At 37.1% G+C, this 241,003-nt stretch overlaps 17 protein-coding genes and 1 long non-coding RNA gene across 33 annotated transcripts; 8 read left to right on the top strand and 10 right to left on the bottom strand.

The window, feature by feature from the left end:
• The first annotated feature begins 1,711 nt into the window (after positions 1–1,711).
• Positions 1,712–5,931, top strand: LOC102222871 (cysteine and glycine-rich protein 1-like). The gene is made up of 6 exons (XM_005802208.3): positions 1,712–1,838; positions 2,523–2,632; positions 3,250–3,418; positions 3,640–3,769; positions 3,877–3,970; positions 5,559–5,931. Exons 2-6 carry the CDS (start codon positions 2,524–2,526, stop codon positions 5,633–5,635), a joined length of 579 nt encoding a protein of 192 aa, XP_005802265.1. The 5' UTR covers positions 1,712–1,838; position 2,523; the 3' UTR covers positions 5,636–5,931.
• Positions 5,932–8,205: 2,274 nt separating this feature from the next.
• On the top strand, positions 8,206–10,984 carry LOC102229076 (troponin I, slow skeletal muscle-like). Its single transcript, XM_005802232.3, has 8 exons — positions 8,206–8,289; positions 9,273–9,305; positions 9,431–9,437; positions 9,547–9,588; positions 9,694–9,825; positions 9,904–9,993; positions 10,082–10,258; positions 10,716–10,984. Exons 2-8 carry the CDS (start codon positions 9,289–9,291, stop codon positions 10,818–10,820), a joined length of 570 nt encoding a protein of 189 aa, XP_005802289.2. The 5' UTR covers positions 8,206–8,289; positions 9,273–9,288; the 3' UTR covers positions 10,821–10,984.
• Positions 10,985–14,813: 3,829 nt separating this feature from the next.
• LOC102223124 (troponin T, cardiac muscle isoforms-like) lies at positions 14,814–23,246 on the top strand. Of its 5 annotated transcripts, none has more exons than XM_023353443.1 (12): positions 14,814–14,872; positions 14,970–15,023; positions 17,733–17,763; positions 17,847–17,868; positions 18,875–18,938; positions 19,022–19,138; positions 19,253–19,330; positions 19,471–19,572; positions 19,671–19,780; positions 19,871–19,961; positions 21,169–21,209; positions 22,933–23,246. In XM_023353443.1, the coding sequence occupies exons 2-12, from the start codon at positions 14,994–14,996 to the stop codon at positions 22,970–22,972; spliced, it is 726 nt and encodes a 241-aa protein (XP_023209211.1). In that variant the 5' UTR covers positions 14,814–14,872; positions 14,970–14,993; the 3' UTR covers positions 22,973–23,246. The 5 variants fall into 5 exon arrangements, with proteins under 5 accessions (XP_023209211.1, XP_023209215.1, XP_023209212.1 ...); XM_023353444.1 differs by having other exon boundaries at positions 14,859–14,896; XM_023353445.1 differs by having other exon boundaries at positions 14,860–14,877.
• A 375-nt stretch (positions 23,247–23,621) lies between these two features.
• On the bottom strand, positions 23,622–34,217 carry LOC102229335 (plakophilin-1-like). The gene is made up of 13 exons (XM_005802233.3): positions 33,919–34,217; positions 32,793–32,887; positions 31,690–32,126; positions 31,417–31,558; positions 30,168–30,375; positions 29,725–29,881; positions 27,324–27,441; positions 26,989–27,165; positions 26,591–26,761; positions 25,303–25,456; positions 24,949–25,135; positions 24,735–24,819; positions 23,622–24,322 (listed from the first exon to the last, which is right to left on the bottom strand). Exons 1-13 carry the CDS (start codon positions 34,109–34,111, stop codon positions 24,248–24,250), a joined length of 2,199 nt encoding a protein of 732 aa, XP_005802290.2. The 5' UTR covers positions 34,112–34,217; the 3' UTR covers positions 23,622–24,247.
• Positions 34,218–37,914: 3,697 nt separating this feature from the next.
• On the bottom strand, positions 37,915–44,628 carry smpd2 (sphingomyelin phosphodiesterase 2). The gene is made up of 11 exons (XM_014469948.2): positions 44,220–44,628; positions 42,502–42,637; positions 42,301–42,397; positions 42,061–42,137; positions 41,563–41,656; positions 40,900–40,989; positions 40,728–40,810; positions 40,367–40,499; positions 39,785–39,889; positions 39,485–39,653; positions 37,915–39,323 (listed from the first exon to the last, which is right to left on the bottom strand). Exons 2-11 carry the CDS (start codon positions 42,549–42,551, stop codon positions 38,899–38,901), a joined length of 1,323 nt encoding a protein of 440 aa, XP_014325434.1. The 5' UTR covers positions 42,552–42,637; positions 44,220–44,628; the 3' UTR covers positions 37,915–38,898.
• A 947-nt stretch (positions 44,629–45,575) lies between these two features.
• tead3 (TEA domain transcription factor 3) lies at positions 45,576–80,572 on the bottom strand. 8 transcript variants are annotated; one of them, XM_023324966.1, is made up of 16 exons: positions 80,400–80,572; positions 79,934–80,059; positions 66,038–66,292; positions 55,793–55,857; positions 54,709–54,771; positions 54,504–54,566; positions 51,442–51,453; positions 50,551–50,676; positions 50,399–50,442; positions 50,216–50,272; positions 49,717–49,775; positions 49,507–49,643; positions 48,974–49,147; positions 48,001–48,144; positions 47,761–47,913; positions 45,576–47,675 (listed from the first exon to the last, which is right to left on the bottom strand). In XM_023324966.1, exons 3-16 carry the CDS (start codon positions 66,159–66,161, stop codon positions 47,562–47,564), a joined length of 1,335 nt encoding a protein of 444 aa, XP_023180734.1. In that variant the 5' UTR covers positions 66,162–66,292; positions 79,934–80,059; positions 80,400–80,572; the 3' UTR covers positions 45,576–47,561. The 8 variants fall into 8 exon arrangements, with proteins under 8 accessions (XP_023180734.1, XP_023180735.1, XP_023180736.1 ...); XM_023324967.1 differs by lacking the exon at positions 51,442–51,453; XM_023324968.1 differs by lacking the exon at positions 50,216–50,272 and having other exon boundaries at positions 80,400–80,571.
• Positions 80,573–83,604: 3,032 nt separating this feature from the next.
• On the bottom strand, positions 83,605–93,676 carry tulp1 (tubby like protein 1). Its single transcript, XM_005802212.3, has 13 exons — positions 93,529–93,676; positions 91,916–92,060; positions 91,713–91,823; positions 91,161–91,289; positions 88,631–88,750; positions 88,180–88,314; positions 88,025–88,107; positions 87,724–87,888; positions 86,893–87,005; positions 86,701–86,809; positions 86,493–86,591; positions 85,390–85,561; positions 83,605–84,600 (listed from the first exon to the last, which is right to left on the bottom strand). Exons 1-13 carry the CDS (start codon positions 93,541–93,543, stop codon positions 84,467–84,469), a joined length of 1,530 nt encoding a protein of 509 aa, XP_005802269.3. The 5' UTR covers positions 93,544–93,676; the 3' UTR covers positions 83,605–84,466.
• A 5,864-nt stretch (positions 93,677–99,540) lies between these two features.
• Positions 99,541–102,773, bottom strand: LOC111612336. 2 transcript variants are annotated; one of them, XM_023353395.1, is made up of 2 exons: positions 102,443–102,773; positions 99,541–102,123 (listed from the first exon to the last, which is right to left on the bottom strand). In XM_023353395.1, the coding sequence occupies exon 2, from the start codon at positions 101,483–101,485 to the stop codon at positions 99,863–99,865; it is 1,623 nt and encodes a 540-aa protein (XP_023209163.1). In that variant the 5' UTR covers positions 101,486–102,123; positions 102,443–102,773; the 3' UTR covers positions 99,541–99,862. The 2 variants fall into 2 exon arrangements, with proteins under 2 accessions (XP_023209163.1, XP_023209164.1); XM_023353396.1 differs by having other exon boundaries at positions 99,541–102,108.
• A 6,178-nt stretch (positions 102,774–108,951) lies between these two features.
• Positions 108,952–115,989, top strand: LOC111605781. Its single transcript, XR_002751829.1, has 3 exons — positions 108,952–109,451; positions 115,091–115,146; positions 115,220–115,989. It is a non-coding gene; the product is annotated as an uncharacterized LOC111605781 (long non-coding RNA).
• A 4,994-nt stretch (positions 115,990–120,983) lies between these two features.
• LOC102231988 (adenosine receptor A1-like) lies at positions 120,984–123,458 on the bottom strand. Its single transcript, XM_005815376.2, has 2 exons — positions 122,417–123,458; positions 120,984–122,284 (listed from the first exon to the last, which is right to left on the bottom strand). Exons 1-2 carry the CDS (start codon positions 122,776–122,778, stop codon positions 121,648–121,650), a joined length of 999 nt encoding a protein of 332 aa, XP_005815433.1. The 5' UTR covers positions 122,779–123,458; the 3' UTR covers positions 120,984–121,647.
• Positions 123,459–124,000: 542 nt separating this feature from the next.
• Positions 124,001–126,716, top strand: LOC111605780 (piggyBac transposable element-derived protein 4-like). The gene is made up of 2 exons (XM_023324465.1): positions 124,001–124,598; positions 124,718–126,716. The coding sequence occupies exons 1-2, from the start codon at positions 124,488–124,490 to the stop codon at positions 126,419–126,421; spliced, it is 1,815 nt and encodes a 604-aa protein (XP_023180233.1). The 5' UTR covers positions 124,001–124,487; the 3' UTR covers positions 126,422–126,716.
• A 3,005-nt stretch (positions 126,717–129,721) lies between these two features.
• On the top strand, positions 129,722–131,721 carry LOC102231468 (adenosine receptor A1-like). Its single transcript, XM_005815374.2, has 2 exons — positions 129,722–130,328; positions 131,060–131,721. The coding sequence occupies exons 1-2, from the start codon at positions 129,976–129,978 to the stop codon at positions 131,694–131,696; spliced, it is 990 nt and encodes a 329-aa protein (XP_005815431.1). The 5' UTR covers positions 129,722–129,975; the 3' UTR covers positions 131,697–131,721.
• Positions 131,722–136,072: 4,351 nt separating this feature from the next.
• On the top strand, positions 136,073–138,637 carry LOC102231214 (60S acidic ribosomal protein P2-like). Its single transcript, XM_005815373.2, has 5 exons — positions 136,073–136,151; positions 137,411–137,534; positions 137,605–137,653; positions 138,258–138,359; positions 138,509–138,637. The coding sequence occupies exons 2-5, from the start codon at positions 137,412–137,414 to the stop codon at positions 138,583–138,585; spliced, it is 351 nt and encodes a 116-aa protein (XP_005815430.1). The 5' UTR covers positions 136,073–136,151; position 137,411; the 3' UTR covers positions 138,586–138,637.
• Positions 138,638–140,319: 1,682 nt separating this feature from the next.
• LOC111605805 lies at positions 140,320–144,495 on the bottom strand. 2 transcript variants are annotated; one of them, XM_023324589.1, is made up of 6 exons: positions 144,348–144,495; positions 143,112–143,708; positions 142,911–143,021; positions 142,636–142,697; positions 141,756–142,016; positions 140,320–140,899 (listed from the first exon to the last, which is right to left on the bottom strand). In XM_023324589.1, the coding sequence occupies exons 2-6, from the start codon at positions 143,698–143,700 to the stop codon at positions 140,834–140,836; spliced, it is 1,089 nt and encodes a 362-aa protein (XP_023180357.1). In that variant the 5' UTR covers positions 143,701–143,708; positions 144,348–144,495; the 3' UTR covers positions 140,320–140,833. The 2 variants fall into 2 exon arrangements, with proteins under 2 accessions (XP_023180357.1, XP_023180356.1); XM_023324588.1 differs by having other exon boundaries at positions 144,242–144,494.
• A 6,304-nt stretch (positions 144,496–150,799) lies between these two features.
• LOC102216973 (potassium voltage-gated channel subfamily A member 10-like) lies at positions 150,800–161,001 on the bottom strand. 2 transcript variants are annotated; one of them, XM_023324650.1, is made up of 2 exons: positions 160,931–161,001; positions 150,800–154,259 (listed from the first exon to the last, which is right to left on the bottom strand). In XM_023324650.1, the coding sequence occupies exon 2, from the start codon at positions 154,100–154,102 to the stop codon at positions 152,423–152,425; it is 1,680 nt and encodes a 559-aa protein (XP_023180418.1). In that variant the 5' UTR covers positions 154,103–154,259; positions 160,931–161,001; the 3' UTR covers positions 150,800–152,422. The 2 variants fall into 2 exon arrangements, with proteins under 2 accessions (XP_023180418.1, XP_005814551.2); XM_005814494.3 differs by lacking the exon at positions 160,931–161,001 and adding an exon at positions 155,162–155,237.
• An 8,331-nt stretch (positions 161,002–169,332) lies between these two features.
• Positions 169,333–175,868, bottom strand: kcna2 (potassium voltage-gated channel subfamily A member 2). 2 transcript variants are annotated; one of them, XM_023353393.1, is made up of 2 exons: positions 175,464–175,868; positions 169,333–174,690 (listed from the first exon to the last, which is right to left on the bottom strand). In XM_023353393.1, the coding sequence occupies exon 2, from the start codon at positions 174,551–174,553 to the stop codon at positions 173,057–173,059; it is 1,497 nt and encodes a 498-aa protein (XP_023209161.1). In that variant the 5' UTR covers positions 174,554–174,690; positions 175,464–175,868; the 3' UTR covers positions 169,333–173,056. The 2 variants fall into 2 exon arrangements, with proteins under 2 accessions (XP_023209161.1, XP_023209162.1); XM_023353394.1 differs by having other exon boundaries at positions 169,333–174,686.
• A 9,653-nt stretch (positions 175,869–185,521) lies between these two features.
• On the bottom strand, positions 185,522–188,153 carry LOC102217477 (potassium voltage-gated channel subfamily A member 3-like). The gene has a single exon (XM_005814496.2). It carries the CDS (start codon positions 187,721–187,723, stop codon positions 186,170–186,172), a length of 1,554 nt encoding a protein of 517 aa, XP_005814553.1. The 5' UTR covers positions 187,724–188,153; the 3' UTR covers positions 185,522–186,169.
• Positions 188,154–214,810: 26,657 nt separating this feature from the next.
• On the top strand, positions 214,811–240,518 carry LOC102232576 (nerve growth factor-like). The gene is made up of 3 exons (XM_023324580.1): positions 214,811–214,974; positions 232,257–232,407; positions 237,568–240,518. The coding sequence occupies exon 3, from the start codon at positions 237,579–237,581 to the stop codon at positions 238,161–238,163; it is 585 nt and encodes a 194-aa protein (XP_023180348.1). The 5' UTR covers positions 214,811–214,974; positions 232,257–232,407; positions 237,568–237,578; the 3' UTR covers positions 238,164–240,518.
• Positions 240,519–241,003: the final 485 nt, after the last annotated feature.

The raw sequence follows: 241,003 nt of genomic DNA, 5'->3' as shown, positions 1-241,003 counted from the left end.
GAAGTCAGTTTTTATGGACAAAAGAATAAATGTGTCATGTAAAAACTGATTCATTACCTTTATGTAGCTTACCATGTTCCCATAATCTTTCTTTATATTAAGCTAACATTTTATTATCATTTATTAAAAGAAGGTATAAGTCTCCTTTGACTCGTCTTACTTGCAGAGAATCATTAGTTCTAGCATTGATGTTTTCCTTTATGTAATTAAATTATGAATAATCATAATAATAATGAATAAATAGTTGTTGAGAAAAAACATGTTGGAGGAGCTCTGAATATCCAAGTTTTTGTTTTTTAAAAGACACTGTTATTGCAGACAGAAAGGATATTCTATCACAGTCCAAGATCAAAAGGATCCAACAAAGCTCATCTATCAAAAACTCTCATGAAGGCTATACTCAGGTTGTCCTTTATGTTCTTCCTTTTAAAAAGCACTATTTGAACTATCAAGACTCCAGAAGAGTTTCCATACTGATGCATCTACTCCAACTAATGACTGCAGAATAAGTGGAAACTACCAACCACAAATAAAACATGAACAAAAAAGAAAAACAACAAAAAGCCAAAAAAAATTTTCTTGTTACAAATCCACAAGCATCGCCTTTGTTGTGTTCACATTTACGATGAGATAACTGCTTCCACACCATGACACAAAGCGGTCCACCAGTTCTGTGTATTCAGTTCTTTGTCTCTCTCAGAAACACAAGACAACTGCAGTTTCATTGTAGTGTTTTTGCAGATGACAGCACTCTGACTTGTACAGGAAGTTTGGGGCAGACAGAGGCAAAAGAAATGAAGGAAAACTCATTTTCTCCTGTGGTGTTCATCTGCTGTTCACCTTAGAACTCACAGTAAGCCTGACTAAATTGTGCTAAACTCACTGGATAAACTACTGGACAAATTTTCCTGCAGACAGATGACTAATGTATGAAACATCACATTACATATGTGTGAAAGAGCAGTCATGAATATTATGTAGTTGGAATATTATATATTCTGGCTTAACATGCCGTCTCTCCTCACAGCTGCACCCTGTTTCCAATCAGCCACCTGTTTTTTCTCCAGTAATCAAGTTTCCTTGTATTAAGCTCCTCATTTTCTGTCACTCACTGCTGGATTTTGTTGTTGTCTCCCTCATCTTTCTCTGTATATTCTCATATCTCAGGCCCTGTGGCTTTTTCTGACACATTGTAAGTTAATTTTACTTTTCTTATTAAAACTTCCAAACTCATCTCCATCGACTCTCTCCACTAAACATGACGCCAACAAATGGAAAAACAGGACTGAAGAACCTCCGACTTTTAAAATAGCTTGTGGCTTTGCTAATTTTCTTTGAAGAATATTGACCCAACATGTCTCTTAGGAGCAGTCAAGGCTATAGTTGCTTAGTAAATTGTTTTTGTTTAAAGTAAAACTCCCCTGTGTCCTTTATTCATTTATCTATTGGATTGTGATTGTATTACAACAGCTTATGGTAATTGATTTCTGCTTTTTATACCCATGATGCCAAATACATGTTTTATCTGCTGTTGTAGCATTTTGGGGGGTTTTCAGCCTGGAATTTCAATGACTTATTAATTCAAACAGACTCATACAAGGAGTAAAACTTCTTCTACTCATTCTCCTCAGACCTCACCCACTATCTTCCTCCTCTTTTTTTCCTCCCTCCACCTCTCCCTCTGTGCCTCTCTGTCCTGACTCCTCCCTTATTTTAGGCTGGTGTCCTCACAGCCGCCCTCATCTTCTCCTCTTCTAACCAAATGTTTCTTCTCAACTCTGTTGTCTATTAGGTCTTGCAAAAAACTCAGAAAGTTGCAGCCTTTTACTTCAGGACAGGTAAGTTTGGACATGAGCAACTATTATGGCTTTTATATTTATCTTCTTTGTATTCTACATATGTTGCTACAGCCTCCTAAAAGTGTTTAATATGTCATGTATGCTATTTACATTTGAGCTTAAAGCAATTAAGGGAGTTTTTGTTGCTGAAGTTAGAATGGATGTTAAAAGATTTGCTCTTCATATCCATATAACACCATTGCTGTTTGTTTTGAAATTACATGGTAATTATCAGGCAATTAGAAATTAACTAAATTTTCTTGTTTATTTAGAGAATTATAGGGGGGAATTGTCTATTTGGCAATTCACACTCTGAATATTTTCCAATATTTTATGTAATCCTCAATAAAATAACTGAAAAGAAACCCTAACCTAGAATATAAGTAGTCTGACAGCCTATTCAGGTTGTTTCTGTCCTATCTGTGTCATGCTGACAGCTTTTTTGCATTTTACAATATTCTCCTGAATAGCTCTTGAGATATCCACTGCTGCCGGCAGGCGCAAGCAAAAGGGATGGAAAAGAATGCAATATATCAAAGCAATCCGACACTTTTCCTTTTATAGTCATCACTGTATCAAACCCAGAGTGTTGCAGATGTTCTCTGTCTGCTGAATCTGACAAATCTGAACATCAGATATACAATGAGTGAGGAATGTACACAAGCCAGTGTTCTATGTTTGCAGAATGCCTTTTGGAGGAGGAAACAAGTGTGGCTGCTGCCAGAAAACTGTCTACTTTGCTGAGGAAGTGCAGTGTGAAGGGAAGAGCTGGCATAAATCCTGTTTTCTGTGCAGTAAGTACTTATAATTCACAAGTAATCTGTATGACTTCTTTTGACTCCTTTCACACATACCAAATAACATGCAGGAATGCAAAGTATTTGGCACGAGCATCCTCAGGTTTCCACTCGGGCATCTCTGGCCTTATTTGGATCTAGAGCAGGGGTGCCCAAAGTCGGTCCTCGAGAGCCGGCATCCTGCATGTTTTAGTTCTCTCCCTGGTGGTACTAACAACCTTCTCGGCATATCAGTATTTTCCTAAGGCCTCTAATGAGCCATCATTTGATCCAGGTGCGTTAAACCAGGGAACTAAAACATGCAGGATGCCGGCCCTCGAGGGCCAACTTTGGGCACTCCTGATCTAGAGTAAACATGACAAAGGTTTGGCCTTCCTTATATGGAGAAAAGGTTGCACATCACAGATATCATCTGAATAGGCTGACAGCAGTGATATTATACAGTTTTTTAAATTATTTTTTTCTGTCACAAAAAATTGGTTCAGAAGGCTTCGACCATATTGATTGCTTTTGAATAACCTTTCAGAAGATACTTTATAATAAATGCCTGCCAACAATTGGACAATTAAAAAAAATAATTAAAAAAGACATTTTCCCCCCCCTATTGATGTAAGTGGTCTGTAAAAAGAACTTGGACAGCACGACTGTGGCAGTGCATGGAGATGAGATCTACTGCAAATCGTGCTATGGCAAGAAATATGGACCAAAAGGCTACGGATTCGGAGGAGGAGCAGGAACCCTGAGTATGGACACAGGAGAAGGACTTGGAATCAAACCTGAAGTGTGAGCAAAATACTATTTCCTCCCACCATTTAACCTCTGAGTGTACCATAAAGTTCCATAACCAGAACAGGTGACTCAAATGTTAAAATTCAGAAGGAAAGAGGTTTACAATAATTATTGTAAAGTCAGTTATGAAATCTATTAAAATAACAGTTAAAGTCATCCTCCTTGAATGGATTTTTATATGTCTGCAAGATAAACAAATGAGTTTCTCCTCATAGACAAGCTCCTCACCGACCTACAAATAATCCCAATGCCTCCAAATTCGCCCAGAAATCAGCAGGGTCAGAAGTGTGTCCACGATGTGGGAAAACAGTGTATGCAGCAGAGAAGGTTGTTGGTGGAGGCAATGTAAGAAAATCTTAACTATTACCTCAATGTTAAATTTTTAATCTAAGCAAATATGAAAGCTAGCTTACTGTTCCATTTAATTTAAAACATTTTTTTTTCTTTAACAGTCGTGGCATAAGGGCTGTTTTCGCTGTGCTAAGTGTGGTAAAGGGCTGGAGTCCACGACCCTTGCTGACAGGGACGGAGAGATCTACTGCAAAGGTCTGTTCACCTCAACTGGAAGTAAAATGGTGATTTAATTAGCCGTCAGGTGGAAAATTGCATCATCTATCATGTCCTTCTAAGTCAAGTAAAAAGAATTTCCACACTATTTTTGCGAAAACTGTTTTTATTCCAGGAAGGTATCAACAATAGATGTGTTTTCAGACCTTTGACAAATTAATTAACCCATTAACCCATTTAATCCCAAATCTTTTCCTGCAAAATAAATGCATGCATTTCAATGCTTGGACCTCCGTAACACATGATATTTATGAATTATTACATTTTATGTTGGTTATGTTAGTGAAAATGTAGGTTTTATACTCGGCAACAATTGTTGCCGGTGGGAAACTGCATAGTCTAAATAACACAAATCTGACCTATTTATACATAGAAAAAAATAAGAAAAATCATGACATGAATAACCTTTTATAACAAAGGATGGTTACAAGAGTGTTCAGAAATATTTTAGATACATAAAGATTCAATGCCACATCCTGCAGATGTCACTGTCTCAATGTGCCAAGCGACCTTTGACCTCATTTGGTCATTTCATCAATGAGCCAAAATCAGGTGAAAATAGAAAATGATATTTATGTGTTCAATGTCCAGAAATCTCTACAGTTATGATTTTAGGACTGCAAAAGCTTAAAGTGGCAGTTTGGTTTGTAAATACCTGACCTTTCTAGGATTTGTTTTCCTTATTAACCCGTTTAATGCCACCGGCAACAATTGTTGCCAGACATTTTTTCTAACTTCTGGAAGCTCTAGAATTGTTTAGACTTTTGGCAGCTAATTGAAGTTTTAAAATAAAATAATAATGTGTCTACTCTAAGCAATATCAATTTCATGTATCTAGTGTGAAAGGTCACACGACCAAACCTCTTTACCACCCGCCTGTAACGCTGGAGGTAAATGTCTGTCACAAACCTGTACAATAGGAAGTCAGTAAAATATTCAAATAAACAAATATAAATAAAATATTTTGAGCATATGTTCTTTCAAGTCTCTTCTACTGATGTATAAAGAAAATTGTATCCCTTCATTCATCTTCTGATCATAAGAAGAGTGAACGTAAGCATGGCAGCAATTGTTGCTGCTAGCATAACATAGACAGCACTAGGCTAGATGCCCGTAGTTTTGCTGTTTATTCTACATAACTTGCCGTTTCCACACAGCTTAAAACTATCAGATGTTTTAGATCTTTTACACCTGAAGGAACCTCAACATGATGTTTTCTACATCACTGGCATTCTCACAGGTGAAATCCTCCTCCCACAAGCCGAACCTTTCCACAAAACGTGGCCTATGCACTGAATGACCACTACAAGATGACGCCACGCCTGAAACTAGTTTAGGACAAGACCAAGGTGTAGTTCTTGGTCTGGTGGAACAGGGTAATACTGTTGCCTTGCAGCAAGACGTACCTGGGTCACCTTGCAGTATTGCTCTGCATCTATATAATTCATGAACTAATTGAACAAAGAAAAAAACCTGTTTCCTTTGCCTGGCTTCTAAGTTCTTGATATCTTGCTCATGTTAATCATTATCCTCCTAATTTTTTGATTGCATGTTATTTCATCCCCAGGGTGCTACGCAAAGAACTTTGGCCCAAAAGGCTTCGGTTTCGGGCAGGGTGCAGGAGCTCTGGCTCATTCACAGTGAAGCCGGAGGCCGCAGCCAACGAGGGACTGACAGCTGGTGTCCTCTGATATTGCAGCTTCCTGAGTCTTTGCATCGATTTCTAACCTTTCACTTTTCGCTGTAGGCAGTCGGCAATGATTCACAAAAGAAATGGCTTTTTTTTACCCGCTTACCAGGCAGACTGGGGTGCTTTGGAGGGAGGTGCACATGAGCTAAACACTTTAAAAAGCTGAAATTTGTCTGTTTTTTTATTAGTATAATGTGTTTCACTTCAGTATTTAATGATGTGGTATGAAAATTAAAGATTATAGCTGCAATGTGAAAATGTGGTGTTTTTAATTAATATTGAAAATATTAAAGTGAGTATGAATAAATAGAAATCAATGTATGTCCAACGCTGATTGAAGGTAGTAGGTTATGCTTGAGGTGATCAAAATAAAGTCTTGCACATATTGCTTTGCCTTTCAGTTAGTGTGCTAACGGGTAAGTATTTAAAAGTATTATCTGCATATGTTTTGACAAAAAGTTATGTTTTGCAAAACAAGCATATATTTCTTTGACACCATTTTCCTGTGACTCGTAAGAATACGAGTCACATAAATCTGTGTTTGAGTTGTTGAGTGTGCTTGTGGCTCTTCTGAATTTTGACCCACGTTGTGACTGAAAGCAAGTTGTTGTAGTGAACAATAAAGTCTTAGTGTTCTGCTCCATCTCTGGTTGTGCTGAAGAGTTGGCACACTGGCCGAAGTGCCAGGCAGCTGTGGTGGAGGAGGTGGGTGTCTGGGTGGGGGCAGCTGTTGGTTCTGGCACCAACATCCACATGCGAGAGCCACATCAGGTGCAAGCCTACACCAGAAACCCTTTCAAGAGGAACATTTTACCATCAGGTTGGTTTTTGTGTTACTGAATGTAAAACAATTGATCGAGAAGTCTTCCACCCTTGCTGCTATCTTTAAATTGATAAAGTTCTTAAAATAAGTTTAAAATTACACACAACGTCTCATTAAAGGGCCGTAGAAGGTGTAAACAAACCTCCAAATGATTGCCTTTTACTAGTTTTTGACTTTGTGACTAAAGTTTAACCAAAATGCTACAATGGCTTAGACCTGTGCAAACACAGAAATTAAAGTAACACAGCTCTGCTGGAGTCAAACCGCAGGAATGTCTTTAATAATTCTTTGAAATTTCTTAATCTGTGAGCAGCTTTCAACATGAGTAGATGAATTATACACAGCAGCAACAGTGAAGAAGTTTGATCTCTTCTTTTTTTTAGTGTAAATCTCAGAACATCAAAGAGCATGTTGCTGTTTGACCTGAGCATTCCTGATGAAGGGTGAAAAATCATGTTAAAGATTCTGTCAGTCAGAATAAGGTCACAGCACCGAGAACTAACCCCCCCAAAAATCAACAAATGTTCAAAGCAGCCTTAGAACATATAGAATGTCAGCAGAGTGAAGTAAATCCTGGAGTTTTATAAATTTCATAAGCAGAAATTGTGACTACGTTTATCTCATTGCAATATAGCAGAGGGTTTATTTCTGCCAAATAATACAAATATCTGGATTTCAATTACCAGTAGCTACAACTACAACAACAAAATCTCATCTTTAGGGCTCTCAAACAGCTTCTAAATGTGCGACAATGGTATTTTTCCAAGCTCCTGTAAACTACGCTTCACGTAAACATGATTTCCTTGTTACAGCCTAATGTTCCAAGAGGTGGCGCTTTTAGAAGCAGCTGACATCTTTTAGAATCAGACAGAAAACGTTGGGTGTGTTTCTGTGTGTGGATTTCTTTCAGACTGTGCATATTAAATACTTTATTAAAATAGGAAAGGCTAGTTTATTTGTACAGCAGCAGTCATACACACAGTAATTCAAAGTGTTTCACAGGAAAATAAACAGACAAAAATAAAAAGACTTGCATAAACACAAGCAATGCATCAAAACAATGATTAAATTTAAGGATGACATGATCTTTACTGTTTAATTTACTTAAATTGTGACTCACCGGCAGCGCAGAAACAAATTCAGGCCAAAGACCATTCAGCCAAGTCAGTCAAATACAACTTTTAGATTCCTATCACTGCTTATTACTTATCTAAGTTATTAGATGTGTTCTCACAGTCAAGAAATTATGCTACTGTTTTCCCCACAAACAAATCCAAAGAAGATGAGGACATTTTGTCATTTGTAATGTATTGCTATAATTTTTTTCTTATCACATCTTCTAACGATATAGTGTTTTTTTATGTATATGTAAGAAATCTCAAAGAGTTTTATAACAAAAAGTGCCAACATTATGTGGGACTGCATGATACAGACCATGAAAGAGTTTCCATCTCAGAGATAAGAGGAGCAAATTATTAAATTATTTTCTGTCAAAAAAAATCACTGAATGTGTGAAAGAATTGATTTGTCATATTTTAGCTAAAGAGTTATTCACTGACGTTATTGTGAAAGTAGAACAGTGGTGTCAACAAGCCACACATACACTGTTATCTTGAGTCCACCCACTCTAGTAGTCGGTGCACTAGTGTGTGTGTGTGTTTTCTATTTAAATACCCCTGTGATAAACAGGATGGGCTGGACAGAGAAAAGCAGGAGTTAAATGTTCTAGCTCATTCTTCTCTACATCACTTTTTCCTTCTGCTCCTGTAGCATCAACACATTAAGGTAAGAAGAAAATTAACTCTTATTTTTTTATTATTATAATCTTATTTCAGATTAAGGTAAGAATGTGTGCCTACAGTTTGGCTTGTGCAAATATATTTACTATATCTAGCTGGAAAACACATTATGCAAAAAACTATTTCAACCATGACTAATCCACCAAAAGTTGTTTACTATTTATTTGTATGAAATGTAACTATTGGCAACAAAATAATACAAACTTTCATTTAGAAAGACTTGAGATACTTAATGCTGAGTTTTCTTATATCAACCATCTAAATATCAAAAATAGATTAAGTTGAAAATCAATGTCCATCAGTGATAAAATATTTATATAATTTTAAATGCTTCATACAATTAAAATATTTTTTGAGTTATGCTTATGAATTCATTCAAACTTTATACTTAAATTCCTGTTGCCAATCTACCAACATCTCTTTGTGAAGTCAACGTGGCATTCCTAAACTCAAAATGGCCTTCCAAGAATGAGGGGCCTGGTCTATATTTGTGTCTTTTTTTATCCAGCAGAAAAGTGGGGCTGAAAGCAGGAAGTCTAATCTATGTGGAAACATTCCCACGTTGGGGGTTTTGCATGCTTCTCCCTGCCTGCCATCACCTTGCCCAGCGGAGGGGAGGATTGTGTTATCAGCACTAGAAGGCGATTGGGTGATTTTGTCCAGTAGGCCCATGAGGACCGGAACAATGACTGAGAAAATCGAACCATTTAAATTCTATTTAAATGTTTTATTTAACGAATAAGTGACTGTTCTTTAGAAAGGTAACTATCTGAAAGTAAGAAAATCGGTCTTGGTCAACGGTGCTTGATATGTCGGTTCACATCCATCTAAAACTCCCAGGGTGGCTGTGGTGTGGTGCATACGAGGGCTTAACTGGACTTCATAATTAGGAACAACTGGGGCTCTAGAACCAGACTGTCTCCACTTTTAAGCTCTCCTAAACAAAACAAATGTATTTTTGTCTTGTAGGTTCATTAAAATAGCCATGATGCCTGAGAAAATGTAAGTATTGCTTTCTTCTTGTATTTTTAGTTTTTGTATCGGTTTTATACAGTCATAAAGCTTTCATATTAATAGAAATTGATTGTAAAAACTAACTTAGAATATTTTTTCTGTTTTGTTCACAGGCCAGAGGTAAGATTAAGAAAATATTATTAATTAGAAAACAAATACAAACACTGATTTTTAAAGTTAAACCAGACTAGTAAAATGTTAAACTATGACATAAATCTGATATTTGCAGAGAAAATCTAAAATCTCAGCCTCTAGGAAGCTCATGCTTAAGGTAAGGAGGATTTGCATAGACAGCAGCTTCACTCTCTGACACAAACAAGATTAAGAACTTTTAGTTTCTTCTTTTAATAAATAAAACATCTCTATTCTTCATAAGAGCTTGATGGTTGCAAAAGCAAAGGAGGAGCTGGAGCAGGAAATGGAAGAAAAGGAGGAGCAAAAAGCAAAATACCTTGAAGAGAAAGTTCCTCCAGCACCACTCACTGGTTTGTCACTGGAGGAGCTAAAGGTAGATATTTCTGTTCTCATTTTTGTTTACACAAATAACAAGTTTTGTAAAAATACATACACATTTTTGTCTGTGTAGGCATTATGTGAAGAGCTGCATTCCAAAATAGATGTAGTGGATGAAGAACGGTATAATATTGAAGCCAAGGTCTTGCACAACACCAGAGAGGTGAGAATGATGCACCATAAAGTGTACATTATACATACCTAAGCAAAGTTACACTAAATTCAAAGTGCCATAATATTTATCCATACAGATTAAAGATCTGAACATCAAAGTGCTGGACTTGAGAGGGAAGTTCAAAAGGCCCAATCTGAGACGGGTCCGGGTCTCCGCTGATGCCATTCTGCGCTCCCTACTGGGCTCCAAGCACAAGGTGTCCATGGATCTGAGAGCCAACCTCAAATCTGTGAAGAAGGAGGACACAGAAAAGGTACATCTTTACTGAAATACAAGAGAATTTACACAGAAAGCAGTGCAAAGAAACAATATTTTCTGTACTTTCACATCAATTTTCCAAGTCACAATCGGAAGGAAATTTATTACCATTTATGACTTCACAAAGAAGAATTTCTTTTGGCATCTGGTGCAGGCTTAAAAATACAGAAGACAAAATATGGATAAAGTTTAATGTACGGTAGTTATGCATTATTGTGAAAAGTTTAAGGCACAAAGCACTAACAATAAAGTATTTGCTAGTGCCTTGGACCCATGTGCGTGTTTTGACATTTTGCTACAAAGAAGACATAAATTCAAAGAAGTATCAAAGAAACATCAACAAATTACAAATTACTGTTGTAACTTCACTATGCAAAGATGCTGAATTCTCCAAAACTTTCCCAAATTTTCTGATTAGTGCATAATGCCAAACTGTGATGTTTAATCTGCAGGAAAAGACAGTGGAAGTGAATGACTGGAGGAAGAATGTGGAGGCCATGTCAGGAATGGAGGGGCGCAAGAAGATGTTTGATGCAGCCAAAGGCCAGATCCAGTAAAACAGTGGCAACAGAAGAAAAAGTCAGCTTTCATCTTCTGAAGCAACATCACTGTCAGTTCACAGAGTGTTGAATGTAGCAAAACAAAAAAAGTATATGTTTTACACTGAGTATCTTCTCACAATTGTTTTTCTATGTTAATGAAATAAACAAATCCTGATATATTCTGTCTTGTCTATTTTCATAGTTGTACTTGTGACAGTGCAATGACAATAAAGTTGAATTCTATTCTATTCTAAAGGAGAATGTTGCTGACAAACTTAAAACCAAGTCAGCATTACAGTCAGTGGCATAAGATCCAGTTCAAATGAAATAATCATATCTAGACAAAATAATTTGATGACACTGATCTAATTTGTCCTGAGGAGTCAGACACAAATTGATCTGACTCCTATGTGCACAGTTGTTTGTCTTATCTCTCTCTCGCCCGGTGATGGATTGGCAATCTACCACAGGAGACAGATACCACACTGCTGCAAGCAAAATCAGTATAAAACAACGGATGTATGGATGGATGTAGGCTAATGAAATGTCTCTATGCTGAATAAGAACCCACTGGCATTTACATAATGCCAGATGTACAATACATTGCCCTGTCAATTACAAAATTAATCATATTCTATTTTAAGAAATTGTTTTTAGCAATAAAAATTAAATGTTACTCCTCCCAGACTAAAAAGCACACATCGTTCCTGCTTGACACTTGACAGTGACGATGTTCAGCAGCAGACAGTAGAAGACAAAAAAGACTGTGGCAGACAACTACTATGCTGCTAAGAAAAATAATAAAGTCAGGTTTAAAAAAAACAACAAAAAAAAAAACAGACAAACCAAAAAACATTTGAAACCCAGTTTTTCTCCAAGAGAGATGGGTAGACTGAGATTATCAACCATTTAGCATAGTTAGCTTAGCTACAGAGTACTGTTTGCCTCCATTTCACTAGCATCTAATGAATTAAGAAAAAAAAGTTACTAACATATTTATATATGTAATTGTCCCTGTACCTTTTACCACACTTAACAGATGAGTCGGCCAGCAGCAGCTCTAACCCCTCACCTCTGTCCCAGTGAAAAAACTGAACACTGTGTTCAATGACAAGCTATTAGCATCGTTCCAGGGAGTCTATAGGGATTTCTCTGTGACTTTGCTCTTTTTACAATTACACAACAAAACAATATATTTATTACTGACAGAAATTCAAACAATCTTTATATAGTGATTATAAAAAACAACCTTCTGTCTGGACTGGAGCCAGTCCAAACAGTTTCACCTCAGCTTGCATTTAAATTACAGATACTTGTTACCACGTCCCTCCTGACCTGCCCTCTCCTAAGTGAAATTAAAGCTGCAGTATATAACATTTATAAAAAATGTATTTTTTTACTTTTTTTTTACATATTTGTTAAAACTGCCATTATGTGAAAGTATGGCATGAGAGATAATTTGTGAAAAATGTATTTCCTCTGCCTTCTCCCAGTCCAATCTAGAAACAACCAATCAGAGGCAGGAGCCGGGATATACCATTGTCAACTACAGTCTCATGTGACTGCTCATCCTTCCTCCCCCTTGCTGTGTGCTATGCTGCAGCTAGCATAGCCTGTTGTGAATGCTCAGTCTAGCTAGCATAGCCACCAATGATGGTAGATAAACAGTTTTCCTTTAACGACAAGTTTCTCTGAATTGCATCTTGCTTGAGCTCGTTTTGCCACATGGGGGCAGCATCTAGTAAAAAAAGCAATTTGTAGAGCCGATCCACCTTCCTAGCAAATGTTTTCATTACTGAGTATCCTTATGTTTGTTTTGCAAAACCAGATATAATGGTGGGAACAACTGGAGGTTTCTGTTAAAAACTTGGATAAGCTAAAGATCCCAGCATAGTGAAATAAACTTAGCTTAATGACTTTCTCTTGTTTGTCTTGTGTGACTCAGGGGCCAGACAGGTGTGGTTTGTAGACAATATAGGAGAAAGGGCGTTCCTTTTCTGTCAGAGAAAAATGGCTTTAAATCTTACCAAGTCACTGTTCTTCTAATGACTGTAACTGTAGTTTTATGAGATAAAATGATCGAAAGTTTTGACTTTTTTTTTCTAACCTGGTCTCAACCAATCGAAGTAGTGTTTCAGTTTTAATATGTTTATATGTGGCTTTATCTGAATAATGCTTTGAAGAATTTGAATATTAGTGACAACTGCCAGCCAGCCAAAGACCAATTTTTTCACAAACCAGGCCACTTGTCTATTATTTATTATTATTTATAATCCTAATTTTTCTTCTTTCCAAAATGTAAAATTCAAGCAAAATAATTGGATTTCTAACTTTCAACTTTCTGTGGCAATGCTTTATATTCCTGGCATGGCTTGGTAGCTAGTTCAGACAAGAGGAGACAGTTTGGGGTTTTACGGAGAAAATTGTAGTGCAAACTTAGTTGGCCGTGTTTTAATTTGGAAGACACGTTTATACTCCAGCTTTGACTTCCTGGCTGATGTATGGAGATATTACTTCAGTTTTCCCACATGATGCCCTTTCCTCATATTTCCCATGTATGAAGTGTTTCAGTCTCTCTGCCTCAAAGCAACTACACAACAAAATGCTTTTACCCATGAAGTTCACAGTCAGGGTGGTATTCCAAAGCTTGCAAGAACCCCCTATTTTCTTCCAAATACAATGAGGTTATTATGGCCAAACAATTCAGGTTTTTATTTAAACAAACTACAGAACATTTCTCCGAAAGTTTTGAGTCTCTGCATCTGTGAAACTGTATCCTGTCATTTTGGAGCAATGACTTCTTTGTCTCTGAGTGGCCTTTCCTTTTATGAGTACAATGCATGTTTCATTGGGATTCCCAGCAGTTTCTTCCCAGCTTCTTTCAGCTTCATAGGGTGTTTTATTTAAGTGAGTTGATGTGCACATTTCACATCAAAATAAGTTCCTCTTTAGGGAAAAGAACGTGTTCAGTTTCTAAATGGTTGGACATTCCCAGAGTGGTCATAATTATGTGACATAAATGCTTATAAATGCAAAGTGCTGTGGTAAAATAGATGACTTACTTCATGCAAAAAAAACCCCAAAAAAGGTACTTATTATTTGGACTTGGAAGGTCAAGTATGTTTATTTATTGCCCTATGACAATTACAAGCATTACATTTTCCTAAGAATTAGTCCCCTCAACAAAACCCACCCCCAACAAAAAATGCAATGCTGTTTCATTTTTTGAAACAAAGCCTTGTTTATTTTTATGAGTTTGATTTGCCAAAAAAAAGTCCTCAAACCAGCAACACATTCTATATACATATAAAAAAGAACTAGAAGGTAAAAGGTGAACTCCCAGCCTGACAACTCCACAAACAGAGCTGCAGTTTGGCTTCAGCTCAGATGAGACATCTGAGTCATAATCCCCTCTGTGGTGTCCAATGCGGCATTAAAGCAAACAGAGGGACTATCAAAGGGCTTGGCATGGTCATAACTGCTGTTGTTGATAACATGTCATTGCTTGTGGAGGCAAAGATGAGATTAAAGGCAAAGTGCAAAAGATTGAGCTTTTGAAGGGTGTGATAGGTAATTCATTTTAACCCATACAGTAGTAGTACTCACTGACATATTTTTACAAACAGTAGCTTTTGAAAAGGCAACCGAAGAAAAAAGTTTGAAAATTTAACAACCAAGTCCCCATATTTGCTGTTAATGTTCGGCAACTTTGGAGTCAGAGGAGCGTCAGCCATGCTTCTCTACTTGTATGTTCACATAGGAGCAGGTTTGTAAGGATTAAATGCAACATGCCCGAGTCGGGCAGACTTGTAAGCATGAAACCTTTTCAGAGCAATAATCCTGTGATCTACTGCTGAAGCTTCGAAAGATAAAAATAGACGATGCAGATCCATGGACAACGCATGTTTTCCTATTCCAGTTAAGGCCATCTACCATCTGTTTGTAGGTATGTGCCCATCATTTGTAGTCATGGGCTGCTTGCTGCCATGTGATCCTCTGCTGGGTTTAAAAGCTTAGGACCCAAAGAGAAGGACACAGTACACATTTCCCTACTTGCTCCTAGTAAGGTAAGGTAAGGTCCTGCAATATAGGCAAGTAGGTTTGATTTGCCGTTTTGACTCTATTTTGCTGTTTTAAATGCAGTCTAACCAAAACCTTTTGCAGTGTGCAGGTGCTGCATCCTTAAACATGTCAGACACCGAAGAGGCCACATATGAGTGAGTGTTCAATTTGTTTCTGCAGAAAGAAAAAACAAGCTATGCTTGCACTGATAGAATCAGTTTAGACAAAATCTTTTTCTTGTCTGTCTTCTTTTCCCAGGGGTAAGCAGAAAGCGTTGTCAGTTCACTGAACCCATGTACGAGATGGATAACTCTTCACATTTTCATGCTGAAGTGAGTTTTACAAGATGCAGATTCAGGCAGCTGCATGGCACTCCTTCTAACTGCTTCTGAAGCAATAAAAAGAGCTGGGATTATAATGTATGAATTTAAAATTTAAATGCTTTGTTTTAATTGTAATTGTTGCTAATTACAGTTTTAAAGCTTTGTTGTGCAGAGAGGAACATTTCTTAGTGTAACATTGCAGTCCATCCATGTACAACATATAATTATCTTCTGGATGCAAAGTTAGGTGACTGCTGTTTCTGTCACTTTGTCTTGTATTTTATACTTTGACACTTTGTATTTAAAGATTCAAAGTCACAGAATTACATCACCAAATTCTGTTGTTTCTACTGCTCAGTTTTCAGTTTTTTCATCCACTTGGCGTCAATACACAGGCAACTGCTGTCTAAGGGCTTTTCTGCTGGTTGACCTTTGCCCTTACAGTACGCCTACTTTGTCTGAAGTTAGCTATGATCTCACAAGATCTTCCCTTTCATGTCTAAGGGTGCATAAGGTCACCATGAAACAGAATGGCCATCACTCTATATCTGTCCATAAAAGACACTGCCTGTGCTGTCTGACAGCTCTTGAAACTAAACAGCACCCGCCTCTCCTCCTGTGTATAGAACAGTCCCTGTTACAGAGCAATGTAGGTCACTCAGTGTTCTACATAGAGGTCCTTGGGGAAGTAGGAGCTGAAACACAATACCCACTTGCAATTTTTTGGCTTTTAGAGGTCTGCCTAAATGGAGGTTGGCCTACCGTCTTTGCGATGAAAAGAGTTTTGGATTCTGTCACTGGAGGTACTTACTGTCGGAGGTAAATTTGCCCAAACAGAGGCTTAATGAGGACACCTGAAAAAAATGTAGTACTTAACCTACTTTGGAAGCATTATCTGTCAAAACTGCAGGCAAAAACAAGAAAAAGAAAGTTTTTTTGCATTGCTTCGTAAAAATATCGATACCCTTTGAACCTTTTCATATTTTGTCAGCATAATTCAAAAACGGTTTGGAGAAGGGAGGAGCGTCAACACAGCACAACGTAGCATAAAATTGTGAAGTGGAAGCAAAAGAAAGTTGTTTTTTTTTCACAAACACAAAACTGCTGACATGATTTGAATTTAGTCCCCTTTACTGTATAAAATCCATTAAACTGACTGCCTTGAGATAGTATGTAAGTAAGAAAGTAAAATTTATTTATAAAGTGCTTTTCACAGACATGAAGTCACAGAGCACTGTACAATAGAAATAAACCTTAAAACCATACAAAACATAAAATGAACATAAGAAACACAATAAAATCAAAAGATAAAATTCTAGGAAAATAAAAATGTTTTTAGTTGCTTTTTTAAAACCTCCACAGAGTCACCAAGGGCAAGCTGTTCCACAGCCTTGGGGCCACCGACTGAAAGGCCTGGTTTAGTTTTTAACCGTGTTCATGAAACAACCAAAAGATTCAGAGTTTTGAGAATGAAAACCCAGAACAGCAGAATATTTAGTTAAAAGCTGAGAAAGATAATCAGGAGCCTGAGCATGTAATGCTTTGTATGTCAGCACAAGTACTTTAAAACGAATTCTAAAATCAAGTGGAAGCCAATGTAGTGAATATAGAAGAGGAGTGATATGACAGAATTTACTGGATTTGGTGAGAAGTCTGGCTGTTGCGTTGTCCCATAAGGGATGTCCCATAATTATTAAGCAGAGTCATATTCTGTGGACTTTAATTTTAAATCCAGTTACTCTGTGAAAATCTGAGAGATTTGCTAGAAAAGCATTATGAGCAAACAGCATCACGAAAAACAAGAAATACAACATGCAAGCTTAGAGTGGGGTTAGGATGGAAAACAATAACAGTCTCACAGAGCATTGTTCAAACATCATCCATCTTATATTTGAAAGAATACAAAACAAGTTCTTGCAGTGAGATTTATGGGAAAAATTTGATGAATAAATATGAAAACAAAAAAGTTAAACTTCTCAACCCTTTCACATAGTCGTTACAATTAGGTCTATTTTCTGCTTAATCTGTAGTGTCACCGAGGTAATACATGGTGTAAGCTTTTTATATTGTGTTTTTGATGACAAAACTATTAGTAATTTTAAAAAATGAGGTAGATAAGGACAAAAGTGAAATCTTAGTTATAGGTTTTATCATCCATTTAAAGTCAATTATGTATGACAGATGACAATGTTTGTGTCGGTCAGGACATTTTTTTGGTATGTTCCTTTTCTTTTTCATTCAGCTTCACAGACTTGGGTGGAGAAAATTCGTAGGTCATCAGTGACCGTAATCTAAAGATGCATTTGTAGGGTTTTAACAGAGAAATGCATGGATACCTTGTATGTTTCCTGTCAATCAGCAGTGACAGGTGACAGTGCCAGAGAATTTACTGACTCACTTTCTGTAACAGTTCTGCCTGAGGGCTCTCCAACTCTGTTGTTATTGACAACCAGCTCCTATCATAAGCTACAACAGGGAAGGATTACTTGTATGCAAAAACCGTATTGGGATCAAGTCTTGACTTACTGTCAATCTTTCAACAGACAATACAGAGGAAAATGGGGGAGGTACAGGTGAGCTGTTCCTTCTTGTGCGTAAACTATGCATTTTTACCATTATGGGTCTGAAATTATTTTATCAAATTTCTGACACACAGAGGATTCAAAGCCCAGGATAAAGTAAGTCTTGAGTTCAGACTTTTTTTGCATCAGTCAGTAACAGTGTCTTGAAAAGTTATTTATACCCCTAAACCTTTCCACATTTGTTTGTCCCACAACACAAGTCTTTTCATTTATTTGTGGATTTGATGTGATGGATAAGCATGAATGAACACAAAATTGTAACGTGCAAAGTAAAATGTTATATTGCTTTCATTTTTAAAACAAAATTAAAATTGAAAAGCGTGGTATCCATTTGTAGGGTCAAAACTTCATACAACCACTCAGCTGCAGGTTTTTTGTTTTGATGTTCTCGCCAGCTTTGTGGATGGAGACACTGAAAGTTTGGTCATTTTCTCTTGCATAGGTCAAATTCTGTCAAACTGGATGAATTTTCAATTCTGGCCACATTGATCATAAAATTGTATTTTGCATGATGCTGCAGTCCCTATGTCTCTGATGTGTTTGGGATGACATGCCGAATTAGCTTAAAGCCAAACAGCATTTTGCATGCAAGTAACCAGTTCTATTATGGTCTTATTTAATGGAAACCCCTTCTTGCACGTGTTTGCTTTGTCACCTACCATCTGTTGAATGTATGTAGGTGACATTACTGAAGCCTGACAGTGTTTTATAATCTAATCCCGCTTCACACGTCTCCATTACTTTATAGTTTGCCACCAGTTGGCTGTGTTCCTTGGTTTTCACTAAGGCTCTCTTACAAACCAGTCTGGCCTTCACAAAACAGCTCTATTTATACTGAGATTAGGTAGCCTTATTTATTTAGTTATTTAATAAGATGTTTGAGAATATCAGTATGCAACTCAGTTTCAATTTATATTTCTAAGAAAATTGAAAAGCATCAATTTCTTTTCACTTCACATATATATAATACTTTGTACTGAACTATCACATAAAATTACAATTGACATTCAAATGGGTATAAATAGTTGTGCAAGGTACTGTACAATATGGTTTCCAATTAGAGACATAATGAGATTGAATGCATTTCCCCTTTCCCTTTCAGATCTACATTTGTGCCTGGCTTGGCTCCTCCTAAGATCCCAGATGGTGAAAAAGTGGACTTTGATGTAAGTTAATATTTGATCAAATCCAAACTTGCTGTTTTGGATGTGGATACGTTTTCTCCTAATATTTCATCCCTTGATTCCAGGACATTCATAGGAAGCGTATGGAAAAGGACCTGACTGAGCTGCACACGCTGATTGAAGCTCACTTTGAGAAGCGTAAGAAGGAAGAGGAAGAGCTGATTGTGCTCACAGATCGCATTGTATGTTTACCTCAACACTCCTGTTGCAAATTAAAGTTCCCATGCTATTTCTTAAAGTTTTCAATTTAAAGGATTTCTCCTGATGCTTAGGGTTTGCCTCGTTGTTTTTCCCAGGAAAAACGCAGGTCTGAGAGAGCTGAGCAGATGAAGATCAGAGCCGAGAGAGAACGAGAACGGCAGGCCAAACTAGCTGTGAGTGGAAGCTGAAAACTTACCCAGGCCTCAAAAGCTGTCAGCTGCTGATGCAGTTTAGCAAGTAACTATAGCTTATTTTAAATCCTTACTGATGAAATGCAATTTGTAGATCAAATCTGTTTCTTTCCAACAATAAGGAAGAGAAAGCAAGAAAAGAGGAAGAGGAAGCTAAGAAGAAAGCAGATGATGATGCAAGGAAGAAGATGATTTTGTCCAATCTGAGTTTCACCGGATACAAGGTAGTAAATCTGCAAGCTGTACAAAAACCTATTTTCACTGACATCCAACATGATGTCTAGGTAAAATTATTTACCATTGATGATCTATGGATTTCTAGCAAACACAGCCTGGAACTAAAAGACAAACAGAAAGAGAAAAGAAGAGGAAGATCCTAAATGATCGCCGCAAGGAGCTGAACATTGATCACTTGAAGGAGGAGAAACTGAGGTTGGGAGTTCCCATTGCCACACAAAGATGTAATTATTTTTTAGCTTAAATGAAATGAACCTATTCAAAGATTTTTTTTTCTGTCTTTAGAGAGAAAGCAAAGGAAATGTGGGACTGGATGCGGCAGCTTGAGGCAGAGAAATTTGACCTTCAATTTAAGTACACAAAGCAGAAGTATGAGGTAAAGCTGCTGACACTCTTGTGGTCATTGTGGCCTGTGCACAAACAAAGATTGTGTTTGGAACAGGAACATTCCAGCACGAAGAGCTACAAGACAGTTTTTAAAGGACACTTGCAGAAATTATGCACAATATAGCTAAATGCCTTTCTCTGTTGTTACAAATGGAATTAAGCAGATGAAGAAGCTTTGTTAAGAATTTGCAGATACCTTAGAGACATAACTGACACTTTTCAACATGCTAAAAAAAACATTTTTGAACAATAGTTCATTACAAAGGCAAGCTGAAAGACTCCTCTGAAAGACACTGATAGACTCCTCTAAGACTTCTGATTCTCAGGGCTGCAAGACTTTGAAGGCTGCTTCATGTATTTGGGTTTTTATGTATTCAGACCTACATAACATGATCAAAATGTCACTTAGTTCTCCTTCAGAGAGAATACTTGTTCAATTTGCTGAGCTGAATATCATCAATCACACTCGTAGAAAGACATTTCCTGAGAAATTAAGCTTTTCATCAATGTGATCTCATGTTTACTTCCAGCAAGTTTTCATCCAGTTTAGTGCTTCAATTTCCTGAGGGAGTCTTCCCAAAGGATCAATAAAGTACAAGTCTAAGTCTAAGTCTAAGTGCTTATGGTGAAATAACTAAAGCTAATTTGCTTTGTCAAAAACCTTACATCATTAAAATTCCGTTAATTCCAAACAAACACTTTCCTTTTTGGAGGTTCTTTACGGAATGGTTTCTTGCAGAAAATGCTATACTTAATTTGAAAGGTTTTGCATGTTTTTCAGATTCTTTGCCTTTCACAAGATGTTTTTCAAGGCTATTTTTGCAGAGCATTTCAGACTGACAAATTCCATTGTCATTCCTCTGGTGGGGGTTGTTTTGACCATTGAACAAAAATTCCTTCTCTCCCTTTTTACTTTGAATTAGTAGATTTAAGGACATGAGAAGATGAAAACACTCCTTTTTCACATGTCTGAAGTCTAAGTTTTTATGTCTATTCAAATTCATCCATTTGTCCATCTGATGTCTGCAACTGCTTATCCTTAAAAAAAGGTCCTAAAAGGGGACCAGGTGCCTATGTTCAGCAGTTATTGAGCAAAAAGCTGGCTGGGTTTAGTTAGACAATAGCAAAACATATCTGACAAAGAACAGATTTATGTTATCAATTTAAATTGACTGTGTTTGTACTTCATTGCACAGATCACAGTGCTCAGGAATCGGGTGAGCGATCATCAGAAAATGTAAGTCTTCTGTTGTTCTGTCTTTGTGGAAGCAAAGTAGGGAAATAATGGCAAATTGGCTCATGAATACTGCAATAAAATAATCACTGGTACAATAAGTACACACATTTTGTATTGAGTAAGTTTAATTGCAGATTCAATGTCTTGCAACCTCCATCCCAGTTCCATGTGTTGAGGTTTTTATTTGTGCAAAAACGTAAAAAAAAAAACAACTTTATTTTGTTCTTCCCTTTACATTTGCCACTTAAAATCCAAATATAATAGAATAAAATCTGGGCTCGAGGGCTTGAAAACCTTTTAAAGTTACCGGAAGCAACATAACTAGGCCTTAATCTTCCTGTTCACACTCCACCAAACACATTGGCTATACAAAAAAAGAGTTAGCAAACGTTTTTGTCCGATCAGCAGCAGGATGCTTCCAAATCATGCATGTGAATTTAGACTCAGGGGATAAATGAGCTGAAAATGGCAGCACAACAGCTGAAAGCGCTTATTATCTCAGCTGTTTGGTGATATTATCTCTGCTCATCTAGCTGAGAATTAAACAGTGGCTAGTATTACAGGCTGTCATTGAAATCATGTGTACTACTCATGCAGGGCTACTTAAAGTTATAATTCAAACAGGTCAGTTGGGGTTTATTTGTTTGAATTTTTTTGTCCTCCCTGTTTTTTTGTCTGCAGTTTGACTGATTAACTGTTTACTAAATTAAGTTGAAAAACCATGTGTTAGAGAAATATTTATACATAAAACTGAATACATTTAATAAAAAAAAATGCAGCCCCATAATTAACAATAAAAACTGCTATCCTAAAATTCAAAACATTTTGAACATACAGTAAGAAAAAGAGAATAGCATTTGTTCAATGTAAAAGATCAAGTAAGGTAACAAGATGGTGGCTGGGATTGTTGTTCAGACCTTTATTTCACAAGACAGGGGAGTGACATGATGAGAAGTTCAATTCTCATCATGTCAATTTTTTTATGCTGTCACTCCTCTTCTGTCAGTGATGTCGCTTCAGTATTGATCATGAACATTCGCGATAATAAATGTTTCTTCAGAAGCGACTCATTGGTTGCCACAGCTACCATCAAAGCTATGCAAGGTGACAGTGTAAACAATGTGTGCACAGGAAATATTTCACATATGAATGAACTGTGTTTAAATTTAGAACTACCTTTGATCACATCCCACTTGTGTGCCATTATATACAAACACATATTTTGTGTGGATGTGTGTATATAGCACAAATAATATTTGCTATGGTTGCTGTGGCAACCAACGAGTCACTGATAAATTCACCTGTATTATGGTGTCTATTCATCAATATTGCAGCAACAACACGGACATGTAATGCTGAACAAACATCATTACACAAAAGGAGTCACTGCATAAAAAAATATTGCATGATGAGTATTTGACTCGAGCATTTACTGAGTTTCACTCCCTTGTGTTCTGTGAAATAAAACACAGAACACAGGCTGGGATTATTCCTACTTTATTTCCACATTAACCCAGGTCAAACTTTAAAGTTTTATTCCAAGCTTTGATCTTTTACTTTAGACAAATCAAAACATCGTTTACTTGATTCCCTGAGTTTGTTAAACATCTCAAAAGTCAGAGTAAAAACACAGGTCATTTCAAGATTCTGTACTTGGAGAAATGTTGTAGTTTGTGTCCCATCTGCATTGTCAAATCTCTGCTGACTTTATCTTCATTTTCAGCTCAAAAGGCACCCGGAGCAAGCGAGGCCTGAGGAAGTAACACCTGCTGCAAAGTCTGCCAACCTTGGTTATTCTTACAGAAAGTCCCATTGAACAGATAATTATGTTTAAGATTTGAACAAGTCAGATCCAATTCACATTTCTGAAGACATAAACTAATATATTGTTCAATGTGCTTACTTGGAAATAGTGAACTGAAAATATTTAAACCAAGCAGCTGCTTGGTGACAAGTGATTATTGAAGTCTGTAAACAAACTTGTGGGATGAATAAAAGCACAAATTTATTGTAATTTATTAAACAAATAAATTACAAGATTTGTTTTTTGTTTGTTTTTAACTTAATGTAAGTCTTAAAAACTTCAGTGGTTATTAAAGCATCAGGTTTACACTTCTTGACTGGTTACAATCCAGCTTTTTTTCTGTGTTCTGGCACCACAAACCCAGGAAGGCTTGATTTCTGCCTCTCTGTTTTCTACAAATTATGTCACGCAATCATATAAATCCTTCAGATTTTGATTGGTTGGAACTGGGTCAGACTGTGGCAAAATGCAGTAAAAGAGAATCTTTATGTATATATTTGTTTTCCTGGAAGGAAAGCTAGGCAAACCACCAGGGTGAGGCAAGACTGGTAATCTGCCAGAGGCTTTTCAAACTCTGGTGCCAAAATTAAGAAGCAATGAAAGCACCCTTGTGTGAAAAGGTTTGCAAAAATATTTATTCTGCAGAAACCATTACAAAACAATGGTAATCATCTCTCCTCTTCCTTATTCATGTTCATCTCCTTTGCCAAATATACAGTGCACATCTGCTAGTGATACTGCATCAACTCAAAAAAGCAAATTTTTAGATTGCACATGTGGAAATACAGTTAAAACAGAAAAAAATCAACGATTAATACAATATCATTTATAAAACACATGTTTTATACTGCTGCTTATTTTGCACAATCAAAATCAATTTTACAGCATTGCTAAATTACATTAATATCTTGCAGTATGTAAAAAAAGAAAGCTGAATTTCTAAACACAATTTACCATAAAAGACGTTTAACTGACAAAACAATACAAGCAATTCTATTGGAAAGAACTTTATTGCTGCCAAACCTCTCCTTCACCTTTTATTCCTACATTAAACACATATCTTGCAGCACATGCACAGGGCAGAAATACTTTATATAAAGCTTATGAAACATTTTCTTTCGGACGTTTTAAAGCTACGATGTTCTGCCTCATTGGCTCTGGGTCCTGATGACGTCCAGATGCAGGTGAGTTTCTTCAGGGTATAAAAAGCCTTCAGATGATCTTTTAAGTTGTGTTAATCCACAACGTGGAGAGATTTTTGTACTGCCATGGTGGTGTCATTGATAAACATAGACTTGCTGAACCCAAGCTGCAGGAAAAATAAATCACACCAAAATCATTTTTTTTCTCTCGCTCTCGTAGTAAATACTGAGATAACAAAAATAGACACGCTGGGGAGCTTGCAAACATGCTAATGAAACATTCTTAACAATGTACTTTGAAGTGTAAATGTAAAACTTTGGCACCAGAGTTGTATGCGTATAAAGATCAAGTCGAATGTGTGATTCATCAAACCTGACCTACCGGATTCCATAGCATTATCAGTAGCAGTATATTTTCTCGCTTAAACTTTCATGGGAACCATGACTAATTCAGCAGCCTTTCCTTCTACTTCTCACAAATTCCCAAGTGAGGCGTGGACTTTTGTGTCTGGTGCAAGTTACTCATAGGAGTCATAGAGGACACACCCAAAGACATACAAGTTTTGGGCTTCAGCTCACCTTTTTCAAAGAGCTCTGAAGTTCTTTATTAGACCACATTCTGATGAGAAGAACTGAAGCAGCTTTGCTCGATTTGGAAAAATAACTAAAAAAGGAAAAGAAAAGTAGAAACATATTAACTGAATTTATGTGAGAACTCTGACAGACAAGACAAATATACATTTATTTTAGGCACATGTGGGAAGATTTTCTATCTGTATTTATGTCAGCTTACATGTTTTGGCTGATGCCGTTCAGGGATTTAATCAGTTTTTCGCTTAAATGTCTTTTGGTCCATTCAACGTCATTCAGAACCAGGCCGCTGGCAGCCTGGCAGGCCAAAGCAAGAGTGTCATCGGACTCGTTGGCTCCAGCCGTGTCTTTTGAGAGGACACTTAGTAGGTCTGGGATGGCTTTTTCACCTGAAGTAACAAGTCCAACAAGACACACTTAGGAGAACACAAGTACATACTTGTGAGGTTTCACTTGCATGTTCAGGATGTCGGATTTCAAGGCCACAAATATTTGCAGGATTTCACCAAGGAAACATGACATGCACAACACGATTCTGTTTTGACCTGCTTCTTACCAACGACACTGCACAGATTTGGGTTCTTGATCAAATTTACCACCAAACCCATTGCGTTCTTCTGCATGTTGACTTTATCTGACTTTAAGAAGGGGCTGATATAATGCATGCCATTCAGTTTCTTCACAATGATCTGACTTATTACATAAGAGACCTGTAGAAACACAAAAGCATACCGGTTCATAAACCTGTTAAGGATACATAAACATAAACATGTTAAAGTCGATCTACAATGTAACCATGTTGTTATTCTGTAGTGTTAAACGTGTAAAAAACATGCTATTAAATTAAAGTCTAAATGCTACTGAAAATTACATCAACGCAACATTAAAATATTCAATGTCAGACAGAGAAATGTGATGACAGTTGAAGATATTTTAGCAGTGAAACCATTGGAGACTGGCTAATGTCACACCTACTTTTCTACAGAGCGACAGTATTGGTATATATGCAATGTAGAGATACAAACTTAAAATTTCACAATGATATTTTGTGGCACTTATTGTGAAAACGGCACATGTGCACCAGAAGTGTTTAAAAAATCATCACTGCATTTTCGGCAATAGATCTGTGGCAAGAAAAGTAGGAACATGTTATGCATATTTCTTTTTGTTCCAACACAAAAAATACTTTTGAATTCGGAAACATTCTTCACTCCCTATTGGATGTTGTGAATTTGTCTCTTTACCAATTTGAACCCCATTTAACACCCATCCATTATCCTTTTGCCCCTCCTACTTCTGTTTTACACCTGTAAACAAATCATTTCACACCCACATACTTAACTACTATGCATTAGTTTGTTTGTTTATTTAGTAAGTTAATTGTTTCAATGGATTATGAAGACAAACAATCATAGAAATGCTCAAATCCAATGAATAAATAAACAAGATGTTATATTATTTTGCCTTGATTAAAGAAAAAATAATTAATAGCAAACTCCTCTAGGTGGACAGTAATTGTTAAAGTCACATGAGACAATATCTTTACTATAGACTATGAGAATATTGTGGATATTTACTTCAAATGATCGGATTTTAAAACACGTACTAAACATCCCCGTGGGATATAAAACTGATAATTATCTGATGTTAAAAAAGTTCAAATTGCAAGACAACAAAATAGCACTGAGTTGAAATCTCCAGCACATTTTCTCATTTATAATAGAGACACTTTTGTTCTTTAGTATTTTTTTAACATGAAAGCTTCTTACAAAGACATCCCTTTGTTATTCTCAGCACTAGACAATGTTAGGGTTTAAGTTTCTTATAGAGTAAATGTAACTTACAGTGCTTTCACGCGCAGTGAGATTGTGCAGTATGCCCCAGCAGGCATCCTGCAGCGGTTGGCGCTCGGTCAAGCCAAGCAGAGACAAATAATCCTTCAGCGTTTTGGAGTGGATCAAAAGGCCTGCTCCGTTAGGCTGCGGATCCTCAATGACTGCATAGTCGAAGGGACGCTACATGAAAAAAAACAAAAACATTATTTTGCTGAGGTTTTTAATAAAGTAATTTTTTTGGGAAGCACTATGATGGTGATACAGCAACATGAAAGTAAACTGCATGTAAGCTACATGTTTTATCTTAATTTACTTCATGTCAGTTTATGTCTAGACAAATGAAAGGATAATTGTCAGTTTGGGTTAGGAGTCATCGAGGATCTACTGAGTGAAATTGTCTGACTCACATCAGTTTGTAGGGGTTTGCTTGGTGCACTGAAGCAACCAACAGAGTTGGCGTTATTTTGACTGACGTTACTGATCATATTCTTTGCCAAAGAATTCATGTTGATGAACAGACTTGAAAATTCTTCTTCCAGGTGAAATGTCAGATTGTGCAGAATGCTCACACAGTGTCCTAAAGTCTATGGACATATAAAAAAAAATACAAACACACACATCAGGAGACATGACAGACGCATGCACACGCCGAGACACAAACTTCACATAGAAATTTCGACTGAGCTTTTTTTTTTTAAATGCTTCTTTAGTTTGAGAAAAAGAAATCTTTTCCTGTTTTTACCTCATCTTCTGTTTTACAGTTTGCCACACATTCTTTCATGTAAGCGACTAAGCCATCGATCAAACCTCGACATTTCCTCATCGTCTGTCTGCTGGCCTCCTTTGCACTGCTGAGGTTTCTGATGAAATCAAAGCCCAAGATATGAGTACATGTCTGAGTAACTTGTTTTTATTTCATTTGCACAATGCAAACAACAAATACAAACAGGCAGCAAAAAAGCAACCGTTGAAGCAAAAGCTAAGAAGATCCTAAAGTCTTAAAAGACAACCTACTCTTGACATAAAATCAAAAAATCAAATACAATACTTATGTATAAAATTAATCCAAATCACATATCATTTGAAATTAGAATAGAATCTGGAAGGTTTTTGAAGGAATGCATATCACTACAGGAACAAGGAGCTTGTGGCAGATTACTTTAACAAAGCATGTCATACATGTCTATGCTTTGAATGTCATACATAGAGTGACATTCAAAGCCTTTGTTCCTTGTGATTTTGTGTCTCAGAAAATGGGAATACTTTGAAAAATGCAATTACTGGAAACTCATGGTGTCACTCCCTAATGAGCTAATTAACTCAAAACACCTGCAAAGGCTTCATAAGCCCTTAAAGCTTCTCTCAGTCTGAGTCTGTAGGCTGCACAATCATGGGGAACTTCACAATGAGCAGACTAAGGCTGAGTCAACACGCATAAATCCTGGACATGCACTATAAGAAACTTTTTTTCTGAATCTATACTAATGATTGACAAAATACAAATATCAGCAAATATTTTACAATTTGAGTATGAATAAATTTTTCAAGTGTGTGGGAAAGAGCACACGTAATAGAAATTACTGTTAGTGAGTGAATAAACTAGCATCCCCAGATTTGAACAAACGTGCTTCGTTAACTACTTAAATCCTTGAGTATTATTCCTGTTTTACAAAAACAGAGAGAGAACATCTGTAAGGGACTCAGTTATTGATGGAGCTATTTTCTTTCATAACTGGGATTTATAGACACGCCTGACATTACAAGGATGAATAAATAGACAGTGCCATCAAGCAGATGGATTTCAAATTCAGGCTGATGTAACATTGGAAGCACAGATAGGTCAGTATTGACCTAAAAATATCCTACAGTTTTCAACAAGTTTGTGTGGTTGGAAAAATGTCAATCATCTGCCACAGAGGTTTGAGAAACTTTTAACACCGATTACGCTGATGTTATGATAAACCAGACTACGATTTTAGCTCTTGCACAATGTCCCTGGATGTCAGTCAAACTTTCAACACTGCAGGCATGCATATCTTTAAGCAGTAGATAAGGCTGTTGTCATCATGTTGCTATAAATTTCTAACAGTGGTTTGTGTTGTTCAACATTTGTTACAAGGTTAGAAGTGAAAAGCCATCAGACTCGAGAATTAACTCAGCAGAGGCTTTAATACTACAGCAAACACCTCACAGATTCTAGACATCGTAAAGATAATAACAAAAATAGCTCATGTAAGAAATACAACAATAGGGAATTAGCAATGAACACGAGGGGATTTTTTCCCCCCAGACACCTAAAACATTGATGTTTACAGAGAGTCTGACAGCTCAAGATGTGTGCAAAACACCTTAAACAAAATGCGCCTGATTCTACAGTTTCGATATTCATTTTTCCTTTCCAACAAAAACATATAAATTAGAAAAAGAAATGTCTTAATGAACAGAATCATTAAGATTCCATTCATCACATTTATCATGCAACTGTTGCCGTCACCATGGTGTTGTTTCTGGGTTTATAGTTACAGTTACCCAAACCCTCATTCACTTTAAACCTTTTAAGCATGTTCAGACACATCCTGTCATCCAATGTCTCCAGGTATTATTATTTTCAAAGAGAGACAGGTCATTTATTTGACTAGTTTCCTTGTTCAGCTCTAATCTGTATCAGCAGGTCTTATGCTAAAATATAATAGATAAAAACATACACATTTAAAAAACAATTGTTAAAAAGAATCCACTTTCATTAATACTTTTTGAATCTACTGAAAATAATTTAAGAAAAAAATCATGCTTTAATGAATAAATTGAGATAACCTTGTAATTCCTTCTTTTTTTGTTGACTTTTAAAAACGGTTACTTTTTCAGTAGAGTCTGAAGCACATTTCTCTCTTTCATGTTTTAGAGGAGTAAATCGGCAGTTGTGATTGAAAAAAAATTAATAAACCTAATTTCTGCAGCTCAAATCTTCAATCTAAATAAATTAGCCCGATTGGGGTAAAAAGCCCAGTTCTGCTAACTGCTTTGAACAAGTTTAAATGTTAGCATCGTGGTGGGAATCCACAAAGAAATTTAGAAAGATCATTTGAGGATTCTCTAAAATGCAAAGAGCCGCATGAAGCACAAAGCTGGATTCTGTATCTCACCGAAGGCATGCTGTGGTGTGGCAGAAGACCTCAGCACTGACAGTATCTCTAGAGCCTGTCGTGTAGGGCAGAATCACACGCTCCATTAGAACAGGCAGAGCATTCTTCAGCAGGTCTGACTTCAGGTTGTCTACAGACGACAAATTCCACAAAAGACCTAGAGAAAAAAGAAAGGTCATCATTCAAATACAGCCTCAAAACATCCGCAAAGGCGTTTTGCCTTTAAAACTAAATAAAACTGTTCAATTTATCATTTTCAGCAAGAAGCAGAATGGGTTTTAGCAGTATAACTGAAGCACCCATCTCATTTCACAGTGCACCAGAATTCAACAGTATTATGTAACACTAAAACAAGACGCTCTCTGTCCGACTTGTTCATTTGGCCTTTTGTGTGCATGCACTCCTACATATACAGGTTTACATTTCAGATCGCTACTGTGTACCTGTCAGCTGTTTGTCCAGTTCTGCAGATCCTGAGGCTTTGAGCTGAGCAACCACCTCGGGTATGCCATCGCAGCGTTGGATCTCTTCTTTGTTTTTGTTGTTCTGAAAGGTCAGATTTCGCAGGGTGGCAGAGGCCGTGCTTTTGACCTGTGAGTTGGGGCTTTGCAGCAGACGCACGAGGGGCGGGATACCATTCAAGGTAAAAACCTGGAAGGCAATAAGAATTAATTGATTAACAAAGACACTGAGAAATACTTGGTTTTAATCATTAAACAATGGCTGTGTTTGAAATAAAGTGATGACCAGGGTTAATTTTACTTTTAGTTTAAAAAAAGCTTTGATTCTGTTCATTTTTCCTTGAGGATTCCATCAGTTTTTTTCACCTTCCTCTCCCTGATACAGTACTCAGTATATCCTGTCCTGGATTCAAATTACCCAACAAAGCACAGGGGATTTTCAGGAACACTCACATTCGTTTTCATTCTCATGAGTCTAACATTTTGCATTTTGTTCCCTCCCATTGAGTTAAAGTAATAATTTTGCCTGGTTCAAATTCTACTTCTTTCTCATTAAACAGTGGATAGATTGGTTTGTCTCCAACCTAAAAAGATATTTCTCTTCAGTTGCATTTCTGTAGATTCAAATTGTGAAGCTAGTTTCATGGTTTTGTTACCACAGTGTCTTTAAATGGATCAGATTTAAAATTACAACAGATAAAAGGTAATAATGTCCTGGTAAATAATCAAATGCAGGTTGAAAATGAAATAAAAGCAAATTATAATAAAGGAACACAAAACTAAGGGTAGATGGTTTGCAGGTCTATTAGTGCACACAGTTTAAAATAATATCAAATATTAAATCCTGTTTAGGGTTAAAGGAGATTTGTTCCAATCCCCAACAATTCACCAATCTGAAAACAGAGCGAACGTAGAGCTTAGCACCCATTCACACACACAAACTCACCCCTAAGTGTTAAAATAAAAAGATTCTCCAAAATAACTTTCAAAGGAATGGAACACTCCAAAAAGCAATGCATACTTTTAAGAAAATCTGACTCTACATGGATGCAAATTACAAACTGCCAACTGAGATTTACACCCAGGTTTGACATTCTTCTTCTGAAGCCACAGTTCTGCTACTTTAGATCAATTTATGCTGAGCACGTTGTATCAAATTTGATTTAGCACGATGATTTAAGAAATACAAACAGAATACAAAGAATGTTAAATCAAAAATAAGTTCAGGCACCTCTTCTTTTGCTTTGTCATTAATGAAAGTGTTGTGCTGAATGTAGGAAGCACCACAGTGTTGGTATTTCTCATCTTGGCTGGAAAGAAACTGCACAGCTTCTTGCATAGTGATGTTAGAACTCAAACTGTTTCCATTTACTCTGAAAAAGAAAAAATGCATTTCAGTGTACCTCATAAACAACCCCTAAACACAATTTGGTAAGTTGATCCAGTTTATTAATATGAGAAATTAGGAGACGATGTGGGTTTTTTGGGGGATTTTCGGACTCACTCTGAGTTCATTTGATTCTTGGATGAAGAATCAGTGACGGTGTGTTGCGACTGCGCCTTGTTCATTTCAGGTTGACTGACTCCGTACTGGCTTTGCTTGTGCATCAGACCCGATCCATTTAAAGCATACAGAGGGTGGGTTTGGGAGATGGTCCTCTTTATATAGTGATTGCTGTTGCTGCGGTGTTTCATGTAGGTGTTCCTGTTGCCCCGCTGTTGTACGGTTGGTTGTATCTGCATTGGGACGGACGGCAGTGGGACGCTGCTGTTCAAGGCCAGCCCGGGCTCGCTGCGACTGGTGTTAGCAAGACCCAGACTGGCTACACCGCCAACAGCGCCATACCTGCTATCATAGTGATTTATAGTCTGCTTTCTTACAGTGGATCTTTTCATGTTACTGATCATGTGTTGGTTATTCATATTTCTGTTTGTGGTAAACTGGAGAAATGAAGAGAGAGAAAAAATACAGGATTATCAAGAGATGCATAATGTCTTAAAAAGGACAGCAGTGAAACAACGACACAATAAACCAAACTGTGAAAGATTGTTGTCTTCTGAGACCCAGTGGTGCAATGCCTTCCACTCTGTGTAAAATGAGAGCTTTAAAAATGTTTCATTTCTGTCAAAGAAAAGAAAAATGTTGTGGAGTATCTAAGACAGGTTTTTCTAATTTATAGGGAGGAGCAGTACACTTTCTTGTACTGCTCCTCCCTTTTTCTGGACAAAAATCTCCAGAAAATCTCTAAAAACATTAAGTTTTGAACTGGCTATGAAATTTCAAAAAATCCGTTATCAAAGTTCAACAATATCCTACTTATGGTTTAAAAAGTTCAAATACCTAATTTTAAATAATTTCACAAAGAAAATAATATTTAAAAAGAGAAAAAAATAACATAAGCATTTTTGGAGAACCAACGTTTGGACTGAAGCAAAGACTCAACAGGTCAGAAACTAAACACACAGAAAAAAAGCCTTTTTTCTGTAGCTTTGGAAGATAAACTCACTAAAATTCCCCAATGTATTAGAACCATCACTGAGAAGAAAACAACCCTCGAATGTGAAAATGTCAGCATAATTAAAATAAAGAAGGAAAGAAAAACTCACAACTTTTGAGGAGCCATTGCTCAAAAAATCGCCTCCATTAGATGAACTCAACTGAGACTTTGCGCCATCTAAAAACACAGAGTCGTACTCGGGGCCTGGGAAGAGAAGTTAAAGATTATTAGCTGCTATCCAGCGCTCAGAACACACACCTCTTTTGCAGCCAGAGATTTAAATCCTTTGCCTGTGGGAAAACATTAAACTGCTTTGAATCTGTGACGGCACCTCTGATCTTCGGTCTATCCCTTGAAGTATGAATTGCTATGAAAATGTAGAAAAAGTAATGATTGGTGCCAGAAACAAAAAAAAAGCACTGAGGTTTGAAGTTACAGCAAAAAAAAAAAAAAAAAAAAAAAATTATTGGACTCTTATTTTCTTTAGAACAAGCATGTAACAATAAAATTTATATTTTAATGATAACCATAAACCGCTGTAATTATTACTGTCACACTTACAATAACTTGACGGCTGCAGTTTTCTAGAGCTGTAAAATGGCATTTGCAGCAAAACAATTTGCGTTATTGAATGAGCAAACTATTCTATGTTTCTTTTTATAACCAAGACATATCTGAAATATTTTGTCAATATTGGCATGTATGTGATTTACACAAGAAAAGGGATTAGGACAGAAAGTTGAACATTAACTCACTGTACTCAATCCAAAAACTGCATCACCATTGAATAAGTCTCCATTTTGGAAATATTTGGGTTTTTGAACTAATAATTTATTAATATACATCATCATTTGTTCTCTTCTTTAGTTGTTATAGTTAATCTTTCTTAAAACACTTTTTAAATAGCAAACTCAAAGGTTCTTATTCTAAAATTAGTTCCTGGTAAATCATTGCAGATGTTTGAAGCTGAAGGTAAGCAGCAATCTATCGTATTCTTATCTTTCTGAACTAGAAGGACAGTAAAGTCTATGTACACTTCATATAACCAGCAAAGTTTATGAGGGTGTAATAAATTAAATGAAAAATGTATCGACCTCTCTCTTTTTCTGCACCAGAAAATACCTTAAGATGTGAAACTTTAACACGTGTTTTTACTTGAAAACTTCTCCAGTTTAAATTCAACTCTGCCATATCCTGCTGAATTGTGTGTAGAACAAAACAAAGGCCCCTCTTACTTGTTGGGGAAAGAGAAGTAGATCCGCTCCTGCCGCTGCTGGAGTGCCTTGACTTCGTCCTCCTCAGAGATTGCACTTGCGCCTTGACGCGCTGCTCCCGGGAATGATACTCATTCGCCGACGGCAGAGCCAGCGACGTGTCGTCCGAGCTCCTGATGGAAATCGCCGATTTCAGAGGATCCGCACTCGACATTTTGCTCAGCCTTTAGAGAGCGAACACAACATCCGAAGGATCTGGCAGCCGAAGGAAAGTCGGCGTCCGCGGAGTGTGAACAGCTCACCTTGCTCTAGCCCTGCCCTACCCTGAGCGATGGGACCGCGCCCACATGAAACCACAATAGACCTGCAAGACTGGACTTTTACTTGCAGGATATACGAGCTGCACACAGCAGCCAACTCCTTTTTTTCCCCCCACAACGTGAGCAGTAATTGGGGGAAGCTGTGCCAGTAAATATTTGGCTCTACCTATTATGGGGAAAGTTATTCTTCTGACCTAATTACAGATGAGGTAGAGTGAAACCGACGTCTATCTTTGATGTGGGGAATAAAACCATTGTATTAGTGATTATAACGACAACTAACTTTATTTGATCCGGTTATCAACAGGTGCAGGCCAAAACGAAGAATATTATCGAGCAGCTATTTCAGTAATTTAATTCAAAAAGTAAACATTGTGACAAATATATCGTAATTCACACATCGTGAATTACACAGAATATATATTTCAATATTTTATTTATACTCATTTGAATGATTGTTACACCTAGTTAAGAATCATAATTCAACTTCTCTCGAAATTTGCAAATTATGAAACCAACACATTATTTTATACAAATGTTATGTTATGATCCTATTAGGACCAGTTCAGGTGTCAGCAGATAGTTGGGCAATTTATAATCAATCAATCAATCAAATTTTATTTGTATAGCACATTTCAGCAGCAAGGCATTTCAAAGTGCTTTACATCATTACAAACACAGAATCACAATGCAATATAGAATCAATCATTAAGTCAAGTTCCATCAATAAATTTGTAATTGATTACATTTCAAATGCAATTCTAAACAGGTGGGTTTTCAGTTGAGATTTAAAAGAAGTCAGTGTTTCAGCTGTTTTACAGTTTTCTGGAAGTTTGTTCCAAATTTGTGGTGCATAGATGCTGAAAGCTGCTTCTCCTCGTTTGGTTCATTTTTCCTGTATTTGTTTTGTTTGGGCACAGCATTGGTACCGACTTTATAGTGGATGTACAGATTAATGCTCTGATTTTTTAAATTTTCTCTGAAAAGAAGCTGGAAAACTGGTTGCAGGCGGCAATACATTGGAATTCAGGCGGTAACGTCATAGGAGGGTTTGTGATTCTGTCAACTGTTGCAAATAAAGCTCGAGCATTGTTAATGTTTTTGTTTATGACATCTGCAAAGAAAGCCTCTCTTGCATGTTTTAGTGTTAAATGATAGTTACGTAGTCTTTCTTTATAGATGTCACAATAAACGTGGAGTTGAGTTTTACGCCATTTTCGTTCTGCCCTACGGCAGAGTTGTCTTGCAGATCTAACTGTTTGTGCATTTCTCCATGGAGATTTCTTTTTACCAGACACAACCTTCATCTTAATTGGGACAATGGAATCAATAATATCTGAGACCTTAGACTGAAAATCATTTACCAACTTATCTACATCATTACAGCTTAAGGGTGAGGAAGAAGAGTAGATTTGATTAAAAGTTTCTGCTGTGTTTTCAGTGAGAGAACGTTTTGTGATGGTTGCTGTTTGTCCAAGTGGGTTAAAAGATAAAGAACTTTCAAAGATAACAGCGAAGTGATCCGACAATGCGACATCAGTTACAGAGACATTGGAAATATTCACACCCTTACTGATAACCAGGTCCAGTGTGTGTCCTTGAGTGTGTGTTGCTTGTTTGACATGTTGTGTTAGACCAAAAGTCTCTAAAATATTAGCGAGCTTTTTTGCCCCTCTGTCTTGGGGGTAAGTCACAAAAGATATTTGCTGTTGAAGCTGGCTCTTAACATAATGCTGTTAATGGAAAGTTTAGTGGAAGGAAAAAAAATAACTGAAAATGTCCAAAAACAAGAGGTATAACCATAGCATTCGAGGGACTTAACACTGCAGCTGGAGTCACTTGGGGAAAAATTTCACTTCATTTCCAAGTCAAGATCTTGAGAAAGAGTACAGAGGCACACAGAATACAGGTAGTTTAAGCTCCATTGTGAAGGTTTCACAGTCAGAAATGACTTGGAGAAGCTATTCCTCTTTTATAGGTTGAACATTATGGTTCCTTAACTTGAGAATTAGAGATATGAGACATCATTTCCTGGCTAAACCTCATACAAAATCTGTGGAATATTGTGAAGATTAAGACACCAGACCAGACAGCACAGGCTGACATGAAGGCTGCTTTTTATGCAACCTATGCTTCCTTATCACTTCGTCTCTACTGTAGGCTGACTAATTTTCATGATATACTGAGTCAATGTAGTAGTTTATGCAAAAGAAGCCCTAACCAAGTATTAAGCTCACTTTCTATACCTTGTATCAATATGTTTTTTAGTAGGCTGATATTTCAACTTAAATATCCATTTTATCATTCTTATAACACAAATTTGCAGAAGAATTGACTTTTTTATTTATCTGTGAGCCATAATTGTCAAAATTAACAGAAATAAATGGATGAAATCTGTGTGTGATAGATATGTTTAAAATATGATTTTTACTTTTTTCAGTCTAAATGTTAAAGGACATTATTATTACTTTATATGTACCCGTATATAATGAAACAAAAAAAGTAAAATACTAAATTTTACAAGAAAGTACTGTATGATTTATATGTTACTGTATGTTACTATACTTTTATCTAAAAATATACCTTAGCAGATGTCATTGTATTGGTGGAAAATTTTAAAGTAAATGAAGCTTAAAGATAAGAGTAGTGCTTATAATCATGTTTAGCCAGTTTACAGCCAGTGGGTGTGGATGAAGAAACCTGATGATAGATATTATTCTGATCACCATTCTGCATTTTGCTGAGTAAACATATTAGGCAAATATATGCAGAGGACACATTTGCAATAGGTCAGCATCGGGTAGTAATTTTTGACCTTTTGACATACTGAACAAATGCAACTGAACAAATTATAAATGCATTCTATCATTGTATGACTATTCTTGAATTTGACTCAAATGCTTAAAAAAAAAATCAAAGCATCTGAGTTGGAAACTCAAAACAGGCGATCACTTACAAGGTTCTGTTGTAATGGAACACGCAACTAGCTAGTCCTTTCAGTCGGTACAACAAATTATATCAAAACAGCCTTATTGTCTCATCACAAGAGTAACCTGTAAAATAAAAGGGGTTTGAACCATGCTCCAAGTTGGCTCTAATTTAGAAAAACATGAATTAATCATTTTGTGAGTCAGTATGATAGCAAATGGATTTGAAATCAGGTTTGACTCCAGAAAATTGGCGGCACAGTGTGTGCCTTTCTCACATGGACAAGTATACAGAATAGCCTCTAAATATAATGAATTATTCATGTGAGTGCTCAGGGAAAAAATAAAAAAAACTCTTTAAAGGAACACACCCAAGGGTTGTGCTGCCCTCCGGGCGTACATGTGGCAGCTGGCAACTTTGCCTTAAGTATAATCCTACTGTCACCTGTCTTGAAATCTGCAGTGATGTTTGTTGTACATACCATTTAAAAGTCCATCTGTTAAATACAGAAAGACCGCCCTCTGGTGGTGAATGTATGAATCTTTTTGCCAAACTGTGCTGTGCTGTTTATGCTCCTTTTTTGTATCTCATTAAAACTTGAATATATTTAGAATTTTATGACAGACCAACAAAGAACACATTGTCAAAGTATAAGAGGAAAAGCTCCAATAAAGACATCGGCATTTGAATTGTAACATGGCAAAGTATTAAGAGCATGTATGCTTTTGCAAAAAAACCAAAAAAACAATACAAATTTGAAACAGTATGGTGGCATTTATAAAGTATTTATTATTGCTTCCATGATTCATCTTCATCACAATCTTTACAGGGGAATGAACAATATGTTTGATTTAAGAACTACCAAGAGTTTCACATCATGGTTTTAGAGCAACACATTCAGTAATGTGGCAGCACAAAATAAGCAAATGTAATGTAAATCAACATCACTAATAATATATTATTCAACTTCAAATTTTCAGTTATCCAGAAAACTTTTGTTAAAAAAATTGTTTTGATTATCAAAAAGGTCAATTTTACAATCAGTCAATTCAAACTATTTCCATAGCTTAATAATACATGAAACAGGAGTACAGATTGTCTCTAAAATATAGACATTAATAATGCCACAATATTGGTTAGCAAGAAAAAAAAAAAGACATGCAGATAAATTTACCTGTCCACTTAGAATAAAAAACTGAAATGTTTTAACAGCTTCATAGTTATCCTTACAGTAACTACAGAAAAAAAAACTGAAATGTAAACCGTGCAAAGTGTCTGCTACTTCTAGGTCGGAGAACTTTCTCTCAGCTTCAAAGTACATTGTAACAACCACAACCTGGCTAACAGCAGCTGTGTGATGGTTTATAGGAGTCAGTAATGCCACACATGAAATTCAACGCAAAAACAACTGGTCCCAGTCAAACTACGGGTGGGTGGAATGGACGTCAGACCCGAGGCTTAATTATGCAAAAAAATATATATTTAAGACTTTTAAGCACCACAGCAACATTTAATGGAATTGCTGTGAACTAGGAAGCATATCTGTATACTGCAACTGCATAGAGGGAAACCGAGGAGCTATAAAGATCTGCAGATGACTATAAAAGTATAAAAATGTCAAAGAATGTGTCCTGCACTACCTTCAGAAATGTTTCATACTTCTAGTTCATTCTGAGGCATTTAATCTCAAAAGCGTATTTGGAAGAAAAGACTAAAGCGGACTTCAAAACTTTCTTACTACAATCTTCTAAAGTTACTCCTCTGGATCTAAGGCACTGGGCTGTTGCCCCTCTGGAGACCTTTGTGGTGCATCGTGAATCTGAGCAACAGGGAAACCTCTGAGCTTTTCTTGGAGACTACCTACAGCCAGCCTCATCTGATCTTCAGCTCCCTGGAGAGACTTCAGCTCCATGGTATAAAAGATGTACAGCAGGAAGGTGGTCAGCAGGATGGTGAAGCACAGAGCGGCCAGCAGGTAGAAGGAGATACGAGGAAAAGGCTGTTCCGCTCCCAGAGCGAAGCAGGGAACCGCTGCGATGGCCAGCTCCAGGACCAGGAGCGCAAAGCCCATCACTCCAGTACGTGCAGCAGTGTAGCGCATCCTCTCAGCGCAGTGCAAGCCCACTTTGACCTCTGTGCGTGCCTCGGTTAAAGTGTCAATCAGCTCAGCTAGCTTTTCTGAACAAGGAGAGAGAAAATGGACAAAGACGTTGTCAAAAAACACTCATCAAACACCTTATTTGATACATCTTGCAAGAGAAGCATTGACAAGCGAGGCCCTTCTAGGGAAATCTATGAACCGACACTACTAAGTTATTTTGCATTTATGGTAGTGATACCTGCAGGAGTGTCCTGAGTCTTGTCACTACCAGTCTGAGCTGGAATGTGGGATTCTAGCCGTAACTCTGCAGTGAGAGCCTCATGGTCAGAATACGGGAGGGTATGGCCAGGAACGGAGCCTTTGGTGGTGGACATGAAATCGCAATAAATCTTCGCTGTGGAGGAACCCTGAAAAGACAAAGTGAGTTGAATTAAAAAGAAACAAAACAAAAAAAACCATTTACAGTTTGTAAAATATTCATGTGAACAAGTAGGATTTCAAAAACAACTGCATTTAACAGCTTTAAGCTTTCACCCACCTTGAACAAGATGTAGTCGATCCGAATCCCCTTCTCAAAGGGAATGAGTTCATTTTTACGGATAAAAAGGTTGTCTGCTATTAAAGTCATACCATTTTCACATCCCTAAAAAAAAAGAAACATGTTTGTAAAATCTTAGTAACCATAAAGAAACAAATAGTTTTTACTTGCAAGTAAAGTGTCCCTTAATTTAGTTTCCTGAACTTCATTTCATACAAGTCACTTTGACATGCAATCAACTCAGATCTTAAAACATAAAACCACAATGATGCTGTGAAACTTAGTCCATCTGTTTCACAACAGTTTTGAGCAACATGAAAAAGAAGCTCCTGTCAAACATTTATTTTGAAATAAAGCTTTTTGACCTTCAACTCTGAAGCTGGGACTTGCTTAAAGTCTGTTTGATTCATTTTGAGATTCTATAATAGTAGACTTATCAAAAGTGTAAAACGAAAATCTCAAACACAACATCGGCTAAAAACTGCTAAATTGTTCCTAAAATAATTTTTTATGCATTTTACTCTATTTTCTACATGTGAATAGAGTAATTTTTTTCAGTGCAGCTGTCTTTTTGCTACCTACATCAAATTTAGCAGTTTCTATATAAGAGTCTTTCAGTCCAGTGTAAGACATCAGCAGCCTGCAGCCCAGATCTTGAGGGTGCATGTTGAGGTCACCTCCCACAATGACTACGTCGGCTCCAGTAGATGTATGACTTAACAAAAAAAAAAAAAAAAAAATTATTTAATGATGCAACTCGGCATGCATTTAAGAATTTGCTTTGGTTCTTGTGTCAATGATTGAAATGAACCTCATGGAACAATATGTTACTACTAAAAGTTAGCTGGTGGAGATAGCCATGCAAATGATATGTAAATACATTGCAGTGTAAACACACACTGCAGTAGATCACAGAGGCTGCATTGAAGCAAAGACACACTACCGGATGAACTGCTGCAGCTCCCAGGACTGAACCACTCTGTGGGGCAGATAAGAGTCCTTCTCTCTGCTGTACTCTGCATGCAGCTATCAATACACAAATACAAATGCCTTTTTAACATTTAAATAAAATCTAGAAGAGAAAAAAAAACCAAACTGATTTTACAAAAGCTTACGTGTGTGACATAGACGTTTGCGGTCAGGCCAGCAATGTTCAGTATGGCCATCCCCACAGCTTTACCTCCAAACCAATCCCCATGGTGAGCCTGCAAATAAGAGAGAATATATGAAATTTATAAAATAACAGATAGAAGAAGAAAATAACAGAAAACTGTGGCAGTATGACTAAAAGTGATAGTACTTTTACCTCCACTGACTTCTAAACCTATGTTTTAACACAATGATTTTCATATTCAAACAGCATCAGTAGCACAGTCCAGCTAGGCAAATTTAAAAGGCTAAACATTCCTGGACTTTATGGAGATTTTATAATTTAACCTTAGTGGACTCAACTACAAAGATAACAAGAAAAGCCTAGTCTATTCATCTGACTTTTGTCTAATGGTCGCTACAAACTGAAGCAAAAATCAAAATCCCTTATAATAAATTAAAGTGATTGCTCTAAACACATGCTGTTACTGTAGCTAGAAGTGATGCTTACATTTACATTTTTGTCATTTTTATTTGTTTTATTACATACACATTAGTAAAAAACATAGATATGGTTGGATGAAAGTATAGGCACGTATATGCATTTTTATCTCTTGTATCAACAGAAATTCAGTTAATGTGCAAGAAAGGGTAAACTTTCACAAACCTCTATAATGTGAAGGACTTACCATGTAAGGGTAACCGTTCAGAGAGTAGCGATAAAGAAACGTGTCATGGATTCTGTGTTTGGCAAAAATGGCCAGTCCACTTCCTATGACTCCACTGCAAAGAAGAAAAAAGGCAGGACATGATCAGTTCTACATTTACTATTTTATTTTTAGCTATAACACAAATAAGACATAAAAAGTAACATTTTGTTGTACTAGGTACAAATGATTATCCATTGAAGCTTGTGCTTTTATATGCTATAATAAGACTAAAACTAAAACAGCCTTGGGGTGAGGGGCACGGGTGGGTCAAAGACAAAAGATTAAGTAGCAAAGATTAGTCCTTCATGAGGGTTTTTAGCTACATTTTCAAACAACTCACTGCAATGCATGTCTATTTTTCTAACACTCCACTTACAACAGTCTTTTGACTATATAAGATAACACCACCCAGTTAAGAGGGAAACACATCCAGAGTTCACTAGAATTCCTTTGGGAGTAGGAGATCCCAGATATTACCTTTTGAAGTAATGTGAGTGAGGATGAGCAGAGGCAAGCTTCGCTTTCAAATACAGAAAGTCCTTCTCACTCCACACCTTAAAAAAAAAGACATGTAAACTTTCATAATCAAGTTTTTGATAAATCAGTGTTTATATCTCTGTCAATTTAAATGAATGCTTTTAGCATACCCAACCTTACAAAATGATGGGCTGATAAAGTCAATCAACTTTAAGTGATTGTACAACAGCTTTCACTTACCTCTTGCAGTAAGACAATATCATGTTGTTCCTTGCACAACATTTCTCCAATCATCTGATAGCGCTGAGAACAGTGTTTGCTTAGATAGTGGATCCCCCTTTTGTAAAGAGAGAACAGACATTGTTTTTATTCTGCAAAGCTGTACATGCACACAGATGTAAAACATTGTATTTGGAAGATCTCCAAACCACAGCCACTAACCAGCAGTTCAGAGAAAAGACTCGCACACTGACACAGTCTGCGTTAGCCATGCTGAAGAGTCAATGGATCGGTGGAGGTGATGGTGGTGTTTCAGATCGGGAGTAGCTAAGATCAGATGTGACGGATGACGTAGATCCTGATGGGTCACATAAAAGATTATTGATGAGATGAATTATACCAAGTTCCTTTGTTGTTTTTATTGCCGGCATTTCATTGCACAAAAACATCCAATACACATGTATAAATGGCATCACTAGGGCAGTTAAATTGGAGTCACTAGTAGAGTAAATACAACCTGGGTATTAAGGAAATTGCAGGATAACCAAAGGGTTATGTGCACTTATGTATACAAAAATAAAAACCTATGAATTTGACTAAAAAAAAAAAAAAACAACCAAAAAAAAGACAACAGATACCAAAAGGAGAAACTGGAAAATTGTGACTTGTGATCTGCACTGTAAGCACGAAAAGTGCAAGTCAAGCAAACTGAAACCTGACTTATAACTCCATACCTCAGTTATTTTTAAGTGGTTTACATCCACCAGATTTGTTTTTTTAACAGCAAAAAATACATAGTTAATTAAAAGACACATTTTTAGAATTCTGTGTATTGTGGCCTATACATTTTAAGTGACAAAATGCTGAGATAACCTTTCTGCGATGTCAGTAGTAAAGCTGATGAATGATCAATGTGTTAAAGCTCAGCTGACCCAGTCAGGCAGCAAAATGTCATGCACCTTTCTGCTGAGTTTTCTTTCCACGTTTTAAAAAAAAAACATACCCTTTTGCATTCAACTCTTTTGGAACAACACACTGCCCAGACCAGAGTGCTGACATGGCTCAGTTTAGAAAGAAAAGGGAAAAACTATGGTAATGTGAAAACAATCAGGAGAGGCCAAAGGTAATGGAATTTAGAAAGAGTCTATCACCTGCTGTCAGATTCCCCAGGTCCACCACAAACATGTTTTAAGTAAATTTTAAATTTTTTGCTTTAAATTCCAAATTATTTAACAATATCCTGTTATTATTTGATGCTTGAGTAAATTTGGATTTTACTTCATTATGAATAACTGTCAGAAAACAAAAACAAAAGCAGTCTCCAATTTTAGGTTGTAGTATTATCAATTGATTTTTACAGCATACTGGTTAACTGATAAAACGTGATTTACAAACATCCAAGAACATCTTGGTTACAATATCTGTTTAGCAGGTTTTTGGTTTAGATGATGACTCTGATAAATTGACTAGAAATAAGTAAATCACAAACATCAACCTCAGGGATTCATTACAAATTATATTATACACCTGGAACAAATTTTAAAAAGTAGTATTATAGGAACTCTATCTCCAGTTACTCAGATATGTTAGATTCAGATGTCATACTGTAATCTAACAGGACACCGAATAAAATGCTGCACCTGAAGAGTGTTGGGACGGGACAGGTGACGCTTTGCCGAAAATAACTTTGTTATTATTAACATGTTGATTTATACAACTCTTTAGTCGCATTTAGGAGCCTCCTGGGTCCTTTGTAAAAAACATTATTGAAACATGTAAAACGCTCTGCTATAAGTGGTTCCGCTTGTTTATAAATGTTATTATCCTACAGGAAACGCCAACCGTTAGCTTACAGCCACTAAATCCCTTAGCTGTTCTCTTTAGCTGTGGAACTTGCTCCGGTTTCTTTTGACCTGGTATCAGTTTGTTCAATAACTTACCGTCAGTCTACTTCCCGTCGGCTGAATTGGAGTGTTGATTTGCCGTCGGAGTTATGAGATTTTTTTTTTTTTTGCTTTAGTCTTAGAACACTTCCTGTTAGCCTGTTAGCCACCAGGTTAATGATCCTCTAGGAAACACATAGCAGTAAGGTCTGTGTATTTCAGGCCACTACTAACTCTGACATAGCTGTACTCAAACATTGCCATTGATACGTGCCTTTCTCTCACGCCGACGTCAAGTCAGCTGGTATATAAAAAAAATAATGGGCTGCCCACCGATAACAGCTGTTCTTTCCCAACTAAAGCTTGACATCAGGTCAAATTTAGTAGTTGTACACTACGGACTAACTTTCAAATCTTACATTACCCGTGCAACATTGTACGTCAAAGCTGATAGCATTAAAACAACCCTTACAACTTTTACGCAGTTTTATTTTGAGAGTATGACTTCCGGTTTGAGCTACATTTGTCGAAGTGACTTCTGGGAGTTGAAGTTCAGCACTTCCTTGATGTACTTTACAATGGTAAGTTAAAGTGTTTCCTGATGTATTACATTTCAAGTGGAATTAATTTTTTTTTAATGACAATTATTTTTTTCTCAGCAACAGGCTTAAAGGTTTTCTGTAGATTGATGTTAGTGTCAGTATTTTGTGTACTAATTAGAAAGCATGGATCCAGGAACTAATGGTTCAGACTGGCGATATTAGTGTACTGGTGGATTTTTCGTAGCACGTTCTGAGCCCCTTAGCTCCAAAGAAGTATTGAATAGCCCCATCTGTCTGAGTATTCCTGCAGACAAGGGCGTCCCTTTGTGTCCAGTACCTGTATGTCCTTCTGATGACTAGGGACAGCAGACTTTGTCACAAAGCTTAAGCTACTTTCTTGAACATAACTAGTGGATCATTGCACTCTAGTGGCCTAGGTCACTAGGTCAACCAGCATTTTTAAGAGCATGATGGAAATTAGCAAAGTGGATGTACAGCTGACAAATGTGCAGTAACTCTGATATGCTATCATGTCATTAAGGACTAACAACTTAGGTACGTTTCCAAAAATTAGTATTTAAATAAACAAAGAAAAATGTTCTGGGAGCAAAAAGGATGTCCAACACAAGCTTTACCTAAAAAAGTGGCCAGTGAGTGTACATGTAAATATATTCACAATAGTACAGGCAGTAGTTTTTTTGTTTAATTATTTAATTGTTGGTTTCTGTTTAACCTTAATTTGAACTAGTATCTACTATTATATTTTCTTTCCTAAAAATGTATGTCTTCCTGCCTGTCATTGCAGACTTCATAACCACACATTTTGTTGCTAATATTTTTGTTAAATTAAGAAGAACCACCATAGACAAAACAAATTAACATAAATTTAATGAGTTTTCTGGGGGGAAATGGCCCCAAAGGCACCATGCGTCTTGTGTTGTTAGATACATTTGTTGATTACATAGTCCAACCTCTACTTTTAAGTATAAAATTGCAATGCACAATTGTAACAAAGACAATAGTAAACCACCTTAAACCAAAGACAAAAAAAAAACTTCCCACACCATTCCGAATATGATACATTAGGTAACTCAGTATTATCAATACCAGAACAATCACACATTATTTTCAGTGTAACATACGGCAAACACTGAAAGTCAAAAGACAACATGATCAAAACAAAAAATTAATCTTGATGCAGGCAGAAAATGTCTGTATAAAAGATAAACCGTGAGACCTGCAAAAGGAGAAGTGTTATCTGTATTCATGCTGTGAAGTTTGACATCCAAAGTCACAGATATATTTTTAATTTTACTCTCTTGTAGCAATGTTTTCCAGTGGACCTCACAAAACTGATGCTTGTCTAGCAGGAATTGTGGAGTCAAAAGTTAATTCTGTCTCAAATAAAACTTATGCCAGAGTTTTAACACCTTTATCACATTGGAAAATTATCAACATGTCTTGAGAAACTCCACCCTGCCTTTTCGGTATTTCTCCTCCAACCCCATAAATAACAATCAATAGTCATACTCCACAGAGACAATAGTTCTGTTTCAAAATCATCATTTGAATTGATTTCATAATTATTTTGTATGTAAAAAAACTGACTTAAATAAAACTGAACTTTTTATCAGTGAATACAGCCTCTCCACACACTACATGGAGAAGAGTGAAGCAAATAAACCAACTTCACAGCATACAATCTCTTTTTTAAACAAAAGAAACAGTGATTAACTTCTCCCCCTTTAACCATGGTCTCTGTGTTGAATTACATGATCACAAATATCAACAAAAAGCCCCCCGAAAAATACTCCTATGTAACACATATTCCTTTAATATCCATTGACTCACAGTACAGAAAGAAACATTTCAATTATGCTACATAACTCAAGTCAGAAAATAAGCACTATTGTTGCTGCAACCCCCCCATCATATTTTTTTTTTATTAAGTGCATCTGAACACACGCTTTTAAACAGCAAGAAATACCAAAGGGTCTCATAAGGAACATAAAGCCCTGGATTTCTGTCACAATTGCAATAATACAAGACCCTTGTGTCAAATGTCTGTAACTGATAGATTCTGGTAAGACCTGATTTTTTACTGTTAAGATGTAAAAACATACAAGCAGAACTACGATAACACAGCAACAATATCAGCATTCCCCAATTACACTTGGACTGCTAAACATTTTGCTTAGAATTTCTTTTTCATGTCATATTTTGTAGATAAGGCAGAATGAAAGTTTGTTATCCCATTCCTCCGTGTGCCCAAAGACAAAAACTGCCCTCACAGGTGTTGATCAGACTCCAATATTTTTTGTAACAAAACTCATCTGTATGAACATATTTTGCTCATTCAAAAACAAGAGGTAGTAAAAAAGGCAATCCAAAGTGGCAGGCAATGGTAAAACCTTTGGTTAAAAAAAGGCACTTGCTGTACTAACAAACTTAAACAATTTCCCTCTGGTTTTCCCCTTTCTGTGGTCCATAGCTCTCCACTTTTCAGGCCAATAAGCACTTCTCTTACTGCTACCATCAGAGTCTTTACAATCCCATAATCACATTCTCCCTCCCTCAGTAAAACATTTCAATCTTCATCAAACACAGAGTGACCCACTTCATCTTGTTTAATCACATAAAAACAGCTGGTTATCCACAGTTCTTCACAATTTTGTTTCATGTTGGCGAGTCTGTCTTTTGTCCTTGCATTCTTTCCTTAAAGCATAACGTGTGTCCATGTTAGTCCGGTCTAGCATTGTCAAAAGTTTCTGTTGTAAATTTCCTGGATGTTTGAGGTGGTCGTAGAGAGATTGCGTCACACTTAGTCTGGCTTCTCCAGAATCATCTTGACGAGCTGTTAGTCTTTTATAAGTCTGTAGACGTGATACTGAGCTCCATGTTCACTATTGGAAACCTCAAAAACAAACGCTATACAGAGAAGGGTTTCCTGGGTTTCACGGTTCATCACCACCTGAGTGTAAACACACATTTGATTGGAATGATTATGTATTTCAGGCAGCTTTTTAAGGATTAATTTGAATTAAGGATTTTTTTACCTGTAGGATTGTGAAGTTTTCAAGAACACTATTCATCATGTACTTTTCAGGTAAGTGTTTGAGTTTGTGGATAAAGTTGATCATGTATTCGCACATAGGAGAGCGGTGGATCCTGTAAACATACTTTCCTCCCTCCAGTAGGGCGTGTTCTGTCTGGAGCATACAACAAAAACAGGAGAAAATAAGTGAGCAGTATCAAACGCACGTTTGTGAAAATAGTTATTTAATTCACATCCGTACCTCGACTTTCTCTACAACCTGCTTCCCGAATGAGCAGACTTTTGTTGAAACTGTGATAGTCATGTCCTCCATGCTGCTGTACTGGCTGCTTACACCATAGAATGAGCCAGGCCCATCCAGCATCCCGCTGCTGTTCAGGTCAGCCTTTAGAGAGCACAAAACTTTAGTTATAACAAAAACGTTCATAAAACTAAAAAATTAAGTCTAATAGGAAACAAATTGAGAAACACCAGAATCTCACAAAGAGCCTGAAGACAAATTATATATTAGACTGATTTCAAGCAGAAAATAAATATGGCGAATATTGCAAAACTCATTGCACCTAATAAAATATCATCTGAGTTATTATAATCGTCATGGTGTCATCAAAAGGTAATATGCTAAAGAACATCTCTAACGCTATTTCAAATACATCACCTCCCGCAGTCATTGGCTCTCTTGGTAAGGATATTTAAAAAGCCTAAATAAATTAATCTTTTTTTGCAGTACCATCATCTCCAGCTCAAACACACTTTTCAAATATTTCTCGGGATCTCAAAAAACTTTCACAGAATCTCGAGAAAGTGAGGATGGATCACTCTATTTTTACATGGCCCCCTTATGGACTCCATAAGGGGGCCCCTTATGGAGTCCCCTTATGGACTCCATAAGGGGGCCCCTTATGGAGTCCCCTTATGGACTCCATAAGGGGGCCATGGATTTAAATCTGCAGAAGTTAAATATAATAAAAATGAAAAAATAAAAATATGCAGTCTTTAGGATTGATATTGCCTCTGGGCCTCAGGTTTATGTCTTATTACGGAATTCCACCAAAATAAAATAACATAATAAAAGATTTGTTTTTTAGTTTTCTTGAACTTTAACACTGTGCAATTAATTTAAAAGAGTTTCTTTAAGACATTTAAAACATACACTAGGAGGGATGTTTAGAGTGGAAAATAATGTATTTAGCAGTTAATGAACAAAATCCCACCCAGAATTTGACGAGGAAGAAAGCATTCTGGGGCCCTTTCTCGTAAAGGTCTTTCAGGCCTCCTTTTTTTTCGGGGAACTTGTCGTAGATCTGCCGGATTTCCACAGCCTCGAGGAGCGGGTCGCTGTAGGAAGGGTTGGTCTGCCCAATGTGGACAAACAGGTGTTTGCTGTACTGCAGTGGAAAAAGACCAGAGGTTCAAAGTTGTCAGTTTAAAGTCTTTATCACATCACCAGGAAAAAATTCTGAGAACAATAAACAACTGATATAGGAAGCAAGTAAGCTTCAATGCACCATTCCTTACTTATCTCAATTAAAATAAACTAAATTTTTAGATCCACTTACAACTAAACAAAAAGTGGATAATGATTGTGTAACACCAAAACACAGGTGAAGTTTGAGTACCTCTTATCATTTAAATGTCTCACAAAGAGGGTACAATTTCAACAAACAAATTAATAAAAATGCTCCTCTGTGATCACCACAGAGGAGCATGTTTGGTAGAGACAATGCCATTCCAAAATTCAGCTTACATTGTCTGGGTCTCTCTGGACCTCCATGAAGGCTGAGTACTCCAGCATCCGTAGCTTAGATGACGCAATCGTCCGATCTTGCCATACTGGAACTGCGGTCGCTGTTGGTGGAGGAGGAGGCGCCAAGGGCTCATAGGCTGGGCACAGACACACAGGCATGAATAAACTGTCTGTTTTTTATTTTTTAAAACACTCACAAGTCACACCTACCTGGTATGGGTTGTTGTACTGGCAGGGCTGAGTATGGAGGCTGTACAAAAGGTTTGATGCTGAAAGACAACAAATGACCAAGTGAGTTATAAGTATTTAGTTATAAGTCTTTCGTTATAAGACGTACTGCTAATGTCTCCAACTTTGTGTTTCTTATTGTGGTAATCTGTTAACTTGTAAGAATAATCATGTGTTGCTGCACCAGCTAGGCGTTAAGTTCACCTTCTTCAGTGCTACATAATAGAACAAAACAGCACCAGTTAATATAATTTCCAGACAAATCACAGAAAACCAATTAAGGCTTTTGGTACTTTTAAAAGATCATCAACATTATGAGGAATTCAATGTTTTTTCCCCTTTTTTCAATCAAATCTGAAGTTATTCATTTGCCTGATGGTGGTTAATTCAACAACAGTGTAGGAAATAAACAATACAGGTGTTCAGGAAGAGTTAGTGCTGTTCTGTGCTTAAATTCAGGTCTTGGCTAAGGAGAACTTACACATGGCTGGTGCAGATAGGCCCAGGAGTCCTTCCCGGGTTGACATCTAGAACCATCCTAGTGTTGAAAAATGTCATTCAGTAAAAAAAAAAAAAAAACCTGCAATACTCACCTGACATAAAACCTAACCTGCTTACTGATTTACTTATTTTTTGCAGCTATTTATTTCTTGTGTTTACTTACTCCTGAGATGGCCCCGGCTGTACTGGGATTGGATGAGGCCAGAACTGGAGGGCAAGAAAAAGAGACAAGTGTTTCATTTTTTTTTCTCAAATTTTTCCCTTCTTTTCACTGTGATAAGATGTTTATATACAGTCATTTTTAATCATTCTCACTCGAGTGGGTTGGTATGGGGCGGGAGACAGAGGAGGAAGGTGATTCTTTATCATGCTCGGTGAGACAATCTGTGCAGATGACAGGGCGGCCATGTTCTGCAGGGCTTTGTCTTTGGATGCTTGATCCTGAAAATTAAGAGAGAAATATGCGAGGAATAATCAGCATATAATTTTTTTTTCTCAAAAACATCTATGTTTGATAAATAAAACAACTCATTTAGCTGTCAAAGAAAGCTTGGAAAATTGTTAGCTTAGCAATAAAACTGTGTTGTTCTGAATGAAAAGCAGATTTCAGAATAAAGCAGAGAGAATGACACAGATGAAGCAGCATTGATCAAATATAAACAGTAGATGGTCAGTGGGTTATCAAGAACATTGCAAGAAAAATAGAATAAAGTCATTAAAGCTGGATCCAAGAGACCACAAGACCCAAGAATAAACATAGGTAGCTCAAGATGTCTAAACCCATCCAATTTCAATCCAAACCCTTTGGAGGATAAATCATTTAAGAAAACACATTAAAAGATAAATAATGTATATATGTATATATTAAAATTTTTTTGTTTTAGATTGCAAAATAGTTGCATTTTGTACTGCAATCTCTTACTTTGCGACTGAAAGACAGATACCTCAGAAGTAGGACTCTGTGTCGAGAACGACACCTAATGGAAAGCAAGCAAGAGTTTGATTTCTGGCAGAGGCTGAGGGGCGAGAATGAGGTATCATAGAAAGGCTGTGCTCAGAACTCTCTCCTTTAGCATCGGTTTATTAACCGGATAATGATGGGGTGGGATGCCATGCCTGCAGACGGCCATAGCAAAAGGATAGTGCACTAGTGCTGCCAAACAAAGGGGAGCAGGGAAGCATATTACACAAGGCAGATTCACTTACCAAATTCATCGCCTGAATCAAAAAAGAGAAAAACCATTAGTATTATGCACTTCTATATAATGTTTTGATGCTTACTTCTACGGCATTTAAATTTGATAGTGATAGTGAATGGGGTGAAATAAGTAAAACTTTTCGATTCAGCTAAAAAATATTTGGTACAGTTTACCCATTGCAAATAAAGCACAGCTTGTGGCATCATGGGAAAACAAAATATTCCTTTTGAGGCTGACAGTCAATGTTATCTAAAATTTCAAGAATTTTTATCTTTAATTTAAAAAGCTAATGGTAAGATATGCATATTATTAACAACTAAATGCAATTTGTCCTGTTTCACAATCTTTTTGAATGGAAATCTGATTTCTAATTGTTCCCAAATTAAGTCTTCAGTCTATTACATTAACTTTGCAGGAAGTTTATCAACTTAACTGTCAATCCCAAATACTGATATGAAGGTCAATGTGTTCTCGAAGAAGTTAAAGAGGCAGTACCTCTTTCAGTTTTATACTTGCAACTTATGTTTGGATTATGTAGAGGCTTAGGACATGGTGACAAAGTTGATAAAGCCTTAAAACAGGTATTGTACGATGTAAAACTTAGTTTACACCTCATTGTTCCAAGTTCTTAAAAAGGCAACACACTCTTGAATCAGACTGCTAAGTGCTTAAAGCGAGGTTTCTAACATCTCATTAGGACAAACTTTGTATCTATGGGAAAATGTGGTAGACGCCACACTTTTGACTAAAATTAAGTGAAACATGACTGCAATGGATACTGACCTACTTTCCAGTATTTCACAATTTTTTCCATCTTTTAACTTACAAAACAACATGAGCCTGAACTTATATTAGCTATTGCTTATGACATAATGCAAACCCATATTAAAATGTCATTATTAAATAGAAATATTACTAGCTATAATAAGGTGGGGTGCTACACAGTATTGAAGTATACAGAGGTACATACAATAGCAGAGGTATTTCTTTAATTACTGTTATTAAAGAAATCTGCAAATTTGACAGTATAAGTACTTCACAGAAAAGTTTAAATTGCTCAATTTTTTTCTTTATGAGTAAAGAGTGTACTTTCTGCAGAACTTTCTTCTTGTGATGCCATTCCTGCTCTGCAGTGGCATTATGTACTCAACAGTTATGTGTGGCATTTAAGAGTAACTGCAGTGAATCTATGGCAGTAACTTTACCATGGTGATACTGCAATATCTTATTCTTTTAATAAATGCACTTCTACATTTTGCTATGTTAACCTAGCAGTTATTTTATTTTTAAAACTGATTTAAATTCAGACCTATCATCAAAATTATTTGCTTAAATAGTTTCCCCATTAAGGATAGTTTGTGTCCAAAGAATCTGCCAATGAATTTGGGAACCATTTTTCGTATTGGCTCTCTAATGAGAAGTGGCTGTCTAGTGAAACTGGAAATTTCCCAAATTTCCAATCTAATTGGCCTATCTCTCATGACAACTTCTTCCCCTGAAATCTGCAGGTTCTAGAAAAAAAACTATAATTGAACAAGCAAGAAGCCATGCATGGCCAGATTTAGTTTCCCGTTTTAGATTTAGTTGAGGTAAATTTAGGTGGCACTGTATGTCTTACATATGGCTATTTTGTTAGATCCCTGCAAGATTTTTGTCTTGTTTTTCATTCGTATCACTTAGTTCTTATTAATCTGAGATTGACTCCCTGGACAACCAAAGAACCAGTATTGCACCAGTATGGTCTGATGGATCTTTTGGTTGGAACTACAACAAACATGAGCTGTCGTGCTGAAATTTACTTGAATTTAGCAGATAAATAGTATGCACTCAATAGTAAAAAACCCTAACTCATAACTACAGAGAATAATAATAATAAAAATGCCAGGTAAATAAACAACTAAACCAAAGTGCTTTTTTATCCCTGATTGATAAAAAGTAAATCGTATATGAGAAATGTAAAGCACCTAGTTGCTCTTTTAAATATGCAATAAAGATTGCTCAATAGAAATTGAACAATCCTATCTACTGCTTAGATCACTTTGTTTTGTGATTTGAGTGAGGAAAACAGAAACACCTGTTGTTTCTTATATAAAAAGCACTAAAATGGCAATTACATATAGTTATTTTGCAACATCACAAGCCTGTTTATGCAGGTAGTAACAAAGTACACCCCAGTATTTTCGGAAAGTTAATTTAAAAAAAGTAGACATAACCCCATCCCAATTTGATTTGATCTCTTAAACAATGACAAAAACATCACCTCAAGATGCCCCACTTATGTTTTTTGTAAACCACAGCTCCCCAACCCCTGTTTGGGAGGCACTACTCTAGAAGGTTAGTCAGTCTTAGAAGTTTAATTTAAACTAATTTTTGCCCCATAGAATATAGTATTTTTAATATATAGAAGTATTAGAAGTAGATTAATTATTTCAGTGTGGATATGCAAAAATTACTTAAAAAGCATAAAGAGTCCAGAGAATTTGAATGAGACAAGCTAAAAAGAGTTGCACAAAACTTTATATTGAGTTTTACAGAAGACTTTACAAACAAAGGAATAGATAAGAAACTGTAAATATTCAAGTGGAAGGAGCAGAAAACAGAAAGAAAGAAAGAAAGAAAGAAAGAAAGAGAAAAGGAAGAAAGAAAGATAAAAAGAAGGAAAGAAAGAAAAGAGCAAAAGGAGTACAGTAAGTTTTGGAGGACAGAGACAGAGCTGGAGCAACATGCAGCTATATAAACATTTTAGACTGGCTTAGCAATGCACGTTCAATTAAAGCAAAGACTATAGTAACAACCATTACAGCTTGATTTTTAGATTTCTGTGTACTTCTGTACAAATACAAGGCTAAAAAAAACATGCATGTCGATGTACTGGATGCAAAAAAGCAAATCTAATTTGTATTTTAAACTTTTGAATGCAAACAATTATTTTGTTCACAGCAAGCATGCATCTGCTTGTGTAGCCAAAATGGTTTTTCCATGTAAGCAAAGATTGATAATCAGATTCTCAAATTAGCTGGTTAGTGCAAAGCCAAGCGTGTACCAGCCCTGCTGAGGTGAAGCGCATACCTTTAGCTTTGACTGGATCTCGCGAGATTTTCTCCGGGCGAGAACCTGCAAATGGCTAGAAACCTGCACAGAAGAATAGCCAGGAGAAGGGAAGAGGAAAGAAGACATGGAGGGAAAGGACACGGGGAAGAAAGGGAGAAGCCGTAACCAAAGAGGAAAGAGACGCCCAGTCAGTGTTGCCGGGAGGCGGGCCGGCGGGACCTACCTTAATACCCGCCTGGTATTCACGAACTTTCTTCCGTGCTAACACCTGTATGTGACTAGACACCTACAGGGGTGTGAAACAGTTTTCAACAAATAAATAACATGCAATCAAATTCATGCATGCACAACCATGCAGGTGCATACTTGTAGAGTGTATGCCAATTCTTTACTGAAACAACGAAAATGTTCAGCGGTCAGAACAGTTGCTGAAAAACATTGAAAAGTGAATTTAAAGAATAAGATTGGTAATTATACACTTTAGTGAATAGGTTTCTTGTAACGTGGTAGTTAGCTGTGAAATAATGCTGGAGATAAGCGATAATAACACAGAATCCAAAGAAACAGCCAGAAAAAGTTATGAGGCTGACTGCCATCAACAGCAAAATCCGGTGCTTTTAACACAGTTTTGTTTCGCTTCACCTAAATACTTCAACTCCTTCTTGAAACACCAATACAACAAATAGGTCAATACTTCTGGGAATCACTACATAAAATCAGGTGAAAACATTTAGACGGCTTTGTTGTACTTTATTGTTAAAGTCAACAGGCCATGCAAATGCAGATTTTTCTTTTTTTCATTAAAAAATGTCAGAAAAATATTAATTAAGACACATGAGTTGCTTGAAGATCCTCTGTTTCAATGTGATGGCAAATAAGATCTGGACCTTTTGTGTGATGAATAAAATTTATTTCACCACTAATGTGTGCATAATGCTGCACAAATATATTTCTTACACTTTTAAACTACTAGTTAATGCTTTTAAGACAGATTAGCCTCTAGCAATCAGCCAACAATGGCATGTTTTAATTCCTTCAAGCGAAAACACTTGCAATGACCAAGTTTGAGAAGATTTTTAGAAACAGCACTTTATTCTGTTATGTCTTTTTATATTTTCAAGTTAAGTAGGTCAAAGGAATTACTATTTGTTTTACAAAATTTGTTGAAATAAACATAAAATAAAACCATAATGATCCTTTAAAATCTCAGACTGGTTTCTGTCTTTTTATTTAGTGGATTACAGTTACCAAAATAGACCCAAAATAATCATGCATGTTTTTCTTTTTCATTGTTAGCACAAGTTTACCTGTTTTCGTGTGCGGGTTTTGCCTGTTCTTAGCTTGATGTATCTTGCTATCAGTTCATTTCGACCTGTAACAAAAAAGCAGAAAGAAAAGTTATGAAAGGCAGTTACACAAACATTATAATGTACATCCCCAATTGGACACTTGGTGGCAGTGTTCTCTTTTGAGTCATCTCATTGCCTCAGAGTCCATCATCAACACAAACATTCACAATACTTCCATTGTTTCCTGTTACATGTTTCTGACAGTAGAAATAGGAAGGTTAAATTATTTTGTCTTTATGTTTTGATTTGCTTGCTTAACAATCCATAATATGTCTTCCCATTGCCATACAAACAACCATGTTTTTCAAGACATAACATCTCCACTCAAAATTCTGCCCAACAGCTTGTGCAGATCATAGCCGCTTATGCTAGGTTGTACTTTTACTAATGGGTAATGTCTTTACATCAAACTTTTGTTTTTATCAGGTAAAAATTCACTATAGTGCATGAGACGCACAAACAAGCTGCATGATTTTGTCTTATAGGAAACCGGGTGCATAGGGGGTTTTGAGTTTTCTTCTCTGCCAAGTCACGCTTATTGGGTTTCTGTGGAAGTGGGGCTGAAATGAGAGGTAGAACCACCATATCATTAAAATAATGCTTCCAAATTTGCTGACAGAAAATTATGCTGACAAAACTGGTCAAGACGTGCCTTTTTAAACCCAAGGAGTTTAATAGCTCTCCAGATGTATAATGACAGGAGAAACAAGTCTAGTTGGCCTCCAGAAGGCACTGGTTATTGCAATTACCATAAAAGTACCGCAGGCCATCTTCAACAGGCTTACAGCACTCATCGTACTAACCAATCAGTCAGTCCGGCAGTCAGCCAGCAAAGCAGAGCTGAGCCGTCTGCCGATACTGAGGGAGCCCCTCCTCTTTTGCCCCAGGCCAAGGATGGACACACCCGCTCCAGCGCCTCCACATTCCTAACATTCCTGTAAGCCTGTCACATCTGTGCTGGCCAGTCTGATTGGGCCTACAAACACAGAGCTTGGCTGAGTGCACACATGCTCAAATGAACTTCCAGCTTTGGGAGAAACAGGGGTTAGAACCGGGGTGAAGGCCATCAGGCTCGGGTATGAGGACGGGGGATGATCGCTTATGAAGGGGCAAAAAGGGCAGCTGGAAAGGGCAGGGGCTCTTGGAGAAAACACAAAGCCATAACTGTCTCTGCCAACAACTGCCACCTGGCAGCGAGGCAGCCGCTTTTCCCAAAACAACACCACCGTGTGACCCCACAGCTAACAGACAACAGCACCTGCTGCAGGCCATCCTGGTGGAGGATGGCAGGGAAAGAATAACGCCCGCTCAACCCCCACCCAACTGTCACTCTCAGTCTCTTCAGCTGGCGGGGAAAGGACAGTAAATGTTGCATCATGGAGGTGGAAAGAATTTCACTAAAATGTCACAGCGAATTACTCAATGAGGTATAAGTATTTCACTGATGTACAAGTGAAATAATTAAAGGTAAAAAAATTTTCTCCAAAACGTGAGCCAGATTTAAAACAACTGAAGTAAAGTTTCCAGTTCAACACTGAGCCAAATTTGCTTCTTTGCAATTACAATCACTCTAGAAAAAACTATATAAATAATTTTTTACTGTTTTATGCAAATTTGTTTTACACAACATCTGATTTGATCTAATACTTTGAATCAGAACTCTTGCTTATATGATAATGCAGCACAGTGATCAGATCTAGAAAACATTGGGCCCCTAGGCTAAAGTCAGCAGAGTGCCATACTGAGATATTACTAAGGACTGATAGTTAGATACACAGTAATGCTTATTGACCCTTTGCAAGTGACATCACACTCTTCAAAATCAGCTCACACCCCCTTGACAAATGTCAAAACAACCTATCTGCACACATTAACTCCTGTAACAGAGTTGGTAGCCTAAATTAGCTTTTCGTTGACTTTAGAGACAATAATGAAAACCAGACTTGTCATTTTATTGTAAACCTTTTGATGAGGAAGATGACGCCAATGCACAGCAGCAGCAAGTCATAATAATTAAGTACTGTCAACCCTTGGTGTACTCATGGATTTGAAGCAACTATTTCTTACAAGGTAAGAAGATGAATGCTCATGTACTTCATTAATAATCTAAATGAGCAAGATACAATCAACTGCAGTATGAAGAAGGTATCTGTATAATTATTAGTAAGAATGCTCCTGCCATGTTCAAAATATCTGGTAAGCAACTTTTGAACACTTTTTACTCTGCTCTTTGTAAAGAGGTGGGCTTCTTTCACAGACAAATTAGCTTGACTTCAAGTAGAAGCCATGGCAACATTGCCAAAAACAACTTGGGAAAACAATCACTCTGTCCAATACTCTTGACCATCTGTTATGGCGCCTCAACTTGATTATGTGACGTAGTTAAAAAGGGTCAACAGGGCTTCATCACAAGAAAACAGAATATCTTCAGAATGTATTAGTGTTTATGAAATTGAAACAAATCTAGAAATGTCTTCAACTATGCAAAATAATGCTGCTAGTGACTGTAACAGGTCTGTGTGGAGACATGATGCCCTTATTGAAGTACAAAAAAACCCCAAACAGGTGTGAAGCACATAGCCAAATTCTACTGTTGTTACTTTAGGATGGCAGTGGAACTGTAATCATTAATTCAAATAGTTGGATATTAGTAGTTCATTTGAAAATCCCGGAACTTTAAACTCGTCATCGGATATAAATGGACAGAACTTATAAAGCATGTTTCCCGTCATTTTGACAGATCAAAGCCACATTCACCCCCTTGCTCTCACCAGTACACTAATTATCAGACAAATTGTGGTTTAGCGCCTTGCCCATGGGAACATTGACATGTGAGAAAGCTGGAATCAAACCTACAGCAATTGCATTATCTTGCAATTGTTTTCAATTGCAAGACAATGCAATGCTACCCACTGAGTCACAGTTACCCCAGACTTCCACATTTTCTATGGAACCATTTAAAATAATCATTATTGGGACATTGATTCATTTATTTATAAGACCATGCTTGGGTTGTTGCCCTCCTAAATCTGCAATTTAATCACACAGAGAAGCATTAATTTTTATTCTTTGTTTTCAAATATTAATTTCTTGCTCTCTGTTCCATTTCCCTGCACAGAATTGGGAAAATGGAGATTTTGTTTACTTTGCTCCATCTACATAAAACATGTTGCAAAACACAGGAAATTAACTGAGCTTATTTTATTGAGCACATTTAAGTCCAGCCTGAGACTACTAGAGATGACTTCCTTAAATTGTGACTGTTTTTAATTATTTGTATGGCATTATGTAGCTAATTGTAGTTGTGTAACTTTTCTATCTCTTTGCCGACTCCCTTGAAAAAGAGGTTTCAATCTCAATGGGACTTTCTTGGTTAAAATAAGGTTAAATAATTAACAAATAAAAAAGAATCACTTGATTATGACTGGAAAAGATACCTACTGTAGGCCCCAGGACTCGAGAAAAAGATCTTTATAAACGAAGGGTGTTTCACAACTGATGGTCTGGTAGACTTGGTACCACTGGGGCAATATTTGTTAGATTTTCTTGTTATTGGGTGACAATAACACCCAATATATTTGTTATATTTGTTTTATTTTCAGCTGTTGCGGTTTGCTTTCACACTCTACTGTGTCAAACAAGCCAAACCCTTTGCAAAAACTGTTACCTCGATCTCCTGTTATAGTACTACACTAAGAATCACTGAAGAAATGAACTAGAGTTTGATTAAAACAGACTAAACACGGCTGGTGTGAATGCACTCTAAGATAATAAGCTACATTTTTAAAGAACCATGATCTGATAACACTGTATCTTAGCAGACGTTTGTTTTGAACAACTACCTTCTGAAACATACACAAAGAGAAGCTCTACTTTCAAAGACAACCAAAAATTAAAGACACAGCCGGATATAGAAATTCATCTTCCTGCTAATTATGACCTTTGTCTGTTCTTTCTTCATAATGAAGACCCAGCAGAACTGGTTGTGTTGGGTGGCAGTTATCATTTTTTTAGACTGATTGCTTCCTTAAACCTTTTACCAGAAATGATTTACAGCACTCTGGGTCTGCAGCTGCAGCAGCTGACATCTGTTCAGACTTGACATTGTGGTCTGAAATGGGGGTGAAAAGGGAGGCGGATGGCGTTGGGAGGGTCAGATAGCCAAACGTCCACACTTCAGGAAACTATAACAGGTGAATATAAACAGATACACACTCATTCATTTGAGTGCATATCCTTATTGTCCTCAACTTCCCCAGTACTGGACTTTTCTCTGCAGCAGCACTTTCGAACCTATCATGATTCTCCTGGTGATTGCTCAACAGTCAGTCAGATAGCTGCAGGCTGCCATTCTTAACTCCCCTGACAAGACACACCCATCTTTCTCTTTTTTTATATGACCACTGGAATTTTCCACTTCCATGCTAAGATAGCGAGGAAAAAGGTAATTTCTATTCAGTCATCACAACTTTACCTCTCTATAGCTCCATCTCTCCCCTGAACCCTTTCAACTCCCTTATTTTCCTCCCTCCTCCCTTCACATAACATTGAGGTAATCCTAAATTGTTAACATACTGCTCAGCCATGACTGAAAACATTCCTAACATCTCAGCGAGGGAGCTGACAGGAAACACCAGGCCTGCGTAGTCATCAAACAGCGTACTCAGGCTCTGCTCCCATATCTGTACCCATATGTTCTCCCACACCCGTGCATGCACTGAACCTGTTCTAATTTGGACCTCAAAGGTCAGAACAGACACCGACCATCCTTTGGAACTTTTCTCCATTTTCATACCCAGAGTGCTTTGCAATAGTGACAGCTGCAGGGGCGTGGAAGCAAAGAGGCGTGTGATACACCTGTTGAGACCAGAAAACACAGGTGAACGGCATGTCAGCACAGCCCCGAAGCAAAACAAGAAGGGCTACATTTTCTTTTCCTGATGCTTTCTTTGAATTCAGCATACAACAATTGTCAGCTATTCGTTTTACAAGTAATCTTAAAGGCTCAATCATTCTTTGATTGTTTTGTTTTTAATATTTTGCTCAACAAAATATTGCTGATGGAAACTGTGTTTATGGTTATGTTCCATTCTGTGAATGGATCCTTATAATATTGTAATATTGTGAATTTAGAATTCATTCACAATATCACATATAATATTACATACAATATTATCTAACCACAAGTATAATTTTTGTCTCCACAGTTCCATGTTGTTATTTGTTTTCTGCTGTTTTGTTGCTTTGCATTCCAGTTCTAAATACGTAAAAGCTATTCTATTGGACTCAGGCCTGGAGACATACTTAGTTTCACTCTTATTTACTTGTTTGGGGCTGTTGTCATGTTATTAAACTCCTCTCAAGCCAAGCCTCTTAAGGTGATGTGTCATATTTTGTTTCCTATTTAGGTAAACAAACTGTGTATTTTACCTTCCATCTTATATTTGGACAGTCTTATTATGTTATGTTGCTAACAGATCTTCAGTTATAATCTCCCGTGCTTTGCAGAAGTAGCTCTATGATTCAAAGTTGTGGGGTGTTTAAGTTCTCATCCAATTAAGCAAAAGCATGATTGTTTTTCCTACCTGGCAGAGAAAAGCAAAACAGCAAGCGTGATAAAAATCAAATAACTGCTTAACAATAACACAGTTGAAGACAACCTACACAGGAGCTTAAGTTCACAGTAACAGGTCTATTTGAGTGGTGATTCACATTCTGGGCCTTGATGGTAAGAGAATGTCATTCAATCTTTTGGAAAGATCTCCCACTCCAGTTTTAAAGTCATCTCCGCCTACACCTTTCACACTGCTGCATCTCAACATCACAATGCATGTTGTCTCATGTATTGTTTCTCACAGAAACACTCACATGTTTCTGGTCAGCGATATCAACAGAATGCTCTAAACAGTAATTATTTCCGTTTCTGTTTAATTCTGCAATGAAGTTTTTATTGTTTAAGCAACTTAACCAAAGTGCTCTTCCGGTGGTTTGGGCACAGAAGCACATATGTGTCGAAGCCATTATAAGAAAAACTTCTTTATTCATGTCATAAAACAGCTTAAATATTTCCTTATGTGAGAGGTTACAGTAGAACATAACTTTTCCTTGAACTCTCTGTAACCCTAAAGTTATCTGAATGAAAATAAATGCCACTGGTCTAGACAGCCGTGTGGAGCACAGATTACACTTGTATAAAACTGTGAACTAGCTAATGGAAATTTGCAAAGGTTTCCCACAAAATAATAATAAAAAAAATCCTGGCAGAAAAAAAGTGGAATTCCCTATGGGAGGGATGACTTGTCTGCTTTTGGAGGCCACTCGGAGTCTGAGACTGCAAGGTAGACAGTATTACATGCTGTGCAATCGTTAACATTCCCCTAACCTAACGTCAGGGTAGCTTTTAGAAATCTGAGGTAATCACCTTGTGAGAGGGCTTCTTCTGGGGCATGCTTTGGCTCTGCCAGTAAAGCCTCAGATGACTTATTGTAAATGGAGAGCATGTTTAGTGCCCTAGGGAAAAAACAGCCTTTAAAAGGGGTTCTGACAGTTTGTTGCTATGGTAGAAAGTTTGTGCTTAACCTTCTTTTTTGATGATTTTCTCGTACCAAATCTTTTGAGACAGCACACTTCTAGCAAACAGGACTGGAACATTATTAAGTTAAAATAAAATAAAACATTCTATTTATTTATACTCGCTTCCACGGAAAGCATAAAACATACTTCTTGTAAGCTGTCATACAGAAAATTTTGCCTCCTCAACGTACAATAATCTTGTTTTATTTTGTTCCAATTTTTTTTTGAGAACTGAGTTCAGTTTCTCTTGACAAGATCAAATAAATTGACAAACATGTACATCACATGCAACATGCACATCTTCTATGACCTCTACTGTAACGCAAAGTCTGGGATTAACAGCATGATGAGGATCATTCACTTTACATGTAAAGTGAATGTGCGAACATGCTAACTTATGTTGTTGCTGATTTGAGATCAATACACTGGAAGCAACAGCTCTCAAGAAGTCACTCCCATGAGAAAACAACAAACCAAAGAGATAAAACATTTTCTCCACATGGAGAGGCCCGTATGCCTTTCATTTAAATGGCATAGGAAGACATGTCAGAGGACAAAAACACTACCACATTGCCTTGCAACAAATTTAGCACTGTGGCATACACACTTTCATCACTAGATAAGCCAGGCTGCCACAGACTTTTCCTAGATGTCAAAAATTACCCCACACTGGTTCTGCAATAATGATGGGTTATCTCATCAGAATTATGTAACAAAATGCAGCTAAAGCAAACTGCATACTAATTTGTTCCAGTAAGAAGCTGACGATTCAAAATGAATGTTAATTTTGTTTCTTAATTAAAATGCATACTTCTGAAAAGAACTCTAGCGGTGTATGTTACTCTCCAAGCTGCCACAACTCTACTCTTACATACTTTTAGAAAATGGCAAATACCAAACACATTTTATATAGCAACAGAGTGTGGATGGCAAAACAAAATTAACTCAGGTATTTATAGTTTACAATTTAAGCCCTCTGGACTAAGCTGTTTTAATCTTTGTAGATCATTTCTTGAAAGGAGGATTTAAACAATCTGGAATATTGCACTGGACTTCAAACTAATTTTTTTTTTTGATTAGCATGCCAAAGCTATGTAGATTAATTTAATAAGATTTGCAATGATAAAATCTTAATGCATTAAAAAAATCACCTATGGTGTTGAATGTTGTGCACTTTCTGTATTGGATTTTTGTATTTAGCTCGTTTTAAGTATCTTTATTGTGATTGGTCCTCTAGTCTCACATTGACCAGTTTTACATAGATGCACACATTCACTGTCAGATACCGTAGGATGTGCTACCAAGTTGGTAGCCAATTATGTAGAACCATTTATGCTATTTCTTCAATATTCAGAGTAGTTTAGCCAGTCTCCTTATGAAAGTAAGATATGTTCAACTCATTTAGGAGTATACAATCATGAACAAAACTTAGCAGTTTATGTGTTTGCCATGAATGTTTTTTTTTATTTAACATAAATGTATTTGTTCCCATTTAAATGCATCATACCCATTTCAGTGGTGCCAACATGTTTTTATCCCATTTGGCTCTAAATAAATATGGTAAATAGCATCAATTTGTCTCTGAAGTAAATTTTGCTCAATATTAGCAAATTCCTTATTTCTACAATCCACAAAATGTATATCACACTAATATAAGTGTGATATTGTGGGAAATTATTATCAGATAATGAATCTAACAATCTAAACAATTCTCTTTGATTCTTTTTGACTGATTCTGCTATTCATTTTGCCTCGTCTTTGCACCTTAAGTTGAAAAACTCAACAGACGACAAACAAAAGCAGCTACACTACTTGAATAAACCTAGGTATGTCCTTGTTCTTCAGTTTTCAAATCTGTCTGACAAATGAGCGGATGGGATTTCATCTTGGGTGAATCATACCAAAAGAATCTAATATGACGTCAATTGCCAAAAAGCCTCCCACAGACAATTATCTGCAAACCAAAACACAAACTATCTAAAAGTTTATTGCCTGAGATTGATTGTTGCAAAAAATAAATAATCTCACAAAACCTAGACTTTTTGGCTGTCAGGGGCAAAGGAAACAGAAAAGAAGGCAGAAGAAAATCACGCCAGTCAACATTTATTGCTGTTCTTTCTTTCTAGTTAAGGTACAAATCTAATCAAACATGTATTGTCTTTAAAGCTGCCGTACGTAATTTTTATATATATGAAATATTTTTAAATACTTGTTAAAATTCTCACTATGTCGTGAGAGTATAATATGAGACTGATAATCTGTGAAAAATCAATCTCCTCTGCCTTCTTCCAGCACTCCTACTGTCATCTACACCAGTGTTTCCCAACCCTGGTCCTCAAGGCACAGTGCCCTGTATGTTTTAGGTATTTCCTTGCTTCAGTCCAGCTGATTTCAATTGATGACTGATTAACAGGCGTTTGTTGAACTGCAATCAGTTGAATCAGGCACATTAAAGCAGGGAAACCTCTAAAACATGAAGGGCACTGTGCCTTGAGGACCAGGGTTGGGAAACACTGGTGTAGATCAGTGTTTCCCAACCCTGATCTTCCCGCTGGTGTTTCCTACGGAGCCTGCCATGAATGCTCAGACAAGTAAACATGGCCACCGATAACGCCAGATAAATACTTTTCCTGCAGTGGCAAGTTGTTTCTCTGCCATCAGCACATATACCAATATATTACACTGTCATGATACAGTGACAGTTTCAACAAATATGTAAAAAAAAACATATCTTTGTAAAAGTTACAAACTGAAGCTTTAACAATAGAAAATGGGATGAAAATAATTAAAGAGAAGTGTGATTAAATTGCTGCACCTGGATGCTATTGATTCTGCTAGCACACTTGCCAGTGTGGCCATCTGGAGGTTTTAAGCTCATCAAGGACTCAACACCTGCAATTTTATGAACATATGGCAGGAAACAACACAACCACATGGATATTTAAATACTTCAACAGCAGAGCATGCCAATGCAATGTTTTTGTTCTTAAGTCTTGGTTCATGCTGTGCTAATTGTCTTTAATATAACCAAGCGATTCAGCATCAAACAGAAGATTTTAACCAGTCACCCACAGGCAATGTTTGCTAGTACTGCAAGTTTAGAGAGAGAAAAAAAATTGATTGTAGCTGAGTGATAAAAGACACGTTTGAAGAGAAGGCAGAGAAGGAAGAGCCTGAGTGTGAAAACCAGGTAATAAATAAGACCTTCTGCAAAAACAGACTAGTGTAAATCAGGCGATAAGAGGAGCTGAGTCTCTTTCAGGACAGCAATAACCACCTCTGAAAGTGCTAGTGTGACTGGAAGAACCTGCCCGTGGGTCACAGCTCAACAGGTACAGACCTGTTAAACAGAACTACCTGTGGAAAGAAAACACTCACCTCTGGATTTAAGTTGTGACATGAAAACCGAAAGAGGAAGAAAAATCATTTTCTTATTTGCTTTTAAAGCAGCAGAGTATAAATCTGCCTGTTTTAATCCCCAAATCACTGGTTTCTCCATTAATTAATGGAGAAACCATTATGTTGCAGTGATTTATAAGTACTCATTAATAAGTGCTTATTAATAAGCACTTCTTCTGGGTTTATATCCTTGTAATTGTTGTTCTTGTGCTGCTCTGGCCATGTACTCACCATACATTTTTCCCTCATCTGACAGGATAATTTTCCTTCTGCCACAGGGAGGGTAGATGGCGAGGGCCTCCTGAAAACTCTGCTCAATATCTGGGCTCCAAACGCCCTCTGCATCTCCGTCCATGGTTTTGTCCTCATTTTCCCCGTCCAGCCCATCTTCTGGGCTACCGTTGGCACTCCACTCGTTGGACGCAATGGTGGCGGCTCCCCCTGGGCCCAACCCTGAGCCCCAAGATCAAAGGATCAGTGGGAAATCTGTAAAACAAAACAGTGCAGAAGTTTTTATTACTCAGCAGTGAAGCTTCAACCACAATTAATGTTATTTATAATTTCACAATACGTAACTCTAATAAACAGCCAATATACCTTTCTTTTTTCAATATGAGTTAAAAAAAGGTTCACACACATTTTGGTTTCCCCAAATTTTCCATGCATAGGCAGATCCAAGCTGTATTAAGGTTCAAATTTGTAAACCCCAGACAGTAAAAACATATCTTTTGTCTGTATAATCTATAGAATTCAACAGAAAATATTTATTGTGAGAGCTGTTAGGAGTAGAAATGCACAATATATCGTCAAAAACATTGAGATCAGCTGATATTGGTAATTTTTTAACATATCAGCATTCGTCCGATAAATAATGCTGCCGACGTTAACAACCGATATTTATTTCCATCTTGTTGGTCATGTGGTACTTTCTTTTTTTTCAAATTTCATACTGTTGCATCCCTAGTTAGGACAGCAACTCACCTTAAGCTACTCCACCCACGTTTTGTCTTCTGTTTTAACCGTTTTTGTCTAATACCTTCAAGTGCCCCACGGACAGATGTAAACACAACGCAGAAAAAGTAATCAAATGTTGAGAAATCCATTCCATCCATTACATAGGCTCCACTAAACTAATGCTCCAGTTTCCCTCCCACCAAATACTGCTGGATATAATCAGAGCATGTGGAACTATTTCTGGTTAACATTTTAGAAACGTTGCATACGAACCATGTGTTTGGAAAATTATGAGTGACAAATTTAACAACTCCATAAAACAATAATGGGATTTAGGCAACACTGGAAGGAGTCTTGATTAAAGGAAGAATGAGGTCAACAAGAATAACTCATCACAATGAGAAGGGCAAAGCTTTTAGAGTTTGGCTGAGCACTGGCAGAACATCCAAGCCTCTCTGCTGCTCTTTATGTGTGATATCATGTCAGATTACAGAGAAAAGTTATATGAAGAGATTGCTTCAGCTTTTCAACAGCCAATTTAGCAAAAATCTCATGTTATTTTGGCCAAAATACTTTGCAATGTGTGACCTACATGGCTTAAGCAAACGGCTAGAACATCAAAACAATTACGCTTTGAACAGACTCTTTAGCAAGAGAATAGGTTTGCACTGTTAAGGACGGTGCAAAATGATAATCTTTTTGTAAAATGATTATCCGCAAAATCCAAATAACTTTGTTTTAAGCAACGCTAAGTCATTATTAGACGTACTCAATTTGTATGATTAATGGCAGCACCAAAGCTGCGTAGAAAAGTAATTCAAACAATACATGACTAAAACTTTCTTGAGAATTGTGTGTCAGATAATTACAAGCCATAGTTTCTCTCTTTAAGACACTCAACCAGTTAGGCAACTAAATGGAAGTCTGGAAACTCTTTTGCTGTTTGAGCTGGACGAGCAAGTTTCATGACCACATGAACGCACTGATCCGAGATAACCAACAAGCAAACAAGTTAGAAGTTTCTATGGATATTTTTTTGTTTATTATTCTAGTAAACTGATCTCCAAAGTGAATACTTGTTAGATACTCTGTAAGTACATTAGTCACTGGAATTTGTCGGCTCGTTTGATACTCCTTTTCCCTCAATAATGTTTTCACTATAAAAATTCAAAGGAGAGAGAGCTGTGAGAATTCATGTAAAGCACAAGGATAGCACTTTATTTTCAACAGTCATGTCACTATCACTAAATTTTAATTCGATTTCTCTCAAATGCTTAGATGAATTCAAGATATTTCATAAAACAAAGTTTAAAGACCCCAATAATCAGCATTGGTCTCTGAGAATGCTTGTGGTTTGGGAACTGTTTCCCAATGTGGTTGGATTATAGCTGACTGCAGGAAAAGATCTTAAGTATTTTTCAAGCTGTCTTTTCGACATTGTATTGTTTCAGTAATAAAAGTCAATGAGGTAATGATCCTCCCAGGATGCTTCTCTTTCTGTTTTAACATTTCACCAGACACTGACAAATGTGAAGTAAAATGGATAAATACAGGGGAGTGAAATGTTTTAACCAAATATATGGCTGTTTTGAGTTTACATGACAAGACTAAGGCAGCTATAATGACTTCAAAGTATTTAGCATGATTGCCATACCTCACAATATTAAAGATTGTGAGGTGATGTGACAGTAAGTGATGTTTGGAAAACCTTTTTTTTTTTTTACCCCTTTTTAACTTTACTGAAACAGTAACGAATCACAGATACAACCGTTTTGCTCCAAGTTTAGTTCAAATTTAACATGGTGGCAATACAAATGAAAAACAGATCTGCAAATGTATCTTCTACAAAAAGAAATTAAAATAGATTTAAAAAAATAGAGATTAACATACTAAAACATTACTAAGTCCAGCACATTTCACTCCCACATTAATATGGCTACATGTTTTCTTTAAACTGAAGTCATGTCGTCATGTCTAAAAACCCCTTTTACCTCCATCCAAACAAGATTAAGAAGCTCATATTGTGAAACACCAATGTATATGCATGTACTGTATATGTATATGTATATGCAGCCCTGCATATACATTGTATTTCTGCGAACAGCACTGCAGTGTGGTGCTGCAGTTAGAAAAGATTCAGTCACTCTTCATTGTCACCATCTAAATGTTTTTATAATGACCCTGCCTGTAAATGATGAAATACTTATTGTCTTAACTGAATCAGAAAGTAATGCCGGATCAGATGCCATGTCGGTGTCTTTAAGCATTTGGCATGCTGAGGTAAGTGAATCTTTATCAACTCGGACAGAGTGTATGCACAGCACAGCATGAGGAAAAGTAACTTTATAAACAGATCATTGTTACGACACTCAGCAGTTACGAAATTATTGTTGAAGACACACATATGTGGAGTACATGTGGTATCTGTGTTGCATACCATGCCATGGTATTGTTTTTTACAAATCCATAAAATGTGTCAGCCGAGTTTTCCTAGAGATCACATTATGCAAGTCTTAGTTCAACATAGAAATACGAGGCAATTACAAAGTTAACAACAAATTGCATTGGTAGATTTCTTATTGTTTAACAGACACCTCCTCTTAAGTAAAAAAAAGGAGCATCTGGAAATATATGTTATTTTTACAGTTTTTTCTTCAAACAGATTAAATAAATTATTCAAACTTTAATTACATTCTAAACTGATTTACCAAGACTAGTTTTAATATCAGAATTGATAATTATTGTACAATAAAAAATACTTAAACTAAACTGATTGTTTACCTCATAATGCCTATACAACAACCTTTGTTTTTACAGAGGGCACAGACGTCTATTTTAATTGTACAAGAATTTTGCATTGACATGTCTCATCAATGCATCCACAGTAAATAAAATGTGCAAGGGATTGCTAATCATTGACATGAAACTCATTATTGCCTAGAAACTGATGTCTTTCCTTTTTAAAAATAGTGTACAATGTAGCTTATAATTGTAATTCCCTTGCTATCAATGTAGCTCATGGTCCAATTAAAGCCACTGCATGCAACATGAAATCAGCTCCAGTGACTGAACACAAACGACAGTTTGATGAATATCCAGAAGTCAGCCTGTTAATTTTAGCTGAGATGGTACCCTCATGACGAAGGCTTGCAACACGATCACTCAACACTGAAACCGAGCTCCCATCAGCAGATCAAATTATCTCCTCAGACCTCACAGATCACAAGGTTGGGTCCCTCAGGATTACACAATCTACACACAACAATAGACCATTAGTTTGATCAGAAGCACTGCATCCTACTCCAACCTCTCCATTAATCCAGGGAAGTAAATGCCAAGATTGTAAATTTCCAGTTTAGTGTGATGATTTTGCTTTTTGCTCATTTTTGAACTGTTTGTACAAACAGATCTGTTTGTGATTTGATAGCATTTTGTTATTAACGTGTAGAAAATAAAAGAACCGGTACCAAAAACGAATACTTTATGAATAGAAAACATGTTAAGGAAATTGTGTACTAATTACGTAATCGTTAGCAGAGGCTTTAAGGAAAATGTGCTCACAGTCCTATATATGTTTCCTATCAGAAGTTTAACTTGCAGTAATTAACAACATTTTAATCAGCTTTAATCCAAGAGAGAAGCAAAATAAAAACTGAAACAAAATCCACCAATATCATTATAAAAGTGATTCTTACATTGAGATTTAAGCATCTCTTACATTCAGCAGCAGTTTAGCAGTCTAATGTGAAACAGTTTTTTAAGTAGACAGCATGTATCAATAATGAAACTGCAGGTGTTGTGCGGTAACCGGTTTAGTAATTAAAGGCTGGTGGCAGTGTGAGGGAGGGAGAAGTGGCTACACTATTGTTTATGTCCAATTATAGCAGAGAAAACACCACAAACCTCTTCTGCACTGCGAGCTGTGAAGAGCAGCAAACAGTGCTCGGCACAACGACCGATCTGACGACCTCAGCGGAGCTCAGAGTGCTCACACGAGTGTGTTCGAGAGAGGTGCTGCAAAAGAGAGGCTCTTCACCGCAAGAGGGGCCTGAATTCCAGACATGTCCTTATTAAGAAAGGCCTGCGAGAGCTCACTGTTTCTCCTCCTGCCTCCCTTGTGTCAACTCAACGCCCTCCTTCCCTCCCTTCACTGCCTCTCTACCCTCCACCCCTCTAACTCAGAATGTCTCTACCCAAATAAGGGCAGGAGACCAGGGGATGCATGTATGGGAGGAGTGGGTTGGTTGACTGGCTGGAGAGCAGCGGGAGAAAAAAAGGGGTGTCCATGGGGGGAAGAGAGGTGAGCGGTATTGGAAAGGGGAGGGAATGTGGTGAGGGGGGCCAGATTGTTGTCCAATTTAGGCGTCCACTTTGGGGTCTGGAAAACAGTGGGATTGTTCCAGCTGGAATGCAACATCAGCACTGAATCACTCCAGCATTATGACGTTCAGAGCTCAGACCAAAGGGAGGGCAATGTCTGTTCAGCCATCTTTCAATATGTCCTCTGTGGTTGTTACAAAAGTTAGCTCAGGGTCATCTTTATGATAAAACTTTAAGTCAGTTTTATGAGCAGGAATTTAAAAATTTGACTTTTTTGAGCTTTACATCATCTAATGTTAGTCCCTCGTCAAAAACGTACCTGGAGTGTTGCTTTGATTCTTTCATGCATGTCTGAGGAATCCTTGAATCCCCCAATGCAGCCAGCGTTTAGGCATCCGGAGGTGCCTAAACGCTTGTTCTCACAAATCACCACCTATTTCCACAAAACTCCTCAGAGGAGCAGTCTCCAGCTGAGCTTCCGCCTCACAGAGCACCCCTACCTCACACCTTCCCCACACAGCTCCTCCGGACCAGTGGTAGCAGCAAATAGCAAACAGCGGGTAGAACTGCACATTTGCTGAGTTTATCATGCAAACTACTTTTCAGTCCAACGCTCCTAAGAATGGTTGTAAATGACAGTAGCAATGTTGTGATGGTAAGCTGAAGTCTGGGTTGAAACGAGCAGGAACTTCTTGAAAAGAAAAGAAAGAGGCCAATTTCAAGGCAAATTGCGAAGTTAAGTTTATTTTAAATTAGGTTCTAGGTAGACAGAATTTTTTATAACAAATAAAGGTAACTAGCTACTTAATTGTGCTATAAAGTGGCACTCTGTGTCTGGAAAATACATAATAACGGCCCTTTAAGAGTTTCTGATGTTGTTGCTGTATAGGGATTAACGATGTAGATTAAATTAATAAAGATTTTACTAACATTTTATTGGATCCATTTTGGTGTGAAACAAAATACTCACAAACTGCAAACATTCTAAGGAAAAAAAGCTTTAAGTCCTTACAATACGTTCTTTATGATTGACACTTTTTGATTAATTTATGATTAACAAAACATAAATGTTAATGAAATTAATTTACTGTAACTTCTTACTTCAATTTACGTCACAATCCCATGTGTTGGACATTTGATGGGAGAGTTTCATAAATATCCAGACTGAATCACACTATCCTCTCACACATCACAAAAAAAGGGGAAAAAAATCAATAACACACCTCCCCTCCTATTTTCTGGGAGTCACGCCATGAGACTCTGAGACCAACACGCTTCAGAATTCCAATGTGCAGCAGGAATGTAAATAATGCTGTAAAGCTATGCTCCTTGTACATTCACTGAAACAGCACCATTCATGCACCGAAATCCCTCTTCCTATTTTCCCAGCGCAAACCAGAGTGATCATATTGCCGTGTGTTTTCAGCGATCGGCTTATCTCTGCTTCAGATTTAACTACGAACTGGCCAGAGCTGTGCAGAGTTTCCTTTCTGCCTCCCAGACTGGATTGTGTACTAATGAATTCCAGTAATTCATATGAGTCACTCTGAGGCTGCCGGGTCACATGGAGGAAAGCTGTCAATGCGGCCTAAATAAGGTAAGGGATCCCATTGCACATGAAGTAAAAGAGCCTTAAAACCTTAAGAATCATAAGCAGTGTGTTCACGTAGCAGGGATTAAAATTGAAGAGATTCCAAATTTGTCAATTTTTTGACTACTACTCTACTTCCTCATCTTCCTCATAACACAAACATCACCTTGGTGTTCTCAGACTGAATAGATCTTGAAATTGAATTGAAATTGAAAAACTACTACTGAGAATTACTCCACTGTGCCTGAATACACTATAACAAAATTTGACGAATAACAGGACAGGACATAGAAATACATGCTAACATCTCACCATAAGAACCAGGAGAGCCGACAGAGCCAAACAAGCATCATTGCTCACTTGGGTATATACTGCATGCAATAGGCTACTTTTAAGCTAAGGAGATTCAGTGTTTGCTTCACAACCATAAGAGACTTTCAATATTAATGATACATTAAAACATGTGCTCATGGAAACTGCAATAAATACCAGAAAGAATTACAACAAACAAATCTGTCCAATTTTTATTGTGGTTATGTGCAGTCATGGTTTTCTCCAGTGCAATGCTTCTTTTTTGCTGTCATCTTATCTCTGTAAACCTTTAATAGTGGTTCCGTTTAATCAATCCAAGTAAAACTGTCAAAATATCCATCTGACATCAGTCTGTTGTCGGACAGTCAGACAAATACAAAAACTAGAGATGCACTCATCAGCAGTTTAATAAATATTTAAGTTTTTCTTTTGAATCTGATCCGCCAGTTCCAATACTTTTATATTTACATATTACATTATGCCCGATGATATTTCAGGTGAATTTGTAAAAGCAGTGAGACATTCAAAACAAAAGTTTCATAACTGCTACAAAAATTAAAATTTTAGTGGTTACAGCTGCATCTCAAAAATTCCAATGAGCACAATACTTATATGATATAAAAAATATCAGGTATGATATATTCCTATTTGCTTCTTCTTTCCACGATTTCTAATCAGTTATTCTTACTTTATGAGACCAGTAGCATTTTTAGTAATGCCATATGTGTCTAATGTGAGCTTTTGTTGCCTTGATACTCTGTCCTACTGACTGAATATTGCATTAGAATGAAAAATGCAACTTTAGATCTTATAAAATATGCTGTATTATCCAACAAGTACTCCACTCCAGACAGTTCTTTGTGATATGAATATTGCACACACTGACAGTGTGATGATGATATATTTGCGACATATTGTGCAGCTCCACACATTATAGATATAACCTGGAAGGGGAAAGAACGTGATTTCTTCATAAACCAGCCTGAGTCAAAGCAATAATCAACAGTTGTCCAAGAGCCACTCACAAAGAGCTTCAAAAAACCTGAAAATGGCATGCACGGTTTTTTTCCCCACGAGAAACAATATGAAAAGTTATGAACTGCAATCCCTCTAAGCACACTGACTGTATAACAATCCACTGCTGAAAAACGAAATTACAGCTTGTTTAAAGTTTGTTGCAGAGCATTTGGACAAGCCACTGAAATACAAGATGAAACATTGTACGTCACTGCACACACAATGTTTGGAAAAAGATTGGTCCTGCACATCCCCCCAAAACGCCATGCCAAAAGTGAAATGTTCATGTGGAAACATCATGGTGTGATCTGTCATAAAGCATACCTTAATGCCAGACTAAAGAATATTTGAATAGTAAATTTAAGTTTACTGAACTTAAGAAGAATCTAAAAATGACACAAGTTTGATTACTGACTTGATGAACTGAAATGAGCTTGTACGCATCTTTACAGGAATTATGAAGATGCTAACTGTAGAAACCCTTTACAGTTTGGTAAAAATTTGCTTTGGTTAATGATTCCATGTTTGTCAAAACTGTTTTATACAGTGAACCCTCGCTATATCGCGGTTCACCTTTCACGGTCTTGCTGCGTCACTGAGTTGCATCGTGCTTTGTGTTCTGCATTCTGATTGGCTAAACAGTCTCTCAGCTTCTTCTCTACCAGTGTGTCAACAACGTTGCGGTTTAAAATGTACGTAAAACAGCTTGCCAAATTTAAGTTTGCAAATTCTCTTGCAATTTCAAGAATCTTTTTGCCCAGAAGAAAAAAGAGCGACAACAGCTACCGATAACTATGTTCTTCTCTCGAAAAAACACACCTGCACCGCGGGCTTTAGAAGAAAAAACGCGACGGAGTCAGGATGCAGCAGCTCAGTCAGAAGAGCAGTGAAATAGTCACTATTTGTCCTACTGTACTTTTTTTTTTTTCATAATCATTTTTCATTTTCTGCCGTTCTAATCCAATGACTCGGATCGCGGTGGGGCGGTGCTGATCTCCGCAATTTGAAGCCTTCAGTTCGTATTGATGATTAAAAATATTGTACAGTAGTTATTTGTAAAAAAAAAAAAAAAAAAAAACGTTTATACAGTACTTTTATTTGTTTAACAAATGCTTGGGCCTGTAAAAAGGTTTTGTTCTTTGGTTTCAATGTATTATGGAGTATCTCATTGTATAATAATTGTAAAAAAATAAAGGTTACTACTTCATGGATTTCACCTATCATGGGTTCTTTTTGGAACGTAACCCCCGCAAAAAACGAGGGTTCACTGTACTTGCTTTATATTGTATAAAGAGGTTTATGTTCTTATTTAAAATCAATGTAAAATATCTAGAACTTTTTCAATCCCCTACAAAAACTATGAGAAACCAGCTTCTGATTCACAGCCTTGTATTCCTCCACTATCATGACTCCAAGTCGCGATGCAGATTGCAAGCAGATTTCCTTCAAATCTGCCTCTTTCAGTGCTGATCCTTCAAAGTTGTCCTCCTTTCATGTCTCTCCTGTCAGATTGTATATTCCTCCTTCTAGCTGCAAACTGCTGCACAGCACGATTTGTTCTTGTCTTTAGAAATTCAGCTTTTGTTTAGTTGCTGTAGGGCTTGTGACAGTTCTTGGCAAAAAAACCAGACCGCTGCTGGCGGCCAAAAGCCCCCCTGCTTAGCTGGGACCTAAATACACCTCTGACAAACTTTCGAGTTTACACACAGCAACAAATCCTTGCCTGAAAACTTCTCCACATGAGAACCGCACTTTGAGTCAAGGTTGAGGGGGTCTCACAGATGTAGTCAGCGCTTTCCGTCACAGCGAGACCCCGCAACTCGCAGCCGCGTCACACAAACACACATTTGAAGGGGAGAAACAACAGGTCTTGGCAGCAGAAGGAGCAGCTGCTCTCTAAGGTCAGATTACAGATAAAGAAAACATTTTAGGTTGCAGGCCAGGAAAGCTCCACTGACAAGAGCTTTATTCCGTCCGACACAGAGACTGCAGAATTAAGGATTTTCTGCAAAACACACACATTTGACTGTAACACAATTGTTCATTTAGGACATGCGCTCAGCCAGACTCACAAAATCACAAGCACCCTCTCAAAAAACAGGGAGTCATCACCCTTTCCTTTGCCTCCTGTGTCTGAGTATGGCCCTAATAAATTCTCTCCAGCTCCTCCAATAACTTCCTCCTACTTCCTATCTGGCACGGCACTCAGGAAACAATCAGAGCTGAGAGTAAGAGGAGTGCTGGATAGCCAGCAGCTCACACGGCAAGAGGCAGAGGGAAAATCTGAGACATGCACACCAACACACGCACATACACAAAACATATGCACCACTTGTCAAGTGAAACATTTGCAGTCTGATACCAGCTGCAAGCCCAAAGAAAACAATGACCCTCACAGTAATGTGTTACATGCAAAAATGATCATCCACAGCTTTGGTGCAAAAATGTGTTTAAATGTTAAGGTTGAACAAAAAAAACATGAATTAAAATGAGCTAAGATGAGTCCTTTTTCAATTTTTTTCTTCAGAAAATATCACATAGTGTGAAAAACAGACAAATTTGAATGTGGTAAGAACAAAGGGTAGGTAAACACAAGTCACGTCAGAGCAAAAACATAAGTTTCACTCCCTGATTGTTCTATTTTAATAGCTGATGCTCCTGGATATGTGGTCTACAGTCCAATATCACACTTTTAAACAGTTGGGCTCGATTCTAACTGCAAAGGGAAAGACTGAGACAAAGTAAGCCACAGGGCCTTTTTCCCCCCACCAACAGCCTGAATCAGCATTCTAATCGGAAATTTTCCAAGGAACGTAGCGGAGAAGCCATTCTAGCCTGAATTGGTCATTTTGTGGTAAAGGGAGCGGTCACAGGCCATAATCTGTGAAACCTTTAAGACATGAGGCAGAATGCACCCAGCCAATAATTCATCTCACTGTATAATTCAAGGCATTAAGAGCAGCCACAGTTTTGATCAGTGTAATATGCACGACAATTTCGCAAGAAAAAACTGCAACCAAACACAAAAAGCAGAGCCAAATTCTGCGACTTTTGGCACCGTTTCACTATTGATGCATGTATGATTGCTCAGAATATGAGTGAAATGAATGAGCATTGTGCTGTAGAAGGAGATCATCACCCCCAACCTAAAACACTCAGCACAGAGGGATTAAAGTAGTTTCACATGAGTGCCCTTGGGTCACTGGAGCTCCACAAAGACACACCAGTCACACACACTTATAAAATGCAAGACAGACATAAAATAGGAGTAAGCCTCCTGTTATCTGTAACAGAGATTGGGATTGCCCTGGATATTCCCTTCTGTGCTTGTCTTCTTTTGACCACATTTTTAATTTTTTTTTTTTTAGGTAACATCAGTTCTACCAGTTGGTCTGGAGAGAAAAGAACAACTAAAACATTTAACAAGTTGTGGACAGCTGACACAAAGAGAACACTGTTCTAGGCCACTCCCCGGCTCCTCCCCTGAGTGGTCCGAACAAGAGGCCAGAAGGCTTATCTGTGAAAACCTGATGGTTTGGAGAGTATGTAAACATGTGCAGTGGATGAATGTGAATACAGTGCTAATATATTGTGTTCGAGGGGAATTTGAGAGAGAAGAAGCTGGTTTATGTTACAAGATTTGGTCTAATTTGCTTTGAATCTTTTCACTTTCTTCTTTTGCTGAGTGAGTGCAACAAACAGCTCATGTCATGTTGTTCTCTTCATAAGAACTCCTCTGCAACTATTATATTCTAAATTACCACTAAAGACGCTCCGCCAAGAGCTGCAGGCTTTTCTCCTGTGTCCTCACCATACAGACATAAGTGAGGCTGTATTTGTTCACTTCTGGCCCGACAGAGGGGTAAGTGTCCACCATTTGGACAAGCACTTCTGGGGATGGTGCTAAAAGGCAGTCACTGCCTGCACAAATGGGCACGAGCTCATTAGCTGGTCTTCTGTGGGTTTAGCACAAACGAGTGAATCAGCTACTGTTGGTCAACAGAGCTGCATCCAGAGCAAATGCAATGCAGTGCATGAAGATGTGACCCAGCGTGGGAATAACCCAAAGACCATGGATTATTTGCAAAATAATTTATTCACTGTTTGTAATCATGTGTGTAATCCAGATTTTATTTTTTTGTTGTTGCCTAATGAGGAGAACACATGGTCATTAACTGGCTCCGGCAAACAACCTGGAGGAACACAGCTGGGGCATTAAAAACAGACACCAACCCAAAATAATCTAATTGACCCCTACACCCACTAAGTTGTTAAACTTTCTCCTCTGCATTTCGCTCTCTCACAAAACAATAGAGCAGATACAAAAAATGTGCAAAAGCGGAGAAACATAAACTACAAAGAAGAAAAGACCACATTGTACCACAGAGGCCTGGCATATTCACAGTGCCTAAAAACAAACAGAGGGACTCTGTCACTGCAGCAAAAACTACTTAATACTTTCCAGATTTTATTATTAAGCGACTTGATGAGTCTCATTTACAGATATGCCGTTGTTTTGTTCTGAGGAAGACTTTTATTTTAGCTCATTTCATTCATGGTAATCAAATGTAACTCTTGAGTGTGCTTTAAAATGCTACGTTTTTAATTTTACCTATAATTTATCTTCAGGTAGTCATGAGAAAATTCATGGCATGAGATATCTGTGTCAAACAAGACTTGTACAAAAACACTTTGCCCCGTAAAAGAACAAATGAGGTTCATAATCACACAATCTTGTTGAAATGATTTAAACATGTAAAAAAATAATAATTGATAGAATTTAATAATATGTCAGACCAAGAACTAAAAAGATTGATCTTTTCAGTGTGACCAACTGGACGGACTGCATTTTGCTACCAAGTTAAACCTGTTGATTGTCGGTGATTCAACTGAGCAGCTCTTATGACTGTACAAATTAGGAATGTTGTTTTGTTTCTATTCCACTCAAAACATAAAACTCCGTCAAAATGTGAAGCTAGACTGAATCGAGAGCACATTCACAGAGAGGACAAGTGTAGCCCGAGGTTGTATCTAATTATACAATTAGCCTGTTGCATATCCATGCATCTCACATCCTCACCTATGAATTATGTACTTAGTAGGACTTTGCAGAGTGTCGTGGCATGCTTTGACTGTTGAGATGAGAAAACTCAGAAAGACAGGAGGAACTGAGCATCTTATTGGATAACTTGTTAAAGAAGATTTGAAGTTTGAGAGAGACACATCAAATTGTAAATGACATAATAAGATTATCTTAAGTTTGCAAAAATCATTGATAGTAAAGTTTTCAAAAAAAGCTAAGATCATAAAAATAAATAAATAAATTCATACACTGGGCAGTTATTCAGTTTAATTCTTTCACAAACTTGTAGTCATGCTGAAAATTAAAAACATAATTTGATTAAAATAATAGTTTTCTTTCTTAAAGCCTTTATTTTATTAAACAGAAGCAAAAATCCCACATGGTAAAATCTAATTAATCATATATTTTGAATATATAATTGTAAAACTGGTCATGTAAATTTCTAATGTTACTTATTGTGTTCTAAATGTAACACTTATTGCAAAAAAATAAATAAATAAATAACTGGTCCAAACTTGGTTAAAATTATTATTTACCAGAGCTTTGATTAACATTATTTTACGCACAGACTTGAAATCAAACAATGTGTTTTTGTTCCCATTCTTTTTTATATATATATAGCCAATAGCAGCGCTGGATAAACTGAAGGGAAAGTTACTGAAGCTGCCGATAAAAATCTCCCCTGAAATACTTTTTTTAGAATAAATTTGTTTGACAATCTTAAAGTCATCTGGAGCAAAACTCATTTGTAACTCTTTTTTTTAATTATTATTACTTATTTATGTACTTCAAGTTCTGCGTTGAAATGTCGCCTTGACTGAACTGCGCTGACCGATGAGGACCTTCTTACCTTCAGGATGCAGAGCTCCAAGCCAGTCCGAAGTTATTCCTCCAAATCGTGTCGGTGTCTCCTTGGACCACTTGATATAACTGCTGGAATCCTCAAGGCTGGAAGTGTTGGATCCAGCTGGGAACTCTGCGCGACAGAAAACATAAAACATGTTGGCTCGGTTCTTCTGCGTAAAAAAAAGAAACTTTTTTCTTTCTTTTTTTTGTAATATAATGTGTGCCAATAAGCGGACATCTGGTGTAAATCTGAATGTACAGAGGCTGTCAAGATGCCCCTGCTCTCTGGGAAAGTCAAACACAATCGTGTATCAATCTCCACATATTTTTCTTCCCTCCCAACGCAGGCAGCTCCGCGGAAAAATGTGAAAAATGACAATGATCTGAAAACTTCACCGAGGCAAGCGGCATGAAAAATCTGCCCGCTAAAGGCTGAGAACAGAAAGAGGGAACTTTTGTGGAGAACTTACCTTTTTATTTTAATTCTGGCAGTCTCCCTATTCTTCCCAGTGAGGCCAGGTGCGCTTTTTAGTAACTTTGTTACAATTTGGCGCCTTGTTGTTTTCCGTAATATTTGTCAGAGGTTTGACAGTATAAGTGGAATGTTAAGTATGACTTTGGTATGAAATCAACGCACTACACTGGAAAACGAAGGGGGAGGGGAAAGAAAGACTTTTCAAGGAGGAGCCATCGGTGCGCGTCAATCAACAGGCTCATGAGGCCGAGACTCGGTTCCAGGCCGCGCCTACAAATCACTGAACACTGGGGCTTCCGGTCCCGAAACCTGTCTGACAGAGCACACACAGTTCTGTTCCAGTCAATAAAAATATAGAGAACTTCCTCAAGAGAACATGAATTAATCTTAAAGTTATCTTTATCCCAGAGGAACAATAAAATTAAACAGAATTGAAAAAGAGTCCTTCCTCTAAGGAATTAAAATGCAACAGATGTCTGGCGCATAATTGCAAAATTCAAAGCACTGATTTTAAAGTATATGGGTAAACTAATCAATGACTAGGTTTCACATTTAAAGTGGCAACTTATGAATAAAGCTGAAATTGTTTCAACCAGTCAACTAAGGCATATCACAGGTTCTGACTGTTAACTTTTAAGATAAACAAAAGTCTTGCAACTCAACTTGTAAACATTTTAAATCAGGTCTCAAATTTCACTGGTTGACCAAAAAAAGCATTATCTAGTTTACAACTATCAATAAAGATGTACACACTTGGGAAAAAAAATTGCTCCCTTTCAGATTTTCTTTTTTCTTTTTATCTAATTTTGTGTCAAATACTACAGATTCAAAGAGGATCATACATCAAAAAAAATTCCTGAGCAAATACAGAAAGCAGTTTTCAACTGATTAACTCCACTATCAATATAAGAAAGCTAAAACAATCTGGCACGTGAAAAAGTACCGTATTATGTCATATGTCTTTATGCCATTAGTATCATTAAAGTGTTTTTGTAGCAAACATGACATGGGCATTCCTGTTCCATTTGGTTAGCAGTGGTTTGACTTAAGCTTGATAAGCTCCCTGGCATGTGCTAAAAAGCTTAGACTAGTCTCAATATGTCTTGTATGTTTTTATTATTCTTCACATCTTTTATTCTTACCTCCTTAAGGATTAGTTTTTACCCTAACTCACTTTCTATATTTTTCTCTTTTTTCCCCCCTTTTTAATTCCAAAATAAACCTGAAGCAATTTATAATAAAATGTATATTAAGTGGAGCATTAGAGCAAAAGCTATAATGCTCCACTTGGGAAAGCACATCTGTTGGGATTCCCAGACAGACACTCTGATTGTTACACTGCTGAACAGCACTGGCTAAAAAACAAAAAACAAAAAGTAAACACAAAAAACAATTGAGCAGAATTGGTGACAATTAATTAATACGTCAAGATTGTTAATACCAAATAGTAAACTTATGTAAGACAGGCATTGATTAGTGTCTAAAAAAGTCATTAGTGTGGTACTGTAGCTTCCTGGATGAAATTTTCTTCTGCTACTCGGACAAAAGTGCCACTTGTTGGCGGAAAGTGTTAATTTTATTGGTATTATTAATCTACTGAAGCAAAATGTTAAATTAGTTTTATCACATGCTGTATATAAGTGGTACAGCATAGGACAAACCTATGAAAAAATGAAAGCTAATATCAAGGAGAGCAAATATTTACATGTAAAGACTATCATCAGTTCAAGACCACAAAGCATTCTATTTTGTAGTTTTTTGAAAGGAAATACTTTCTTATTTTACTCACAGAGATATACATTTTTCTCTAACAGGTCTTGCAATGATAAATGCAGACTGCACTGAATTGATCAAAGTTGTTTGTGATATCCAAAATTTTCTAAATAAATAGAAACAACAAAGTCAAAGTGGTTTTTGTATCAAAACAACTAAAACTAAGATACCGTTTGGTGCAGATAGAAAAAAGATATAGAAATAAATCTAATCTTAGATTTTAAGGAAATGACGTAAACCAAACTCATTGTATCTCAATGCATCTGCACATGACGAATGCAATATTCTGAAGCTAACTTAAAAAAGGAAGTTTTTTTCCTCTTATATTAAAGTTCTTTATCATATTTTATTATTTTGTCTAGTACAGATCAAAATAACCTGATTTATGAAATATTTTGGCAGAGCTGGTGTTTCATAGAGCATTTAAGATTCTTATATAAAAAATAAAGTAATTCAAAAATACTTAGCTCCAAAATAAATATTACTGCTGTTTATTTGTTATTAGAAAATGCGCTAGTTTGACTTTAGCTAATTGAAACTTACATTTGACCTTTTTTGTTTTTCTATTGATCTCCATTTTTGTCCATCAAGTCTCACTGGATTTGTAATATCTAACTATTATGCTACAACTTCATTATACAGCTTGTTATAATATTTTTGAGCTTCATTCAGTAAGAGTTCGACATCTGCTTTAAAACTTTTCACTTAAATGTTTTCACATATAGTGCCTCAAGAATAAAGTAGACTAATTCCTACTCATGACTCTGTTAGAAAGTTATGAGCGTTCAACATCTGACAAATGTTTCTCAGTTGAAACCAGATGAATCAAAGATTCCATCCAGCAACAGCTCCTTCTGTTGGTCGTCAATGTGGCTGCAACGTCCAACAGTAACGCATGTTTATACATAGAGAATTTATATACACACAATGCGCTCCTTCAGAATGAAACAATTTAAGACACTTATGTTGGGAGTTGTTTTGTTGAAAGCCCCGTATCAAAAGCAGACAATAGGGAGGGTAGGAGGCGGCGGGTGGGAGGTGGACGACAAACTCACCTTACAGCATCTGTTCAAGAGGAGCCGCCTGCTTCAGGCTTCATTTAATTTTGCGAGTTTGGACAACTGCCTGAGCAGGTTCAGGCAGAATACACACCTCTCACTTCTGCTCCAGGCCCTCCGTGCAAACAGGTTTTTCATCCTGAGTGAGGCTTTCGACATGTCAGATGGCAGGAGGAGAAAAGCGTGGGTGTCTCTAAAAATCTTGCAACTGGAATCTGTTTTATTATCTGCCAGCTGCCTGCTCGCAGCAGATGATACAATCATAAAACATGTTTTATAACTGTTCTGGCAGATCCCATAAGGTCTTCTGTAAAGGATTTTACTCAGAGGACAATATGTGTCTGTAATCAAGAAGGTTTAATTCACACACATTATTCCAATAAGCACATGAAACAAAGGCAAGGTGAAGGAAAAATACAAGATTGTTCTGACAAAAATTGTGTAAATAGAAAAAAATCTACAACAGCTTACATTAGACCAGACTGTGTTAAATATACAAAGAAGATTGAATCATCACACAGGAACAGAAATCTACAAAAATAAACACACTGTTTCAAAGATGCTGCTCTTCTTTTACGAATACTACTTTAACCGTGACACTTTTTGTTTCATAGTCATTACATTTAGGAAAAATTGAGGGATACAGGAAGCCTAAATATCATAATTAATAATGGTATAATCAAAGTAAAATAGAGACAAATGTCACAAATTTTTGATCTACATTATTTGTGAAATACTTGTCTTTGAGAAAACATTGTGTCATTTGGAAAATGAAGTTTTTGGTTTATTTGTTTTCACAGTGACACAAGAAACAAGAAACTGTTCTACTACTGACTCTAGATAGGAACAGGATACAACACAACATGAGATTAAAAAAAACAAACAAAAGAAACACATAAAGTTGAACATCTTTAAAGACTAATCTTATTGCCTTTTTCTTTAAATATTAGTTGTGACATTTTGTGATAAACACTAATTCTGAAAATTCATGTTAAATCAGACTAAGCTACAATGGTTGAACTTGCTTCTGACACCTGCAGGAGGAAATCTGCATAGCAAAGAGGTGGCACCGCTGCAACACTGTTGGTTACCACTGCTCATCTCTGAAAGCGTAGGGAAGTAAGAGTCACAGATTGGCATGAACTTGCAGCATTCAGGTTACAGTAGTTGTTAACCTACTGTAGGTCGTAGTGCTTGTGCTAGCACTATAGTGCTTGTGAATATATTTGGATTATTCACAAGCAATTTTTCCATCAAAGCTGGAGAGTGCGATGGCAAAGGCCTGCACGGCACACATGGGGTAGTTATAATCCAGAGTGAATATATCGTCAGCTATCCTTCCAAACTGCATCACAATGTAGTCCACTGGAAAAAAGCAAAAATATATTAGGAACTCAGAGCTGATTGTAGGAAAGTGGGATACAAATTACATACAGTGCCGCCAAAATGTATTTTCAACCTTAAAGAGTTCTTGTTTTTGCCTTTTTTCGTTGACTAAATCATTACTTCCAATACAATCCTTGGTATGCATAGACTACGTTTTAACAGGCGTCTGAGCTGCATTAACCTTTAGAAGTGATTTTCCATCAACAGTTATGCTGAAATGCACAGGGGTTATGCAGCAGGACAGTGACATGAAGTTGACCTCTGAATGGCTGGAAAAAGTAGGTTGTGGAGTGCTCTAGTCAAAGTAACTAACTTAAATCTGATTTAGATGTAGTGGAATTACTAAACAGGAAACTCATGCTAAAAAACCTTAAAAATGCACTTGAATTAAAACAATTCTGCAAAGAAAAATGGGTTAAAAAATTCCTCCACACAGACGTAGAAAATGGATTTCCAAACTACTAGAGGGTGTCACAGCCACTGGATAGTTTTTTTTTCTTTAATAAATGAAACGGAGTTATTTTTTGTCTGATACTAAAGCAAAATACATCTAATAGGAGGCAAATACCTTCTCACTTGTAAATGTGCTTAGCAACCAATTTTTGAGGGATTGCTAAAGTGAACCATATGCACTCATCTGATCTTTTGTGTCGTCCTTGAACTTGTTTTGACAGTAAACCACTTTGTTTTTCATTGTCCCACACATCCACATCTGGTTCCAAACAAACCAGGCTGTGGGAAAAAGACAGATGGATAAGGAGTACTCACAGTCTTTGTTGTGCACTATCTGGAAGTTCTTGACGGAGGCCTGTGTGACTCGGCCGTTGAAATTCAGCACATGAGAGGCAGTGTCTTCGTTCCACACGGGTGTCTTGTTGTGAAGCTCAATCACATTTTCCATCCTTCTATTCTGGTACCTTACCAACAAGCCGTCACATTCCTGTGGTCAATTGGCAAAACATAAGTCAGTGAGCATCAACAAAGAGCAATAAGATTTTACCCACTTGCCTTGTTTGGTTCTCATAATAAACAGAACCTAAATCAAGCTGTTAAACATCTGGCTCTTCTGCTGGCAACCAGAAAGGGTGTTTTCGTTAATTTGCTAATTTAGTTTTTAATTTGGTGGTTCTGTTTTTGTGTGGTTGTTTTCTTAAAAAAAAAACAAAAAAAAGTGCTGGAAATGCTTTCAAACCAAAGTTTAGAAAAATCTTTTCCTGACTACGGAAGTGTGAAAGTTTGTACAAGCAAACAGATATTGTTGGAAAAAGAAATGAGCCATGATCACTATGTAATGGGGTATAAATTTTCATAGAGTCCCCTTAAAATACAGTATAACTGTAACTAATGCATGAGCAAAAGAAGTGGTGCTGGGAATGTTTTAAATTTCAGTTCAGTTGCATGAGTCAGCCTCTTTTCAATTATGCTATCCCAACATGCATAGCATTCAAAGAACATGGAGTGCATCCAACAGTTTCTTGCTTGTAATGCCTACTTTAAGTTTTGTGTGGTTTTTTGATGTTTGTCTTGACTTCTACGATCAGTTTTAACTCACATTTAAGTTAAAACTGAAAATTATTGTCCAAACATTTTGGACAATCTTTTACAAGTTTTACTTAATGTTTTTTGTATTTCTATTTTTTCTGTTATTGCTTAGGCCTTGGCATACATTTCAGGTACATTTTTGTTGTTAACGATTCAAAAACATTTATTAAACTCTCAGACCAAAGTAGGAGTGACCTAACTAATAATATTAGTTATTTAACCCGTGCTTATGCCAGAAAATGAGCTGTAGGTATAAAAGTCATTTAAACTGAAAGAAAATTAAACTGTCATGTCATTTTGTGTAGGGTGAAGTTTCTGATGAAGCTTACATTTCTGGGCCTGAGTGGGACTCTCTCATTGTCCTTGCTCATTCCTGGGACGATGACCGTCATCCGTCTGGGCCCTTTCATTCCTAAGACATTTGTTTCCTGAGGTGAGAAACAACCAGATTCAACGTATTTACATTTCTTCTCTTCAGTACTCAGATCAGAATACATCCCTGTAAAGTAGCAATCAATAAACTCTAAGGCAACTCACATAGATGATGCCAGCTAGCTCTTGCCGTGCATTAGACATGTCAGGAAGAGCTCTTTCTGGATTTAGAGCATTATCAAACACTGTGAATTTAGTTCCCATTAAATTGGACCTGGTTAAAAAAAGATATTTTGACTTCTACACATAGACGTTAAAAACATCATCGTTCAGTTTGTCCGACGTCTTTTGACATACCTTAGCTTTCCGACAAAATTCTCACCACCTCTTGACAAGTCCGTGGCATCAATGGAGATGAGGTAATTTGAAGTTGTGCTTTTCTTTCTTTTCCTTCCAGCCAACAGGAATGTCTAAGGTGATCACAATGAGCCACATTAGATCTTAACAAATAAGGCTGCCAATGTTAAAAAGTGTTTTATCTTGCTGAATGATTGTTGTTTTTGTAATTTTGTAGTGCATTAGAGAATCTCTGAAATGTTAGATTAAGTGGACAGATTGGCCTACCTGAAAGTGACTTTAAATCACTTTCTAAACAGCTTTGACTGGTCAAAGACTTCCACTCCTATTTCATTATACATTGTCTATTATTGTATATTTTAATATATAATATTATATATTTCATTAATATATTTTTATTCTGAGTCTGGCATTTTTAGTTGGTTCAGAAACTACTTCACAAAAAAGAAGACAATTCATGAAAAGGTGTTGATCCTTCTCAGAGTCATTGTGTGTAACAAGAGGTATTCCACAAGGTTTATCATTTAACCACACTCTTTTTGTTTTTAATATATGATCCTGTGTTCTCTTTAGGACATTGCTATCAAAATTTATTTCCTGACAGTTTTATATTCCTTTAATAATTTAGAATCTGACATTATGGAGCAATTTTACTTTGAAAAGGTTTGATATAGACCAAGTCAAAGAATATGTGTTACTCAACTATTGGATGATTAACAACCAATTCATCCTCAGCCGTACAGAAATAGTTCTTTGTCCATAAATGAATTCTTTCTAATTTACTGACCAATCAGCATATTTTTCTCAATGTATTAATGAGTGTTTCCTGACCTTTTTCTCATTGTCTAGATGAAGATAATACAGAGGATAGAGGCTCTTGTCCACTCCTCTCTGGTCCCGCGTCACTCTGCATTTCACCGTCACACCCTGTGGAGCTGGCTCCATCACAAACGTCTCCAAGTCATCAAACTCAATCTCAGGTGAGGGAGCTCTCTCCTGATTATGGGGCAAGGAATTATTACATTTTACTGAATTACTAACTCTAAATGTTTGTTGTACTGTTTTACTACTATAACATAATTAAAATAAGCTTTTCTATTTTTGGAAAAAACATTTTTAGAATTTAAGCTACCTTCTTCTTCTTTCCTTTACCCTTTTTCTTCTTTGACTTTTCCTCTTTCTCTGATTCAGATTCATCACTCTCTTCTACCTTTGCTATAAGAGAAGACACATTTATTAGACAGGTTAGCAAACCCAAACAGTGGGAGAAATGTCAAGCTAAATTGCCTTTTTTCTTTGTCTTTTTGTCTTTTTCCTTATCTGATGTTGTCTGAAACATGGATGCCGAACCAGCAGTAGATTTCTTTTTTGATTTGCTTGACTTTGTCTCTTCTTCACTGTCATCACTCTCTGATTTGGCAGCTGTTTGATAAACACAGATCATAGTTGAATTCCATGCATTTATAAAAACAAATGTCTTTGCTAAGACTGTGCTCTTTACTCAAAGGCACAAGTAGTTAGTATAATATACAACTAAAATCAGTTGTTAACATAAAGTTTATTCTGATTTTATGTCAGACAGTGCGTAAAAAAAATCTGGAGGTCTTTCCAGTATGTAAACATTTGGTTTTATCTGTGTGTACAGCTACACAACATATTAAACATCAGGAAAAAATATGTTAAGGTTTTAGAATTAGTACAGTAAGGAAAATCTATAAAATATTAAGTATTTCATTACCTTTCTTTTTGCTTTTAGATGATTTTTCCCCATTTATCATAAACATTGATGCAGGTTCTTTCTTCTTCTCTTTGTCCTTTGATTTTGACTTTTTATCTTTGCCATCAGAATCTTTGTCCTCTGCGAATAGGAAAGCAGTAGAGTTAAAAAAGAACAAACTATGTACCCATGAAATTGATAGGAAAATAGTCCCTGGAATAAAAACCAATAATAATAACACATTGTGAAATAACCAAACATTAAAAGACAGAGGGATAGGAAAATGTTGTTGAGTTTGTGCCAAACCATCCAAAGTCAAATTAGTAATGTATTGAGGGTGGGACAGATGTGGAACAACAACAGTAATTTTGAGCATACAGTCTTGATTTTGCATGCATTTAGTTTGACATCTGCTTTTGCTGCTGCTGCAAGCTGTTTTGTCATATTGAAGAATTTTAGGAATGTGGAAAGAATTAAGGCTTAACAACTATTTGACCATATTTAGATGTCAAATGCATTTCTTTGCCTGTTTTCTTTTTATGGGGAAATTGTTTAGAAAGCAGATTTAATGGCATCTTGTTACATGAGGAAGTCGTTTTTCTTATGTGTAGATTCCATAAACACAAGCGACTGACCGAGTCTCAGAATGCAAGGCTTAGGTGAAGAATTCAAAATTCCCCGCTCAAATTGGTGCCATAAAACCTGTCTTCAAAACCTCAATTACACCCACAGTCCTGTTGATACTTGCTCCCAAAACCAGTTCCGCGGTAATGAATCTGTTAGAACATGCCCCAACACTTAGCCCTGCTGACAAATGAATTCTTAAAGATGTGTTTTGTGTGTGTGACGTTGATAGTAACAAACTTTAGGACACTTCAGGACTGAAAGCCCTTAGATTGATAGTAAATAAATTATAGATTTTAGCCTAATAAGAAATGAAATCTTTTCATACAATTCTTTTTTCAAATTCATATGTCATATGTCTAGGGCTCGTACTAGAGTGGCGGATACTAACCCAGCTAAAACTGCATAATGATGAGTGTGATATTTGAATTTTCTCCTGCTTTGTGAATTTTGGAGTCAGAAGCTGTATTGCCCCTGATTATATTATAATCACTTGCCCTATAAACAGAATACACAAGACACAAGTATAAAAACAAGTATTGTTTTCTCTTAAGAACATCATGACAGTGCTTCTTTATTAGACAATAGTTTGTTTAAAATGATCCAACATGTTTCGTGCTGAAACTTTAAAGATTGATAGGAGAAAGCTTTAAAGTACAAAATGAAAAAGGGAGTTAGTTAAATAATTTCTAGAAGAAGAACAAATATCTAAAAATAAGTGATGCGTTTTTTAAATCTACTGTTTTATTTTATACTTCAAACATTTTCTTTGGGATACTTTAAGAAGCAGAGAAAAGCAACTATGGAAGCTTCGTATATCAATACACACTCACCAGCCTTTTTGCTACATATTCAATTATTTGTTAACACAAATCCCAAATCAGCTTCTCAAATAGCAGGAACTTTGGGCATTTCGGCATCTACGTGTAGTGAAGAAGAATTGCTGAAGCTCAAATTGAGAGACATAAAGGGAAAGAAACAAGGACTAAGTGGCTTTGAACATGTTATTGGTGTCAGATGGGCTAGTCCGGGTACTTCATAAAACTGCTTGTCTCCTAGGGTTTTGCATTCCATCTTCTCAAAGTTAAAGAGAATAGCCAAAAACATAGAAAATATCCAGTGAGCAACAGTTGTGTTGACAAAAAGGCCTCAGAATGACAGAAAGGCAACAGCAGCTCAAAAACCACTTCATTACAGCAAAGGTATGCAGATTAGCATCTCCAAACACACAAACCTTGAAGCAAGCTGCAGCAGCAAAATACCACACTAGTCCTACTTTTGGCTGTCAAGACACCATTTCAACTCACCATTACACAATAAAATAATCTGATCCGCTTACCTACAGTCTGGTCACATAACTGTTGTTTTAAGCACTTTAATGACTTGGACTGCTCTGAGTTGTAAAATTTAGCAGTGTTGACTAACAGCTAGAAGATTCTGGGTTTTCTCCAGTTTTCTAAATATCTGATTAGAAGTGGTACTAGGTGTGTGTATGAAATAGGGAATCTTATAAGAGTGTGTTTGCTTATTGTTAGAGAACATTGCACTCATATTCACACCTCAGGTAAGTAACTTGAAAAAATGTCTAAAGCCAACCTCACAAGGAAAAAACCATTCTAACCACTGAAGCTCTGGCCCAATATATTATTTTTTATAGCTTAGAATAAAAGAATAATAGCATATATTAGATTATTACTGGCATTTAAGAACATATCAAGGCTACAATTTTAAATATCCTATATAAAGTACATCCTATAAATACGATCATGGCTTTACTTTAACAAATCATGATGTTATGTTTTTGTCATATTACATTACTACTGGTAGTTTTTGTGCTTCTATTAAATTACAATGACCAAATATTGCTAAATAACCGACACATCTAAAATAAATGTGAAAATTTTAATGCCTTTGCGTTTTATTGTACCTTTAGTTTTAGATTTTTTCTCCTTGGTATTACTTGCAGATGGAGAACTCTCCTTTGTTGTTTTTTTCTTTGTTTTCTTTTTTGGGTTATCCTCCTCCTCATCATCATCATCCTCTTCAGTGTCTGAGGCTGGAAAAAAAGCAACAAATTATTATTTAACTCTTAGACTAATACATGTATTTTGAAATTTTATTGACAGTAACATAAACATTAAGTGTGAGGTTTATAAACGTTTCACACTGTCTTAAAAATTCTAAGCTTCATAACAAATGCGACAAATGGGACCTTAAAGTCCCATTTTAATGTTTTCAGAAAACAAGAAAGAACATGAATAAAATTTGGAATAACATTTTTAAAAATATGGATTTTGGACTGTAATAAGTGTTCTGATAGGTAATTAGGCAGGGTGATGTAGCAGTGTAAGACAATCAATATTATCTTAATTTGGCCAAAATATGACTTAGGCAGTTATTCTACAAGGCTAATGAAATATCTCCTTCTCTTCTGTTTCCACCATTCTAACTAAATACAGTTTCCAGTGTATTGACTCACATTTCTTCTTTTTTGGAGCACTTTTGGGTTTCTTTTTTGGCTCTTTCTCTTTATCCTTCTCAGGTTCCTCTTTATCTTTTTCTGGTTTCTTTTTCTTTACTTTTTTTCCACCTATAAAGTTTATGAGTTGTCAGGTCTGCCTCAGAAACAAATATTTTTTCATTTTTCAATCATTTTGTGGAAATAGCTGAAATAACTCTCACTTTGAGTGGTGGAGGCGTCATCTTCTGCTGCATCTTCACTCTTCTTTGTCTTAGTTTTCTTAGGTTTGGCTTCACTTCCGTTGAGCTTGGCTTCAGAGCTACCGTTGGCCTGTTCTTTCTTCTTTTTTGGTTTCTTTGCATTTTCTGCTGATAAATCTTAGTTAGATGTGTGGGTTTGTAGGTAATGTCATTTGAGCTGAGATGCAGTGACATTTTAGATCAACTATCTGAAAAAAATAAATATTTACAAGGGTATCAAAAACTCACCCTTTAAAAGGCAGATGGTATGGAGAGAGCAAGGAGAGGAGAATAAAAGCAAAATCAAAACAAATTGCTTTATTTATCTGAGTAAAATTTATTGAGTTTAGGTGAATAAGCACCCCATTCTTGGTTTATTAATATTAGCAAGAAAACTCAATACAACTAACATGATATCCAGCAGTAGATGCTGAAACATCTTCTAAACATATTTTAATTTCATTTATTCAAACATTCTCATTTGTTGCAGAATCTGATAGTGCATTTACAACAATATCAATATTGTGGGGAGGTGCATATTTTCTTTAGAATCTTCCAAATTCTTGTATTTTCCATTTTCATGGTTTCCAACATAAGCTACTGTCACGACACAAGGCTCAAATGATGCTTTGACATGTTTTCTGACATTTTTTCTTTGTATGCAATCATTTGTACAAGAAACAATGTTCCCCAGAAATCACAGTGATGAATATATAACCTACTTTTTTCTTTAGCTTTGCACCAAATGACTTGTACAAGATGTCACAGTGTTACAAGGAGTAAGGTCAGTGCGATTGCAGTTGGCGGAAACCCAGGGGGTAATCCTATTAGGTTCAGAACCTGCATCCATGAAGACTATTTGTCTCAGCAGAAAATTCAAACTCAGATTGATTGTGTGCTCCAATGTGACAACCATATTGTAATGAGTTATTTCCCAGAAGTTGAAAACTCACATGGCAAAATCAAAGCCATTTTAAATTAAACATACAACTTACAATCTAACAGTTAAATCTTTGATCAGCTATTATACAGTATATGTTACAAGAATGTTCTTGAAACACCTATAAAAGTTCTCAAAGGCTTGCATAAATATCAGACAATTGAGATATTTATATTTATTAAGCTCTAATTTAATAATTCTGCAGTACTGGATGAGTAAAATAACTTTAGTTGGTTTTTGCTTTGCTTGTTCAATAGTACTCACATATAATGTCAAAATGATGCTTGATTCAAATGACTTTTTTCCCATTCATGATTAAGCCATTTAAATGGTCCAGTACTACTAGAGTGAGCCATTTCTGTCAGCAGGGATAATTTGTAGCAATGTTAAACTTTCTTACCTTTAGCACTATGTATTAATTCACTGGTCTAACTCATATGTTAGCATAAGTAAACAAAATTGTTAGCACAGATATAAGTAGAAGCTGCAACAATTCTGTTTCCGAAATGACTTTGAAGTCTAATCAACATAAAAATCTAAACAAAGGCCAATTTCCTTTGTCTTTTGTGTCACCATCTTTTCCAGTTGCAAATTAAAGTTGGCACTTTGAATGTATACATGCAAAAAATCTAAGACATTCTAGCCTATTTCTTACCTTTTCTGCAGACATGGCTTGCTCTACAAATTAGGATGCACTGTTTACTCTTTTTCAATTACTAGGAAGTAGTAAAAGGAAGCTTCTCACATAGATAACGAAAGAACGAGAAAGCCCTGAACTCAGTGTGATGTCTCCATCAGCAGAAAGTTGCTAATAGGATTTATGTGTAAAGCCATCTGCTCTGCAAGAAACGCGTCAACAGGAGAAACCAAAGCAGCCTCAGGAGGAGGGACCTGAGTTGTTTGTCATGTAGGTTAACATTTAGTAGAAGAAATGTACTTTTTTTCCCAAAATAAAGCTGCAGCTTCTCTGCAAATCCTAAATCTCAAGAAAACGATAAGTGCTGAAGGACCTGGTCTATTGTTTTGCATAAATTCTTCCTTTTAGAAATCTTCCTCTGACCAAGGTACTAAATGTAACCAACTAGTGTAACTTACGAATAGATAAGTTGAGAAACTTAGATTTCAATGTTGAAGTTACAGTTAGTCTATCTTTCTAAGTTCAAAAAGGAGGATAATAAGTACAAACAACCATATTATCAAGAATGAACAGATTATTTAATACAACTTGAAACAGAATATTACGGTACAGTTTTTTTTGTTCCAACATAAAGTGTCCACCTTTTTTATCAGGCAGTGTACTTTCTTTTGGTTCAGATTCCTTATAGTTCAGTTCGTCCTTTGGAAGTTTTGTTTTCTTAGTTCAGTAATTTAAGTCAGTCAGTCAAGTCTTTGTTAAATGGCCATGTGTTTCTTTGGATCCAAAATCTTATCTTATCCAGAGCAAAGTAGGCAGCGGATCCAGCAGTCCCAGGTCTTGGGTTGAACCCTGGAGCTCAGCAATCCAATCCAGGCCTGCGATGCTATGCAGCTGCACAGTCTTCAAAGTTGCATGGGGTTCTGAAAAAAACCCACCTGCATATATATAGAACTTAATTAACTATTAAGTTTCAAAAGTATGCAGGAAGCAATAAATTCCATTTATCACAAAAATAACATTCAACTAATGGCAAGCTTGCAAAACAAACGTATCACACTGTATCCGACCTCTTAGTTTGTACATAACAAAAAAATGCAATACAGTGAAAATCATCATTTTAATCTCACACATTTCTCCGATTGGTTTTATTTACGTTTCTCTGTTCTTCCTTGTCGGAATATATGAGCAGTAATGCCTATGACGCCAGTTAGCATTAGCTTAATTTCGGTTGCAAAAACACGTTACAACACTCACCAGAGAAAATCACAGTAAAAATGTGTTTTACTGCCAGGGATCAGGTCACGGATCTTCTTTTCTCTTAACCGTTACCGGAATTAATCAAGAATTTATCTTATAGCATGCAGTAATTCGCACAACGTGCTACTGCCAGCTACGGTTTTCTTCTTCTTCTTCTAATAGTTTCCTGCTGTCTAAACCAGAGTGTAACTCACAAGCCACCTGCTGGCGGTTTCTGGTATGACAAGAAAACTCAAAATGAAAATATAACTAAATTGCTGGGAACATTAAATAACAAAACAAAATCCTACAGAAATAAAATACCACTAACAGTACCACACATATACATGTGGGTTACATCCTCCCCCCCATTAATTGCATGCGTCCCTGCATGTCAACATCTCCTAAGCATCAAATACAGGGGCATAAAAGTCACGTTCAAGGGCTATTTGTAGTGCGTTGTCTAAGCCACCAAGTAAAGACTGCATAACTACCAGAAGTGGGTTTCCTAAGGATGGGTAGGTGAGTCTCTTGGGATGGGTTCTTTCTCTTGTTGATCTCCTTACTTCAACATTCCCTTCAGGGTTGTCCGTTCCAATAGGGATAACAGTTTCAGACGTTTCAGGGTTGCCAATATCTATTATGACATGGTCTGGTGGTTGGATGGACATTCGAGGTGTGGGTGACTGGGTTAACTCACCCTTGAGCTGCTGCCCTTCTGATATGGTCTCTGTTGGCTCTTGTGGCTCAAATGGTGAAGCTTCAGGATTAAGTGATGGCACTGAAACATGTTCGTTTGTCACGTCCTGTTCTGTATTGTCAGTTTCTGTTCTCTCACTGGCAAGTTCATTTGTGTCCAACACTTGGTCTTCAGATCCAATTTGCATGTCTCTGTCCTGTTCATCATCGTTTCGGGTTCCAACATCAGTCACCATCTTTGTTGGAGGATAGTAATAATACTCCACATCTTCATCCGCGCTGTCCAGCAGCGAATCCTCTGGAACTTCATGTCCAGCACCTCTTTTTGTCACACTTGACTGCAGTCTTTTAGACTTCCTTGTTTGGGTTTGTGTTATGGGCTCAGGTTGCTCTTTTGCAACTGACAGAAACCCACAGGGCAGTAACAAGTCTCTATGCAAGACTCTTTCTGGACCCACATCATCAAAGGGAGCTACTACATAAACAGGGAGGTTGTCCATCTGTTTAATCACTTTGTAAACAGTGTTAGTCCACCTGTTGGAAATCTTGTGTTTACCACGGAGACCTACATTTTTCACTAACACACGATCTCCCACTTCGAGCTTAGACTCCCTCACCTTGTTGTCAAATCTCTGTTTGTTGTAAGAGGCAGTCTTTTCGCTATGTTCAATAGCAATTTTGTAACTCTCTGTCAAACTGTCTCTGAGGCCTTTTACATACTGACTATGTGTTTCGCCCCTCCCAGTAGGCTTGTTGAGTCCAAATGCAATGTCAATGGGTAAGTTTGGTTGTCGTCCAAACATGAGCTGATAAGGTGAGTATCCAGTCGTGTCATTTTTTGTGCAATTATAGGCATGCACCAATGGCTGCACAAAATCCCTCCACCTTAACTTATCCTCTTCTTGTAAGGTGCCCAACATGGCAAGGAGTGTCCTGTTAAATCTTTCCACAGGATTGCCACGTGGATGATAAGGAGTCGTTCTTGTTTTTTTTATTCCAAGCAGATTGCATAGCTCTCTGATCAGTGTGGACTCAAAATCCCGGCCCTGATCACTATGCAAACGCTCCGGCAGGCCGTAGTGAATAAAAAAATTATTCCACAAGGCTTTGGCCACGGTTTTTGCTTTTTGGTCAACTGTGGGTACTGCCACTGCGTACTTGGTGAAGTGGTCAGTGATTACGAGTATATTTTTTGACCCTTTTTCATCAGATTCCAAGGACAGGTAGTCCATGCAGACTAGCTCCAGCGGTCTGCTGGTACAAATGTTCACCAAAGGAGCACTGTGTTCAGCTCTGGCTTTTTGTCTGATGCACCTCTCACATGTGTGTATTTTGTTGTTTATGTCAGTGAGCATGCGTGGCCAATAAAAGCGTGCACGAACCAGATCTGTGGTGCGATCTACACCCATATGTCCCATACAGTCATGTAGGCTGTCCAAAGCCTCATTTCGAAAAGTCCTCGGCAGAACTAGTTGGAAAGATGGTACACCATTTAGAAGTCTTTTCCGGTAAAGCACTTCATCTCTCATAACTAGTTGGTCCCATAGCCGTAACATGAGCTGGACTTCTCTGTCTTCCTTTTGTTGCGTTCTGTGAGGTGGTCTCCTCCCCCCCATTAACAAGGTTACGACCCTGCTGATGGATGGGTCTTTCTTCTGCTCTAAAGCCCAGTCACGTTGAGACATTTGTGGTAAAGTGCATGAGCCAGGCAAAATGTCTGTGCGGCTGTAATCTGGTGGAATAGCATTTGCATCAATAGCAACACACTCAATAAAGCCAAGGAAGGGCAACTCAGACTGTGGTTGAAATTCTGAGTGGACAATGTGTCGTTGGCATATTGCACGTACTACTTCTGGAGAAACAGTCACGTTCTGAGTGATGTCAGACATGAACCGGTCAATACGGTCGTCCTCATCTTTAGCAGAGTTGTCCATTTCATCTTGTACATGAGGTCTGCGGGAGAGACCGTCGGCATCTTGGTTTGACTTTCCAGCCCTGTACTGAATACGAAAGTCAAAGGTGGCAAGTGCAGCCAACCATCTGTGACCAGCTGCATCTAACTTGGCGGACGTCAGGACATATGTTAAAGGGTTATTGTCCGTCACAACAGTAAACTTGGCACCATAGAGATAATCGAAAAACTTGTCCGTTACTGCCCATTTTAGGGCAAGGAACTCCAGTTTATGTGTTGGGTATCTTTTTTCACAGTTGGACAGACCCCGGCTTGCAAAAGCTATTACTCTCAGATGCCCATCTTGCTCTTGGTAAAGAGCTGCACCAAGTCCATGAATGCTTGCATCCGTATGAAGGATGTAGGGCTGTTTAGCATCTGCAAAGCCTAAAACTGGAGCTGTTGTCAGTTTGTGTATCAGAGTGTTGAAGGATTCGTCACAGTTGGCCGTCCACTTATCAGCAAAAGGTCTCCTTGGATCTATAATAGAGCTGTGCTTTGTTCCTGCTCTGTTAGACCTTCTGGGGGGGTAACAACCTGCAGTGAGATCATTTAAGGGCCTTGCGATTTTAGAGTAGTCCTTAATGAACCTCCTGTAATAGCCTGCAAACCCTAAAAATGATTTGAGCTCTTTTATGTTTCTGGGTTTTGGCCAGGTGGTGAGGGCAGCTATTTTTTCAGGGTCAGTCTCCACGCCTTTCTCTGAGACAATGTGACCGAGATATTTAACAGACTTCCTGAAAAAATGGCACTTGTCCGGGGAAAGTTTGAGTCCAAATTCTCTGAGTTTTGACAGGACACGCATGAGGCGCTCCTCATGCTCCTCCAATGAACTTGAGAACACAATGAGGTCGTCCAGAAAGACTAGGACCTCTTTGAGGTTGAGACTTCCCATGCACTTTTCCATAACACGTTGAAATGTGCTAGGCGCATTGGTGACTCCCTGGGGCATTCTATTAAACTCCCAAAATCCCACAGGAGTAACAAATGCTGTCTTATGTTTGTCACTTTCCTCAACCTCAACTTGATAATATCCAGACTTTAAGTCCATAACAGAAAACCATTTTGAGCCTGTTAAGGCTGAAAAAGCTTCTTCAATGTTTGGTAGGGCGTATGCATCTTTGATGGTTTGATTGTTTAATTTTCTGTAATCGACGCATAACCTAATGGCCCCGTTTTTCTTTTTAACCACCACAATCGGTGATGCGAATGGACTCTCAGATTCACGAATAACGTTAGCCTCACAAAGTTCTTTTAAATGCTGTCTGACAGCTTCATAGTCCGAGGGGTGTATAGGTCTGGGTCGTTGTTTGAACGGAGTTGCATCCGAAAGTCGAATGTGATGCTTCACAGCAGTTGTGTGTCCATAATCCAAATCATGCATGGCAAAAACATCTGACATTGAGTTGAGCTTTTCCATAATTCTCTGCCTCCATTCTTCGGAGAGAGGAGTATCAGTTAAGTCAAACTTAAGTGGGCTGTCTGTAGTGGTTCTGATGTTATCAAACTCAGCAACAGACTTTGGAGACTGAGAGCTAGTCCTTGTGTTACTACTCAAGCCTGAAGCTAAAGAGCACACTGACAAGGGGGCATATAGTTCAGCCACTGTTTGACCAGCAGGGATTCTGATTGTATGAGCACTCTCGTTCTTGACCAGAATAGGAAGCTTAAAAGAAGCCTTTGAGGGAGCTGTCATAATGTAGTTGCAAAATAGGAAACCCCCAGGCAAGCATGATGCTGTGGATTCTACTAGCAGAGGGCTACCTGGGTTTATATCAACATGTCTGGCATAGCCTGTCAATACAGCTTTTTCACCAGCTGGTACTGCGACACATTTTCTGCTCAACAGCTTAACTTTTCCTGTTTTACCACTTCTCTTATCAACTTTGATTCTGTTGAACATGGTTTGGATCACTGGAATGCTGTCACAATGTCTGACACTTGTGTCTGACTCTTTGTAGGATGTGAATGTCTCATAAAGCACATCCAAAACATTTGTCCCAATGAGAACTGGAATCTCTTGGTTTGATCTGCAGTCTGGTACAATGAGTGCTAGGGTATTCACTTCCTCAGGTCTCCCAGTAATCTCTTTTGGAAAACACAAATTGAGTTCTATGTAACCCAAGTAGGGTACTTGCTGACCCCCTGCACCCTCTATGTCAAGCAATTTGGCCACAGACTGAATCGGGCGTGCAGGTAGGTGTAGTTTGTGAAATGTCTCTGATACTGTGGTTACCTGGGAGCCAGAATCTAGAAGACACACGCTGTGAACCCCATCAATAGTCAAGCTAGCAGTACGTTTTGACCCAACCAGAGCACTCAAAAGAGCCTCCTCCGATAATGCTGAACAGGAGTTGGTAATGTCATCTATTTGTTCCAGTCTTTTGTTCTTTTGGTTATCTTGTGCTAGCTTTGGACTTTTCTCCAAATTGGGACTAAACTCTGGTAAGGTCTCAGTGCGTCCCTCTACTGAAACCCTGTCCAGTTTAAAGCTGGGGCATATTTAGCTTGCCACTCTTGCTGTTTCGTCTTTAATTCTTTGTTCTTTTTATCAACAAGGTCTTTGTTTGGAGCATTGATGCACTCTCGGGCAATGTGGTTATTTTCACCACATTTAAAACAAAACCACGCTTTTGGAGCTGATCTGTGTACAGGTTGATGTGCTTGCAGTTCTGTGAAATGTGGTGGTTGAGGTTCTGAAGCACTGGCATGTTTCTGTTCGTGTTTCTTTCGTCTTTGGGCTCTTTTTTCAGTTAGCTGTAGTTTAAGTTCAGCCACTTGTTTCCTTAAATTCTCAGTCTCTGTTATATATTTCTGCATTAAATCTGTGTCTTGATTAGTTGTGGGGGTGGGATCTGGAATGCCATGAAACTGGGCAAGAGGTTTTGCTTTAAACCCTCCAAGGTGACGTTGCATTCTGTCTACTTTTAGAGATCTTCTTTCTTCTTCAGTTCTTAATTCAAGAAGAAGCTCTGAAAAATTTGGGGCAGGATCATTTCTCAGTTTCTGTTGCAGGGTCAACAGTAAAGTCTGGTCCCAGCAACCACGCACAAACTGTTTGTAAAGTTGTCTATTAGCATTGGCCTCACTTACACCACCCCGTCTGATCGCAGTGCTGAGAAGTGTCTGCAGTCTCTGAATGTATTCAGATGCTTTCTCACCTGCGTCCTGATGAGTACTGAGGAACCTGGCAAAGATCTCCTCCCCGTCGTCAACAAGGCCATAGGCTGACTGGAGGAGTTTTACATAGTCTTGAGGAGGTGACTGAGAGCCTAGTTGTTTTACAATGTCTGCTGCGGGCGACAGTAAGCTCTCCAGAATCAGTCGTCGCTGCACATCCATTGTATAGCCATCCTGAAACATAAGTTCAACATGTAAACACCATGTTTCAAAATCCACTTCACCAGGCGGTTTAGGAACTCTGCCTGAGAAGGAACGCAGTCTCTTGGAGCCTGGAGCTGTCGTAGCTTCACTCTTAATGACATGCTCCACTATTATTCGTTGCACATCTGGTGGGTTTAGTATGTCAGAGTCTAGGGTTGTGGCAGTGCCCATGGCTTGCTCCTTTGGTCGTACTGCCTGTCCCTTTCTTGTCCTCTTAAGCTTCTCTGTTCCACCTTGTGATTTGGAGACAGATTTTAATGGCTTACTGGGTGGAGGTTGTGATTTTTGAGGACTGAATATAACAGATGATCCACTGCTGTCTGATTCACTTCCAGTACTATCTGAGCTACCCCGTTCATTCTGCACAGTTTTAAAGGAACATGTGGCTTCAGGGTTTTCATCAATGGCTGACTGTGATTGTGTGGGAGTAGTTAAAACCTCAACTCTGTCCAAACACCATTTTGAGACTGGGTTCTTAGGAGACTGTATCACAGAGGGGAAACTGATGAGCTTTAGCGACTCTTCTGAGTCAAACTCAACAATCACTTGAAAGTCTTTGAGTCTCACTATTTTACTGACACTACCATATAAGGATACAGCCTCTACAATGTCTTCATCTGTGTCATCATCAAGTATGCCCTTCAAAAGGATTGATTTTCTGTCATTTACACCATGCTCGCTACCAATGTCAGCAACAGAAGCCATATTTTGTCTGGTTATTATCAGACAATATTTGATCACACTGTTATTTAATCAGTGTGATCAAATAACACACTGATCACTAATCAATTATGTATATTGGTTGTTTATAGCCTAAAATCCTCCTGGCTGGCTCGCCACTTATGTAACCAACTAGTGTAACTTACGAATAGATAAGTTGAGAAACTTAGATTTCAATGTTGAAGTTACAGTTAGTCTATCTTTCTAAGTTCAAAAAGGAGGATAATAAGTACAAACAACCATATTATCAAGAATGAACAGATTATTTAATACAACTTGAAACAGAATATTACGGTACAGTTTTTTTTGTTCCAACATAAAGTGTCCACCTTTTTTATCAGGCAGTGTACTTTCTTTTGGTTCAGATTCCTTATAGTTCAGTTCGTCCTTTGGAAGTTTTGTTTTCTTAGTTCAGTAATTTAAGTCAGTCAGTCAAGTCTTTGTTAAATGGCCATGTGTTTCTTTGGATCCAAAATCTTATCTTATCCAGAGCAAAGTAGGCAGCGGATCCAGCAGTCCCAGGTCTTGGGTTGAACCCTGGAGCTCAGCAATCCAATCCAGGCCTGCGATGCTATGCAGCTGCACAGTCTTCAAAGTTGCATGGGGTTCTGAAAAAAACCCACCTGCATATATATAGAACTTAATTAACTATTAAGTTTCAAAAGTATGCAGGAAGCAATAAATTCCATTTATCACAAAAATAACATTCAACTAATGGCAAGCTTGCAAAACAAACGTATCACACTGTATCCGACCTCTTAGTTTGTACATAACAAAAAAATGCAATACAGTGAAAATCATCATTTTAATCTCACACATTTCTCCGATTGGTTTTATTTACGTTTCTCTGTTCTTCCTTGTCGGAATATATGAGCAGTAATGCCTATGACGCCAGTTAGCATTAGCTTAATTTCGGTTGCAAAAACACGTTACAACACTCACCAGAGAAAATCACAGTAAAAATGTGTTTTACTGCCAGGGATCAGGTCACGGATCTTCTTTTCTCTTAACCGTTACCGGAATTAATCAAGAATTTATCTTATAGCATGCAGTAATTCGCACAACGTGCTACTGCCAGCTACGGTTTTCTTCTTCTTCTTCTAATAGTTTCCTGCTGTCTAAACCAGAGTGTAACTCACAAGCCACCTGCTGGCGGTTTCTGGTATGACAAGAAAACTCAAAATGAAAATATAACTAAATTGCTGGGAACATTAAATAACAAAACAAAATCCTACAGAAATAAAATACCACTAACAGTACCACACATATACATGTGGGTTACATAAATATTTGAAAATAATTCTGAAAATGTGTAAAACTTAACTTAAAACTTTTTCTAACTTGGTAGAAATTAAGAGATGAGGAGAGAACTTTTAATACATCATCTCAATTGCGTCAAGAAAATATTAGAGATTCTCTGCCCTGGAGTGACTCCGTGCATGTACGGATGGCAAGAACATAAGGAAGGATTACGAGAGGCTGAAAGTGTGACATCATTCTTTGGTAAGGAGGTCATTGTCCTGCAAATGTCTTCAGTGTGTGCCACAAGATTAGTTTTCATTATAAATGTGAACTTTTAGAATTTACAATAGACAAATTTTAAAACTCTGCAACTCTTCCAGAAGATTAACCCACTTGTAGACAGCAACTGCCATTCTTCAAAGAACAGGACAGGGTAAGTATGGTCAGTGTGCTTAAGTAGGTCTGCCTGACAGCAGCATCTTATTGGTTAGGCAACACTTGGCTGGAAACTGTGGAAAGAGGGTGTGGTGAAGCATTCACACTCATTCAGAAAACCACAAGGCTTCACAAGTGATGGAAGGCACAAATAAAATAATATAACCAGTAAACTCAATACTTCCAGAGAAATGCTTGAACCAAGTTTTTATAAGCCATATTGACAAACTCTAAGCTGGTAACCTAAATCTCTTTTCGCAAGGTGAAGCTGGAGGAGCAGAGCTGATGCTAAAAGAGGTCAAACCCAGGTTTTACCTCTTTGTGCAAATATGTCACTACAAGCGAATCCTTTCTCCTCACACAGCTTGGTGGAAAGGTGTCACATGATCCCCCTCACCATCATCAACAACAATGCACACGCACACTCCTCACACACATCAGGAAAGCAGAATTACGTAGCCAATCATTTTTACCATTTTTGGTAGAGTTTAGACGTGAAAAGTTTGATTTTGAACATTTCCATTTAGAAATAGATTAGTAAAGAGGGGAAATCATAATTTTTCTATAGCATCGAGGAAAAGACTGGTGTTTCTGGTAACAGCTTAAAACACATTCATTTTTCTTGCTTTTAATTATTTGAAATGTTTTTACACTTCAAGTTGAAAATTGATCATTCTTGTTCATCTTTTTTTTATTAAAGGACTTGTGCAAACTGCAAGGCAGTAATGCAATTAAGAATTGAAATACAAATCATGAATTAGAAGCATATAAGTGAACAGATAATAAACCAAAAATAAAAGAAAACACTGAACATATTAGATGTTTTTGTACTACAAAATTGCTAAATTATGTTCTACAATAATGTTTAGAAGTTTCATAGCATTGGGATTCATAATTACTTTAAGCGCTTTTATGTAACATAGAAACATACTGAAAAAAAACACAAAACTTATGAGATATTTTCTCACATTTGAATTTCTGTATATATAATTTTCCAAGAATCAAATATACAGAAAGAGGAGATTTTTCACAGTCCTGGATTTCACCAACAATAATGTCTTTCTGACAGTCTTTTGTAAACACATTTCAAAAATAGGTGTAATTCCCTCTTCCAGCCACCAGAGGCTGCTGTACACAAAGACACAAACATTCTGAACACGTGTGGAGATGCTGATGTAATTTAGATGTTATGCTTCACAGATGAGCAGACTCAACCTTAACAGTACTGAAAGATGTCAGCTGAAATTTGTTTGTAAAATGACGTAGTGTATCCACATGTTATCCAGGCTCAGACTGACCTGCAGGCAGAGAGCTAACAGAGGAGAGGACAGATCACAGCTGCAGTGACCAACAACACATGGTGAGACATAAAGAAGGAGGAGTAGTTTGTAGCTTTATAAGGCCCGACTCTTTGTGCCTCTGCATTGATGTTCTGGTCACGCAGTCCAGTTTGTTGACTGTGAAAAGGCTCCAGACTAATGGCTTTGCTGGCATTTCTGCAAATGGTTGATAGTAACATGGCAGTTGGCAGAGAGCCTAAGGAAGGCCACTGACCTCCAGGGAGCGACAGTGAAGCCATTGTAATCTTAAAGGGACAGAAACTTTCCCTTCCATTTGATTTGTGAATTATGTTTCAGCATGGGAAAATGGTAAACAATCTTGAAGGAAAGTTAAGGAGCAGTACAGATTTTATTAGTGAGGTTACAATTTAATCAGTTTTATCAAGTACTTAAGTACCGTACATATCTTGGAGAGAGTCGGCAGACAACAGTGTGTCAAATGAATCCTCAGAAATACAAAACTGTAGCGTCAAAAACATTTTTCTTCTTTTTTCACTGGCCTGACCTATCAAATATGACTGTATTATAAGGAACCACAAGTAATACTCTAAAGAAGAAATGTGTTAATTTCTATTTTAGTGTAGAAATATATACTCTTGCTTTATTATTGAGAACATTTGCGTTGTATTCAAAACCATACATTGAATATAAAATAAAGTACTCCAGGGTACTGAAAATGAGTAAATATCTACCAAGTAATGAAAATGGGATGCAACAGAAATTCCATGATTATCCTTGGGACCGAAACGTAAGTATGACTCTATGGACCTTTGAATTTAACAGACTGAATTAAGCTGGATCAAACTAGAGTGTGTGTTTAATTGTTTAAAACTTGTTGTAGTCTTGGAGAAAATAGTGCTTCAGTATTCCCTCAAAAAATAACATCACAAGATGTTATTTTCTTTTAATGTATTCCAGTCAGAAAATGAACACAAATCCCTCTGGAGTATAAATTCCTTCTTGGAAAGTTTTAGATGCCCAAGTATCCCTGACTTCAAATGCAACATTATTGCCACAGCAGTTAGCAAATCCCACTCATTTTGACGCCAGAAGGCACTCAACTTAGGTGAGTCATCATTCCCAGATTAGAGCACTAATCTTTGAGGCAAATCAAATGCACAAAATGTCCTGAAGTGACTGGCTATGAACATGCTTCATGTGCAGCAAATGATCTGAGATGCAGTGTAAAAGTTAATCTGATTGGTCAAGTTCAAGAATTTGCTAAATATAAAAAGAATGAAGTCTCTCATATTTAGTTTACAGTGCCTAGCAAAAGTCTATATATCTACCCCTTTAAACTTTTTCTAACACACTTCAATAGATTTTACTGGGATCTTACTGAGAGAACAACATTATTAACTGTGGTTCTAAATATACAGAAAATGGAAATTGATACAGGACTTAAAATTCTTTATGCAAATAAAATCTGAAAAGTTTGACATGCATCTGTATTCAGTTCCTCTCAGTCAACACTTTGTAGATCCACCTCTCACTCTATTTACAGCTGCAAGTCTTATGGGGAATCTCACTACAGAGATTTTGGCCAATCCTCACTGCAAAATAGTTCAAGCTCAGACTGGATGTAGCATCTGTTTTCAAGTCCTTCAGATTCTTTAACCAGGTCATTCTCGCAGAGGAATATGCTTGATATAAACTATAGTCCTCATGCAGGCCGGCGTCATGCATGTTTTAGATGTGCCCTTGTTCTAACACATCTGAATTAATTTCTGCTAGTGGACTGTTCATTTCAGTCAGACTGGAGGAAGATATTTTTTGAACATCAACATTCAAGTCTTGTCACGGATTAACAATTGGTTTTAGGTCTGTATTTTGACAAGACCAGGATGGCATGTAAAAGCATTCACCTTCTATATCAGGGGTCTCAAACTCCAGTCCTCGAGGGCCGCAGTCCTGCAACTTTTAGATGTGCCTCTGCTGCACCATACCTGAATAGAATAATTAGGTCATTAGCAAGGCTGGGAGAACTGATCTACACAAGGAGGAGGTAATTAAGCCATTTCATTCCAGCGTTTTGTACCTGTGGCACATCTAAAAACTGTAGGTCTGCGGCCCTCGAGGACTGGAGTTTGAGACCCCTGTTCTATATGGACCACAAATCTGAAACAAACGTCCATAAAATTGAACTGAGTTCCTTTAAATCTAGACTAAAATCTCACCTGTCTAGAGTTGCTTTTGAACCATAATAAATGAAACACTAACAAACATGTTGATGTGTAATAATGGCATTTGGCAAAATATAATGTTTCAATTGTTGATGACTTTGCATTTTTGTGTTTTTATGTTTTATGCATCCCCCTGACTTATGAACAGAGTTTACTAAGAACTTTCTTAAATAGTAGCTGCATTTACATTACAAATATTGTACAACTGTCAATATTCTGCTAATGTAAAAAAAAAAAAAACATAATTTCACAATTGTGGTGTTTGCATTAAATAAGAAATGCAAATGAAATTGCATGTAAATAAGTTTGTTTATACAAAAAAAAACACATCACGCCATGCTAAGTACTTTCTGCTGTCTTCTTCTTCCTGGTTTGCAGTGGCAACATCTAGTTGTTGATCTTGTGACTTGTGTGATCCGAAATAACCATTTCCCTTGAAGTTTTGTGAGATAAACTACTTTTGATGTGATCAAAAAAAAAAAAAACACCTCCTCCTGGATCCCAAACTTTTTATAGAAAAATACGTTTTTTTGAAGCTGATGTGTTTCCATAAAGCAAATTTATTCTTTTAATTTTGAAATGTAAAATTGCCCAGATATATGATTAATGGAAACAGCCTGCGACTCTTCCGTAAACTCCAGATGCTGGAGTAATGGAAAGAGTAGGAACATTTCAAAAGACAGGGGCTAATTTCAAGGCATCCAATTGTTAAGCCAAACTTTTTTCAAGTCATGCTTGATCTATGCAGCTTCTTTATAACAACTGAAGGTAACATAATTACTTGATTGTGCTATAAAAATGGCACCATATGCCTGGAAGATACATAATACCGCCCCTTTAAAACTTTGTTCAGATTTTACATCAAAACTGACAACAGTAGAAAAACAATAACGGATCATCAGTTATAAGTCTGAGAATAAATTTATTCTAGTACTATGCTTTCACTAGGAGAGCTACACCAAAGTCTAGATGAGAGTTCCTCAAGCCAATACAGTACAGGAAGAAAAGACAGCAGCCAGAACCTTGTGTGAACTATAACACAAGCAGTGCTGAGCCCCAGGAGAGTTTGACATATATCTGGAAAGTTGGAGGCAACATTCAGGAAACAGTGCTGCTGCGTGCATTTCATTTTCTGTGTGTGCTCTGTTTGATAAGGATCAGAATATGTGGAGCAATTCAAATGACCATGATTCTAGATAACAGGAAGGCTTGGAGCTAAGCTGGCATGAGCAAAAAATACCCCGAAGGCAGAGAGGAAAAGAGTGCCACTGCGTGGAGAGTCCAAGAAAGAGGGTGAGGGGAGGAGAGACTGCAAACGCCAGACCTTCTGAAACTCGTCTCCTTTGACTTTTCTCTGTTTTTTCTTTTCCTGAGACAGGCATTGCTCTTTTGAAATCGTGCCAATGAAGGCTGGCTCAAATCCTTGCAGCTGAAAGTTTTACAAGCTCAAAGCTCGCAAACAGGAAGAGAAAGACACAGAGAGATTAGCAAAAGGGAGCTTTTTGCTGCTGTCTTCTTGTCTTTATTCAGAGAAGTCATTCATACTTTCTTTTGCAAATATCAATGAGGTAAATTCTTGGAAGGAGGACTGCACAGAATGAGAAAGGATTTAAAAAAAAACATGCAAAGCAGTATCAGCCTAAAGGACAAAGAGTTGTGACGTCACACAGAAAGCTGTCTTGGATATTGCCTGATAAAAGATACTGACGTTTACTCATAAGGCTGAAACTATTATTTGAGTTATTTTTATTTTCTGGGATTTGTGCTTTTCCAGAACTCAAACCTGATTCTTGCCCTATTCTTTTCCTTTTTGCTTTAGATTTTTTAGAGTCCCCAGATACAATTTGTTGCCTTAGTGTGTTTAGCAGTAAAGAATTTCCTGTTGTGTTGACATTGGACACTAGTTTACTACCAAAAATACTGTTAGACTAATGAATCTCAGTGCTGACCATTCTCCTTTCTCTTGTCTGTAAAAAGTCTGCATAAAAAACAAAGGCAGGTGCAGACCAACTGAAGATGTCTGGAGGAACCACTGAAAATGGGAACTGTGAGGCATGAACTACCTGGGAATGATGCCAACTGCTGACAAAAGGCTTTACTGCACGGCTCTGAGACAAGACTTTAACTCACTCGCTTCAGGACAACTCGGCACAAAACTGTTTGGCCAGCTACAGATAAATCTTTCAACCCTTTTAGCTTTGCTACCAGACAGCAAGTAAGTACTCATTTCTAATGTAGTAAATGGTTAAATAGCTTTTCAATTACTTTTACTCCTTCAGTCAAGTGGGATGTCTATTAGATGACACATAATCTACATCTCACATGACTGCTGCACTTGAGTTTAATTAGCCAACTGTAGCTCTGTGTCAAAGCTAAATTCGCTCTACATTTACAGCGTAATCAACGTTGTTCTTTGTGATTTATGGGATGTGTGGAAACGAGATTTTCTAACTTAGTGATTTCTTTTCCTGCCTTCTTTTCTGTGCTTCTTGGCAATCATGTAAAAGTGGGCAGGGAGAGAGGAGGGCATGGCCCAAAAGCTGCTCTCAAGCCCCAGCCCCTGTTCGAGTGGGGTTGCACACTTACACACTGCTCAGCCTTTCCCTCATTCCTCAGGCGAAAGAAAGAGGTGTGGAATAGTATTCTTTTCTTCTTTTTCAACCAACGCTTTTTGTTTTTTCTCTCATCAATACCTTTTCCTTATTGCCAGTGTGTGACCGCTAGCCTGATATTGACATAAAAAGACATCAGGTATTTCTCATTTCTTTTTCTGGTTCTGTTTGGGCCTTCGTTGTCCTTTTGTAACGAGGCCTCCTTTATTTGTGTCTGTTGGTGTTTCAAACATATTTTAATATTACCTTCTGCACAACACAGATCTCTCTTTTGCTAACAATTCAGAAATCGGAGACGGTTACAATTCAGTAATATAAATTTGGATTTTGTTTGAATAATGCGATCTTGTTTAAATGCATTGTTGTTGCTCAAAGTTTTCAAACTTTGTGTACATAGGAACATTTTTTATTTATGGTAATGTGGGATCATAAGAATAAAATACATATTTGTGGCTCTATTTTCTCTGTTTTAACAAATATGTTTTGATTGCAGCAAAACATATTTTGCTGCAATCTTCAAATCACCAACCAAATAAACAGTGATTATTAACTCTAAGTTTCAAACAGGAAGTTCTCAGTAATGAAAGGTGCTCAAAATCTGCAGTTAGAAACAACATTGAAGTGTAACTATCACCAGCTATCGCCCACAAAACAAAAAATACTCTTTTGGGCAAATGTGCTGCTCACATCTTTCAAACAGTTTGTGTTGTTGCTTAAAATGCTCTTGGATGGTGCCCTTTGATAAACCTGTTTTAAAAACCAGTGTAAACCTGATCTTTCTGTGGAAAACTGTTCTGCTCATGAAGAGGGTTGTGTTACCAGGATGAAGAAATTCTGCTTCAGATCAAATAGATTTTATTTTTTTTGGACTGCTTTTCTAGTCACTAAAGCATCAAAGCACACATGTTGAGTAGTTAGTCTACAGGAAAAAGTATCTTTTATTTTCACTTTACGTACCACTCAGTTTCTCTTTACTGTCTATAACCGTAGCGTTTGCATTACATTTGCATAGATTTATGCTGCACTATGTAAAGTCGTGTAAGCCAGCAGGCGAAGTTGCCAGTTGTAGGCATCTGTTTGAATGTATGATACAAACATATTATTACATATGGTAACACACATAGAGTGAATGAAGAAAAACAAAGTGGGTGGGAGCCAGGAGAAAAAAATGAGCCTATTTCCTCCTCCCCTTAAGTTCTCCTCAGATGAACTTGCCATATAGCTTGATGACATGTTGTTTGGAAAGCCACTTCTTCCGCTATTTGTCTTTCTCTCCTCCCCATAGCTGGTGTGACTCTGTGGTCGTAAGGATCAAAGTCTCGTTTTGCCTTTTTGCTTTCATCAGGTCAGACTGCACACACTTAATCAGCTCTTCCTGTTAGCAAAACTGTTTCAGGGCCTATAAACAGCACTTGATCAAATTCTTTGGAGTACAGCCGTCTTACAAAAGACTACCAAGAGAAACCATTAAGCAAAAGCTGTGAGAGATCTCTTTAGACAGACTCTAAATAGTTGGCCAGTGTTTTACCATCTGTCTTTATCTTTGTGGCAGGTTTTCCATTAAATGACTGATTTAAAATTGACAGTGGTTTACTAAACAAACTTTAAAACACTGCCTTATGATCATTGTAGCTGCAGCACTGATTTCAAGCAGCTAACACATCAGGAAAACCATTAAAAGTACTTGCAGACTTTCACACCCCACAACTCTTAAAAACATGTTGATGCAAAATCAGACTTGAAAACAGTTGATAGTAGATACTGGAAATGACCACAAATTATGCTCTTTTAGCTTTATTATAATAAACATAAAACAAACAGACCATCACATACTTCTTTAAGTAACTACATATGCTAGCAGTGGAACTGTCACTTGTTTATATTGTTTTACCACTCAGACTGGTTAGTCATGATGATCCCTCACAAAGCAAATATATGTGGGAGAAGATAATATATTCTCCCACATATATTTGATTCCAAGGTAAACGTTAAAAGTCCTGAGGTGTATCAGTACTTAAATAGTCATTATAGCTATTTTGTTAAGGGGGGTTGGTCACAGGCGTTTGCAACCCAAGTTGGACATGGAGCACAGCTTCACATCACACATTACCAGCCCCAGTTTCTTGTATTAATGCTCGGAGACCAAGGCATTGAAAAATCGCTGCAATATCATAAGGGATGTCATAAAATATTTCACATTATAAAGGTTCTTTACTATTTTTTTTTTCTGAAATTATAGGTCACCAACTGCTGTCTAGGCAGCACTATTCTTTTATGGACATTTTTTCTCTGGTAGGTTGTTGTAGCCCAACCACAACATGGGAATGGTAGTGTCCTCTACCGCATTATTTTTGACTAGTGAAAAGAGCAAGCATTCAAGGCCCATTTAGTTTCATCTCCAGATTTGTCTTATTTTATTGTTTGTGTATAGCAGATAGAAATTGGGCAGGAAGAAACCTGGTTTTGTTCTGGGTGAATGTCCAACACTGTTGAGACAATTACATGTCATCCAGTAATAAGTGCAACAGCAACGAGTGCAACAAGTTGCAAAGCATTGCAGGGGCATTTTGAATAAGTGTCTGATTATAAAAGTAGACACAAGAAGATATTTTTAAAACTGCAAACCAACATCTTTAAAAATATAGCTTGCTTAATATGATTAGCCATCAAAAGAAACCACTTAATTGCAGCTTCCTCTATTCCTTTCCCCCAAAATCCTTTCTAATGTAACACTGCCATTTGGATACATGAGCAGAAAGACATGATCATCACCTATTTTACATTTGACCCTTACCTTTATTGAACATAATCTTAAGCCAGTTGGACATTTGGTATCGTGTTTTTTACAAAAAATCACCTCTAATGATAATTTGTCCATCATTTAGTGTAATGCACCAAAGACACAGCCAGACAAACTCGTATCTGTTGTCAAAAAGAGACAACAAAGTTCCAAGGTAAGTGTTTACTCTCAGGGCATACACATTGGTCAAGAAAAAAAGCACAATGCATGTTTTGACAGAAATTATGGAAAATAGAATTTAAGCCACATAGAACTAAAATACAAATGTGATTGGTGGGGAAATGAATGGCAAATTACACTTCTGTAGTTTAACTGGCACATCAAGAAAAGCAAATCACAAAAACAGAAACCAAAAAGTGACTGCAGGAATAAAATAAGTGAATAATACTATCCAAGATAAATACTTTATGTGACAGGAAAGTACGAACCACCAACCTCAGCTGCATACCTCCTCTAAATGCCTTTTTACACAGTTTTTTACATTAATTTATACCTTTGTTCTACCCTGCCATGCATATTGTTCCACATTTTCACGCCACAAACTGTAATACACAAACTTATTTTTGGCTTATGAACAGAAAGATTTTTAAAAAAAAATTTTGTCTCTTAAATTATAGCCCCAATCTTTGCCACTAAGCTATATTTTTGGGATATTGCCTAAAAGTAAAGTACGGACATAATAAATGTCATTTTGAAATTAATCCAATCATCCAGGTTTAATATCTACAACTTTAAAAACTGAGTTTTTTAATCTACTCTTCCCTACATTTCCACAATACTGATTTCTCTTTGTAATATGTATACTGGTAAGATGCTGCTTTTCACAAAGCCATATGTGCTACAGAGCTTATAAAGAAAATAAATAAATGCTTTCTTTTACTATAGGTAGGTACTATTGGTATATATGATTCACTTCAATGGTATTAAATAATGTTGTTGATATATTTTTCTGCTAGTAAGCCATTGTCAGAATAGTCTAATATCATTTTGCATTTGATTAATTCAACATCTTAATTAAGAGTACTTACTGTCTGATGGCCCACTGTTTTTTTCTGCCCCACTGAGCATGTCCTGCTGGCACAGCCACGCAGCCTGCCAAAACATTTCAATCTCTGCTGGCATTAATTGGGTAAAAAGGAATTGAGAATGTCAATGAAAAGCATAGCCGCCTTCCAGCTAACATGGTTCACATGTTAATTTATGCAAAGTGTCCCAGCACTTTGCATGGTTTGACCATTGCCTTCTACTATAGCAGTGTCTGGCCTCAATTTTCCCCGTCAAAGTGCGGCCTCGTCTAGACTTGGCCACTCACCCAGCTTGTGTCCCAGCTTCTAGCTGGCACAGTACACAGACTTCTTTTCAATGGACTTGAAGTGGCTGTCACGCTGAACTAAAAAAGGGCAACTTCCAGACATCTACGTTTAGTTCCTCACATCACATTATATTGGAAAATTATAAACAGTAGAGTCACTGAGATAAGTCACAAGCAAGCGAATCCCTTAGTTGTACCAAAACTCCATGGAAAAGAAAGACAGAACTTATAGGCAGGCAGAGCAAAGAGTAAGCAGTTCACATGCTGCACCACAGATGTTAGGTGTAGCTGCCAAACAACTCCCTAAAATGGAAAATGTAGGTTTCAAGGTATCTTTGTTCTTATTTCCTTTGATTTTCTTCACTTTATGGTTGGAGAAATATGAGAGTGAACTGAGGAAACTGTACCTAAATTTGAAAAACAAAAATCTAAGTCGATATTTTTTAAATCACTATTTTGTTGTTTTATATACTATTTGTTCTGAATATAGATTACTTTTCCATAGTTTTTGATAGATCAGTAAGGAACACGTTTTTATGATGTGTCAGTTATGAAGGAGAAACCTTTTTTGCCAATCATAAGCTGATAAGTGTATAATGACCATTACAACCACAATGCCCTTCAGACTTCATGCCACCCCTGATAAAGATGTCCTCACAACTTTATGATGAACTTACTCTTATGCTACACATAAATATTAAAATAAGCCAATCTGTAACCTACATTCACATTTAAACAGTAAAGAAAACAATTCTATTTGAATAACTTGATATTTTCTGCAAAATATTGGCGCTCCTGTTGTAGAACCCTCTTTTGCCACATGATCTTCCCTCATCTTCATCTATGACAGTTTTCAATGGTTGCACTGTAATGGTTGATCCTTCTTCTCTGTGAAGAAGGGTCAAAGATCATTCTTGATAATGATCTTTTCACAACACAGAAACAGTGCACTCTTACTTTTAGGTCGCAACACAAGTTTTCTAAACATTTTAGATTTGAGGACTGCGATGGTCATAAATGAAGGTTGTTTTTTATGTTTGGTGAGATTTTTGTGTGTTATTTGGCCTTATGTGACCAGATAAACCTGGTTTTGTTTGGGACAGTTCCTGCTAAATTCTTTTTTTTTTTTTATTGCTGTGACTTTTGTATACATGAACAAGCTCAGACAGGTAGCTATTTCCTCTAGATTTTTTGTTTCTTGGTTTTCCTGTTTTGAAAACTGGCAAAGAGAAATGGGCCTTTGTGTCATCATATTCTTCCCCCAGGTAAAACAGGAAGTCATGGATTACTAAGTGAAACTAGATCCTCTGATCTATCCCTCCTAATCCTAAATAGGGTTTGATTTTAAGTTGTTAAACATCCTTAGCAGGTAAACAAACAGCTATTTGCTTAAATAGAACAATTCCTAAAAAATAGTAGTTTAACAATATCTCTTGGTGTGTTTGCGACTGTTTAAAAACCCACTGAAAAAAAGAATACTTTGACACAATTGTTTCCCAATTGCATTAAAAAGCTTGAATGCATTTCATTTCAAATGCTTTGATGTAAGACAGTTCTCAGTCTCATATTCTGCTTTTATTCATAACTATAATGACAATCATGATTTGGGGAAAGTAAATGTTGTAACTGAAGAATAACTTTACTTTTTTTTAAATGTGTCTTGTAGGTTCAAATGCCAGATTTCCACACCTACCTGCCAAATCATCTGTCCTTAAGGCTGAGGTAGTAGATTGAATAGTTGTGGGGTTCATGTCCTCCTTTTGAGATAACTATACAATCTACTGTCTTTCCAAAGGAAACAGAATAAGCCACGGTTCAAGCCCAGCCTTCATGTACTTCGGAAGCTTCTTCAATTATGGAACTCAGAAAAGAAATAAACGCTCAACTTAAAGGCATCTGAAGACACATGCAGGCACAGGATTGTCATTACTGAGCTGCTGCAAAGACGTTTATTTAAAAAGACATCATTGTTTAATATTTGAGCAAGAAAGCCTCTTTTTAAAGAACATAGATATATACTTGAAGTTGAGCCTAGCAAGGTGAGGTAGTAGGTTGTATAGTTTGTGGGATTGAGACAATCCTACTCAGGTGATAACTATACAGTCTATTACCTTCCTTGAAAGGTACAATGAGTGCTTGGAATCCCTCTCACTGGTTTATCTACGTAGTGAAAGACTCTCTACCGCCACCGTGTGGCCAAAATCTAATAAATGGCTACACTGAAGTATGGATATATTTGAAGTTTTAAAGGCAGATGCTTTAAAGTTTAAAATATAAATTTACAATTAAATGTATTTAGTGGGAATGTATAGCATTAAAAAAGAAACAATGATTGCTGATTTTCAATATGGTTGGATTTTTTAATAAGATATTGAAACCCATAAATTTTGAATTTAAAGAAATGTATACTTTGTATAACACAAATGTATACTTTGTGTAAGTAACAGTCACGACCTTGGTGTAAAATTAACCACACTAACATTAACTGCTGAAGAAAGAGAAACAAACAATTTTTTTGTCTCTACTTCCTTAGTCATGTATTTTGAATAAAAATGAAAAAAAAAATCCAGGTGTCTTATTTGTAATACTTCACATACTGTGTTCAATTTTACTTTGCAAATCTTAAAAGAAAAATTTCCACAAAAAAGAGGACAAATAATTTTATTGATTTATTTTGCAAAGAGTATGGTTAGAAGTGGTGTCGTTTGTTAGTTTTTGCTTATGGTACAGAAAACCTGTAGTCTGATGTTTACTGTCAGGCTCCAAGAGAACATAGACAAAAGCATGTCAAATTGAAAATTGCACAAATGCTATTTGATAGGTGATGGGTGTGTTATGAATAGGCATAACTTAAATATAAATCAAGAATGTATGTTTCTATTTACAAAAAATAAACTAAAAACAAAAAGACAAACATTTCTTTAATTCAGCTGTGTTTGGGGGCCCAAACAAAATTCTATTTATTTTCAGTTCTGTCTTTCAGTCTGTATTTATTCTTTAACCTTGTTTTACAAACTCAGGAGTGGACAAACAACCCATTTGTTCCAGAAAACTCCAGACAGACCATTAGCAGGCCATGTTCTCTAAACCAAAAAGTTAAACTGAGCAACTCTACCAGCCAACAACAGTGGGGGGCGTTGCTCCTTTACGTGTTACTGAAGAGGAAGAGTGTGTGATCGCCACATAAAGCTTAAGTAGGGGTGTGTGTGCACTGGTGCAATTGTACATTGCTACAGTAACAAACACTAACTCCTGAAACTAGAAGCCAGGTTTGGTTCCCCTCTGCTGCAGGACGTGAAGCAAGCAGCAGCTTTGGCCTTTAAAGTTAGCATCTAGCAGGAAAAGTTAGTACAAGTAAAAACTAACAAGGAATAATTACATTAGTTGTGAGAGAAGTGGTAAGCAGTACACATAAAAATAACATTTTAAGAGAGCAATAAATGAGAGTCCTTTGGGTAGAACTGTACTGTATCAGAAAAATCTCTTTTGAGAATCTTTGTTCTTTTATTTTCCTCTCTTTCTTCTGCTTTGTTTTATCACAATCTTTAAACTGTATGTTTTTAACATCCACATGTTTGTTTTTTTATTCCATCTCCTGTATTTTGTGAACAGCGCAGAGCAAAGTAACCACACAGCGTGAGGTTGCTAATACCTTCACAGTTGGGTGAACAATTTCAGTTATCTTGACATAAAGCGTGAGTTTTGTCAAATAAAGAATCAGCACAATACATTGTAAATAAACAAAATTTAGCTAAATTAAATTTAACAGAACTAAAAAAAAGATAATGTCTTTTATATTGTGTTAATTAAAATCTGACTCTAATTGTACGTATTAGTAGTTAGAGATTAAATACGTTCAAAATAAGCTTCCAAAAGGGGAAGTTTCATAGAGATATATTATTGAATAAAGAATATATCTGGGTGACCACAAAAAGAGATAGCCATCAGATTTTAAAAAGCAGAGTTGTAATAAACAAATTAGGAACCAATCAGAATTATGCCCTGGTGCTTTTATTTATATGACACTAAAAAGTACTTTAATTAATCTAAAATAATATGGCCAATATGGCTAGTATGTTGCATAGGTCTAGTTTTTTAAATAAAAATGTATAAGATTTTACTACTATTTATGACATTGGAACCTTGTGAGAAAATTCTTGTGAGAAGATTCTTTGTAAAACTTTGAAGTTATCGTACTGCATTACCATGAACTTTTAAACCTTGACACTTTTCAGACTATGCCAGGCAAGATTGCTCAGTTTTCTGGTGTGGTCGTATATTGTGGTGTTGCAGGGTAGAAGCATGAAGATACATGTTCCTGTTTGCAGATATGCATGAGAACACACAGATGCATGCCCCCCCCCCCCAAAAAAAAAAAAAAACATAAACTGCATAATCCAGATAATACTCAATATAAAGCTGATTTCACTTCTAATTAAGACTGAAAGCAAACTATGAGCCAGTCTGGATGGTCTACTTACTTTTGATCATTTAAAACAGTTATTACCAGAAAATTATATAAGTACAAGTTAAGATTAACTTGCAATGAAGTGAATCTAGTTTCTGTGACAGTATGCACTTTCAAGATGAACGGAAACTTAAACTCCAACATTGATAAACAGTGATATGAAACTGCTGGAACTGAAGCCTGCTAGTCTTAATCAAGTGGAAGTGGGTTTCTTTGCAACAAACATGTTTGCAATACCCAGAAGTATTGCAGCTGTGAAAATACAAATTCAACTCATGAGAATGAAACAAACATTGTTACAAGTTATTTATTAGGTAAAACTGAGAAGCCAATATTTTGTTTGTATCTTTAACTTGAGCTTAGCATGAGAAAATACAAAAACAGTTACCAAATAACCAAATAAACCTGATCTTGAGGCAAAAAAGTAGGTGCATGCTTGACCCAACCACTGATTTTGTTACCCTTACAATCAATAACTGCAAGCATTTGCAATAACTGGTAAAAATGTCTTTCACATTCCTGCCATGAACGTTTGGCCCACTTACTTAGTTTATTTCACACCAAAGATTGTCTTAGCTAATGTTGACAATGCCACCTTCAAATACAGCAAATCATCCACACCTTGAAAGAACAAGGCAGCCCCAGAACATCACACTACCACCATCATGTCTAATTGTTAGTATGATGTTCTTTTTTCTGACCCTCACAAATGCTGTGCTAGTTTTTCCACCTAAAGTCATGGGACTTTCCAAAAGGCTATTAAATAATAACTTTTCCACTGATTCCAAACCTCTTCCCTGCTGTTGAAACATGAACACTGACATTAAGTGAGGCATTTGAGGGCTGCAGCACTCAAGCTGTTGTTGTTTTTGAAGATCTGTGATCATCGCTGAGTCATTTTGGTATTGCTGTCTGACAGGACACATTCACCATGGTTCTGTTTTCTTTATTTAAAATAATTTCTCTTGTGGTTTCCACACGTTCCAGCAAGCACGTCCAGAGGCCCCGCCCTTTTTATCCTTGATGCCCCTAGTTCCCTTTTTGAGTTTTTTTTTTATGATTATTTTCTGAATTTTTTATTTTTAATCTGTATGTCAGAAGGCCTGTTTGTGCCCCTTAGCAATAATAATTAGCTAAATATAATGATTTAGTAAAAACAAACTAGTCTAGTCTCAGTCTAATAATGATTCTCAGAGCCTCCATGTTGTTCAGACACAGGGTCCATGGTGAAGAGGAGGAGGAGGGCGGATCTGTGTCCTCTAACTATGAAATTATGGGCAAGAATATTTTTTCATACCCTGGGCTGGAGGTTTGCGGCTGTAAATAGAGAAATCGTCCCAACTCTTCAATATATGATTGGGAGTGAGAATGTGTTGAAATAAAAGTTACTGCAGAACCTCAAGTGTTAAAGGAAGATTTGGCCCAGAGCATTTAGAGTTCACAAAACAAATATCAGAGAAAATATTGTAGTAATAATTAGAACCGCAACATAAAGCCAAACGTGCCACAATTAAATTAATCAAAATGTCTCCAAAGCATCGGGGGACTGACATAGGGGCCACTGGGGGATTCCAGGTAGATTCCAGGTAGATTCCACAGATGCGCATCGCAGCGGCTGTTCATGCAGGGCCGGCCCAAGGTAGTATGGGACCTTAGACAGAACCCCACCCCACCCCCTGAAACCCATCCTACTAAGCACCTGAACATCACTAACATGTTTAAATATAAATAAGGTGAATCTGTGAGAGAGAGACCAGGTTTATTGGCCTAGTTTAAAATCAATCACTGATTATTGGTTATTTGCTGTGATTTATTTGTGAACAAACCAACTCAAGCACAAAGTTTCCACCATATTGTAGCCATGGTAACACAACAATCCAACTATCAAGATGATTCTTTAAACTTTTACAAAGTAAACTTCCTAATTAAATCCTAAATGTACTATTTATTTTTCTCAGCTGAATGCATTAAATAAAATGTAATAACGTCATTCTCTATAAATGATGCTACAGGTTTAGATCTATGGTCTGTGTTACAATTAAACCATTTCTAGGGGCCCCTGAATGTCTGGAGGGCCCTACCAGGAGCTACTGAGTTTTCTTTGCCTTGATATCCCAGTCTTATAATTCTACATCTAGAATTATAAGACATCAAACTATTATATAGAGTTAACCCCTGTGAGTTTTTTTTTATCTATAAATCAGTCTGCAGCCAGGTTGTTCTAGCTGCAGATTAAGCCTTAATAGATATTATTAAGGCTTAATTAGTAAAATGGCAGCAAATTAGCTTATTTCATAACTTCATAATCTTTGACCTTCTCTCCTCTGGTTTGTTTCCTGTTGGGGAAAATATAGACTATATTTGCTTTGCATTCCCCCGCATGATGGCAATGATATAGTAGGATCTAATTAGATTCTTGATTAATATGGGTTGTTGCTACAGTATGTTGTTGTTGTACGGAGTTTTTGTTCAATCTGCCCCTTTTTTAAATTTGAGCCCCTGCCCTTCCAAAGGTCTCTGCACGTCCCTGCGTTCCAGGCTCATAGGTGTGGCTCTGGTTCTCATCTGTTCTTTGATTTCTTTAGATCAGGCAATAAATAATTCATTTCTGAGAACACATCTCAGCACTTCATGTGTTCAGACGTATTTTCTTTCAGTAGTTTTATGGTTCTACAGGAATCAGACTTGGATGTGATTTATAAAATTTAACTCAGCAAGAGAGCACTTACTTTTTTTATATATATGACCAGGTTTGTGGATATCTTTGTTCAGACAACATACATTACCCTTGTTATATTTGGTTGATGCACAACATTGCTTAATGAACTGGAACAAAAAAAGAAGAAATATGCAAAGGGCAAGTAACTTTTCTCAGTTCTGTTGCTATGAAATTGTCATTTGTGTGGTTTCACATATTGTAATTTCACAGAGTGGTGAAAAATAATCAAACTGAGATTCTGATTTGATCTAATCACTTCAGATTAGATCCACATTTCAACAATCCATTTACTTTCTGTCCCATGAAAACTTATTGTTATGCTGTGAATCTTATATCACTTACAACATAATTTCTGAAGACCAAATAAGACCTTTACAATTATCAGTCGTAAATAAAACACAGGTTTTACAAATCATGAAATGCGTTCTAAAAGATCTGTTTAGAAATAATGCAGTTCCAGATTGTGCAGTGCATTTCCTTTTGAACAATAAAAGGGAAGCTTAATGAGATGCAAACCTTAACATTGCAACATTGCACTTCAGCATTCACCATAACATTTGATGACAGTGCTTCAAAAGACAAAATAAACATGTTTGTTAAGCAGGTTTCTCTTGCTTTGGCAGCATTTTTTCCTATTGTGTACCAAATTCTGCACCTTCAGTCCTAATCCATTCAGAGGAATGCATAAGCTCTCTACGATGTTGCATTGCAAAACCGACATTCTTTAGACAAGAAAAATGTTTTCATTTCACATCACACCCCAACACAAATAGATAAGCACATTAATAGACATCTGAAGAAATTCAAGAAGAGAAGATACCTTTACATGAAGATACCATAGACATACCAATATTGTCACGATTAAGAAGTATTTATATACACAGCAATACAGTCCATACATTAATGTCATTAGCATCAATAAAAACATATTCATATATGCATAATTGCTATTCCTATTTACGCCATCATTATCAGCATTAATAAAAATCATGGATTAGAATAAAAAAGGCTTCAACATTTTCACAGATAAACTTCTTTAGCTTTGATTGGTCTCACTCATATTGTTGCAGCTGAGCATAACATCAGACTTGCTGCTCTGAGATCCTTGACTTTCTGCTTCACAATAAGTATATCGTTTCCAGATGTGTATGTATGCACTCTTTATCTTTTTTATTTTAAATGCATACACGACAGGGTTTACTGCGGAATTAGCATGAGAAAGAGAGATGCCGATATGAAAAGCTATTTTATTTGCATGGTTTGTGAATAAAGAGATGCAGTTCATAATGTGAAGTGGAAGCCAGGACAGCGCAAACAGAGCCAAGACAAGAGCAAGAGATGACGCCAGCTGTTTCTCTTTCGTTAGGTAGTTCCTTGACTGGTTTTGGGCACCGTTGCCTGGTTTCTCTCTGAGATTTTCTCGAATGTAGCAGAAAACATAGGCGTACAATACAGTCATCACCAGCAGTGGTGTTAAGGTGCAGAGAAAAAAGTTAAAGTAGACCAGATAATTCAAGGTGATCACATTCACAAACATGCATTTATCAGAGGAATTAAACGTCTTCAGTCCTTCATTCCAGCCAAACATTGGAGTAAAACTCAGTGGTACTGCAAAAAACCAGCATGCAGCAGCCACAGAATATGAATACTTCCAGGTGACAGTCCTTTTGTACCTGTAAAGAATAGCATCGGTAAGAAAAGCTTTAATTAAAATTCTTATTGAAATGATGAGCTGTAGAATATAGCATTTTGGCATGCCTTGAGATCACATCTGCACATTTTATAATCCCTGAAAACTTTCTTACCAGAAAGGGCGAGAGAGTCGAAGATAACGATCAATAGCAATGGCCGTCAAACAGAGAACCGAAACTAGGGTTAGCAGGATCACCACACAGCTGATGAAAAGACAAGTGTGAAATGAAGTTTTCACTCGGCCATCCACCAGCACAGACAACGGTATGGCCACAGCTCCAACAAGAAAGTCAGCCACAGCCAGAGACACAATGAAGCAGTAGGTGGGTTGCTGGATGCTTTTTGTTTTCCACAGAGCCAAAACAACCATTGCATTCCCAAGACAGCAGCATACTGCAATGAGAACCTCCACCAAAGTGTAAATCGTTTCTTCAATATCAGTATCCGTGGTGCTCTTTGAGTCTGATTGATTCATGTTGCAAGTTGATGGAGTGAGGTTCTAATGCCGAGCCTGACTAAGAGTTAGATCATAGTCTTCCACTTATCATTCATCTCACTCTTGCGAAGCTTTTAGAGGAAGTCCTTAGCTGCAGCAGCTTCTTCTATTTTTTTTGGTTTTAGCCTGTCTTGCAACCATTGCTTAAAATTTTGTTTGCACAATAAAACTTTTACATTAGTATTATAAAAAATATAATCATATTAGCTAATATTACTAATGAATCATGTAATATTAGTTACAAACGAATTAATTGACTTTACTATCTACAGTGACTTGTGAGACGGTGTGTGCAAACCGGCACTGTAGTGGTTTAAAGCCACACATTTATAATCTCACCATACATATTTCCCTTTCATATTTCATACAGCTGAAGTCATATCAAACTTGCTTCTGCATGGTATTTGTTTATTTTACCCTACTCTTAATTTCTTTTTTATTATTGTCCTTGAAAAATAGATTTTGTTCCTACACTGTCTGTCTGTAAAGAATTAGCCTAGAATATAAACATTTAAAATAAGAAAAATGAAACAAACTACTGTATGTAGAGATCCATTAAATAAGTTAGATTATTGAAACTCAGATTAGTAAGTGAAACATGTTTCCGATTAAATGCACACAGACTGATAATTCCAATTCTTTCTTCCTGTTTTGTTTTTATTATTGTCTGCTACAGCAAGTGTAAACACAAGATTTAACATTAGATTGCATCCGCTCATACAAAACCTCTTAAAAGTATGTTTAATAACTGCTTGGAAGCGATTCATTTCAAATGGTACTTCTGATAAGAAACATGTCTCATTTAATATGATTGTATATACACATGAATGCCATAGTCAGCTACAGTATTATCTTTCATTTGAACTTTCTGAGCCATAACCACATTGCCAACTCACATTATCTGTCACCATATATGCAAAACTCATCTGTTTTTAGTTCATCTGCCCGTCTCTCACTTCTTCCTGTGAACGTCATTACTTGTTCTCTAGTCTCCCACCAAAAACACATGGTGCAATTCCTGTTTCTTTATCTCAGAGCCATGGTCTCAGACATCACACTCAGCTGCAAAACCAGAAGCTTTGACCATGAGTTTCTCAGAATTGTTCCCATTTTGTTGCCACAGACCGTCATGACGTCATGCCCGCCACAGGGCATTTAAAAGACTTCTGTATAAAAAAAAGACGCCATGAGAAGTGTGCATTTCATTTCTGTTGGACAGTAGAGACTTCAAACTTTGTAAAAGTAGTGTTTTTATATTGATTTTGTTTTATATTTACTTCCAAATAAAACCAGGAATATGATCGATCATTTTAGCCATAGCGTAGTGCGCATTTTACGCATGTTGAGTGCAATCAGTAGTTGTTTTATGACCAAAAAGTGAACGAATGCAACATGAAAGCCATTTTTCCGAGTTCCTCCAAGTGCACCACATTTCCGAAGCAACCAATCAGAAAGCATTTTCGGGCATTTTGACTTGAGATCGGAACAGCAGTGCGGGGAGAGAGTTTTGTGGCGGAAGAGAACGGTGTGCTGTTGAGATTTCGGATTTTACTAGTAGTGTTTTGTATTAGATTTTTTGGAAGTAGTGTTTTGTATTAGATTTTTAGATCATACGTGTGTTAGTTAGTGTGCATTAGTGTTTGTGTGTAGTGTTTGTAGACGGTTTTTAGTGTTTAGTGTGTGTCAAAATGAGTCGCTACATGACTGCGCAGCAAGCCCTGAAGTACATGTACGAATGTGAAGAGGACAAAGGCGCGTTGCCAGAAGGTTCGGACTCGGAGTTTGAGCTTGACGATGAGGTTTTTTTTTTTTTTTTTCTTGTTTTATTTCTTTGTTTGGCATGGGATATGTACAGTAAATTATTATAATCGGAGTAGATGCAAACTGAAACACATTATATGCTAATTTCCATCTCCAGCTTGGTGATCCCTCCATTCTATTCAGGGAGGAGGAGGAGGAGGAGGAGGAGCAGGAGGAGGAAACTCCCACGTGCTCTGTCCAGTTGAGGCCCACACATCAGAGGACACCATGGAGAGCGCAGCGAACTCGGGCAAGATCCAGATCTCCTCTGACTGAGGCAGCACCAGAAACACGGGCTGGACAGTGGAACACTGAAGAGGACGCAGATGCAGCCCCTGTTGTAAGCCGCTTTCAACCAAGGAGAACACCAGGACCACAGATGGATCTGATGTCCAACCACAGTCCAAGTGAGCTGTTTTTGTTGTTTTTTGCAGCTGATACAGTCAAAACCATCTGTGACAACACAAACAGATATGCTGCAAAAAATCAAGCAAATGGAAAAAAATATAAATGGGCTGAATTAGACACAGAGGAGCTGTATAGGTTCTTTGGTCTATTGATCTATATGTCCTTGGTGCAACTACCAAGTGTCCAGGACTACTGGAGACAAAATCATTTTTTGTCTGTTCCAACTCCAGCTAAGGTCATGACAAGGGACAGGTTCAGGACCATTATGTGGAACTTGCACCCAAGTAATCCTGAGGAGGATGTCAAAAATGACAAAAAGAAGAGAACACCAGGCTACGACAAATTATCAAGACTGCGGCCTGTTTATGATGACATCCTCAATGCCTGTCAGGCTTACTACCAACTAAAGAGGGAGCTGGCAGTTGACGAAAGGATGGTGCCAACAAAGGCAAAAACTGGCATGACCCAGTATATGAAAGACAAGCCAACTAAATGGGGAATAAAGCTTTTTGTGTTGGCCGAGTCAAGCAGTGGCTACACTGTGAATTTTAGCTTACACACTGGCAAGACTCACACTGCAAGTGAGCATGGGCTGTCTTATGATATGGTAATGAAACTTATTCAGCCATCTTATCTTGGCACCGGCTACCATATTTACATGGACAATTTTTATACCAGTCCTACACTGTTCAAGGACCTGGCCAGCAAAATGTTTGGAGCTTGTGGCACTTATAGGGAATCCAGGAAGGGATGCCCTAAAGGGAGGCCAAGTGCTCTCACTAAAAAAAGTGGAAGAGGATCAGTGAGATGGATCAGAGAGGGCCCAGTGGTCTTTGTGAAGTGGATGGACACACGGGAGGTGTCTGTCTGCTCAACTATCCATCCTGCGTTTTCAGGTGAGACGGTGCAAAGGAGGGTGAAGAATGAAGTGAAACGCTGGATTGTGAAAGACATTCCATGTCCTACACCAGTCATGGCGTACAATAAATACATGGGTGGGGTTGACCTGTCTGATCAACTCATCCAGTATTACTCTGCACAACGGAAAACTTATCGTTGGTACAAGACTATGCTTATGCATTTGGTTGACATTGCCACAGCAAATGCCTACATCCTACACCAAGAGTTGTGCAAAGCCAAAGGAGTGAAGCCCATGACACACAAAGACTTCAATGTGGAGATGGCCAGTCAGCTTTGTAGTGTGGACATGGCAGGTGTTCCAAGGAGAAAGGCAGCTGAACACATTCCTGTGCCCATTAGTGCTCAGCAAATTGCCAGAAACGGCAGACTGCAGTGCAGACACTGCCTCCGGGTGAACAAAGTCAGGAAGGACACGCAATGGAAATGTGAGGGCTGTGATGTGCCATTGTGCCTTCTGATTGACAGAAACTGCTTTGCACAGTGGCACAAGTAATTTGTTTTGTCTTGTGGCACCCATTTTGCAAATATTGTAAATAGTTGAAAGTGGGGGGGAGGGTGAGACATTGTGATGTTGGAGAAAATTTGTGATGGAGATATTGACATATTTTGTAAATAGTTGTAAAAAAAACGCCTGGGAAATTACCCACAATATGGTGAAAATATGACTAGTAATTTGTTTTTTACTAAGTTTGTACAAAAGTTCTTAAAATTTACCCAAAAACTTTTCATGTTAGGCTGTAAAAATGGTTTGTTCAACATTTTTGTGAATATTATAGTAAAAATATCAATATTTCTTCTACTCGGATTTTGTTTCTGTGTGTGTTTTTTGCTCCAATGTGATAATAAATTTTGTCAAAATGAAACAAACACTGTAAAATCACAAAGTTTAGGATGTTCTGAAAATAATGATACCAAACAAGGTAAGGTAAATAGTTTTTATGGTGAAAATATAAGGGTAAATTCAAAATTAGACCAAAACGGCCATTTAGACCCAAGACTCCAAATTAATACATTTTAAAAGAATTTTACGGCAGCCCAACAGAAATTGCCACATAGTTTGGAAGTTGAGAAAAGTAAATTCACATGGTTTTTGATTTTGTTTTTAAACTAAAAAAATAAAAATCTAAAAGGTTACCATTGCTTTAGAGATTAATCTCCAATTCTTTGATAATCCTAAAAATATATATGTTTTCAATCAACTGCCTCCATAAGTGACCCTATAGTAAACAGTTATTTAACCTCAGTTTGCTATTAACAAAATGTTCTATGACAGCCTCAGAGGTTTGCTAGAGTATTAGTGAACAAGTATTATAAAACCTAAGCATGGTGGATGCCCTACCTTGAACAATTTTGCAAAGAACAATAGGCCTTAATGTATGCTTTTTTATGTGGAAATCTGACAGACACAGCAAAAGATAAGCAGCAGATATTTACATCGAAGGTGATTGAAAGTATCAATTCTTAAAAATCATTTTTCCCTCGGATTTACAATTCTGTTTTACCTTGTTTGTGTTTGCCCACCACCTAAAATCATAGAATAGAAATATACTTTATTGTCCGATAATTGGGACACTTCTGTGCAGAACATTCCACTTTGTGGTTCTATCAAGACAAAAATGTAGAAAAGTTCAAGGGGTATAGACTTTTGCAAAGCATTGTACCTCCTGAGCATTACCTAACATTCGAGAGAGAGATGGGCTGTGATTTATTTAATCTTCTCCTCTCTGCTCTTTAATACCTTTCATTAATTTTATTCATGTAAACACTTGAATCAGTCAGCTCAAGTGTTTAGATTCACATACTGATTATGACTAATACAGACAGCAATGTGTCAAGTTGCATAAATGCATCACTAGGTTGCTTGGAAAGAATTCTAAAAATAACTTTGCTAATTAAAACCGGTAATAGAGGCTTCATTGTCATGTTGTTGATCTTGCACAGGCACACGAGGATGCCTGCAAGCCAATAATAACATCAATTTCTGTGGCTTCTAGATAATAGTGCATGTTAGCCCAACTCAACACACTGATGTGATTATTGGTTGTGATTATTGGTAATGGTTAAGGTATTTGTAAAGGTTTTTAGTGTTTTAATCAAATTTCTCAGTGTCAGTTATCACTATGAATTTTTCTCTGAAATGATTTCTTAAGGCAACATAAGATGTTAAGTTATAACTGTGCTGCATGTTGCTTCTATTTACATAACAGTCATCAACCAAAGAATTAGGAGTAGATGTTTATGGAGGACTGCACTATCATTAACATTCATGAAATGCATTGACATGTGTTCTTTTGACAGAGTTTACTGTAGCCCAACGTGACACCAAGCATAGACATACTGTATTTACATAACATTGAACAGAAGTGAAGTTAGCTTTCAATTATAGCTTCCAATTCGGGAAACAGAAAAACAGGATATCCCATCTCATTCTTCACTACCTTGGGCATCTTTAATGTGCTCTGGTTTAAGTCATTAGACTCTTCAAACATGTACTGATTTACACTAAATGTAGAATACCTAAAACCTTGTTTGTGATTTTGAAACCTTTATCTGATTTGTGAGAATTCAGGAATGGACCATGTTAGTGACCTCTGGATATCTCAGCATTTTACAGAGTTTGCTGTTTGCTGTGCTGTCCTAACCCCCGTCCTCGAGTTTTCAGCAGCTAGACAGCCAGACAGCAACGCTCCAATAACCAAACTTCTTTCTTTTTTACTTGTTTATTGAAGAGTGGCCTCTGACCACTGCCATCACTTTGGCCATCGTAAACTGAAACATACAAGACTGACTGTTAGCCAACGAACATAGCAAATTAGCCATTCTTGCTGCTAGCTAAAAATAAAAAAAAAAACCATTTTCCTAAATGACTCCAGCGTACAATTATTTACACCACAGTTACATAAAACAAAGAGACAATTATTGCTTTCACAATTAACCAGTACTTACGAATAAATCTTGTCTGAAACACAACGTATAAGGATAATAATCAGCTTAATCCATGAACTGTTCAGTGTTGCGTTCCACCATCTTGGATCTATATTTTTTTTTAGCGTCACCACAACATAACAAAATATCCACCAGGGGGCGTTCTAGTGCGGTTTTCAACCTTGCTGGTCCAACTTAACTTACAAAAGGCAGCACAATGAGCATTATTAAATTCTCCAACATTAGTGGAAATTCTTAATTAATAGAAGCATGGGCTTCCACTTCCAATATCCCCATGGAGATAAAGAGAGAGGAATGGAGAGAAAAAGAAAAAAGGAGAAAGAAAGAGGGCAACACTCTTCTCAAAGCCATTTATAATAGTTTTTAGCTGATCAAATTAAAATGTATGGTCTTTACTGCTCAACATTTACAAATAATCACACATTCCTAACAAATTATATAAAAGCATCCCTGAGAAAGTGTCAATGAAAACACAAAAACAGTTTTCTGAGAAAGTTACATCCTAAAAACAGTAGTTAAAAAACTTTCACATTGGAGACCAAACCACTTTCACAGACTACATTGAAGTCTATTGATGAAGTTGATGATGATACAACATTAACTTTATTATAAGACCAAATCAATGCTAATGCTTGCCCATCCTCACAGCCTAACTGTATCCTTCCAGTTATTATGTAGCTTGTTTCCACAGAAAAATGTAATGCTCACATACACACACAGGGCACACGCCTACCCACTTAATGCAAGCAAAACTAATGCTGCAGAGTACTGCAGAAAACAAAGTCCCTCCCCTTGATGTTATGACTCGTTTATACAGAGTAGTCAGTGAATAGGAGGGAGTGAGAGAGTAGGGAAGAGTGGTGATGTGCCAGCTCTGGGTTTGTTACAGAGATTTTGAATTTGATGCAGAAGATTGAACAGTCAGTGTGCCTTCATGGGCTCTAAATGTGGCAAGACTAAAGTTACATCTGTCTCAGCTGAACTACATGTTTACTGGAAGATGTTTTTGCTGAAGGAGAACACAAAAAGGAGAAAAGGAACTAATTCACATTTTATTACAATCTGAGCAAAGATAAGTTAGATACTGAACGATAAAAAAAGATGTCCTCTCCAGGTGTCAAACCAAGGGAGCATGTGGATGTGGCGTACATCTCCATTGAGATAGCCATTTCTGTGGCCTCGGTCCTAGGGAATGTATTAATTGTGCTTGCGGTGTATGTGAACCAGGCTCTCCGTGACACCACCTTTAGCTTTATTGCATCTCTGGCTGTGGCTGACATCGCTGTTGGAAGTTTGGTTATCCCTCTGGCCATTGTCATCAGTCTGGGATTCAGGACGCAGTTCTACACCTGCCTCATCCTCTCCAGCCTGGTGCTGATCATAACTCAGAGCTCCATTCTGTCCCTCCTGGCCATAGCTGTCGACCGATATCTGCGCATAAAGATTCCCACAAGGTAAGAAAAAGTTTTAATTCCAAAATCATGTATGTTTGAGTCTACATTTCAAACATACATGTTTTTTGTTTTTCCCCTGCATTTCAAATTAAGATTGAACACAATTAAAAAGAGAGTGATAGTGTAGATTACTCATGTTGTGATGTAAGAGACCAAAACCGCTTTTAAAATGAATAATTGAATATTACTAATGGAACAAAACAGGAAATGAATAAAATCTTTTTTTCTACTCTAGAGTAGTTTTCTAAACTTTTACTTTTACCACTCGATTTGAAATGTCTTTTAAATTAAAACAAGTAAAAAAATTTTTTCTCTACTGTCACTGAACTTTTTCAAACATTCCTCATTTACAAAGATATAAGTTTCTTTTTTGTTAAAGAGAGACAGAGAGGAATACTCACCGAGTGTGTAAATCCTACATACGGTCGAGTCCAGTCACATCAGTGCCAAATTTTATACAAACCAGAGGGCTGGACATTGAACCTTTTAAGTAAATTAAAATATTGTCTGCCTAAATTATTGACAAAGGCAGTTTGTTTAGGTAGCTGGCACATGTCCACACTAACGCTTGCCTATCAGCTAAATCCTGAAGTCAAAGCCTGACACTTAAAAATATGCTTCTGAGAAATAACATAATGGCCTTGGTTCAAGAAAATGCCATTAAAGTTGTCTGCTAGTGCATTTAGGTTATTGGAGAAAACTCTCATTTGTCTTCTGATTGTGCTGCCCAGGTACGGCGACATAGTGACCCAGGGGAGGGCATACATGGCAGTTTGTATGTGTTGGATCCTCGCCATCCTCAGTGGATTGGTTCCATTGGTTGGCTGGAACAACCTGCACCACGGGAACTTCAGTAACTCCAAAGAAATAGTTTGTGAGTTTAAAACTGTTGTTCGGATGGACTACATGGTGTACTTTAATTTCTTCGTCTGTGTGGTGGTGCCACTGGTCTTGATGATCATTCTGTATGGGGAGATCTTCAGAGTGATCCGGCAGCAGCTCAACCGCCGTGCTGAGGCCACTAGTGACGGAGAAAAGTACTACCGAAAGGAGCTGAGGCTGGCCAAGTCACTGGTGTTGGTGGTTGTTCTTTTCATAATGTGCTGGATGCCAATACATATCATAAATTGCATCGACTTCTTTTGCTCAGACTATGACATACCCAAGTTTGCTGTGTATATAGGAATTTTTATGTCTCATGTAAACTCAGCACTCAACCCGATGGTTTATGCCTTCAGAATGAAACGGTTCCGTCTTACTCTGATCCAAATAATTCGCCGCAGCATATTATGTAGCCCAATGGTGCCCACCCGATGCCCTACTAGCGCAATAGAAGGGAGTGAAAATATGGGTGTGAACCTGTATTAAAGAACTTTATTTGGTAACATTTTGTTTGACGGATTGTGAATAAGACTGTATTGACACCGTCATAAACATGACATAACACCTGTTATGAACATGAGTACGTCTTCATGAATATTTATGACTGTTGTCATAAAGTGTCATTTGGTAAATCATGACACTTTTATTACAAAGCTGACATTATTCAAACTGTCTTCGTTATGATAACTTGACATTAAGTAAGAAATCATGATCTGACATAAATTTGTTATAAAAGTATTACTGATTAAACTTTAGCTTTAATAACATGAAGCTACATATTTTTTAAAGTTTAATCAGTAATAATTTTATAACAAATTTATGTCAGATCATGAATATCTTGGTTAATGTCAAGTTGTCATAACAAAGACATTTTGAAAAATGTCAACTTTGTATTAAAAGTGTCATGATTTACCAAATGATACTTTATGACAACAGTCATAAATATTCATGAAGACTTACTCATGTTCATGACAGGTGTTATGTCATGTTTATGACGGTGTCATGACAGTCTTATTCACAACCCGTCAAATAAAGTGTTACCCTTTTTTTTATAATGCGTAGTCCCAGGGGCCTAAAAATGCTATAAATATTCAAAAATGAAAAAAGTGTCACTGATCCTGTTTCTTTAACATATAAATCTTTTTCTTTGTGATTTCAGTATACATGGTCTTGGGAACTGTTAAACACTATTTGAGTTTTACTTAGATATGGAGGCAACTGTTGATTTAAAAAACATTTTACATTAAATGTAAAAAATGTGTGTTAAATTCCATCCATCCATTGCTCACCCCACTTATCTTTGCAAGTGGCATGAGGGTGATGGTTGGGGTGGGGGATGATCTCCAGTATTCATAAGGCAAAAGGCAAGGTACAGCTTGAACAGGGCACCACTCCATCACAAAGACATACATTAAAAATCAACCTTGCACACACACACACACACACACACACACACACATCTGAGGACAACTTAGAGTCCAGTTAAAATGACAGTTATGACTTTGGAGTATGGGAGTAACCGAAAAGAATCTACACATGGGAGAACGTGCAAACTCCAGATCCCTAGCCACATTTCTTTGCCCAGGCAGCCATGTATTAAATCTGTTTTGTAAAAGACAATTCACAAGAAAATAAGGCTGCAATATATAATACCACAAGTCTACAAGGATATCAGAAAGCTTTTGTGCATCAGGGAAACATCTTATAAATAGTGCATATGAACGGGAAATATACAGATTTTATTGTCTGCTCCACAAAAGCCATATAGAGAGACTTCTGTGTTAAAAAGCATCCTCCTATTATCAAATGTGTATCCCATTTTCAGACTAATGCCTTTTCCTTATAATGTGATTGCTATGATATAACTGTGCTTCAGATTTAAAATTGCATTTTTGTTCTGGGTGTGTTAGTTCTAATTACAGTTATTTATGGAAACCTATGTTACATTCATTTATTGCCTTTTCTCTTCTTAATTTAAAGTTAAAATGTTGGATAGACTCCTCATAATATTTCTATTTAGGTTGCCCTGATATAACTGAAAAATGTGATGATATGCTGCTTGAACAAGTCAACTGTGGTAACCAAATTGTCAGACAATATGCACAAATACTATTGCAATAGATTAAAAAACAGTCAGTTTAGGACTACTTGCTCCCAAACATTGAAGTTAGCACCCCTCTATGTGGAAGAACAAGTTGGGGATTTTTTTTTCAAAAAATCAATAGCATATGTTTGCCAAAGTTGTAAAAAGAATAAATGGGTGTTGACAAAGGGCACTGTTATTAGAAGTTAAGTGCACAAAAGGGGAACAGACCCATGGTTGGCTGAGGATGTTATGGACAAATTTAACATAAATATTTTAGCAGACATTAAGTATTCAAATGTCAACTGCATTTTCCTTCCACAGACTTGCCTGTCTTATGAATATTGGCAGGATATCCCTCATTGTCCTTTTTCATATTAACCAATACTAAATGTGTCTATGTGTTTGCTAAATGACCAAAACTATTGAAACAATCATAACCCTGTGAATCATTTACTTTCATTTCACGCAATAATGGGTGTAATAAAAATGTTCTTTCCAAATTCCTCAATTTTTTCTTTGCTTTCATTTGAGTCAAGATTGTCTTTGTTTTCATGGTGTCTTCGTGTCAGTGTTGATCTATTAACATTTCAACCGGCTAATGTGAGTTGAAATGTTCCACAAGACTCTTCCACTCTAACTTTATTGGTCACATTTTAAAAAGTTTGGAACTGGGTCAAAATTCAGAACTGACCAAAAGAAGATTTTATTGTCAAGAAAAAAAAAAAGATATTAAAGGCTAATATTTTGTCAGTAGAGGTTAAGTGTGGTTGTTATTCTGTTTAACCTGTTTTTATTATTATGTCACTGTTCAATATGCATAGGAATTAAATTACCCTGCTAAGACTGCAAAATAACAGGCTGCTTTCCATGGAACAGAACATGACAAAGACAAGCAATTTAGTGCCAAGTCTTTACCACAGAATGCAGGGCTCGGTTCAGCTAATTCAGCTTCTCTGGGCCATATATTAAAAGATGTTGCAGAGAGGTGAAAAGCATTGGACCATCTGAATCAATTATCCAAAGAACATTAAGCTGATTTATTCCAACTCTAAACCGAAAGCTTCTGCAGTAGGTCTGCTTTGTCATCAGTTTGACTCCTGCCTAGTTTCCACAGCAGTGTTCTGAAATAAAATATGTGAATTTCTTGCAAACTTTCATGCAATTTTCAGATTCTGTGTGTGGTAAATACTAACATTTACAGTAATAAAAAGAATTCTGCTCTACAACAATATTTACTTTTTTGAAGTGTTATGGAAGAAAATATTAAAACTCTGCCTCTCTGTTTCTGTCTGTCTCTTATTCATGAACTCATTAATACGTATATTACCATCTGTCGGCCTCCCCTCCTTGCTGAGGGATTTCAAACTGCTGAGTATGGTTAAATCCTTAGCCCTTGTCTTAGTGACAGAGATACCACACAACCAAGTTGGCATTACTGGCTCCATGAGTTGTTTCTGTTTTCTATGGCCTAACAAATGCTTAAGAAACAGAAACATGGTCTAAAAGAGAAGCAAAGAAGATAAATGTCTCAATTTCTGATGTACTTCTTCAATATTTCTCAAATCTAAAATATAAATCTTCTTCAAGGTAGGACGCCTCATACTTATATGACTAATGTTTTTGATGTTTTTTTCTCCAATTTTGAATAGAAACACTGGCATCTTGTTTTCCTTTATGTCCTCAAGCTTCTGAAAGCCATTTACATTTGGAACTGTAAAATGGCAAATACTGATGAAACGAACGGCAGCCAGGATCCAGAGGCTCCGGAGGAAGACCTGGATGATGAACAGCAAGCTTTACTGCATTTCAGTAAATATGGAGAAAGTCGGCGTGCTCAACCATATGAGCGATGGACCTTCAGAGAAAAGGCAAACTATTATATGGATCGTATCTTCCTTGTCTTTTTAATCATCTTTGTGATGATTTTGCTAATCGAATGTTTGTATAAAATTTGGTATGTGTCAAATGGGAAGAAGATAGCAGAGTTTGTGTCAGACTCTGTCGTGTTTCTGATCGACTGGCTCTTCACTCAGGAGAGACAAGAGGAGCTGGTTGAACTGTAGGATGTGAAAAAAGGTGTTCACACCATTCCTTTCAAACTTTTTGTATTTCATGTAATATTTATGTAACAGTGGGAACTGTTACATAAACAGTTTCTACAGGAACTACACTGCAGTCTAGCTCTTGTAGACTGTAGTTTGTCTACAGGAACTACAGCTACATAATAAAACAAATATTTTGCAACTTTGTGTATGGCTTTAACTGACTTGTGTGCACTGGCCTCTCTCTGCATTGTCGAAACAATCTGATACCAGCAAATTGCTAAAAATATGAAGTTGAAAATAGGATTTAACCGGAAATTTAACAAATTAGGTTATGTAGAAATCCAATATTTAAAATGAACAGGTCTTAGTTGACAAAATGAATGCCCTGTAAAAGACTGGTTCTGCAGTTGCACTAGAAAAATGAGAACAAGTTGCTGTTTTTTGTTTTAGTTTTTATTTTAATCTGTATCGAATTTTATGAAAAAAAAATGAAACGGTTGAATATATTTGCGAGATCACCATGGTTTTACATATTTAATCCTAAATTAAATTAAAAATAAAAAATAAAGTTAAAACAAATCTGTAATCAGAATAGATTTTTTATTTGAACAACAAAAAATACCCCCAAAACTTTATATGTTGTAAAGAAAGAAGGGAGCAGAGCTTAGTAGGTTTTGACGTAATTTGTCTGGCGTACAAACCAGCCAATGAGAACGCCATATCCAGTCCTTTTCTACTTCCGGGACCACCTCCCACCCTCTTCCGTACTGCTTAGCGTGACCGACGTTTCGTGTCTATTTAGACTTAAAAGTAAGTCAAAATTTACACCTTTTATGCCATGTTGTGTAGACCACTTTCTGTATTATCCTATATTAATAAAGCACACACTTATATTTTGTGCTTAAATCGTGATGAACGCGTCTATGTGTCCTGCTACGCAGTTAAAACTAGAAAGTATTTGGAAAACATGGCCACATGCTGCTGCCTGTGCTAGCTGTGATATATACTATAAATGGCTCGGTTTAACTCTGACAAATAACGTAGATAGGTAAACTGAGGCTGTATAAAACCAAATCCAACAATGTGACCGTTTATTTGGTTATGTGTGATATCCGTTGACTCTTTTTGAGTACATCAAAAACAAAAGCTAAAATTAGCAACGCTAAAATGAAATACCCTTCGTCGTGTTTACATGATCATGATTAAATCTGTACTAGACTCAGACGCTGTGTGCATTTTTAAGAGGCTTAATTTCATGTTTAAGCTCTGAAAACTTATTTGTCTCCCTTAACCTAAATGTTCAAATTTTACTGTATTCAGGTTTTAAACTATACAAAGGACACTGGTCGTTTTACCTTTTCGTAGCTTGTTAGGTTGTTTCTTCCTGAATTTGGTAAAAAATTGAGCAATCAGAAAAATTTGAACAAAATTGGATACAATTTTAAAGATAATTAGAACAATTTTCAACTAATGGCACACCTTACTTATGTATGTGAGTTAAAAGTTTTTGCACCTCAAAATACTTAATTCTTGGTAGATAGAAAGTGGTTTATTTAGATGTACGAAGCAGTTTAGGAAAATGCTAACTGGGGACACAAGTACAAAACGGAGGTACAAAGAGGCTAGCTTAACTAGAGCTGAAAATAACTGTTTTCTGACTAATTGATAGCATAATGCTAATTAAGTAGAAAATGATGTCACCACTTAACTTTCTTGCTGATTTGCCAAGCACAACAAAGTTGTTGGGATTCATTTTTAATTTGATATAAAAATAAAATGTTCACTCTGCTAGTATAACATTTGCCTCTGCAAAAATATTTGGTATGATTATTTATTTATTTTTAAGTTTGACAGGTGCAATTTTTGAAATTCTGCGGTTTTAAATTGCACTACTTGCAAACCAATAGTGTTCTAAATGTGTTGGGATTCTTTTCATTTTAAATGAATCTCACAAGTTCTAAAACATTATTTCTTGTAATGTTTGAGCTTGCATGCTTTATGGATACCTTGGACATTTGGTTTTGTCTTGATATAACTTGATAACTGCTCATTTGTCATTTTATTTCCAGAATGCGTTACGTGGCCGCTTACTTGCTCGCTGTTCTCGGTGGGAACACCAACCCCTCTGCAAAAGACATCAAGGAGATCCTGAGCAGCGTGGGAATTGAGGCCGATGATGAACGCTTGAATAAAGTATGTAATGTAATGATTGTGAAGTTCTGTTTGTAGACGCCAGGTAGTAACAGTCTTACTCGTTTATCAGGTAATTAGTGAACTGAACGGAAAAGACGTCAACCAAGTCATGAATTCAGGTAAGGACTCTATAATTTACCGTATTTTCCGGACTATAGAGCGCACCTCACTATAAGTCACCCACAAAGTAAAAAAAAAAAAACTGGAACCGTGCATATATAAGCTGCACCAGGCTATAAGCTGCTGGTATCTGCGCCGCTCTCAGTTTTCCACAAGGACGCAGAGGACTGCGTCCTTAATAAATCTGCTATAATCTGCATCCTTAATAGCAGCATCCTTTTTCAACTTAAAAGCAGCATCATATGAACTTCTTTGTGTTGCTTCCATGATGAGGGGGTATGAGTTTGAAAACATTTCTCTGTCGAGAACAAGCATGTGCTTGTTCTAAATGAAAATCACCACTTTCTTCTTTGATATTCAATTTTGACTTCCAATGATTCACTTCCTGTTAAAGAGCCCCGTAACGGTTGAAGAAAAATCCACAGAAAAGCCGACCGGGCTATAAGCCGCATGGTTCAAAGCGTGGGAAAAAAGTAGCGGCTTGTAGTCTGAAAAATACAGTACATAACTTTACAGATGAAACTTACATAGCATGAAAGTTTCATCTGTAACTTTCATGCTACAGATGAACGTTTACTAACCTTTTTGTCTTTCTATTTCTAGGCCTCTCCAAGTTAGCCTCTGTACCAGCAGGTGGTGCTGTAGCAGCACCGCCAGCAGCTGCTGGTAGTGGGCCCGTTGGAACTGGGGCTGCACCTGCTGCTGGTATGTCTATGTCTTTGTACACAAGTAAACATGAAGCTACATATAAAATAGTTTGTAAATGTAAGGTACACTCAGTTTTTTTGAGTGTTTTCTGTGGCATCTGTGTAGTTTTACCTACATTGAACTGCTGGTTTTACTTTCGTTTCCAGCGGAAGAGAAAAAAGAAGAGAAGAAAGAGGAATCTGAAGAGTCAGACGAAGATATGGGCTTCGGACTCTTTGATTAATCGTCCTTCTCAGTGTATAAAAAGCAATAAAAATGTAAAAGGTTTACACAGATATCTGACTATTTGTCTTTGTGTTTTAAAAATCTATATATTTTTAGCCTTCATTATGGCAGTTTTTCATGTCTGATTATTTGTGTAGAACACGCATTAAGACGCCATTAAACAATCCCATCGCTGCATGTGGTCACAGTCAATTTGTGAAACCACAAAAACATAAAAACTGTAGTTTGAAGAGACAAAACCAAATGTCCAAACACAAGGTCAACATATATAAATACAGTGAACCCTCGCTATAATGTGGTTCACCTTTCACGGCCTCAATGTAGAGTATTTAATTATGCTGTATAATAATTGTAAAAAAAAAAATAAAGGTAACTACTTCACGGATTTCGCCTATCACGGGTTCTTTTCGGAACACAACCCCTGCGAAAAACAAGGGTTCACTGTATACGTATTTATTCTACATGCATCAACATGAAACAAAAATTTGTGAACTTTTGACTTACCATTGTGGCAAGATTTAAGTTATGTTTCCACTTATGTCATAACTGGAAACCCTTCAAATCAGTCCTACAACATTAAAACAGAAGTGTTTGCTTTTGTTCTCTAGTCTAAAAAAAGAAAAATTGTGAAATTCCCAATACCCACAATGAGTATTTCTCACGTTAAAGGTATTATAAAGGCAACACCACTCAAACCAAAGTATGATTTCATAAAAGTTCATATTGTACAGGGCTTGAGGTCTGACTGAAGCAAAGTTCTAACTAAGTCTATGTTAAAACTACTGTTTGCAACCAGAAACCATATTTTTTTTCTTTGTGGTGTAGCTGTAGCATGTGAGTCAACGTCATCTTGACAATGCATCATTGAGAACTGATCACACAATCGGGCATAATCTTGATTGAGCAAGTAATTAACTTGTCACGGAACATGTCACTTGAGCAATATTTGAATTTTTGCTTTCACCTGCCAATTTTTTATGTGTTGTCTGTGTATTACTCAATTGATGATAAAATTATTATTAATGTGGAAATATTTTCCAAAGCCCAGATTTTAAAGTCAAATTATAACTTAGCTTTGCATTACATTTAGCATTTTATTGTGGTTCTTGCCATACTTAAGTGAATTATGCTCCTTGTAGGAGCAGGTAACATGATCTCCACTTGTCTGCCATTTTCTCTGATGTATGTAAGTCCATCTGTTGCATTGCAGTGCACTAGATGTAGTAGTTTTCCACTGAGTGATCATTATTTCTGGTAGGTTATGCACAGTCTCATTCTGGAGCAGAGAGCCATCATGCTCACCTTAGTCATAATAGTTGACGGACGTACCATACCATCTTGTAATTACAAGTTAGCATGTAGTCTTGTGACCTGTTACTTTTTATCTGCAAATGAACTTATATATACACCTGTTGGACTCCTGACCCCAATTTGATCTAAATTTGAGTTGTGAAAGTAGATAAAATCCATTCTAATGCAAATAAAAATTAATCCAATGAGTTCACCGTTTCCTGGAAACAAGTCCTAGCAGCTCTTTATCCTCAAGGTGTATCAACAGTTTGACTCATTCAGATCAACTTCACCCTCCCCACACAAAGGAGAAGGAGCAGTACACTTCATGTAATGCTTTTCTTCACTTATGAGAACTAGGTCATTAATTTTGACAAACTGTACTTCATTTCTAGTTTGTTTCCTGCTTATATGTCAGTGAATGAAAGAGCTGCCAACCATGTTAAGAAGCATATATACAGTATGTTTATTAAAAATTAAAACTCATTACAGTATTTAACAAGATCAGAGTTGACATTATGAATGCCAGCATTCATAACAAAAATCACAGTTTTGGTACACACAATACATATTTAACAAGAGCTCAGAGTTACCCATACAGAAGAAAATATTGCACTGTTTTTTTCTTATTGTTACAAATCAGCAAATTTTCAAATTTGGCAAAAGAGCCTTGCATTGTAGTGTCTCTTAGAGAATCACCTAAATATGAATCTAACAAAGTGCTCACAGTTCAGAACTTTTCAGTGGCTGGCTCACTAAGTTTGGGTTTATGACCATTGGCCTGTCGAGTGACGGCTTTCTGAGAAAATATCCTGCTGTGTCACATTTTCAGCTTAGTAAACTCTTTCAAGCACATGTTAAATAACTTAAGTTTTCAGACAGTGTTCATAAAGTGGAGTTTATGCAGTTCTGTAGTCACATGTGTGGGGAAGTGGATAGTTGGGCAGATCTCAGTTTCATTTGCCTGTTAGAGGAACACTGTCTGCATCATCGCTGTCGGACCAAGGGTGGTCACTGCATGCCTGAAAGAAACAAGACAAGATATTAAAACAAAATTTTCCATTTTTGCATTTGTACTTTGCAGTTAGGTATCGCCTGACTTCTATCAAGATATAGTGAGGTTTTAAAGAGCTAAGGTTTCAAACTGGAAATGAATATCTGTCATACTTTTTCTAGGGTTTAAAGTTTTACACTTTTACCTACACCTTTACTTTGCTTGCAAAAAAGACAGATTAGGTGGTTCTTTTAAAGCTCCTGCTAAATTATTTAACTTGCACTAAAGTTGCATCTTAAATAAAAATATCAGATTCAGTTGAATAATTTCAGTACTTCTGCACACTTTCTTGCTTAGTGGTTTTCTATGAAATTCAGTTTTCTAAGAAATTTAATTTGAGGTTTTTGTTAGGTTTAAGGCATAATCCTCAAAATTAACAGGAACAAAAGACTGACATTTCTATTCATGTAAATAATGAATCTATATATTCGTTTCACATGTTGAAATTGAACTTAAGTTATTAGCTTTTTAGCGATATGCTGTTTTTGGTAAAAGTATCTGTAATTTTTGTTTTAAGTCCATTTCTCAAAAAATTAATAGGTGTAGCCAACATTATTCCTTACTGTAATCAATATGTTGTGCCAATAAGACAATAGTAATATAGATTGTTTTGTTTCAAATAAAGGTAATTAGATTATGTTAGATTTCTCTAATGATTTGCTTGTGTAAACATTGTGATCCTAAGAAACGGCAGTATTTGTACCATTTTCACAATAGAAACAACCTAACAGCACAATTTAGAGCTTGACATTCCTTATGCTTGAAAACTATCAAAATTCAAGAAATTTCATTCTTGATTATAATCCGTTCTTTAGCATTCTCACCTGTCTGTATTCAAATCGGTCCTGCAGATAACGGTTCCCGAGACAAGTGATGTGACCAATGTTCTGTTTGGAAAGCCCAGCTATCCTGGCCGTAAAGTCAAGAGTGAAAGCCAGTTTGACCAGTTCGGGTGCTGTAGGTAGAACAGTGAGCGGCTTGTGGGTTGGCTTTGCCTCTTTCTCCAGGTAAGCATCTGCCATCTTCTGGAAGGAGGAGTAAGTCATGCGCTGGAAAAAGCTGCTCAGCATGGGGTTATCTTTCAGCTAAAGGAGATAAGGACAATAAAGCTATCAGGAGGGAAAGTATATTTTGACCTACTTGAGATAACACAGCAAAGATAATCATTTTACTGTAATCCAAAGTGATTCTCTAAATGGGGTTAATGATTACTTGAAAGCTGTTAGGCAGCTGATTCACTGCAATATTTTCTCATTGTACTGTGTGCACTTTAAGGAGCAAGAAAATATTAAAAGTCTACAAATACTCAACAGCTTAACTAAAAAAAACCCATTAAAGTGCTGCATTAGAAAATACAAACGGGAAATCACTGGGTAAAAACTATGCCTGAATTGTACCTTTTTATCTTGTATTACATTTTGCAATGCACATACAATTAATTAACTACTGTTGGCTTGTTCACTTACAGGTCTAAAGTGAGTTAATGTAAAACTGTTTCAACAGACCATATGTCACAGCAATCACATGACCTGTGGTCGGTTTTCAAACCATCTATGACTCAACATGTACTCTATAAAGCTCTTCCTTCTTTCTAATATTAGTCGCTTTTGTTGCGTTTTCAAAAACATGCCTCTAACAGACAGAAGTACAGATGGATGATTTAAAGCCTGAACTTTTTCACTGACAATAGGAAGAAATACCCACCTTCCCATCAATGGCATCACCCTCTTGTATGGTCAAAGCAACAATCCTTTTGATAACTTCCTCTGAAAACAAACACAAAGAGGAACTATTAATATATTTTCTGAACAGGTTTTATTGAACAGAATCTCTTTAAATGTTAATTCTTCTATGCATTATTTTCTTCCCTTCAGCACTTCCAGTTCCAGATTTGTTGTTTTTTTTTTCCCACGCTATACTGTCGGCAATTAACTATTTTTAACAGCTGCAAACTACGAGCAAAATAACCCATTTCTTACCATTGGACAGAATTTCCGTTTCCTCTTGTTCTTTGACCTCATGTACAATTTTTTCAAGTTCTTCTGATACTTTCTCATAGTAGGCGTATGTCGGTTCGACGCTGATCACAGCTGTTAAGCAAATGTTTGGATATTAATGAGCAGTTTTTAAAAATGCAGTAACATGACAGTAATATGAATCTTCATTTCTGTAACAGTTACCTTCTACTCCAGTGCTATCAGTAGAGTTGACATCTTTACCAAATTTAGTTGACCTCAGAGACCACCTTTTGGACAATTTCCTTCTTAAGGACTTTTTCCTCATTGATTTCTTTTGAAAGGAGAGCTGATTTGTGGGCAGGCAGTTGGTTGATTGGTTTGAATTGTCAAACACCTCTGATGGATTGTCTTGATCTTCTTTGTCCCCATTCTTGAAAATGCCAAGAAAAGTCTTCCAAAATGAGGGTTTCTTGATCTTTTTGGTCTTTTTAGTCTTCATTACTGGCTCCTCTGATTCCTCAGGATCTTTCACGGATTCATACATCTGGGGTTCAGCCACAGGAAGCACACTAGATTCACTGTGATTTAATGCCTCGTGCAAGAGTAGCGAAGGGTCGCTGGAGGATCGTCTATACGTTTTGGACAGGGTCACCCACTTTTCCTTCTTCCCTGCTTTCTTTGCCCCCAGGCTGCCGTCATTCAGGCTGAGGCTCCGCTTGACGTAAACCTCCAGGAGACGCACTGTGTCCTTATGGGGCACAGAGATTATCTGGCCGTGAGCAGGCCTTTGTTTTTCTGTTGCTGTTTCCATGGTGGGTTCTGAGAGGAAGAAGAGAAAAGCGTACCATGTCTTATTAGATTTAAATATCTTAGTTGAAAATCACACGAACTTTCTAATTTATTTATACCGCTAAATAACATTATTTTCACTCATTTTTAACACTTTAAAAAAAAATCTTATTATATTGTCTTTATTGATTAAGAATATTACGGTAATTAATGTTTGAATGTTGCTCACGCCGTTCATGATCATGATTCCTTAGGGCCAGTTTCAATAAACATGATAAAATATTAAGTTGATTAAAAAAAAGCATAATGTCTTGATCTAATTTCTGAAGCAACACATAGGATCTTAAGACAATTACAGTTCACTCAGTGTTTTATTTTTTATCTACTCTTCTAAACAGTCTTTAAAACGCAGATGAAACAGGAAAGTATAATTAAGTTGTGTTCGATAATGCGGTTATTACTGCGACACAAATAGAGACGCGTTGTTAAATACTGTTTAAAAGTCAAACAAGGAAGAAAAACAAAACGTATTCATGGTCAAGTTACCCTGTCAGTAAACTCACCTTTACTCGTTGAAATCGTTTAATTATCCGTATGAAATCTGCAGATCGCGGGTTTTGAAGGTACTCGCTGTAGACAGGCTTATGTCTTATAAAGAGACTAATTTACCTGCTCACCGAGACCAGAAGGTCCTCCCACTGCGAAACACGTCGGCGCTTTCACCTGAACACCTGAGATAAGGTAAGGCGACACTAGGGGATTTTGCGCTGTTCACCTCGTATGCTTTCCGGGAATACATAGACGTCGGTATCAGACCTTGTTTACGGTTTCTCTTTTGCTGCGCAGTGTAATAATTGGCCACGTTTAATAGGAAGTAAAAGCAACGTGTTTCCTGTAAAAGGGTAGCCTGTCTAAAGATGAAATAAGAATACTCTAACTCTTTAATTTTTGTAAAGGGTTATTTCACCGCTTTTGAGAAATATGTCCTAAGAATAACCCAAGTTGAAGAGCTGAAATTTCTGATGTTTCTAAACCTAGATTTTAGAGTGTAAAATGCAGAGTGACTTAATAAGAATGATTATAATATTCGTCCTATCTTTGTTTCTTAAGGTTACTACCTAGATTTTTCTGTCAAATCTAAATAACTATGTTTTATCAGTATATGTCATGGTCAGCATTTCCATGTGTTTTGCTGACTGTACGACTCAAAACGAGGTAATCCACTCTGCGGGAATTTAGTTATTCTCAAGATAATTGAACAGTTTCCGAGCTGTACGTCAGAAAATAGCAGGACTTCCCCTATCTATGTGCATTTTAGAATTTTATGTACTGCAGAAAATCAAGATTATTGGGATGTTTCATGAAGATTTCTAAAGATAAGTGCAAATGTTGCTTAAAGAGGTTTTGTGTGTGTGTGCAGGTGTCGATGTAACTGCACAATAGCCATGTTGAAGTTTAAGATTGGGGTTGTTTAGCAGTCTTCCAAATGTTCTATTTGAAATTTTGATTCCATTGTGCTATCCTGCCCATTATTTAATTTTGAAACTTTTAAATGGTGACTTCAGAATAAAAACAGGACTCATAGAGGAACTGCATTCCTCAACCAAACATGCAGTGCTTGGAGACAGATACTTTTATTTTCCTTTTCTCTGTTATCTTTTGGTCACAACACAAACACTACAAGAGTATTCTTCCTGTTCTGCTGCTGTTTTTAAAATGTCTGTATGGTGGTGCTGGCATTTTAACTTTGCTAAGATATGGGATTCATTATACACCTCACCGCTATGGCATATGCAATTCATCTATTTTAATCAAATTTCCTCCCTCAAAGCTGTGTACTTGGCTTAAGTTGAAAAATACAGCCGCATGTGAGAACACGGCATAAATTTCAGGAAAATTTGGCTGCAACAAAATGCATGGAAGAGGTTGGGGAAACCAGAACGGCCAGATTTCAGGATCAAAGATGTTCAATGATCATTTCAGGCCAAGTACAAAAAAACATCTCATCTCAGGCAGTCAGAAAGACAGATTTTATGTATAAAGGTTAAAGTGTATTAGCTCAGGTTCATTCTTATGTATAGCTGACATTAAGGCCATTTTACATGGCTCAGGTTTGCAAAGGCAATACTCAAAATGGTGATACCTGACCTGGATTATATTGATTAAAGAGCTTTGTTATTAACTCTATATGTCACAACACATAAAAATGATTTAATTCTGTCTTGGCACTAGCCCCTTATATTAATTTCCCTTTTTTGAAGTTTCCTTAGGAATATAAGTTTCAAAAACCACATTTGGAAAAATGTTTTTTTTTTTTTCATTTTATAGCAGTCTACTTCAGTCTTGACCACTGACTTTTATACTTGACCCAATCAAAGATGACAGACATTTTTGAGTTTTTATAAATAGATTTAATTAACCCTCACCGATTTGTGTGTTGTAGGATAAAGTATCTGTATTCATAGAAAGGACAACTCATTCAAGAATTAACTTGTTTAGAGGAACATTGGTCTTCAAGCATGACTTGTCTTGTGTATGTACAATAATATATACAAACAAAGTTTTGTGGTGCTGAATCAGCTCAATTTTAACATTTTGACTTTTGTAATCTCTGAAACTGCTATTAAAAGGTTAAACGCAGTTCATCTTTTAAGTGCAATTGGTTAAAATCGGAGCTAGATTATTGCAGCAAATAATTTAGCTGCAGTTTTTAGCATACGTAGCTTCAGTAATAAAAAATGTTATCATTACCGACATACCACTAAACTAAATCTGCTCAGACATTTCTGTAGTAACAACTTCCCCTCCTCACATCTTTGTGTGACCGGAACTAGTTTGTTACAACACCAATAGGGGCGTCTTGGTTTTCCCAAAAAGGGTTGGTTGCAAAGAAAAAGACTCACCGGTTTTCATTCAAATAATGTTTACTTCTAGTTTACCTTTCTGCCCATCAGCTTCATTGACACATCACTATAAATAAAGTCTTATTCTGACTTCTAAGCTTTAAATCCATAGAAACCATAGACAAAAGTTTTCTATCATATGGACTGTTTGCAGCCAAGAATAGTTGCGTCTATAAGCTGACCTTATTTCACTAGCTTGCTTGTAATTCATAAGCTGATGTTAAACCTAACATAATCCAAGTATGTCTAATATTTTGTGCATTTTTTAATTAAGTTGAAATAAATGAGAGAGTGCAAGTTACTAAATAAGAAATTAAGACAGGATTGTTTTGTAGTAAAACCCAGATCTCCACGTGATGTCACACTTACCAATGAAATTTAAGTTTTATACTCTGTCAAGATCTAAACACTCATAGGTCACTTTTATCAGATGCACCTGGTTAGTACTGGGCTGGAGACCCTTTTTGAACTGACTTGATCTGGTGACTATGGAAGCCACTAGAGGGCAGTGAATATGTTGTCTTGAAAATGGGTGGAATGTATTCATAAAGGGTTGGACATTGTAAAAAAAAATACCTGTACCCTTTGTTTAAATTGTTGTACTTAATTTAAACAAAGAGCAAGAGTAATACAAAAATATTAAGATTGTTTTTTAAGAACCAAACATATTTGATGCTGAGATTTAAAAGATGAACCTACAAAAAAGTACATAAATCGTGCCTTGGCTGCAGCATATCCAGCAGCATATTGCAAGCACTAATTTCTAGTCAAAGTTCTTCTTCCTGATTAAAATACTTGTTCCATACAGTGTTTTAATTGATGAGGTGTGTAGATAAATATTAAAGTCAGTTACTTGCATCACTTCTAGTAAGACGTATTTTAGTGTAAAATTTATGACTAGGATCCTTTGCTCAGTCATACTCATTAGACTTTCTGAATTTTCCAGTTTGTTGTTGTCATGGAAAGCAGCCTGGGGTCATCCAAATTCAATGCTCCATTTACTGTCTGGCCCTTGGTGATACTTCAGGTCACCTTCTTCATTTTTCATGGGTGTTAAGCTTTACAAATGTGAGACTCACGTTTCGTCCCACAAGGGTTGGTCATTGACCTCTGGAGCTTGCAGCAGAACAGCAGAGCAGTCACTGTGCATTTACCTGTCGTAAATCTTTATCTCTTTGAGTCATTACTTCTGTTTATCCTGGGGCGCCTCTCTCCAATCATAAAATGATTTGTGCTGCATAAGGCAGCTCACAATTCATATAGAAACAGACTCAAGAAAATACAACAGCTTTATTTATGTCTACTAACTAAATAAATCTGTTTTATAGAAGCAATATTGCTGAAAGTACTATTTAAATAACATGATTCAACATTCACTGTATTCTCATTCTGCATATAGTGAAAGGTGGTCAGCAAAAATTCCAGGAAATTGAAACTTATTTAGCTTCATAAAATAAACTTTTAACATGTTTTTAGAAATAGTTGTTCTTTCAAAACTTTATGTGTCACATGAGTGTCTTTATACTATCTAAAAAATCTGTTCCTGTTGTCATGTGTTTGTCCGGGAATTACTTTGAAAGTCATTGTTAGTCAATCACACAGAAACTTGCAAAAATAGATATAATAAAGTTGATATGCTTGGTTTCTACAGCACTTTTTCTATTTTCTCCTGAGATTTCCAGAAGTGTTAAACCAAACAATTTTTTTTTTTAACTTTTGGTTTAAAAAGGTCAAACTTTAAACACACTTCTAAAGGTCTCTTGGGGATTTTCTTAAGTTCAAATGCTCTGTGTTTTCAAAAAAAAAAGTTTCTGAAGCAGTAGTTAAACAACAACTATTCACCTGGCTCTTTTGTAGTTTGTATAGGGACCAGGCAAATGTATTCAGATTCCTTGAACATTTTCAGATTTTGCCATTTAACAACCATATACCTCTAAGTATTTTGTTTTGATTGATTTTATGTGACAGGCCAATATAATGGAGTGCATTATTGTGACTGAGAAACAAAACGATACATAATTTTTCTCATTTAAAATGTATAAGGTATATTTGCATTTAGTTCACCTGAGTTAACAGGTCAGTCCTGGAGGCAAATTACTGTATTTGTCTTAGGTATATGAAAAAGTCTGAAATTGTTCAAGGAGCATAGTAACTGTTTCAAAACAATGTACTTTGTGCTTTGAAGAACATTCTTTGCATTTTCATTTGTAACCTCTGCTGTATTCTTATTTTACGCTTCCAAATAAATCAAACATGTAAGCAAATAAAACAATGTATAAAGAAATTGATCAAAACTTTCACATGGAATTAAATTTTTTGGGATGAAGAAAAGGCATTTCTTTATAGCTTCTTTTGATCCTTTCACAAAATACTGCACTCAAAAACAAGGTACAGGCAGCATTTTCTGTGAAGCACTAAAAGGCCAGACCCTCACTTTATACAAAACACTGTCTTTATTTGCTCATTCATCATCTTCTATTGTGCTGACAGAACATTGAGTTTCCTATCTCCATTAGCAAATTATTGGATTCCTTTTCAATTGATAATGCTAGTCATGTAGTTAATGAACAGGCTATAAAAATTTAAATGCAAAGTCACTGTGGGATCCATACCTTAAGTATTACTGTACACTAACAAAGTTGAGCTATAATCAATAGCAATATTACTTGGTGTTGCACACTTTTCTCCAAAGCATCCTCATGTCTGTGCACTTTGCTTTAAATCCAGATGAGTTGCAGTTTCTCAAAGGAACTGAAGAACTTTTAGCGATTTGATTTGAACACAATCTGCTGAGTTCCAGGTGACTTTACTCTCTGGAGGCAGCAAACTACTGTGCACAGGCTGCTGTCTGTGCAGCTCCGAGAATTGAATTAACGTGTCTGCTGACAGTACAGTAACCCAATCCACTGATATGAGACTCACTGTCTGAGCTTTTGCGTGAGACTCGTCCATTGTTTCTTTTAGAGCAGACGGACGCAGCTTGTCACCAGCTCATAGAGTCAGAAGTAAAGAGCACTCATGCTACAAAGATATTTTTAGTTCTACTAAGATTTGCACTAACTGTTGTGTCACAGAGACTGGACCAGTTGGTCTTTGAATCACTTTCTTGGGGTGAATTTTTATCAAAGGCAGGCTGGATTTGATATCTTCATGGAACTTCTCATGAATTATAAATGCAGCCTCACTTTAGCTTCGACCTTGCCTGAACCATCTGTCTTTTTAAATGCTAAAATGCTTTCAGAGGGTATCCGTGGGACATCAATGAGCGATCAGAAATCAGAAGAGTGGCATGCTGACCTGAGTGATAAGTTGTCAAGTTGAAAAGACTCAAAAACACAGCACGACAAACAGAAAAACAAAAACCTTTATGGCAGAAATTGGCTCAGAAAAACAAAATCCAGAAGAGCAACATAAATTTGGTACAGTTTAGTTACTGGCTAGGAATGTTTTGTTTATATATGAAGGCATGGAACAAACAGCAAGTAAAACAGCCTGTCTTGCCTCAGAGGCCAAGATAGATCATGTAATAAAAGATTAATTTGCACTGCATATTTAACTTGGTGCTTTTCTTCTGAAGTGATCCCAGTCAAAGACATTGTTTCCCACACAACACTGTAATTTCCCGGTTTAGAACAGAGTACAACTAACAGAACATGTGATCTAATTAGTCTTTTTTTTCCAACATTTGTAATAAATATTATAGAGACTGTCAGTTTTCATCTGCATCAATTTGTAGTCATTTTTTCATCATCTCACCCATTTTTAGCCAGTCTCTTTTTCTTTTCTTCATTAGCTAACGGGCTTGTTAGACCTCAAACAAACATCTGCTCCTCCAGCTTGCTATTAACACCAGCTATTTATATCAATACAGAAAAAAACACAAAAAACATGATTTTATTCTATATTGTCATATGATAAGCATCACACAATTATTTTCATCATGATATCAGCAATGCGAACAGCCAGTGAGAAGGTGCTAATAACAAGCCAACATGAGGCGTTAATGAGAGTTCAGCCCTGAAGCCAAAAAACTGACACTTACACTTTTATTTATCACTTTTATAAATAAACATAAGGAAAATTGAAGCTCAAACTCATAAATCTGCTTAGACCTGTGCACATTTTATCCCAGAATAAATTCTTTAAAAATCAACAGAGGGAAGCATGACGCAGTTTGGGTACATGTTTAATGAAAGGCACTCTTTGCTGGATAAATAAAACATAGCAAATTATGACACTGTGTACTGTACAACGTTGACACATACAGTAACAGTCTTAACATATTCAGTGCTTCGTAACATAGTAAAGTGCTAATTACTGAAGTGACCTACTCATGTCACCTTATTGGATTATATTTTCCTAGCAGGTACAACTTTTTCAATGGATGAAGAACACAATGTTCTTTTAGACCCACACATTATCACCATATTGCATTCTTTAGGATTATAAAGGCATTGACTGAGTTACAATTACATTCACTGACATTTCAGTACAAGTAATATTTATATGAACAAGACACTTGCATACATTAAGTTTTCAGTGACAGAACTGTTTCATGCATAAATGGTTCCAATTCACGTGTTTCTTATGGAAATTACAAGTCATATGTGATCACAAACCCAGTTAGCTCATTATCATTGTATGTCTCTCAATCTCATGTCAAATAAATTGTTTCTTATTATAAGTTTAAAATACCATAATAAATTCAGTCTTTTATATATGTGGGTGTGTGTGTGTGTGTGTGTGTGGGTGTGTGTGTATGTATCAAATGTTCAGATATGATAATGGGGATTAAGCCTCAGCTTAGCCACTATGCCATGCATTGAAGTAAGAGATAAAAAGGCAGATGAAAAAATACTTTAAAAAAACTTCTTTTTTTTTGCCCTAACCTAGTCTAGTCTATATATATTATCTCACATTTCTGTATACTTAAACACATTTTCCCTGCCAACAATGGATGATGTGAAGCTCCTAAAGTGCTTAAGACACACATAGAAAAACATTTTCAGTGCAATGAAGTGATGCAGTTTTAAAGGGTAAGTTCACTTTACAACAAGTGTTGACATGTTCCATTTACAGCCAAAACCATGTTCATCTGGGCTTGGTGCCAAATTCTAATAATAAAACCTGTGGATAAAAAAAGCAACCTGCCTTTTTGATCACTAAAACTGCTGCATGCAAACCTTTTTCATGTATGGTGAAGATTAAGCAGGTTTATATTTAAGTTTGCAGGCTAGCTATAAGATTAATAGCAGACACGCTACTCTGCCAGCTATTTATCACACAGATAGTGTTACATGGAAAGGTGCCGCAGGCTGTACGTTTGCACCTATAGACCTGCTGAGAAGACAATGTGTATGCCAATGTCTATTGTTACACCGTCCAACACTTGCCTGCCCTTGAACATGTTGCCAAGATCAATCTTGATTTTGCTGAGTATGATAAAGTGTAGACTAACAATGAACTATGTGAGCTCAGATTACTTGATTTGTTTTCATCTGATGGACAAATATACACTATTTCTGTCTAAGCAAGCCAATTTTTAGGTGGAATGTCGGTCTGTTGTAGAAGTCCTATTTTGCTGCACCGTGTATTCTCTGAGTTACTGAAACAGTAGTTGCTGAGTTATGTTAATTGCACTTTGACACATCTACATGCAGACAGACAGTTTGTGTACTGGTTGTCTCACCACATGGTGCCTAATAATACTGTAATCATTTGCACAAGTGTTTTGAAGTACAAAAAGATGAGTGAATAAACCAAGTTTGTCTCATTAACACATATGCTTAATTTTTTAAATGTCTATCTTCCTCTAACATTAATAAAAATTACTTATCTTTCTCAGTGCATGCCATTTTTCTCATTTTGAAATGTGCCATTACTCTTGTTGAGAGAAAGGGTACTTCCATACTTGTTAGCAGCTGACATTTTCTGGGCAGCTTCTGCAGCTGCATCCATCACTTGTTTCTCTTCCTGCTCGGTCTCACGGTGATAGAAATAGTTGAAGTTGGAGACAATGACAGGGACTGGCAGGGCAATGGTCAAGACACCAGCAATGGCACAGAGGGTGCCGACCATTTTGCCTCCCATTGTAATTGGGCACATGTCCCCATAACCAACAGTGGTCATGGATACCACAGCCCACCAGAAGCCATCAGGGATGCTAACAAACTGCGTCTGGGGCTCATCCACTTCTGCAAAGTAGATGGCACTGGAAAAAAGGATGACTCCAATGAAGAGGAAGAAGATTAGCAGCCCCAGTTCCCTCATGCTGGCTTTTAGGGTTTGACCCAAAATCTGAAGACCTTTGGAGTGGCGGGAGAGCTTAAAAATTCTGAAGACTCTCACAAGTCGAATGATTCTTAGAATTGCCAAGGACATATTCTGACCTGCATTCAAATCTTCGTCCGGCTTTGTGGCCAACTCGGTTCCCAGGGTGACAAAATAAGGAATTATAGACACAATGTCAATAATATTCATGATGTTATTAAAAAAATCACTCTTACTGGGGCAAACCACAAAACGGACACCAAGCTCAAAGCAGAACCATATAATGCAAATAGTCTCCACAATGAAAAATGGGTCCGTGAGATATGTCCACACAGTTTTAGGGGCAGGGTAAGAGGCAGTTCCATTGATCATTTGGATGAAACCTGGAGGAAAATCGCTGTCATCCCTGAACTCCGGAAGAGTCTCCAGACAGAAAATAAAGATGGAAATGACAATGACAAAGACAGAGACCAGAGCCACAGATCTGGCCGCACTGGAGCTCTCAGGGTATTCGAAGAGGAGCCAGAACTGCTTCTTCAGTTCATTGGTGGGTAAGAGGACTTCAGGTTCTTTAATAAACCCTTCATCTTCACGAAACTGCTCCATTGCTTCATGGCCCAACTCATAGAAAACAATTTCATTAGCAAAAATGTCTAAGGGAACATTGGCTGGTCTGCGGAGTCTCCCTCCTGACTGGTAATAGTAGAGAATCCCATCAAATGATGGACGATTTCTATCAAAAAAATACTCATTCTTCATTGGGTCAAAGTATTGTAACCGCTTCATGGGATCACCCAACAGTGTCTCTGGAAACTTACTCAGGGTACTGAGTTGGGTTTCAAACATCAAGCCAGAAATATTTATGACGACTTTCTCATCTTTCTCCTCCAGGCAGTGCTTTTCGAACAGATCTTCATTCTCATAATAATCCTTTAGCATCTTACTGAAGACACTGTCAGTGGGAGACTCACTGTTTGCCAGGAGCTTCAGACTGGAGATAAGACTGCCACTGCTGGAGTTTGCCTTGGAGGTAAGAGTTGGAGGAGTGGAGGGGGACAACCCTTCCTGTCCAGACTGACGCTGTCGTCGTCCTCTGCGTGGCGACTGAGGAGGAGAAGCCAGCCGGTGGGCCAGCAAGTTCTGATCAGGAGCCTCTGAGTTGGGTGAGGTCGGGTAACCCGAGTCACTTGGGTCACCTAAGTTGATACCAACATCGTCCATGTTTTCAAAATTAACAAGCGGCACCTCCATTGCCTGCTTTGATGCAAGCTATGATGGTCAATCTGGTTCCGGAGACAGAGAATGAACCTCAACCAGTGCCACGCTGAAGATAGCGCCAGAGCTTCTCTCCTCCTGGTTACCATTCAGGCTGCTGGACACTAAGTTTGGATTCAGGCCTTTGGTTAATCTGTAAAATAGTGTGATAAAAAGAGACGTATTAAATTCTTCTTAAGTGCTGCAATCCAGTTTTGTTGATAAGGAGATTTTGTGTCGGCTCCTGTTTGCATCAGCAAAGAACCTGCCATCTGACACTCTGCATGTGCAGTTATTTTTCTGCTTCAATTTCTTCCCAATGACCTAAACAAAATCTCACACTGCAATATCAGACGTGAAAGTGCTTACATGCAGCATATGGGGCATTATTGCTGATAATGCGTAGCAAAACTATTTCCTCTGGCAAAACAACTGATTCTCCATATATGACTGATGCCATAAACTAATTAAAAATTAAAATTGTTCCTTTATATTTTAACATCAATATTTTTTAACCGTAATTTCCATTGTCTATCATAAATCTTCTTGAGTTCAAAGTAGTTTGTCAGTTTTACAGCTGTTGTATCTGTTTATCTTTCCTTTAGCCAGGTTTGAACAGGTAACTAAATTGTAACGTACACCATAAGGCTGAAATTCACTTGACACTGAGGGCCCTTCAAGTCTCAAAGAGATTCGCATGACTCAGATTCCATTCTTAGCTTAGCAGATAGCATGACAGTTAAGGGTATAGAGTTAAATCTTATATAAGGAAATTATAGATGATAGATGCATAATTATGTGAGCTAAGTGTCCCATGTTAGTGACAAAGGGTGAACGAGTCCAAGTGAGAAGACAAAGGACATCACCAAGACGTAAGAAGTAAGAATCGACATCCTTTGATTAGACACTTTTCTGAATGTAGAAAAAACTTTCAATTCAGATAGGTTATTATCTGTCACTCGCCCGACATTTACAAAAACAGTTATCACTGTAAGGAGACATAAACATCAGACCTGACTGTCAAAGAGGCACAACATGCATGCAGTGAGGACTCACCCATGTCCCTGGCTCTGCAGAAGTTTCTGTGCCCTCTTTGTCCTGCCTGCCAGCTCCGCTCTGTTCCCCACTTCCCTCACACTCCCTCATCCAAACTTCCAATCAAGAGTGTCTCTAGCTGTATTAAAGCTCTCACTGAGTAATTTAACACCATAAGCGAAACCAGAGAAGCTGAATACACCCTCACAAACTCACAAACGTACACCCCTGCTCTCTCACTCTCTCACAAACACACACAAACACAGATAAACAATAAAATACCCACAAAGGTATCTGACTGTACACTAAATGTAGGGGTCACCTGGCTTTGTTCTGGCTGCTCCCTCCTCCGTCAGTGGAGACATTATAGGTAAGCTCTGTGATAGGAGATTTACTGTGCTGGAGCCAATCGCTGTTTGATGAGGGGAAGGGACTGTGGGTCCCACTCACTTGCCTTTTTTCTGCAGACTAAGCATCCACTTGCAGGATGATCCGATAAATCCTGACCTTCGGGATTGAACTATTTTTGTCCTTTTTTACACTACTTGTCAATATCTGCAACAACATCTGATTGCCTGGGGGCTTCAGACTGTTTTTCATCTATCCTGATTTGGCACAAACTCTTATTTCATCTGACATCTGATCTGTTTCTGTATTTTCTTATCTTCTTATCCTTACACACAAATCCTTCATTTTTTGTAAACAAGTGCGAGGTCCAGTTTCATACATAAAATCTGTACATACTTTTACTTAAAGTTGCAAAGTGTTCAGGAATGATTTTTCAAGCTCATATTTGTTTAAAAAGCTAACAAAGTCAAGAGTTAAACTAAATTGCACAGATTTTAAGCTCTTATCCTCAGAGGGTGAGGAAGGTCTCTTTAACCATTAAAAAATTAAATCCTTTATTTAAACTGCTGTTCTTTGTATTTTTTTCATATAAAGTTTTTCCAAGGATTTAAACTTCAAATTAAAGTTTCCCTAAAACTTTTTTGGAAGGGTGACCAAGTTGGTAAGACAGGTTGAGTGTTGTGTTTCCTGATTGAATACTGCTGCTCTAATGCTAGATATCCTGTCTGCATATGGCTGTCGTCCTGCTGCAGCCTGCAGCTGGCTGTCTGCTGGTCCCCTCTAACACTGCGGTACGAGCAGGACCACTGCAGACGCGCTCAGGGACGCAGCTTCAAGGTCACAGAAAACTTGACAGTCTCTGCTGTGTCCCCTTTCATCACCATACACTATCACCTCATTATGTGTCGTCACGGTAACATCATGCATCCATGAATTTAAAATGTCAACTTTGTGCTAAAGCAACTGAACCAAGGAAAGCCCATGCATGTGAAAAGATGTCTGGATGTGCATCTGCTCAGACAAGCAGTAATTGCTGACTCGATATTCTTCAGATGTATAGGCCTCTTCATAAGCTCCTTCATTGCCTGGCACGTCATTGAGAGCAAAGTCAGTCGAGGCACGACCTGCCACTAAAACACCTCATTATCGAATTTGCTACACCCAAAGACAGAAGCAGGAAGATGGACATCGATGGGGGTGGGAGCACAGACTGCACGAGTCAAAGCAAAAGTAAATAATCAATCCCCTCCGCTGCAAAATGATTTGTGACAGTAAAAGTGAGAAAGGGGAGGTCTAGAGATGAGATATGAACTCCAGGATGACGTAGACTGCAGTTACTGCATTGTTACTCTTCTCAGGGGAACTGATGGTGTACCAGAGCGATTTACACCCCTTCCTCCGCCCTCCCATGTAGCCCTCCATCTATCATCCATTCCTCTGCCCTTCCTGATGACACTATCACCTTACCGACAAACAATCTGTGTTGACAAAGCAATTCTCCATCAGCAGGCTTATTTGTGAACTACACTGGTGCTGCATCGGTAGAAACACCTTCAGCACACCTTCGCAGATGTTCGACTTTGAGCCGCTCCTGGTGCAAACGGTGACCTCTGCCCAGAAGAGGAAAATTCTAACTTTAACACTGAAGAGAGAGAAAAAAAACCTCCAGATATTTTTGGAATAGAAGAAAAACTATACTGATGTAATTTTGTTGGCTATTTAACAACAATTTTATTCTTTCAATACATAAGAATGATAAGAAACACCTTTCATAATTATTTTAAGCTAAAATTTATCTTCTGTTTATATTGATTGTCTCATCTGTTTTGAAATTCTGTCTCTAATGTAGTATTTTCTTCCTAGTATTCTGTTGCAAAGCAAACGCATGATTTATTGAACACATTTTTTTTAAATTGCTTTAGAGTGGAAAAGCTCACGTTTCAGTGTACAGAGAAAACAAAGATATTAAATGACTAAAACGAGGCATCCCCTGTAACAAAAGTAACTGGAGCTAGTGAACTACATAAAATAGTTTCTTAAATTTCAGAAAAAAAAGTAAAGTAAAAAATAAATGATCATGATCTCCTCATATTCATATGTTGCTCTGTTCAAAGCTTTTCCAACACAACTTCATGTGAAGGGTGAAAATATGACACAGGTCACTTACAGTACATTGAAGTGTGCAAAAAAGCTCTTTAAGAATCTGCAGAGCTACAGACTCAGAAATAAATCCTCACAGGTTCATCACTGGGATGGATTTCCATTCTTTTAGACTTTTTAATGGTTATTTCTTTTGTTTGTAAGTAGTATCTTTGTCTGCTAGTCATCACAATTTTAGTCAGGTTTAGGTATCCAGGTATCTTTTTTCTCTCAGAGGTCCCCCATCTTTATTCACAATTACAAAATGACACATTTATGCAGAATATGACTCCTTTGCTTACAGTTTGTGATATGATACACTTAGAAAGAGTCCCACCTTGTGATATTGTGACAATATTATGACATCAGGGTTTCTGTCTGTTGGCCACAGAATTTCAGTGGATCCTTTGGTCAGTGTGTGTAGGCGTGTGCCTCTGTTACTTTTGCTTTATTTCTTACTGAAGTCATCCAAGTATTTGGAACATCTAAAGTCCTCTGTGTCTTTAAGCTGTGTAAGGGTTGACCTGCAGAAATTAGGGGACCCCGAATCAAGAAGCCCATATTCTTTAGCCACTCTGGCACTGTTTTGTGCAACTTTGATCAGTAATTACAATGCGATCTAAGTAAGGTGAGAGGTGAGGTACACCCTGGACAAGTCACCCGTTGATTGCAGGGAAAAACAAAGACAGGCAAAACAAATAGCCATACACTCACACCTAATGACAATTTAGAGATACCAAATAACCTAACAGTCATGGTTTTGGACTGTGGGAGGAAGCCAGAGTACCTGGGGAGAAGCTACAAATGCACATGGAGAACATGCAAACTCCAGGCTGAGATTCAAATCCAGGACCTTCTCATTGCGAGGCAACAGTGCTACCATCTGCAAACTGTGCACCCCACTTTTCAGATTTTGTCATGCAGCATAGTGGTAGAGCATTTGCCTCATATACAGAGGCTAATTGTGCCTGAACAGCTCATCTTGTGTACATGATCTGGGTAATTCAATCTCAAAAGCCCATACGCTCATCTATTAAGGATGACAGGATTTCAAAGTGCACGTAAGGAGGCACGGATTAGATATTCCAGACTCGTAATCTTATAGCTGCTGCAAAGGCAACTGGTTATTCCAGTCTAGTAATCTTATATATCACTCCAGGGGTTCTCTTCATTGCAAATTACGTAGCATGGGTCAGAAAAATACAAGAAGAACTTTGGTATTAAAATTAACCCACACCACTTAGCTGCTAAAAAAGCAAAATAGTCACCTTAATTGGAATCTTCTAAGAGTAACAATACTAGCTATGATTTAGCTGTCTGTGGATTTGAGGCCATGAAGTGCTTTAAAGAAGACAGGGTTAGGATCTTTAGGTTTCACATTAATGTATAGGAAATATTTGGTTCTTCTTTAGCCAGAGGGGCAAAGTAGAAACAAAACTATGCAATATTAATATTTCTATTCAATATCAAAAGTTTGAGCTAAAATAGTAAAACAGAGAGAAAGATTTAGAAAATCAGAAATATTTTTGACTGCTTCCTGGGTTTAAGCGGTTCACTTTGTGATTGCGGCGCTCTCTTTTGTAAACAACAATAAAATGTGTTGCATTATAATAATATTTGCAAAACAAGAGAAGAATATGTTCTTATAATGTTATATTAAGCATAAAAGCTGTCATTGAATGATGAAAAGTTTTTTGAATAAAATCAATAAATGATCTAAAACAGAACACAAAAAACCCAAAGTCTATAAACTAAAACAACACAGTTACAGGAGATAAGCCATCTGCAAACTTCACTCACAGAGTCCAAAGTTTTCAAATTACCCTCTCTCTTTCTCTTTCGTCCTTAGTATCAGGCATAATGCCTTAACAGAGAAATGCAATCCTCCCTTTAACGTGACAAGGTGGGATCATAAAAAAAACATGTTCTCTCCCTGGGAGCGTTGTGGGCTCAGTAACGATGTGTTACCTAACATCATGTGCTGGAATTTACTCCTATAACTTCACTGCATCCATACAGGAAGTGTCATTGCAACGAGAGGGCTGGTCACAATTTTCCCATGAAGATGTCTAGTTGGCTTGTTAGACATTTACTATATATTTAGGGAAAACAAATTATAATAAAAAATAAAAACAAGTTGCAGTTAATTTCAGGAGCTCTAGCAAATTCATTGATGTGCTTTATAGCACGAAAGCAAAAGGAAAACCTAACAACTGTGTGGGAGTACAAATAAAACATTAACCACACGTAGGTGAATTACCCCATGATAACAAATGAATGGACATAGCAGTAAAATTTAAAAATGAAACTAAAAGCATATGAAATAAGAGCATGTTTTCTGAAAATAAAAAAATAAAGCTTGTTCAAATATAGTAACAGCTAATCAGTGTCCAGCTGCCACTTACACTTAGTGTAGGAGGCTTCCTGATTTTTGGGCTGAGTCTGGCACCAAAGGTAGCATGCCAGTAACCTTTAGTAAGAGTGGTTAAAGGCTCGCCCTGGTCTTCCTGATTTAGTGAGGTTCACCAATAAGTCTGATCTTATGTCACTGAGTGAGCAAAGTTAGTTTCCTTCCACTGGAGGAAAGCTTTAGAGATTATCTGAGGAGTTCTGTTATCCTGGATGGGGCCACGTCCCACAAGGAGGAGACCAATGGACAGACCCAGAAGTTGCTGGGGGAACCCAATAAACCTTCTGACCTGGAAATGTCTTAAGAAGCCAGAGGGTGTTGATGGGGAGAGATGCCAGCATTATCTTACAAACTTGTCTTTGAGAAGACAATGGCTGGATGGATGGAGTTATCCATACATCTGGAATAACTATAAACATTTTAATTTATAGTAAATGTTCTGATCTTTTTAAGTAAAATGCTTTAATTATGGTCTGACAATCTGCTGTGTCATTGATGGAGCCGCCTGTCCGGGAGAGGATGACTTTACTAAGAGTATTATATAACACAGGAAATCAGCTCTGCTGAACACCCACATGGACATATACCGTAAACAGAATCATACAGACTTAACTCAAATATCCAGATCGATTTTCTCCTTACTAAGCAAAAGACAAGTGCTAATCTGGACTGATACAGCAGATGGAAAAGAGCATTCACAACAAACTGAAAGCAGAACATGAAGCTGAACATTTGACACAACGATATTTATATGTTCAAACTCACTTGATTAATAAAAAGAAACCTCCAATGGTGTATTTGCATAATTTATTGTTTGGCTGTTACCAATGTCTGCCAGATAACAACTAAACAGTCATTATGAATACCCCAGCCAGTTTAACAGTATTTCTTACCGTTGGAGCGGGATGTTCCATGACTGCTAGTGTTATGTTCATCCAAACCCTCAGCTTCGTCCAAGTATTTCTTTTAGCCCTGTCTCGAAGCAAATGAAACATCTTAAATACAAAGAACAAACTACGTAATATTGGCTGATTTAAATTTTGAAGGTCAAATAAAGCGATACTTCATCGAGCTTTAAATAACAATGCAGCATTAAGAATTTTTGCAACAACAAAAACATTTAAATCAACAACACACAAAAAAATATTTCTACTATGGCATTCTCGGGATAAAACAAAGAAAATCTTCACCTCATTGTGCTGCGGTGATGGGAGCTTGGCTGCAGCCGCTTACCAGTCCTCTCAGATTAATTCAGTGACCAGGCGACGGCAGAGTCTTAAGGAGCGATGGCAAATCTCTTTAAAACGAGACGTTTTGGCAGGAGGCAGGGCAGTTACAGTTACACATGCCACAGACAGGACAGATGTTTTTCACCACAACAAGGTTCCAGTCACTTGGATAAGTCTCAGTTAACACACAAACAAAGCAAGTTCTGTTACTGCACACAAGTGCCATTGTCTTATTTATGCTCTTTACAGCGGGACATGCACCTTGGGTTATAACAACATCACAACTCAGTGACAGTTACATCAAGACACTGGGGGACACTGTGGTAGTTCTGTACAAGTGCTGATTGGGAGTCGTCTGTCCTTCACCAGGGTAATGAACAAGAAAGTCAGTCTGAGTTTGTGCAGCATGGGGCTCATTTTTCTCAATGCTGGTAAAGTCCTGTACTGATCCGTCTTCCTGCCAGGTGCTCTTGTTTGGCCTCTCTATCATATTTCACAGTTGTGTGTAGGATTCACTGGTCATCTGCCAGCATTTCTCTATGTTTTCACCTCTCTGCCCTTTCTACTGTCCATGTAGCGTTTATTGAAAGTCACTGGAGCCTAAATGACAGAAAGGGGCCTGTGTGGGTTGAGTTTTCACATACACACCTTCACTTATAATAGCTTTCATCTGTTTTCATTTATGCAACATGTGGTTGTGCCAGTGATGTATTTTTGTATGTAATTTCACAGCTTAACTCAAAATGGTAACAAGTGTTCAAGTCCTTACTGTAAGCCTTACACATATAAAGATGTGTTTTAATTAATTGCATCAATTAATCATTTTATATGCTCAACTATTTACTTTTGATCTGAAAGTGATACTCTAAAAATATAATTTGTGAATGTTTTTGTATAATTCTTGAATAGCAACTACATGAATAACATTATATTATCAGTTAGTTTATCAATGAAGTAAAACAGTTTGACCCCATACAAAATAAGAGAGATCAATAATCTGCACAAATCTGTTCTAACAGAATCAGGCACAAACTGGCTAGCAAAATAGTCACACCCTTTATTTTTATTTTTTTCAAAACATTTTTGAGTTATAACCCTAAACTTCAATGCATTTTCTGGGATTTTATATGGTAAGCCAAAACAAAGTGTGTATTGCAATGTGGAATGAAACAATTACGCATTTTATTTTTATGAATGAAAACTTAACATATGTATTTTTATTGAATTACTCCCTAAATTTATATGTGGCATGCAGCACTAAAACCCAAGCACCCATTTCGCAGATACTTCGCTCCAAATCTTTTTAGGCATATCTCTATCATTGTCAAAAAACTAGAAACTGAAAGTCTTGCTCATTGGGTTTTTATGCCCAATTACTTACTAGAAGGTAAATGTAAACCTCAATTAAAAAAACAAAAACAAAACAAGCATTAATACAGAGTACATTTTATGTTACAGAAAAGTAACAAGTTAATGGCAGTAGTAGCTCCATTAGAGACATTGTCTGAAAAATTGATAAACATCTGTATCCAGTGTTGAAGTGAAGGCTTGGTTGGCAAGACTCTCATGAGGTTACTGCAATTATTCAGTTAGAAATGCAAAGGAGAGAAATAAAATGCAAATTAATCATGACATGAAGCCAACAAATAGATTTTTGCAAATACAAATTCAGAACTAAGTAGTACTTTTTTTCTGGTTAGTTTCATTTATTTTTTGAGCATGTTTATATTGTGTGTGTTTTTTTGGGGGGGGCGGGGGGGTAACATTTACTTTCAATAGTTTACCAAGAATACCAAGTTTCTAAAGTCTGTGATATTGCATATAATAAACAATGTTTCACATAAAGTTTTGTGTGATGCCAACATTGTCCGATTCTCTTTTTAAGCTTTAACTCTTGCAAAGAGCCTGGCTGTATCCCTTTCTGTAGGACTGCTACTATTACAAAACAATGTTATAGTGCAATTAAAAACACTATTTTGATTAATGTTGCTAAAGTGATCTAAGAACATAGCAGTGTGAACTTAATCATTCCTATAGCCCTTTATTTCAATTATTATAATCAACATTTAGCATTATTCAACCTTTATCTTCCACTTAATTCAGCCTCAGCTTGTCTTAGGGACCAGTGTGGGTCTTATCAGTGGTATGCAGCACTAAAACCCACACAACACCCATAATGCAGTTCTTCAGTGCTAATACAGTCTCCTGGAGTAGCATTTCTTCTTGGCTTATAAAATATTTCTGCTCCAAACAGAGGGGCTAAATCCTTATGAGGTCTCTGGTTGCTTTGTTCAGCCTCTAGGCGTTGGTATGTACAGGAATTGGATACTTCAGTATGTTTGTCTTAGTGGTGCTGGAAAGCCCTGGTTGCTGCCATGTTGTTGGAGACAGACAGACAGGTATTCAACTCTAAGCACTGGGTGTCAGCTTATCAAGAGGAGCATTGCTGGCTGTTGTTGCAATTGTTGTGTTCCAAGTGTGTCGCAGCTGCCTTTGTTCCCTTTATAACATCTGGTAGAAACATTCACCCTTTTACACTGACCTCAATTTTCACTACGGGCACAAGATCAAAACTGCATCCATTTGTTATTTTAAGGATTTGTTTATCTATATGCGGTTTAAAGTGAATCAGTTTCTTTGATCCAACATGAATTATGAATGAAGGCAAGCTGCTTAACCGCCTCGTTTCTAATGCCTGACATGAAAGCTCCACCCTGGAAACCTTTTGTCAGCAGGCATGTAGTTCCAGTTTCTCACATGATGATTCATAGATTCAGGTACAGACAAAAAATAAAATACTGACCTGGAAGAATAGGTCAGTATTTTATGACCTAAATACTGGCACATTTAATTTGCCAGTCAATTTAATGCATATATGAGAACATTTAAAGAATTAAGAACATCTCTGCATATTTCTCAGATTAATATTTGGTCATCATTGGAAATAGCTACACAACAGTCAAGAATTACACAGATAAAAAACAACAGAACCTAATGATTGAAGTGTTTGTGAATTGCTTACATTAATAATGAGACTAATGCCAATTTTCTCATGATCTAATTATTTAAAAATGCATACATTTGGAAAAATGCAGCAGCCATGGGAAGAAGGGGAAAGTTTTCTAAATAATAAATTGAGTGTTTAAAATATGTTTTAAGTTGATAACAGGTTTAGCTTTTTTAAAAGTCAACTGGTCTTTCAGCAGCTTAACGAAATTAGCTCTTTTAACTAACAATAATGTGAGGGGAGACATTCTGGGACATGAAAAGGAAAAAGAGGAATTCAAAGTTTTAGAATCTTCTTTGGGTCCGAAGCTTGTCACGCTAAAACTACCTTATGGAAAAATAACAATAACTAGATAGTGGCCTAGAATCGGGTTGTTGGTTCACACACTGAACTAACTTGCACTTGGTCTTTAAGTCACTCCCTCTTGTTTCTCAGGTTGTCTGTTGGGGAAATCTCAGCAAAAATAGTTGTGGGTGAAAGGTCACTTGGACTCGAAGCTTCTAATTTTTATTCAGCAGTGGGTAACCTGGGTGGCTCCTCACTCTGGATTCAGGATTAAGGGTGGCATGGAGTTAAAAACATTTAAAGAAGGCCCACAATACAACAGGGTTCATTTAGGGTTCAAAACTAATGTTTGTAAGAGAGGTCTAAAACTGATGTTTCCCACAAAGGACAGAAATTAATTTTTGGATCTCTAGGACAATGTTGGATAAGCTTTCTTCCTCTCTTGAGCTCATTAAACTGTCATTTTAGTTGTGCACCTTCAATGCATTTAAATGTCCTCATTTAATCAAGATGGAATTTTCTCTGAATGATATATCTTTTTCCTGATCATTGTAATGAACCAATTTTTGATATTCGCCAAGCTAAAATCTCCAATAGTTTCTTTAGAAAAACATGAAATTGCAACAGTGTTTTGACAATATTATCACTAAAAATGAAGCTTTTTCTTAAATATGACAATAATCAAAATCCTGACAAGCTGATGAAATCTACTGCAGGCATCCATCCATCCATCCATCCATCCATCCATCCATCCATCCATCCATCCATCCATCCATTTTCTTCCTGCAAGAGGCAGGGTTCATGCTGGACAGGTCGCCAGTCTGTCGCAGGGCCACTGCAGGCATTCTAGTCCCATTTCCTGATCTCTGCACAATCAGAGTTGGAAGTGGGCTGTGAAACCACAGGACTGAAATAGTGATGAAATATTAAATCTTACAGGATATTTAAAGCCTCTGACATTTTTTTCTTCTGGTTAGTAAGTTAGCAAAGCTTTTCATCTCACACCTATGATGGCGTCTGTCCACCAACTTCTATTCTTTTATAATTATTCTTATTTTTTTTTACTTGTTAATTTTATGATCAAAGGTTTTCCTTACAATTTTTGTGAAACAGGAATTCTATCCCTCTATTTACACGCAAATTAACTTTCACTAATATTATAATTGATGGGTTTTAAAGATCCCTCCATTGCATTTTCTGTTAGATCAAGATTATTAAAGTTTTAATATCTAAGTAACTTACAGTAAATAGCAGAGTTAAGTATGTGGGTTGGGGTTCATGTTCAAATTCATTCTAAGCAATATTAAACAGCTTATTCTGCTTCTGACTAGTGTGGTGTTGTTGGTCACTCTGACACAGCCAAGCTGATCCCACAAGTGTTCAGTGAATTGAGGTGAGGACTGCAGGCGGGTCAGTCTATCCTTTCCAGTCCAGTCTCTGTAAAATCTTTGCTCTGAGGTTGAGCATTAACATCCTGGAGAACATAGTTTTTTTCCCCAGGAAAGGGAATATGGGTTTGCCTCTTTTTGAACAGTCTTGATATCACCGGCTGCATTTAAATTACCTCCACTGATGACAAGCCATGTTCATGCTATCACACTCTCCCACCAAGCAGCTGCTGCTCATGGGATTTGGCAAGTTTTTCATTTTAAGCCCCAAAAATGCATTTTCCTTACAAATGTGGCAACAGGTAAAGAAAAATAAACAGGCCTTTCAGTAGTATCAGATATATTTATCCAAGCACACATTTCCCTATTTTTTGTTCAAAGTTTATCTATATTTGATGAGTTCTATATATAGTGAATATAAATATTTCATAGATTACATAGATAATTCATTTGTCGTTTTTTCCTGCTGAGAAATGTGTTTGTTCATGAATAACTACCTGGTCAGATTAATGAATGAGTGTCTTCTAATTTGACTTAAATAATCAATTTTCCCAGGATTTTCAGGTTTCCTAAGTGCTTCAATAAATGCTAGATTTTTTTTTGTTTTCAGAAAAGGGTTTTATCTCTCATCCAAAATTCCTCATCAGTAAATTTCCAAAGCTCACTGACGTCCAGTCAAGGTTTTGGTCAAACAGGAAGATGAGTGAAAAGAATAGCGAATTAGAAGGGTTTACAAAGTAAAGAAATTTATTTTCTACTGTCTAAAACATGGAATAAAATATTTAAAAAACTAATTAAACTGACTTTTTCATCACTAAACCAGTTATTTTTACTGATTTAGTACTGACTCTTGTGCTGCTGTCATTTTATGCTAAAATTATATCAGTTTCATCCCATAATGTGGCTTGGCTTATGCTTTCAATTCATCAGGTCAAATAGCCAGGATGACACCTGGTATCAGAGTTTATAGAGTCCTAAGCCTGATACTTACTGTATTATCTACATTTGATGCATTTTTAGTACTGATCTTGTCTTTTCTGTTATTTTATGTTTGCAGTATGGCATATAAATCTTGAACATCAGTTCTTCAAATGTTCCTTATGCTTTACAATTTTCATGATTAAATTCATGGTTGGCTGAATTTAACGTGGCCCAGTTACCTGCACCCCACCCCTCCCCATCCAGCCCCTCACCCAGAGGACTAGAGCTGATTGTGTGAATGCTGTTTGTGTTCACACTCTCCATATGACAGTGAAGAAAACTAAAAGTTATTGTGTATTTGGTACTATTTATGTCCAAGTTTACAGAAGAGGAAGAAGATTTAAGAGACATTTACAGATTTTCCATGGATCAAATAATTTTACTCTATAACCACTAATGAGGGAATTAAATAACCCTGACTGTCTCTTCATCAAGGCAGCTGTTAAAAGGTGAGATAGATTAGACTTCAGGTGAATGTTATATCTTCAGAGATTGTGAGTTAAAAGCAGAAAAAGAGAGAAGTGGAAGCTTGGTCTGAGGAAGAAATAGTGGAAATTCAGGAATTGGGTCAAGAGTTGCTAAAACTTACTACTGCACCTGCAGACTGAGGGCTTTTGATCCAACAGATGTTTTACGCTAATTCTGATAGAAAGGTGTCAGAGATGTTTATCGTACATGGGGCTATATAGATACAAACTTTGGATTAGGAATTAGTATAACCTAATGGCTGTGCCCTTGTTCAACAAGACAGTGCGCCCTAATTCAAAAGAAAAATGATTCAGAAAGGATTTGGAAAGCACAGCAAACATGATGTTGATTTGGTCTCATAATTGCTCAGATCTCAATCTTTCAAGAAACTGGGTTGTACTTGACAAAAGTGTTTAAAAACAAAGTAATCACACAAACTTCATGTCCAGTCCTTACACTGTTACAATATTACACTGAATAACAGATATTAGCAAACAAATACCACATGTTTACTACATGTTTTTATATGTCTGGTAAATATAATACCTTTACCAGACACTTAAAGAATTAGGTTTCTCATTCACTGACGTCTGAGCAACTGTGTCATCATTTCAGCCATGATACCTCTAGAGGGCAGCATTTCTTTGCTCTTTCTTACTTCATCCCTTGGCATTTAGGTAAACCTATAAAATATTGTTCATTTATGTTAAATTTTTGCTTTCAGTCAAACCCCTAAGCAAAGTGACTGTGACAGTGTGCTCAGGATATCTGCTCCTCCTTCTTAAAGTAGTTTTGCACTCACTAAACCAGGGCAGGATTTGAAAGTGCACCTCCCAGCGGCGGGGTGTTCTCTGATGCCACGGCTGCCCTGTTGGATAAGCTCCAGGTCCCACAGTGCTCTTTTGCTAATTACACGCTGGTAAGTACAGTGCAAGCCTGTAGGACTCCTCAGCTGTGTTCCTGTGGGCATGGTGCTGATAACACATAGGCACTCACTCCTCCTCTCTCCTCTCTAACAATAACAACTGCACTGTACATAACCGTGGCCACCTGCACCAGAACCGCATTCCTTGCTTGGGAGGCTCGGTCCCATCTGTCTCTCAATGATTGCCCTGGCTCCTGCAAAGTGGAGCTGTGGAGTGTAACACAGTACCACTAAATCAAAGCAGGACTAATGACTACAGCAGAGCTGAAGCTACACAGAACCGAGGCTCAGAGTGTTCCTGCTCAGAAAGCAGAGCTGAAGTTAACCACAAGTTGACTACAGATGGTGTAAATCAGACGGGAAGGTTGCACTCATGCTAACTACAATCCACATGCATTATTATCCCATGAGTTTTACAACCTAATGATCAAGCATTACATTCTCGTCTTTAATGTTTTTCATGACATAAAAATGTATTTTTAAGAATAAAAATATTCATATTTCTCCAGTTCTTTCCAGCTGTGCCTTGTAGCTGGATGAACCACAAGTTCAATTAAAGAAATCTTCAACAATCTTTTTCACAATAGCATCTTTTATTCCACCTTCTTTTTGTCTCCTCCTCTCTCTATCTCATTCTCTAATAAAAACCGCTATTAATAGAACACCCTGCTCTTTCTTTTAAACTGCAGGGAGTGTATAACATGCACTTAAAGGGAGGAAGAAGCTGAAGATACCAGGAGGCATTTGAAAATGTCCTCTGCAATGCCCGTGGCTACAAAGACGCTAGCTACCCTAAAAATAACAACAATTGGGGCTTTGATAGATTCGTGGCATTTTGTATCAGCAAAGATGCTCTTGGGCTAATTTTAGATAGTCAAATCATTTGCAGACCAAATACCTCACAGACATTGGGATGTGAAGGAAGGAAGGCTGGTGAAACATTTGAAAAACACCTCTGTATCTGTCTATGCATGCTGCAAAAACTGACACACAATAAACACACCAAACACAGTTTCAGTTGAATGATTATTGGCTTCATTATTGATATTACTTTTTCAGGGTTATTAGCATTTGGAAGTATATGTATTTCTTATTTTACATGTTTTCTTGTCCATAGATTGTCCTTTTTGTTGTAAAGTGCAGGTAATACTACTTTTGAATCCAAACATTACATACAATATGTAGTACATGTGTTCCTTCTCCATTCTTCCTTATCATTATTTACAGTATTGTTCCACATTTCATTTCACAGAAAGAAAAATCATTATCCACTGTATCAGCATTGTCGGATGTTTTAGGCTTCTATACAGCAGAGCAGAGGTGAAGTGAATAGCTGTACAAGTTGTTTTAATGGATGCCACACTATCAGGCTCTGGGTGTAAAACAGAAAGAAAAGACACTGATTCTTAAACACACACTTGCACACAGTTTGCATATTGATCATTTTGTGTCTTATATGGTTGAGTTATCTGGGGGCCTGCTGCAGAGGGCTGACATGGCAGTTCAAACAAACCCAAAACTCAGGCAGTTAATATTTATCCTTTAGCTAACAAGCCTAGGGTTTTCTTACAGTTTCTTTCAACAGCTTTTTAAACCATCGTGAAACTAGTGGCAGATAAAACATTAAAGGAAATCTGAACTCAAACGTTCTATTTTTTTAAAAGTGGCCAGATAAAAATCAACCTCTGCATAGATCTCTCAACTTATTCACTGTGGGACACTCTGCTCATGGAGTGGGATTTGCTGGTGGGTCCCTCTGTGGGTGAGAACTAATATTCTTAAAGTCAGCTCTATTTGTGCTTTAAGAAGAAACAGTAGTGGATGTTCAGTTGCCATGTTGTGGTCTCCAGTTCATGAGTTGCTACAGTGAGTTAGGCTAAAACACAGTAACACACCTATTACATTGCAGATAAATGTTAAGATGCTAACATTTATCATACGTGCCAAACACAAAACAAATGAAGATGTAAAAATATGATGCATTTCCATGCATAGACAAATATTTTTGGTCAGACTGTGAGTTTTTCCACAAATACAAAGATATGCGATTGCATAAATGCAGCTGTAGAACCAGACTATAATGCTGACATTCAGAGGTTCTTCTCTCCCTGTGACACGTGTACATTACTGCTAGCTGTGCATTAGCACATCCAAATTGGTACCCAGGAGAAAAAATCTTAACCGGATGGAAAAGCTTTATGAAAATAAGTAGTTAAACAATCATGCATATTTTCACAAAAAGTGGTCCACATATGTAGAATGGGTGTATTGCTAAGAAAAAGCTACTTATTATTATTATACCTTGAGATAGTAGTAATTTAATATCTCAATTTACCTTAGATTAACCAGGAAATTATTAAGTAAAAAAAAGTCTCTAAAAACCCACAGTTTGGACAGAGAGACGACTTAGGAAGCCTCATGTCGGGCAGTTGGACGATGCATCCTGAGCACAAACTGGCAGAGATGACACTGGAACATTTTGCCACCCTAGGTTGAGACTGTAGTATCAAAAAGGAAACCCTTGCATTCACAAAATTCATCAACACAATTCTTGCTACACACCTTCTCTTAAGCAACAACCTTTTGTAACTGCGTTGGACACCTGTGAGAAAAAGCAGAGGCAAGAGACACAGGGGCATAGTCAGACCATATGTAGGTCAGACGATGTCTGCTACACTGCTGCTAATTACCACCTTCCATATTAATGTTACTGCCTTTGACTGTTACCTTGGCAGTGTTGAGCGAACTGTGGAAAGTTTTAGCTGTATGCAATCTGAGAACTTAATTCACGTCTGATGACAACTTTTAAAGATATATTGAGCAACTGGCATCAGAGTTTTCTGAGGAGACAGTGGGACTTCACTGTTATTATATCAATCCAATGTTCATAAAATGCTTAGGGTTAAAAAGTAAGCTTATTGTTTACAGCTGAAAGATCAACCTACTGGTAAACACCTACTTTATTGAGGGCAGTTTAAAAACAAAGCATTCTAAAATTCTGGTTAAGATACAGGTCATATGTCAATTTTCCTAAGAACTACTTTGACTAGAAATCTTGCTAAGATGCCTAGTGAGAGTGTATCTTTGGCACTCTGAAAGGAACAATTATTAATATTGTTAGAAATAGCCAAGATGAAAAAGCTCATGCTTATTTTTGAGGGCTTAAGAGCTCTGATAAAAGCGTATGTATGCTGTATTATGTGATCTGTCTATAAAGATATATTGTTTTACATTTAAGAAATAAATATATCTATTGCAATATTTTATTTTAGTCTCTTAGATGCTTCCTGTTTTCGCTTACATGCATGCTAGAAATGTTTTAATCATGCAACACTACGTGAAAAGGGTAAACCCAGACAAAAGGCAGTTAAAGCATTTTTCCAACACACATTTCCCTACAAGTTGCTATTTTGATAACAAGGACACAATTAGATGAATCTGTGAAACAGACACAATTGCAAGACTTTGATCACTGAGGCTGAGATTAACATCCAAAAGCAGGGTATGAGTTTACGTTTACCCAATCACAGCTCAGATTACAGCAACCTGGCAAAATGGCAATGACTTCTGGATGGAATGTAAATATTGATACACATCTTTTTACGTGTAGAAAATTACCTTATTATTAATAAGTCAAACGTTCTCAAACTTACAGTTTTAGGTTAATAGCTATCTGCAGGCATCCTTTTAAAAGTGTGGATTTCTACAGAAGGCAGTGTATAGACAAATATACAGTGACCAGGTGAAGCAAGTGGCAGTTTGAAAACCAAGTGGAACTTCTCATTGAGATAAAAATGTCATGCAGTAATCTACTGACTATGTTTTCTTCCTACCTACCTATTGGATATCAGCTAAGTCACAGTTAAGCTACCTATCTATATGGATAAGCTCTGTAAAAGTGAAACAGTGAAATACTAAACAAGAAGAAACATTCAAGATGTCTCAAAGCTCTGCAGTAAGACAAGTTTGGGTGAATGGAGGTGGGAAAGCTTGCATTGCAATACATAGAGTACATGTAAGACCAAAGCAGTGAAAATTCAAGGCCATTGTCAGTCATTCATCAGATACTGATGTCTACTAGGGGAAAGGGTGTCAAACCATAAGCTAAGAGCTGATGGCTATCATACATCCTTCAAATAACATGGTGTACTTAACTGCCAGCATCGTTACAAGTCATCCACAGGCCATTTGGAGTGGGCTTGGTTAATGCTCACACATCCGTTTTTTGTAAATGTTAAAGCATATGACAGTTTTATTTCTTTTGCTCCAAGCAGCAGCATATGTAAAACACACCAGGCTCTTTAGACAGCCCGTCGGAGCTGTGTGCCATGTGAAATGACAGATAAAGGGGCAGCGGTCAAAAGCGGGGAGTTTGCTTTTTTCAGTTTCTTTTCATTGTGTGCAACTGTTGGCTACAGTGGTGAGAAGGACAGTTTTAGGTTTTGTCAATTTTTGTAGCAGCTGATCACACAAAGACAACTCCATGCAGAAATTCAAATCTTAGAACTGCAGAAACTGTTTTAGGAGTTTTAAAGGGAACATTATGAAAAGTGAAGACTTGATTGGTGCAAAGGGAAGATATGACATTTGGAATATTTTCTGCTCAATCATCATTGACATTCTGTTTTCTATTGCCTTGATTTTTCTATCACATGTGTTGTAGTAGGGTGCATTTCTGTCCCATCTGGCAGTACAGTTTTATTTTTCCCATTGTGACGGGGAGAAACATATGCAGATTACACATCTGTGAGCATCTTCGTGATGTTTACATAGTTTGTGTTGGCGAGTGTGCAGTTGGCTGTTTTAAGGTTCTCCTCCTGAAAGTCTTCATTGCTGTTGTTCACAGCCTCCTGAATCTCCATGTAGTCCGATTTGCTGATGGTGGAGCCACTTCGGCTCTTCTTTAGCTCCTCACCTGAATCAGCTTTGGGTACATTAACCTGCAGATACTGAGCCTGCTCTTCGCCTTCAGTCTCACGGTGATAAAAGTAGTTGAAGTTGGACACAATGACAGGCACTGGCAAGGCAATGGTCAGCACACCTGCAATGGCACAGAGGGAGCCCACTATCTTGCCTCCAATTGTAGTCGGGACCATGTCGCCATAGCCGACTGTTGTCATTGACACCACAGCCCACCAAAATGCATCAGGGATGCTCTCAAACTGTGACTCAGGCTCATCTGCTTCAGCAAAATAAACTGCACTGGAAAACAGGATTACCCCTATGAAGAGGAAGAAAATGAGGAGGCCGAGCTCTCTCATACTGGCTTTAAGGGTTTGACCTAAAATCTGAAGCCCCTTGGAGTGACGGGACAACTTGAAGATCCTAAAGACTCGTACCAAGCGGATAACCCTGAGAATGGCTAAAGACATGGCTTGCTGACCTGGCTGACCATCCTCTGCTCTATCTGCCAACTCGGTGCCAAGAGTGATAAAGTAAGGAATGATGGCAACAATATCAATAATGTTCATTATGTTACCAAAAAAGCCTGCTTTGCTTGGGCAGGCAAAGAAGCGCACTAAAAACTCAAAGGAGAACCATATAATGCAGAGAGTTTCTAGAACAAAGAAGGGGTCAGTGAAGTAGGTGGATGTGTAGCTGATTATTGTAGAATTGGTCTCAGGTGAAAATACTTGAGCATGGGACTTATGCATGTCCTCCTCATCATTGCGGAATATTGGGAGAGTCTCCAAACAAAAACTGACAATAGATATCAGGATGACCATGACAGAAATTATGGCAATAATCCTAGCAGGACCTGAGCTTTCTGGGTACTCAAAGAGAAGCCACACCTGTCTTTGGAACTCGTTGTCAGGAAGAGGACGTTCCTCCTCCTTGATGAAACCTTCATCTTCTCTGAACATCTCAATGGCCTCCTCCCCAAGCTCATAAAAGCGAATCTCTTCTGAAAAAATATCAAGAGTGACATTGACCGGCCTTCTCAATCGGCCTCCTGATTGATAATAATACAATATGGCATCAAAGCTCGGTCTGTTTCTGTCAAAAAAGTATTCGTTCCTTAGTGGGTCAAAGTAGCGCATCCTCTTTTTGGGATCCCCCAGCAAAGTTTCGGGGAACTGAGAGAGGGTTTTGAGTTGTGTCTCAAAGCGCAGCCCTGAGATGTTAATGACCACCCTCTCACAGCATTCATGGTCAGCCTCTGGGTCGTAGTCCAGGGGGTGCCCCGGGTGTGCAGCTGCCTCGTCAGAGGGGTCGCCTGTGGCAACAGTCATTCTGCAGGGCGAGGTGGCCTGCACCTTTCAGGATGTCTGGGTCCTGCAGCCTGGAGAACTGCAGGTGGGGGCCAGGAGAGGGTGGGGACTCAACAGAGTGGAGACCTGAAGGCCACAGGATGTCACCTAGGATCTGACTGGCGGTAGGACAAACAGAGAAAAGTAGCAAGGTCAGAGAAACCTGAGAAGTGATTCAGCACTTAATAAATCCTTCTGCTTAGCTCAGAGAAATCAAAAAGTTTCTTTCATCTTGAAGATCAAATAGAAAATAGAAAACATTTCAACACTATCACTAATTAACATTCAAAAAAGCAGCCCGCTTTGCATGTAAATAACATCAATGCAGATAAAACCACGGGCTAAAATAATAATAAAAAAACTTGCAAAGCTCCCAAATCAGGACACATTTGCTGCAACATTTATATCTGTTGAACTGAATTGCAATACATGTAACGGTAATGCAGCAGACACTAAATCCAGACTTCACCCTTCCTCAGACATCTTCCGTTTAAACATAAAAAATATGTTTAAATGTATTGTGCCATCAGAAAACAAAAAGAGATTAAAGGAAAAGATTTACAGCTGGTTATACAATCTGACTTTAGTTTTTGGTGGAGCATTTTTGTCTTGAAATGGTGCCTGTTACTGAAATATTCAAAAACATCTATAAATAATTTACCCACAAAAGGAAATTGGCTCTCAGAGAAAAAAAATGCATCTCTATCTGCATTCCTACCTCTCTCAAGTGAAGGCATGGTTTTGCAAAATAATATGCCATGCAACAAAAATTGCAGGTGTGGTAATCATGCCTTGAGAGGTGCAAATCCAAACATGAACCACAGTGCGATAAGATTTATACTCAGAATCGAGGAGACGGATGAAAGCCGCTTTATCTTGATCTCATACATACCTACAGACATCTTTTTCGTCTCTGGGTGAGGCTGGATGCTCCCGCTGGTGTCAGGGAGGTGGATATCTATAATCAGCTGCGGCAAACGGGTCTTCAGTCTCCAGTACAGGTGGGGGGGGACATGAATTTCCGATTCGGGACAGTCGATGATATTCACCTCATGTTGTCTGCAGCATCCTTGCCGTGTACACCGCGTACAGTATGCGCGGGTGTGTCCTCGGTTTCCCCTCCCCGACTCTTCTCCTCCGGGTAAGGAGCCGCGGGTGGCGATTGGCAAAAAAAAAAAAAGGGCGGAGGGAGACGTCCAAGGAGGTGTCGGTGCTTCCCTTATTAACCGAAGGTGCTGGGATCAGCAGAATGATTTTTCTTCCACTGCTTTCCTCCGCACCGGAGCGACTCTGTGACGAGCCGGTGACTGCGGAGGTAGCGTCTGTCTCTAGTAGACACCTAGAGATAACGTCCCCAGAAAATAGGTGGATGTGTGTTCTAAGTGATGATCTCCTTCTTCAAATGGGAAGCATCAGTAACAAGTCTTTTTTTTTTTTTCTTGGGTCACCCAGATAAATATGTTGTTTTCTTTTTGGGGCAGTTTTGCGCCACATATACCATCATTTCCATAAGATTCTCTGTAGCTGAAGCTCCAATTCTGGGTGAAAGGAGTCGCTGCTGATAGCCTCCTTTTAGTCTACGTGGTGGGCAGAACGGCGTCTTCAGACACTGACTTGAAACGACATGCATGAAAGTCATAGTGGGTTTGAAGATTATGCAATTTCACTAAGCCAGCGCCCCATGCGCACACAGCAACACAGACACGCGCACACACGAAGCGACCCCTAACGCTTAAGCACATGTCAGCACGGTGGGAGGTGAAATTTTCATTAAGTGATGAAAACAGTTGTGGGTGAAATATCCCTATAGGCAGGCTGAGTTATTTACTGGTTACTGTATGAAGCTCCGTCCAACCTGCAGTCGGGCACTGCTCTGCATACCAAAATAGGTGCTGGTGATGGAGCAGGGAAGAGGCGCACTATAGCAACACCACCTTTTCTGCAGTAGACATAAGGCGCTTATGTTGGTCACTGAAACCTAAAAAAACGCATCATTTTAAACACTGCTTTTCTTGAACCAAGACTATTAACACAGATATGCTCTGATTGGAAGATAGACCCAAATGTAAATTTGAAACTTTTTATGTGAAAGGGACCCTCCTTTTTTCGTGAGATAATAAAGTTATCTCACGTTTCCTTGTGTGACCTGAGGTAACAACTTCCAATTCTTTTTCACTACTTGTTCATAACAGTGAATGTTGTAATCTTTCCCGGCAACAAACTCCATGAATAATGAATGGGAGGGGGGACAAAAATAGAGCAAATCCTCCATCAGTGCGTCTGGCTATATTCCAAAAGAAGAAACGAACTTAATAAACTGCGAATGCGTCCATTACAGTTGATGCTTGCATCTAGAATGTATACACACTGTCCTGAAATGACCACAGAGGTCAATGGGAATCCCTCAGAGAAGAAAAATGGGGGATGGGGGACACAGCAGGATGATTTGTGCAATCCTTTCCAGTGTTACACTTGGCAGACTTGAGACCATCCTGGGTGCCAACCTTGCCACAGTGTCCATCTGGTCTGCTGCTACCACAGAAGCAGATTCTTTTTAGTATCTCTTAATCACTTTTCTTGGTTCTTGATGACAGGACAATCATTATTTATGGGGCCTGTTACAAAAGGCTCTAACCTAGCTTGTGCTGCATTAGGTGGCTGTCTAGAATTAAAATCAAATCCTTGCTGCATTCAAAATCTTTTAGATACTTAACCACACATAGATGTGAAAACATCTGGCAATGTAAAATGGACATGAAAACTGTACTTCTCTGTGATATATTTTTTCAATTAAAGAACTAGGTGAAAATGTTTTATGTAATGTTGCTTACAAGCAGAAAGAATTATGTGGAACAAAACAATAGTCTGAAATGGGTGTGCTGTACTATCTGCACAATTTAATCTGTTTATCAAAAATATGGCTCTGATTATGATGTTCATGTCTTTGTATTTGAATATTTTAATACTAGAACTGATTATTCTAACAGAATGTTGGCACTATCTCTTTTTTAGTACCTGATTTGTATACCAGTTGGCAATGCTAAGTTCTTTATTTCAGACTTAAGATATATATATTTTTTGTTTTTTAATAAGATGCAATCAAATATATTTATTGAAGTTGTGGTTCGTTATTTTGTGCTGCCTGAACGGATTTTACTGTGGCTATTAAACTTTCTCAACTGACATAATTCAGCAGGTCTTGGAGAAAGAGCAGATGTCCTGCAGTCTCAATTTAAGTACCAGCTTTCCCCACTGTTCACTTTGCTTTTTAACATATTAGCTGTGAGATATTCCAAGAGAGAAGCAGTGGCTTCACCTTGTTTGTCAGTTGGTGCAATGGCAACTGTCTCAACCTTAATAATGTTACAGAAGCTAAAGAAATAATCATCAGTTTTAGAAAAAAAAACTATTATATATGGTCAAGAGGTCCAAATTGTGAAAACTTATCATGACATTATTTGGAGTAGCAGCAAGCAGAGTTAAAGAAAAGATAAAAGGAGCTTAATACCGAGCAATCCTGAAAGAAACCCTGGAACTGGGGCAGAGATTTACCTTGTGTAAGGACAATGAACCTAAACATAGAATGAAACCATAGATAGAATGAAATGGTTTAGATCAAAATGTATTTATGTTTAGAATAATTCACTAAAAAGTCCAGACTCAAATCTAACTGAGAATGTATTACAATACCTGAATACAAATTTTCCATTGACTTAGATTGTATGGAAATCTCAGAATATCGCTAAATAGTATTCTACAACTATGAGTAAAGCTGACCAGGAACATCCAGTGATTCCGCAAATATCAGCAACTTTGTGTTGGCCTCACATCAAATCTAAAAATATTGTTGTTACTGTTCATGAAAAAGATTGAAAGACCTAAAGGGATGTGAAGCACCATATACAGTAGTAACTCTAATTTGGAACCATGTCTTGAGGTAACAAAAGAGAAATAAATTAATAGTGTTTTTTAACATGCTGCATTCATAATTCCTGGATGTCATGTGTTCTCATGAATGGAGAATGCCCTGTTTTTTTGTTTTGTTTTTTCTGCCCATTCAGTCCCTTGAGTGTTGTGGTCATTTTCTGGCATCGATGTCTCCCTCCTTCTTGATACTGCATTGCAGCAGCTACAGGTTTTCAACAATCACTCACCCTTATACGCACACATGCTACCCCCCAACAGTCACTCACACACACACACACACACACACACCCAAACACACACCCAAACCAGGCGTAAAAGATTTCATAAGATCTTATAGTGCTTGATAATAGCTCACATAAAGCCTTATGGTAACATTGATATGGTCTGTATGTTAAGTTAATAGAAAAAATATAATTCTTCCAAATATTGTTCCTCTCTCACTTGTGCATTAATTTTGATATACAAATGTATAATAAAGAGTTATTATCACACTAAACCAAAGATTCTATGTAAAACACAGGCTACCTATACACTATACACATTTGCTTTTCTAAAAATGTCTGCTGTTTTTTTTTTTTCTACAAATGTGCTTGGGTCATTTACTAATCTTTCAACCTTGATGCTTTTCTGTTTCTTTCCAAAAACTACTGAGACTCTGTATGTTTATCCCTCCAGGAGATGAGTCATTCCCAAAACACTTCTCAGGACACAGAAACTGAAGAAGTCCTGCAGGTTAGAAATAGACTAGAAGAGTGGTTCCAATAATTAAGTTGCAAAAGGTGTACCGATAGGAAGCCCTGCACCTCATTTTGTCCTCTATTTGCTCTGGAGGTAACAGTACATTTCAGGATGAGCTGAGGAGAGTAGAGATCATAATGCAGAGAGAGAGAGAGGAAGGAGAAGACAAAAAGGGAGGGATAGGTCTGCTCGTCAGACTGAAGCCCAGCAGGACAAGGTTAGATCCTGGAAACGAGCCAGACGCCAGGAGAAACACAAGGACACTGGCCCACTGCAGTGTGCACCCAAGCTGGAGTCATAAACACCAACTGCTGCTCTGAGTTCCTCCTCTGAACTAGCTGTAGATGTTTCGTACTTCATATGAGAGATTATATAACCTGAGCTGAATTAAACCATGAAGACATATACAGAAATATATATTCTGGCTCCGTTCAGTTCAGAAAGCTATGCTGACGCTGAGGGGAAGGACTGTGAGTCAGTCTGTGAGTCAATGTCATTGTTACAGAGAGATTCTTATGCTGCATTGTATCATGGATCTATAGAAGTGAGGGAAATTCAAGTCAAGGTAAGAGCCTGATATAGAAACAATCTGCTACATTACACCAAAGGTCGTATTAGGAATAAGACACCTAAGAGGAACAATCAAATTGGGAGTCTGATCGTTTTAGAAACAGAGCAGGAGAGCAGGAATCTGTAAGAAAATACTTTGTGTTTAATGAATTATACTTCCCACCCTTTAATATTTTAGCCAAACCAAGCACTATGTTCTTTACATTTCTTGCTTTACTACATACAATACCTTCTCATAAATGCGTTGTAAAAGTACTATGACCTTTTAAAGACGTATTCTTCTCACACATAAATGTTTCACCAAACGAATCAGAAAAGAATGCTGTGACAAAGCACAGAAAGTGTTAGTTTAACTTCATTTACTGTGAATGAAATGATTATTTGATTATTTACTTCAGTTGTCTTTGTCAAATATTAAATAAGTGTCATGACTTGAAGCAAAAACAAAATAAAAGACACAGTTGATCTGACTTTTGGGATTTACTGTGTCATAAAACAATCCTCCAGTTTATGTTTGTCACTGACTAAAGGAACCAGAAAATGTGCCTCAGCTAAATGAAACAGTCTAATATCAGCCTAAAGCTGACTGGGTATCAGACTGGATATCCCATGAGTCAGACCGCTCTGACTCACGGGACACCTGGGGGTAAAGCAAGGACAGCACGTTTCTCAGAATCATACTACCTGACAACTGAAACCCTAACACCCATCTGACTTTTCCCCTTATTTCATACCAATAACTCATCAAATTACGCTGTTCTAAGTCAGCCTTGTTGCTTCAATGAACAACTCTGTTGCTCATCCTCACTCAGTTGTAGTGGAGACAACAGTTTGGAACAGGTATGAGAGGAAGCTGGGCAGTGACATCATGGCCACTCCATGCTGCATTTCTGTTGCCACTGAGATATTTCAGGTGCAGCCTGATGGCACAGCAGTCTACATTACTATGTCTGCACAGCTAAACATAGATTGTCTTCAAATAAACTGTAAGATATGGATTGTTACACCTGGAGCACATTTGTAAACACACGTAACAGCTGGGTGCATGAAAGATATTTTGAGCTGGACCCATAAGGGAGAGGAGAAACTTATGCATTCTCAGACCTGCTTCCTTACAGAGAGTCACTCCTGTGTCTGACTGAAAGACCTCAACAAAGAGGCATAATGCAGAAGAGTGAACTTTATGAAATCCCCCTGAGTGCCATTACATGCCCTGCAAAGAGCAGATGGATGCATGGCACCCAGAGAAATAAAGGCAATATATTTTATTTTCAGCAACACAGAGGTACAGTTTTAGGGCAAAAACTGTACTACTTGAAATATCATCGGGAGAAGAAGGGAAAGTGACCAGTGCTCTATTTAACTGCAACAGACACCGCCGCAGTCATTCATTTTCCCTTTAGTGATTTATAATTATCATCCCTCAGTAAAGTTCAGCAATGACAGGAGGCGCCTCTCGTGGCAGACACACCCCATTCTGACTCTTTGGGTGTCATCAGAGATGGCATACTGCTGCGATGCAGGAATCTTTTCGTGGTCAATGTTAGCGTGAAGTGAAGCACACAAAGGGAGTGAGTTGTGAGGGGAAGCCTGGGGTCTTCACTACTTCTTTCCAATGAACCCTGACTGAAAAAAAAACCTAAATGTCCATCTTCACATCTGCCTGCAGCATCAGCAGCAACAAAAAGGACAAACTGTAGAGTTTGTGTGCTTTTCTTTACCAATGCGTTTTTCTGCACCATGCCAGTCTATGTGTCTATACTTCCTTATACGTTGCTCTTTGTTTCACAGGAACCCACAGTAGTGTGCAATGAGGCATAGGAAGAAGTGGCTGTCTTACAGCTGTGTTGCACTAGAGCATGTAGGCTTAGGCACATACAAAAGCATGCAGACACAGTTGGATATGTTCCCACATTCTAAAACTGTAAGCTTTGTATCAAAAACACAAGTGGCCATAAAGCGTTTAATTTGACTTTCTTTATACTGCATTTAACTGGTGGAATTACCCTTTTATTTGAACATCTGTAGTGACAAGTTAGTCTCATTACATAACTAAGGCAAGATGTATATTAAAACCAATCAGTGCTCATGTTAAAACAATATGCTCCTTTTGTGTGCTTGTGTGTGTGTGTGAACACGAATATTTCTGGATTTATTGAAATGTTCAGATTTTCAGTCTTATTTTTCAAAAACCTAACTTTCAACCAGAATTTGAAATATTTGAATAAACTTGAATTTGACCATGTTCTTGAAAGAACATATACAGCTCTGGAAAAAATTAAGAGAACGCTTAAAAAGATCAGTTTCTCTGATTTTACTCTTTATAGGTATATGACTGAGTAAAAAGAACATTGTTCTTTCATTCTATGAACTACTGACAGCATGTTTCTGAAACTCCAAGCAAATATTTTATATTTATTTGCAGAAAATTAGAAATGGTCAAAATAACGGAAAAGATGCAGTACTTTCAGACCTCAAATAATGCAAAGAAAACAAGTTCATATTTATTGAGAAACAACAATACAAATGTTTTAACTCAGGATGAGTTCAGAAGTCAATATTTGGTGGTATAGCCATAAGGTTTTCAATGGGGTCCAGTGCAATGGTCTCTTATTGCTTTACAGAGTTCTTTCTCTCTTTCTCTCTCTCTCTCTCTCTCTCTCTCTGTCTATCTCTCTCTCTCTCTATGGACTATATATATACAGATTATATATTATTTATATATAAATAAATCACAAAATATTAAATATTTCTCTTATACAATTAACATTGTCTCAGTTTAGCTTGCTGTACTTACCTAATGAACATGATGAGCATCTTTGCACAAAATAAAATAACAGCTACCATAACAACTGAGAGCAAAACAGCATTAATCTAAAATGATAGGCCCATTATATCCCGGCATATTAAGCGTAACAAGTTTACTGCTAATGAAATTTTTGCTTCTCCACAAACCCCAACAGAGTAAGATGGTCAAACTTGCTGTCCCTCGCCAGCACTACTGTTGAGCAATGCATAAGATGTCTAACGACTATGGGCAGTTAGCTGACCCTTTTCCATTTTTGCTGTTAAAAATACATTGAAGAAGGAGTTGAAGGGTCCCTACCCTCCAGAAAGGTAGACAGAAAGAACAATTCAGCAATTCAGCAGTTCTGATGTAGAGCATCTGCAGCTGTGGGACAAATGTAATGTGGTTTGGAGTAGGGAGATCCTTTCAGCTCTGCAAAAAACAAACAAAAACAATAGAAAAAAAGGAAAAATATATACTATCAAATCAGTGAAGTGTAAAAACTGCTTAATATGGTCATCATCATGTGCAATGATAGCACATGTTTAAAATATTGTAAAACTAACTGCTCTCTCACAGTGCTCTATTTACCATGTTTTAGTCGAGTATCAAACCATCATTAAAACAAGCCAGATATTTATAGTTTGTTGTTTATTTGCCCAAGTACCTCTTTATCATTCTAGAGATGACATGAATTTTCAAACTTAATTTTTCAACCCTGGATTATGCAAAGTCACCTTCATTAGCACTTCTGTGCTTTCTCAAAGTAATGCACAGTGTAAGTAATGAGTTTTTACCATGCACTCTGGCTCACACACTGTAATTCCCTTTTTCTCAAGGGAAAGAAAAATAATGGGTCAAACTAAAACCCTCAAGGAAGATTTTCGGTGCTTTCCAGGTCTACTTCAGTTATTGACACATGAATTGTTCCTGCATGCAGCACGAGAAAAGAAAATCACCATGTAAACTGCTGACCTAACATTTTTTGTTTTCTTTTTGCTCTTAGTTGTGTGCATGTACCGTAAACATTTAATTGATAGATATCCCTCTTGTCTCAACTGTATGTAAATTACATCATGAACTGGATAAATTAGTAATACTTTAATATGATCTGATTACTAGAGATTTGGTTGCAATTTGTTGATTTTCTTGTAAAGTCCAGTTAAGACAGGTGCAGCTGCTTTCCCTTAAGGAAAATACAGTATTACTATCTCAATTAAAAATTAATTTATCTATTAGTCACACTTCCCAACTTTCATAAATTCAAAATCGTATCTATAAGAAAAGCTAACCTGTATTGCCATCTACGAATGGTGTTTTCTCCCTCCTAATAGTAATACTTTCTTTGATCCACCAGAGGGCAGAAGTGAGCTATTAGTCAGAACTGTAAATGCACAAAGCTTAAAATTAAGTATGACTAATCCTATGGTGTTACAAACAAGACTTACTCCAGTAAAAAAAAATAAAAAATTAAGAGGATCTGTCCTTATCAACAGATTAGGTTTTTGATGCCTTACTTGATAATACACCTGATTTATTTCAGTAAGGCACATACAGTATATCTGAAATTAAAAAAATACACTAGTTCTCTCATTTTAGTAAAGACAAAATATTTGTTCCCCCTTTAAGTCCTGAAACAAAAGATAAATCTGCAACAGAACATTCAACTGTAGCTCAAGCATCTATGAAATATGTTTCCATGCATACCACAAGCCATTATGACTCATGACAGAACATATAAATTGTTACTTTTCAGACGGTTTTAAGTTGTACTGTTTGCTTGTGTTCAGCTCTCAGTTTTAAAGCCTGTGCCTGTATGTCTTCTGATGTAGATGAAAAGGTGGGTGACGTCAAATCAAGTTGGCATGCCAACTCAGAGATCTGAGGAGCAGAAATGAAGAAAAAGAGGGTTGATCCTCTTTTCCTATTCCCATACATGCCACAGAATTATTTATCCTAAATATGAGCAATAAATGGATTAATAACAGAGAGACCTTTAATCTTCTTAAAATATCCTTTTGTTTAACAGGGAACTATTTTGAACAAATTCATGTCTAATTTCCAAAGCAGAGATTTTACATCCTATACTTATTGCAAACAAGAAAAAAAGAGAAATTTGGCAAAAAAGTTAATGAAATTTGCACATTATTGGGTTAAGTAGTAGTGTGGTAATAATATTAACCATCATCATCATCATCATTACTGTTGTGAGATCAATGCAATGCAACTGGTATTGGAGTAAATATTATAAACTGTTTCCTAAGCTTCTAAAGTAAAGCTTATCTCTAAGCATGACAGGAAGTTAATTAACTTTTGAGTTACAAAATTAAATTGCTGGTCCACTTCCACACTATTTACATTCTGGTCACAATTTCCCTCTTGTTTAAATGGTGCTTTTCTTCACTTATGGAAATATATTTATGATTCTTCTTTCATGAGACTAGAGCAATTGTATTTGGAAAAGCGTGACCACAGATAATGGACTGGTCTGCCATTATCTGGCCAGTTTTTTAAATTTATTTTTAATTTTTTTAAATGTCCCTAAACCAATAATATAAGCATGTAATTGCACATATCGCTATCCACATATTTTTTTCCTCAATGGTGCAATTAAGTAAAAACAAAATAATTTAAGTTTATTGATGATGAATTTCCCAAAAGAATTTAAAATACAAAAATAGATAAACAAGGAAAAAGGACACAAGAATGTACTTAAAATAGATCCCAGCTTTACACCTACTATGGCAAAAATGGGAAATTATTTGGGGAAACTCACATAATACCATAAAAACATTAGACGGGGGTTGCCCAGGAAACCACCGTCGTCATGGAGACTGCATCACAAGGTGGAACTTGCTGAACGTTCTGCCTCCTTTCATCCACGCTGCATGTCATCACTGAGCACATGACCACAAACACAACATTAGTCTGTGCTTATTTATTTATTTTAACCCAATCTTCTTTTACGCACGATTTAAAGTGCTATTAACAGGCAGAACCACGATCTCTTAATTTCTGTTTTTATTCAATATAGGTTCTATAAGTATTTCTGAATGAAAATACAGCTTTTAATTCATGATAAGCATTTTCCCTCTCCACCTCTAAACAAGACGGCAGAGTCCAACACGTGGACAGCTTCTGATATTAGATATAACCTAAACAGACATTCGGCTACATATATTACCATAATATATTAACATTTCTGGACAACGGAACTGGTCTTTCCACGAAGCACAACACGCTGTTTGATTTATGGGCTGGCAGGAGTAAATGCTACACGTGTTTCCCAACACGGACAACACTGCAATTATAACACCAAGATATGTAGGCATCGTGTGGCGTTGTACACTAAAATATATCTGTTTTAACAATACACTTGTTACTTTGCCAGCAGCTTATAAAGAGATTGTACAGTCAGTTAGATCTCTTAGGCCCATTAAGGTTTGTTAAAACGGACATCTAGAGCGTTCAGCCACAGATATGGACTGACACATCACGACTGGCTATACATCGACTTTACAAGAATAGATCTAACATTTCTTTATGCTTCATAAATGATCCATTACGGGGCCCTTTTACACGTCTGTGAAGATCTTTTTTATGTTCACGCAGTTCTGATTGGTCTCTGTTGTAAAGTTGGGCTGCTTGAACGCACTGTTGAAGCCTTCTACAATAACCATGTACTCCGATTTGCTGAGGGAAGAGGAGCTGCACGACTTTCTCTGCTCGTCGGAGGGGAGGTGCTCGCAGCTGCCCTTGTTAAGGTACTGCTGGTGCTCCTCTCCGTCCGTCTCCCTGTGGTAAAAGTAGTTGAAATTCGATACAATCACTGGCACGGGTAAGGCAATAGTCAACACGCCCGCTATTGCGCAAAGCGACCCCACTATTTTGCCACCAATAGTGACCGGATGCATGTCCCCGTATCCGACTGTGGTCATTGTGACAACTGCCCACCAGAACGCGTCTGGAATGCTGGTGAAGCTCGACGTGGGGTCGTCTGCTTCTGCAAAGTAAACAGCGCTGGAGAAGAGGATGACTCCGATGAAGAGAAAAAAGATGAGCAAGCCCAGCTCCCTCATGCTGGCCTTGAGCGTCTGTCCCAAAATCTGGAGTCCCTTAGAGTGTCGCGAGAGCTTAAAAATGCGAAAGACTCTCACCAGTCTGATCACCCTCAGGATTGCGAGGGACATCGCCTGCTGACCGCCGTTTGTTTGGCTCTCGGCCATCTCTGTCCCCAGAGTGATAAAGTAAGGAATTATGGCGACAATGTCAATGATATTCATGATGTTTTTGGAGAAAGTGGTTTTGCTGGGGCAGGCGAAAAACCTGACCAGTAACTCAAAAGAGAACCATATAATACACAGTGTTTCTATGACAAAGAATGGGTCTGTGAAGGGGTTTGGCACATTTGGAGCAGTGCCATTCACTGTGGGTGCCACTGTGGATATGTCTTTTTCATCCCGAAATTCAGGCAGAGTTTCCATGCAAAAAATAACGATTGAAATTAGGATCACAAGCACTGAAACGATGGCTATTCCCCTTGCAGGTCCAGAGCTTTCAGGATACTCAAACAAAAGCCAAACCTGCTTTTGGAAATCGTTTTTGGGCAGTACGCGCTCCTCCTCCTTAATAAACCCTTCATCCTCACGGAATTTCTCCATGGCCTCCTCCCCAAGCTGGTAAAACCGAATCTCTTCTGAGAAAATATCAATGGGGACGTTAACAGGTCTTCGAATGCGCCCGCCTGACTGGTAGTAATACAAGATAGCATCAAAGCTGGGTCTGTTTCTATCGAAGAAGTACTCATTCCTGAGTGGGTCAAAGTAGCGCATCCTTTTCCTCGGGTCCCCGAGCAGCGTGTTTGGAAACTGGTTGAAAGTTTTGAGTTGCGTCTCGAAGCGTAAACCCGAGATGTTGATGACCACCCTCTCGCAACATCCCTGGCGGCTGCGCTCATATCGATCCACAGCCAGGTGAGGCGCCGAGAGCACGGCCGACTCCTCCAGCATGTTTTCCACCGTCATGACGTCCCTCTGCACCTCTCCATAACCCTCCTTCTCAACCGCAATCCTGCCGTTGTGTTCGGCTGAAGAAGGCGACTGGACAGCGCTGGGAGTATGCTCGTCCATACAGGTGGGGGTTTTTTTCTGTTTGGAAAGGCAGAGTGCGCCGCGTCACTCCCAGCCAAAGCTCACAGCTTTGGAGAGCTGAAGCGGACGCCACTTACATGCCTCCTAACCATCAACAGTCTCTGCGAATTCACAGGGTGAAGCGCAGCACTCCCTTCTGCTTTCCCCCTCTTTTCCAACACACCAACACCCGCCCACGGCGCGCATATGTCTGACATACGTCCACCACCCGCCCAATCGGAAATTAACTTGACACTTAATGCTGAGCAGTAACCCTTCTGTCTTATTCACAGTGGGTTCATAAAAGTTCGTTTTTAAATAGCCCACATGGTGTCTTTGTCACGTTGCGTGGGAATGACAGGTTAAAACAAGCTGAGTTTTTTTTTCTTTTTGTTTTGTTTGATTGTTTTCTGTCAAAAACTCAAACGCCTGCTGTTTCATGACAAAGAAACATAGCAACACGAATGTATTGTCATGTGTTACAATAAAGTCTAAAGTCTGTTTTGACAAACTGATGTCGTGTTTGTGTTAGAAAACCAAGGAAATGTGATCAGATTTTTTTTGTGATTCAAATGAAAACAAAGTTTCCACAAAGCCAGTGTTTGTCTTTCAGCATGTATAATACCCTCCCAGCATTTCTTTTGTTTCGCTTGTTGTTGAGGGGGTGTTGCTCTCCATGGTGCTGAAAACAAACCCACACCCGCCTGTAAATCAATTCGCGCTCCTCTAAGTGGAACTGTGGGCTCCGCGCATGCCTGTGTTGGTCTAAACGTGACACCCGCTACATTTCCGAAGCAAAGGCAAACAAGAAAATAAGTCACATTATTTCAACTCACAAAGAAAACAAAAGAGAAAAACACTCAACAGTCATGTGTTCTGCTCCAAAGAAGCATAGATTGAAAATGAACGCTTCAATGAAAATATATGATTTACAGAGACCATCATCATCAAGAGTTTCTCAGTAGTTTCATGTACTCAAGAATGCAGATTGTGCTGTATTGCGATTTGATTGTGACACATTTAATAATCTTGCTTCTCTTCTCTCCTAATTTAACCATATCCAGTACTTGATGAACATACTAATAAATTTGCCTGTCTGTGGACTGTTAATTTGAATACATGGCGTGTAAAATCTTCGGCTTCCATCATAACAAAACATTGTGGCGCTAAATAATCCAAAACAATTTTATTCCAGTGTATAAAAGCAAGTGTCATCTTGACCTGAAAAATTAAAAGATCAATGCATAGAACTGCATAGAATGCAATTCTATGCAATATATATAAACCCCTGGGGCCTTTTATTTGTCAAATTTCTACAACAAACCTCAGTGTATTTTATCTAGATTTTATATGGAAGACAAACAAAATTAGGACAAATTCATAAAGTGTAAGGAACTTGATTCATGATTTTCAAAATTGTTCATAAATAAAAATATGACAAACTGTGCTTCGATTAGGTATTCAGCTTCTAGTAAATGAAACCTATCACCTTCAGAATTTGCTCAACTGGTATACTAGACACCACCTGTTTGTAATTTAATCCCACTGAATAAGGAGAGAAGTAATGTAAGATGCATCCAGCACACCCGTGGTACTTCTTGAGAAGTATAAGAGCACAACTCAAGTGGGAAAATCCATTGACAAACAGAAATTCATAAGTGGCCTTTATAGAAGAGTGAAAAGAAGATATGCTACGATATGCTAGGGAAAGCCACAGTCATTAGTTTAGCTTTTTTTTTTTTTACTTTTGCCCTAAATCAAGGGTAATGCTCAAAGAGAATCTGTAAGAGGCTGAAAAATATGTGAAACTGGGATAAAAGTTTATCTTCCAGCAGGACAACTAGCTCAAACATAGAGCTACAACTTCAATGGAGATGTGTCAGTAAAAGCACATTCATTTTTTAATGCCCAAAGTCAAGATCTAAATCAAATTAAAGACTTGACTGTTGCTGTTTACAAATGCGCTCCAATCAATTTGATTGATCATGAGCTAGTGAGAAATATTTTTCCCAGATGCACAAAGCCAGTTGAGATGTTGCTTCTGTAAAAGCAGGAAACAGCTGGTTCTACAAAGTACTGACTCATGGGATTATAATGTACGTCCATACATCAGGTTCCTTCCAATTCACAAGGTTGGGCTGCTTTGTTTTGACACACCACATAAAATACCACTAAAATATAATGATGTTTGTGGCTGTAATGTAACAAAAACATTCAGTGAATGCCAGTACTTTATGATAGTTTCACAACTTTCAACAACTTTGAACTTATCTGTGCAAATAGTGGAATATGATCAGAATAAAAGATATACAACACAAAGTTGTCACAAATATTAAATGGAGTTATAGATGTAGAATAAATGTGGGATAATGAAAAGCATGAACCAATATATGACCAACTTGTAAGAGAAAAAAAACACGCAGCGACTGATGAAGGTCGTTATCACTGCATTTTCATCACATTTAAGAACCATTGTTATCAGGAGCAGACAATGCAAAAATAGACTTTTGCACCACTTTACACTGTAATAACTTTTCACTTTTCAACACTGTGTCTGTGTATTATCATGAAAGTGACAAACAGAACCGCCTTTTTCTGAGCCTGTTTTTAAATAGTGATTCCCCCTCCATCTCTCTTCATGATAAACTGTGTTTGCACTCCAGTTTTGTCTCTGTCTTGTCTCAGCATTGCGACCCAACAGTGAGGTGACCTTTCTGTGCTCAGTTAGGTCTTCTAGGTCTTTTGCTATTAGCCACGCAGACCTAAACTCTGCCTCTTCCCAATTCATCCTCACTAATGATACTGCGACATCTAAAGGGCATTTTGTACCACAGAATCTTGATGCAGTCCCCCCAAACAGTTGAATTAGGTAACAGAGTAAAGCTGGTATTTTTTTCCATTATCGTAAATACATTGACATATACAGTAGATAAGTATAGCGTAGATTAAAGTCATTGAATTTGTTTCCCAAGGATTTGGTGATGATTAATTTGATCCCTGTCAAGACAAATTCACTCACAGCTGAGTGATGATGGCAAATAAATCAAATTCAGTTATTTAGAAATAACACTTGCAGTGAGGGAATAGTGCCGCTACAAACAACCTCTGCGTGGTTGCAAATCAGTGTGCATGGAAAGTTTTGTCTGGGCTCTCATCACCATGGCAACAAAACATCAAGTGTTTTGTAAAAAGAAAAGGAGTTCAATTGAAGAAGTTATATAATATCCAGACCAACTCATGCAGCAGTAAGAAGACTGGAAACAATTTTTCACGTTCCTGCTGAGACATGAACATGTTACACATCAAGAATAAAAAGATGATTTGTGAGTGTGTGTCTATGTGTATTTGTGTTTGCGTGTTTTGGCTCCAAGGTCTCTAATCAAAACCAGAAGAATTGGCTCGACAAGAAAGAGCAGATATTAAAGCGAAGACCTTGGACAAGGTAGACACTTTTATTTTATAACAACTCACATTTAAGTGTGTCTGGCTGTGCACTCTTTCTCTTTTATTCCCATGTTCTTTAGCTGAATTCACTTTTTAAACACAATAGTTGAGGTAACGGAGCTTCAAACAACCTTACATCATATAAGAAGTGTGCTTTAACCTGTAGGAAGAATCCAATCTGAAAGTCTGAAAAGATATTTGGAGAAAATTGTGTTTTGATTTCTCTGTAAGATGAACCTGAAAATGACAGGTCAATAAAAACAAGCAACAATAATCTCCTTAATGTTTCTACATAAAACAAATAAGACAAAGAGAATAAACAAAAAAGGACAACACAAAAAAATGTCATTGAACCTTCTGACCTTGTGGAAACATAGTCTAGTCTCACATGCATCCGTTAATTCTTAATAGCATTTCAATTACACCAGGTCATTTATTCTGTTTTCCTATCACTTTGCAGATTATTCAACAGTAGATAAAACAGGGCCAAATACTTGTCCAAACCTCTGGAGCCAAATGTTGCAAAGGATTGACTTTTTATCAGTCTGGGAAGTTAAAGAATGACCTATTAAATATGTGAAGCTGTAATTTTTACTACCATTACAAATGGCATTGTGTCTCTGGTCTGAAAGAGGGTGAGATCTTTTGAAAAAAGAATCCCCTGCAAATGATCTGAACTGTAAGTTTCATTCTTCAGCCATGTGTCAAAGAAAAGGAGGACGGTTTCCATCTGCAGTGACAGAGTCCGGACTTCTTTTTAACTAATGAGTCACTGTTTTTTGCTTTGTTTTGTTTTTTTTCTTTTCTGACTTCTGGGTCTGGCTTGCAGGCAAATACTGGTGGATCAATAAAGCTGGATAGAGAAACCAGCACCTATCGATCAGCTGTGCATTGCTGTGTTTCCTGCCAATGCAGAATCATTACACTCTCACACTGTCCATTCTCTCCGCTGTCAGTGGTCAAAAGGAAAGCCAAGGTTATAAATAATTCAGCAACACTTCTCTGGAAGCCCAGATCCACCTTTTAAAAAGTGGGATTAAAGGAATGTTTTAAACTCTCCTCTCTGCACCAGAAAGAAATTGTAATTTAAAGCATTTAAAAACTTTATGTTATAATCAGTTCTATGAAAGAAAAGGAAATAAAAATGTTACATGATAGGTTATTTCTCCAACATTTTTTCTTTACCAAAATTACACATTGCATAAGATTTATTGTAAAAATGTTCTTTTACCCCAGTTTCAGAGTGAATAAAAGAAATGTGTCATTTCATATGTATGCCTCAGAGAACAAGAAGGTATAAATTACTAGAAAAGTGGCAATAAATATATGATCAACCTTAAAAACTAAATCATATCAGAATAGTCCATTATCTAGGCATTTTAAGTCACTGTTTAAATTGTTTAATTTCCACAAATCAGTTTGTTTGAAGGGATCCATGCATTTTTCCCACAGGTGGTTATTACATACAGGGTGCAGGTGATAACTGCAGTAAATCAATAAGAAAGTCATTCCAAATTCATCATAACTAAGCTTTACCACTGACTTTGTCATGTGTGTTGCATAATATTGGTATTTTTTATTGCTTTAAAAGATTTGGGCTGCTGAAAAACAAATGCATCATTATAAATAAACAATGCAAAAATTGAGCATGCACCAAATCATCACTTACTTCAAAATATAATTGCATCTATTTCTTAAAATATAACTTTGATGTTTTTTAATAAATCTACACCATATGGAGAAACATGGATCACAAATTACAGATAGAATCATTATCATTAGGTTCAGTGTTCTTAATATAACTTTTGTGATGTAAGGGATATTTCAACTTTGTTGGGCTTTTGTATTTACTTTTTTATTATCCAGATATCAGGGTCAATCAGATTCTCCCAACATATTTTGTCCAAACCGCCTGGTTCTGTTTGAGAAAAATCCATCCTTCCATTTTCTGTATACCCTTGTCCATAGCTGGGTTGGGAGGGGTGCTGGTGCTTATCTCCAGCTAACGTTCCGGGCAAGAGTTGGGGTCACCCTGGACAGGTCGGCAGTCTGTCGCAGGGCAACAGACTGCCATGTATGGTGTTTTATTAACACAGAGACAGACATGACAAACAACCATACACATATACAACATACACACTACACCAAGGGAGAATTTACCTGTCATGGTTTTGGACTGTAGGAAAAAGCCGGAGTACCCAGAGAGAACCCATGCATGCACAGGGAGAAAATGCAAACTCCGTGCAGAAAGACCCCAGGCCAGGAATCGAACCCAGGACCTTCTTGCTGCAAGGCAACAGTGCTACCAACTGTGCCACTGTGCAGCCCTTGTGAGGAAAATATTAAACATCATAATTAGTTGTGCCATCCTTGTACACTACAACTATTCTCTACCCTGTGAAGAGTTGTTTTTGAATTAGTGACACAGTAGCATTTTAGTCTGTTTACGGTCACAACAAGGCAATCGAATTTAAGTTAAATCATTTTTCCAATGAATAACCTAAGTATGATTGAGCTTATGGAAACAAATGGACAGCGAGACACTCTTTTTTTAATGATTTTTAGACAGAGAGCTGAATTTATGATTCCAGCATTTTCAGACTGTCATCCAAGTCCAAAGATATGATGTTCATTTTTAAAATGTATGGCAATTACGAACAGACACTATCATTTCAAAGAGTTTCACTTTTGAAATATTTTTTTTGAAATCACATTGCTTACAATCAAATTGTGTTTTTGTGAAATGTGAATATTTTGTGATACCTCGTTTATTAACTTATGCTGATTAAAGCAAGGATATTTCAAGTTGCTAAATGAACACTTAAGGAAGAGACATTTTATGTAAATTATCCAAAACATTTTAAATTTGATGTCAGACTGGCTAAATTTGTTTTGGTGAAAGAACATGTTATAAAATAGTTCATTGTGATAAATGGTGGAACTGTTCCGTGCACTGAGGCTAAGATTTTACATCTGACATGCTGTTTGCTTTAGTAAGTTTGTCTTATCACCAAGGAAAGGCAAGAAGCTGCTGTGAAAGTGATGAATGAAACAAGTTTGACTTTTATAAAAGACAGTAAGGAAATATAACTCTGCTTTTCATCACCACTGAAATGCATTTTACACCAGGTATTTATGTCTGTGTCTTCATCCCATGCAAGTGAAATGTTTGTGCTAAATTTAAATCCCTTGCATGCCGAATAATAAGTAACTCTGATTAGCATGATGTGACCTTTAACATTGACTGTGTCAAATATAATTTTTTTTATCAAGATGCAACCCAATGTTTACACTGGATTCAGAGTTCTTAGTAAAAAAAACACACATGCCATCCAGACTGGGACAGAATGTCATACAAGTATAAAGAATTATTGCACTAGATGTGGCATGAGACATGATCAATGTGCTGTTACTATTCCATACAGCATCTTTGTAATGAAATGTGAAGATCATAAGAATGGAGGAGCCCATATGTTGGTGAATAGGTCCCGGGTTCTGGATTAGAGACCCCTGGAGAGAACACACTCCCTGGCCTTGGCATGACATGCTGGCTAATGCCTTTGCATTAGAGGTTTATTTTTCCCACAGCTATTCACAGATCACAGGTAAAGTGGCTCTCAAAAGTGTGCACAGTGTTGTTGTTAGTAAGATTTTTCTGAGCTACAAAAAAGGAGGCTTTGATAAATCAGTTGATTTTTTTCCATATGTAATGTGACATGCAATCAAAATAAATGCGTTGTTGAAACACAGTTGAAACCTGAGAAAATGTTTAGCTGTCTCATTAGGACTTGCTTTAGCTTGCAAGCCAATTACAAAGAATGTAAAAAGGTATCAGTCAGGAGAAGACCACAAAAAATAGAAATTTATGTACACCATGGCCCAATGAAGGTAATCACCTATAACTGGAAATAATTTTAAAAATGGGGAAAAAACTACAGATTTCCATAAAAATGATGAAAATGTGAGACTGAAACTGGTATGAGAAGTCAACATCAACAATGAAGAGCTGCAAGAATTTCTGCTAAGTTGGTTGTGAATGTGATCTACATGTGACAAGAATCTCCAGTGTTCTTGACAGCCTTGAGAGAGACAGTTAACAGGAAAAGTGAAGAGAAAACTGCAGCCTTAGAAAATTTTACCTCCAGTTGTTCTGTCCATACCTATCTCAAACTTCTTGTGTTAAGAACTAACAACTTAAAATATATATAAACAACTTAATAGAATTAAATACTTTCATGAAAATGGAAAATTATATAGATAACTGTCAAAACAATGCATTCCCCATAAGAACAAAGTATCACTTCACATTTGACAAAAATGTCAGCTGAGGTATGATAAAAACAATTTTACTTTTCATTAATTACCATTTTTATGACCTTTTACATAAAACATCTTGCTGACTTTATTTCTTCTGCAAATTATCAAGCTTGCACCTCCATGCAGATGCCAGTGTGAGAGACGTCTTTGAAGTGTGAGCCACAGTTTGCAAGGAGCAGATGGGCTGATGAATCCAACTCTTGACTGATCCTGTATGTGCATCAGGCTGCCAAATCACAGCAAGCGATGGCAGAAAGGCTCGTGTGGGAATGTGGCACACAGCAGCAGAAGTCACCAGAATCGAGACAAGTGAGATATTGGTTGATATACCGAATCACAACAAAACACAACCAGACATATGCTTTTTAAACTTTTGTCTAAGCTAAATATAAAAAGAAATTACATTTCTTAGAACAATGCAATCTCTGAGAGGCACAACGACTATTTCTGGAAACTCACATGGTTAGCTGTGAAGCAAATGCATAAGGATTTGCTTAGCTATGATTATTAATAATGACATTATTTTAATCTACACAATGCATCTCATTAAAGCTGATTTTGCATATTTCTCAAAGCTGATTCCATCAAACTTGATAACTCACAATACTAACAGCTACTTTGAAGAAGCCTCATAGCATCTTTGCTACTTTGTCATGAATCGGTGTGTTGAAGGGGTGGTGAGGCAGACGCAGCAGACCCAGGTAAGATGAATAACGAAATTTAATGAAGAAAAAGCTCAGTCCAAACAACTGGCAGCACGCACATGGACACATTGACAACGACAAGGACCCGACAAGGAACAAGGAACACAGGTGGAGTTAAATACACAGCGGGTAATCACAGAACGAGACACACCTGGGAACAATCAAGGGGAGGACAGGACAACGAAGAGACTCAAGGACACAGAAAACTCGAAATGAACACACAGAAAACACAGAACACGACATACTTGCCACAGAAATCAAGTTTTTCTTTTTTAATTATGTTAAATCTTTATTTTAACAATTGTTGCATTGGTAAAAAAAAAAACATTATGGAAGCTGAGAATCTGCCTAACTACAATTATTCATGTTGATGTGAATTTCCCAAGGTCCTGCTTTTACATTTTATGATAACAACAAAAAACTATGGACACTGTCACTGAATTTTAATGATTAACTGAAAAATTTGCTGCATGATCCACTTCTGCCAAAAGCATTACTCAATTTATTGCTATATTGCTTTATACTGAACACTATGTTGATGTTCAGTCTGTGCCCATGAAGTTTTACTCACCTCAGCTTGCTGAACGCTTAGAAGGGCTTCAACTGACTGTTATCCCATTTACATGTATTTTACAACAATGTTGCATTCTGAACATATGTAAAAGGTATTTTTGACAAAAGCAGGAGCTTATAGGGTGAAATTATTTTATCATTCAGTACTTCCAGTAACAATTTAACTAATTAGTCATGCATATGTTTCCTATATGTTATGTGTTTCTTGATGTGAAATGCTTATCTTAGCATCACTGTACTGATTCAAGAACAGGAGGACACTTTTTAGCAGAAGTGCTCTGGATGCTTTACAGTGATTGCAAAGAAACTTATTATTTTTAAGTCTAATTAATTAATCTAAATAATTAATCATATATATTACAAAGGTTCTATGCATTTTTAGACAAATGGAACTTTGTGATCTAGACACAGAGCCATGCATAAATCTACAATGTAAAAGTCATTATGGTCTTGAAAAATAATTAAGCACGGCATTTATATTATTAGATGTTATTTGAATATCTGCACCTTCAACATAACAATTGATACTAGAGGGAAAGATAAAACAGTGTAAAAGAGGAAAGCATGTCAATATACTGTACATTTACATTTGTAGAGATTTTTTATTACTTCTTTTATAATTTTTAATTAATATGTAGATTACAAAAATTTTACCTAGTTTTTAGAAACCATCTTTGTTAGAATTTGCTATGTTAATATCTTAACACTTGTACACCTTGCAGTACTTGACTATGCGCTGTACACAGCATATAGTCAAGTCTAACTAATTTCAGTAAGCTGACAGATGGTGACATTGCTTTGATGGTATTTAGACATGCCTTGTAGTAACCATGGCAACTCCTGTAAAAAAATAAAAAAGTGGGGATTCCTACTCTTCTGTGATGCAATGGGAATTTAGTCACCTTGTACATTACTGAGAAACACTGAGATTAAATCTCACTGTTAGCAGCTCGACACATATGGATTAAGAATGCTTCAACATGTAATTTACATACAGGAACAATAAAGTAAGGCTTTTTAATGTGCAAAGGTAAGAAGATATGCAAAGCATGACTGCTTTCTTAGTTTGAGCATTTGCTGTGGGAAATAACGGCACCCCTGTATGTTTTCTGGCATAAGTAGGTCACTCAGAAGCGATACAGAAAAGTAACAACAGATTTGTCACCATATCCAAGTTAAACACAAATAACCTCCCCTTCATTAATGTGGATGAACTGTCTGCTATAAATGTTTTCCAATCAAATACTCGTTCAGAGACCCCAGAAGACGAGACTCTTGTTATTTTCCTGCTGCTTGATTTACTGCCTCTGAATCAAGACATTGACAGAAACATCAATTATTCCAACCTGAGAGAGCGGTGGATACATTTTATTTCTCCCAGGGAAAAGGGCATTTACTAACGGACATTTTATCACCTCCTGAGATTCACAGAAACTAACTGTTGCACAGATTGACAGCTGAATCATAGAGTCATGGATCATACATCAATGTGCACTACTTCTGTGAACATTGTTTTTCTTCACTTTCATGTTTTACAACAAAATGTCAGTAAGAAAAGCACTTTCAAATGCCTTCTTACTGAAAGGTGCTATACAAATAAAATTTGATTGATTGATTGATTGATTGATTGATTGATTGATTGATTGATTGATTGATTGATTGATTGATTGATTGATTGAAAACGGAAATGCAAACATCAGGAGTGCTAAATTAGAAAATCCAGCCCATTAGACCAATCTATCTATCCATCTACCTTTCCTCATTCTCTCCTAAGCATCAGTTAACATTTCATTCTATGGATTTTACAATCAATCAATTTCTACAAATATTCAAAAATACTGCTTGAGCATTTTATTGGATGGCTTGTCCAATGAATTGGTACCATATTCTCCACAAAACTTAGATACTGTATATCACTATAGTTCTATCAGTTTTCTCACACCACAAAAATTCATTTTCATTGTGATTTTTAACTTCACTTTTAACTTTTATCATATGCAATGACAACACAGTCATCCCGTATGAGTGGTGCGATAATTTGGGAACCTAACCATTTAATTATCTGGATATTATATCAACCAGTTAATCAAAGGAAAGACACAAATACACAGGATAGAACATCCACTGTTCTCTGGTGAAATGGAGGAGTATTGGAGTGGCTCAGTGTTAGTTCGGTCTTTTGCTTGAAGAAAGCAATGTTCCTCTAACATCCATTACTGCTGACTTGGAAGAATATCAGAATTGTGAAGGGTGTACATTTCTTTTATTCATCATTAGTTAGAGCTCTGAGCTGCAATAAAAAGAAACATTGAAACAGGTTTAAGACACGTTAAACTTTTTCTTATCGGGAGATCGAAATTAAAGTAACATAACCATGAACATCCAAAGGGCAACGTTACACCTGGGAGTCATTAAAAAACCTGAACTTACTTTTTTGTTTCCTGGAAATTTTTGGTTTGCCTCACAGAAAAGTGTTCTGGATTTAATTGCTTTTTTGTATGAGTTTTGTACCTTTTTTACTACCTTTCAGACACACTGGCTTCCTTCCACCATTCAAAAACACAGATGTAACTCTAAATTGCCTTAAGGTATGTCAACCAGCAGTCCCCATTATACAGCATTAAACTGTTTCTGACCAGTTTTGCCACCAAAGATTCAGGGAGCAATTACTTTCTCGCATTGTGTCTTGTTTCATAAATAAAACCATCACTCTGGTTGTTTAGTTATACAATGCATTGCTGGAATGGTTTGCATGCCAACTTTCAGACATATTTGAATTTTCATTAGTATGAGGAGAATGACTCCTCATACTAATGTTTTAACATATACATGCCTGCATGCACATTCACAAGCCTCCCCACACACACACAGGCGCACCCACGCATACATACATGCATGAAAACTCCTGCAACAAATCAAGGACAGCAGTGACAGCATTCTCACGTGGTTCTGTGTTTCAGGACCATTGCCTGGCATTGGTTTGCATTCACATATTTACCGATAACACTGTGACAGGCTAACTGGGGTAATGATTCAGGTCAGTAAAGATGACAGAGACTGGGCACAGCTGTGGGAAAATACCCAATGAAAAGCACATCCAGTGTCCACTCACAGACAGAAGCGATTATAAAACCGTGCCACAGTACAAGAAAATAAAAAAGTACATAATGTGTTCAGGATATTTAAGATATTATGTTATCTGCTTGACAACAGAGGTGTGTTTACAATGTTTTTCACAAAAAGAAAAACAAAACAGTCGTCCCATATCTGATATGTGTCATTACTAAAGTGCCTTTTATCTTATTTTCATCAATATACAGAGGCTGATATTCTCTGAATCCCACCATGTAATTTACTGTCCTAAAAATTAAAAAACATTACAATCATATCCAATCATCCAACACAGAGATAAGATTCCCCTTGATTTATTTTTAATGCTAATGGACAAGCAATTCATCTTTTCTGAGACCCAAACAAAAGCAAACAAAGCAGAGAGCTGTATGAGCGCAGACTTCAAAGCATGAGTCCTCATTAGACAAGTCACGCCTTTGAAGAGCGAGCTCTCCTTGGTGTAAAATAACAGATGGATTGGTGTGAAAGCTCTGTTTGTCTCCCACTGGGGTTCGTGCAATATGAACACATTAACAGAAAACTCTGTTTTTAGCTTTGAACGAGACATACATATACGTACATCTGGAGCTAGGGAAGAGCAAAGCAGTGTAGTGAGCATTACGCTATTTCTGACCAGTAAAATCAATTCTACCAGTTGGCGCATTGCCATAAATCTTGTGAAAGTCCGTTTACTGGCTCTCTCAAAAGGGTTTTTCACACACAAACACACAAACAACAAAAACTAAATCTTCACTTCTTTTTGCTGCTTACATTGAAGCAGGCATTAGCGCAGGTTAACAGGTGACTATTGGAAGAAGTTAGAAAAGCATTAGATGAAAACTCCTGTGAGGACTGCTTCCTAGGAAAGGTAAAGTCTTACAGGTTGTTTATGGTTCATTTCATCATTTTGTCATATCGTTTCAACATGGCAACCCTTTTGACAGAAAACTGTTGTTTCAAATAAATAAATTAATTTCTAGTAAATCTAATGCAATGTAAACAATCTTACAAAAGACAGGCCTATGTTTTAGAATTTAACCTATAAATCATTGTTTAAAGTTAGCACAAATCATTAGAGTTTAGTTTTTCAGGTCTATTTGACTTTTTAAATTAAAAAAAAAAAATGTATACATATTCAGAGGCAATCAGACGACATCTGAACCAGTGTGGAAAAAGAGACTGTTCTGGCTTATAATAGGGGTACCAGAACAATATTTTCAAGTTGGATGAAACAGCTTCATAATGTATGTGCTAAAGGTCAAATCCAGGTGTTTCTGTTCACTACATTATACTCTGTGTTAGTAAAAGTTTTTTATGGATTATTAGTGTCATAGTTTAGGTAGATATTGCAAAATAATCTCACTCAGACCCACAGCGCTGAATACAATTAAACACCTGTAGGAAAAGATTGATGGATAGATTTATTTTACAAAAATAACATGTCACAATATAACATAGGATGTCTTGTCAGTGAATGGTACAAATATAACAGGATGTGTCAGAGTGGGTGGGTGAGTTCATATCTGTAATAGTCTGCGTTATGAGATTGTGACAGAAAGAGCGCAGTGATGGACAGAGAAGTGACCCCTAAATCATCATAATAGATGTAAAACATAAAAAGGAAGCTGCCTTCAGTCTCACCTTAATCACCAAGTAAAGCAGTGCAGCCCTTTAAAAGAAAACAAACCCATCTGCTTATCTACATAGTGCAGGAGGGAACACGTCAAACATGACATAGAGGAAGCTTCCCACTGAGTCTTTATACTGCTCCTAAACCACATGGTTCAATCTTCCTGAGACTCCATAATGACGCTCACTCTCCCGGGTAAAGAGAAATCTTACACTTAGAGTGTTTTAATGGTTCCTTTTGAACCCTAAAAATTGTCTTTTGGCAACTGGATACTGAGCATTTAATTTTATGCTTAAATTCAATTTAGTGATATAGCAAAGATAATAATTAAATTTCATTTTAAAAAATCTTGGATTAAATATCTATTTTATAAAAGTATTGTTAAAATTTTCTAAAATTACAACCAAAAATAAGAATTTTTTTGAGACAAAACATCTAGAATGAACATTTATCTATCAGATGGATGTAGTGAACCAATCACTCAGACACACATAAATGGACGGATACAAGTTTAACACTGACTATGTTTGTTATCTAGAGCAAACACTGAGTGTGTTTGCCTGTGTCAGGCAATAATAGATTCATTTACAGGAGAGAGACGAGTCTGTGGAGCACTCGGGTACAGATACAGTAATTCATGCACTGGGTGAAGACGGCTTAAAGTGACACATTTACACCAAAACATCCGCTCCGACTTTAAATGTGTCACGTTTGATTCCGCTCACATTTGTTCCCTCCGCACATCTCACTAAACAAACAAGTAGGAGATATTGGACACAGTTCATTCCACACCAGAGGGAGGTCTCAATCCTTCCTGTCGGTGCAATTGCCTTAGCTCAATGATTTATGAAAAGCAGAACAATCTGTGCACAGATGGGGCAGAGATATAAATATTCTGACCAGTCAGAAGGAAAACCTCTGCTCCTATCTGGCTAGGTGTTCTAAAATAGACAGATGAAGAGAACTGGGGTGTGAGAGGATAATTAATGTGTGGATAAACCTAAAAGCAAACTTGCAATTGTGTTTATTTTCTCAGTTTAAACCTTAAAGCTTATTCATCTTAATAACAAACTTCAATGCTTTAAAAGAAATTGTTTTTCTTGAGTTTAATCTTTATGTAGTTTTAATATTTATTAATGTACTGTGTTATTTTTGCTCTAAATGTGATTCAGTTGTATGTGTAGCAACACAAGAACAGCCGCCGATGTTTACTACCAACACCTGATCCAGAAAGCAAATTGGTTTGCTAACACGTCAGTGCATCTTTTTTTCTTCTTCAGAGGTTCCCCAGGAGGACTGAAGGCAATTTTCTGTGATGAAAATCCCTTCAGAAGAAAACTGTTCATTACATGGCTCCATTGATTTAGACACCAAACCTGAGTCTGCATAGATTACAAATCAGACCAAAAGACTTGATTTGATGATGGTATCAGAAAGCGATGGACACAATGCATGGCGACAAGGCTGTCTTTGATCTCTCCAGTCTTAATAAAACACAGAGAAGCGGCCTGTCAAGAGAAGCAGCATCAGAGGCTTTCTCGTTTTAATTTGCAAATAAGTCTGGGGAAAATGCATCAGCTGCAAATGAGTGTTTGGGTAAAATAAAAGATAAATAATGTGCAGAATATTGAGAAGCATTCAAATAATAAAAAGCATGTTACAAAAAGGGTTTGTGGAAATATTCTCTGCTCTGACTTGATCCAAATTTATTACAGGTTGCCCCCTTTGGACTACAGGAAATGGTTTTCAAGGCTGGTATTTGTGTGTCTCTAATCCAACATTATTATAGTCCTAGTTGCCCCCACTCAGCTTCACAGAGGCAACACAGCAGAAAACTGGAAAAATCGATCGAAGCTTGAGTCACAAGAGGTCACTGGGACCGTAAATGGTACAACAATAAAATTACAACCATTTCACTTTAAAATGTTGGTACCTATAGCTTCAACGGAAAATATATCATACCGCATATTACAGCTGATACAACAGCGCTCTAGCTCTAGAGCTCTCTGCAGCCTCCCTATCTATAGTCTAAAAACTATACAAGACTATCTATTACATGAGAATCAGTAGTCTGTAAAGCTTTTTCCAGTCATAACTGTGACAATGTGATGCAGACCTACACTTTTTTTCTTGTCACTATCATACTCCAGTATTCCAGTCTTAAATTGTCATGAAGATGAAGTCTCTGGAGCCTTCAGGGCTTTCACTCTGTCTGCTCTGCTGCTTCAGCTTCTGCTGCCATTTTGTCTGCCGCCTGCCTCACGATCTGATCTGGGCAATGTACTGAGATAGCTTAATTAACAAATAACTGTGAGTTTTCCTGTAGCCGACCTGTGCATCTGTTGTTGTTGTTGTGTTTGCACAGTGCAAAGATCCCTGGGAGAACTAATTTGCCCTTTCTTCTAATGAGCAGTTGGACAGGCGTACCTGCCCTGCTGCTGCTCCTCTGGGGATACAGGCATCAAAAAACAGGGTGTGATATGTTAGAAATATTCTTTCAATGGTACAAGAAGGAAGAAGATTTTGCACATTAATTAGAGTAAATTAGCATTCAAATGAAAACATTTCAACATGGACTTTTATGGCACAAAATATAGCTGTCAGTCATTTTAGTTATCACCAAAATAAAACCTAAATGCTTTCTTTAATTTATAAAAGAGGGATTTTTTATTTTGCTTGCTTGTTGTTTTATTATGTTAGAAATCAGGTATTTTAATAAATACATGCTTTTGTAAATCTCTGTGCGTCAATATAAACAGAAACAGTGTCAGTGAGAATCCACCAGAGGGCAGCAGATGGATTTTTGCTCGATTTATATCACTGACACCGTGGACTCCCCAGTGCGGTATGTTTAACCATCTTGTTTCAATCAGCTGTAGCAAAGCTGGACTTAGACACCAGACTGATTGAAAATTATATTAAAAGCTTATAAATTGTGTTTCTTAACTCTTTGATGTGTAAAACCGCCCTCTTATCCCACATCCCCATGCACCGCCCCATCAACCCTCCAATCCTGAGATAGTATACTTGCAAAAAAGTTTTTTTTTTCTTGTTGGAGTAGCCTAAGAGTACAAGAGTATATTTTTTATAGAAAAAGATGTGTGTTTAAGATAGCTGTAGAAGTCTTACAGCTTGCATAACATTTAGTTTTTCAGTATTGGACAGCAATTAGCATCTATTCTGTCTTGAAAATATTTGCATGGACTTGATGCATGAAAATACTGATTTCACAATTATGCATCATTTTGCACATTGCTGTAAAGTGGAAGAAAAATGATGAAGGGTTTCAATTTTGATTTAAAACATACATTTTAAAAGCGTGGCATTCATTTCTATTCAGCATAAAACGTGAAGATGTGTTCATTATTCATGAATACACTCTTCTTATGGTGAGAGAAAGTGATGGTAGCACGGTGTTGTTGGAATGCTTTTCTTTATTAGGGACAGTGAACCTAATCAGAGTTGATGAAGCTAAATGCAAGGCAATCCTGGAAGAAAACATTTTAGAGATTAAAAAATCTTGGAACTGATGTTGAGATTCAGCTTCTTGCAGAATAACAACCCCAAACATTAAGCTGGAGCTACGATGGAGTGGTATTTAATCAAAGCATGTCCAAATGCTACAATGGCACGGTCAAAATCTAAACCAAAAGCAAACTGAGAATCTGTGACTTGATGCTCTGGCTGAACAAGAGCGATTCTGCAAACAAAAATCTGCAGATTGTAAAGAGGATTTACACAAAATATTGTCCAAATCTAAATGATCCTCACAATTTCGTTTATATGTTGGTGTATATATACATTTTTTTAATTAAATTGAATGCTTCATTTACCTTCCACTTCACAGTATCACTACTTTCTGTTAGACAATCACATTAAAGCCACACACTGAAGTTTGTTGTTGTTGCTATGTGACAAAAAATTCCAATATTTATATAGTTTTGCAAATCACAGTACATGGAACATGTATGCATAATTAACTTGCCTAATTTGCTGCCACTGGGAAGCTACACATAACACATACATAAAACATCTACTGTTCAAATTCTTGAGAGCATATTCAGGCTGCTCTGATGGAAATTATGTGATACATACTGGACACATCTGGTATCCAGACTGCTAAATATTTGGGATTCAACTTGCATGTTTAGTTTCCATGTCTTAAGTAGGCCTAATTTTGCTTAGATTAATGTAATCAGGTTAGGAGACTGGGAAAACATTATAGGCATTGATTTGCTTCTTTGTGAAAAAAATAAAGTAAATTAGATTGTAAAACTAGCATTAGTTGTACTCTACAAAAATTCTGCTGCACAGGTATAAATGTCTTATTTTCTCCTGTGTCCTTTGAAATCTGCTTAGAAATCCTTGTGTACAATAAAGCAATTGTTTGGATTCAGAGATTGCACAGAAAATACTACAATTTATTTTGACAAAGTCGATTGTGGAGTGTTTTCAGTGGTTTTCACGGCCAGTTCAGTGATTCAGCGGGGAATCCTATGTATTTCTCTGGTTATAATTATGGGCCTCTCAGTGTGCAGTGTTAGTGAGGAGAAAAAGTGTTTGCTGAAAATTTGAGGTCATGGCAAGAGAGGGAGTCACTGCATGACTGAAAAAGACCACAAAAGCCACATCTGAGAAGAAAGTGTCAATATAGAAGTAAGGAGACAAATAAAATCCAGAACAGCAGAGCACAATTAAAGGCTCGTGATTATGCCTAACATGTCCTATAGTGCATTCATGATCACAGGAATGTCCTGCCGCAGATTACCAACAGGGCAACTACGTGATTTAAAATCAAACTTTGTTTCTAAAAACCATAAAATATTTAAAACCAAATGAGTCAAACTTATGCAAAAATAGAGATTCTAAAATCTAGAGATTACAAAATCTCTTCAGAGATTTTACTACTTCAGAGGAACCTCCACCTGTTCTTTGCTTAGCAAAGGAAAGGTTTGATCACAAACAAAGTTTCACAAGGTAGAGGGTCACATGATCCTTTCAGAGTGTGTGTGAACTTTTCTATGTGGTAGTTAGAGGGAAATAGGGGTGTGAGGATCATTAGTGTTTTGTAGCATTAGTATAATAGGCATCAACCATTCAATTTATGGGTAACACTTCTACAGGCTGAGGACAATGTATTCTGCCTCAACCTTATTGGATTTCAAGGGACAATACTTGAACCAGTTGTGGTATTTGTCTTTATTTTTTTTTTCCTGTTCCAATTACATAAAATCAACTTTTACTGCTTTGGGTTCTAAGTTACAAGTCAATTGGGGAACATTGATGACACATTCAACCGTTAAAATTTAAAGACAAACATCTGTAAATGGGTGGAGAAATGTCACTGAACAAAGGCCACACTTAACCAAAAAGTGGAGAATTAAAGGGGAACATTCCAAGTGGATGACAGCCAAAAACCAATGGAAAAAAATCTTAGTGAGTGTCGCAGCAGTGCCTTTTGTTAAACAGTGCTTTCCACTTTCTGTGTGCCACCCTGTTGCACACAACTGCTGGACAGAGGCAATTAATCAACGCCATGAAACATAAGTGGAGGGCACTGAGCCAGCCCAGTAAAATAAGGCCTAATAAAGAACAGCAGGCTATATTACAAAGTCTTATTGTTGAAGAATGCAAATCTCTGTGATGTAAATCCTCAACCATCAGAAATTAGTATTATGATGTTTTTACAGTTTGTCAGTTTTTTGATCATTTTAATTTATAATATAAATCGAAAAAAAGGTTAACTTTTTTCCGACAAAAAATCTAAAATCTTTCAATAACAGGAAGTGTTATTGAAAGATTTTAGATTTTAAAAATTATAGAGGATTAGACAGGCTGTCAGTTCAGATGTTTTATGTTAACAGAAAGCTGGGATAATTATTGCCGCTAGGCTGTACAAAGTCATCAAGATAAAATCACACAATGAACCTATAAAATTTGAGGAAAAAAACACATAGTTATTTTAATGAGGTAGATGACATTTATACATAATTATGTGGTATATTCTAGTTATTCTGTCATTGCAATAAAAATCACTTAAGAAGATTTTTTGGTGTTGAGATAGACTGATCAGTACATCTACTTCGCACAAACCACAGACACACACCCCCCCATATGCCCCCACACGCATGCGCATGAAACACATGCACACGCACATCCTTGTTCTTCTATACAAACGGAGGACTTTGTATTGACTTCCATTAATACTAGAAACTGTATATATGTCAAACCTGGCCTTTCTGGGTTAGGCAGCAGAATGCCGTAGAACTTCAAAAAAAAGTGGGGGCTGGGAAAAGGTGCTTACTTTCCACAAATGACCTTCCTTTGTTTGTCTGTATTTTGAAAGTGGTCCTCATGTAGCATTCATCCATCCATCCATTTTCTTACACCCTTGTCCCTAGTGGGGTCGGGAGGTGCTGGTGCCTATCTCCAGCTGACGTTCCGGGCGAGAGGCGGGGTTCACCCTGGTCAGGTCGCCAGTCTGTTGCAGGGCAACACAGAGACACACAGGACAACCATTCACACACACTCACACCTAGGGAGAATTTAGAGAGACCAATTAACCTGACAGTCATATTTTTGGACTGTGGGAAGAAGCCGGAGAACCCACGCATGCACAGAGAGAACATGCAAACTTCATGCAGAAAGATCCGGGGCCGGGAATCGAACCCAGGACATTCTTGCTGCAAGGCAACAGTGCTACAAATTGTGCCACTGTGCAGCCCTATATGTAGCATACACCCACAAATATCGTATGTCTTTTTATCTTCACAGAGACTTTGTATGAACTTCTGTTCATTTTTCATTCATTTATATAGCCTAACCATGACCTTTACCCTAAATCTAACCTAAACTCAATTCATACCTTAGTCCTAAACCTAACCCCTGACCCAAAAGCAGTACTTCTCTTTATAAGGCCTGGGCTTTGCGCCACATAAGGAGCAGTCAGTCCTCATAACTTAGTATTTGTTGGAAAAATGGTCCTTACTTTGTCTCAAATACAAGGCCACACAACACACACACACTAAACTCTCTATCAACAAACAATATCAAGACAGAAAATATCCCTCGATCATCTTCTCACAGCTGTAAACACAGATGTGCTGAGAATCAAATCATGTAACAGAAACAGACAAAGCTGCAGAGGAAGTACATGACAAACACACACATATGAGGAATTGTGAAGCCTATAAAAAGATATGAAATCATAAATTTCTAAACAACAGGAAACTACTGAGATCTGCAGTTTACAAAACCACTGCTGGACATAATAAATCAGTAGTAAGACGTTAACAGTGTTAGGTTGTAAAATTTTTGGTATGGATTCAGTAACTATTAAGCTGCCAAAACCTTAAAGACTCAACCAGCTTGACATGAAATTAAATAGAGGAGGAATTTTTTTAATTCTTTTCCTTTGTGAGAAATTTAATCTGATGCAGAAATGGTTCCTTCTGTCACAGACAACATGGCCATTGTCCTCTGAGGTTAGCGAGCCTCTTCTGAAAGGCTATCTCCCTGGTGGCCCCAGGCTAATCTGGACCTAGGCTGAGTGGGGTCACAGACCACATGCTTAGACTAGCTCGGTTTGATTTCTTAGCAGAGATAGCTCTGGCCACCAGTTAACTCAGGTGCACAAACTCCCCATCTTTTTCTGTTAGGAACTCTGCGAATAGACTGTAAATAATCAGGTAATCATTTTTTCCCATGCAGAACCGCTTTTTAAACATGATCCCTGCCGACTACAGAGAGTACAAGGAAACTGTCAACCAAGACAGCCAACGGCAACTGACAAAGATGACCTGTGCTGCAATGTGCTCTGCTGTGCCTTAGTGGTAATCAAATGTGAATGTTTCACAGAATGAAGAATAAGCCCTCACTTCCTGCTCTCTTCCACGAAGTCAGCTGTCTTTTCAAAGACTGGGCCTAAGCTGATGTGGCTGATGAAGGCCAGATGTGGATTGCCAAAGTACACATATTTTCTTTTCTTTTGAAAGTTCAGAGTTACTGTGTAGCTTTTCAAAAGGACATTCTAATTTGCAGTTTGCCCAAAAATGCCATTAATGCCACTCAGATGCCTTCTAAGCAGAGTAATTTTTACAGAATAATTCATTCTGCAGTTGCTGGGAAAAAAATCAGTTCAAGCAGTCTGAATTTTAATTTCAACCACAATCTTTGCACCGCTTTCTTCAAGTTTTCTAATTTAAACAGAAAATAACTGGTGGCAATTTGCCACAAGTTTGGGGCAATTCGCCCACTAACTGGTTAATGTGTGGTTCGGTTCTACCCCAGGTAGTGTTCTTTTCCATTATATGGTCTATTCCTCCATATTGTGGGCAGACAGTGAGCACCCAGCAGTTCAACTTAACTCTCCAATGTTGTTTGCAGCAACACTCAGCAATGGAGAACCTCGAGGTTCTGGTTCTGATGGACTTGAATAAATCCAGACATTTCATTTTGTCTTACAGAAATCCATTGTTGGCCCAAGCATAATTATAAAGATCAGCTGATTATTTCGCTATGCACATAAATGTAATTACATTCAGGCACTATTTTTTAAAATGTGAAACCATTTGGATTTAGGTAATGCAATCAAAATGTAAACCAATAGCCACTCATGAACTTTATGTATTTATTTTTAATCTAGAGATTCATATCACAAGGTAATTTGCAAAACTATAGCTCCAACAGAAGGCTAGCACCGTTTCTCTCTTCTATTGCTGTCCGTTCTTCAGAGTGATAAGCTGCTAGCAGCAAACAGCTAAATCACGGTCATTCCGGTTAGTACTACCCCGAAATAGGTACGAAAATCTGAGCACAGCCAGGCAGAGCTGCCCCAGATTTGCTAATAAAAAACAAATCTGGCCGGGGGGGACCAGGACCAAACCAGTTAGAGGCGGAATAGTGGAAAAGTGCCTATAGTGTCATGCCCACATTGGCACTTGACAAGAGGAAGTTGGAATCATACCTGCAACCTTCTGCTTCAGTTTAGGTCAGTCTTGTGATTCATCAATGACAAAGACACTGGGCAATACATCCACTGATGAGCAAAAAGTGAAAAAAGGTCCATTTCCTTTTTCCCAGAAAAAATATGTTGCTTACCTTCAATTTTTTTGTGAAAAATATTGTGCCAACACAAGAGATGAAACCAGAACATTTGACTCATTTTGCATGTGATGGTTGTTCATGTGACAGAGTGCTATTTAACTTCATAGGAAATGTGATGACTTTCTGGAATTGATCAAACTGGCTGCCTTATGCTCAAGCAATCCTGGGTTATATTTGTCATGATGTGTATTGGTGTTGGACCGAAATGCAGCAGGTCGAGATTTTGAGTTGAGTTTGAAGATTTTATAAAGAAATTAAACAACAAAAAAATGATAAAAATCTATAGAGAACGCAGGGAGCCTGGGGCAGAACAAAAACCAAACAAAAAGAATAAAAAATCACAGGAACCAGGAAAGCAACAGGATTTAGCAGGAAGAACTAGTAAGGAAGAATGAGAGAGAGAGATGATTAAATACAAGAGGGTGAAGCTGGAACAGTAAACCTGGCTAATTGACTAACAGGTTACAGGTGTGAGGGGAGAAACCAGACAGCAGGCTGAGGAGAGGGAGAGAGAGAGAGAATGGCACTGGGGTGATGTAGGTCCAGGAAAGACATTTTGAATGGATCTGGAGAAAACAGTTTGTAAATTTAAGTATCTTACAAACATAATATATGCCTCATCTTTCAACTGTACAAACTAAAAAGTAAAATTAAAAACTCTGCAAATGTAAACCTTTTCCCTTCAGTGCAGGGTCATGATATTTTCTATAAATCTCTACTTTTTTTCAATCTCAGAAAAAAGTTTTATCTACTTTCAATCAATTGGTGCGAAATGAAGCATTTTATGCACAAACTGTCACTTTCTCCCTATTTTTCATCTTCCTGTAATTCACTTTGAAGGAATATTTGAATGTATCCCAAATCTTTGATAACAGAACCGTCTCCGCTGGCCAGTGACTAAAAAGGTTCTTGCAAATGAGCCTCACAGCCCATCAGTGAGAGATCAGCTTTTAATCCCAAAAACCCAAAAGCACCAAAGCAGCAAAATCCCCCCCACTGTCTAATTAGTTTCTAAGTGATGGTAAATCCTTCTGATTACTTACAATCCCTTATTGTTCCCATATTAATTTGGATAGCAACGCTAACCTAAAGCAGACAAAGAGTAGCTTTTCAACATCTGATCAGATGTTTAAAAACGTCAGCCCTGACGCAGTGAGCTTAAAATGATAATCAAAGCCAGGGTTTGATCCCGGGTGTAATCTGGTAAGCTGATCTTGTTTCCACATGTTGTTATTGGAATCCAGATGTGTAAAGCTGGTAGTTACTTAAATGCGAACACACTGAAACACTTACATAAAGAAAAAAAAATCTCTGCCATTATTCAATTATGAGTAAAAATGGCGAAAGGCATAAAAATCAGACTTTCCAATGACCTTGACTTAAACCTAACCTAACAGGCAGGGATGAGAAAGGAAAGTCTCAGAGTTTCAAAGGAAGTCTCACATCCACACATGTACTTTTATTACACCTGGGTTAGTTTATGCTTCCTCACGTCCGGGCTCAGGTCTCTCCTTAAACGTTAGGACTGTTCACACACACTCACTTGCAGCTTCAAATACATTCACGCTGTAATCCTATCCTCTGCTGCAACATGTCGACAATTACGTCAGTTTAAAAGAAGCTAAGCAATTTTACATTATGGACCAAGTCAATCACCAGATTGGAGCAAAAAAATAAATAAAAGGATAAATGATTTCTCAAAGTTTGTAAGGTGAATTGTTTCACTTTTTCATAATAGAAAAAAAATTTCTAAGTATCTAGAACACAGACATTTACCAGATATCAGCTGCTTCAGCACATTTGCCATGAAAGGCCCTTGGAAACATTAAAATATGTGAAAACAATTAAATAAAGATGAAGACATCCTGCGTCTCTGTTTAACATCTGCTTTTCCTTCAAGATAAAATCTAAATTAGAAACTGGTTAAAACAATACATGTGGGAAATTAGAGGAAGAGAGAAGAAATAAAATTCCAATAGTCATCCAAGAGATTAGAGTCCTTTAACTAGGTTCCTTTGTGGTTCTTCATTTCCATATAAATGGGTTTCACAACTACAGGTTACAGCTGATATATATATATATATATATATATATATATATATATATATATATATATATATATATATATATATATATATATATATATATATATATATATATATATAGTAAAGGAAAAGAATAGCCAAAAGAATTTGGACTGCTTCAAATACTCCTCATAAAACATTGGTACCAGTGCTGATTTCAGTCCCAAAAATCTAAAATGAAAGGTTGGATAAAGGTTGCTTTAAACTGCCAGGTGGATGAACTGACATATTTTTTTCTTCAAAAGAGAAATCAAAACCAATAGAACAATAATGAATATGTTAAGGTGCACAAAAAGCATCTCTGTGCATTTCAATCTTGATTATGTTACCTCTGATTTCTTCAACCTCAAAAATGAGCAGTTAGTCGTCTGTCTGTGGATTTATGTTTCACACCGCAAGGTAGACGTGAATGGCATAAAACACCAGAACTGTCTCCAAAACGAATGTGTTTTAAAGTGTAACAATTAAATTTGATTTATTTGTTATCTCACTTTTATAAACTATGTACAATGGTTTGGAGTCTGTTCCCTCAGTTTGGGCAAAACGCATGCACCTCTTTCTAATCTGTTCTTTGAGTTTATAACATTGATTCACAAAGACTTGTCTAATGTTTGGAAATTGTCAACATGGACTTGCTAACAGATATCAGCTGGTTGGAGAGTCAACATTAATACTTTTGTTTGGGTTTAGAGTAGGTAAAAAACTTGACAAATAATTTTATTAAAATTAGCACTGGCAAATCACAAAGTTCACCTTCATTCAACAGCAAAAATGTGTGCACTACACTCGAACCTAATTTTACTCCAACCATCTACTATTGTTAATTGTTATCATAGTTCTACATTGGATACAGACACTGAAAACAAACTGTTGAGGATAAATAAATAAGAAAGGTTTATTCTAACCTGTCCTTTGATTTTGTGAAAGAAATGTGTATTCATACAAATTGTGCTTCTCAAATTTCTGCAAAAATAGGGTATTCACAAGAATGCATGAAGACGTACATGGAGCAACTGTATGTAAATATTTTTTTCTTATTTTTATATGTTTTATACTTGGAGTATGAACAGCAGAGCTGGTATTTCAGTCCGAGTCATAATTTATGTGCTCTATTTCCCTGTGTTTGACTGTTTCCAGAGCTAAATCAAATTTTAATATAACATCTCATGTAACATTGATTTAATAGGAACTGTACTGTAAGATTATGCCTGTCAAAAATGGGAATTGATTTTAAGGAACTTGTTTAGTTATTACAGGATACAGAATACTAGTACAGTGTTGTAATTTGGTCCTGCCATCACAAGGTGGTGGAAATGTAAAAAGTTGTTTGCCATCTACCATGAAGCAGCTTCACAAGCCTGCTGGGACGAAGGAAAAAGGTGCTATAGTATACTCTCAACTCAGATTTTCCAAAAAGGAAGAATGCAAAATCAAAGAAGCACACCAAAAAACTGAGGATCATTGTAAACAAGTCAGTTAAATGTAGCATATTGTGAGTTTATCTTAATCACTGTCCTGTGAGTCCAAGCTTTTACTTGAACCTTGGTCTACTGATCAGTAGTCAATAGTTAGCTAAAATATATAGGCATTATCATCAGTAGTTAACCTTTGGATGTAATAAATGTATGTTTATATCTTTATGTACCTTATGTTTATGGTACATTCAGATATGTACCATAATTTATAATTTCTACAAATGGCACTTCAAAGGCTACATGTTCAATATATTTTTGATATATATATCAAATATGACTGTAATACATTTTTAAGACTGCAACAAAGAAGTAGCAAAATACACATTAAAACTTTTTCAGTTGTAATATACTTTCAAACTGGCTTGACAGTACAAGGGAAATAAATTCTAAAGCAATAATTGTTACTTTTGGATCAATTATTTTTGCATTACTAGTCATTAATAAAGGACAAAATCTTCAATGGGATTCCCTGCGGAATATGATAAATGATTTTCTTAACTGCTTTGTGCTCAGTTTTTGATGAGTGTGTATTCAAATGTATCCCTCCACCCATATATATATTCAAGTAACGTTTCAGACAGGGGGCACTAGGACCTGAGCTTTGTGCAGCCACAGAGATCTTGCAGCCTGTAAGAAGTTTCTCACTTTCTTTCTGAACAATTTTCAAACAAGTGCAAGGCTCAGATAGGAGTGCTTGGATTAAAACAGTTGTTCTGCTCTTGGAGTTCTGTGGAAGTGGACATACAAACTGGGATATATTTCAGGAAGCTTCAGGAATTCTACATCTATGGGAGAAGATACTTTAAAGGTAGGTGGATTAAACTTTCATTTACAATGCATGAATTTGCCTTTACACTGTGAAAATAAGCAACCAAAAAGCTCATTATTAAGTAAGCAAACCATTTTATGTTTTAAGTTTATATACACATAACATTTTGTTATAATTTTAGTTTTAATTCTTATTGTAAATTAATGAAAATCACCTGTCATCTCCCCTCATCCCCTAAGAAACCTACTAGGCTTCACTGCATCGTGTTACAATAGCAGTGATCAGACTTGCTCTCACTTCAAGGTAATGTCCGAATGCATTCCTGCAGATTGGTGTGTTTGAATGTCATCTGAGGTTGTAAACAAGTAGCTAGCTGTAGGGCACTTATCTGAAATAATATACACCCACAAACCTACTGCACATTTTTGCATAATTCAGCTATTGCAAAAGTCAGCTATTAGGCTCAAGATGACTTCATCTGGTACTCTTGGAAATTTTAACAGACCTTTAACTATACATATGGAAGCCTTTATTGTTGCTGAGAAAATCACTTAAAGTTCTGTATGCTTACCAGGGTGACATTGCCAAAAGTATTTGGCTTACAGCAAATGGGTCAGCTTCATGAAAGAGGTAACTCAAATATGCATAACATGATTGCGAACTGGCATTAAAAGGAGAACGCTTAACAGAAAGAAAGGCTTCTCTGCACACAGACAATAGAAGCAGTAGTCGGTTTACAGCAACAAAGAAGGACAAATCAGAGGGGGGTGGGCTGCAGGTAGCAAGTTGCCCATAGAGCTGAGCTTGGCTGATATGCAAACATACAAATGCACAACTTGGATTTTGATATGCCGTTCCTTAGTTATGGTTAATAATCTTGGATTATATTTTCCAAATAGATTCAACAGATTAAAAACACTTTGATGCTTTGCGGTAAGGAGCAAAGTGTTTTTCTTTGCTTATAGCATCTGTGAAGTATCAGAGACTTTTTTTCACAATCTGACAAGAAATGTTGTGGTGAAACTTTTACTGGACAAGCTACAATACTGGATACCACATGGCTCCTTGTCTCAGATTTTTGTAAATTACTTTGTATTGTCGGGCTTTAAGTCGTGGAAAAGAATAACTGTGCAGACATCAAAGCTTAGTTCAGAAAACCACAAGATGCTCTTACAAAACTTCACTGGCAAATATTGGTAGGACGCCTGGAGAGTAACTTAATATCCGCAACGCTATCTCAAGTATGCTGAGTATGTGATATGTTTTGTTCTTAGCATGCATTTCAGTACATGTTTGATTTATGAACCATGGCTCACCTAAAGCCACATGTGTTTGCACATATAAATGTACCATTTGTCTCACAGTGAAGACTGAAAAGTGCAGTCACAGTAATTAAGCCTGAACCGCAGTCAAAAATGCTTATAAGGTGGTGGGACCTTTCTGATGGGTCTTGTCCTCATCCAGCATTCTGAGATGTTTGAGAAAACTTTACAGAGATACTCCAGAAACTTCCGTATTTTGCTCCATGTAGCACTTTGATAGAAAAAGAGAAATACCAATCCGTAAAATCTAATCATTCTAAATATTAGACATCAAGAAAACCTGAATAACTTGATCTCATTAATTATTTCTCCCTGTACTGCTGCACAACATAAAAATCTACATCCAGATTCCTTTTCTGAGAACCATCTGTAGTTCCTATCAGTGAAGTTTTACAAGAGTGAAAGAAAAGGCAGGTGAGATTAACATTCTTTTGACAGGTTATACAAATGTCTAAAACAGAGTGAGAGTGCAACACTATTACAATTGTACCAGTGGTTTCTAACATTCAAAACACAGTATCTTAATATCACGTCCTGTTTGGGTTAGATCTTATCTGGCTGATCAATCCTACTGTGTCAACATTTCAGACACTGAATATACACTCCTCTATCTTTTGGAGTCCCACAAAGCTCAACTTTAGGGCTCTTCTTTTTTTTTTACTTTTACCTCTTCCCCTCGGCTCCATAAAAAGGAGCAATCTAATAAATCTGAACTAAAGTGCGTGGTGATTTGTATCTACAAGGCGAAGTCCAGCGAAGTTGTGGTATTTTCCACAAAATCACTTTCCTTTTATTTGCTGATGATTATCAGATTCAAAGCAAGCAAGTCCCATCAACAAAGTCCCACCACTTTTAAGCAGAAGGATAGCTTTTTAATGAAAGCCTTTTTGGACTCCTTGTATGATATTAAAGTTTGTTTAGTCCCAAATTTCATGAATTTAAATGAAAAGAAAATAGAGGTTTGGACCATGTGGGCCCTGTGATTTCACCACTGTTGATTTGGGACCCCTGACAGCTTATTTTAAATCAACTGTCATCGATATGGGTTATAAGTTAGACATTGATCTTAAATTGGAAAGACAAATTGAACCAGTTGTAAGATCCTGCTTTTATCACCTATAACAGCTGGCAAAAGTTAAATCCTTGGACAGAAAGGACTGTAACTAAGGAGGTAACTATGTTACCTCCAGTTGTTATAAAACTGCTGTGTACATGAAACATGACTTAAAAGAAATTTACCTTCCCAATTTAATGCTTTGAAATGAGGACTTTGTCTCTTTAAGAAGCTCCAGCTCTTTCCAACACATTACATTCAGCACACCATCACAACATACTGTAGCTTCTACATTAGGCTGTTTACACCCATTCTTACCAACATTGGACTGAGAAGTAGTTTTCTAACAAGCTCAGAAGATGTGCAGCTCCATGAAGCATTTGCTGATTGCTGCTGCTGATAGTCTGGAGGAGTTGAGTGGGGGTCGGACAGAGGAGGGGTGATCTGTGATGCAGAAGCTTGGCTTGAAGACTGTAGCTCCATGGAGGAACTGCATGGAAAAGATGGCGCTCAGTGGGAGTTTAGGCACCCCCAAATGGTTGCCGTGGAAAATTAAAGGATTTCTTAAGCATGCATAAAAGATTGAGGGCAACACTCCATGCATATTTTTGACGGGGGAATAACATTATAACATAACATAAAGTTCAAAATTTTACTTAAAACTGCCCCTTTAACTAGATGTATTGTGTTTAATCTTTGATTGTGCCTATGCCTTATTTATATATATGATTGTTCTTTTTTGTATTTTTATTTTCTTAGGTGCAGCACTTTGTTTCAGCTATCGCTGTTTTAAAGTGCTAAATAAATAAAGTTGGTATTGTATGGTATTCAGATACTGGTTGTGCAGGCCATCGAAGCTTACTACTTAAGTTCAAAATGCAAGTTAAAAAGCTTACTTCAATGTTTGTTTATTTGTTCTGTGCTCCACGGTGCATCATTAATCTACTTGCACCGAAACATTTTAACGAGAGCCCTCAAATATTTGGAACCAACATTTATGCAGTAGTGAACTGCTACGGCCTGCACTACCCTACATTCCAAAGCTTCTTATGCATGATGTCTGGCATGAAAAGTTTGTAATTGTTCTGCAAGGCATTCTGACTTCTCTGGATTTCCACATCCTGAGTTCACAGTAGAGTGAGTTAGATCCAGAATGAGACAAATTTATTTTCATTTGTAATTTATGGTAAATAGAATATAATCGGGATTGTATTCATTGGATTTTTGGTTGTGCAGTAATTATTTTAAAGTGTAATAGAAAATCAGTTAAAACAATCTCAATGACTAATTCCTGTCCAAATAGATGCACCGTCCTGAATGAGTTTTGATATGTTTATTTTACAAAGGTAATTATTTGAAGATTAAATTAAAGAATTTGTTCAAAATCAATAACTGCTACCACTTATAAATACAGGAAAATAGGGAAATAGTAGAACTTAAAACAGGACAAGCATCTGCTTAATAAAAAAAATTTACTGTTTTAAAATAAATATATTTTTTATTATTATTTAGCAGATATTATAGAAAATATTTATTAGATAACCCTCTTCTTCTAATGTCTCAGACGAACTGACAGTATTTACACACCATTACGGAGGACTCTGTCCCTCCTACCTTCACAGTCATCAAGCTTGATAATCCGTCTTTCATGTATAATCATAGCAGCATCTGATTTTCCACAAAAACATGTCTGATCATCACTTTCTGCCTCAGGCCCACTTCAAAGACCTGGCTGCCCACTTAAAACACAAAAAGAACTAAAGGCTACTATTAAACCCTGCAGACAGTTATCCCCCCTAATGAGTCAGAGATACTCTCTACTTGCATTAGAAGGGCATTAATAGAGACCACCACATTTAGGAAAGGTGAATCTCCGAGCATTGAAACAGGCCTGTGCCTGAGCAGTATTGCCTCTTTCAAGCGAAGTACCTCTGGAGGCTGATGTATTTTAGCATTCTATGGTGAAAATTACTAGAAGACCACACACATTCACATTGTGTAAGTTTGTAAACTCTGACTCAGTCTTATCCTAAAAATCACCCAAGTTCAAATTCAACCATCCATGCGTAACTTCTGCTTGTTAAGATATGTTCACTATTTACATATTTGTGTACTTTGTTGCGTCTTTGCAGTTTAAGTAACAGGTTTTGGAACATTTTGTACTTTTTATTTAAAATAATTCAGTCCAAAAGTAAAATCACTGATCGACATGGAAAACGTACTGTAGTTTTTCGATTTCAATTATTTAACAGGCATTTTTCAGAGTTTTAAGTTTAAAAGTTTGTTGAGCTGTCGAGTCCAGACTAGTGAGGAAAATTTCTTCTGGTGTGAAATTGTAAAACCATGAGCACCCCGAACCGATCGCATTCCCACACACGTAAACAAAAATACACACTGCCTCTTTTATGGTGTTACAGTGTTTAGTTTGCCTAACAGCAGAAGTGAAATTATTTAGAAAAAGAGAAAACCATAATATGGGGATTCAGACAGTTGTAGTGCTGAAATAAGAGCTTCAGTAAGATGTTATATTTTAGGGAAAAGAAGTTAAAAAAAATTATTTCTCATGGCGTTTATAAGAAAAGACTGAAGCATTTTCTAAAAGCTGACATTAGTATTCAAGATGTTATGTACCGCATATTTTTATTCATTTACTGAAAACCATAAAAATGACCCAGTTAACATATTAGAAAAATAATATTAAAAGCACTCAAGCTTTCTATATTTTGATAATTTAAATAATTTTACTTGATTTTGAATCCTAGTTTTGATGTCTTCCTCTGTTCTAAGAAATGAAAAGCATGTGCAGCAGGTTTAGGAGGATTCTGGCTTCTATTTCTCTCTCAGCTGCAGAAATAGTTGATTTTGCTGCTCCAACAGCAGTGCTGATTCCAGAAATCAGTCAGATGGGCAAGGTCTAGTCTCATACTGCATTTATGAAATCCAAAAGGTTCCCCACTTTGGATATAAAGGGAATAGAAGTTCTAAAGAAGCCTACCAAACATTCAAGGTGAACTTTAAAAATAGGTATTCTGACTAACAAACTGAAATATAAAAAAGTACATTTAATGCCACCAGATCTCAATAGGTTGATCAGTTGATGGAGTTTGTCAGGAAATCATGCCTCCTTGATTCTAAGGGTCACAATAACTTCAAATTCAACTCTAGCAGCCTGCTCTGGGGAGGAGGCATCACCAGAGGTCAACCAACATTTCAGAAAAAAACTTAGTAGCTTCTTTGAAAAACTACTAAATACTCTTTAGGCTCCAAAATCACTGTGGCCAAAATAATTGTCTCCTGACCAGAAAAATACATAGTTGATAATAGCTTTTAATTTTGATTGTTTATTGTGTCAAAGATTAATTTTGAACTCTCATTTATTCAAATGAATGAATAGTTTCAAAGCTTTCTAAAATCTTAAAGAAGCTATCTACTGATAGGTATTCAGACAAAACCTTTTGAACCTCACATTTTAAAGGCCCCAAAACACCTGTGATGTTTGCTTTTGTAACCACTACTTAATTTAATTAGCAATAAATTCAGTAGGAAAGTTACTTTTGTTCTAGGGTCACACAGGAGGATGATAAGCATACAAGTTTTAACAACTCAAGTTTATTTTTCTTTCCCCACAAAACAAAAAAAATCCAGGTAACACTAATTACCTTAATAAAATTAAGGTATAAAACTTAAATTGTCAACCCTTATATAAAAATATCAAATTAATATATAGAAAATTGAGGGTAGTTGTTTTTTTAAACAGTAGCTTTAAAGCTTATTTCAACAAAAGAAATTACATATTCCAGTTAGTCCTTCAATATAACAGTTCAGTCAGTCAGTTCAGTCAATGTGCACATAAGTTGTCCGTTATGAAAATGTTCATGAACAAATAGTTTGTGGAATAAAAAAAAGATTTGGGGGCCCCCCTTTTTGTTCAATAAGCTTATATGTTGTCCACGCAAAATATCCAGCTCCAGTAGCACCAGCAGCACCAGTCCCTCCGTCTTTCCAGGCTTCAGTCCGAGTCACAAAGATGGCGGCGGAACCCTCCTGCTTCTGGAACCACTGGCTCGTTCAGGTATCGGTCGTCCAAAACAAAAACAACCTGCATGCAGAGCGTTAACCGATCATGCAGGTATACGGAAATCATAGAAATCTTTCAATTACTTCTCAGTGAAACTCAAATTAGCGTTTAAAATAAACCAAAAACGCTCAGTAATAAAGAAATTACTTAATAAACATCACTTCATCATAAACAGTCTCATTTCACAGAGCTATGCTACTTACAGAGCGACACTTTATACTCCGGTTGGGTTTTTTATCCTGTTCGAAAAAACTGAGCAACGTTAGCTCCAGCTAGGTAGCCATTCTGCGTAAGTAAGCAGCTGAAAATAAAACAACAGACTCACCGGAGAACTCTCAGAACAGAATGTACATTATCCAGTTCAAAATAAACAGATTTCTTTCATATCACAGCAGCAGTTATGCGTAGTAACTTCTGTACTTCTGCTGAAATGTACTTAGTCTGCATAGTCTGACATTTCTTTTTTCTTCTTCTTTTTGTCTTTACTCTTCTTCTCGTACCGGCACAGGAGAAATGTGGGTCTAGTGCCCTCTACAGGACATTCTAAGAACTAACAAACAAACACATTATACATACAGATCAGCATAGTTTATGGGGGTTACACATTGACACATAGAGAAAAGCTGGTAGAATCCATGGACGGCTAGCTATGCTATTTATCCTGCAGCCTTATTCATGCTAATGTTTACTTTTCTAGTGATGTTGTATACTGCACACTATTTCTGCACCACATAAGTTTCCCCTCCTATGTCCTTCACGTAATTTACCCAGAAATAAGATCTTCCTAATCCATCAAATCTGTCCCTTTTTTTGCCTTGTGTAAGCACATTTGGAATTATTGACTTTAATAAACAAACTGTGAAAGCCTGGCTTGCCACGACATTTGACAATGCTTGCAATAGGTCAGAGCTAAACAAAGAAGAGACAAGAACGACCTGCATAAACAGTTATAGTCGAGCCTGATGACACATCCCCCTAAACCAGCTGCTCACTGAACTGCACAACAGTGGACTATGTTCAGTTTTTAACCACTTTCAACCACTTTGAAGTATGTAAATAAATAAATCTAAGTAGTGTAGGCTGTGGTACTTAAGTTTGAAAAAAGGTTTTAAAAAATGTTGAACTTAAAAGTCTCTTTGTGTAGCGTTGTAATTTCTAAAAAAAAAAATGAATACCTGGTACTTTGAAATTTAAAATTTCAAAGTACGTTGAGACAAGCTCAAAGTATCAGCCACTTCCAGCTGAGATTTCAGTGCACATAACTTGTCTTACAAAGTGTACTAACTGGATTATTCTAAGACTGTGTGTTTAGCTGTAAAAACACACAACTGAAAATGAAATGCTGAGTTACTCTGTGGAGATTTACATGAAAAGAAACACCAGGAGCTCACATACTGAAGCCGAACTGAAGTAGAAATCTTAGCTGTGTTTTCACCATCGCAAAGCTACATTAATCATCTGAAAAGTGTAAAAACATTGCAAATTTTGCCGACAATCTATTCTGCTTTGGCACAAAGGAGTGGGAATAATCACACAGACAAAAAATAAATAAATCCAGGAATGCAAACTGCTAACATTATAGCATATAACTACACTTCCAAGATAAAATCTCCAGAAATATAGCTGCAGATATATTTTATGTGAACCTGTAAAAAATCATGGGACAACATCCCTTTTTTGATGTTTAGGAAAATAAGAAAAATGAAAGCGAAAACTGGGTGGCCTCTTTGGCAGGGATTTTAAATATGGGAGGATGCCCAAGTAAAGTCTGGAAACCCATAAAACTAACAATCAACACAATCAACAGTTTTAGACAAATAGCAACACTGGAAAAAAGTGGAAAAATACTTTGATAGAAACATACTGAACTCATTGTTTTCTATAAAAGTCTTCAATGGGAAAAATGTGTCTTGCAATCTGTTTTAAGGATCTGATTTTTGTTATGACAGACTTGACATTGGCCAAGTGAGGACACAAGAGGATGTCAAGGTCTGGCCAATCCATCTCTTTAAGGAGCAGAGAAATAAAAGCAACATCTGATGTGTAAATATACCGTTTTTATTTCCTCCAAAAAGCACATTGACTGGTTATCTTGGCTAAAGCAACAAAGTAGGATCCACTGTCTCTGCTATCTGTAGAAAAAACTGAGACAACTTCAGTTCCCACAGACTGTTTTTCATATGAGATAAAGTTAATTGACAAAGAAACTTTATAATGACGCAGTTCATCCCAGAAAACCAACATCTGCCAAAGTCTGAGCATAAAACAAATGTCCATTTTTGAACATGAGCCACCAGATGATGAAACAGAACATTTCTTTACCCTGACTCATTTCTGTTAGAATATGTTTAACTATTTTGAAGCGTTTGAATGGAGACTGTGCATTGTTGTTGTTTGGCTGGATTGTGTTTAGTGACTGTAGTCATCTGTGCTTTTTTTCAATGCAGTGAAAGACAACAACATCATGAGTAATGCCATTTTCCATTCCATTCTCACAAGGATTACTTCTGTTGTTGTCACCGATTACATTACACATATTTAATTCAGAAAACTATGAAACGTTAAGGCAGTTATTGATGCCTTTTTTGTCATCATTTCAGCTCGTCTTTGATATGAAAGTTTTTCTGCACGTGTTTGCAGACGTTAGCTCTACTAGATCATCTCAGATATAAAAAAAGAGTTGTGGTCTGTGTCAAAAGCTATTGTGCAAACCATTTAGGTTGTAAATACTACATGGTGATATGGCTATTTTATAAGAATGTGTCTTAACACATGGACATGTTCAATAAACTATTACTATCCAAATGGCCAAATCAGAGTTTAAAGTATCTATTGCGACACAAAAAGTGCTGGAAGGAAAAGTTAGCGCTACGCTTCAGTGAGTGTTGATTTTGCTGATGATGTCTGATGTATTCTGTAGCAAGGCTCAATTTTGTCTCAGTTTGGACCAGAAGACGACTTTGGATTTTTGTGTCCAAGAGACTTTCACACATCTGCCTTAAATCACAGCTGACTGCCAGCAGAGGCTGTGTTACTCAAGCCAAGTTTGTGTTTGAAATGGTTTCCTGCATTGCTTCTTGATAATAGTATAGCAGAACATTGCCATTCCTCGATGCAACAGGACAGCAGTTAGGATAAAATGGAAATTACAAGCTTGGATTGCAAGCTATTATCTTTACTTACATGTTTTCTTTGACAAGTTGCCCCAAAGAAAAATATGACATTTCCCTTCCCTATAAACTGTAGACAAGCCACAACAGGTTTGCAGATGTAGAAAGCCCCACTATGTGACCAACATGAGGAAAACACTTTAAACAGTTCACCAAAAAAAGTTGTCCAATGCTTAAATAATTCCATTTTGCTATATCTAAGTGAAGGTTTGTTATTAAAATGTAACAAATGGTTTAGCCTGGTTTCATCCAAAGCAAAAAAGGCAGCAGTCTGTTGTGATTAATATTTTAAGTGCACATACTGCCTTACAATTTTTGTACTCATTGATCTTTTCTGCATTTTGTACTGTTGCAACCACAAACGTCATATTTTGTATGTAGTTAAGCAATAGTGAGTATTGCGTAATTGTAAAGTGAATGAAAAATGTAATTAAATTAAAAAGATGAACGGGCTTTCAATTTGATTTTCACAAGAAAAAATCTTTTTTAAAAATGTGGCTTGCATTTTTTATTTAGCCACCCAGAATGTTGTTCTGCCCACCATGTGAAAAAAGAAATAGTATCTCACAGTTTTAAACCTACTAATACATTCAGTAGCTATATACATAAATAAACAGGTTGAACAAAGACAGCATCAATGAGAAAAACAACCAAGAAGCCAAAGGGAGCTCCAGAGGAGATCTACAGCTTTGTTGAGAAAATCCTTTGACAAAATAACTAGGAGTAGTGAACTTCAGAAATGTGGCCTTTATGTGACAGACACATGAAGGAAGCTATTGTTGAAAGAAAGCCATAAGAAGTTCAGCTGCTGCTTATACCAAAGCCTGGATGGTTTCCAAAGCAAACATGTAGAAGAATGCGCTCTGGACAGGTGAGACTAAAATAAACTTTAACTTCATGCAATTCTAGAAGAAAACTTGTCAAAGACTGATACAAACTTGAGAGTGGGCTCGGAGTTCATCTTCCAACAGTACAAACAATCTAAAGTGAGATGTGCAATGAAATGGTTTGGATCCAAACATATTGAAGTGTTCAAATGGTCAAGTCAAAATGTCAAACTCAAATCTAATACAACCCAGAAAATATCTAAATTAAATTTCATATGTCTTTTCTCTCTAGTATGACTGAGTTTGAGCTGTTTTGTAAGGAAGAATGGGCAAACATTCCTACATCTAGATATGCACAGCTGGTAGAGACACGCTCAAAATACTGTAAATGCAGAAAGTGAAGAAGAACTCATTGAGGCTCAAATTATGGACTACATTTTTTTAGCATGTCCAATAAAATCCAAATTAAATATGTAGTGCCTGTAATGAAACAAAATGGGTATGTTTCAGGGATGTGAAGACTTTTTCACGACAATTTATGGTGATGATAGACACACCTTTTAAATTATTTTCCAACCAAACTTAATAGGTTCTATCTGTATTTAGTCTTTGGCCTGGCATCAATTGCTGTTTGTGTGTTAGTGAGTCAGTGTGGTGGGTTCTTTGTCAAAAAGACTCCAAATTAAATACACTGTAGGCAACATGACACGAGATCTGAAAGTAAGAACAACCATTTCTCCACTGGGAGCATCAGTGGAGGCCAAACTATTCTTCCATCATCATATCTGGAAAATTACTTAGACTTCCTGTTCTTTTACATTAATTACGTCCAGACTCATCATATGTTCAACTGTGCCTTTGACTTTTTTAATGTGGCTTGAACCTGTACAGTTAGACACTGAAGCATTTGCCTCTGGATGGAATTCACTGTCCAGTCAACACATCAACAAAATTATGCCCTGTTTACTTTAGTCTGTCAACACACGCGATGTTTAGATCCTGCCACTGCTGCATCTTCCTGTCCATGAATGTGCATCCATAGAAACAACAAAGTAAAGATGCAGAAACTGTTAATTAGGAATTCCATCCTTCAATTATGACGTGAATGTTTCAAAAAGAGGACATACAATACAGGGAACATAATATTTAACTTTAGAGACAGTCCTCTATTGTTTTTTAGAATGTATTTTTGGCAAGTAGGAATATAGTAACAGGGATCCAGTTTTGTTCCAAAATAACATTTAAAATTGTGTATATTTGTTATGAAACAAGCAAACCTCAGTGAAATGGCTTCTGCTGTTTAGACTGCACCCTAAACAAAAAGCAACAGAGGAAAACTCATTTTAGCCAATGTTTAAAAAGAAAACAGAAACAGGCTAAGTTTATTTTGGAATGTTTTACTCCTTGCTATTTGAATTTTTTAAATGACTCCATATGGTTAAACGCCATCATTTACATTTTGTCCATGTAGGTCAATTATATGCCTTTACAAAACACTTCAAAAATAGCACATATCAATATTTATTTCAAAAATGTTGAACTTTTGTGTCTGTCTTTTTCATTAAAGCAGAACAACTTATATATATGAATTAAAGTAAGGCAGATGTGTGTTGATTGTGAAAAATCTGAAAACATCAGTAAGAATATCATTGTACATTATCACTGTTCTTATAAATCGGACCATAATTATTAACAATATATCCCAACGTCTTGACAAAATGCTGGACTGGAAATGAGACAGTAAAGTTGCACATGAGGGACAGCGAGAGGCCGATCTTCTATAAGTTTTGTGGAGAGGACAATTTATTCTGCCGTCATATGTCGGAGTAGCAGCATTAGCATTATGCACAGCTGAAGAAGCTGAAAAGGTTGATTATGTTCTGGAGGCTGCCCTGGAGCTGTTTGCACAACAAAAGGGAGACTTCATAAAATTAAGGACATAACGGACAACTCTGAATATACTCTTCATGAGACTGCAACAGAAAATCATTGCTACAACCACAGCCAGCAGCATGTACAATGACTCTATGACTATACCTGGATAGTTTGAGTTACAAAAGCACATTCTAAACATCCATTTTCTATACTTATTCCTATTCAGGGTAATGGGTAGGCTGGAGCTTTTCTTAGCAGCAGCTTCCTATTCATGCATTGAGGTGAGGAAACAGAAGTGCCCAAAGGAAATGCATGAATGCACAGAGTGAGAATGCCAATTTCACCTTAGACCCAGCTGAGACGTGAACTCAGGACTTTTATTCAGTGCGTTAACAGTGCCTTAATCCAAGAGTGGCTTTTACAAATCCAGTTACTGCAAGAAAAGTATTAGCTGGACATTTCCATACAATGAAGTTATATTAATTTTAACAATGTTTCATGCACAACACATAAGGTACAATCAATTTAATTCATTTTACTATTTCACCATTGCTTGTTTCAGATTTGATGCCCAACAGCATCCTTCATGGCTTGATGACTGTGAGAGACAAATGAGGACTCAAGCAGTTACAGTTCAATTTAGTGTATTTTAGCTCTTAATCTCCCTGATCTTCATCATATTATCTTTCACCAGAGTTCTCAAAGGAAAAATGAGGTTGACTAAACCAGCTTCAAAGTTTTCAAAACTCAACAGCGTCAGTAAATCAGCTCAATTCTGGTTGCTTCTACTGTAGTAATGCAATTAACCATAATAAACATGGATTTACTGTCCATTTGTGTATTGATATTAAGCTTAGTTCAATTTCAATGAACCTGAAACTGAAATTTTAACTTCTTAGTCATGAGTTTTGGACTGTGGAGGAAACTGGAGTACCCTGAAAGAGCCTACACATGGCTTGAAATAAAGAAAAATTAATGCTTCATTTGACTACTTTCCATCATCAGGAACAATATGTGCTTGAAAACATCCAGATTCAGTAGATGCATTATCTCCTCAAAGCTTGGTTCCTTAAGTTAAGACAAAGGGAGCTTCATTCATCCCGGTTATCAGTTGTAGACAAATGACCACAGTAATGTAATGACCTGCATGTCATTTAAAGCTTTAAAGGATAGATAAAGTCACATGCACCTTCCGTCCCTTTTGAATAACAGGTGGATCATGTTACTACAGCCAGTCTGTGACTATTACCCCATGAATGAATTGAGATGAATTGTTCCTGGACTTGATTGTATGCCAAACCAGGCTGTTTGTCAATCAACTCGGCCAAGGCTCATTAAACCAACTCCATTAGAGCTAATGTACAGTAGGTCAGTGGTTATGGGTTGCTTGTCCATTCAGGAGTAACAGACCACATAACTGATGGGCATGTTTATTTAGTTTATTTGCACTGTAAAGTGAATACAAAGCAGTTATTATCCAAGAACCAAGAAAATACGAGAAACATAAAACCATAAAATCCAACTACTTCTATGTAGTGTAATCTTCACATGAATTGAAATTAAAAGCAAACAAACACCACCAACTTGGTCCCTAAACCAGCAGGTAAAGACAAAGTAAGTAGAACAATCAGTTAGTTTTATCATTAATTAACTTGCAAAATAACATTTAATTTAAGAATGGTGCTAATCAGACTAAATATCATAAAGAAGTTGTTTTTATTTAATATTTTAGCATTTTTCCATTTACAAAAACAACTGATACCACTGTGTCTCTTAACAAAGCGGAAATGCTTTTGTTTCGTTTCAGATCTATCCCCTCACCATCATGGTTTAAAGATATAAACCATGGATTACTGTTTATCTGGGTTTGCTGGTTTGTGTAGCTATTCAATTGTCATAATCAGAGTGTCAAACACTTCTTTGACTTTGCAAGAGCTCAGCTTGTGTAATCTGTCTTGCAGAATACACAAACACCGCACTTGAGTTAAGTTTTTATTTTTGGCTTGTTTCTTTGTTTTTCTTTCCTTAACTCACTTTGTTTGCTGTTGTGTTTCTTGTAGCTGACAGCAGTTGTCTCAACATCAAGGCCTGGTATTCATTTTAAATTTACCTTAATGTTATGGGGTCAGGTCTGTTACCTATTACTTGTACGTATTAATTAAATGTATGCACATCTTAACCTAAACATCTCAAGGGCCACTTAAAAAGCTTCAGTATGTTTCAGGGGAACAGAGCTGTCCGAAAACATATCTCAGGCAAGTACATCATGACATACATTGCTGCTGAGGGAATTAGCAGAACAGTGATTTTACCCTTATATTTATGGCATTTGTTAATACAGCCACTGAACATTTGTAGTCAAACATAAAAAGACTGAAAAGGAATGAACCAAAGTTGCATTTTAATGTTCACCCATTTAAATCTTATCACATCCAGAGACCACCTGTGTTTAATTATAAAACACTTCCTGCGCTGATGTGGATTCTGTACAGGAGCACACCACAGTCATTTAGAGTAACAATCCATTCACTTCTGTTTACATGTGGCTCACATTCCTTTCATTTAGTAAGTGTACCACTTGATTCATAAGCCATTCCCAGAAGCAATGATTTGAAAAAACAGCTACTTCTTCAGACAGTTTTTATAAATTGTGTCATAGATGTTATCATCTCTTGGGATGAGCTTTTGCTGATTTATGGTGGATAGTTCAAAACAACAACACTGGCATGTATCTTTCCTTTTAATGTGATTGGAAAATAGTGCTGTATTTATCACCTCACTGCACATATTGCTCTGTAGTATGCTCACATTTTTCTTTTTATTGATTATCAGCAATATATTGAAAAATATATTGCACATTTTTAACTTCATAATTTTAAATGAACCAACTCAGTTGCACATTCCTTTGGACTAGAAGTCACTATTTATTGTATAACTGTAAGATATTTATTTTTGAAATTTGGCCCTTACTGTAAAGTATTTTCATTCTTCATTTTGGTTTTCAGTATTTTAGGTTCTATCTTTCTGTGAATCTACTTGTAATTACCTGGCTGTTGGCTACTGTTGCTGTATTTTATTTTATTCTATTTAATGTCACTTCACAATATAAGCACTTAACTCACTTTAGCAAGCTAGATGTTTGAAATTAAAAGTGTAAGAGACAACATGACTCACTTTCTGAAAAATCAGAGTAATTATCGGACCATTTGGGGAACTCAGAGCATTGCAATTTAATTCCCATAGAATCGGTTAATCCTTGAGATTAAAAGAAATAGATAAATATGGTTTGGAAATGGTGCATCTAAAACACTGTTAGTACCACATTCTTGATCACAGTACACATGCACATTTCAGAATGGGGCTTCATCAACAGCAACGCATGTATTTCAAACAAGCCAGGATTATATTTTCCATGTAATCATCTCAGTATTTTCACAGGCATTTTCAGGCACCTCACTATTCAGTTCAATTATGATTCAGAAAGCTATGATGTAATAGATCTATTTTTGGCAGAACATGGTGTCTTGGCCTGTACCATAAGATCTGAAATAAAAAGCTTTTAAAGTTTTGGACATTCAGAACTAACAGACCCAAAGTCACAAGTAAATAATGAGTTCAAGATCTCTCCATTCATCTGTAACTAACAGTAAATCTTTCTGAAAGATCTGACTGTACTCTGCTGCATTCTTTTACAGCATATTTATATTTGCACCGTCGTGACTCAGTTGCTATTACCATTTCTAGTACACAACAAAGTAACTGCCCCACACCAGTGAAATTAGGGTGAAACAGAATTTCATGGTAATGGTGTTCCATATGGTACATGTTACAGCTGTCCTACACTCTCCTAGTGACCCAATGACGTTAGTTTGGTTCCACTGAACAAAGATGGATCTTTGTCTCAGTGAAATATCTTTGAGATGAGAATTTATATCCAGAAAATGCTACATGGCCCAAAAGCCATCAACCACTGACAGACGGAAATCCTTAGCAGTAAAAGACGTTTTAAAGACAGAATTTGCTTGGTCTTTTTCAAGTTCCGAGGAAATTTTGAAATATGTGTCTGTGAAATATATGTTGGCAGGTATATAAGCTGCTTTTCTCCTACCTGGAGGTGGAACACTAACATAGTTCTTCATACTTGTTGTGTTTTAAATTAGCATAGCTTACTTTTACATAATCTGAATGTTGTGGCCCTTGTATAATTCAACTTTCTTTCAATATGGCATTACTTTGGCCTGTTTTTAGAATAAACTCTCCATTTGGCACACCAATTTGTTTTTCCAACTTTTAATTTCTTAAAGGTAGATTATCAATTAACATTCAGATAATGGGATTTTGACATTGTTAATCAATTCAGAATGGTTCCTGTCTGCAACTTGATGTATCAAATATATTCTATCCCTCATCCCCAGGAATTTTTTTTTACCACATGTCTATTTGCAATCTAAATATAACAGATGGTGTATTATGATTATGTATTTCTTATTTCTAATGGTGTATGAAAACATTTATCATGACACTATTAATAAGGAAATGAAATCTAAAGCAAAACTTATGTAAAACTCTTCAGATGTAAGAGAACTTCACAAGACATCCATCCCCCTTTGAATCATCAGTTGTGTGTATTTAAACACACAAGCTGAACACAAATTTCTCTTAATTCTTAACCCACAAAGCTTTAAAATGTTAATGTTTTATATATGTCATTGAGAAAACATGAGTTTTGAAGTCCAGACAAACTTTCAAAACTCATATTTCTAGCAATACCAACACAAATTTAAGGTTAACAGTGAACTAAGCAACATGCTTTTGATCTACAAAGTCTGCGTCATGCAGGTCAGCTTCATTATTTCGGTATGTTCAGCATGTGATGAGCTGGTGAGGGGAACAAATCATATGAACTTCCTCTTCCCGTATTGGTCTTGCAAAGAATGTGTTTACAGTGGGTTTTATGAGGCGACTGAGGCACTTTCTCCACTTGTCTCTCAACAGGACTGAAGAGCTGAGACATAGGAGGGCAGAGGTGTGCTGCATGGGGGCCAAAGCCAGGCCTTATGGCAGGAGGCGCCCAGATCTCGCTGAGCTATAATTACATCCTGTAGGAGCCTCTGAGGTGAAACAGTTCACACGGAGACACTGAAAGGTAAGGCATGGAAAGTTGCCAATATGTTTGTGCACAGATATGATTCTATAAATAGCATGTTTTGCTATTTATATCATTTTAAGCTTAATATATAGGATTTTTGCAATTTGACATTTTTAACTGTATGCTACATTCTGACTGTATTTCATCAAATGATGAAAATTGTATAATTTCATTAAATTATAGAAATATGCATTTGAACTCTGAACTAAGTGTGAAAACTATTATTCTTATGCTGTTTAGGAAATGCGTACATCATTAATAACAAAAGATAATTTACTTCACATTGTCAGGCTGGTTTTGTAAAAGCATATTTTTCCTAAAAAATGAGCTAATCTGAAACAGTTATTAATAAACAGAGTCTTCTGCTTTGCTCTTAAGGCTGAACTTCTTATACTATTTAAATTTAAGAGCATGTGGAGTTTGGACCAGGCATGTTTTCTTTGTGCCTACAGGGATTTTCTCAGAGTGCTCCGTCTTCCTCTGGGCCTCCAAAGAGTTGCAGGTTAATAAGTGATTATAAATCTTAACCATATGAATGAGTTTACATGGTTGTTCGTCTTTGTCTTGGTTGTTTAAAGAGCTGGCAGCATGTCCAGGGTGCTACCCCTGTTAGTGACCCACACAGTGTCCCACCCTATCTGGAATAGAGTACAGTATAAGTAATAAAGCATAGAGCAGACAGTTATGAAAATGAATACATGAATGAATTGAATAATGTTTCAATTAGAAACATTCAAAGCAGAATTTTTGACTTATTTAACGTTAAGCAATTGCTCAAGGTGCCTCGCGATCAAATACTTCACCACAGTTAATAAGATCATTGCCATGTACGTGCTTGAAAAATTTATAGTTTGAAGTGAAATTAAATTACACAAAGGGATTCATCAGGTATGTGCTTCCTTTACCATTAAATATCCATTTTGTCAGTGCCAGATACGTTGTTCGTGCAGCTTAGTCTTTGCTCCAACATGTGGATAGCTTTTTAAAGAATCTAAAAAGGCATAATTTTTTGTTTCTAAAGATATGTCTGACTTCAAATGTACTTGCTGCTCACAAAGATGTTTTTGTAAGGTGGTGCTGAAATGGCTGATGTTATGTTTACTGTTTGTTTTGATGGGAATTGTTGACATTTAACCTCTTAACGTATTTTTGTTTGTCAATTAATTACATATTTATTATTTTTAGTTTTCATCAAAACTGTGGCAAGTATTTGAATGACAAACTGGTTACTTTTAATTGGGGAGATTATGAACCATTTTTGAACTACTACAAATACATTGGCTACTTGTTCATCAAGTACTTCAGACAGTTTTTACTTTTATACTTTATTTGAAACTTTGGCATTGGGTTCTAACTACTGCAGAACAGGTAAAATCCTCCCTAAAAAGCTGGAGTTTCAGAAAGCTGTGATCTTATACACCTTATTAGTTTTCAATATTCAGCCAAATATGAAGAAGTGTAAAAATATACAGTACATGTGAAAGATAATATAAAGATTTTTCTGTCTACGTTATTTATTGAAGAGTTGCTTAGAATATTTATGCCATGGGTTCCTTCAGAAAAATAGTTGTCAGAAAATTGCAAAATGCTTGACAAACAAATTTGTCTGATAATTCTGGGGGGGGTTTCAAATTCAGCCACTTTTTCAATTGACATAAAGAATGTAACAATATACGCTTTAGCTTTAATATTTACAAATTTAACCCGGCGTCAATAGACGTTCATTGCATTGGGGGGATGCTGCTTATCTCCAGCAGTCAGTAGGACACAGAAGACAGACAACCATGCACACACACACACACACACACACATGTTATTTTGTTTGTATTTCCTTTTAATTGCTGTAAAGCACTTTGTATTGCCTTGAACCCACAATGTTTTGCTGTAAGGCGTTAGTGCTACCACCTATGCCAGTGTGGAGCCCTACGGTTTTCAAATCAATTTAAATTGCAATACTTTTTTTAGAGAAATACAAATTTAGCATAGTTAAAAGTAATTATGGTAATTATACAAAAGTGAATGCAATGTAATGTAGTTATTTTCTCATGTCAAACTACTGTAGCCCAGAGAGGGCAGAACACAGAGCTGAGATCCAGTGAGAGACTGTACAGTTACAGTTAAATAGTTCTCACAAGCGGTTGCTAGCATATCATAGCTCACATTATGTACTATTCTACAGGCTATGAATTTTCCTGTTGTGACAACAGTTTTTATCCACAAGCCTTCAACCTGACACCTGAGGCAAATGCAGCATATAATAGGCAGGTTAGCTGACAAAGCCTGGCTGCAGCAGAGGAGTCACAGGTTTTAACAAGCCTACAATGTCTGCTGAACAGCTTTAAATACAGCACACTACTTGTCAATTTATTCAAAACAGAAAGTACAGACGTTCTGTTTTGAAGTGAGTCAAGACATGTTGACGAAAAAGCAGACTGTATCACAACAATTAGTGAAACTGTAATGTGATACCTACTGAATTTTTATTAATCATTAAGTCTTTTATTGTAAGATATGTATATAAAAATAATGAAGAAATAATTTTCTTCATAAATATTATGTTTTATAGTTAACACATTGGTTTTATTATACTTTCCACTGCTTTCTCAGACCACAGAGCCACTGGAACCAAATCATAGCTTTTGTTGCTTGTAGATCTTAGCCAAATAAAAGCTCCACATCTGTTTAGCTTTAGTTTATAAAACCTACTTGGGGATTTTGCTGCCATGTTCAAAGCGATAACAACACACAAAAGTGGGAAAATTGTGATAAAATAAATTGGTTAATGATCATGACTGGGTTAATGGTTCATCCACAAAGCACCTCTTGCTCCCTGAGACGATGCTTCACATAAAATTACAGCTTGCAACATAAAATAATTCTCCTCATGCTACCGGAAAAACAAAAAATGTATTCCCTTTTAAACTGTGTGAAATGGACCTAGATTAGAAATGTTTGTCCACTTTGTTGTACAGACATACTTGATGACGATAATTTGATGTCCATTAGGGCAACGTCAGCAATACGTTTCCTATGCTTGTCTTGAACTATTTCTACTGTTTTCCTAGCATTTTCCAACTAATTAAAACCACTGCCAAGAAGAAATATTATTTTATATATAATGTATGATCACACATGTCAAAGCTACATCCACATTCATAGCAGGCTGCTTAGGCAGAATGCGGTCAAAAGCATTAAACTGCTCGTTGATATTTCAATATAAAGAAATATTTGACGTATTTCTTTATATAAATCTTATTAAGCCAACTGTCCACAAGATACAAAAGAGAAACTGATTGGTCAGGTCATGATTCCCTTCTCTCAATACCTTTGAGTGCATTATAAGTGCTGTAGATGATGACTGCTGTAAGACACTGACAAGTGTTAAACTGATGCTTGTCAAATTCTCTCAAACTGGTTATGAATCCTTCCCAACCTTCTTTACTAGGTCTCATCTTACCAGAGCGCTTAGTTTGCCATGTGTGTTTTAACCCCTGCATAGTTTATTCTGCCTGTTTGGAGTTTTGCCAACATTTTCCATTTCAGATGATGGGTTGAACTTCATGCCTGATATATCTGCTGTGTTTCTTTGTCCTCATAACACTGTTTTTTTCACTCATATTCTGAAAGAAATCTCTGAGGCCTTCACAGCTGTATTTATTCTGAGAATAAATTGCACACATGTGAACCCCGTGTGACTGCCGAAGACAGCTGGCTGCAGCAGATACAGAAATGCACCCTGAGATGACCTTTTGTGACGTCAGCAAATCCATCTTCCTGGTCCCATGTATCACAATTTTTCTTGCCTTGAATTCTTTTATATTTATTTTACATGAAACTGAGACATTAATTGAATATAATTGTCAGTACATTTGATTTGTCTGGTTGTAATTTTTAAAGCTGACCTTTGAAAAATACGAGATCTGACAAAGCTACCATTGATTGTCTTGAAAAATAATATACATTTTGATGTTTTCTCCTTTATTAGTCAGACTCTTAAAGTGATCAAAGCATAGAATAAAACAGCTATCTTCTACCTTGAAAATTAAATGATATTAAAATAGTCGGTTGTGTTGTACATAGTTTACACCAAAAGATTTCAACCTCAAAGATTATATTAGCTCTGCCAGGGGCTTTAAATGGTTGCTTTTGCTCTCTCCGGATTATATTATCACTGTTATTGTTAAAATTAAATAATCCATTGCCTCTTGGCGTTAGGGAGGACATTTTTTTCTCTACTTTAGAGTTGAACTACTATCAGTGTATTTCGTCATGAGGTTTTGCCTTGAATGCATGTACAGTAAACTTATTAAAATATTGGATGTGTCAAACTTAAAAACTAGCTTGTCTTATAATAAGTCTCTTTTTAAGTTTTGGATCTCAAATAATTTACAGATACCTTTTTAACCAAACTCCTTCCATTTCAACAAAATCTTACATGTTTGGTTCATTACTGAGCAGATACAAATAAAAAAGAGCACAAAGAAATTATCCTTAAAATGTTATTTTGAACAAAATTTCTATAGTGGCTTTCAATTGCATTAAATTTGAAACTGTTGACCCATGTGGTTAAATAGTTTGGACTCCTCTGCTTAAGATCATCTGAAACCTGTTAATCTGGAAATCCCAGAACCAGATCTAAACAAGAAGGAGCAAAACATAGTTTCTCTGTTACTTACACATAAAGGTCAAGTTTTATTGTAATAGGTCATTGTATTTACATATTACCTTATTAAACTACCACTTTGATCGGTGCTTTTTTTATGTGGTGCTTAAACTTTATTATCATTGTTTTGAAGTATGTCATCTTTTTAATTATCTTCATCTGTGTTGCTTTTACTTTTCTGTGAAGCAGATTGAGTCACCTTTTGTATAAATGGTGCTATTCAGATGGACTTGTCTTGCCTAAGACCAAGCAGTAGATAAACTGGTGAACACACAAAGGTTTAAAATCCATTAGTGTTGGCAAAAAACAAGCACAAAACACAGTTAAAGGGTGACAACTGTTTATGACTACTGATGTTTCTGTAAAGTACCTACAAACAACTAAAACAACAGTGTTTTTCACAACAACATACAAGAAGCTGTTTCTTCTTTTATTTGGGTGTTTTTTGATTGTGTTGTAACAGTTGTTTTCGCTCTTCTCATTGGTTATCTTAGATCGTGTGCCCATGAGGTCATCCATGCTGGTCCTGTTTCTCATCTTCAGTGCCCAGGCTGTGGCCCCCATCATAGGGGTCTTGTGCAGCGTCACAACAGCACAACAGGACCACCCCACCTCCATCCCCACTGTGGACCCCAAGCTCTTCAATAAGCGCCGCCACCTCTCACCCAGGGTGCTTTTCAGCTCACAGCCCCCCGATGCGGAGCCAGCAGGGGGACAGGGTGTCAGCAGGAGGACTCGAAGGCAGCCTCAGCACCGGGGGGTGTACTCGGTGTGTGAGAGTGTTAGTGTCTGGGTGGGCAACAAAACCAAAGCCACAGACATCTCAGGCAAAGAGGTGACAGTGCTCCCATATGTGAACATAAACAATGTTAAGAAGAAACAGTATTTCTTTGAGACGACGTGTCACAGCCCTCCATCTGGAGGCTCAAGATGTTTAGGAATTGACGCAAGGCACTGGAACTCCCACTGCACCAACTCGCACACTTTCGTCCGAGCGCTCACTTCATCCGAGAACCAGGTGGCTTGGAGGCTCATTCGGATCAACGTGGCGTGTGTGTGCGTGCTCAGCCGCAAATCGTGGCAGCATTGAAGACTCACCCATAGACTGGCACACAGAACACAATATAGACAGACACAATAAAATGCAGACCGGTGTGTTTCTGCATATAACTTATCACCAAGGACTTCTCACCCTCTGCACAAAGTAAATTATTCTTGTATGTGTCAAAATATCAGGACTGCATGTATACACACCAGACCTGGGTCAAAGAGTATCTGCAAGTTTTAGCCATTGAAGTATTAACATGATTGTGAAGGTGTTTTAATCATCTCTTGTTTTTATAAAAGAGGCCGTTTGGTAAGGTATGTGTGTTCTTTTGCAACTATTAAAGCAATAGACTTTATAGTTGGAAATTAGAAATGTTCTCCTAGTAAAAATCATTACCTGTACTGTTTAAAAGAGCTTGAAGAAAACTTGGTCAATCTGCTACGATGTATTGTATAAATTGATTCCAGCCATTTAAGGTCACATTAAAATTAGAGTTATATTATTGTGTGATGGAATTAGTCAGTAAAGTAGAGTCGTGTGAAAGAAATTAGTTTCCTCATTACAGATTCCTTATGTTTCTATCTTTTGTTACACTTACATGTTTAGGACCATCAATCTGGTCCTATGTGAAAATAATATTTCTTCTTATTAAATTATCAATCCCTGGGATTAACAACTTTTTAAATTCAGCTTTTCTCATTCCACCAAGGCTTAATTACTCACTAACCTGCTCAGTAAAGAAATCACTTAAACAGAACCTGTCAGAGGACAGATTGAAAGATTTCCAAAGTCATTTTTGATTTAAAGAAAATTAAAAACAGATGTTCTTGATGATGCCCAAAATTTGGGGGGATTTTTTTTTTTTGAACTGAAGAGACAAAAGTGGAACTTTTCAGGAAGTATGCATCCGTTTACATTTGGCGCAAAACTAATACAGCATTTCCACAAAGAAACATGGTGGAGGAAGTGTGATGGTCTAGAACATCCTTGTTTCTTCAATAACTTGTTGACTAACAAACTGATGGCACCATGAATTCATCTTTTTACCAGAAAGTCGGCCATCTGTTGGGACGATGAGCTGAAGTGTCTGCCACTCAATAGCTGTAAAAACAAAACAAAGATTTAGGAGTTGGATCATTTGTTTGATAGTTTTCTACATTTAAATGTGACATAAAAGCACAAACGGAAGAAAAGATAAAGATTTTTTCACATCACCCCATTTATGCAAGTCATACTGGCTCTTTACCTTGCTTATTTTGTAAATCCAGAATAGTATGACAGTCTACAAATGGTGGAATAATCAATTGTATTTGTCTTATTCATTTTCCATCAACTTTAAAGATATTTTGATGGTCATGAAAATTGAAGAAAATTTTTTTGGCCTTAAGATAAGAAAACAATATTGGAATCCAACCAGTCTTAAACTAAGCAGTGATGGAGGGTTATAGCATTCAAAGACAATTGACCACAACCCACAAGACAGAACAATTTTATGTCTTTCATAGTGCATGTTTTTTTTTTCTCTACTGAAGGAGCTGAATAATTGTCACGTTTGGAAAGAGAAGTGAACCGTATTCAGTTGGTTGCAGTCTAGCACTTTACCACAAGATATCAATAAGCCAAAGTAAATATAATGCAGTTTGAAAATGATATATATGTAGAATCTCTTGCTAGTTTAAACTATACTTTAAGAGTTTTTCATTCTCCCAATTCCAAAATATCACTTTTATAAAAACAGCCTTAGTTTAACAGAAACTTTAGTCTTTCTTATTGAAATAGAGTATTTACTGCTCATAAAGGAATTATGAGGTACTATTAAATGCACAGACTATCCAGTAGCATTTTCACTGAATTCAGCTTTCTCCTTACATTTTGTATGATGTAGAGCCTAATCAAACCACAAAACTACAATAAAATTAGCCCCAAACCTGCAGACAGCACGTTTGCCCTGGTTCAACGTGCAATTTAAGGGGCTATTTTTATGACCATGAACAACATTTTATATTGGAAAAAGAATTATGATGTACTAAATTCTAGATTTGGACAAGGAAGCGGGCTTGTGGACCAAACCACAGCTGCACTGTAAGCCACAGCTTCTGAAAACACAGCATTTCGGTTTACAAGTCTATTTGACTGTAGCTTTTACAAAGCAGAGGCTAAAATCTGTGTTGTTAATAGCAGCTGAGTCAGTCACAGTAAAAGGCCCATAAAAGTTTTGGCACAGCAACACAGTCAAATTTCTTGTAATCATTTTTGTCTCACTGTTCGCCGTCTTAAAGAAAACCCGTCTAGCTGAGAAAGACTAATAAAACCATTCCGCAGATACAATTTAACCCAGGTCTGTAATAAGCAATATGTTCATTTTTTTAAATAATAAATAATTATGTTTATGTTGTTATTTATTAAACATATACAAACATAAACTGTATGTTTCATGAAGTGGTTCCTGCAACTATGAAGAAACATCACAAAAGACTATATGAGATTTGCAGCTTTCAGTGGAAAAAAAAACAAAACAAAACAGACAAATCTATATGTTTTTGACAGATCATGAACTTTATTTATTGCTTTGGCTGGTCTTTATGTTGATTCTTCTCACCGTCATTCTACAATTGATATGAAACAACAGGTTTAAGAAATATCCATTAAAAAAGTAAGACGGCAAATGATCCGTGAGGCCTACTCACTGATTATGTCATGGCTTAGCATATTCTTTGTTTTGACAGGGACAATTTGTTTTTATCAGCACACAAAAAATTGGACTGCTGGCATTCACTCTGTATTAGTAGGGATATTTTGGGGTTCCCCAGCCCAGTTTTGTATCACAACTTGTGTTCATGAGCTGGTCTTATGAAACTCCAGATAGGTTAAACTGAAACTGA

The sequence above is a fragment of the Xiphophorus maculatus genome, chromosome 20 (genome assembly GCF_002775205.1).
Source record: "Xiphophorus maculatus strain JP 163 A chromosome 20, X_maculatus-5.0-male, whole genome shotgun sequence".
NCBI lineage: Eukaryota > Metazoa > Chordata > Actinopteri > Cyprinodontiformes > Poeciliidae > Xiphophorus > Xiphophorus maculatus.
This window is presented reverse-complemented; position numbering and strand designations above follow the sequence as displayed.

Coding starts and splice junctions, on each gene's coding strand:
- kcna2 (XM_023353393.1), bottom strand. CDS start 174,553: ATGACTGTTGCCACAGGCGACCCCTCTGACGAGGCAGCTGCACACCCG.
- LOC102231468 (XM_005815374.2), top strand. CDS start 129,976: ATGTCCTCTCCAGGTGTCAAACCAAGGGAGCATGTGGATGTGGCGTAC. Junction 130,329..131,059: donor CGCATAAAGATTCCCACAAG/GTAAGAAAAAGT, acceptor TGTGCTGCCCAG/GTACGGCGACATAGTGACCC.
- LOC102232576 (XM_023324580.1), top strand. CDS start 237,579: ATGAGGTCATCCATGCTGGTCCTGTTTCTCATCTTCAGTGCCCAGGCT.
- LOC111605780 (XM_023324465.1), top strand. CDS start 124,488: ATGAGTCGCTACATGACTGCGCAGCAAGCCCTGAAGTACATGTACGAA. Junction 124,599..124,717: donor AGTTTGAGCTTGACGATGAG/GTTTTTTTTTTT, acceptor TTCCATCTCCAG/CTTGGTGATCCCTCCATTCT.
- LOC102229076 (XM_005802232.3), top strand. Junction 9,994..10,081: donor TCTTGCACAACACCAGAGAG/GTGAGAATGATG, acceptor TTATCCATACAG/ATTAAAGATCTGAACATCAA. Junction 10,259..10,715: donor AGAAGGAGGACACAGAAAAG/GTACATCTTTAC, acceptor TTTAATCTGCAG/GAAAAGACAGTGGAAGTGAA.
- LOC111612336 (XM_023353395.1), bottom strand. CDS start 101,485: ATGGCTTCTGTTGCTGACATTGGTAGCGAGCATGGTGTAAATGACAGA.
- LOC102229335 (XM_005802233.3), bottom strand. CDS start 34,111: ATGTCGAGTGCGGATCCTCTGAAATCGGCGATTTCCATCAGGAGCTCG. Junction 27,442..29,724: donor CACACCACAGCATGCCTTCG/GTGAGATACAGA, acceptor TGATTTCATCAG/AAACCTCAGCAGTGCAAAGG. Junction 25,136..25,302: donor AAATCTGTGCAGTGTCGTTG/GTAAGAAGCAGG, acceptor TTGTTACTTCAG/GTGAAAAAGCCATCCCAGAC.
- LOC102222871 (XM_005802208.3), top strand. CDS start 2,524: ATGCCTTTTGGAGGAGGAAACAAGTGTGGCTGCTGCCAGAAAACTGTC. Junction 2,633..3,249: donor TAAATCCTGTTTTCTGTGCA/GTAAGTACTTAT, acceptor TATTGATGTAAG/TGGTCTGTAAAAAGAACTTG. Junction 3,770..3,876: donor AGGTTGTTGGTGGAGGCAAT/GTAAGAAAATCT, acceptor TTTCTTTAACAG/TCGTGGCATAAGGGCTGTTT.
- LOC102223124 (XM_023353443.1), top strand. CDS start 14,994: ATGTCAGACACCGAAGAGGCCACATATGAG. Junction 17,764..17,846: donor GGAAAATGGGGGAGGTACAG/GTGAGCTGTTCC, acceptor TCTGACACACAG/AGGATTCAAAGCCCAGGATA. Junction 17,869..18,874: donor GATTCAAAGCCCAGGATAAA/GTAAGTCTTGAG, acceptor TTTCCCTTTCAG/ATCTACATTTGTGCCTGGCT.
- tulp1 (XM_005802212.3), bottom strand. Junction 87,889..88,024: donor GTAAAGGAAAGAAGAAGAAG/GTAGCTTAAATT, acceptor CCCCATAATCAG/GAGAGAGCTCCCTCACCTGA. Junction 86,592..86,700: donor AGCTAGCTGGCATCATCTAT/GTGAGTTGCCTT, acceptor TTCTCACCTCAG/GAAACAAATGTCTTAGGAAT.
- LOC102217477 (XM_005814496.2), bottom strand. CDS start 187,723: ATGGACGAGCATACTCCCAGCGCTGTCCAGTCGCCTTCTTCAGCCGAA.
- smpd2 (XM_014469948.2), bottom strand. CDS start 42,551: ATGGCTAACGCAGACTGTGTCAGTGTGCGAGTCTTTTCTCTGAACTGC. Junction 40,990..41,562: donor TGAACGGTTACCCTTACATG/GTAAGTCCTTCA, acceptor TCTTATTTGCAG/GCTCACCATGGGGATTGGTT. Junction 39,890..40,366: donor TAGAAACTGCTAAATTTGAT/GTAGGTAGCAAA, acceptor CTTTTTTTTTAG/GGATGTGAAAATGGTATGAC.
- LOC102216973 (XM_023324650.1), bottom strand. CDS start 154,102: ATGGAGGTGCCGCTTGTTAATTTTGAAAACATGGACGATGTTGGTATC.
- LOC102231214 (XM_005815373.2), top strand. CDS start 137,412: ATGCGTTACGTGGCCGCTTACTTGCTCGCTGTTCTCGGTGGGAACACC. Junction 137,535..137,604: donor ATGATGAACGCTTGAATAAA/GTATGTAATGTA, acceptor CTCGTTTATCAG/GTAATTAGTGAACTGAACGG. Junction 138,360..138,508: donor TGGGGCTGCACCTGCTGCTG/GTATGTCTATGT, acceptor TTTCGTTTCCAG/CGGAAGAGAAAAAAGAAGAG.
- tead3 (XM_023324966.1), bottom strand. CDS start 66,161: ATGGACGGAGATGCAGAGGGCGTTTGGAGCCCAGATATTGAGCAGAGT. Junction 50,443..50,550: donor CCCCATACCAACCCACTCGA/GTGAGAATGATT, acceptor CTTGCCCTCCAG/TTCTGGCCTCATCCAATCCC. Junction 47,914..48,000: donor AGGTTGTAGAGAAAGTCGAG/GTACGGATGTGA, acceptor TGTATGCTCCAG/ACAGAACACGCCCTACTGGA.
- LOC111605805 (XM_023324589.1), bottom strand. CDS start 143,700: ATGGAAACAGCAACAGAAAAACAAAGGCCTGCTCACGGCCAGATAATC. Junction 143,022..143,111: donor TGATAGCACTGGAGTAGAAG/GTAACTGTTACA, acceptor TTTGCTTAACAG/CTGTGATCAGCGTCGAACCG. Junction 140,900..141,755: donor ACCGATTTGAATACAGACAG/GTGAGAATGCTA, acceptor TGTTTCTTTCAG/GCATGCAGTGACCACCCTTG.
- LOC102231988 (XM_005815376.2), bottom strand. CDS start 122,778: ATGAATCAATCAGACTCAAAGAGCACCACGGATACTGATATTGAAGAA. Junction 122,285..122,416: donor CGACTCTCTCGCCCTTTCTG/GTAAGAAAGTTT, acceptor TATTCTTTACAG/GTACAAAAGGACTGTCACCT.